This window comes from Peromyscus maniculatus, chromosome 1 (genome assembly GCF_049852395.1).
Source record: "Peromyscus maniculatus bairdii isolate BWxNUB_F1_BW_parent chromosome 1, HU_Pman_BW_mat_3.1, whole genome shotgun sequence".
NCBI classification, from domain to species: domain Eukaryota; kingdom Metazoa; phylum Chordata; class Mammalia; order Rodentia; family Cricetidae; genus Peromyscus; species Peromyscus maniculatus.
Genome location: NC_134852.1, coordinates 206742234 through 206968387, shown reverse-complemented (window position 1 = coordinate 206968387; position 226154 = coordinate 206742234). Strand labels below are relative to the sequence as shown.

The window sequence follows — 226154 nt, the reverse complement described above, 5'->3', positions numbered from 1 at the left end:
ATAGATAGATGATAGATAGATAGATGATAGATAGATAGACAGACACACAGACAGATAGATAGATAGACAGACACACAGACAGATAGATAGATGATAGATAGATAGATAGACAGATAGATAGACAGATAAAGGTCATAGAAGTAAAATGTGAAAGAAAGTTGTAGTTGCCAAGTAGTAAGAACAGAGCCCAGGAAAACCATTGGCAAAATCAAACAGCTGAGAAGGGGCTTGTTTGGAGACAGTGAAATATGATCACAACTGAACTACATATTGGGGGTGGCAGGAAGTGGGGATGCGTGGGGGTAAATATGAAACAGAGCTAAGTAGAGTGGGGTGAGTGTCAGGCTAAGGCATATGAGGAACACACAAACCCAGGACCTGGGCCCCGAAGACAGCTGCCCTGAGAGGCCCTTGCACGCTGCTGAGAGCTGAGCCCTCACTGCACTGGGAAGATGAGGACAGATGGTGACCTTCTCTGCCCTGTGGCTCAGAGTACGAGGGTTATGACACAGTCGAGGAAGGAAGCAGCCACTACATCCTACTGAGACCGGCTGTCTCAGTTCTACTCCAGTACCTAAGGAAAGGCACATGGGGAGATGGAGGTGACACTGGGTGACATTTTCCCGCCTCACGACAGATTTGTTCTCAAGGGTCCTGACCCCTAGGGAATTGTGCCCATCCAGGAAGCCACCCTCCTGGGCTTGGAGGCAAACCAAAGGAGTCCCGATACTACTCTCTGCAGGCCACGCCTTTTCAGACAGACAGGGCCTTACCTCACCTCGGGGACTCCTTACTGCTCAGTAGGCAGTGCCATCCCTTCCCCAGAGCCCCAGTGAGTGACTGACTGCTGGAGAAATGTTCTCCCAGAATTCAGATAGGCAGGTTCCTCACACAGGCTCTCTGCTGTCTGCCATGGCCAGACACGACAACCATGTGAAGGAATGATGGCAGCCTCCTCCACATCTGATGGACATTGGTCCCAGAGTCCAGTGGACATTGGTTCTACACGTTCAACTAATCAATGGGAGACATTTCAGGAAGAATATGAGACTAGAACAGAAAAGCTCTGCAGACTCTAGGCAAAGTGCTGATTCTCTAGGCTGGGGAGTGGGAGTTTTGGGTCACTGGGACATTAACCTTGACAATAAGGCTTCCTAGCCCAGAGGAAAGGATGCCCTAATGACCTCTCCAGGGGGGCTTCCATTGTCTTCTGTTCCAACAGTGGGCTGTCAGTGCCTCTCTTCTCCAACACCACAGCATAAAGTCCTTCTAGAAAATGCTCAGAGGGATCTACAGAGACTCTAACAAGGGGGTTACTAGACCACACTTCCCCTTTCTGCTCCAGTCACATGTCATTCCACTACATAGTCACCTCTACAGATCACATCCTTGTTGTCGCTGAGCTTCTTCAGTTATCATGTTAAAATCTCTCTTGGCTAAGTCTGCTCACTCCTGGGCTTTTGGCGCATCCTCTCAGTTGGAAAGGGTGGCAGGTAAACAAAGGGTTTCACTAAAAAAAAGGTAAACACTTTAAAGAACTGGCTGGCGCTCTGGGGCCAAGGGAAACAAGCTTTGGGTCTGAAGTCCCCAGAGCTCCGAGAAAGAAGAGCTGGGCTTTCCTCCCCTAACCTGCCTGAAGCAGGAGGAAGCCGCACAGCCCCAGGCACTTCTTTCATCCAGTCCCTTCTGTTCCCACAAGACCCAGGTCCCCAGGCAAGATCTTCAGAGTAGGGAATAGGAAGAAAATGGTTTTTTTCCCCTCCCTCCTCCTTCCCTTCCTTCTTGTTTCAAGAAAGGTGGGGTCCTTTCTTGACCTTTCTAGGAAGGGGAGGCATGGTGCCATCACTTTCTAGAGTTTAGTAATGAAAGAACTTGCCGTGAGCAACCAGAAAAGAGCTAAGTGATCAGAGCACTCAGCACATTGGTGGTGCACCCAGAGCCACGGCCTTCGGGAACCAAAGCTCGGGCTTGAGATGGGCAGAGGAGACAGAGGCCAAGGTCATGGTTTGAAGCAGTGTGGTGATGCACACCTGTAATGCCAGCACTCAGGAGACTGAGGTAGGGGATCACCATAAGTTCAAACCCAGCCTGGAATGCAGAGTAAAAGCTTGTCTTGAAAGAAAAGGGAGGGAGGGAGGGAAGGTAGAGTAAAAACTTGTCTTGAAAGAAAAGAAAGGAACGGGGAAGGAAGGGGGAACGGATATGAAATAAATACATGCTTAGAGTTCAGCTCGCCTGCTCATAGCTTGTCTGGTCCTTTGCAGACCACTTTGTCTCTCAGAGCCTCATTTTCGCCTACTGGGGAAAACATCAGTATCTATGTTTCAGGACTGTGAAGGAGCCAAGGGACACTGTCCCTGCAGAGTGCACACAGGTGGCCTGCAGAGAGCCTCGAGAATGAGCAGGGCTGATGCTGGCTTTACTGCTTCATGCAGGAAAGAAAGGAACCCCAGGCTTCCTGATGACACTGACATGCCCTGGCGATGCTCAAACTCCCCTCGCTTCAGTCTCCCCAGAAGGAGCATTGCCAGAGGCTCTGCTAAAGAGTGGGCATTTGCAACCACTCACAGAAAGAGACCCCAAAGAAGAAAGGGTTCAGAGGGAATGGGAGGGGATAATGGGAGGGTAGATGTGGTTTGAAAGAAAATGGCCCCCAGAGGGAAGGGCACTGTTAGGAGGTGTGGCCTTGTTGGAGTAGGTGTGGTCTTGTTGGAGGAAGTGTGTCACTGTGGAGGCGGGCTTTGAAGTTTCATATATGCTCAAACCATGCCCAGTGAGACAGTCTACTTCCAGTTACCTGCATATCAACATGCAGCAGCTACCTCTCTAGCATCATGTCTGCCTGTATGCCATCATGTCCTGCCATGATGATAAATAATGGACTGAACCTCTGAACTGTAAGTGAGCCACCGCAATTAAATGTTTTCTTTGTAAGAGTTGCCGTGGTCATGGTGTCTCTTCACAGCAATAGAAACTCTAAGACAGTAGATATAATCAAAATACATAATATACATGTTTAAAATTTTAAGTTTGTATAAAGAAAGACTGTGTGTCTAAGCCCAGTACCTATGAATCCCACTAAACAAACCCTGCCTCACGCCCCACTCTCCTGACCTCATTGCAGCCCCCACCAGCTCCATGTGCCACAGCCATGCTCCCCTTCCTGTGTCTCACAGTCACGCTTTCTAGACCACAGTCCCCCACTCCCCTGAATGGTCTCCATTCATCTCTCCCCTGCATGTGTGCCTAGTAAAATAAATGCCCCTTCTATTCTAGGAACTGATGGGGAAGTCCCTAGTTGTCATAGAAGGCAGCTGACACCACCTGGACTGAATTCCCTACAGACTTGCTAAAATGCAAATGGCCAGGCTTGACGCTGATCAGACTCTCCACGAGAGGACTGAATCTGTCATTATGGCAAGCTGTCCAGGTGATTTAGATCAAGGATCTGCCTTCCATACCTTGTGGACTGACAGCATCCAGCAAGAGTCACCTGAAAAATTCCCTGCATAGTTTAGTAGCACTTTGTGTGGCCCAGCAGTACTGCCCAGACTGAAATCTAATAAGCCGAGTCGCTACAGGTCAGTCACTTCCCCTTTCTGCACCTACCCTGCTCTTTCTGTCTCTCTTGAAAAAATAAAGACCATACTGGGTACAGGAACATGTGGGTGGAGGAGACTGAAACAGGAATTCAAAGTCAGTCTGAACCCCTCTCAAAACATTACAAAAGCCAGTCAGTCAATAAATAAACTAAGAAGGAAGGAAGACGTTGAGGGTCTGTGGGGCCATCCTACTCTTAAATGCTTGGGGTTCTACCTAAGACCATCATGGTGGAAAAAGAGAATGAGAGCTCTCAGGGATGAAACTAGATATCACACCACCACCTATGGAGAGAGCAGCACTTGCTGCTGATGCTCAAAGGGCACAGAGACCTTAGGCCAGGCAGAGGCCAACATCAGCATCTAGGAGTGACTAATGCACTGTGAGGAGCAACTCCAGCCTTCACATCACAAAAGTCAGTCAGGGCAGGTGTGGGCACAAGGTGGGATCTGAATGTAAGGGGACTGGCCCAGAGCCAAGCTATGGGGACACCAGAGAGCAGGTGAGCAGGACACCCAGGCTTGGGGAAGCAGCTGCGGCACAGGGAGGTCTCACCCGACATGGGCGACCCCGGAAGAGAGTGTAAATGGACTGTACTCTCCAGAGCTGTGCACATCCAGCAACAAGCTGGGACTGGACACCTGGGACTGGCACCCCAGGCATCCTGGGCCTGACTGAAAGCAGGAGTAAGAAGAACAAGTTCTGGCCCATTCCTGCCTTTGATCAATGAGGGCACAGACAGCAGCTGCAAGGAAGAATGTTCTCCAGCCCTGCTGGGGACTAGAGGCCGGAGCTCAGCCCCAGGCTGGCCATCATGAGACTGAGGTGGGGGCGGGGCCACAACAGGCTCAACAGGAATTTTCCGTAGATCTGTAATCTGCTACAATAATTACAGGTGCCCTGCTCTGCCCTCTGGGTCCAGGCTGCCCATCCCATCCTCATTGACTCAAGAACACTGCTAACCAGGAAGTGGGGCACAGAAAAGGTTCTAGGCCATTGGAAGCTCTAGCCAAGCAGGCCCAGAAGATTGGTATAGCTTCACTTGAACCAACTGGTGAAAGTGGAAGGTTGTGGCACAGATTACATGTTGCAAAAACAAAGGAGATTTATTACCTTGAAGCATACCAGATGTTCTTCCCAGCAAACCTCCTTAACCCGGAAAGTGATTAATATCACCACTTCCTTTTATGCCCATGGAAAGAGACCCAAGGAGCACACAGAGCTAACTACACAAAGATAGACCTCTGCTTGGGACAGTGTCCATGACAGCACTGATCACCAGATCTTTGTTGTCTACCATCAAGATGGCCTGACCCTGGTTCAAGACAGATGGGTTCAGCCACTAAAGGTTGGGGAGCACTGGTTGGCAATGTTACAGGTTCATGAGAAGCCTCTTGACTCCAGAAGGGTCATCAGAGACCCCCTATACCACTGAAAACCTCCTCCTCTCTGGTTTTCTAACCAGAGCCCAAAGTAGGAGCTGTTTTGTAGTCTTTGCTCAAACCTTTATAATATTTGAGAGCTTTGGAAATAAAGTTGGTAATAAAGTGTCTACAACCTGTTGTGAGATATGTGATTGCACTGTGTAAAGATATGTCACTATGATTGGTTTAATAAAAAGCTAAATGGTCAAAACTAGAAAGGAGGTATAGGCAGGACTTCTGGACAGAGAGAACCCAGAGAAGAAAAAAGGGGGAGTCACCAACCGGAAGCAGAGGAAACAGGACATACAGAAGGAGAGGTAAATAAGGTGGAGAGAGGTCAAGAAAGATGCCTAACATCAACCCGTGTCCTCCACATGTACTTGCATAGATGTGCACCACACTCACAGGTACACACACACACACACACACACACACACACACACACACACACACTTGAAAGTCAAAAGGAGACCAAATGCTAGCATAGAGTGCTATGAGCCCCTGACCAGATATTGAAGGACCGCTGCATAACAGAGCCACTCAGAAGCTTTCAAATTTTCTTTATTAAAAACCATTTTTTCCTTTTGTAAAAACAAACACTTTGGGTCAATTACATAGATCAGAAAAAAAAAATGAGTTCAAACTTAAAGTAACTAGCAGTCCTGTTTCTCTCAAAAGTTCACAAAACAATCTCTGGTCCAGTTCAAGTATACTCTTAACAGATCACTGCCTCGGACTGTCCAAGAATGGGAAACCTGAGCACTGATGGCTCCTATTCATATCAACAAGTTCACCCAAGCCCCTGCGAATGCAACCTGGATACCTCCAGGTGCTCACAGTGAGCATACGAGAACACAGGCTTTCCATACATTCACTCAGGGTGCAAATGAATCTTTTGTGCAAGGTAGCAACTGTTCATGAGCAACCTTGGGGAGAGACATTTTGAAATGATTGGTGAAACACTGAATAGAAGTTTTAAAAAAGAAATCAATATCTTCCTGGTTGTTTTTACTACTGCATTGCGTGTAACACACATAGGAACAAAAAGTGCAAGGACCATGCCAATAGAATTATATAAAAATAAATATATATGCATATATACACACAAGTATAGAATCATCCATGACTTTAAACTGAAGGTTGTGACTAAAAGTAGAGACTACCTTTTCTTTTTCCCTTTGGAGGGCCTTTTCCAGAGTGCTCATCAGGTCAGTTTACCATCAAGGGGGCCCTCTCTCTGCTTGAGAACTGGGACATGGATTTCCACAGAAATGCCACTAACACAGGAGCCAGCGGTGTTGGTGAGGTCTGCCTCACTCTGCTAAAAGACAAAGGGTCCAGCCTCTGCTAATGTGCAGGTCTCGTCTCGGATGGAGCTGCTAATGGGTTTAGGGGTGTGGCCAACAGCTGTTCCCAGAAGTCAAAGTTTTTCTGAGAAATGGGAGAGACTTTGCTGATGACCACAGTGTCATGACCACAATGCTGGGTTATCATCTGGGGAGTCCACCAGGGGAATGGTGGGGACTGAGACACACTATTTAATCTTTACACTGTGGATACCACCTTCCTGAAGCTTCAACTTCCCATCACCCCTTTCCAGACTGGCCTGTCTCCCTCCTCTCGTGGCCTTAACTCCTCTTTCATAGGTTCCAAAAGTTCTTTCCTGGCCAGGAACCACAGGCCTCAAGGTTTACACATGGTCATTTCTTTTCTGTGCCTCAGTTTCTTCACTGATAAAATGTTGGTGTTGAACAACATCATTTCTCCATTCTTCTTCCATGTGTACAGAGTACAGAATGGCAATGTAAGGGGGAAGAAAAGACATGACCCCTGTCCAGTCTACTTGCCTTTACCTGGAAACATAAACAGGCAACTTACACAGGTAAACCATCCACATGGAGAAAACCTTAAAGGAGGCATGTCCACTCATGGAGACAGTACCAGGCTCTCTCTGACCCTGGGTCCACTCAATGGCTCAAGTGGAGCTCATGTCCTCTAGCACTTGTCCAAGACCTTCCATTAAGACCCTTCAGCCCACATGGGATGGGGGTGCTGACCCCATTGGGAGTCAGGGATCCGTTTTTCCTAGCATTTTAACATCCAAATCGGCCTAAGTGGTCTGTCCATCCCCACTTAAAAGTCCCCAGAAAAACAAGTGTTTTAATTTCTCCTTCAATGGGGGATCATTTTCAAATCATTCTAATACAGAGTACCCAAGAGTAGAGGCACCAAGGGTGAATCAAGTTCAGATGCCAGTGCCTTGATCCTGACTTAGGCTGATTCACCAGGGTCGGCATGCACCCGGGGCCCACACCAATTTCCTCCTTTAACTATAGGAAGAAGCTGTGGCTGACCTCAAATTGAGGTAAACTGTAATCTACCCAACATCACCGTCTTGAATAGAATAATCCAGGCCCATCCTTAAATCAAGAAGAAGTTTGGATTTGATCTACCAGAGCTTCTACAATGTTGGGTTCTTCTTTGCTCCATAAAATTAATATGATTTTACTTTAAGGCTTTAGCCTGGTGATTTTCTAGAATAACTGAGGATGTATGACTTTCTGAAAATGGGGGTGTCAAGGCTGAGCACATAGCTCAGTTGGTAGAGTCTTTGCCTTTTTGCTGGATGCCCTGGGTTTGATTCCCAGTACCACAATGCCTATAGTCACAGCACTCAAGAGGTAGAGGCTAGAGGATCAGGAGTTCAAGGTAACCCTTCAAGGCAGTCCCTGGACCTCATGAGAATCAGCCGAAAAACAAAGACCCAGGGCTTCTGGGCTAGGCATACAGCTCAGTGGTAGAGCACCTGCTTAGAATGTGCAAGGTCCTGGGTTTAATTCCCAGCACTAGCCAAAAACTGAAAGAAAAAAGGAGCCTTTTCATAATGGTGGGGCCCAGCTGGAGGAAACCACATCTACCTCTGCCAACTGATTCATCCGTGATCCCTCTCAAGACTGAAGAACCTGGCTCAGCTCCCCTACTCTTGGGACACACAGAAGCCAGACTGCAGGACCACCTCAGGCTCACTGAAGGGACTCTAAATCCAGGGATTCTGTTAAGCTTTTTCCTTACATGACCCACCCTCACTTGACTGACCTACCATAACCAACCAAAAATATGAACACAGTGACAGTCCCTGAGAAGTTGGATTTTATGGAAAGGAAATGAACTTTGGCACAGAAGGGCTAGGTGAGAGGAAGAGAGAAAAACAGAAGAAACAGGAAGCTGGTCACCCTTGGAGGGCGGGACTTAGAAGGGTGAGTTTGCTCGTCTCTGGGAACAAGCCCAAGCACCGTGTCCTGCCGGGCTATCCTTCTTCTCTGCTCTCAGTTCTGTCCCCGAGGCCAGACTGGCCCTAGTTCAGCAGGCTTCCTATCCAGCTTCCAGAGACAGTGGCCATGGCAGCAGCCGTATCAAAGCCTTTTCCTCTCGAAGTGTGGCACAATCCCGCTGTCCTCGGGGCTTGGACTGCCTGCCCCTTCCGTCTCCTTCAGGCCTTCCTCTGCCAGCTGGGACAAGTACTTCTGTGGAGGAGAGAGAGACAATACAGGCAGAGAGATGTCAGTGGTGGCATTGTGTGTGTGTGTGTGTGTGTGTGTGTGTGTATGTGTGTGTGTGTGTGTGACACTACTTTTCTAACACTGTGGCAAATGGAGGCCACGCCTCCCATCTCCAGTGTATCTTAGGGCAATAGGACCCCATTATATTTACAAACAATGTAAGTAGCTTGTGAGAAAGGCAGAAAGGACAGATACTAACCATGGCAACCACTCCTCCTTGTTGCCAAGCACTCGCTAACCGCCTGGCTTACACTAACTCAACCCTGGTGAAAATGCTACCTGTTTTCCAGAGAGAGTGGCAGAAGGAGAGATTGCGGAGGGTGGCAGAAGTCCAGGACTGGCCCGCGGTGGCATCAGAGATTCTCAGCAGTCCTGAGGGACAGGCTGTGGGAGAGGGCCTCGGGCCCTCTCAGTAGACTGAAAATAGCATGTCCTCTCTCCAGTGAGTGCTTGCCTCCACAAAGCTAGAAGCACTCAGAGCTGTGACTGGCCATGGCCACTAAGCCAGCTGGGGCTGGTCTGTGTTCCGGATATCTGGGCTCAGCTCTGTAAGGGCAGATGAGGGAAGGCCTGACTGCCTCAGAGCAGCAAGAACAGTGTAGATGGCACTTGGCTGGTAATTACAAAGGTCAGGTCCAGTTCAGTGGTCGAGTGTGCAGTCTCAGCTAATAGATGTCCTGGGTTCAAATCCACACTCTCTGCAGGCAAGCGACTGAATGTCCCTAACATCTGTGAAGTGAGGGTAACCATGGCAACCTGGAGAGCAGTCAGGGAGTGGGGCAGTGTTTGCTATAAGTGGAAAACCGACAAATGCCTCACAAAGCACTCAGCATAATGCCTGGCACATGGTAAATACTCAAGAATGTCAGACTTTCTCATGAGCCGAACCTTCTGTAGACTGGGCGAGTCCCTAATCTTCCCCCACCCCCGCAGACAACTCATCTGTTAAGTGAGAGCAATGGCATCTCCCTCACCCTCCACCTGCTGTGGAGCTCCAGCTTTTGGAGGTGGGCGCAGTCTGACTTGGAGCCAGACCCCTAGCAGATGCCTGTGGGCGAGGCTGCTGCTGGAGAGCCCCATCTTTTCCTCTGCCAGATTCAAGAATACTGAGTGGATGTGTACCCTGCGTATGTGTGTGTTCTTTGCGGCTTGCAACCACTTTCCTGCCCAGTAAGGCCTATGCTGGCTGTGCCAGATCACTCTCCGGGGGTTCACATAGAGCCCTGACCAGCAATGGCATAGCAGAATTTCTGGAAGCTGTACTGAGGCACCTTCCACCTGCTCCTGCCTCCCCGGGCATCCCTGAGCCTCCACTCAAGGCATCCTGATGAGTTGCCTGACTCGAGTCAGCCAGCACCTGCTATGTGGGTCGCAAGTCTTCGCTTTTCACAAACATGCAGTTTGGGATGAAGTGGGAGAGGAACAGAGACAGAGACGTTCTGCCAAGGCCCTGACAGAAGTCCCACCTGAGATGGCTGGGGCAGAGGCTCCTGGCTCCCTGGCAGGTACACCGGGGAATCTTGAACTCAGATTAGACAGTGTGAGGAGCTGAGGCCATGTCTACACCTAGTGTATCCAGGGACCACAGGGGTGGTGCTGGCCTGCTGTGGGAATGGGGGGCAGTCTGGAGTCTGGCCCTAGAGGCCCTGGAAACCATGCAGACCACTGCCCTGGAACAAAGGCAGCATCTGAATTCTTCTTAACTCTCTTGGGGAGACTGAGTTTGAACTTTGGGTCTCCTTGGGAGCTATAGAATTCCACCAAGAAAAGACCAAAGATTCTTACACTGAGGAATTCAACATTCACAGAAAGAAAGATTCTTGGCCTTGCTATGTGGCTCAGTGGTATTTGTCTAGTATGTTCGAAGCCTTAGGTTTGATCTTTAGCACCATAACATTTTAGAAAAGAAGATTCCTGAGTCCACACTAGAACGAACAGGAAAGCAGGGGGAGTGTAGGACTCAAAGATGATGCATTTTAAAAAGATGCCAGCTAACTCGATAGGAAATCAGCACCAGGTTACCCCAGGACCCTTCCAGCTTGCAAATGGTCTAAAGAGAAAGAGGGAGTCCATGGGTTGGGTGACTGTCCCTGAGTAGCTCTGCTGTGCTCAAGTCCCTGCTCTAGTCAAAGCAGGCCACCACCCCCTGTCCTCCCCAGGAGGGACAGGACACATGTCTGCAGTGCTCAGAACAGCTGCTCCCTAGAGGGAAATCAAGAGGCTTAAATGACCTGTTTGGGCCCAGCCAGAGACCGTCTCTTACATGTGGGAAGCCAGGTCGGGACGTCACAGGCGTGTTTTGAAGATTAACTTAGTGGACTAAAAAGAAAGGAGTGACAGAGAATCAAGTGACCCGGGTCAGCGCCAGGAGCCCCTCTCAGCACAGGCTGGAGCGAATCTTACAGCTTTCTCTCTGAATTTCAGGTTCCTCAGTGACAAGGCAAACCCAAGATTCCTAACTAGATGTTCACATTAATCACTTCAAAAAATTCTTAAATCACATGCTACTGCCGCCCCCCAGTACGTGACCTAGAGCACGTACTCCAAACCTTGGGCAATTCTAGTTCACATCCCTGCTTATGGACCGCCAGATCGGTCCAGCAAAATGTCTCAGTGGGAGAGGGTGAGTCCAGGCCCGTGGACCTGAGTTTGTTCCCGAACTCAAATGGCGGAAGGAGGGAATCAGTTCCTGCAAGTTGTCCTCTGACCTCCACATGTATGCTATGTATGGTATGTGTGTTCAGGACTAAATAAATAAATAAATAAATGTAAATGTAAAAATAACACACACTATTTAAAAAAAACCAAACCATCAGATCAGTCACTCTAAAAAATTACCTGTGAGAGGAACACCTGGCCTAAAACCAGGGCAACGACACCCCAGGCACATCTTAGGTTGAGCCATGTGGCTCAAACTCTGGTTATTCATCTTGTGTGTGGTGTTCATGTGTCTATACATTCGTGTGTGTGTGTATGTGTGTGCATATATAGTGTGTGTATATGTGTGTATTTATATATGTGTGAATATATGAATGTATATGTGTGCCTATATATGTGTGTATATATGTGAGTGTATGTATGTATATGTGTGCATGTGTATGTGTATATATATGTGTGTGAGTGTATTATGTGCATGTATGTATGTGTGTATATGTGTGTATGTGTGTACATGTGTGTGTAGGTATATATGTGTGTATAGGTATAGATGTGTGTGTGTGTGTGTGTGTGTGCGCGTGTGCGTGTGCGTGTGCGTGTGCGTGTGTGTACGGAAGCCAGATGTTGATATTAAGTCTCTTCCTCCATCACTCTCTACTGACCTGGAGCCCACCAGTCTGGCTGGACTACCTGGCCAGTGAGCTCCAGAGATCTTCCTGTCTCTGGTCCCCAGTGCTAGGATTATAGGCGTGCATCACCTTGCCCAGCTTCTATGTGAGCACCAAGGAGCCAAACGCAGGGACACGGCAAGCGTTTTACTGCCTGATCCTCTCCCTGCCTCTCAGCTTTGGTTCTGACAGTAAAACTGCAGCTGCCTTGAAGCGCTCAGCCCCTCAACCACACCCCTGCAAAGGAAATGCATGTAAAACCCAGCCTGTGCCAGGACTTCATCATGAAAGCTACATTCGTGTTAGGTGTAGACATGGCCTCAGCTCCTCACACAGTCCAACATCAGTTCAAGTTTCCCTGGTGTACCTGTCAGGGACCCAGGAGCCTCTGCCCCAGCCATCTTAGATGGGGGCTTCTGTTGGGGGCCTTGGCAGAACGCCAAATACTAGTGTGCTCATTGACTTTAATATGTTTTCGAAAACCCGTTAACATCTCTGAAATAAAATTGCGTCTTGCAATCAACAGTCTTTTGCTCCATTTACTACACTGCTTTTCCTAGTTGGTGCTAAACTGTCTATCAGGCTGAGGATGTGGCTCGGGCACAGAGTATGTGATAGTATATTTAAAGGCCCAATCCCCAAAGAATAAACATGAAAAAAATGGTATTTACTAATAAAGGCGTCTTAGATTGGATGAAATGTAGAGTTCAGGACATTTTTTGTTTGTTTGTTTTTGTTTTTCGAGACGGGGTTTCAGGACATTTTGTAAGCAACATTTTAACATAGTGCATTGCTTAGTTATTTCCCTTACCCCTGGTCTCCCACACTCAACTGGAACCTACAAGGGATTTGTCTGGATTTGTTGCTGTTGTATCCACAGTGCCTAGAACAGTTCTGCATGTATGCGCTGCAGCCTGTGACGATCCTTTGTTGTGCTATCTGAACATTTAAATGGGGCAAAACTGTGGTTTTCATTCCAGTAAAACAGGTTATGTGCACGGAGGAAGAGAAATGGAAATGCCCAGAGCTGAAGCACCCAGGCCTGGCTGAGAGAGCTAGCTGTGCCGTGTGTCAGGAGAGTACCAGCAGAGCTGGGTTCTCCATCGAGCTGGGGTGGCCAGTGTTTAAAAGGCCACTAGGGTGCTGTAAGTACTAAAGCAGAGTTGATGTTCTGAGCACCCTTAGGATGAAGCCAGTCTGTGGGACAGCCTGGTAGAGTCGGCTGTTCTCCACGTGGTGGGGGGAAGCATCAATTTACAGGAGCATGTCTAAAAGGTATGCTTGGGGATAGCAAGTCCCTGTGGCCTTGAAGATGAGAGTTCAAGTCGGAAGTAAGTGAGGCCCAAGACTTCTGGTGCTGGCTTGTGCGGGAGACGGAATTCTCACCAAGGTGTACAGCAGGGACGGACGGTTACCTGTAAGTTCCTGTAGTGGACAGGACTGCGACAGTGGCTGACTTTGGCCACCTCCTCGCTTGTGTAGAACAGACCACACAGCTTGCAGTAAAAGCCAGTCCTGGGAACCACGAACTCCACTCCTGGGGAAGGGTGGGGAATGGACAGGCAGCGTTAGGAATGTGGAGGGGGACGCCACGGCCCCGCCTCACTTGCTGTTGTCTTTGGCCATTACCAATCCTCCAAGCTTCTCCTCATTGTCCACATTTGCAACAGAGCCTCGGAGAGCAAGTGCCCACTCCATTCACAGGTGGCTGTGGACGTCGGGGCATGCTGCAAGCAGAGTACAGGGCACCCAGCAATGATTGCTCGGTGTCCTGCCTTTCCTGTCTGAGTCCATGAACCGGCCTCTGAGGAGAAGGAGGCCTCTCTACTTGTCTAAGGACTTCATGTCTCCTTGGTTCCCCTCTCTGTATTTGGGACCAAGAGTATAGGAAAATTCTCTGTATTTTGAGGTTTGTTTTAGGATCATTTTTATTAAAGAAAAATAAAACTAAATAGAAGAGGAAAATTTACCCACTCACTCTAATGCAAACATGTTTTTCCATGTGATTTGTCGTAGACCAGGCTGACCTCAAACTCACAGAGATGCACTTTCATTGGCCTCCTGAGCACTAGAACTAAGCCTGGGGTATTCAGGTCCTACATGCTGGAAGGAAGTCTTCCCTGTGTGAGCAGACACAGCAGCTGAGGGAGGGGGCTGCTCCCATTTCCTCTGCTGGGACAATCTGGGGAGCTGGGTTGAAAGGAAAAAAGCAATGTGGCAACTTCCATAGGGAGGGGGACGAGGCACCCATTCCTCAGCGCCCTGAACCTCCTAACCACAGCCCGCCTTCCTCTTCATCCACTTTGTGCTCAGTACACAGGAGATCCTGAACTTGTGAATAGAACTTTCTTTTACATCTCAATAACAACAACAACAACAACAACAACAACAACAACAATAAATGTATTAGTGGGAAGCAGTGGTCTGAGGGAGGACAGGAGAAGCGAGGAAGCCCAAGAGGACTGCTTGCAGCCTGCCAGCCCAGAGCTCCACACTGCAGCTTGGAACTGTCCCTCTGCTGTCCCTCTGCTGTCCCTCTGCTGTCCCTCTGCTGTGCCCCTGTCCACCTGCTGTCTGCAGAGCCCTCAGCATTCAGCCACAACCCCCAGAAGTGAGAGGGTGTCACTCAGCCTAGCTGTCCCAAGGGGCTGAATGTCCTTCTCCTTCACCCTCTACTCCTACCCTCTATGCAGAGGGTGGACACGTGGCCCCGCTAGGTGGGGGAGGGGGGCTGGGGGGTTAGGGGTTGGAGAGCAAGCTCAGGCTGCTGCTGCTGGCAAATGGGCATCAAGCAAGGCCCAGTTTCTTCTGTTGTCACAAAACAGTTACGTGCTGGCCGCTGCCGCTGCTCCCCAGGAGCACCAGAGACACATGACCCAAGAGAAAAGCTGCCGGGAAAGAACTTAAGTCAGAGTCGTGCCTTGCCTTCTGTCCTGTCCCACATCCTACGGGCAGCAGGGTGCAGCTGAGCTGTGTAAACCAGACCATGGACTCCTCATCCCTGTCCTGGGGACCCCACGAGAAGTAGAACCACCTCAGGTGAGTCCATGGAAACTGAGGCAGGAGCCAAATTGTGCAGCCATGGCTCCTTTCAACCAGAGGGTTACAACCAGCATCTGTGGGGTTATGTGTGAGATTTCCCTTGAGCAAAGTCTCCTGCCACACCACCAAAACCAAAACCAAACAGCTTGGAAGCAATAGCAACAGTGCAGGAAAACGGCGTTTAGGGTCAGACAGGCAAGCACTCTTATTTAAGCTGTGACCTCAGAGGCATTGCTGGACTTCCCTGAAATGAGCTGTCTGTGAACTAGGAAGAATGATGACACACACCTGTCACACCTGTCACTTTGTGTGGTGCTCAGGAAAACAGTAGTTTAGGAACACAGAAACCGAGCATCCGAGCACTGGGCTTCACCCACTCTCCAGCCTTTCCCAAGGCTGCCCGGAGAACCACTTCCAGGGCTTGGCTGTAACTTTCTTCCCAGGCCCTGCCCAGTGGGTTGGGTCAATTGCAGTAATCAAAAGACAGCATTAGGGAAGGGTGCGTGGAGGCAGAGGCTCCTCAAACGACAGTGCAACCCAGGAGCTGTGAGACCACCACAGTGTCTGCCACCACTACCTTAGGATGTCCAAATGTAGGGACCAGAGAACGGTGGTACCAAGCAACACTGCCATAGCCAGGGTGAGATCAGGAGCCACCGAGTGCTCCATTTCTGCAGGCTTTATTAAGTACTGTCATTAAAGCCGCATCTGCCTCCTAATAATAGCTCCTGGCACGGATAATTATGACTCTGTCATCCTAGTAAAGCCCGTGTTGGAAAGAGGGGACGCTCACCTTTGCCAGCGGTGCTATTTGGTTATAGTAAGAGCAGGCCTTGGCAGGCTCACACTGCCTGGAGTCACAAAGTGCTGGCCTGAATCACAAGTGCCCTTCTCTAGCCATGAACACCCCTAGTCCCTGACAACAAGATTGACTTCGCCACTCTCCCAGTGGGGTGCCCCGTCCTTGCATCCTGTATTTCACCTCTGTGCTCTCCACAGGGACCGGAATGCTGTCTCTCATGTTTCTAGAAATCTCTCTGCAGTAGTGACCGATCCTGGGGTGTAAAGTGTTACAGCCCCATCGAAAAGTAATTCCAAACAATCCATCAGACCTTCCTAAATTCCTGTTACTGGAAGGCACTGCAGCTCTACATTCATTTCCTCCTCTAAATAAGTCTACACGGAGGCTTCTTTTACTAGGTTCATAGAGACAACGAGCTCAAAGCACAGAGGTTAAATAAGTTGCTATTTATCGCCCAGCCATCAAATAGCGGAGATGTAATTTGAACCCCGGAATAAGAGGCACAGAAATGGCCTTTCCTTCACTGTTCCTGAACGGAAGGAAGGGCAGCTGGCAGCATGGCTAGGGAACAGACATCCCGAGTTCCTGCACTGGATGTGTGATCTTGAGAAAGCTCTTTGATCTCTCCTCCTGTCAAACACAGAACACAGTAGCATCCCTTCCTGGAGGGCGTGGGAGTGTGGAGACCAATGAGCTACGGCTTTCTGGGCTAATGACGGTGATCTGTAATAGCTCAAGCTGGAAGCAACTTCAATGCCCATCACCAGGTAGACAGACAGAGTGTGGTATATCCAAATCCATAAAGCAGTACAGGTGCATATGTATGTGAAAACAGATAAACCACACTCTTTAAATATGTCTCCTTCATTGTATGCCAATTATACTCTAATATAGCCCTTTATAAAAACAAAATCAGATACCATTTTCCTCCTAACAGGTTGGCAGAGATTAAAACCTGAGGTAGGGAATGGGAATTCTCCCTGGAGGTGGCACTGAAGGCTGTTATCCTCTTTTGGGAGTGCAATTTAGTAGCAATTATTACATTTTCAATGCAAATCTACATGGCCCCACAACGCACCCAGGCTTGGCTAGCATCCCGTCCCACAGAAACGCTGGCATGTGCACAAAGGGAACCACACAGCACCTGTGGACAGCAGCAGAGGACAGAGGCCAAGGACACACTCCTAGAATCTGAATCCTAACATCAGCCCTTCCCATCCAGGAGCCCTGGGACTGCATCTTGGATTCCCTACCTGTGAAGCAGGGATTTCAACTGTCACCTGCTTCATCCATGTTTGGAGAGTGCTCAATAATGCATACAGAGCACTAACAAAACTGAGGGGTGACCAAGGACAGTCAATAAGGCTTAGCTGTTACCACATGTTCACCATGGAAAAACAAACAAGCAGGAAACTACTTAAGTGTTCACCTGTAAAGGATCGGCAACGAATGGTGCAGATTTCAGGATGGAGTGCTCTCTGTGTACTGACGTGAAGAGATCTCTAAGACCTGCTGCTACAGAGCATGGAGTGTATGGAAGAAAAATCATTGAGCATGACAGCAACCACCTCTGAGGCTGGGGAGGGACAGTGAAGACCAGTACTGACTTTATATGGTCTTCGCTTTTTTAATTTGTTATATCAAGCTTTCACCCTTTCTGTAGTGGAAAGCAATAATGAGAAGATGTGCAAGGAAGCACGAGTCACTCTTAATTTTTGCTGTCACTTGATTTCAAGTTCCTGCTTGAGATTTGCTCCTCTCTCAGTTCCCTCAGGATACAAGGCACAGCACCGCATGATCCAGCCAGGGTTTGCCGAATAGATGACTCCATGGACAGCCTCTGAAAGGCAGGTTCTGCAGCATCAGTGTCCGGAGTTACAGTGCCTGAGAGCATTGTGATTCATTCTAAGGACAGGGATCAGTGGTAAGAGTGCTTGCATGAGGACCTGAGTTCTAATCCCTGGCATTCATACAAAAATCCAAGCGTAGCTGCACCGTCTGGAAACCTCAGCTTTGGGGGACAGAGAGAGGCAGATCCCAGGCGTTGGCTCGCCAAGGCCCAGAGCAGTGAGGGGAACTCCTGTCTCAAGGGAATAAGGTGAGAAAAGCTAAAAGAGGGTCCATCTGATACCTCCCTCTGGACTCTATATCACCTGCATGGGTACACACGCGCACACACACGCATGCACACACACACACATGCATGCACACACACATGTACACACACACACACACACACGCATGCACACACACACGCATGCACACACACACACACACGCATGCACACGCACACACACATGCACACACACATGCACACACACGCATGCACACACACATGCACGCACACACACGCACACACATGCACACATGCACACACGCATGCACACACACACACGCGCGCACACACACGCACACACACGTACACACATGCACACACATGCACACACATGCACACATATACACACACATGCACACATACACACTATACATATGTAAGTTTTGTTTTGAGAGATACTATGCAGCAAGTTTTTTAAGAAGATTTGTCATTTTTCAAATCTAGTTCTATAAAAGTGACATATTACAGACATAGAAGAAAAATAACAGAAACATGGATGGAAAGGCCAAGCCTCCACACTGGTGTCTTCCCTGGGTCACTGCATGGCTGTCGGCTTCTAGCACGTCCTTATGACACCTTCCGAAGAGACACTTCCCCAAGCGTCCCTCTGAAAAGCTGCCCCTCCTTTATCCTTCAGACCTCCGTCCAGGAGATGCTCACCAGTGTACACCACTGCCCTACTCACCAGTGTACACCACCGCCCTACTCACCAGTGTACACCACCGCCCTACTCACCAGTGTACAACACTGCCCTACTCACCAGTGTACACCACCGCCCTACTCACCAGTGTATACCACTGCCCTACTCACCAGTGTACAGCACTGTCCTACTCACCAGTGTACACCACCGCTCTACTCACTAGTGTAATCACCACTCTACTCACTAGTGTAACCACCTCCATACTCACTAGTGTAACCACCACCCTACTCACTAGTGTAACCACCTCCATACTCACTAGTGTAACCACCACCCTACTCACTAGTGTAACCACCGCCCTACTCACCAGTGTACACCACTGCCCTACTTACTAGTGTAACCACCACCCTACTCACCAGTGTACACCACTGCCCTACTCACTAGTGTAACCACCACCCTACTCACTAGTGTAACCACCACCCTACTCACCAGTGTACACCACTGCTCTACTCACCAGTGTACACCACTGCCCTACTCACCAGTGTACACCACTGCCCTACTCACTAGTGTAACCACCACCCTACTCACTAGTGTAACCACCACCCTACTCACCAGTGTACACCACTGCTCTACTCACCAGTGTACACCACTGCCCTACTCACCAGTGTGCACCACCTCCATACTCACTAGTGTAACCACCTCCATACTCACCAGTGTACACCACCGCCCTACTCACTAGTGTGCGCCACCTCCACACCTAATTAAAAATCCACCCGCTGGTCCAACCCCTTCTATGGATGAGGAGACCAAGGCTCAGGAAGGCAAGACGTGCCTGAAGACACAAGAACATCCATGAACAGATGGACAAGGGCTCAGTGTCTGTTCCATGTACCCTGGACAACTTCAGTCCACTCCGTGGCCTCAGAGAAGCAGATCTTTCAAGGAGAAAAGTCAGGCAGCGCTGTTCTGGGACAGTACGGGACAGGGACACACGGGAAGATGGCAGCAGAGGGGTTTCCTTTTAGTTCACAATTGGGAGGCAGCTGGGCTTCTGTTTCCTGCCTGCACAAGGCTGGGGCTTCCCTGGTGGGAAACAGGCCTTTCTAGTCACAGTTCGGTCCTGTGGTGTTCGGTCTGCTCTGGGAGCCTGAAACTGTAAGAACTTTACCATCGTGCAGACCTGGGTTCTTGCATCATACCTTCAAACAGGATGACGACAGCCCTGGAGCTCCTCCGCCCCCTTAGACCTGCCATTTCCTGGAGCAGTTCAGGAAGGACGGTGCATTTCACCTACCTAGAGGAATGCTGAGCTCGCTGAACACGTCCTCCGGCTCCCAGGAAGGCAAGGAAAGCGGCTCCTTCAGCTCTGCCTCAGTGAAGTCTGGCGATCTCACATCCAGAGATTTCAGTTCCATGTACCTGGAGTTTTCTGCAAAACACGAGCCCGTGGGGTGGGGGACAGGGACAAACCACACACACACACACACACACACACACACACACACACACACACACACACACACGAAGAAGAAAAAGAAAAGAAAAAAATAATGAAACACACAGCAGGCCTCAAAGAGTTCCTGTAATTCTATCCCCTGCACTGTGTGACTGGGAATTGTCCCTTGGACTGCTTAATCACGAGAGGCTGGGGCTGCTAATTAGAACCAAAGTGCTATAATTAAGAGCATTTTCCACTGCCAAAAAAATGCCACACGCCATAAAACTTGGCACATCTTTGCACTTGGCACATGGGGATGGTTGGTAATACCTTCACTTGGATGATCCGCCCTTCGTTACCCCCAGTCAGTATCACCCCATCTCTACAGGCAGAAGAATCCTTAAAGGGCAGAGATTGGGCTGACATCCACCAAGCCTGAACAAAGAGGCAATGCTGCTCTCACCCCACGCTTGTGAAGCAGCCCTATTAAATATGAACTCCAAATACTGGGTAAGTTAATAGACCTCCAGACCGACACTTGTTGAGACCCGTACCACAGAACAAAAAGGGGCTCAATCAGACAGGGGTGAAAACGTCAGTTTCTTAGTTATGCTTGCTCTAGATGGGCCGGGCCTCTGTCTCTCTAGCAACAGCAGACTGATCAAGACAGTTTCCATGGAGACTCAGATCCCGGCAGGTGAAAAACTGCTCAGGTCAGCGTGACATGGAGGAAAGCCCAAGCCTCTGGGCCACCCACAAGCTTGAGCTACCCACAAGGCTCTGGGATGAGATGATTTTTTTTTTTCAGCCTGCCCCCTGTGTTTTCTGCTTCACGGGTTTTACTCCAGCCTTGGTCACGCTGTAAGTTCTCTATAAAATGAATCTCTAGTTATTTTCACTGTAAGAGTCTTAAGGACTACTCACCCTCCCTCCACCTACCCCCTTTCCCCAGCTCTGGATGGATCTGTTTCCATCTGGCAGAGAAGCCAGGGGCTTAGCCCATTTTAGACTCCTTAGTTCATGATGTCACAGCGCTGAGCATAGACACAACATCACCTCCGGTGGAGGTGGACTTGTTTCTAGAATAAGTCCTCTTTCACTATCTGACCCTGGGGAAAGACAGGTCTGAGGTAGTTAGAAGGGAAGCAAGCCAAGTGCTTTAGCACAGTCCCACTTCTCTGTGCGATTTTCTCTCACCTGCCCCCTTGTCAAAGAAATGATTACCAGGGGGTCTCCACTGTTTAGGAAAGGGCAGCAAGCCATCAAAAAGAATCCAAACTTTTTTTTCTTTCCAAATACCGAAAACTCAGCCTGATCTTAGTTGCCCGTGTCTATGTGGGACCCCATAATCTGAGAAATCGAGCCTATCTGAGGCTGCCTCTCAGAACTCAGGTGGCTCCTGTCGGATTTTTTCCCCCCAGTTTGCCTGAGAGTTCTAACAGTCTAGCCCTGCCTTCAGAGGCTTCCTTCTACACATGACTTTCTACCTCAGCTTTAAAGTGAGTTGAAAGTTCCCATATGTCTGTTCCAGTCTGCACATGCCCACATGTCCTGAGGGAAGCAGTGGTCCAGTCTGCCCAACCACCCGTGGAGGAAAGGAAGGTAGTTACCCTCGGTCAACGCGCCTTGGCAAGCCTGGCCTTGGAGGTCGCCTTCAGTAGTGGGGCTGGCTTTCTCTTCCAGGGGGCTGACTTCATGATCCCCACCTTCAGGGGACCCCTTGGCTTTGCAGTCATCGAGAAAAGGGCTGGACTGCCGGGCCCTCTCATCTGCTGGCTGGAGGGAAGACATTTGCTGGGCTGTGGGGGCCAGACGCACATCTGAGCCCTCTGCTCCTCTTGCCTCCTTCTCACAGCAATCTGAGACCTCCAGTGAGAGGCCTGTCGCGCATTCAGCTGGCTTCCGCTCAGCATCCAGATTTAGGCTAGGCATCTCCATGTCCGTGTCATTGGGACAGCTTGTGGAAGTAGACGGCAGTTGTCTGGGCAGCGTGAAGCTGATTTCTGTATCCCCATTCCCTATGGTTTCCCCCTGCTTGGTGAAATCTTTGGCCAAGTCCAAACCTAAGGTGGCTGTCACACAGGGATATATTTCAGGGAGGATTTTGTCTTTCTGGGCAATGGGCATAATTTCTTCCAGCTCTGGGATGTCTGGTTCCATAATGAAGTCTTCTTCCCCTACTTCATCCACTGTGACCAGCTCCTCCATGTTTGTGGGGTACCAGCTGTCCCCCTCGGCCTCACTTCCGCTCTCCCAATCTTGTTCCTGCATAAGGATGTAGAATGGGTAACAGATGGTGACTAGGAATACTCACCCAGAAGCTGTATACATTGGCTAAAGAAGCCCTTGCGCCAGAAAGACCATTCTTTCTTCTCCGTGGGAAGCATTTACTGGGTACTTAGGGGATAAGGCCCCTCAAGTCTCACTTTACTCCTTTACGGCATCCAAATTGGCACAGGCTTCAGAATAAGCCCTTGATGCCTGATCTGCTGTTTGAAATGACACAAAGGCTCCCTACCCATGCTATGTAATAGGTATTCATTCGGTAAATATTTTTGAATGTAGCCGGGCGGTGGTGGCGCACGCCTTTAATCCCAGCACTCGGGAGGCAGAGCCAGGCGGATCTCTGTGAGTTCGAGGCCAGCCTGGACTACCAAGTGAGTTCCAGGAAAGGCGCAAAGCTACACAGAGAAACCCTGTCTCGAAAAACCACGAAAAAAAAAAATTTTTGAATGAATAAACTATAAATGCAACATACTTATCAGAGCTGTTTCTGTGTATGTGTGGACATCACTAAGGTGACTGAAGAAAAACCACTCACAAATGTGCTCCAAACCCCCCTCTCTCAGCAAAGGTGCAACTTCCACACTCACACTCGCCCTCCTGTACTTTTCCCTTGGAGTTCCCAGCAGCCTACGGATTGGCACACAGATTCAGGAGGGTAGTTTCCCCTGACCGGAAAGGCATGAAACTGGCCATCATCCAAGGACATTTCTTTTGCCTGTGGAAGCCCAGCCCAGGAGGACGATAATTGGATTTTGATTTTTAACTAAGTAAAAATAGCCTTTAAAAATTAACAATATGTCTTGTTAATCTCAGGGTCTGTCTGGGCCTTCTGCACTAGGACTCCTGCTTGCGTACTTGTGTCCTGACCCACTAGGGACCTGCCTATTTTGGGAGCCTGGCTCTGAAGCCTAAGTCTTTTCTGGGCATGTTTTCTTTTAGCAGCACAGCCAAGCTGCTGGAGAGGGAGGCGGAGCCCAGACATGGGGCTGAAGATCTCCGCAGTGAAGACATCTAAAGCCCTCCACAGACCCATTCCTCCAGGAGCGCTGAGGCCGTCGGCGGCAGCACACGTGGAGACTTGCTCACATCCCACGCAGCCACTGACGGGCATAACCGACTCCGGTAACTGAGCCCCTGATGCTAATATATGGCACCACCCACAAGACGGGGACAAATTTACCTTCTTTGTCCTCGTGTTTTCTGGATCAGAGGACTCTGTCCCTTCCTGCTGTCCGCCCGCTGATGGGGGGCTTTCTTCCATGCCTTCCTGTTCCTCAATTCCAGCCTGGCAAGGGAAAAACAGAGCAAACACGACCACGAGTGAGCAGAGAGGCCGGAGAAAGAGGGAATACAGAAGGAGAGGCAGATCTACATGCTTCTCCCCTGATCCCTCACAGTGCTAGGGGAACTGAGGCTCAAATAGGAGCTGCTCACTCACACAGATAGACAGACAGAAAAACATTTTGAAGCTGGCCCGTTGGCTTTTGGGGGACAGAAATCCCTGGCGACCTGAGTGTTTGCAGTGAGAGTGACTATAAGGCCGGGCGGTGGTGGCGCACGCCTTTAATCCCAGCACTCGGGAGGCAGAGGCAGGCGGATCTCTGTGAGTTCGAGGCCAGCCTGGGCTACCAAGTGAGTTCCAGGAAAGGCGCAAAGCTACACAGAGAAACCCTGTCTCGAAAAAACCAAAAAAAAAAAAAAAAAAAAAAAAAAAAAGAGAGTGACTATAAGAAGCTAAAAGTGACCTAACTTGTGCAGGCAAGATGCTGGCCACTGTGGTGACATTTCCCTCCAATTTTACTCTCTCTCTCTCTCTCTCTCTCTCTCTCTCTCTCTCTCTCTCTCTCTCTCTCCACTTTATCTCCTTATGTGTAGGAAGGGAGCTGACACCCCACTGGTGCTGTGAACCCAGTCAGTCCCTTGCCCTCCTCTCCCTGCTAGTCCCTGCCCAGTTCAGGTCCTCAGGCTAGTGACCCACATCTAGGAAACAGAGCAACTGAAAACAGGTGTTTGGCTTGAGAATTAGCGTTGCTAGGCAGCAACCGGGGGCAGCAATCTGTAGTCCACACAGTACTTTTACAACTTTGAAGTTACATTTGTGTATGTTTGTATGTCTATGTATGTGCATGCACGTGTGCACATGCTCGTGTATGTACACTCATATGAGTACAGGTGACCATGGAGCAAAAGACATCAGATCTTATGGAGCTAGAGTTACAGACACTTGTGAGTTCCCCACTGTGTGTGCTGGGAACTAAACAAGTGTTCTCTGCAGGAGCGGTGTGCACTCTGACCCACTGATCCCTTCCACCAGCCCTGCAAAGTTACATTTTAAGTGATTATATAAGTAACCACATAAAAACCTCAACTTGGCCTCTTGGCCTTCTTAGACTAAAATATTATCAATCTGATCCTTTGTAGAAAAGGCTTCGGGTCTGGAGAGATGACTCTGCAGTTATGAGCACTGGCTGCTCTTCCAGAGGACCCAGGTTTAATTCCAACACCAGCTGTCTGTAACTCCAGTTCCTGGAGATGTGATGCCCTCCTCTGGCCTCCACAGACAGCAAGCATGCAAGGTATACAGATAAACGTTCAGGCAAAACACCCATGCATATGAAATAAATAAATATTTCTAAAAGAAAAGCCTTGCTAATTCTCACTTTAGAAGTTTCTAGAGTTTACTCTCCCATGACTTAACCCTTGGTCATCAAATCAAGGCTACTCCCTAGGCTTCTTTGGGATACGAGACATTGTATTTTATCAACATTCTTGGCTAAAGTTGGTTCAAAGTAAAGGTTCTAGTTTTAATTACTTACAACCAGACACACCCCCTTGAGCTGATAAGGAGCCAATTGGAGCAGGAACTGGGGGGTGACTGGTATAACTGGTTATTACTGGATAGGGACAGTTGATGCAGGGGAATTCACTCTGAGCTTTCCTCAAGTCTTCCATGGGCAGAGCAAAGCAGTTACAGCTGTCCTTGCAGCTATCAGAACCAGCGATGGCCATTTACATTGTTGTTGTTTTAATCTCCTTGAATAAATTATCCCTAGTCCTTCCTTATGAAAATAAACTCTATTTTTGAGTAGTTCCTGCAGACATAACTCCTGGTCAATACAGTGAAACATCCCGTCCAGTTCAAGCTTGGGGAGCAAAGGGTGGTAGCCTTAATGATGTAGCCGGAAGCCCCTCACCACAAAAACCTGTGTTTGTAGTGAGCAGGGGGAGGGATTTTCCAGGTTTCTCTTTGCCTCTAGACAGCTCTAGGTGAGAAGGGCACTTTCGGGGGAACAGACTAATGGAATCCATACCCAGCTCCCCCACCTCATAGACCAAGGCAGTAGATCTCAACTGTGGTAAGTGGGTGTTGCCAACACGGACCAGGAATCCCGCTCAGCTACAGTCTCTTCTATTTTCTACCAGGCAATCCAAAAGGATCCTCTGAAGATGGAAAAAGAGTCACATCCCCTGTGCACTTTCTTGTCAGATTTCCTTTATTTCCCCTTTCACTAGCGACTGAGAATCTTTAACCTGCACTCAAGGCCCCGCATGCTACGGCTCCTGTGGACAAATGCATCTCACCTCCCAATCCATTAACCACAAGGAGCCTTTGCACATGCTGCTCCCTCTGTTTGGTCTTCCTTTTCACTCCCAAAGTATGCAGTCTTCCTTCAAATCTCCACAGGGAAGCCTTGAACCCACTACAGCTACCGACAGCATCTTACAGCTCTCCTGCTTAGCACCACTCCTGTTTGTTCACTCGAAGAGTGGCATGGCCTTTCCACCGTGTCCCAGAATGCTGGAGTCTCTGAACCGAGCACGAGCGGTTTTTCTATTTCTCCTCCTCTTCCTCCTCCTTCTTCTTTGTTTTTCGAGACAGGGTTTCTCTGTGTAGCCTTGGCTGTCCTGGATCTTACCTTGTAGACCAGGCTGGCCTCGAACTCACAGACTCACAGAGATCCACCTGGCTCTGCTGGAGTGCTGGGATTAAAGGCGTGCAATACCACCACCTAGTGAAACCTTTGTTGTGCAAAGTTGCAAAGTCTCTCTCTCTCTCTCTCTCTCTCTCTCTCTCTCTCTCTCTCTCTCTCTCTCTCTCGTTTGTTTTTCAAGACAGGGTTTCTTTGTAGCTTTGAAGCCTGTCCTGGATCCAGCTCTGTAGACCAGACTGGCCTCGAACTCACAGAGATCTGCCTGGCTCTGCCTCTATTTCTTCTTCTAGAATGTTCCCCCCACCCTCCCATCGGGGTTTGTCTTCGGCAAGCCTCCAGCTGTGTGAGACTTAGAGATGTGGTTCAGACTACCCATTTTCTTGCGTGGTGTGTGTGTGGTGTGCGTGTGGTGTGCATGTGTGCATGCGTGCATGCATGCATGTGTGTGCATGTGTGAGTGTGCGTGTGCATGTGTGTGTGTGTGTGTGTTGCCCACATGCATATGTGTGTACATGTTTGTGTACAGGCACATATGTGCACAGCATGTATGTATGCATCAGAAGACAACTTGAGTATTGGTCCTCATCTTCCACCTCGTTTTAGACAAGGCATCTTTGTTGTTTGCCATGGTACCACACTAGGTGGCTCACAGGCTTCCAGAGATTTTCCTGTGTGTACCTCCCATTTCATCATAGGATCACTGTGATTATAGACATGTGCTACTACATCCAGCTTTACCTGAGTCTGGAGACATGCTTGCAATGAAAAAATGTACCCACCCTGGACTTTCTAAAGCATGAGAGACTTCATGCAAATCTGTAGAGCTGGGTCTTGCTCTAAGAGGAGGGAGATCTTGTGGCAGGGGCATGCGCTCCGCATGGTAGCTACCATCTGGAGCTGAGCTGTCACCAACCCTTGCTTGGCCTCACTCATTCTACCACCTCTCTGGCTTGGCTTGCCTGGACACATCGTGGTCCTTGACTCCTCCCTTCTAGAAGGATGGGCTGTGGCTTCTTTCCCTCACCCTCTCTCAGTGACTTGATTTCTTTCCTTCTTTCTGGGGTTCTAAGGTCAGGTCTGGATTTGGCCACCTGTTACCACTGAGAAATTTGGCCACCTGTTCTCCACCTGTCGAGATTTCAGAGCATCTGTCAGGAGCATAAGCACACTAAACACTACTGTGGCCTAATAATCACCCCTACTTAGCAAACACTAGAGCGTGGCCTGGCTCTCAGGAGTCAGACCTTTGCCTCCTCCACAGACACTTGTTCAACACCCACGCTGTGACAAGCTCTACTCCAAGGACAGGGACAAGGCTGTGACAAGGCTGTGAACACAAAAGATTATTGCGTCGTAGAGATGGCGTCTGGGGGTTGTGGGGTGAGAGCAGACACTATGTTACGTAATGCTACTAAGCGGTGTGTACACAGACCACCCTGAGCACAGAAGGCAGGAGGAGACAGAAGTGGGGCGGGATGTGGAGATGCTACACAGCAGCCATGAGTGACGACAAAGATGCTAAGAACAAGCCAAGTGGAGAAGGGAAGGAAGACTCCATGCCAAGGGGACCCTGTGCAGAGGCCTGCCAACTCACCCTGCTGGCCTTTCCTTGAGGCGCTGAGACACCCCCAACTTCTTACCACTTCTGAGCAAATACAGCTGTCCCGTGGTGTCTGCGGGGTGTGTGTGTGTGTGTGTGTGTGTGTGTGTGTGTGTGTGTCCCAGATTCCTCTCACACGCCAGGGTCTGCAGGTGCCTAAAGCCGGTATATAAAATGCCTCCTGTTTGCCTATAACCCACACATACCCTCTCATAAACTTTAAATCACCTCTGGATTACTTTCTATTCCTGGTGCTATGCAAACACTATATGAACAGTTATTTTACTGTCTTCTTTAGACATAACATTTTTTTTAAGGTTTGTAGATGTTCATTCAAGACAAAACTTACTCACAAAATATTTTCAATTTGTGGTGGGTTGAATCCACAAACATGGAAACCAGGGATACAGTTTTAAAAAGTATATCCTCTTAAAATTATCAGCTGGCTTGCCAGGTTCTCAGAACCCAGTATAAGTCTTTAACAGGGCACAGTAAGTCTGTCCCACCCACTTCTCTGACATCACCTCCTGTGCAGTTCCTGGTTTGCCAGTTGAGAAAACATGGCAAACTTTGAAATGGACAACAAAACTTACTGGTAGGACCCCCTGTCCTTCCTTCCTTCCTTCCTTCCTTCCTTCCTTCCTTCCTTCCTTCCTTCCTTCCTTCCTTCCTTCATTTATTTACTTGATGAATTACTTATTAACTTAACTGGGGTTTGAATCCAGGGCCTCTTATAACTAGGCAATGCTCCACCACCGAGTTTCATCCTAACCATTCACATTTTTATTTTGAGTCAGGGTCTCACTAAACCACCCAGGCTGGCCTTGAACTTGAGATCCTTCTGCTTCTGTCTACTTCTCTGGATTACAGGTCCGTGCCATTAGGCCCAGGCCTGGTATCCTTTTCATAGAATGCTAGGCATTTGTCTACCAGATCCTTCTAAGGTATCTGATTCTTTGGTGGTCAGTAATTTTACATCTGTGTTGAAAACTGATCATTGGTCCTGATGCAGACGCTTCTTACTCATCAAGATGCAAATGGGTTTTATCCAGTGAAGACTCAGCCAATTTCGTTTCCTGCGGAAGACACCAGTGAGTGACACCTCACTAGCAAATCTCTGTGTCGATTGCTTATGTAAGTTGCCTGTTCATTAGCCTCTCTTTTGAGCTGACTTTATATCATATGCTGTTAAGATGAAATGTTAATAAAAATCTTTGGTGGGTGTTCACTGTGTGTTTCTCGCAGGATCATGATTTATACTTAAAAAACAGAGTCTTTAAACATGTCCCGCAAATGTAGCCATGTTGAGTATCTGCAGGTTCTTGAAAACAATCATTTGCTCTCATTTCTGCTTGCTGCAGCTTATACCATGAATACCAAACTGGTTTTTGTCCATTTCCAATACCCAGCTCAATACCCTCCACGTGTAGCTTTTACTCTGTAATGTCAATTGCCTACAGAGATGCTGATCCTCCTGTAAACTTGGGTTCTATTATATGCAGTTATTTTATGTTCCTTAGACCTGGGCCTCTATCATTTATGGGCTATGTCCTATTCACTGTGGTTTGCTTGTGTCTAGACCACCACCTGGCACCCCTCTCGAGCATGGAGGAATGAAGGCTGGAATAATAGTCCAAAGTGATTCTTCAGTGTTCATGGAATTAAGAATTGAACTCCTTATTTGGACTGTCACCAACTCCTTCATCAGAGTGACTAGAAGATATGCACAGAGGATTTTAAGGATTAAGTTTCTTATGAAAACCCCTAAAACTCTGCTACCTCATCTCTATTTAATAGGAGGCCTTGGCTAAAAGGAAACACAAATCAAGTTAGAATCCCGACATTGCAACCAGCTGTCACCTAGATCCAAGTGTCTGCTCCACTGCTATCCTCTAAAGTGCCAGCTGGTTGCAATGTGCCTTTATTAAAATGAAATGAAAGTCTTATCTGGAGAAGCTCACCATGCTTGAGCTCGCAGTATAACTTTAAGGGTGGTGGCCATTTCTCCTTTCCTGTCCTTGGAGCCCCAGGGCCAGTGATACTATTGGCAGGTGCATAAAATGGAGCAAGATCTAATCTCCCTTGAGTAACCGTGGGTGCCAACACCCAGGAACACTCCACCCTGGGCACACAGAACTACAAAGGGCCTTTCCATCAAGTCTCTCCTTAACTTCTAGGGAAGGCAGCAAGGTCCCTGGGCCTTGGAGCTGGATCACTCACTACAACTCTGGCCGTCCTGTTTCCCAGCCCGGTCTCCGATCGAATAGCATCATGCTTTGTTTTCCCCTCTGGAGTAACAGCGATCCTGACTTTCTGGGGTTGCTATGAGGATTAAGTGATAGTTGACAGAGTGTACTTTGTGCAGTACCCTGCACATGGCAGCAGTCAGAAACATTCATTCCCTCTGCACACGCTCATCATCAATAGCCGAGGCTTGTGACTTCCCTCCAGGCCAGCCTCGCCTTCCCTAGGGTTACATCTGCACCATTACCTCATTCTCTGCCGTTCTGCTTTCTTTTTTATCATCAGCGCCTCCTTGGTCTCTGTCAGGTCTCTTGGCTTTACTTTTCTCACTCTGCTTGGACTTGGCACCCTCCGGAGCCCTAGTGATCTTGAGTTCCAGTTCATCCTCCTTGCCTGAGTCCTCTGGGGGAGGGTGTCGAGTTTCCCGAGGTCTGGCCTCGTCTTTCCTCCTGGACCTTCCTGGTATTTCCTGCTGCTGCTTGGGGTGTTTGTCCAACTTGGCTTTGGGCTCCTTTCGATAGTAGCCATCTTCTCGGCCTTTGTAGCTGGACAAAGAATGGAGTGGGCTGGGGGACCCTGACCTCGGGTACTTTTCCCGGTGGCCCCTTCCTCCTTCAAGTCGCTCATCCAACTCAGCTTTGTCCAGTTGCCTGGGGTAGTGTTTCCGGTCGTGTGCCCAAACATCTGTCCTGTCCCTCTTGTCCTCCCCGTTCTCCCTCCAGGGGACCGGCTCTCGGTCATCTTCTCTCCTTGCATAGGGAGAGTGCTCCCAGGAGTCCCGGCCATTGCCCCAGTCGGCCCGAGAAGGGCCTGGTGGACTGTGGGAAGAGCTGCAGGAAGTAAAACTTGGAGTGTGGGATCTCGGGGAAAGCGATCGGCTCACTGGGCTTCGAGAACGGGGCCGCTCTGCACCGTATCTGGGAGGGAGGAAAAAACAGCGTTTAGAAGCTGCAGAGCCCGTACCCCACACCACCCAGATGTAAACGCACATAGTTCCTCTCAGAGATGTCCTTGGAACACCTACCCACCTGGACATTTGTCAGTCACAAGCCAGCCCGACACAGGGTGGCCAGGAGCATGCCTGTCCTCCCTCTTGAATTACAGGCATGGATTTCCACCTAAGACGCTCTGCCCCCTCCCCTACAGTCTGCTCCTCAGAGCTTGGAAAGAGATAATATTGGTTTGGCCTAGTCCTACCTTACTTCCTCTTGGAAGCTCTGTTCAGGGTACGGACCCCAGGAGAGTCTTTTCCTGGGGATGTACAGGGTGAGGACTCCGAGGAAAGGGCTAAGTGGTGCGCTTGCCATGTCTGTCCTTGGAGACACTGACTACCCAGATCCAATGTTGCTTGCTTATAAGACTTGAAGCCACCCTCCCCTGGGACCCCATCAGATTATAGGTGACTTATCTTCCTTTTTCCCTCTCACTTAGACCTCATTACAAGCAGTTAGGATTCTGGGAATGGAAGGGGGCTGCTTATAGTCGGGGAGTGGCAGGAATGAGGAGGCAGGCTCAGCAATCCACAAAACAAAGAATTAGGAAGACATCTAAGGGTTGGCAAAGGACTCAGAACTCAGACCTGTTCAAATTTGAGAGGAAGACAGGAAACCCTCAGGAAGTGGCTCTGCCTAAGGTTCGGAGCCAAACTTCAAAGTCTTCCCACTCTAGTTGCCACGTAACCACAGGTGCCACATCTGTCCTTATACACACCAAGTAACCACCATTTTAAATGAAAAAAATCAGACAAATAAAAATCCCAATCCTGAGCACTCACATGCTCTCTGAAGGCTATTGAGAGGATCACCTGAATCCCACACCTGACACCCTAAAAGGATGGGACATTTTCATTTCGTTCTCAAATGTAGAACAACAATGTACCCCTCACTGCCAGGACTCAGAGCTGCACCTCTTCTGGGACTAGGTGAGTCTCTTAGGCTGGACACTTGTCCTCCACAGTTAGGTTAGAGCACCCCCTGTGGCCACTCTGGAGACTGCAGACCTGGTTATGTTTTCCCATCTTAAGGGTCATAAACGTCAGTTAAAAGAACTTAGTTGGAGCCAAACAACCGTCTTCCGTGTCCAGAGGGCCTAGTCCAGTCCCATGGGGGCTCCACAGCCACCAGTCCACAGTTCATGGGCTTCCACTAGTGTGGTCCGTCATCTCTGCACATCCTCCCATCATGATCTCGACGTCCCTCGCCTGCAGTATCTCTCCTCTCTCATCTATTGGATTCCCGGAACTCAGCCTGGTGCCTGGCCATGGATCTCTGTATCTGCCTCCATCTGTCACTGGACAAAGGGTCTATGATGACAGCTAGGTTATTTGCTAGTCTGGTCACCAGAATAGACCGGTCCAGGCACCCTCTGGACCAATGTAGGGGGATCAGGATCTGTCCCTGGTGCATGGGCAGGCTTCTGGGAATCCGGTGCCTGTGGTGTGACACCTTGCATAGCCTTGGTGCAGTGGGAGGGGCTTGGACCTGCCTAGGCTCAGTGAGCTGGGCTCTGATGACTTCCCATGGGAGACCTCAATTTGGGGGATGTGGGGATGCGGGGTGGCTTGGGAAAGAGGGCTGGGGGTGGGAGGAGGGAGGAGGGAGTTCTGTGGATAGCATGAGGAGTGAGCAGAAAATTTCTTAATAAAGAAAAATAAAATAAAATAAAAAAAGAACTTAGTTGGGAAATTATGGCATTCAGCATCCGACGAACTGATGTTCAAGGAATCAGGTAGGTTTTTCCCATCTACGTCCTTACTTCTACATCTACATTCAGCTCGTGAAAAATCAGTAACTGGCTACCTCTAAACAGAACCTCTGACACCACTGTGTCCACCCAGGATGTGTCAGCACAGTGCCAGCTTGCCCCTCAGAGCCAGACATCAACTCTCAGTTGCTGTATTCCTTTCCAGCACAGGAGGAACCGCTAGAGAAGCCCAGCATCCCCCATCTAACCTGAGCACACTTCTGGTCTATGGTGGCACCTTTCATGTGAACAGGGAAGAGTAGAGGCTAGAAGGACAGACAGATGATCAGAGCCAAGGGTAGGCCAAGTTACAACTCAAATCCCCAGTGCTGGCTAATTTTATGTCAACTTGACACAGGCTAGAGTCATCTGAGAGGAGGCAATCCTAACTGAAAAATGCCTCCATAAGATCAAGCTGTAGGCAAGCCAGGAAAGCATTTTCTTAATTTTTGATTGATAAGGAAGAGCCCAGCCTTGTGGGTAGGGTCACCTCTGGGCTGGTGATCCTGGGTGCTATAAGAAACCAGGCTGAGCAAGCCATGAGGAACAAAGCAATAAGCATCCTCCTCTATGACCTCTGCATCAGCTCCTGCCTTCAGGCTCCTGCCTTGCTTGAGTTCCTGTTGTGGAATAATCTTTTTTCACACTGTGAAGATGTGTCACTTGGATTGGCTTAATTAAAAAAAACAAAAAACTGAATGGTCAATAGCTAGACAGGATTTGGGAGGGGAAGCAGAGAGGACGCTGGGAAGTCGGAGTCACTAGTCAGACACAGAGGAAGTCAGACATGAAGGAGGAGAGGTAAAAGCCATGAGCCACATGGCCACACGTAGATTAATAGAAATGGGTTAATTTAAGTTGTAAGAGCTAGTTAGAAACAAGCCTAAGCTATCAGCTGAGCTTTCATAATTAATAGTAAGTCTCCATTTAGTGATTTGGGAGCTGGTTGGTGGGACAGAGAAAGTCTCACTACATATGGCAGGAAAAAATAGTTTAAAAATAATAATAAAAGTCTTTAAAGAAAGAAGTAAAATAAAAAAATTTTTAAAAAAAGAATAAGTCAGAGAAAGACTTGCTGCAAATGGTATCCAATGTAGGGGTATGTATTTCCACGTAAGACCTGAGAAAGCTTTAAAAAAGGTTCCAAACACACAAAATGTAGTCAAATGTGGCTTCCTAGTCCTCAGTCTCTCATGCAGGCCAGCGTACAGTAATTCCTCTCCTGACCATTGCCTGTGGGCTTGAGACACCAGTGGGCCATGAGCTAAGCTGTACAGGAGCTTAGGTTTTGCTCATGCAACAAAAAAGATTACAGATACACAGTAAAGCAGATTCAGATGGAAAAACCCCTAAACAGGTTACAGTGTGTTTAACAATGTGCATAGGCTTAAGAAAAAAAGAAAAAGAATATAGACAGCCATAAAAATGTTTAAAAATAATAAAGTCTTTAAATAGAGAAATAAAGTAATAAAAATATAGTCACAAAAAGATGGAAAATACACAGAGAATCTGGATTCTGTATGGTGTCTTGTTGAGATTAAATTTTTTTATTATTGATGAGCAGCAAACAATAGTGCTAAGAAACACTGGATTATGGAAACTGCCAAATTAAAGCAACCTATATATTTTTTAAATTTCTTAATTTCAAAATGGAAGTCAAAAAATATGTTGCATTGGAGAAAAAGTTATGCTTTTGTTTCCACAGAAAATAAAAGGCTGTGAATTTGCTCAAGGTTAAAGAGGATCAGGTTTGATGGGGGATTCCAGCACCCACAGACAACAGGAAGTAGTCTGGAGAACCCAACATCCACATTCCCAAGAGGTGGGATGGATTGGTCATTCAGTGGGCTATGGATGTTTGTCATTGTTTAGGGGGGTTGATTACAAATTGTTATTGGTCATGGTCAGAAAAAAAACTTAGCAAAGGAGATTAGATTCAGGGATCTCTTTCTGAAGAGAAAAAGGAGATATAGTATAAAATTGTTGAGATAAAAGTGTGGTTTTAAACAACCACTAGTCTCAAATATTTTACATTGGTATGGATTTTTGTATGTTGATACAAATTTAAGATTATGTTTGTTAGAACATACTATACATCTATTTCTACTCTTGTTTAAGGTATTGTACCTATGTAGTTAATTTAACAATGTAATGTAATTTTTTAGTACTTGAAAGTTATTATTACAAACTATTTAGGCTAATAAAGAAATATAGGCTAATAGTTAGTCACCAATAACCATCAAACTTGTAATCATGTTAGGTATGTTTTCAAGGTCAAATAGAGATATATTTTAGATTAAATGGTCTTCAAACACTTCAAAGACCTACAGAGCATTGCATTTAAAATGTTTTGTAACATAGGGCTTTTCATGAACATGGGACACATCTGTTCCTGGAGTACCAATTTACTTCAGAGAAGATGATGGGCATCAAAGAAACTCCATATAGAGTTTGCTTTCAATATGGTAATACTAACCATTTGAGCAAGAAACTGCTCTTGTCTTGACTGTTGACAATATGCTGTATAAACTGGACAAGCAGGACACAAAGGAAAAAGACTACTGAAATTTGCCAAGATAAGTCAGGGCAGTCCTTCAAAATTCCTGTTTCAGAGAAAAGTCTGCCAGACATTCTGCAGGACACACAGGAAAGTGACTGCTGAACTTTACCAAAACAAGGGAGGGGGATAGTCCTTCAAAATTCCCGTTTCACAGAAAAGTATGTCAGTAATTATTCTAGGCCTGCAGGTCGAAGATAGATGCTCCAGTGTTACAAAGGAACCTTGGGTCACTGCCCAGGCTATCAGATGTCTCTGCCATTTCTTAGTTTTGGAAGTTGCTTTCTATGCACTTCCTGTTTACTCAAGTAATATTTTATCATTCTTAGCTCTCTGATGGACATTGAAGAGTAGATAGTTATAGTTTTACAGTTTTCCTTGTTACCAAATTCAGAAAAGAAACTTACTTAAGAGATGTAAAGTTTATAAGGTTAAAAACATAAAAGCTTAAGTTGTTTCTCTAAAAGGATGTTTTCAGGTCTAAAAAGATATTTTTAGAATGATAATACAAGTTATAATAAAAATGGTTTAGGTATGAAACTTTGGACTTACCAAGAGAGAATAGATAATGAAATATTTATCCCAAATATACCAAATGAAGATAGACTAGACATTGTGAGTGAGATTCTTTTTTTGGGTTATTTTTTTTTCTGGATCTGAGGACCAAACTCAGGGCCTTGTGCTTGCTAGGCAAGTGCTCTACCACTGAGCTAAATCCCCAACCCCTGTGAGTGAGATTCTTGCTTGATGATTGTTCTTTTTGTTTGTTTGTTTGTTTTTGTTTTTTGAGACAGGGTTTCTCTGCATAGCTTTGCGCCTTTCCTGGAGCTTACTTGGTAGCCCAGGCTGGCCTCGAACTCACAGAGATCCGCCTGCCTCTGCCTCCCGAGTGCTGGGATTAAAGGCGTGCACCACCACCGCCCGGCTTGATGATTGTTCTTATTGCATATAGTTTCTTATTGCATTTGTTAGAGTTGATACCTTTCCTTCTTATTCAGACAGCATCTGATAATTGTTCTTATTGTACATAATTTTACTATGTTAGAGTTAAAGCCTTTTCTTTTTACTTAGACAAAAAGGGGGCAATGTGGAATAATCTTTTTGTACACTGTGAAGATGTATCACTTGGATTGGTTTAATAAAAAAGCTGAATGGCCAATAGCCATTCAGGATTTTCAGAGCAGAGAGAATTCTGGGAAGAAGAAGGCAGAGTTGCCAGCCAGACACAGAGGAAACTAGACATGCAGGAGGAGAGGTTAAAGCCATGAGCCACATGGCCACACATAAATTAATAGAAATGGATTAATTTAAGTTATAAGAGCTAGTTAGAAACAAGCCTACGCTACCAGCTGAGCTTTCATAATTAAGAAGCCTTCATGTTGTGATTTGGGAGCTGGCTGGTGGGACAGAGAAAGACTTGCTGCAAGTTCCTGCCCTAATCACTTTGGCTAATGAACTGTGTGAGTGAAATAAACCCTTTCCTCCCCAAGTGGCTTTTGGTGATGGTGTTTCATTGCAGCAGTATTAACCCTAAGACATCCCCTAAGAACAAGAAGCTAGAAGATATTTTAACCTCTAGGTCTCTGCCCTAAAACCCAGAGCCTCACCTGTCAGCTTCTCGGAACATGTCCCTCTCCCTCTGGGAATGGATGTCCTGGATGATAGCAGCCACATTTTTCCCAGGTTTCTAGGCAAAGTCAGAGAGACCATTAGAGAACACTTCAAGTGTTGGGGGGATCAGCTATGACCTGCCTTGCTCACTGCCCAGCCTACCACAGGGGAAACGACATCTTTCGCAGGAATGATAAAGGGGTTGATGCAAAAGATGAGGAGTGTGAGCATGAGGAGGACCAGAGTAGGACGCAGGGTCCGTCCAGAGAGCAAGGCATGGGAGCTATAGCTTAATAAAGCAGATATTTAAAAAAAATAGAACTAAAAACTCTCAATCACAACTGGGCAGGGAGGTGCACACCTTTAATCCCAGCACTCATGAGGAAGAGGCAGGCAAATCTCTGAGTTCAGGACCAGCCTGGTCTACAGAGCAAGTTCTGGGACAGCCAGGGCTACACAGAGAAACCCTACCTCAAACAAAACAAAAAACCTTCTCCATTAACCATGTCAAGTGTTGACAAAGACTTCTATTAAGAAGGCTAATCAATTGCTCTTTTCTTCTGTACCTTTTCCTATGTGACTTACAAAGACTTCCAGAGCCAGACACTAGTGAACATCATGTATCTCCTTCTGGGAAACCTAGGTCTAGTGGACAGAGACTGGAATTCTGCATTCTCAGCAAGGCATGGCTGCTGATCTGCTATCGCTACAGTCAAGGGTAGGTCTGGGAGAAGCACCAAGTAAAGGTGATAACGGAGGAGGGCCTGTCTGTGGTTTCAGAGTCTAGGGACTCGGGGGAAAGATGTAAAATGTTCAAGCCGGGGAGAGACCACCTGTCAGATGTAGACGCAAAGGAAAGAAGGACAAAGAGAAGATTCTGATCCTAGGACATGGAAAAGCAAGGACACAGACCCAGGGAGTCAGCACTAGTTGGGACAGCTAGCCCCAAGAGTACCTCACACCTCAGGCAAATGGTACTTGTATTCAACAGAAAGTATAAACCTTGACACTTTAGAAGCATATGCAATGCTACATGCAAGTACCAGGTTTCCCAGAACACACACTGTCAACTATCTCCATATCTGCTTGAATGGCACCAAAACCTTGCAGAGCCCAAGGCTGTTGGGAAGAGGCCAAGGCTGGGCCAGGGGCTGGGAAGAAAGCTCCTGCCCAGAATGTTTCCTTCCACCCATACTCATCCCAGACAGAGATGTCTGGACTTCTTTGAGCTAGTCTTTCTGCCTTCCCTTAGACGTTGGCCACTGCTTTCATGCAGCCAACACATGACAAACAATGGAGCTTGGGAACACTAATGGGAGCCACCAGGATCAATCACGTCTATGTGACAAGCTATGCGACACCGAGGAGGCCAATTCCAGGTCTCCAGTCTGTGGCTTGTGCTGGAACAATTGAAGAAGGCAGCAGCTGGAGAGTATGTCCCCAAACCAGGCAACTTCTCAGAACACAGTAAAATCCCCGGAGTGGTTTGGACAGGGGCTTCTTTTCGTAAAAAGTTTTAGAGGTCAATGTTTTCTACTCTTGTGGAATTTAGTGCCTTCCTGGTTGTTCCTTTCAGACCCAGGAAAGCAGGGATAAGAAGAGGAGTGTAGCCTTGTAGGGAGCAGATAGAGGAGATAGGTTTTACAGAACTCCCACCGCAGGGCAGCCAGTGTGGTCAAGAAGTACTCAGGCTCCTCTCCTTTCAGGTGCAAGTGCCACAATGCTGTCACCATCTCAGAGAAGTGGAAGTGGAAGAGAATAAAGTCAGTCTATGATGCCATTTGGGATACCTTGTTATTATAGGACAATACACAAGAATGTAGAATGAATGTATACCGAATCCTGTCTAATCTTGTGAGATCTGTATTCTGACCTTCTTTTCCCACCCTTGAAATTCTTTTGAAGCAAATCTCAGATGTCACATCTCTTCCTCTGTTCTATGGTGACATTGATGCATATCAATACCCACATAGGAGGCCAGCACAGTTCTCACTATCCATACATCTTGCTGCTTCTAATACAGGACAAGAGTCTAAGTCCATGGCGATCCCAGGAAAGTGCTTGCTACTGACAGAGAGGGACCAGAAGTTGGAATCTTAACCCTGTGAAAGCTGGTTCTGTCCTCCAACTGGCAGAGTCTGGGGTCACGGCTTATTGAATGTGGGAGACTCACCTTCTACGTCTAGAAAGGCAGAATAACCAGACCTGTTTGGCATTAGTCACCAAAAGCCTCAGGGCATGACCTACAGCACCCTTTGAAAGCTGCTGGGATGGGGGTGGAGTGTAGGTCCTCTGACAGCTCTGCAGAGCTTGGTCTGACCTCCAAAGCCTAGGGAAGATGCTGAAATCTTCTCTATGAGCCTGAAATTCATCAGACCCAGGCTCTACCAGCACAGCCCCAGGTGTTTCTGACATGGTTGGACTTCCCAGCCTGTAGGCCTCCTTTCATTCAGCTTCTGCCTGGAAACTCCCATCTCTGTACAGCTAATTCTCCTACCCTACATGGCCTTGCCAATCAAAGCACAGCCTTCCCCTGGCCACAGAGACTGGTTCGGGGATGGGCACATGTGGTAAATCAGTCCAATCAGAATGACTGTCAGAGGTTTTGTGGGAGTCAGCCTGGTTCTCTCTTACTGAAGGAGACAGGGCGGAACACCTGAAGCTAGAGCTGCAGAGGGTTACCACGCCATCTAGAGGAGAGAGCCTGGGGCTGCTGGGGGCCATCCTATGAAGCACTCAGAAAACAAAGCCATGACAGTAGAAAGCAGAACAGAGAACAACAACATCTTGATCTCATTGGGTGCAAAATCCAGCTGTACCTGCAGTCAGCTACTCCTGCACTTTCATTCAAATGAGCCAAGAAATTCTTTCCCCTACATCAATAGGCTTACTTGCCACAAGTTTCTGTTACATGGAGAGAGAGAGAGAGAGAGAGAGAGAGAGAGAGAGAGAGAGAGAGAGAGAGAGAATGTGTGTGTGAGAGCTGATTCATGTCAATTTAGAGGCCATAAAGTCTATTACACACAGTTGGAATATGCTGAAGGTCACAATGACCCAGAGGGACATATGACAACATGAGGAGTTGAAAACCCATAGCAAAGGTCAGAAAACAATATGTTCTAGGCCTTTGCCACTTCAAGTGCACTCTTAGGACCAGGAGGGACACACCTCCTGGGGGCTTGATAGAAATGCAGTGACAGCCTTGTCTCAGACCTGCAGAATCTGAACAATTCTGGCAAGAGGCCTGGTGACGTCATGCATCCTGGATTTGGGAAGCTCTGTCAGAATACTGTCTCTCCACTGCACTGCCTGGGGGACTGTGAGCACAAAACTACTGAGTTCCTGCTTTTTGGTTTTGTGTTTTCATGTGGATGGTGGAAAACCTAATAGTGAGATATAAAAAAATACCATATCTGTTGCAAACCCAAAGTAGTCTCAGGGTTTTTTGATTGTTTTGTTTTGTTGGTTGGTTCATTGGTTTTATTTATTTTGTTGTGTTATTGAGACAGGGTCTAGGTCCTAGGGTAGCCCTGGCTGACTTGGAACTCACAAGACAAGGTCAGCTTGGTCTTGAATTTACAGTTCTACCTGCCGTTGCCTCCCCAGTGCTGGGGTTAAAGGCAAACACCGTCACACCCAGCCAACAGTCTCACGTTTTCAACATGGATCGTTCAGTAACTATGATCTTGGGCAAGCTGTGGAACTTCTATTAGGCTCAATATCTTCATCTGTAAAAGCGAGATTATAATACCTGTCTGGCAGGACTGACGTCAAGATTAAAACAGATAATGCATGGAAGGTGCTTAATGTATTACTTGCCCCAGAGGAGCAGGACTCAATTAAAGGTGTACATTATGGTGTACTTTTATAATTACTGTGATTATCCGCCCTGCACACCTCACAGGATAGTGATTGTGAGACTGAAAAGAAAATTGCCTAAAATCAAAGAACTCAAGCACAGTCCTGAGCTGATCTGAGTACTGAGGTTCACAGAGGTTAACAAGTTGGCTCAATGCAGAATGGGGCAGAGCCAGGGCGGTGTCATCCTTTCCCGGTCTGGCATAGGTCACATCTTTGTTGGTTCTTTGTTTCCATGTCTCTCCTCCCATCAGACTAAGTTCCTCACACACTTACTCCCTCCATGCCTGTGGCACCAGCTCGGTTGCCACCCATAGTGGGCACTCGGGAAAACGCTTGCTGAATGCAAGACTCAGACCACAAGACGTCTTGAACAGTAACTCCACACCACCCCAGACTGTCTCCCTCAGTAGAGTGTTACTATGCCTCGGAACTACAAGAAACTACTGTTGTTCGCCCTAATTCAAATCTTATGACATTTCACTTGGAGGCCCAAGCTCCATTGGGAACTCAGTAGAAATTCAATTCCATCCCGCAGGGGGAAACAGGAGCTGGCTAGGTACAGAACAGGGTGGGCTTTTCACCTGTCTCATGCTTTTATTACAGAGAAAGAATCTAGGTTGGGCCTAAAGTGGAACTGTTGGTAAGGAACTCCAGAGGCAGTAATGTAGGCAGAGCAGAGAGGGACCTAGGGCGACTGGCTAACAGGTTACCCTCGCCTGTATGTGCTGACTTGCTGGAATGCTTGTCCTCCACAGCAGATTAAGAGCTGTGAGTTGTGAACAAATTGAACCCCAAGTAAAGATGGAAATGAACTACAAATAAAAATCTTATTAGGTGGAACAGTAGAAAGCCTAAAATAAGAGGGTAGTTTTAAACACCAATACGGCAATAATCAACCCAAACAGACCAAGTACTCCAGTTAAGAGAACAGCAAATCAACCAGAAGACACAATATAAAAGAAAATCACAGGCAGATAACTTGGAAATAAACTTCCCACAAAGAAAATCAGAGCCAGTAAACATGGAAAAAAGTACTCAACCTTATAAGTACTTCATCAGGAAAATACAAAATAAAACTGTGATAAACCAGAATACTGCACCCACCCCCAAACCCAAATTTAAAAGTCAGACAAGTTAAGGTTAGCAAGAATGTGGAACACTACAAAGCCTCATATTCTACGAGGAGAATGTTAGACTGTGACAAAAAACACTTTGGAAAGAGCTCAGTCACCTAGCAGAGCTGAGGCGAGCCTGCCTGGTCATCTAGCAATTCCAACCCTAGTGATCCCTGTACCACCTAGTTAGATGCCCCTGTGCATTTGTACCATGATAACATGCTTGACAAGTAGATTAACACTTACGTTAATATCCACCAACTGGGAACAACCTAAAGTCCATGAGCCATGAGATAGATACACAAATGGCAGAGCCACGAAACACCATTTTATAGAACAATGAAAATCGACATGGAAGATAAAATGTTGAACAGAAAAAGCAAGACAACGTGATTCCCTTCATATCATGTTTAAGAATGGGCAAAGCTAAACATGGCTTAGGCGGCATGAACAGGGGCTAGAGCTAAAGCAACCGCACAGGAATGATTATCCTTGGAGCCAGGAGAGTGGAGAAAGAAGAGCCGAACAGAAGGAGGGCCCCACGGACTTCTGGGTATTGGCCATATTTTATTTCTTACCTGTTGTGGTCCTTTTATGAGATGTATGAGATCTACTCAAGATTAGTATTAAATTGCAACTAATTAATTCTATACAGATTATACTACTCAAGAAAAAAAAGGAAACGAAAAGAAGAATGCAGAACAAGCTAAAACGAAACCAAAGTTCGCTTTGAGACTGACTGAATACATCTGAGTTCTGAGAGTGGACCAGCCAAGTGTTTCTTAGAAGGACTTATTCGAGCTTCAGACACCTAAAATATGGAGAATGGAAAAGAGACCAAGAGACCAAGGGGGATGCTGGAAGAAGAAAATGTATTTAGAGCTCTGAATGCACCAAGAAGTTGTATTTAAAGGTGGAATTATCCTCATCAGAACACAGCCAGCCTTCTTCCTCCTTCAAGACTTCTGTCTTGGTCTTTCCCTAGCTCCCAACTAGTCTAAAGCACTTCTTTCCTCTTGTACTCACTTCAGTGCTCAGTGAAGAGTTTTCTTTTTTATATATTTTTATTTATTGATTGAGATTTCACACATGTATTTTTGTTATAGTCTTTGCCTCCCCTCCCCCACCTCTTCCCAGACCCCCCTCCCCCACCTCTTCCCAGATCTCCCCTCCCCCACCTCTTCCCAGACCCCCCTCCCCCACCTCTTCCCAGATCCTCCCTCTCCCCCCTCTTCCCAGATCCTCCCTCTCCCCACCTCTTCCCAGATCTCCCCTCCCCCACCTCTTCCCAGATCCTCCCTCTCCCCCCTCTTCCCAGATCCTCCCTCTCCCCCACCTCTTCCCAGATCCTCCCTCTCCCCACCTCTTCCCAGATCTCCCCTCCCCCACCTCTTCCCAGATCCTCCCTCTCCCCCCTCTTCCTAGATCCTCCCCCTCTCCCCCCTCTTCCCAGATCCTTCCCCTCTCCCCCCTCTTCCCAGACCCCCCTCCCCCACCTCTTCCCAGATCCTCCCCCTCCCCCACCTCTTCCCAGATCCTCCCTCTCCCTTCACTGAGCAATTTTCTTGTCGTGTTGTAATTTCCGTCTAAATGACAGCCTCAAGATCAGTGACGAATCTTTCCGTTGTTTCCTGAGCTCTCCTTCCCAACAGTACTTAGACACCTGGTAAGCAAGAGGGCTCAGCTGACGCTTGCCGAGTGACCGACTGAATGAAAGATGGCTGTACCTTCAGCTGCAATTCCTTGTATCGCTTGGACATCCGAATGAGTAACTTCTCACCATTGATCACAGCAGACTTTTCTTGGTAGTACTGGACCATAGCCTGGGCAGCTTCAGTGTAAGCCATCTCTAAAAACGCCTAGGGCGGATAGTAAGACAGACAGTGGGCTTGACTTTAATGACCTCAAACACCAGTCAGTACCAGGTGGGAGTCCATGTTGAGGAAGCTTAAGAGCAGGTGGTATAATCAATGGACACAAGCTGGAGTTGCAGGTCCTTCTAGAGCGGCTGGGAGCCGACGGGAAAACCTCATCTTCTGGAAATGCCCTTTATCTTGGACCAGCTGCTAATTACATGGGTTACATATGTAAAAAAATTAATGGAGCTATACAATGAAGACAAGTATACATTATGCTCTTGGGAGTATCTGCTTTATAGCTCAATAAAAGGAAAAAATCAGCACAAGAAAGAATTCTCTTTGATTCCATGTGTTCAAAGAGAACTTTGTATTAACTTCACCAAAAGAGCTCATTACAGGATGGCTCCCATCCTAGTTTCCATGGTTACCAAACACTATTCTTAATTATGTATGTGCATCCTGAGTTACATCATCCTATGGAAGGCCTTCTGGGATGGAGGGCCTATTAACTCACAGTTCCCATGTGGGCTCTTGTGCACGTGGCCTTGGGCTGCCATTTGGTGATGGTAACATCAGGAGACTAAAGCAGAAGCCCAGGGGACTACTTGAGCTCCCATTTGTCTCATTAAAAAGAAATTTATTTGAAAACTCAGAGGCTTATAAGCCCCTAGGTTCAAAGGATGGCCAGGCCGTGGTGGCTTGGAGAGAAGAAGCCCCAGACCACACTGACATGGCATCTCCCCTCTCTGTCTCACTGTTCTGATCAACACAGAGAAATGGGCTTTTCTGTCACTCCGTGTCTGAAGTTTCTAATAAACTGTGTTAATGGACTTGTCTGTTTACCCAGCAGCTGTTGGTACAAATCAGTGGCTGTTAGAGTTTTATATTTGGTTTATGGTGGTATGGACTGATGCTGGTCCCTCTATGTTGAGCTTTATAAAAGAGCAAAAACACTCTAATCCATCAGTTTATATTTAGGGGACAATAGCTTTCCTCTGTCAGTGAGCAACTCATACCAAAGTGACCTTCTTCATTTACAGAGGCCTACTTTGCCGGTGACTAAGGAGCTCTTGTTAGGAGCCCCTAGTCCGCCCCCTTCCCCTCCCCCTTTCCATCGCCTCCCCCTCCTCTTTCTCTACTAGTTAATTTCAGCTGTTTCTTTTTAAACCACGGTACTGCGAAGCATGTGTGACAAAGAGGGCTGAATCCCTTAGGGTTTTATTTCGAATGCTGCCACCCACTTTTCTAAGGTCTCTCGCTTGACCCAAACACTAAGCACGTCTAGCTGTCAGTTCTCAAATGGGGCAAATACTAATTAATCTAGGAAGCCTTGGTGCCTTAATGTTAAATTTACCCAACTCTGTACATTTACCCAACATAGAACTCCTGAGATGAACACACAACGAAACCCTCTCTCCAGGCTGAGCAATGGAGACCGCTGCCTCTCTGCGGTGGCTTTAAGTCCTAGAGCGACACCTACACTGTACCTATTCTTTAGTCCTAGAGCTCACACCTACACTGTACCTATTCTTTAGCTCTGCAAAGCAAAAACAGCGACCGAAGTAAAAGCCAAGGGGCTGGGGAGGGGCTCAGTGAGGAAGGTGCTTGCTGCAGAAGCATCAGGACTTGTTTGGACCCCAGCACCCGTGTGGATGGGCAGAGACCAAGAGGATTGCGGGAGCTCACTGGCTGCTTCCCTAACTCCAGGTGCAGTGAGGGAACCTGTTTTAAAAATATATATATGGCTGAGAGTCATAGGCCGGACACTCAACATCTTCTCCTGGTGTTCTGATAGAGGCCTCCTGAGTTCAGTTCCCCTGTGCTTTCTATCAGTTCCTCTCTGCTCTCCTGCTAGGTGACCTCACATATGGACACCAAGAACAATTTAAAATGTCTCTTGCCTGGCAGTTCTTGTCTGGGTCCACACCCAGGCAATCAGAAGTGATCATTTTAGAAACTGGGGCTGTAGTCTTAGCTCAGGAGATCCACAACACAGCGAAGATAGACGATCAGTAGTCTGTCAGCTCCTATTTGAAGGCCAATTGGCTTTTCCATGTAAAGGAGGCCCCATACTAAAGTGGCACCTTCCCTTCTAGGCAATCCAGCACAAGCAGGCATTGAGAACCAGAGGAGGCAAAAGGAGAGCCCAGCAAAAACCTCTGTGCCCCGTCGGAGCGGCCAACTGTGCTTCACCTCTTTACATTAAAAATGTCTACAGTCTCCTTTGGCCACCCTGTGGCTCATCATATATCCCCCAGAGTGAACGTATGGAGGCCTACCTGGTTAGTTGACTTCATGAGGATGTAATTAGTGACCTTGCCAAAGGGCAGCCCCAGGTTAATGACGTCATTCTCAGTGCAGCTGCCCTCCGGGAGATTGCAGATGTGCACCACTCGCCCGGCACCGTTCCTCTGTGCAAACTGCTGGCGACAAGAGCAGGGCTGAGTCTTCAAAAAACATCTCTCTCTACCCCTGTCCAGACATCCCAAATGGCCATCTTCCCCTAGAGAATGCCATTTATAAAGACCAGTGCAGGAAAGAAACACACTCACAGATACACACAAATGCCAACTTTATGCCTTCTAGCTACAAAAGGGATTCAATTTCCAATGAATAGTAATATAAAAGACTGAAGAATATCTAAAGAAATGTCCATATACTGTTATACTGTTAGTGGGATTGTATGTTGACACCTTTGAAGATATGTTTTCTCAATATTAAATTATATATATAATTTAATATTATATATATAAAATTATATATATAAAAGAGCCCACTTTTGGAAGAGTGCCTGATCTAAAATTAATTAAATTAATTAAAAGGCACATGTGTACAAGACATTTACTGAATACTTTGTGGGGTAGCAAAATGTTTTGGGAACAGCCTGCTTATCCAACAGTTGGGGAACGCCTAGGCAAATGACAGTTGAAGTGTATAATGGAAAACTCCATAGGCATTAAAAGGAAGCCAATGTGCTAATATGGAATTTTTTCAGGCAAATTGTCAGGTGAAAAACAGGTTGCAAATCAGCATGCATACTATAATGCTTTTGAAAGGCAAAATTATATGGAAATGGGAGAAAACAAGTACTACAAAATTCTTGATAATTCTTGGAGGTGAGTGACAGGAACCTAAGAGTTAATTATCCTCACTTCTACAATTTTGAATGTTTGAATTTTGTGGTTTGTTTGCAGTGAAATTTTGAAAAGGTTATCAGCAAACACAGAGAAAGGCGTGGAGCGAGTATCAACCTGTCAAGGCCGGCTACCCTCAGAGAAGCAGGGCAGGACAGGGAGCCAGGACGGACACGTTTAACCTGTTTGAGATAGTCCTTATATTGTTCAACTTATAATTTTAAAAAATTCCATTACATGAAAAAGTTGACAGGAAGGTTTTTGGAAACCGAATATGGGTACACAGATATTCACAGCACCAATGTGTGGTTTATGGCAATGGTTTTTCCAAACAGTTTTCAGCCTTGGGGATCCTTTCTTCAAACAAAAACCTGCTCAGCAGCCAGGTACTCTCAGCAAATGAAAAAGGAGCTGTTCTGGTCAGACTTCGAGGTTCTAAACCTGCCTCCATCCCCACTAGGTAGATCCGAGCCAGATCTAAGGGACACAGTTGTCAAGCAGGACCTGTGTCTATTTCCGGCTCCTGGAGGACATATATGGATTCACTTTGGTCAACGTTCAATCAGTCCTAACTTCCAGGAGCTCAGGAATCAGGAAGCAGATACCAACCCAGTGTGGGAGGGAAGGGCGTAGTCTTCAAAGCCCAGAAGACTTTCTAGTGCCACGACGTACATGAGCCATCATCACTTCCCCCGTAGGGTGAATGTCAGGGTCTAATTATGGTCTGACTCTGCTGAGGTAACAGAAAGGGAGGATCTCAGGCCTCATCCCTAACAAGGGCTGGTACTTAGGGAAACACTACCATGAAAAGCCCTCATTTGTCTCACCTGGGCTGAGGACAATTAGACTCAATTATCATTTCCTTTTACAGTTCCACCTTGAATTAGAGAAGCTTCAGGTGCTCTTCTATACTCCACCCTCCACTGGTGTCCAGATGCCAAGCACTTTCCCAAAGGGGAACACTGATTCAGCATGTGGCTCAGAGGAGCCCCTACTTCCCCTCAGGAGGACACCCCCCTCCCCCGCCCAGAGTCTGAGCCTGGGTAGCAAGGACTGAGCCCCTCTGTAATGAGGACAAATGGAGAGCTATCATGGCCAGGGCTGGGACCTCCCACTGGAGTGATCTGGGGTAGATCCAGCAGAACTCCCAAGCAGAGCAAAGCCTCTAGTTCTCTGACTTTACACCAGGAATGTTAAGTCTGGGCACTCTGGTGGGCTCTTAGCAACGCAGTTTCCACCCCTATGCGTGTGACCTTGCTGCAGCCAGCCAGAGTGACGTGTGCTTGGACAACACAGCAGCCAGACATGCAGGGTGATTCTGGGCAATCGCTCTCCCAGCCTGTCCAGGTGCCTAGTGACCAGGCCCAGGAACCAGCATCCCCGAATTGTGTACTCACTCCGGCCTGAAAGGACAATTTAAGAGGCCTTTATCTGGGCCCAGCAGAATACACAGGCCACTCATCCCAGAGAACAACCTCCCAAACTGCCATTCACCGAAGACCTATTCATGCTACAGAGTTCCACATCAAAGGCACTGAGATAAATTCATCTCACACTTCTCACTCACATTTTGAAGATTCGATCCTTGACTCTCCCCACACTCTAGTCAGAGATAGAAGCGGACTTTCCCTGATTCTATAGATGCTATTAGTATTCTAGTTAATCATCTCAAGTTGGAGCTTCCCGGCCAGTGAACTACACACAGGTTTTAGATGTACTGAGATACTGATTTTCTCAACTTGGGGGCTATAGACCTCCAATGGCAAATCCCTCACTTAATCATTTTCTAAGTGAGCCATGAAAGGAAAATCTTGAGAAGTGCCATATTCATGGTTTGTTCTGGCTTGTCTGGTTTCAGGTGTGATAAACCCTATACTATTAGAAAGATAAATTGTTTATATGAATGAAATTATTTTGCTGATATTTAGAAAACTTCAGCCTACATTCTTTACTATCTCTTCTGTAGATATGAAATGCAATTTAGACTCAAGCCATGCTTGATTCATAAAAAAGTGAAGTTATAGGTATTATTGCTCTATTCTTGAAACAACTTATATACACGTGTCTATGATTTGTCCTATTCCCTATGAAAGATCCTAATGAGAAGAGAGAGGGAGGGCCAGAGAGAGGGAGGAGGGAGACAGAGGGAAGTCCCTGGGTGGTACATCCAGAACGAAGTTTCATCCCTGAGGACTCTGACAACTCCAAGAGCTGTTGATCAAGCAGCGAAGGCTATGTGGTAATCCCAGCTTGGGTCTGCTAATTAGCCCTAAATGGTCTTTAGGGTTAATGATACAATAGCCTTTCCCTTACCTGTAGGGAATACCTTCCAAGACACTGAGTGAATTTCCAAAGGACAAAAGTACCAAATCCTGTATATACTAGTTTTTCCTACACCTACATACTATGATCAGGTACAGTTTATAAACTGGGCATAATAAAAGATTAATAACATCTACTTATAAACCAGAACAATTATGACAATATATCATAATAAAACTTACTTAAGACTTACAAATAAACTTATGAATTGTTTCTGGAATCTTCCATTTAATATTCTCAGACTTCAGTTGACCTTGGGTGGCAGAAACTGCACAAAGTTAAACCAAGGATTGGGAGGACTACTGAATTATGGTGATGGGTGCTAAACAATGCCTTTGACATTCCAACAGCTGAGGTGATATCATGCTCCACTCTACGGATAGGGTGTCAGACTAGATACGGCTTAAGAATGCCTCCATACTTCAAGCTCTTGGACAACACTGCAATCTAACTCAGCAGGTAACATAACTGAACACCTAACTTAGGAGCCAACTGCTGGGTCTCATCCAGTCATAGGCAACTAACTCATCAGCCGACGTTCAAATATGGCACACAGCAGCGCCCTGTGCAATTGCCTTTGTCTCCCTTCCTTCCCTGTCCTGCTTGCTAGGCTGTGGGGTGCCGCTCTCCACAGGTACTAGGGGATGGTACTAGGGGATGCATGGATCATTCTTTGGTCAGTTGAGCCCTGTGAGACTTAACTCATCCAAGCTTTTCTTTTAATATTACGCAGAATCGTCAGAAAGTCTGACTGACATTTCTGTGTCTTTGAGTAGCAAAAAGGGATAACTAGGTAACTCATTAACTTTGACGGATAAAAATATTTCCAAACACGGAACGCACGTCGGTACTTGAGGTAGAAGTAAGCGGGTGGGTAATGGCTTAGAGGTTAAAATCTGGAGGCGTCCTGACGATTGAGAACCTGAGTGTAAGAGACAGAGGACCTGGGTTCAAGTCTCAACCCAGCTACTGATTAGGAGTGTAACCCATTTCTTTTTATAGTCATTAGTTTCCCAATACCTGGAACAAGGGAGGTGGCTATATGTCTAAAGTCCTTTCCAAATGTAAAATTACTCTGCCTTCTATCTCCAAGCTTGAAAGCTCTAGTCCTCCTGAAGACTTTGCCAAGCCCTAAAGTGCAGGACGTCCCATGACAGCACAAACAGGAAACCCGGCTCCTCCCACCCCAGCATGGCCAGTGTACCAGTGAATGTACCATTGTGCCCCCTCCTCGTGACCAGCTGCTCAGCTACTCGTGTCCACGAGCCTGATCACCTTCCGGGATGGTGCTGGTGATTTTAGCCGTATGGTATTGCAGACACGCTCCTGGGGCCAGCACCCTGTTTATCAGCTGCCCTGCTCTAGAAGTGATCACATCCACGGCGCCAGATACGCTGAGATGCACTGAAGACACACGGATCTGGGCTCTCTCTAGGGGACATTCCTATGTCTAGTGCATGCTTTACTGACTCCGGGAAGCAGGGGCAGGCTAGAGGGAGGGGGGCTGACTGTTAACTGCATCCCTGTATTTACTGTGAGCCAGTTACCGGATTTTTCTAGCCCCAGGTTTGCATGTCCATAAATCCAGGAGAATAAAATCGATTCCACAGGCTGATTGAGAAGATGAAATGCCATAAGTCAGGTGCTTCCGTATAATGTCTGACCTCCAGCAGGCTCCTAAATAAACATCTGTCCCCTTGCTTCCCTCTGCTATGGAAGGGGATGCTATGATGATCTTGGATTGGGGAAGAATATTGCTGGAATGATGTGAGGGAATATCCATATTCTTAGGAAATCAAAATGAACAGTGTTTTCAAGCTATTCTTAAATAGGGATTCAGGGAGGAAAATGCCTAGCTGACTAACAGACAGACAGACAGAAAAGGATGAAGTAAACGACAGGAGAGAAAGGAACAGTGAATCCTGGCAAGAGTCACACTGGAGTCCCTCATGTCTTTTTTTTTTTTTTCCAGTTTGAAATATATTAAAAAGTATCATTTTTTTTTTCAAGAGGCACTCTGGGGCAGAAGCAGATGGATTTTAAGGAAATGTTTGGCTCTCATCGGCCTGCATTTTGGCTGTGAGGTGCTGATGGGTTCAGTTCACACCCACCACCCGCTCTGCTGCTGTCTGCTGCTGAGCTCCCAGGAGACACACATGTGACAGGTGCACTTGAGACTTTCCAGCCCAAGGTCAGATCTCTAAAAGAGCTAAGGTGTCAGGGCTGTAACCAAAGCCCTAATTACCAAGCTGAAAGGACAACCATCCTTTGCCAGCTATGGGAGGCACTGACCTCAGATGGCCCGTGCGGGTCAGTGGCTCGGGCTGTGTCTTCTAACGTGCTGGGGCTACTCTTCTGCCTGACGCTGCTTCTAATGGTTCTAAGGCTGGATCCCAGACTTCTCAGCTTACTCACAAATCTTTTATAGCTGGATGGAAATGTGAAGAGAGCAAACAGAATTGTGGCTGAAGGTTCTGAGACCTTTCAATGCCCTTTGGTGCAGGCAGAAACAGGCTCTGTGCATGAGTTCAAAGAGATTATGTTCAGATACCTCAGAATTATAATGAGGGCATGGCTCAGGGCAGCAGGCCTGTGGGTGAGAGAAGTTTCTAGAAGCGTTTCCTGCAGTTACAGATTGTAGATTCTACCTTCAGAAAACGATTTCTGGGCTCCAATGGGATGTGTTTGGGTGATCTCATACGGCAATCTTTGGGCCTCTGCTGGTTGTATGCTAAATGCTCATAACGAGAGGCGCCATGGTGCTTCTGAACAGAACATGCAGATAGAGATGGGTACGGATTCCATAGCTGCGTATCTTGAATTAACTTGGAGTAGCCACAGATGCTGATCTCACTGATGCTCTCAGGTAGGTTATCAAGCATACTAGGTTTGACTTAGAGTAAATCACTTTTATTGGCGTCAGGATTTGTCTGCGGCTCTTAGGTTGTTCCCATTCTGAACAACTTTATTCCCATAAACTTTAGAATCATAGAATGTTAACAATGAGGCCTAGTGAGGCATGATGGCACACACCTTTAGTCCCAGCACTCAAGGGGCAGAGGCAGGCGGATCTCCGTGAGTTCAAGGCCAGCCTGGGCTACAGAGCGAGTTCCAGGACAGCCAGGGCTACACAGTGAGACCTTGTCTCAAAAAGAAAATAAGAGAAGGCTGGAGAGATGGTTCAGTGGTTAGAGCACTGGCCACTCTTGTAGAGAATTTGGTTCAGTTCCCAGCATCCGCATGGCAGCTCACAACTCTCTGCTGCTCCAGTTCCAGGGGATCTGACACCCTCTCCTGGCTTTGTGGGCACCAGGCATGCATGCGGTACACAGTCACACATGCAAGCAAAACACCCATACACATAAAAAATTAAAATAAATTAAATTTAGTTTTATTAAATGAAAAAAAGATGGGAAAATAAACTGTGTCCTATGATCTGATTTCTATGCACCTTTTTTATTAAACTACCTACACACAAAAGTTGTGGCAAATGTAGCTTGCCTCCTATTTTCTCTGCAAAGTAGGATTTTATATATATATATAATATATATATATATATATACATTATATATGTGTTAGTGTTAGACTTTTTTCTATATCATGGTGTATCACTTTTGTAACAAGAGGAAAAACAATAAAGATTTATTAAAAGAAAATTAAGAAGCCCAGGAAATAAAACCCACCCATGTCCTGTCTCCTTTGTATTGGTCTTTGGTGGTTTGGGCTAAAGGGACAGAAGGAATGACCGAGCCAGGACAGAACCAGGAAGAGCACAGTTAGTGGAGGCCACACCAAGCCTCATGCACAAAGACAGTGAGAGCCACGCTCTGAGCCGTGGATTCAGAAGGCCTGGCAGGACAGATAAATGTCCTAGACATGGCTAGCAATCTGAGGGCCAGCATGTGCCTTAAGCCTTCGGCCTTCTGCAAACATTCTGGTTTCCTTGCCTCGGTTTCCTTATTTATGAGTGCCTGGAATACAGGCTATTGGTGAGAAGGCAAAATTAAAATGATGTGCACCATCCTAGGCCCAAGAGGGCCATCTGTGGCACTGTCACTAAAGAAACGTGAAGGTGACTATGAATACCGCAAATGGTTTCCGGCCACACTCAGACAAAATATGTCTTTAGCGGGTGCAAGAAACCTATTTACAGCCCGAGGAGTCTGGACGGCCCTTCTAGAAACCTGATTACTCTGTTTATGACAACTCAGACAGCCAGGGAGAAGCCACGGCTCTGTCAAACAGATCAGCCTACGTGAAAGGCAATACCTATGTCGGGGGACCCTGAATAGTGGGAGAGGGGCTAGGGACACACACAAATCACAGGCCACTAAAAGCAGGCCACTGTCACTCCAATGTCCCGTCTCCATCAAAATAAACAGGGAGAAGAAAGATTCTGACGGGAGCAGAGACAAGGCAAGTTTAGATCCAGCCCAGCTGCGGCCAGACGGTTTGCAGCAGCAGCTGGTTCCTGTGGGAGTTTGAGATTTTTGTGGCAGATTGGGTGTGTTTTGCACTCCCAGTCCTCCAGTCCCAGTGTCACTTTGTTCTCCTGCTTAGGAACAGGGAGCTTTCAAAGGAGCCCCAGGTTTTTGTTGTCACACAAACAATAGCGGTCCCACTGCGACAGAGTCTTGGTTACGTCTGGTTTTGTTCAACAGAATATGTTCCTGGAAAGACGTACGTAAATGGACTCAGAAAGAAAATGCCCCAGTATAAGTGTAAGACGTGATTGCAGAGACAAATGCATCATAGCCCCATGGGATCTCTGAGGTGGGCTGTGAGTTTGGATTTTCTCAATAAGCATGTAGTTTGGAAAGAGAAAAAAAATGCGTACCATACAAAAGAAGCTCCCAGGCACTCGCTGGAGCCTGGCAGAGTCTCCTTTGGTGAGAGTAGCCACCCTCAGAGGAGTTTCATTGTCTTTGGGGGTATCTGTAAGCAGGGGGCAGACGCTGACGGTGGTTCTGAAGGGCTGTCCTGGGCCTGCACAGAGCCTGTGAAGCGGTTTCCAGAAGTTGACGGTGGTTCTGAAGGGCGGCCCTGGGCCTGCACAGAGCCTGTGAAGCAGTTTCCAGCGGAGCTCCACTCCTCATCCTGTCTCGCTCATCCACACTTTTGCATCTCACGGTTCCCAAAAGTGAGACAGGCCCTCCTTTGAGTCTACTTGGCAGAATGAGCTAACCGGTCACCAGCATTTGCCAGAAGAACTCCAGTGAATGGTGGGGTACTGGTAATGTAGGAACTGGAGGGAGTCCTTGATCCCCCAGATAGCCTTGGGGAGGTTCATGCAACCAGCCAAACATCATAAAACTTACAATGAAAAAGCCAGCCAAGTGATGCTCCTCCTCTCCTGCTGGGGTCTACAGGAAGCACTCCTGAAGCCCGTGCTCACCTTGGGGAGGCTGCAGCAGTACAGAAGAACCTGCCTGCCCATCACTGGAATCTTTATGGTGTTCTAGGGCTGCCCGAGGCTGGGTAAGTCCCTGCACCCTAAGGTTGCCTCAGCTATTCCTCCTTCTGAGGAGTCTGTGGGGTGAGGTGTAGGGAGAAGGAAGAGAAATTTTCTAAGGAAAAGAATCACTGCAAGGAGGCAGCCCCTCCCTGAAAGCCTGGAAGCAGGGCTGTGTGGCTCAGTGGTGAGTATGTCTCCCAGATCCTTGAGCTTTACACCACCTCCATTTTCCAGCACTGTAACCTCAGGAAAGGTACCAAGTCTCTCTCGGCCCCAGTTCCCCAACTGTACAATAAGGCACTCACAGTACCCACCTCTGGGGCTATCTGGGGGACTAAATGAACTAATATGATGCAGAAAGGTTAGGAACACATGAAGCACAATAAAAATGTTAGCTGGAGTTTATGGCATCTGGGGTCTCCATCTCCTGCTGGCTACCTGTGCAGAAAGTATAATGTCTTATAAACTTCTCACCTCTAGCCATTTAGGGGAAGTAGCACTCAAGAGGTTTTTTTTTTTGATTTAACGCAGAAGGTCAGAACCATCATCAATACACGTCATCACACGGCTTATGTTTACCTGGTGTGAACATAATTTAAAGTGCTTCACAGGCACCTCAAATCATGTAAAGAGAAGCAGATAGGACAACCCAGCAGACTAGCCAAGGAGAACACTGGCACAGAAATGGGCAGAGTCACAGCAACACAAAGTGGTTTTCAAGCCATTCTAGGTACCTAAAGTGGGAAGAACTCATCGCCCAGGAACAACCATTGTTAGCTCTGTACAGGACTGTGTGCAAAGCTTTGCCACATACGCCGTCCATGTATGTGATGGACACTCTGTGGTCCATCCCAAGCCTCATTCTCAGCCTTGGGCACTGGGCTAGAAGATCATGTGTTGATATGCCAAGATGTAAGGCATAATACAAATACGTTACAAGCCATGTGAAAACTCAGTAATTATTCCTACCTCTCAAAGTCATCATTTGGAGAGTTACCGACCCCATTTAAGGAATGGAACTGTAGAGAAGGAAAATGGCCTGCCCGTGGCTCCAGAGCTGTCAGCTCCAGACCTAAGACTTGAATTTAGGTCTCTTGACTCCAAGGCCAGAGGCTCAGTGGTCAGCACCGGAGAGCAGGAACGATACCTGGGACAAACTCAGAACTGTGCTGCCCACGCCTCTCACAGCCTCTTCTAATTTCCTCCGTAAGGGGCTCAAATGATGCCAGTTCTTTACCTTGTACCCAAACCTCAAGGTAGACTCAGTGTGCAAGCTCTGACTCCAGTTTATCTGTCACCCAGTCCGGCCTCCCCCCAGCTTAGCCACAGTCTCCTCCTTTTCAGTGCCTGGGGTGGGGGCCCCAGCACATGACACAAAGGTACCTCGATGGCCCATGCTGCCTGGGAACAGTGAGGAGCAAGGATCAGAGTGCCAGATCATATACCCAGTGACTTGACTTTAAAGGCAGAGGGCAGACCTAACTGAAACCATGTATTGCTCTCCTGGGACTTGTCCAAGGCTGCCTTGATCCAGGCGTAGCTCTGAGAGGTGAAACTGCATGACAGAAACCACAGAATTCATCTTGACTAAAACATGAACTTGCAGACAAGAGTTCTTTCCTAAGGACTTCTGCTCAACAGCGTGGGGAAATAGCAGTCTGGGCCAGGTGGGCCTCATGTTTGGCCATGACTGTCCCTCACCGCCGACCCTAGAAGCTGCCCCACACAGCTCGCCTTTCTGATGTTCTGTGCAGATGCACCAACACGTGCAGGGGCAGCACATGGAGCCTGTGAGAACAGAAAGAGGTCACAGCCGCTCTCAGCACAGACTGCACAGCGGAGGGACAGCTCCCACACTCACCAGACTCCCTCTGGCAGAGCTGGGCCACGTGCATCTGTTTATCAGCCGGCTTTGTTAGCACACAGAAGGGCGATAGCAGAAAACATTAGACGCCAAAGAGAAAGACGGTGCCACAACTACAGAAAAAGGAACCCAAAAAAAACCCAAGCCCTTGGGTTTGCAGTCCTAAAGGGCGTGTTACACAGAATGCAGCAAAACACAAAGGCCAGTGCCGAGTCTGGGGACACGCACCAGCTAGAAAATGCTGTGGTGACAACCCGAGTTCGGGCCTTGGAAGCCAGGTCAAAAGCTAGATGTGGCAGGCTGCATCTGCATCCCCGAACTCCGCAATCAAGAAGGGAAGCGGAGACAGAGCGGGCTCTGGAGCTCACAGGCCAGCTGCTACCTTGGAGTGCATGGCAGCAGAAACAAGAGAGACCCTGCTTCAACAGGGAGAAGGTGAGCACTGACTCCTGAAAACTGCCCTCTGGCCACACACACACACACACACACACACACACACACACACACTCACATGCACACTCACAACACACTCACACACACCACACACTCCACACATACCCACACACCACGCACACACATGCACACAACCCTCACACACACCACACACACACTTATACACACCACACACTTACACATACACACACACACACACACACACATACACACACACACCACACACTCATACACACACACTTAAACCAGCAAAAGAGAGCACTAAAGCAGTTCCCTTGGGAGTCAGGAACCTGGTGGAACTTGTCACCTCCTCTCTCTGGCTCAAGGGAATCTGCAGCAATGACACTCTCAGCCAAAGGGATCCACAGCGATAAACTATTAAAAATTATTTTAAGGCTAGAGAGATGGCTCAGAGTTTAAGAGCACTTCATGTTCTTCCAGAGAACCTAAGTTTGATTCCCAGCACTGGCCAGGCGGCTCACAACTGCCTGTCACTTCAGGCCTAGATCCGATGCCTTCTTCTGACCTCTGTGGGCATTCACACACACACATGCCGTGCACAGACACACACACACACACATTAATACTCTGGGGGCTTGCTACGACAGGGTTTCACTATGCAGCCTTGGCTGGCTTAGAGCTCATTATGTAGATCAGGCTGGCCTCAAATTCATAGGGATAGGCCCTTCAGGCTCCAAATGCTAGGACTAAAGGTGTGCACCACCACACCCAGCAATAAATTTTTTAATTGAGAATTTTTAAAACATAAAAGCATGTGGCTTCCCCCCTTAAAAATTGTGAAATGCTAGTTGGTAAGTATCTCTGATTTTTGGAACATATGGCAGAAAGCTGGACACTGTGGCTCATGGCTGTAATTTCAGCATTTGGGATGCTCAGGCAGGAGTACCATGAGCCTGAAGCCAGCTTGGATTACACGGTGAATACCAGGCCAGGCAGGGCCACACAGTGAAACCTGTCTCAACAAACAAGCAACTGGAAAAGAGCACAGGGCATGATTTTCTGTGTTTCAACACTAGTGCGGTAGATGAAGCCCCTTCTGGTCTCTGTCTAGGGATACTTTTTGAATGACACAAAGACCCAGGTTCACCCCAACCTGCATCTCTTGGGCTAGACATGGCAGATGATGTGAACACTTTGGGGATGGTGAGGAAAACGGAGAAAAAGCTTTGTACTCACATTCGCCCCCGAGGAAGCTGAAGGAAACGTGGGGTTTGATTGAGCAAAGGCCCTTGGAATGGCTGCATACGGTGTCCCAAGATTTGAGGCATAATCTGAATGATAAATGACAGCAGGTTTAAAAAAAAGTCACAAACTTAACCTTCAGAATTCATAACTGGGGAGATGGCTTGATTGGTTGATGACCGCCCTGCAGGGCTGTGAATCTGAGTTAAATCCCTGGACCTCACATACAATAGCAGGTGTGGTACTTGCCTGTAATTTCAGTGTCGGGGAGGCAGGCAGAGACAAGAGTGTCTCTGAGGCTCCCTGGTTGAGCTAGAGACCAGTGAGAGGCCCTGCCTCAAAACTCTCTCTCTCTCTCTCTCTCTCTCTCTCTCTCTCTCTCTCTCTCTCTCTCTCTCTCTCTCTCTCTCTCTCTCTCATGATTCCGACACAAAAGGAAAGAGAAAACTGTAAATTTTCTCTTGCTATACTTATTAGTGTTTGGCATGATTACACTTCTAGGTTTGCCGTAACTGGCACAGTGGAGGGTCTGAAATATCCCAGAAAATATTGTCAATGCTTGGGATCTGTCTGTGCACATACAGGAAGTTCATATATGGAAATTCTGTCTGTGCATGCACAGGAAGCTCATATCCAGAAGTCCTGGATCTCAACGGTGGAATATAAACCTGAAGACTGTTGATTCTGCTGGAAGCTGCTGTCTGAGGGTCCCTTCCACTTACCCTCATTTCCAGTGGGGTTATAAACAGCTGTGCTGTTTGGGGAGGCACACAGCGTCCCTTCTGCTGAAGCAAGTATACACCTGAGGCCAGCACTAGAGGAGAATCAGAGAATCAGTTTCTTCAAGAAGTTAAACAAAAAATTACTATATGACCCCAAATTCTGCTCTGATGTATAAAATATCCCCAAAATTGAAAAACATATACAATAAATACTCATGTGTAAATAAGATAAACATATGAAATAAATAAAAACTCATGTGTGGCTGCTCACAGCAGCCTTCATCATCATGAGTAGAAATGACTGTGTGCCCATCAAAAGATGAGTAGATTCACTGCCTGAGTTTTAGGTATATAAGAAAGTGGATATTGTTTCTGCACTATGATGTAGGTGAACCTCCTAGATATGGTAAGTTTAAAAAGCCAGGCGAGAAAGGCCGTATACTATAGGAGTGCATTTACATGAAGTGTCCATGACAAGCATACCCATAAGCCGAGCAGATCGGTCCCCAGGGGCTAGGGTAGGGAGGGGTGGGTGAATGTTAGTGAAGCTGGTACACCTGTGAGTGTACTAACTGCTGCTTAATTGTAAGCTTTAAGATGGTAATGAGCACACCGGGTAGTGGTGGCACATGCCTTTAATCCCAGCACTCGGGAGGCAGAGCCAGGCGGATCTCTGTGAGTTCGAGGCCAGCCTGGGCTACCAAGTGAGTTCCAGGAAAAGGCGCAAAGCTACACAGGGAAACCCTGTCTCGAAAAACCAAAAAAGAAAAAAAAAAAAAAAGATAGTAATGAGCTTTATCACAATAAAGAACAGGAGGCCTTTGTAACAGTTCTTTTAATTGTGGTAAGATACTGTGACATGAAATGTACTGCTTTATCCATGGCACAGTTCTGTGGCACTAACTACAGTTGTGCTGCTGTACAGCCACCCCCATCCAGCCACCCCCTAGCCACCCCCTAACCAGCCCCCCATCCAGCCACCCCCATCCAGCCCCCCATCCAGCCACCCCCATCCAGCCACAGAACCCTTCACCGTATAAAACTGAAACTGTGCCCGTGAAATACCGACTCTCCATTCCCACCAACCCCAGCCTGTTTAGCTTCCAAAATACCTCATGGGAGTGGAATTTTACAGCTCAAAATTACATGTGTCAGAATTTCCTTCCTTTTTAAGACTAAGGAACATTGCATTGTGTAGCCAGTCCACGTTTTGTTGATGGTTCCTTGCTCATGGGCCTCCCCATTGCTTTCACTTTCTAGCTGTTGTGAACAACGGGAGCCTTGTAGTTGTCTATTCTACATCCTTGGGCCAGACGGCTTCTTCCCCATGGATCTCTAAGATATGCCTTTACCCCAGGATCTGTTCTCAGCATGGCAACCAACATCTTGTTCTCCCCATCAAGCCTCCACCAGCTCTAATAACGTTCGCAGAAAAACAAAGTCTTTACCAGGGATCAAGACCTGGGGCTGGCCCTTCCCTCCCCTCTCTCTTGTCTTCTTTCTGTGCTGGTTAGACTTGATGTTCCCCAGGTCCACAACAGCCGCAGAGCCTTCAAACCTCCAGATCCTGATCTGTCTGGTGGGAATGAGCTTCCCTCACGGAGCCACCACTCTGGAGGCATCCTCGGTGAGGTCTCTCCTATCAAACCTCCAGATCCTGTTCTGTCTGGTGGGAAAGATCTTCCCTCACAGAGCCACCACTCCGGAGGCATCCTCGGTGAGGTCTCTCCTATCAAACCCCCAGATCCTGATCTGTCTGATGGGAATGAGCTTCCCTCACGGAGCCGCCACTCCGGAGGCATCCTCGGTGAGGTCTCTCCTAGCTGCTCCATTTGCAGTACAGTCTGCCCAAGAGCCACGTACACACGCACACTCCTCCCGACCCTCCAGCATTGCCTTCTGCTCAGCATTTACACCAGGGTAGGAGCTCATGTGCTTGCAGTAAGGGGCGCTTCTGGAGGGCAGGGGCTTCTTCCCCTGTTTGGTTCTCCGCAGCTTCCCTGTGCCCAGCCCAGCACAGAATCCCCAGCAGTGGTCAGTGAACACTGCCTTGCCGAGCACATAGCCGGAACCGTCTGGACAGCACTTACCTTTCAGAGAAGAGCAGGCACTTCTGGGCATGCAGCTTCCCTTTCACATGTAGCTCCCAGTCCTGGATGAGAAGACCAGAGAATGGGGAGGCAGAGGATAAGGGTTGTTACTACCAGCCGGGCAGGGAGCTCCGAGCACCCAGAGGCTGGGCCGATAGGACACCTCGGTCTCCATTTCTCCCCTTCCCCTCCCCATCCTAGGTGCTGTTGTACAACTGCCCGTCCGTCTCTCTTGTTGACCCCTTACTTGCATACCCTGTATCCATCCTGGATGGCTACCCAGACTTGAAGTGGACTCCTGACCCATCTCTGACCTCATACCCTTCCTCTCCACAGAGAAACGCCATCCACTTCTCTCTGGTCTAGGTACAGTGAGTCCTAAAGCCTCAGGAAGGGTCATGTGAGACAAAGACCCCAGCACCCGCTGGCATCCCTGCTACCACTGAGTACACAGCAGAGACGGGAAGGTGTGGGTGTCTCCCTCAAGTCACACAGACACATCTGGGTGACGTGACCTGAGCAGCAGTGAAGGACACCCTGTGCTGTGACTCCCATTAAGGAGGAACTGTATTATGTTCTGGGACAGGATGGCAGAGGGCTGGTGTGACAGCAGGCTCAGGGAGATGACACCCATAATGGAATCTCTGCTCTGTCATTCTCTAGCTAGGTGGTCGGGGCTAAATTTTCTCATCTCTGAAAAGAAGGCAATGACAGTATCCACCTTATTGGGGCCTGGAGGCCCGTGCCTACAATCCCAGCATTCAGGAAGGCAAGGGCTAGCCTTGGCTATGTAATGGGTCCAAGATCAGGCAGAGCTGAATGAGACCCAGTCTCAAAACACAGTAAGGCAACAACAAAAACCAGACCCCAGTGTCTACCTCACGCAGTTACGATCAGCACATGAAAAGAGTTTAATGTGTGTTAACTGTTACATACATTTTATTGTTTTGAAATACTTCATTGCATTATCAGAACACCTTGGAGTAAACATCCTGCTGTGTGGGTTCTTGTTCACAGTAGTGCAAAGCACTTTACCACAGGGGTGGGGCAGGGAAGGCTCGGGAATCTCTCCTTCCACACGATATATTTGGGAGTCTTCTTTAATGATCCATCTAGTTCCAGCCTGAGAAATGATCTTTTGTCCTTGACCCAGAATTCTACTTTTCCCTCTTTCAAACTCAGTACAACATATATACTGAAGGAACTATAGCTTCTAGAATACACAAAGAAGAAAAGCCTTCAAAGGGAAGCAGGAGACCTCTGCTTCTTCATCTAGATAAGAAAGAAATCTCCTACCTGACTCAAAGCAGGGAAAGAACCCTGATTTAATTCTGAAATTCCTTTGGAGTCTACAACCTATGACTTTAATAAAGGGCACTGATGGCAAAGTCAGGTGCCCCGGAGTCAAACCTTGGGGCCCAGCCTTCCGTGGGTAACTCACCTTTAGGTCAAACACCTTCTTGTCACAGATGCTGCAGATGTGGGGCAGGTGGAGCGGAGCCACACCATGGAAGTCATTCAGCTCGTGAGCCTGCAGAGGCCTCACGGACAGCATCGCCGGCTCCTCCTTCGCCCTCCGCCGGGAGCAGCTGAAGCCCTGTTTGCTGTTGTTAAGCCGAACTCCAAAGGCAGGAGGGGTCCTGTCTGAGGTAGGCTCCTCGGGATCATATAGCTCATAGGGCTGGCTGGCAGGTGGCGGCCACAAGCTGGGCCCTGCTGCAATATCAGGCTTGTTTGGGCCAGAGAATCCAGGGGGGCTCTCCCACTGACTGTTCGTACCTTGCAACAGCCCACCAGCCTCCCCTTTTAGGTCCCCAGCCTGTTCAGCTGGAAATCCACCTGCTACATGTGACCCTTGGGCATTGGGTCCATAGAAGTCTTTAGAAAAGGCAGCTTGGCCATCCTGCCCTGTGTGGCTGTAGTGCCCTTCATAGGCCACACTACCTGATGCTGTGGCCGAGGCCGAGGCTGGCAAGAAGCCAGGCTGGCCCTCTGTTTCAGAACCATAGGCCTGGCTAGGGTTGGTTTTGCCATACTCATAGAAGCCTGCGGTAACTGGTGTAGGTCCAGCCTTCCCAATGCCTAGGATGACTGCTGGGTGGGCAGTGGTCTGAGGCATCACCCCACTGAAGGGATGTACCACCACAGCATTGGGGGGCTGACTGGGGAGGCTCACAGAAGGTCCTGGGCCTCGTGCCTGGCTGGGCGATGAAAAGGCAATTGTATTGGAAGGAAATCGGGTACTGGGTATGGTGGCAGCATGCTGGGAAACCCCAGTAGAGCCATGTGGGGTGCCCAGTACAGATGGATGCCTCAGCTGGTTGAAGAGAGGCTGAGACATGGCCACTTTGGAGAGAACTTGATTCAAGACCGTGGCGGCTGCAGTGTTGCTGGTGACGGCCGTCTGTGCCAGCTTCAGCCGATGGAGGGTGAGCTGGGCCTGGAGCTGGGCCAGCTGGAGGCTGGCCGGCGAAGGGAGCAGGGGGTTCTGGTTACTGACTGAGAAGGGGCTCTTGTCCAGGAGCTTGGCGGCACTGCAGGGAGACAAGAGGTCCACATGCATTGCAGGTTCCAGTGAGTGACCCCTTTCCCCGCGTGAATAAGACCCCGTTTCATAGCTCACACACACGGAAATGCCCAAAACTCCAACAGGAAAGGCTATATGGCAGAACGTTCAGTCTCTCTGGTAATTGGAAACAACCATTACAAACAAATACTCGTCTAGCAAGACCTCCAAAACTAAAAACACAGATCCCACAATGGAGAGATAAGGCAGAAAGAAACATAATGCCAGCCAGGTGAGTTGGCTCAGAGCTGTAGGATAGCAGGGCTTAGCACGCCTCAAATTTGAGGCTAGCCTGATCTACACTGCAAGCTTTAGGCCAGTTGGGGCTACATAGTGAGATCCTGTCTCAAAAGAACAAAACACAGACAAAGACGTAATGTATCACATCTCTGGTAAAGGTGGTTTGTAATACACGGTCACTACTGTCATAGTCTTTGACTCAACAATTCAATTGTGAAAATAGATCCTAAGGCAAAACTTGAAAATTGAAAATGTTCCTATGACATTATTTAATGGTTGAAAATTATAAACATCCGGTAATAGGGGGACAGAGTTTGAGCTGAATAAATTATGATATATCTATATGTCATAAATACGATATATCTATATATAGAACATAAGTAACCACTTTCAATTACTTTTTAGATGTATAAATTATTATTGAAACATTGAAGACATTCAGAAAGTTGTGCCCAGGGCCGGAGAGGTGGTTCAGTGAGTAAAGGCATCTGCCACCATACCTGACCACCTGACTTTGATCCCCAGGTCCCACATGGTAGAGGGAGGACCTGATTCTCACAAGTTGTCCTCTGAGTTCCACGTGTACATCGTGACTTGCATATGCCTGATCCCATAATAATAATAATAAATAAATTTGCAGAGATTGTGCTCTGTTCCACATATAAAATAAAAACCACCCCATCATGCTAACTCCCGACTTGGTCCTGCTCTCTACTCCCATGATGAGTTCACCATTGCCACTGACAAGCGTCGTCTTGAATTTGGCAAAGGCGCCGGTTCCAAAAAAAAATCATCACTTACATTACATGAGAAAATCCATATGTTCCTTGGCTTGAAAACTATGCACAGAATGAACTGTGTATATATTTATGACACACATTTTCATCCTAGTCCTCATTTCAGATCCAAAAATAATAAGACAGCTTTTACACATAAGTAGTATATGCAACAACCAAAAAACTTAAAAATGAAAAAAACATCTAACTTTGAAGTAGTAAGTACTGGTCAGTTTTCACAGAATCTTAGTCGAGATGGGAGGAGTTTGCCCTGCCACAGGTCCTTCTTGTGGCCCGTGCCAGTGGGCCATTGTGTTTCTGGGCAAACCCAGAATGGATTTCTCTATAAATGGGGCAGACTTTCCCAGAGAATCCGGTGCATATGGTTTCCACAGTCGAGGCTTTTGGGTAAACCATATTTTCTGGGTCTTAAGTTACCCTGGTGGGAAGTGAGTGTAACCAGGAAATGTGTTCTAGCTCTGGTGAAATGGAATTCTGAGGCATCTGAATGTGGCTGTGAAATCTGAAGTCCGGCCTGGTGGACCTGCCAGGCTGCACAATCAATCTGTATAAAGGTGAAGCTGGGAGGGAATGCACAGCTGGAACTCTTCAGTCGCCACTGTCAGGAGCAGCTCATGCGCAGTTAGAGCTCATGATAATGAAGCAGGGCAGAGAGAGGCAGGGAGAGGGTGGCAGAGAGGCTGGGGTGGGGGGGGTGAGGAGAAAAAGGAAGACAAACAAGGATGTGGCACACCACCCCTGTGCTCCTCTGAGGGATCTCGGGTTCCTCTGGAGGAGGTGAGCGCGGGCAGGAAGGAGGGAGGAGAGACTGCTCCTGTGATCCCTGTGAGCTTGTTGCATCCTCAAGGGTCACACAGGGTGGTTTTTATTTCAATTTCATAATGCAAGAAGCTAGAGCTCTGAACACACACTGTCACTGAGGAAAGCCTGGGAGACCCCAACCCTGCAATCAAAGTGGGACCCTCTTTGCGTACATCTTCCTGGGCTGCTGGCTTTATTGTTTGAAGTGATCCCAGAACATGAGGCACACCCACACTTAAGTACAAGAACAAAACACACTGTTGAGCCAGATAAAAATGACTTTGCTCTTCTTTCTCTTTTGTGTGAGGAATCAAAAACTTTTTTCAAGTTCTTCAAGAGACCCCCAGTTAGCAGCCATGCTGGGCTCTGATCTGGGGAAAGAGGAGGGATGATGCCAATCCACTGTGGACCTTTTCCCTCTGGGGAGTTGTGCTGGTTGTGTCCAAGCTTTGTGGGCCCTTGTGTGGCACACTAATCACAGCAGTAACAGAGTGGGAGGGACTAACAGCTGTTCAGCCGTCAAGAATAACTGGAAGGTGGGAGGGGCCAGTCTGATGAATGATTGACTTGTGTACTATTGAGTCGCTGAGTGTTAGTAAGTTGATTCAGCTTCCCCAAAACCTGCCAACCCCGGGGGAGGGGGGGCTCTTCTCCCAGACAGGTCCACCGTGCAGAGCAGACTGTCCTTACAAACAAGGCACTAATGAGGTGCCAATGTGGTTTCCATGACCTGAGGAGCACAAAGTTGGCTTTGTTTTCCCCAGAGAAGTCAGCTGTGTTTTTCAAACTTGAATTCTGGGCTGGAGCAAGTTCTTGCTAGAAGTTTTCTTCTTGGGTGTTGAAAGGCTATGTGAGGAAGAACCATCTCCCAACAAGGAAAGTCATCCACGCAGCACACCTGTAAGTCAAATATGGGTATGGCTACAGAACCTCACCGTTCAGATCAGGCACACAACCAGACCAGAACCTACCTCACCATTCAGATCAGGCACACAACCAGACCAGATCCTCACCGTTCAGATCAGGCACACAACCAAACCAAGAATCAGATCTCTTCCCGGCTTCTGCTTTTGCAGTTCACACCTGTAAGCCCAGCACTTGAAAGGGAGAGAGAGGAGGGTCAGGTGAGTCAAGGCTAGTATTGAGTACTTAGGTTTGAGGATAGACTGGGTATGTGAGTCTTCTGTCTCAAAAGAAATAGGAAGAGGGGAGGAAGGAGGAAGGGAAGGAAGGGGGAGGGTAGACGACATTTAGACGCATACAGTGTTCTTGGAGCGTCCATTTCAAGGTTTTACTGCTCTGTTTGAAGAGAGTCCCCAGAACATGAGGCACACCCACACTTAAGTCCAAATACAAACACATTTCAGAGCCAGATGAAGATGTTTCTCTTTCTCATTTGTGTAAAGAATCAAGCTCTGAAAAAGAAAGGAGTGAGTCTTGGAGATTCTTGCATTTTCCCAGAAGACCTTGTCACACTTGGGTGGCCAGAAGACCTTGTCACACTTGGGTGGCCAGAAGACCTTGTCACACTTGGGTGGCTGTGGTAACTGCCAGGAACAAAATAAGGAAGAAGATAATGGCTGTGGCTTATCAGAACCTGGCAATTGGGAGATGTGAGAATACACTTTATGTGGATAAAGCGCCTTGAACAATTCAAAATAAACGCAACTACTAAATGGGATTTGCTGTTGAACAGCTGGGTAAGGTCACTCACCAACCCACCACAGCATAGGAGTTTCGGCACACTTCTCTCTGAGTCTAGATTTTGAATTGAATGGATGGAGGATGGAGGACAGTTCAGCAGTTGAGAGCACTGACTGCTCTCACAGAGGACTGAGGTTCAATTCCCAGAAGCCACAAGGCAGCTCACAACTATCAGTGACTCCAGTTCCAGGAGGTTCAAAACCTGCCTCTGGCCTCCATGGGCACTGCACACACATGCACAGACATACAAGCATGCAAAACACCCATACACATGAAGATAAAAAAAAGATTTACTTATTTTTAAGAGAAATTGGATAATTGAATCACGGTTCTGCAAAGAATTCACGTTCTAATCTGCGGGGACCATGTGTGTCACCTTCCATGGTAAAGAGTGTGGGCGCCATGGGCCCTGGCCCCCGACTGGGAGTGGCTGCGGCCTTGCTTGCTTGACCTTGATCAGAATTCCTCCCTATTCGGATTCCCTGCCGGTATCCACCCTTCTGAATGCTTGAGGGAAGTTCCTTGTTGTGTATCCTGCATTTTGGGCATTAACTAACATTGAGTCTGGAATGTAGACCATTGACAGCGAACTTCTGCCCTCCGGGGGTTCCTCCATTTGTGCTGTAAGCCTGTACGTATTTAAGGTTTCTCCCCTCTTTCAATAAACGGCATTCGACATCCAAACGTACGAATGACTCGCTGTCTCTTGTCTCTATTTTTTAATCCGCAGCCCTTCGCTCAGACATGGTGAACGGTTATTGGTAACGCGGGCGTTACCGCTACAAATGGAGGTCCCACCGAGATCTGAGAAAGAAAGGACCAGCTGACGGACACTCTTGGAAGGCCGGCCGGCATTTTAAAGGTAAGAGTGGATTGAAATGTTGAAATGGGTGCAGGTAGCTCACAGTCAGTTAATTGGACTGTTGAAGCAGGAAGGCACCAAAGTTAAGAAAGGGCAAGACAGCTTAAGATTTTAAATGAAAAAGGAAATCTTCCCCATAGAGAAGAGGGAAGGAAAGGAAATTTCCCGTTAAAAATGGGGGAAAAATTTTAATCAAGAAAAAACAATTTTCCCGGTAAAAAGGGGAAAAATTTTTGAAACTAGGCCTAAAGATTGGGGCCCTGTAGAGGAAGGATGAAGGAAAGAGAGAAGCCTCTTCCCAGTGGTAATGGAGGATGTAAAGACTTTTTCCAGTTGTAGAGTTTTCAGGATAGCTGAAACTCTGAGCTCTTTCTTCCCGCCAGTGCAGAGCGGCAGCATCTGAATTACAAAGAATCGACAGGTAGGCCTCATTGTTGCTGGCTGAACAGCAAGCGAGCCCAGAGCTTAAAGTTTTGCTGTCTGTTTGCTTAATTTCGGTTCAAATGTTTTTTATTTTTCCCTCAGAATGGGAATAATTCAATATTTAGGATCCCTTCGTGGGAAATGTTTTTCTGTTTTCCCTTATGGTGGGAATAACTCATTGTTAGGTAGTCCCTTCATGGGAGTAGAAAATTTAAACGTGAGTTTATGTGTGCGGGGCACGCCCAGCGGCTGTGGCGGACAAAGGCGTGCACGAGATAGCCCAAAGCAGCGGGCGGACAGGTACACGCCAAGGGGAGGCAGAGCCATGATGGAGTGCGGCCCAGGCAGGTGCTGGCAATAGAGCCCGAGCAGTGGGCAGAACAAAGCTAAGCTGCAGCCTCAGCTCTTGCCAAGCAAGCAGAGGCCAGAAAGGGACTAACACTAAAAGTTTAAACTGGCCTAACTTCTGGTGAAAAATGGTTTCGGTCAGGACATTAAATGCTAAGTCAATGCTGTGTGAATAAAGGATGTTCTGTTCTTTTGATTGTCTTAATAAATGTTTGGATGAATGTTTGATCCTCATGGTTGAAAAACTAAAGAAACAGGATTCATAATTTTGAACTATATTTGGTGTGCTCTTGTCTGTTGATCATTACTGAAAATTTGGCTCTGCAATTTAAGTTGCTTTCTAGAAATTCTTGGTTTAATTCTATAAAAATTAAATGGAATGGATTGGGTTGTTAGCTTATTAAATAATGTTGCTAAGATAAACCCATAAATGATAATCTCTTCCTGATAAAGAGGTTACAAAATTATTTTTCCAGTAAATAAAATACAGGTATATTGTTTGGTCCACATTGTTAATAATTGGCTATTTGTGCTAATGTGTTATTTGGGATCTATAAAAAGGAATCCTCTTTTTAAGATTTTATAAAAATACTCAAGAGTATTACCTAAAAGTTACCTCTTCAAATCCTATAGAGATTGTATTTAATGCTTTTATAATTGGCATATGTAAAAAGGACCATGGAAACAAAAGCTGGTGATAGAATTGCTCAATTATTATTGCTTTCATATTTTAAATTCAAAATGGTGCCGATATATAGAACTGGAGGCTTTGGAAGTACAGGAAAAAAGGTGTTTAACAAACAGTTATCAATGATAAACAGCCTAAATTAAAAATAAAATTATATGGGATTGAGATTGGAAGATTATTGGATTCTGGTACTGGATATATCTATAATTTCACAAGAATTCTGAGATCCCAATTGGCCCCTTAAAAATTCCACCTCTAACCTACAAGGTATCGGCACAGCTCAAATGCCATTACAGAGCAGGCTACTTTTAAATTGAAAGGATGAGGAAGCTCATGTAGGAACTTTTCAACCCTTTGTGCTACCTGACATTCCAGTGAACTTGTGGGGACGGGATGTGTTAAATGGTATAAGAACAGTGCTTACTACACAGCCTGTACAACAGATGCTGAAGAGTCAGGGCTACTGCCCGGACAAAGGCTTAGGGAAAATGTTACAAGGAGACCCGCTCCCTGTGGCAGACAAAAACTGTGTCACTAGGGGTCCTGGCGATACTAGAGGATTAGGGTCTTTTCCATAGGGCACTGCACAGCAGCCTTCAATAATACAACCGATAAAAATCACTTGAAAAAGTGATGACCCTGCATGGGTGAAACAATGGCCCCTTGCTAAGGAAAAATTGGAGGCTGCGTATGCATTGGTTAAGGAGCAGTTAGATGCTGGACATATCATTCCTTCCACTTCACCTTGGAACTCACCTATATTTGTTATTAAAAAGAAATCAGGAAAATGGAGGCTGTTACAGGATCTTAGAGCTGTAAATAAAACCATGCTTCTCATGGGAGCAACACAGCCTGGCCTGCCTGCCCCTGTGGCAATTCCTAAGCATTGGCACTTAATTGTGGTTGACTTGAGGGATTGTTTCTTCACCATTCCTTTGCATCCCGAGGACAGTCCTCGCTTTGCTTTCAGTGTTCCTTCAGAAAATCTTAAGGAACCTTATCAGAGATATCAGTGGGTGGTATTGCCTCAAGGAATGGCCAATAGCCCTACTATATGTCAAATTTATGTGTCTTTGGCCCTAGCTCCAGTTCAAAAAGCTTTTCCAGGTGTTTATATAATTCACTATATGGATGATATATTAATGGCTGCTAAAGATAAAAAACTTGTTTTTGATGCCTTTTCTTATTTACAAGAGGTTCTTAGCTTGGCTAATTTACAGATAGCCCCAGAAAAGGTACAGGTATCTTTTCCCTATCATTATTTAGGTCATGAATTGTTACGCACGGGCATACGCCCACAAAAGATTACTCTGCGTATGGATCAGCTACGCACACTTAATGATTTCCAAACCTTTCTGGGAGATATTCAATGGCTTCGGCCCACTTTAAAAATTCCAACAGGTCAGCTTCGCCCCTTGTATGATGTCTTAAAGGGCGACCCTGACCCTTCATCTCCCCGTAAATTAACAGCTGAAGGACGTGTAGCCCTACAACGTGTGCAAGAGGCCCTGGAACAGGCTCACGTACAGTATATAGATCTTAATTCTCCCTTATTGTATTTGTGTAAAGAATCATTGTCTTAATGCTTTTGCTTACATGGGAGTGCCAAAATGCATAAAAACTGATAATGGTCCCGCCTACAGTAGTACGGGATTTTCAAAATTCTGCCAAGATTTTTCTATTGTTAATAAGACTGGTATTCCTTATAATCCTCAAGGGCAGGCTATAGTAGAACGCTGCCATCGTACCTTAAAAACTTATATTGCTAAAGTAAAAAAGGGGGAGTTAGGGGCTCATCTTTCCTCTCCACATTCTATTCTTTCCCTTGTTTTATATATTTTAAATTTTTTATCGGTGGATTCTGCTGGAGTATCTGCTGCAGATAAGCACTGGAGGGCTCCTGTTGCAAATCATCCTCTGGTGAAATGGAAAGATCTTTCTACTGGCACTTGGAGGGGACCTGATCCGGTGTTGGTGTGGGCCCGGGGATCTGTTTGTGTCTTTCCACAGGACAATGAAATTCCTCTGTGGGTTCCTGAACGCTGTGTGCGCCCTGTGGCTGCTGCTGAATCCCAACATGGCAGAGACCTATTGGGCCTTCGTAAAAAACTCTCCCCTTCTGATGCCAATGGGGATTGAGAGCCCAATACGGCCAGCCTTGACAAACATTATTCTAAGCCTAGGAACTGTAGCCATGTGGTTGGATTCCTCAGAAGGTAATGTATGGTAACTTTTTTCAAAAAACATTGAGAATGTACCACACCTTGGAGATTAAGGATAACTCTGAAGGTCAATGAACTTCAGTTGTAAACAGTAGCATACCAGCTAAGCCTTTTTCGCATTTTGCAACCCCCCTCAAGCTGGTGTAGTACCTACTTTTCAGGAATGGCTCTGTGCAACATTTATTTGCCTCCTGAAATTCATCTAGCCTTTTTTGAAGATACCTCAAAATTTGTGAGCCTGAATGTGGCCATTATTGAGGCCATTAGTTCTACTCCTTGTTTGCTGTTTTTGTTTTCTGTTTTCTTTATGTTTCTCAGTTGTTCTCTTGCAGACCTGCCAGCCTAAGTAGTGCTGGGATCAAGAGAAATGGGCCTTGGTGGTTCGTGTTCCTGGAGCCGTGTCCATGCCAGTGGACCGTGGCAGCTAGACACAGATGATGCTCACACGCTCCAGAAGAGACTCTGACATCCCTGTTGCTGTTGTTGCTGTTTTAGCAGTGGTGGTCGTTGCTGCTATTGTTTCTGGGATTGCTATTTCATAATTGGTTACTACAGCTAGCACAATGGAGACCCTGGCAGCAAAAGTAGCTACCACAGTTAGTTAATCTTTCTTCTTATTGGACATGATAAATTTAATTCCACTTTTATACATTATAATTGGCTTTGTAAGTTGTAAAAAAAAATTATTAAAACTCAAAGTTCCATTTGCTTATGGGATACCACCTTACAAGGACTCCTATTTACAGCAAGGCTCGTTTTAGAAGGGAGTGGTTCAATTGCCTTTAGCCTCCTGGCTATGGGTGGGTTCGGACTTCTGTTGGTCTTTTCTGTGTCGCACAGATTGCAAGCCCAGTGCCACTTTGAGATCTTTGGCAGCAGTCACTCTACAGCTCACATGGTTGAGTCTGTATGATAATGAGTATTCAGAGACGGGTAATGCTTGGGCGGCTGCCACCAACCTAAGACAGAGCATTTGTGGGCCTGGGCAAGTGTCTCTATGACGGGTAAGGTGGTCTGCTGGTCCCACGCAACCTAAGTCAGAAGCTCATTTAATAAAAAGGGGGGAACTGTGGGCGCCATGGGCCCTGGCCCCCGACTGGGAGTGGCTGCGGCCTTGCTTGCTTGACCTTGATCAGAATTCCTCCCTATTCGGATTCCCTGCCGGTATCCACCCTTCTGAATGCTTGAGGGAAGTTCCTTGTTGTGTATCCTGCATTTTGGGCATTAACTAACATTGAGTCTGGAATGTAGACCATTGACAGCGAACTTCTGCCCTCCGGGGGTTCCTCCATTTGTGCTGTAAGCCTGTACGTATTTAAGGTTTCTCCCCTCTTTCAATAAACGGCATTCGACATCCAAACGTACGAATGACTCGCTGTCTCTTGTCTCTATTTTTTAATCCGCAGCCCTTCGCTCAGACATGGTGAACGGTTATTGGTAACGCGGGCGTTACCGCTACAAAAGAGGACTTTACAGTTATTAAATTAAGGACCCTGAGCTGAGAGAGGATCACCTGGACAAGGTGTGCTCCATGTAACCACAGAGTGATGAGGGCAGGAGTCAGAGAGAGAAGACGGAGACAGGTGCCCCAGAAAGAGAAGACGGTACCCGGTGACTGGAAGTGAAGGAGGGGACTGCAAGCCACGCCAGTGCAGGCAGCCTCTAGAAATCCAAAAACCAAAAGGAAAGGATGTTCCTGAAGAGCCCGGCCGACACTCTGACTTTAGACCTACTGAGGCTGATCTTAGAATCTGATTTCTGGAAATGTAATAAATCCTAATTGCCAGACACTATTAAATTTTGGTACTTTGTTGCAGTAGCAACAGGAAACGAATACAGTTTCCCAAGACACCCAGACACTAAGCCGAGGTGGGGCGGGGACTGCCTGGACGTTGTGGGCATGAACAGATCCTGCTAGGGGCCTGGGTAGTACAGATGACATGAGGGGACAACCCAAGAGCCTGGGAAGTTAAGGCTACAAACCGACTCCCCCAGAGGTGCTGTAGGAATTTAGCAGAGTCACTGTATTGGGGTGGGAGTGGGGGGGGGGGTAGATATTAGAATGAACAGCTGTTTTTCAGAAGTACTTTGACCTTGAAGAATCTTGGTGGAAAACAGTGATTGTTTCCCATGATCAGGCACACCCAAGGCTCTTGTCTTACTGTGTATTGCAAACATACATAACAAAGGACTGAAGTCATGGGGGCATGTGGTGCTCTCCTATAGTAAGACAAGTAAATTAGATTAAGGACCGTGGTGGGAGGAAATCCTTTGTGTAACAATCAATAAATACACCTTTGTATGGCTGTTTGGGGGTTCAGTCCATCAGAGAGGCTAGATTTTCCTGCTGCCACATAGGCCTTAAAGTTTCATCTTGGAGTGCCTTCTTTCTCTAGCTGACCTGTGCTACACAGTGCCCCCCAACACAAAGTACCTTTTAAAGCCAGCTCAGAATTGCAGGATTCCAGGACTCAGCATGTGCAATGCCTTATCACCACACAGAAAAGTTAACTTGTCCCATGCCACATAGGTGGCTGCTGGTAAAACCTCAATGAAAACCAAGGTCATCCAACTCAGCTTCCAGTACCTGAGAGAATTACCTTAGCATTGAAAAGCCGCCTAAGCCCCAGGACCTCACCCTTGAATGATTATGTTTACCCATACTGGTTTACGATTCACCCCTTCACTCAGAGGGGCACGGTGTACTTTCCACATGCAGTGCATGCAAGGCACCTACTAGGAACTGGGAAAATACAAGGATGCTGGTACTTCCTTTCTTCTTTTCTTTCTTTGAGACAGGATCTCTACATAGGGCAGGCAGTGCCGGAGCTCACGATATAGACCAGACTAGACTTGAACTCACAGAGATCCTCCTGCCTCTGCCCACCCCCACCCCCCAATGCTGGGATTAAAGGCATGTGCCACCACACCTAGCTAGCTGATCTTCTCCCGCCCCTATTCCCCGGAAGCAATGGCCAAAGGACACTCCTGTCTGAAGAGTGGGCGGCACAGGATTTGATGCCTACACACGTGCGGCTGTGCAGTTTGCAGCCATCTTAGCGGAAGTGGGATCTGGACAGCACAGAGAACAGCACAGTGGTTCACATGCAACTCACCCAGTGACAATGCCCACTAGATTCCCTCCCTGAGTCTGGTCCCCTCTCACGGAAGCAGCAGCTAACTGTACAGGCTCTGATTTACCAAGAGGCTTGGGAGGGCTCCACAGCCCGCAGCCTAAGGTTTTATCTCCGAGCCACTAATTGTTGCGAAGAATTTACAGCATATAATTAGATTTAAAACTCTAGCAGTCTGTTTAGAAAAAAAATTAATTAAAGCAGTGTTTCCCTAAAGAGTTTCCAAACTAAAATATTACATAAAGGCAAACTAGCTAACTTCATACTGATGAAAGGTTAAGGGATGTGGAAGAAAACCTGCCTGGAGAGGTTTAATTCTACCGTGAGGAGAGGATGGACAATCTCTTGTTCCCACCAGGAGAGTATGACTGTTGTCCAGCTAATCGTCCAAGTAAGATGCAGTGACACCTCACCCTTTGGCCAGGAGAAAGGCGTTGCATGTAGGTGTGGTGGCACATGTCCATAATCCTAGCACTGGGAAGGCAAAGGCAGGAGATCATTGTGAAGTTTGAGGCCAGCTTGATCTCTATGGCTTCTCTGGGTTAACCAGGGCTACAACCAGAGACCCTGTTTCAAAACACAAATATAATATATATGAGAGTGGGGGAGGGGGATGGATTGGAGTGCTGGAAATCTCCATCCCGCTCCAGAAGGAGAATGTCGATGACACACAGGACCCGATGTGCCCACGAAACTTGGTTCCTTCAGCCCATGCGGATCAGGTGAGCTATGCAAAGCTTGCAGGTGAGGAGAAATAAAAGTGGAGAAAGACAAGACCTGAGATGGCAGTCAAGGGCGTGATGCGCTCTGACCGAGGAAGCTCAGGGCAGGATAGGTTCACACTGCACGTTCAAGAAATTTAACCAGTGAAAGAAAAGACCCACCAAAGGGCTTTCCCCTCGAGTCTGCACGAAGACTTACAAGCTGGGTTTGTTCACCCAGTGACAGGTGTGGAGTCATATCAGCAGTGTGTGACAGGTGGGGGAGGCTCAGCTGTGGTCAGGGACCCGGGTTCCATCTGCCTGTGAATGGATGTGAGGTGAGGGGAGTGTTGTAACAGAAGCCGCAGTGTCCAGCCAACGTGTCTCAGGCTGGGGTGATCACAGTGTCACATTGCCCTGGTACCACAGCTGCAAGGACACTCACTGATAGTTTGTTAATGAGGTCAGGACGGAGAGTCATGGTCATGCCCAGTTGCTAAGCTAGCTGTTAAGCCATCACTTAAGGAAAGGCCGGTTGAGAGCAAAGCCAGCCCGGAGGGCAGCGACATTGAAATGGGGTGAAAGCAGCAGCCGAAGATTCCGGGAAGACCCTGAGCCCACTGTGCCCGGCTCTGCTCTGGACTCCCCCCCCCCCCCCCCCCAGTGCGGTGCCTTAGCTTGTTTAACAGAAAAAACAGCGTTGTGTCTGGAGAGATGGCTCAGCAGCTAAGTGTTTGCCGCTTTTACAAAGGACTGCCATTCAGCTCTCAGCACCTGAGTCAGGCAGTTCAAAACTACCTGTAACTAACACCTGGGGATTCCACACTCTCTTCTGGTACACACACACACACACACACACACACACACACACACACACACACCATGCGCATAAAAATAAAACCAAAATCCATTCACGTTACAAACTGAATGTGGTGGCATGCCCCTGTAATCCCAGAACTTGGATGACTAAAGCAAGCGAATCCTAGGAATTCAGAACCAGCCTTGGGCTGCACAGCAAGGCCCTACCCCAGCAACAACAATGCTTAAAGGCCCCCTGCTGAAATGATCCGCATTTAACTGGCTTCGCTCTTCTCCAAGGCCCACCCTGACTCAGGGCTCTCCGGCTCCCACCAGTGTCTTCTGTGGAAGGGACTGAATACAAGGGCTGTTGGTCAGAACTAGCATATCACTTCAGGGAAACCTGGATAATTACTTTGCTATGAGTACCTGCCAAGCAGAGGTCGCTTCTGGAGGGTTCTGAAAACAGAATGCTCCTCCACTCACAGCACAGTCACAGTCCCACCCACTGAAAATGGGGTTTGGGAGAAGATGCCCTCACAAGGTGGAGTGTGGTCTGGGGTACTCCTTTACAGGGTTGGGGATCCAGCTCTGGCCATGAGCAGCAAAAACACTTCTGTGGTTATCAACTATGACACCTTCGACACATGACATATCATTTTTGCAGCACTGTGAACTGGCTTTGTGTGAAACATTTGTATGGTGGTATTGTGTTCCCCAAAATATTGTGCACCCTAATAAACTTATCTGGGGTCAGAGAACAGAACAGCCACTAGATACAGAGGCCAGAAAATGATGGCACACATGCCTTTAATCCTAACATTCCAGAGGCAGAGATCCATCTGGATCTCTGTGAGTTCAAGGCCACACTGGAAACAGCCAGGCATGGTTACTCACGCCTTTAATCTCAGGAAGTGAGGGCAGAAAGCAGAAAGGTATATAAGGTGTGAAAACCAGGAACTAGGCTGGTTAAGCTTTTAGGCTTTTGAGCAGCAGTTCAGCTGAGATCCATTTGGATGAGAACTCAGAGTCTTCCCATCTGAGGAAATAGGATCAGCTGAGGAATTGGCGAGGTGAGGTGGCTGTAGCTTGTTTTGCTTCTCTGATCTTCCAGCATTCACCCCAATAACTGGCATCAGGTCTGATTTTATTAATAAGACCTGTTAAGATTCATGCTACACATCTGTGATGGCCTAATACGGTTTAGATGAGTTCCCCTAGGGGACTCAAGCAGTCCCTGCTGGTGGCACTGTTGGGGGGGCGATTGGATTATGAGGGTGCTAACCTCCTCAACTGATCAGTCAATGGATCCACTGACTCAGCTCACAGCTAAGAGTTGTTAGAAGGTGGGGTCTGGCTGCAGAAAGGGGTCACTGGGAGCATGTCTTTAAAGGGTGTATTCTGTCCTCCTCCATGCTAACCTGACTCTGGTTCCAGCCACCGTGAAGGAACAGCTCTGTTCCAGCACGCTCTCACTGCCATCATGCTTTGCCTCACCACAGGCCAGGAAACAAGTGTGAGCCAGCACAGCCCGAGGCTGCTAAAGCTGGAATGGACCTCTTCTCCCTTCAATTGTTTTCCCAAGAGATAACAGCAACAGTGGTCCGGTGAACCGAGCCAGGCAACGTTAGATTGGCAGGGCTGTTGGTTAACAAGGACTCAGCTGAAGGTCCATGCTGTGACCATGTACAGCTCAGCCACAGGCTCTTCCCTGGTGATGTCCAGCTACCCAGCAGCAGAAGTCAAAAGTAGGTTGGTACCCAACCAACAAAACCAATTTCGTTCACAATAAGCGTGATGGCTTCCCGGAGAACACTTCAGGATTTCAACCCTCTGAGTTCAACCCAGTTCCCTTTGTGGACTCTGTAATGAGTACGCCCTTCCTTTTTCTGCACTAAGATATGAATTATGATCCAGGTGAGAAGAGCAGTGACCGAGCAGGAGGACACTGTCCACATACGGACGCTCCTTAGAGAGGAGCCAGATCCAACTATCTGCAATGAAGGGCTCAGGCCTCTGCTGTCTCCTGGAAACTAAATACCTCCCAGATCTTCATTTTTTTCAGTTCCATAGTTCCATTTGACCACATATCCAAAATTTTGATGGGTACAGAAAAGCTCAACAATGCCCTCCAGGTATAAATTGCCATAAAAATTCATGAAACATCCCCTATTTTTCTATAATGCTGCAATTCACAACTTACCAATTCTATATTTTAAGAAGAGCCCAAGGGTTCCAAATATAAAGAAATGCTAAGGGAGATGGAAAAGCTAAGTGCACCCAACTGGGTCAGTACTCACTGTCTGCTTTGACTGAAATACTGTATGCAAGCTGCCGTAACAAATGAAATAACTGCATGTTAATAATAAAGGGGAGGGGGGGACTTAGCTACTGCAATGCTCTCAGAAACTGGATCATACTAGGCAGCACACAGGGAGGTCCCTAAATGCCAGGTTACAAAGATGCCAGTAATGACAATCCTGGTCCTGTCCAGGCTGCAAGTTCAAAGTTCTAGCTAAATGCCATAGATTTGAAAAGCAAGGAGGAGCCTTGGAGACCATTTCCTGGTCACAACCCACTCGGTCAACAGCAGGCAGAAAGCAACGCCAGCGATACCCTGGCAGGGAGGGCCACGGCTGGAACCCCAGGGCTGACGTGACGAGCGGTGAGCGTGGGACACAGCCCCACCAGCACTCAGAGCGGGAGTCTTCTCCTTCTTGGGGACACGGCTGCTGCACATTCTCCTCACAAACGATGGTGTTGCTGGGTCATCATTGGCTAGGCCCCTGTGACTAATTTCAAGATTACCGGGTCAATGCTGCTAACCCACGTTTGAGCCTTTGCCACAACATTACCATAGGATGATTCATATCACTGTGACAGCTCTCGAGATGATTCATAGCCTTGATCATAATCCTGCCTTCTCTTTTGTTCTGTGCTTTTCACTTGGTAGGTTGATAAGAGACACCACACACACACACACACACACACACACACACACACACACACACACACACTCTAGTGGTCCAACCTCCAGAACCATATGAGTAGTCAAGTCCATTAATATGACCATTTCCTGTTTACATTAAGAAGACTACAGGTCAGGCATGGTAGTAAGCACTTGTCATCCCAGCTCCCAGGAGACTGAGGCAGGAGGATTGAGACTTTGAGCATAGTTAGGGCTATATAGTGAGACTTTGTCTCAAAAACAAAAACAAAACAAACAACAACAACAACAAAAAAAAAAAGAACAAGACCAGGAAAAACATGGTGAGCCGCCTGAGGTTATCCACAGAATAATGGACTTAACTAAAAGTCTTTTAACTATAGGACTAATGTTTTCTCTGTCTACATAGCCACTAAAGGGAGCTCCTAAAGCTGTATTTTCGGTCCTACTTCCCTCCATGACTTTGATGCTCAGTCTCCAGCCTTTTGGGCCCCGGAGCTCTGTACCACTCATATCAGACAGCGTGCCAGTCTCACAAAAGGGACCTGGTGGTTTTTGTAACTGACAAGGGCGGGGACTGCCTTTCCCGCTGGAGCAATCAGGACTCAGCATGGACACCAGAGAAATGATAACGCCACGCGCACAGAGAAAATAGCATACTCTCCCAGTGCCACTCAAGACAGACTTCCAGGGGTGTCCAGTCTCTTGGCACAGTGACATGATAGACTTGACACTGTTATCTGCACGTGCGCTGGGTTCCTTCCATAGCCATCTTGGGGTTGCATGTGGTCTGCAAGGGCTGGGTTGGACACGCCTGGAAGTGAGTGAGAATTTAGGCCAACATCACCACTGAGAAGATTATACTAGTCTTTTTCTTTCTTCCACACTCTATCATTTTCTTTCTTTCTTTTTTTTGGGGGGGAGAGAGGAGGGGTTTGAGACAGGGTTTCTCTGTGTAGTTTTGGTGCCTGTCCTGGATCTCACTCTGTAGACCAGGCTGGCCTTGAACTCAACAGAGATCCACCTGCCTCCCGAGTGCTGGGACTAAAGGCGTGCGCCACCACTGCCCAGCTCATTTTATTTTTTAAGATTCTGTTTTGCAGTTTTGTGGACATGGGTGAGATGTGTGTACCACTGAGCTGCTCCCCCAGCTAATCATTTTTCTTTCTTTTAAAATATATTTTATAAAGTTATGAACCAGGAGTGGTGGCACACTCCTTTAATCCTAGCACTCAGGAGGCAAAGGCAGGAGAGTCTGTGAGTCTGAATCCAGCCTTGTCTATATAGTCAATTCCAGGCCAGCAAGGGCTACATAGTGAGACCCTATCTTTAAAAAAATCAATAAATAAAGAATTTTATTATTATTATTATTATTATTATATTACTATTATTATTTTGGTTTTTTGAAATAAGGTCTCCCAATGTAGTCTTGGCTGTCCTAGAACCATCATGCCTGGCTTATAACTTAAAATTATTAAAGAGAGGGATTTATTTAATATTCACGTGAATTTTAGAAATAGAAAAGTAGCAGGAACCTAACAAATTCATTGTCCACTCTCCATGAACAATGACGCTATTATGTCATTTTTACTCAGGTAAATTTTTTAATAAAAGAACCATAAGTAAACACAGGCAAGCTAGGCAGCACATTCCTGCCATCTCAGCACATCAGAGGCTGAGGCTGGAAGACGGATAGTTTGGGGCCAGCCTGGGCTACATATTGAGACCTTGTCTAATTCCATAATATATGTTGACAACCCCTTCAAGATGCTACCCAGTCCAGTCCAGTCCTCCAGTCCAGAGACAATTATGGGTGGTTTGTATGTCTACCAGTTTATGCTTGAATCTGTCTACATATAAAAGTATAAACATGTATGTGTTCATAAAACAGCATGTAGGACTAGTCTCAACAAAATTTCTCCAGAAAACACACACATTCTAAGTTTCTTTCAGGATTGAGCACAGCCATAATGGAGTAAAAAATTAGTAAGAAACATCAGACAGCCCAGACCTGGTCCTAAGGCCAAGATTTATTCCCTGTGGTCTGTGGGTCAGTCTACTTCCCTGAGTCTCAGGGTTTAGGGGTTTTTGTTTGGTTTGGTTTTTTATGAGAAAGCTGGATAAAAGGAAAGGGCCTCTGAGGTCCCTTTGAAACCCGATGACTGTGAGACTTGATCTCCTCATCTGTCACCCGACAATACTGCTCGCCACTGCACAGACTGCGGAGATCAAAGTGGTGTGCAGGTGCTCTGCAGAGTATGCTGATCATCAAAACTACGACTACCATCATTCTCACAAACTAGCTGTTGCTGAGATCCTGGGGAGACCTTTAAAGAAACCATTGTACCATCTGCACAAGGCTTGGCTTGGATGACTGTGTTGCAGGCAGGCTGTATGACATTATTTAGTTTTCTTTCTTTTTTTTTTTTTTGGTTTTTTTTTCGAAACAGGGTTTCTCTGTGTAGCTTTGCGCCTTTCCTGGAACTCACTTGGTAGCCCAGGCTGGCCTCGAACTCACAGAGATCCGCCTGGCTCTGCCTCCCGAGTGCTGGGATTAAAGGCGTGCGCCACCACCGCCCGGCTATTTAGTTTTCTTTACCCTTCTTATCTGGGACAGGCAGTCTAGCACAGCAGTTCCCTTAACTCCATCAGAAGCTTAGTGAGCGAAATGCCCAGTGTCTCCTTATATAATCCCCTCTGTGAAGGTCTGTCCAGCCGGCTCTGGGCTTTCAGAGGGAAATGCGCTCAGACCCCTCAGGGCTGGAACTGGTTTGTCTGAGATGCAGTTTTTCAGGCAGAATTTCATTTGTCTTAGGAAGATTAAAATCTAAGAAACTGGTTTAACCTCCAGGACTAGGGGACATTTATTCCATTTTTCTCAGAGACATAAGATAGAGTGATCTCTCGGCTGAGACACTTTTCTGGAGGGCATCTGAGACACCCTGAGAGGAGAAACAAGCTTCTTGATTCTATAGTGTAAAACTCAAAGCCAAATTGTTCACGTTCAGACATAAACGTGAGTGAAATGTCAGGGTTTCTAGGCAATGCTGCTCTGGTAGAATCCAATGTGCACAAAGTTGTCCATGTTGCTGTGTACGTGAATGCATCTCCTCATCCCCCTGGAGAAGCGCTCTTCTTCCAAATGAAGCCTACCTCGTCCAGGTGGTCCTCTCTCACTTCCTACACTGTGTGCCCAGAAGGCCCACCGGTCCCCATTCCTTCGCCATCCTCTCACATACTGAACACTAAATCAGTTGCCTGGCTCCCCCATTACCCCATGATCATTGAAAGCAGATATTTCATGACCCATTCCATGACGTAGCACCTGGCAACAGGTAGAAACGTAGACCCAATCACCCTTTCTTTCCCACAGACATACTGTTCCGTGTGTATATACGCAGACAACAGTGGTGAATCACATTCTTAATTCATTTTTCTAGCTAAATAGCTCATGTGTGTATGTTGGTAGAAAGCTTTGAAAGATGAGTCTCTGAAGAGAATTTGGATTAGATTCCGTCTTTGAACACTGTCAAAACTATGTTAATACTACCAACCACATCAAGGATAAAATTCTAAAATATTCAACTAACAAATTGTTGTCCCATTTTTCCTTTTAACTAAATCTGAAGAAAATGCCACTTCAGCATATGATTCAAGAAGATGTGTGTAATCTGCATGACTCGGAGATGAACTTGTGCCTAGGAGGGGTCCCCATGTTCTCAGAGCTCCCTTTTCAGTAGTGGACACTGCTGGAACTCTCTGTGTGAATGTGCAAGACAGTCATGAAGTTCAAACCCATTTTTTTTTTTTGTTTTTGTTTTTGTTTTTCGAGACAAGGTTTCTCCGTGTAGTTTTGGTGCCTGTCCTGGATCTCGCTCTGTAGACCAGGCTGGCCTCAAACTCACAGAGATCCACCTGCCTCTGCCTCCTGAGTGCTGGGATTAAAGGCATGCACCACTGCCACCCGGGTCAAGCCCATTTTAAACTAAAACAAAATTTTAGATTAATTTGAAAATTCTCAAACTAGCTGATTTTGTACCTCTTATTGGGGTCATTCTCAATGGAGATCTTGATCATCTCCTTTGTAAAATGAGAGTCAGATGAGACATTTGGCATTTCTTTGTGCCTTCTGGTTTTAGGATGCGATCTCTTAAAGTAGTCATTTATGCCACACGGAAATGTTAGCATGACCATGGTGCACGGAATGATGTAAGAACAGGGATCTCAGGTTCTGGTGCCTACTGGTCCATTAGCTCTGGGTAGCATCTGGAAAAAGCATTTAATCTCCCTGTAACTGTGTGACTGTAGACGGACAAGGGTACATGAGAGCAGTGATTCTCAAATTCTGCCAAGCACCAGGAGAACTCAGAATGCGGGTACTGGGTGCTACGTGCCCAGCTTCTGACTCAGGAGGCCTTCGGTAGGCCTGGAAATCAGCATCCTTAACAAGTCCAGGTGATACTGATGCTGTGCCTTGAGAACACTGAGCTGGAATAGCTTAAGAAGTACTTTTCTATGCTAAGAATATGGTGAGGGACGGGGAATTCGGTCACACCACTGTCTTTAATGAGCCGCTTCCACCTTCTAAACACCCAGCACACCTAGAAAGGGGTTTTCTTTCTACACATTCCAGGCCCTGCAAAAGTAATCTCCAGGGATGCATGCGGTTAATCTCCTGAAGACCTCCTTTGTGAGGCTCAGTGGACACTGTCAACCTCTGGCTTTCAGAATAAAAACACCCACGGAGGAGTGAACCTAAGGTGACTTCACTGAGCTGACGGGCATGGATCTGCATGGTCAGCCTCGCTGCACTGAGAACACTAGAGAGCAGAGAGGCCAGCCTCCTCCGCCGAATACCATAAGTACTATGCATATACCTCAAAATCTGGTTTCATATGCATCCTAGAGGGCCTAGTCTAAAAAACTAAGCATACAAATCAGGCATGATGGCAAAAGCCTGTGATTCCAGCCCTCAGGAGGCTGAAGTAGAAGGACCATGAATTTGGAGCCAGCCTGGGCTAGATTCAGAATTCTAGGCTTAGCCTGAGCTATAAAGCGAGGCTTTGCCTCAAAAAAACAAAACAAAAAAAAAGGGGGGGGTCCTAAAGTTGTTATGTCTCAAGATTTCAAACTCGGGGCTGGAGAGATGGCTCAGAGGTTAAGAACACTGGCTGTTCTTCCAGAGGTCCTGAGTTCAATTCCCAGCACCCACATGGTGGCTGAAAACCATCTGTAATGAGATCTGGCTCCCTCTTCTGGCCTGCAGGGATACATACAAACAGAACACTGTATACATAATAAATAAATAAATCTTAAAAAAAAAAAAAGATTTCAAACTCAGTGGCACTTTTAGAATCAGGGACTCTTGGAAATACTGACTCTTGGGTCTCACCTCAAAGATTTTTATCATCCTGAGACCCAGCACTGTGTGTTAGTTGTCCAGGGCACTACCATGAAGCAGAGGCTGAATTAGAAGACATCCTCCATAGTCTAAAGTCTTTCAGACTTCCCGCTGCCCACACGGCAGGCACAGTGCAGATTAGAAACAACTGACGAGACGATCTGGCTCTCTCTAAAGACGGAGATGCAGATCTCAGCACAACCGGCTGTTGGTGGCGAAGTGTCGGGTAAGTGTCAGGAATACATATGTGGCTTAATTCCTTTAAATTCTTCAGACTCGATGAGAATGTAAGGCCATAACCTGAATAATAAACTCTGTAACTGTTTATTGAGAAAGTATATGGCTTCCAAAGTGAATAAGAGTTTGTGCAGCTTAAAGCATATACCTTTCTGACTCTCACCCACAAAACTCAGGTCCCTTCCACGGCTTGGAATATTAGGTTACCTCTAGTGTCAGCCTCTATCTTATTAGACAGAGCTGTGGCCTTATGAGAGTTACCACAGAGAGCAGATAAAAGGCGAAGTACCAACGGTTAGAGAGGCATGCCCATCTCTGTTACATTTACACATGCTATTCACCGTATTTTCTCAGAACACCTCAAACCTAAACCTGTATGTTAAGATCCAAGCAGATTGAAAACTGCTTTGCCTGAGCCCTAAGAGGATAAAACTTGAAGACTGATTTTTTTTTTAACTTGAAACTGCCTCCAGCTCCCTGCCCTCCACCCCATGCATTGCTAATTAGGAGCAGCCCACGCCTGACATGTACACAGCCATCTATGGTGAAATTGATTATTATATTACTATGGAAAGTAAGGAAGTCATTTCGTTCAAAATATCAGATTCCACAAAATCATACGACAGCTGTTGGTACGTGCATGTGGGGGGAGGGGCAAGTGTGTGAAAAATATCAGCTCTCCCTCTTGACTTTCTGATATCTTTACAAAAAAATGGGGTTGGAGTAAAGAGGGAGGAGGGGAAAAAAAACAAGATTGTAATGCATTTAAAGCAGAAACCAATAGCAAAGCTAAGTAATGGTTTATTTGGTTTCGTTAAGGTTCAAAAAAATCCCATGGTCCAAGATAGTTACTCACGCCGTTTTATGAGTGTAGACCTGCTGTCACACAGTTTCAAGCAGAAAGTCAGTATTTCTCTATCGGGGCGCTGAAGCTACTTTTAATTGCATCAGTTAAAAAAATAAGGTGAGTCATGGTTGGTCGTGCTGGGGCCTAAGAGATCATTACACCCATGTCCAAATATGTCTTGGAACCTCACGGCCGAAGTTTAAGCTCTCACTTGTTTATTTGGAGACTTTTAATATCGTTTTGCTTAATTTTTTTTTAACTTTCCTTGAGGGTCGCTAAAATTCCTCTTGGGGCCGACTTCAGGGGTGCTTAAAACACCCGTAAGAAGTTCCTGTCTGGTAGCGAAGATCCCCAGCTTCTAAACTGTTACCATGGCACTCCCTCCCGGGTAGGAATGGGTCTGAGTCCGAACTCAACCTATGCCAAACACTTCAAACACCTTCATGTTCATATTCCATTGCTGGAAAACCCCATCCATAAGCCCCAGGCGCCTCAATCTGAGGGGCTCCCCAGCGCTCCTAAGGTTTCGGGGTTCTGAACGCATCCGCTTTCAGTCTTTCAGATCTGATGAGAACGCAATCCGATTCCGGGAGCTGCATCTAGACTTACTGACATGGGGATTGCTGATTTCACTGGGGTCATGAGGTGCTGTTTTAGGTCACATGTTAAACTGCCCTTGGGAATAATTTATTAAAATTCTTTTAAACAAGAGGGGGTGGAGATACCAACAAATCGCATACTCATGCACAAACGCTTTGCGCCAAGAACATGGTCCGAAGCGCCGCCTGGACCAGAAGATAAAACAAAGCCCCTTGACGGTCCCCCCCTGGGGCTGGGGAAAGGTAAAGTGATGTCATGCGTCCTTACCTTTCAGAAACAGACCAGGGCACCTGGCATGAAGGGCTGACCTGTGGCCACCGAAGCTGGGAGTCATTTTGGGTGTCGCACATGTACCTCCCTAGAAAATTCCAACAACATTCTACCAGCTTTCTGCATGCCAATCATGACAAGCCTCCATCCACTTAAACTCTCAGGAGTCTGGGAAAGGGCAGAGGAGGGGGGGCAGGTGGGATATGAGCAAGCGAACCAGCGAAAGAGAAAGAACGTCCCAGGCACTGCCTACCGTCTGCAAGGAGTCACATGCCGGAGAGAGCCAATTCCTACTGCATTACACACGCTGAGTGAAATGGCAAACAATATCAGTCTACGTTTATGCCACATGTTCTCAGCCTCTTCGCATATCAACACCCAGGCCAGCTCTATGCAGAGGTCTCCTGAGACGGCCTTAAGGAGGCAATCTTAGGCTAATCCTGCCCTGCATTTTTAAGAAAATTCCAAAGCCTCCTGGCCTGGTTCACCTCTCTATTTTTCTGCTGGTGATTAGTTTTGTTCTCTTTGTCTACTTTTTTAAATTTTAGGTCCACAGATGACAATTTGGTCCTAAGGATACTCACAAAGACCAGCACACTGACTCAGCCAGCAAACCCAAACTCTGCCATGTTTTGTCTAACTGGGTAGGATGAGAAGACCTGCTGCATCCTGTGCACATAGCAACTCAATGCCCTGCAACAAGGCTGGAGGTGACCATGATGTCCCCTTCCACAGAGACTGCAGATACATTTTGTCAGAACGGGGAGCAGAAGTGGTAAGAGGTGGCATCCACTAGGGACATGCAAAATATCAACAGTGCTGGTGGTGAGGAGACTGCTCTCAGGCTAAGGTCTTTGAACCCACCTTGCAGAAGACACAACCTACCTCCTAAAACCCCCCATTTCCCTCCCTGGAAAGACAGTCCTGAGACCCCACAGTCAGAGGATTGTTTGGTGCTCCCTATGGTTCAATTACTTATAAAACTGCTATTCTTTCCAGGAACCACTTTCTCTTGCCAATTTTAATTTTTCTTTCAAAAATCTCACATTTAAACCATCAAATCAAATTACACCACAGTAGTGGTATTTGCTCTGTCCATGACCTTGGGCTATACAGCCCAAAGGAGGAGGTACTTCCTGCCATTGTCTGTGATCTCTCATAACGAGTTGGAAAAGGGTCACATGCCCCTTCTCCCTGCTCCTGCCTGCAAGGTGGATTCGCTCTCGGTCAGATCAGAGGACGACTTCAGCTGTCTACTCCATTCTGTAATCGTGAGTGTATTTCCTCAATTTATATCTTAATAAATTCTGCTGCCCATTTTTAAAGAGAGAGAGAGAGAGAGAGAGAGAGAGAGAGAGAGAGAGAGAGAGAGAGAGAGAGAGAGAAAGAAAGGTGGCTTAGCAGTTAAGAGCACTGACTGTTGTTCCAGAGGGACCGGATTCAATTCCCAGGCGTCCAGAGTCTGATCATGCCAGGACATAGGCCAAAGCAGCTTATTTATTTATTTATTTGTTTGTTTGTTTGTTTGCTTGCTTGCTTTTTCAGGATAGGGTTTCTCTGTGTAGTTTTGGTGCCTATCCTGGAGCTCGCTCTGTAGACCAGGCTGGCCTCGAACTCACAGAGATCTGCCTGTCTGTGCCTCCTGAGTGCTGGGATTAAAGGCGTGCACCACAATAAATGCAAGCAGCTTATTTATTAACCAATGGAAACAACATATATTCACAGACTGCAGAAAGACATCCCCTGGCACACTGTCATGTGATTTGTGGAATTAAAACCTGCTAGTGCACTGCCAGGTAAGATAAGGTCATCATCTCTGTTGGTCTGATGTTCAGCCATGGGATCCAGCATTCATTATAATCCCCTCCCAAAGCAAACAGCAAGATCTGCTTCTTTAGATGAAAATCTCTCAAAGAGCTTACAGCATGGTGTTTACTGAGCTCTCTTCATTTTCTTAGACCCTTGGGGGATGATGAAGATCAGTTCCTGTCTTTGCCAGCCATGGGGGGGTGAACAACAAGGGCTTACCCTGCTGCCAGGAGTGGATTGAACCCACCAGACGATGCTTCTAAGGCCCAGGAAATGAGCAAAAGCTGGCCATATGCATCTGAACAGCTTATATCCAGCTGTGCACCAGACACCACGCCACCCCACACCACCCCACCACCCCGCTGAGCTCCCAGGGAGCCTGGAAGCACCTTTTCCTAATTTAGTCACAGCTCACAGGCTGCTCCAGGCTTGCTTGGCTCTCAGATGCTAACTCAGCCCCAGATACCTAAGGACATCAGTCCTCCAGATCATGACCTATGAGAACTGGCCACATCTCTGCCCAGGCCTCAGGTCCCTCACTGACTTAGGTTTTCCAAAGCACTGGTGACCTCACATCGCACCCTTCCCAACTTCCTTGGGATAAGGTTGCCACTGAAAAGCACTTCACACAGTTCATCTCCCCAAGCAGGAAACAACAGCTCTGTCCCCATCTGTCCTTAAGGGGACTTTTCAGGGAAAAGTCAGTGGAGCAGGCTAACCCCAGGAGAGGGGAACAAGGACCCACCCCACCTCCAGGATCATGGTAGAAGTCATCCTATGACATCCTGTGTCATCATCCTGTGACAGCGCTGTGGGTGTCTGCTACAGTGAGGGTCACATCGTGATACACTGAATGTAACTCCACTACCACAGGGTGTCCTGATCTATGTCCTGGAGTGTGAGTCCTAACAGAAGGAAACTCCAGGCTTTGAATGAGACTTTCTAATTATATGGTCCTATCTCGTACCCCGAGGCCAAGACACCACATGCAGCATCACACATTGAAATTCAGTTTAATAAAATATTGAGTAACAGCACTGTACCATGCAAAGCGAGAGGAGAGAACAATGAGGAATGGGGAATGTGGATGTGCATGACGTCATGCTACCTGTTTCCCACATTCCCTTCATTTTCACGTCTTAAAACTATGAACACTCTTTGTACTAGGCAAGTGCTTTACACTGAGCTACATCCCTGGCCAATTGGCCCAAATAAATACTGCTATTCACTGTGGTGTTATGGGTCTCTCTAGCTGCCCTGATGGAAGCCCTGGGGACATGTTCTGCAATGGGTGCTATAGTGATCCTCAGCGAAAGTCGGAGAGAACTGGTAACAGAGCCTGTGGTGGAGGAGGTTGAGGACCAGTGACTCTAATGGTGTAAGTCACCTTGGTGATGAAAGAAATGGGCTAGGTCCGGTTTTATCACCCACTCACTGTGAGACCTCCAGCAAATTACCAAGATCCTTGTTCAAAACACCCAAGTGTCGAGTCCACAGGAACTTAAGGATACCATGTAGACATTTAAATGTGTGGAAATTATTCTCATCTTACTATTTTTCCACATAAAAAAGCCACCATACAAAATATAAAAATATATGTTAGATTCAATAACTCACACACACTTACATAATTCATTTAGTTTGGATCACTTTTAGAGAATTTATCAAATAGTAAAGATTAAATGGTGGATTTTTGGGTGATTCCTCTCTCCTTTCTCCAATGAAAAAACTTCTAGATTTTCCTTGACAAATATTTTTTTTTCAATTAAAAATATTTTTACAACACAAATGGTCTAGTTAGGCTAATACTGCTCCATCCCATCTGGCTACCAGAGCCTCCAAATGAATCCCTGGAGGAAGGTGTCTGACTTGGTTCCTTTCTCACAACAGGCACTCCTTAAGAACTACATGCTAAAAATTAAGGACAAGGCATGTGTAGAAGTGAGTGTCCAAGGGAGACACTGGGATGCTGGTCTCCACAAGAAGATCATTCTCTGCACACGATTCAGATGGTTCTCACACTAATGACCCAGGGAGGCTCCCTGCAAAAGGAGGCAGAAGATATCGGCATAACGTTACAACCTCAGACTCCTCTACCTGAGGGGTCAAGGGCATCAGCTTCCTGGTGCCCACTAAGCTTGCTACCTGCAGCCTCTTCACTCTCCCCTCGTGTTCCCTCACCTCACAGGACCAATGTCACCATTGGCCTGGGTTCTTTTTGACAGTCACCTAGGACTAAGGGCGGAAGTCAGGGCAACACTCAACCACGGTGGCGGCGGCAGACGTGGCTATGTCTCCAGTTGAACATTTTCATCCCGTTTGCTCAGTTAAAGATAACTGTCAGGGTGGTACTGGGTAAATGTTTTTCTTCTGATTATGCAAGTACAAGGAGAATAGTAACCAAAGACGAAAGCAGGCCAGCCCGGGATTAGAGGCTCTGTAGCGGGGCCCCTCTAATCCTCAGCACAGCCAGCCAGGATTGGCTCCCTTGTCTCTGTTTTCTCTTGGGAGGCTTGCAGAAGTGGAATCCCTTTCTGTCTGCTTGGTGCTTGGTGAACAGAGCTGGAGCTGCCGCTGCCCCCTTTTCCCGCAGGCACGCGTGCCCGGGAGAGTGGGGAGGGGGAGGAGGGGGGGCGTGCGGGAGGGACAGGGGAGCAGGAGCAGAGCTGAAGTGTGTGTGATCCTCTCCACTGCCCCGCATCTCTGCCTGGGAGAAGCCAGGAGCACCTAGAATAGCCCAGTTGTTGTAAGAAATACAGCAGCTCCTCCTCTTCTCTTCCTCTCTCCAGTCTCCCCTCTCCTCTGTCCTCTCTTTCCTTTTTCTTACTTAACCCTTTCAACACAAAGTAGTAATTAAGTTAAAGCATCTTTAAACACCCACCCCTCTTTAAAAACCAGAGTTGGCCGTGCCATCTTTATAAATGGGAAAGAGAGCCACTCCAGAAAAGAAAAGGAAAAAAAAAAATGAAGTTTCAGGCCTATGGGGTGGATGGAAAGACACAAATGGAATACAGCATGACCTCGAGAGAGCAGAGGTGGAGATCAGGTACAAGAACCAGGGAGCAAGTAAAAACAAACTCAGGATTTGTTCCCAGAATGCACAGCTCGGCCTCCAGAAAGGCTGTGTCTGGACAAGGGCCGGCCACAGCCCACTAGTGGAGGAAACCAACGTGGTGAATTAGACAACATGGGCATGAGCCTAGCCTAGGAAAGGAAACTGGTTCTTTGCTGCATGGGACTTTCAATTCCCATCTAGCTAAGTCTTTTTCCTCTGTAGGCCCTGGGTACCCACAGAACAGGGGCAGGAGGATCATTACGTTTTGTAGGTTTGCTGTTGGAAGGAGGAACGTGACATGCAGGCGTAAGTCTCACCTTGGCGGTGCAGACCAACCAGACACACAGAACTCTCGCACAAGCTACTCCTGCTACTGGAGCTTCACCGTCCAGCACAAAATCTACAAGCCACACAGGTACGTTTCTGATGATGTCGTTGATATTAAATAAAACTTTAATATCAAGGGCTGGGGAGATTCACAGTGGGCAAGGTTCTGGCGATGTTAGCATGGGATCCTGAGTTCAGATCCCCAGCATCTAGATAAAAATCTAGGTGTGGCAGTGCATACCTGTGACCCCAGATACTGAGACAGGGCACAGGGTTTACTGGCCAGCCAGTCTATCCTATCAGTGAGCTCCAGGTTCAATGAAAGACACCGACTCAAAAAATAAGGTGGAGAGGAATGAATGAAGACGTCCTCCACTGACCTCCAGCCTCCACACATGCACACACAGTCACATGTGGGACACACACACACACACACACACACACACACACACACACACACACACACTTTTCAACTCTGTTTCTCTGTGGCACTAGCCACATTTGAGCACTCACCAACTATGTGTGGTGATAATGGACACAGTGGGGTGGAACATTTCCAGCTCTCAGAGAACTGTATTAGACAGACGGCCTTCAGACTGTCATGTGACTGACTCTACACACCTCAGGCCTCTGTGCTTCTGCCACCTCCTCAGAGAAGCAAACCAACCCTTCAGAATATAAGAGAGGATGTATGGCTGCTCTCTGCCCCCTTTCCTTAGGATACTTTTATCAAAAAGAAATTATCCTTTTTTTTCTTATTTTATCTTGTGCTTGATAACCACTGGAATACAGGAACCACAAGAGCAGGCTTCTTGCCTGTCTTTTTGACTGATCCGGGTCAAGTACCTACCCCAGCACCTGCACATATACATTCTTATAGATGCATGTATAAGAATCAGTAACAACAGGCTGGGCAGCGGGCTCAGCAGGCAAAGGCACTTGTTGCCAATCCTGATGACCTAAGTTCAAATCCTGGAATATACAATGTGGAAGGAGAGACTCGATTCCTGAAGATCACCCTCTGACTTCTACACATGTGCCATGACACACACACATGTGTGCACACACAAAGAAGTGAATCAAATGTTGAAAGAAAATAAGAATAAATAAGAGGGGCTGAGATGGAGCTCAGTTAGTAGAGCACTTGGCTAGCACGTCCAAAGCCCTGGATTCGATCCACAACACACATAAATTGGGTGTGATTATACACACCTCTAATCCTAGGGTTTGTGAAATGGAGGCAGGAAGACCAGGAGTTCAAGCTCCTCCTAAAACGCATAATAAGTTCAAGGCCAGCTACACCGACCCCTGTCTCAAACAACAACAAAAAGAAATGACAGGAAGAGACTTCAATTTTGTTGAATAAGACACAGTGGGATCTATCCATCACTCTGAGATTAACATCAGCCATTCCAGCCAGCTGCAGCCTACCTTCCCATGGACCAAGAAACATCTCATCATAGACCCTTAGAGGCATATGATGCTACCAAGCGTGAGAGTGGCTGAAACTGACTCCTGTGGGACCCAAGTGGCCTTCCATTCCTCTCTCACTCGGTCAAAGCCCGGCAGGTAACACTCTCTCCTTTCCCTTCTTCTGCAAAGACCAACATACTCTCTCACAGAGCAGCAGACACTCTGCAGCTTGGTCTCCATTTTCCTCTGTGTGCACACAAACACACAACTAGATGGGGGTGGGGGGCCCTAAGTGTAAGGCTGACACCGCCTCCTGTGTGGGACTTTCTGATGGGCTCCGAGGAGCCACCCTGCCGCCAGCTTACTTTAGTACTAACTTCAGTGAAGATCTGAATGGCTGGGGTATGACATTTAGCAGACACAACCCTCACAGCTAGATACTACAGCACAAGAGTGTGAAAGCTGTAACGTGCACCCTGTGTCATAGGGCACTGAGCTTGCATAACTGGTTAAGTATAAAAGTCACCTTTAATTGGGATCAAAATACCCAGCCACATTGTCAGAGAACCATGGGAGGAGAAAAAAACAGCAAATAAAAAGCCCAACCAAAGCAGATGGGACCCATGCTATGGACCACACTAGCGAGGCACCCTCACAGCCAAGGAAGTTAGGAGGCTAGATGCCAAACTGCCCCATATCTTGCCAAGAAAAGGGGGACAAGTTGGAGCTTTGTCAGTGTGCCCTTTACTCTGTGTTGTGGAAAGAAAACTAATACTAAGCTGTTTTCCCCTTAGAGAGCCTCAGCCACTGTTCCCTGAAGTTTTAGCTGATCCTCTCCAGCATTATTTACTAAGCACGTGAACCCTGTTCATGTAGGAGCTCTGCAGGGCAGTGAGCCTCGAGAGAATTGGCAAGGAGATATGTCTTAGCCTCCAAAGTTTTATTAACTTGAATTCCAACAGCCATTTGAACACAATTTCCAGGAAACTGGGTCAGCTCTGATGCTTGCCTTATGAATTAATCACAGAAATTGCACAAACTCTGGTCAGAAGCCACAGAAACAAAGGTGAGAACATCAGGCTTTTCCCACTTTGATCTTAAACACAGAGGCCCAGCTGCCTCCATTCTGACCAGAGTATAGTCTTCTCTGTCTGGGAGAAGCCCAGATGTGCGGGATACACACTGAGGTGTGAGAAGGCAAGGGATGCCAACACCACAGCCAAGTCCCTTTCCCAACCATCCTCAGGGCCCCCTCAGAGCCTGTGTCTCTGCTAGGTAACCATCACTGTGCTCCTTATGGAAGTGTAGACTGTAACACTCAGAGGGCTCTCTAGCACCCGGCCCAGAGTTTTCCAGAAAGAATCTACTGGAATGTTTCCAGAATGAACAAATGACTTACAGGCTTTTCCTCATGTCCATGGCAGTGTCTGAGGCTTCCATCTAAATGTGGAATCCAAAGGACAATCAGTCACAAATTCATGGTTGACATTTGGAATTCATATGTGCATGTATGTATCAGTGTGTTCATGTGTGTGAGCATCTGCATGGAGGACCAAGGAATCAACTCAGCTGCCATTCCTCAGACACCATCCACCCTGGGTTTCATCATCACTGTTTTTGGAGACAGGGTCTAGGCTAGACAACCAAAAAGGTCCATGGATCTATCTATCGCTGCCTCCCCAGAATGTCGAGCCCATGCGCCATGCCCGACTTTTTTATTTGAGTTCTTGGGATCAACTCAGGTCCTCATGCTTGTAAGACAAGTGCTTTACTGCCTGTCTTATCTCCCCAGCCCTGACATTTGGAGTTTAAAGTTTGAAAATCCAACACCAACTGGTCAAAGCGTGACATTATGGAAAGGCCAAAGTCTAGACTCACAAACCAGGAGTGGCCCAAACTTATTCGCTGATGTACACTAAGCCGTGACCAGAGGCAGGAATCCATCTTCATAGTCACAGACACACGTTGGAGTGTTAAGGATCAGGGCAAGAGAGAAGACTCCACTGACTAATGTGGCCTCTCCAGCCTGAACCAGCCTGAGCCAGCTGCCTTTACAGCCACTCTTGAAGAGGCTGGACCTCAGCCACAGGGCAGTTGAGAGCCAGGCTGGGTGGCTGGAAAGCCAGCTAAGTAGTTTTCCTTTGGTGTCTCTTTTTTCAAGACCAAGTTGAAATTGACTGGCCAAGACATTAGTTAGCCCTGTACAAACAAACAGCGCCAGGCAGAATGGGCTCTTTAATTCCATAGTGCTGATGAGTCGTCCGGGAAGGCCTATCAAACATGGCCAACCTGGAGGCCAAGGGCCCTGTGCCAGTCAAGACACCTATGAGTTCAACCCAACACATTTGGAGGTGACAATATCATATCACAATGTCAAAAAGCTGGACACCCCTGAAAGTCTACACCAGCTGAGTTCCCCTACTAACCTCTTAGGACTAATACAAATCTGTGGCCCTGCGTTCCCTTGATCATTCTGCCTCTAAAGTTTCTGACTCTCCTGGGAACTAATACAATTGTCAAACACATATGCACAATCACACACAATAAAAATGGAGTATCCTTTTCCCAGGAGGGCAGGTGTGATGGGTTGGATTCTTTGGTCCACACCTCTAGCTGAAAACAACTCCTGAAAAGTCATCTCAAACAGTAAAAAGGAATAAAGGTGGCACAACCCTGCCAATTTGGGGGTGGTGTGGACTGTGAGCCCAAGGAAACTAGAGTAGCATTGTGATGATTTGGATGAGAATGGCCTCATAGGCTCATGTTTGAGTGCCTGGTCCCCAGCTGACACAACTATTTGGGAAGGATTAGGAAGCATGGCCTTGTTGGAGGAAGTGTGTCACTGGGGGTGTGCGTTGAGGTTTTTAAATACCTGTGCCGCCACTGCCAGTGTGCTTTTAGTTATAAATAAAAATTTTTTAATGTATTTTATTTTTACGTGTTTTTTTCTCTCTCTCTGTGTGTGTGTGTGTGTGTGTGTGTGTGTGTGTGTGTGTGTGTCTGTGTTTTCACATGTGTGAGTGAGTATGGAGGTGCCTAGAAGGTGTTGGATCCCCTGGAGCTGGAGTTACAAGCAGTTGTTAGCCACCCTACATGGATGCTCAGAACTAAGAGCAACATATGTTCTTAACCACTTAGGCATCTCTCCAGCCCTATAAATAAAAATCTTCAATGAAGAGTTTGGCAAACACTAGCCTAAGGTTGGATTACCAAAATTATCCAGAATACAAAAGAATAATATGGAAAACACAGATGGGCAGACTTAGAAAAGTTCACAGAATACTGTGAGAAGGTCCCAGGAGAGAGCAAGAGGGATTGGCTAAGATAACACCTAGGAATTTTCCAGAGCCGTAGAACACACTATGAAGTCAGAAGTCCAGGGAACTCAAGCCGAATAAACACAAGTACAAAGGAGACACCTTGGGACATCGTTGTCTCCAGTGAGCCTGGCAACCAGAACCAAGAGAGAAGCTGGAAGGAAAACACACTCAGGAGAGTGAAAAAGGAGATTTCGACATCAAAAACGGATGGCAAGGACAGCTGAGTATATTCATTACACCAAAGGGAAAGACGGGCCGAGCGAAGTGCTAGAGATGCAGCTCAGTTAGTAAAGCTTTCGCCAGGTAGGTACAAAGTCCTGGTTCCGTCCCCAGCACCACATAGAATGGGTTTGACGGTACACACCTGTGGTTGGGTAAATGGCTGGAACTACAAAGGATTGTACTGAACGAGGTAACCCAGACTCAGAATGTCACGCATTACTTGTCTCTTCTGTGGCTCCTAGCTCCAAATCTCCAGATGTGAGTCGTGGTGGTTTGAATGGGAATGCCCGCCCCCCAGGTTCACACTTAGGGAGTGGCACTGCTTGCTGGGGTAGGCATGACCTTGATGGAGGCAGTGTGTCACTGGGGTCGGCTTGGGGCCTTCAGAAGCCCAGGCCAGGCCCTGTGTCTCTCTCACTGCTGCCTGTGGATCTGGATGCAGAAGTCTTAACTTCTCCAGCACCATGATGTCCGCCTGCATGCTGCCATACCCCCTATGGACTAAATGGACAATGGGCTAAACTTCTGAGACTGTAAGCAGCTCCAATCAAAAGCTTTCCTTTATAAGAGTTGCCATGGCCATGGCGTCTCTTCCCAGCAACTGAACACTGACTAAGACATGAGCATACAACCTGTAGTAACTACAGAAACCAGGACAGCAAATGAGACCAGGGGGAGGGCACTAGAAAGGAATAGCAGGGTACATGTGATTTAAAGATGGAAAAGGGGAAAATAACAGTAGAGGATATCTGGGAAAAAATCCATAAGGAATCATATTATTTATTTACCAAAATTACATATAATACATGTGTGTCTATGTGTATACATACACATATAAAGTTTAGATGAAATTTACCCACCTGGGCTGACAATGCTCACCCTAAGAGTCATAGATTACATAACAAAACCCCCAACACCAAGCATGAAAATCTCCCTTTCAAGATTTGGTCAGGGGAGTCCAAGAGACTCCCAAGAACATGATAGGCTATTGCTGTAGCCTTTGGTTGCCTCCCAAGTACTGAAGGTAAGTCCATATTGATGGAGACACCAAGTACTTCAGACACAAGACCCTGAGGAGCTGACCTAAAAGCCTCCTTTGAGGACTAGCTTTCATGGCACCAGAAGATTCCATGCAAGATTCCAAAGGAGGGAAGCAACCCTACCCAGCAATGATGCCCATGAGCTACAACAACAACCAACCCGTACAATAACCCTAAGGGTAGAATAGTGGCACTCACACATTGGTGACCCACTCAACAGAAGGAAAATCATGCCTGGTACTGAAGACCTAGCCAACAACTAGGGGTTAGAGAGGTCGTGAGTCTTGGAGGAGACTCTCTGCCTTAGTTAGGGTTTGTATTGCTATGAAGAGACACCATGACCATAGCAACTCTTATAAAAGAAAACATTTAAGCTGGGCGGTGGTGGCTCATGCCTTTAATCCCAGCACTCAGGAGGCAGAGCCAGGAGGATTTCTGTGAGTTTGAGGCCAGCCTGGTCTACAGAATGAGAACCAGAACAGGCACCAAAACTACATGGAGAAACCCTGTCTTGAAAACCAACCAACCAACCAAACAAACAAACAAAAAAAATGATTTAATTGGGGTGGCTTGTTTACAGTTCAGAGGTTCAGTCATTATCGTCATGTTGGAACACGGCAATGTGCATGCAGACATGGCACTGGAGAGATAGCTGAGAGTTCTAAATCTTGCACAGGCAACAGGAAGTGGTCTGAACGAGGCATGGCTTGAGCGGATATAAGAACTCAAACCTACCTCTACAGTGACACACTTCCTCCAACACAGCCACACCTATTCAAACAAGGCCTTATTTCCTAATAGTGCCACTCTCTTTGGGGGCCATTTTCTTTCAAACCATCACATTCTACTCTGTTGATGTATTTATTGCTTGCATATATTGTACATAATTATTGTACTTATTGTATATAGTTTTTCTTACAACTTTAAAAAAATTTATATTAGACAAAAAAAAGGGGAAATGTGGTGATATATTGTATCCTCAATATATTGTGCACCCTAATAAAGTTTATCTGAGGATCAGAGGACAGAGCCAGCCACTATAGTAAGCATAGAGGTCAGGCAATGGTACACACCTTTAATCCTATCACTTGGAAGGCAGAGAGCCATCTGGATCTCTGTGAGTTCAAGGCCACACTGGGAACAGAGCCAGGCATGGTGGTACATACCTTTAATCTCAGCACTAACCATAAAGGTCTGGAGGTCTGTACAGACAGACAGGAAGTGACAGAGCTGGGCAGGAAGAAGAAGTGATGTAGCTGGGCAGAGAGGAAATGAGATGCAGAACAGAAAGGCATATAGGCGTGGGTACACAGGAAGTAGGTCTCCAAATGGTGAGAACGTGGCTAGCTTCCTTTTGTTTTTCTGATCTCTTGGTTTTAACCCCAATATCTGGCTCTGGGTTTTTTATTAATAAGGCCATTTAGCAATTCGTCTATACCACTCCCTGGCCCCCAAAGACTTGTAGTCATATCATAATGCAAAAATTCATTCAGTCTAACTTCAAAAGTCCTCATCATCTGTAACAGTCTCAAACTTATTTAAAAGTCTAAAATTCAAAGTCTCTTTTGAAGATTCATGCAATCTCTTAACTATAATCCCCTATAAAATCAAAGTTAAAAAGCAGATCACATACTTCTAACATATAATGGCACAGGATATATATAACCATCCCAAAATATAGAGAAGGAGCATAGTGAGGAAATACTGGACCAAAGCAAGACCAAACCCACATAGGCAAACTCCAAACTCTACATCTCGATGTCTAATGTCAAAAACGCTCTCCAGAGCTCCAACTCCTTTCAGCTTTGTTGACTGCAACACACTTCTTTCTCTGGGGCTGGTTCCACACCCTGTTAGCAGCTTTCCTTGGCAGGTATCCCTCGGCTCTGTCTTCTCCAACATCTTAGGGTCTCCAAGGCAATCCAGGCTTCAACTTCACACCTTCACACAATGGCCTCTCTGGGCCTCCATTCAGGGACATCCCTGACACATGACTGGCCTCAGCAGCTTTCCTTAGTCACAGAGACAAATTCCATAACCTGTTTCTTGTATCCTTGACTCTAAAGCCTCAGCCACAGGCCGAAGGTGTCAAGTTCTGCTGTTGCTGCTGCTGCTGCTGCTGCTGCTGCTGCTGCTGCTGCTGGGGCTGGAACAGGCCCCTCATTCAATTACATTTGTACCAACTTTCTGGTTTCGGTTGATACCTTTACTGCCTAAGCTTGGCTGTCCTGAAACTGGATCTGTAGACCAGGCTGGCCTTGAACTCAGAGATCTTTCAATTACATCTTCACCAGCTTTCTGTTTTTGATAGTTACCTTCCCTGCCTAAGCTTGGCTGTTCTTGAACTTGCTCTGTAGACCAGGCTGGCCTCAAACTCAGAGATCAGCCAGTCTCTGTCTTCCAGTGCTGGGATTAAAGGTATGCACCACCATACCTGGTTCTAAGTTTGTCTCTAATTCCTTTTCATGAGTTGGAAACTTCTCTGGGTGGGATCTTACCCTGAGTTCACCACTTCCTTTATTCCATTTCTTAATCTGTCTATCTCCTTGAACACAGAATTCAGTTCTATTCCACTTCCTGGTGCTCCTTTTCTCCTCAAATTTTACATTTTTCTTGCTCCTTTTCATTATAAATCTTTATAAGAATGAGCACTAGTAACTATATGACAGAGTCTACACTAGGCTGTTTTGAGATTTCCTCTGCCAATAGAATTAATCCAAAACTATTCACTTTAGTTACAGACAAACTCTCCAGACAAGAACAAAAAGCAGCCACATTCACCAAAATATCACAAGAATGACCTCTAGGCAACATACCAAAATTCTTCCCCTCTGAAACCTCTTGAGCCAGCCCCCACAGTTCAAATCATGTTCAGCACCACTGTCTTCCATGCTCCTACTAGTTTAGTCCAATAAGCAGCACTTAAAGCATCCCACTGCTTTCCTAACTCAAACTCCTAAAGCTCAAATTCCTCCAAACAAAAACATAGTCTATGTAGGAATCTGCAGAAGATAGGAAATGGCATTGGATCCTCTGGAATTGGAATTACAGGCCATTATGAACTACCATGTGGATTCCAAGAAACAAACTCAGGTCCTCTGCAAGAGTGCACTCTTAACCTCTAAGGTATCTCTCTCCAGTCTCTCAAATTTGATGTTTATTCCCTTCACACATATACTCATATGCCACAAACATTGAGAGATTGCTCAATACTGATTGTACTGAGATAACCCCAGAACTGAGTCTGCCTCCTCTTGCTGCTAAGAATCCTACATATTTAAAAAAATCATCAGTGACCACAAATGCATAAGTGTATAATTACTAGTGCTTCTGCAAGACTTTCCCTGAGATTTATGCAGTCATGCAACACAAATGCCTCAGCAATGGGCATTCATATTTACAAGACATATTCAGGCCTGGACTTGAATTTGTCTTTCCAACAAGATGCCTTCCACAAGTAATGCTGTTAATGGGGGTCGGGGAGATGCACCCCGTCACAGGGAACAGCCTGACCAGGGAATGGGGTCTGGGAGGGAGGAGGCACCCTGTGGTACCTGGGAAAGGAGGAGAGGGTGCACAAATAGTAGCACTGGCTTAAGAACTAAATCTGTAGACTTTTTAAGACACCAATTTTATCTTAATAGGAATGGATTTCAAGAGCAAAGTCCCTTGTTGCCAATTTTCTGTATAATTTCCCAACAATTTTCTTAAGTCATAAGATTTCAACATGGGTCACTGAAAACGGGAAGCACACACTGGCTTCTGGCAAATCTCTGCTTTTCCCAAGTCCCTTTTTTCATTCTTGATTTTGCATTCTCAGCTGAGGCCATTCTCTTCACACATGTCGCCCATCTAGTGGCGGAGGTAAAGAGTTACAAAGTCAAATCATAGCTCGGCCTTGGGAACCACGGTTTTTAAAACATTGCCATTTTCCTGCTTTTTAGAAGACAGTATTGCTATGTAGCCTAGGCTGGCCTTAACCCTGATCCTCTTGCTTAGCCCACTGAGTGCTGAGATCTCAGGTGTACACCACCATACTTGGCATATAGTCCATGTCCCAGATAGCTGCAATGGATGAATCCTACAAAATGATGTTGTGACAACAGCAGGGGCTCCCCAAAGACTGGCAAAAACATCTAGCCTCCTTGGATACCTACACACACACACACACACATACACACACACACACACACACACACACACACACACACACACACACTTACAAGAGGGGCCATTGGAAAATGATCTGCCTTCCATTTGATTTTTCCTGCCATCCAGCATGCAGACCAGTTTTGCAGGAACATCCCAAACAATTCAAAGAGTCTGTCCACATACGCACATACACACCAATTATTCAAGATAACCAACACTTTGGCTCTGTTCTCTGCAGGAACTGATAGCAGTGATAAGTATAATTATACACACTCATGCCTTCCTTTTCTTCATCTTCAAAACCCTTTCTCTGTGGGCAAGAGAGACATGGAATGCTACATCACACATGAGAAAACTCAAGCAGGGCTTTAGGTGAGAAAAATCCCAAGAGCCCCATCTTCAAATTACCAGGTCCCAGAGAATCACCTTGATTGAAACACTGGTGCCTCTGTAGACAGGCAGCCACCACAGCCTTCCTCCTCACATGTCATACCTGGGTATATTTCTTGGCTCTCTGCCAGGTCTTATGAGTCTACAGTAATGGAGTCCAATTATGCAGGTCACTGTCAGCAGAGGCAGACCCAGCTAATCAAGAAGCTATGTTTGGTTGTGAGCACCCTTATCTCTGCAAACTGTGCAGATCCACCTGTCAAGTCTGGGGCATGAGCAAAGCCAGGCAGAGCCTGTGAAGAGACTAAGGAAGACGGTGATGCCAGAATCACCTGCCCTGTGCTCAAGACTCTGCTGGTAAACGACGCCTCCTGCTGCGTTCCTTGCTACCCCTCCAACAGTTTCAACTCTCCCGTGGAGAGGAAGGGATTGAAGCTGGAAAGGAGAGGAGCTGGAAAGGAGAGGAGCATCAGTTCAGCTTAGAATTCCACGGCAAGAAGCCCCACGGACACAGCTTGTGCATGGCCATGCCGAGATCAGACTCTGTCCTTGGGCCTGACCATTTCCCCTTACATATCAGCTTTCACGCTGCAGGAGGCTAGTGCTTGCTTTCTGTTTCCTTGGAAAATGTTTTAAATACAAAGATCTTTAGTGCTGGGGATGTAGCTCAGTTGTAGATGCTCGCCTAGTTCATCGCAAAGTTCTTAGTTGAATCCCCAGTGCCGAATAAATACTAAATATGAATAAAATAAAAGCCTTTAATTATCCTTCTGTTCTCATCATCCAGATTAAGCAACTGTAAATTGTGTCATTTCAATGTGGTGGGTAAAGTTTGATGTCCCTGCCCTGTCCTTCCCTTCCCTCACATCCAGAGGCAACATCAAAGTGTATATTCCTAGGCCATAATCTTATATTGTGACCCATAAATAGTCACATTTCAGCCCAGTCAGACTTGTCAACCTTTCCTCTTCTGAGCAGAGTTTTTAAAGCTTTTTTATTTATTGAAATCAGCTTGTAAACATACACATCCCTGGGGTACAGTGTGGACAATGATCAAACCAGAAAATGTTTCATGTCAATGTGGCCAAGCTGTCATTATATTTTTTGTGTGCACTGGAAACATTCAAAACCCTCTTTACTGGCTATTTTGCAATACACTATAAGTTATTGTTAATTGATCACCCTAGCGTGTGATGGAAGACTTCTCAGAACTTGGGCTTTCGGTCCCTGTGTCCCTGTAACATCAGTCGGTGTTCATCATCACTTTCTCCTCCTCTGCACGCCAGCCTCCGGGAGGCACCGCCACTCACCACCATCATTCCATTTCAACTTCTTCTTTGTGTTGTTTTCAGTCCCAGGGATCGAACCCAGAACCTTGCACATGTCAGGTAAACACCCTGTCACTGGGCCACCCCAACCCCACTAGTCCCAGTTTCTACAAGGTCAACCTTTTCAGCATTCACAAATGAAGGAGAACATGTAATATCCATCATTCTGTGTCTGGATTATTTCATCCAGTGCACTGTCCTCCAGATTCATTTATGTGGCTATAAATGACAATGCTTTATTCTTTTATGGTTAAATAATATTCTCGTGTGTGTATGTGTGTGTGAGAGAGAGAGAGATACAGAGACAGAGTCAGAGACAGATTTTCTTTATCTATTCATAAGAAATTCTTTTTAATCCCTGAAATCATAAAAACTTTCTGCTGTGATTATAGTCTAACGAGGTTAAAGTTTTGATGTACACATTTTTACTTAGCTGGGCTATATATCTTTGTACGTGTTGTGAGGTAAAGATCTAATACTTTTTCCATAGGGACTCGGTTATAAGCCATGTACGGTGGTGCACACTTGTAATTCCTGTACTTGGGAGGCTAAGGCAAGAAGTCCACAAGTTCAAGGCCAGGTTCAGCTATACCCGGAGAAATGACCTCAAATGGCCAGAAACAAACAAAAAGAAAAACAGAAAAAGAAATTACTGAAGGGCACAGACTCATCCACTGATTTAAAGTCACAGCTAGGGCCAGTGAGCTGGCTGGGTGGGTAAGGGCACCTACCACCAAGCTGGACAGCCTGAGTTCAGTCCCTGAACCCACGTGGTAGAAGGAGAGAACTGACTCCTGCAAGCTGTCCTCTGACCTCTACCTGTGAGACACGTGCGTGCACACAAAATAAACAATGCATAAGTTAGGAGTTTTGAACACATAGCTATCCTGTGCCGAACTTACAACAATGTCTACGTTTGTTTCCGGCTCTCTGGTGTCTTGCTCTTGCTGTTCTTCCTCTAGAAGATTCAGACCTGCCAGTATGTCTTAATCTCAAATGGGCTTTAGAGTTGGTTTATATATTTCTTTTTTTTTTTTTTTTTTGGTTTTTCGAGACAGGGTTTCTCTATGTAGCTTTGCGCCTTTCCTGGAACTCACTTGGTAGACCAGGCTGGCCTCGAACTCACAGAGATCCGCCTGCCTCTGCCTCCCGAGTGCTGGGATTAAAGGCGTGCACCACCACTGCCCGGAGGTTTATATACTTCTAAGACAAAGTAGAGAATTTATTGAAATTGTCTAAAGTGTGATGCCTATTTGTCAGGGGTCAGCCATCTACAGACAAGTCATTCTCCATGAATTCAGCGGTCAGCCATCTATGGACACATCATTCTCCATGAATTCTATACTTAATAGAGCTTTATGAGTTTTTCCACTCAGATCTCTACATGCATTATTTTACTCACTTCTAGGTACCCCACAGTTTGGTTGACATTATGAACAGTATATTTCTATGACATCACCCATGGGTTGCTGCATATCCTGAAACTGTGCCTGCCTTTTATTCCATGCAATGCCTTTGAAGTTCCAGGATCTCAAAATACATGAGCAGGTCATCTTTTCGAAACAAGCATGTTGTCTTCTGTGTCCCATCACTTTGCTTCATTTATATCTCTTGTCTTGATCCTTGGTGAGCTCTGCTGGCATGACGTTGGAGGCAGCAGTGGGAAGTATCCTCATCTCATTTCTGACTCTAGTCGGCAATTCTGAGGCTTTCCTTACAGACAGCACAGTGCTGGGATAGGGCCCTTATGTTTTCCGATTATAACTTCTCAACTAATACACTTGCCTGAAGCAAAGCCTAAACCTCATGTATCTTTCCATACCACAGCAAAAATTCATCTCAGGTTAGGTGAATACATTAAATGTTTGCTAATGTACTTCTAAATGCTATGACTGTAGCAGTGTTGGTTTATTATTAATGCTCTGTAGTCTGCTCTTGTTTTTGTTTCTGTTTTTGTTTTTATTTTTCCTTGAGACAGGGTTTCTCTGTGTAGCTATGGAGCCTGGCCTGGATCTCGCTATGTAGCCCAGGCTGGCCTTGAACTCACAGAGTTCTACCTGGCTCTGCTTTCCAAGTGCTAGGATTAAAGGTGTGTGACACCACCACCCAGCTGCCCTGTGTTTTTCTGACCCCAGAAAATATTATTGAGACCAGGGAAGCATTTGGGGAGATGACTGTAAAATGAATGTTCTTTAAGGCTGTGTGTGTGTGTGTGTGTGTGTGTGTGTGTACACCTATACACACACCTGACTATGGCAACAGTAGCTTGTTTAGCCAGGCTCTGGGGTTTTGCGGGGTTGGGGGCAGAAGGATTTCAGTTTTTAGAAAGCAAATTATTTCAGGGACTTGGGATTTGACTGCTTTGGAAACTGTTGTCGTCCGGCGCCCTCTTGTTTATCTTGTATGAACAAGAACTGACTGAGGGATTAGATGGCCCTTCACCTGGGTCACTGGCTTCTCAACAAGAAGCTGCTCCTTGGTACAGATCAGCGACTTCAGATAAAGGAGGCAGCTGCTCCCAGGGCTCATCTGGAATAATGCCACACAGCTCTGGCTTCTCAGAGAGAACGCACTTCTGGGAATGTAGCCAGTGCAATCCCCCTGAGGCTGTGCACACAAACCATCAGGAACTCCATTCAGTCCCGAGAAGGAGAGGGAGCAAAGCCCAGCGCTGGCTTCCTGCTTGGACTCAAGGCCTCCTCCCTCGCACAGCTGCTGCTCCCTGCTGCATAGTCCCCACACTGGCTGGGGTGGAAAGGGAAACCGGCTAACTCTTAGTTAACACAGCAGGGAAGATGACTGGGGGCCACATCTCAAAGACACAGACACCACCTGAAGCTCTCCTCAGCTGTCTGAGCAAACAGCAGGGAATACTGCACCCCTGTGGTAAAGTCAGAGCCTGCGGAGGCAGTCCCGATTCCCGATCCTCAGCAACCCGTATGCAAAGGTGAGTGGGGAGCGGGAATGCCTGGCCCAGAGGAGCAGAAATCAGAGGACCTCAGCTCAAAGCTTAGCCCGCCCACTCACTCTGTCTTCATGGGCAACCCTTCAACCGCTAAGTACCTCATCTGCAAAGACAGCTTCTGTAGTCCTGAGTGCTGTCCCCGCATGGGCCGAGGGGGCGGGCACAGGTTAATTCCCGGAACATCTCAAGGTCACTGGAGGAATTAAGCATCAAGACTAAGATCTCAAAAATCCCCGAGTGGTTATTTGTTTACGTGTGTATATGTGATGTGTAAGTGGGGGAGGAGGGGTGCAGGTGCACGCACGCACGCACGCACGCACGCACGTATGCACGCACGCCACAGTGCATCTGTAGAAGGCAGAGGACAACCTTTAGGGGTCAGTCCTTGACTTTCCACCTTTTTGAGACATCCCATCACCCCAGAGGTGCATGCTGTGAATACAGACATTTGCACGACTGAGTCTGGCATTTAACAAGAGTTATGGGGATCTGAACTCATGTCGTCAGGCTTGGGCAGCAAGCACTATTACCCATCTCTACAGACTGAACCATCAGTTGTCAGAACGGGGTAAGTGAGAAAATGGGATACATCATCAGCTGGGCTCTTCTGAGAAGACAACGTATGTGTCCTGAAGTGCATTCCTTTGTCACACTATTAAACTTCCTTTTATCACTTGCAATCTGCTTCAGGACACACGGGATGAGGCAGTACTCCCACTGCAGACACCTGTGCTATGCAGCACGCCCTTCCAAGCGTCTCTTAATGTTCACCCACTGACCCAGACTCAAAGCTCCAGGAAGCCACCAGAGTGCCACCCAAAGGCTGTACTGGTGCACATCACTGCCCCCACTCGACTTCAGTGACCCCTCCCTGCCAAGCCCAGGTCTCTTAGAATATATTCAGTTTACTGGCATCCATCTTCCCCTCCTCTCCCTGCAAGCCTTCCGGGTCAGTCACTCCGGCCACCCACACGTACTCAGACATACTACGTACCTTCCTGGCCCTGAACTGTATCACATGCCACTGGCTAATACCAGAATTAGTGGGATGCATGCCTCTCTTCTCAAGTGCTGTAAAGTCCATGAGCCTTGTCCTCATCCTGTCCAGCCCCATGATGCCTTTCATGTAATCACGTTCCAAGAATATGAAACAGAGACTGAGCGACATGGCTCAGGTTTGAAACCTCTGTGCATGGTGGAAGAAGCCACCCACAAGACACCATCTACTGGGTGACTCCATTCATATGAACTATCCAGAGGCCAGATCCATGGAGACGGACAGAAAGCAGATCAGTGGTTCCCACGGGCTGGGGAAGAGGAAGCAGTTGTTTAATGAGTACAGGGTCTCCTTAGAGAGAGATGAAAAGAAGGTTCCGGAACCACACAGTGGCTGGACTTACAGCATGTAATACACTAAATGCTGCAAAATTATTTAAAAATGGTCTATTTTACATTACAGGTGTTTTACCACAAAAAGTCAAAGTGCCAAAACGCAAGCAGAGAAGAGATAAATAAGTAACCAGTCCAGGTGTTCAGAACCTGTGGATGTAATTACAAAAGCTCAGCTCTTCAGTGAAACTTTAGGGGTCCACACAGAGCTCTCCTCCAGCTCTACATCCAGCCCAAGTCTAGTATGTTCTTCCCGATGCCTCCTGGGAGCCGTCCAGGCCTAGGCAGCCCTCCTTCTAGAAACACTCATGGCATGAACCCTGCCACCAAAGTATGGCTGTCCGTGGTCATTCCCTGGCTGCTCGGTGCCTGATGCTGTTTAAACACCACAGCTGGCTAGGGCACCAGAGCCTTCCCCGTGAGGATACTGACCTGCCTGGCACATGGAACCTGAAAAGCGTGTTAAAAGCTGTTTACATTTCCCAGTTTTTCCTTGCATTGTTGCTGAGACATTCTCACATTTCTTTTGGTCTTGGTTGGCAAAACATAGCAGAGTCCCCCGTGAGTCAGTCTCAGGAAATGCCTCTGAACCACAGAGCACCCAACCCCGCCGCCGCTGCCCATTGTGTGCTCTTCCATGGAAAGCAAAGTTAACAGCACTTTCTCCAAACGCTCACAAGGGAAATTTCTCTTCTCTGCTTCAGACGCTGCACGCCATCAGAAAGTGTTAGAAGCGGTGTTTCAAAGATCGGATCAGAAAAACACGGGCATGTGAAATTATAACTTAAAGAGCTTGAGTATGTAAAGTTCAAATGAGTGTTACTTCACGTGGAAAAGTTGCTTTTCTTGGGATATTTAAGAACCAACAAGAGAAATGTAGATTAAAGATGAATTCTGTATTTAGACGAAGGAGGAGACTAACCGTGGGAGTTAGGGGTGGGGGAGGTAAATAGAGTCAAAGTACATTGTACGAATGTATGAAAGTATAATGAAACATATTATTCATAACAATTAATATACACTAGTAAGGTTTGGTTAAGGGAGAAAGCCACATCCTTCGACCCATCACTTCGTTGAGGCCTCAGACAAGCCCAGCCCCTGGCCCCAGGACTGAGGTTTCCTGTCTCTAGATAGGAATAAAAACACTTTCCCAGGATGTAGGTGCTCCCTCAAGGGCAGAGGCCTGAATGTGGGAACAGAAAGAGCCCTGTGTCCAGGGGGAAAAGGAGTGTCCCCCCCACACCTGCTCCCCCAGAGCTCTCGTCTCTGCGCCGTGGCAGCCCAGGGGTCCAGCAGGTGTTCTGGGATCTGAAGTAGTCTGAGAAGCCAGGGCCACCGGCAGACCAGATACAGGGGGAAAAGGGTGTTTCGTGTGTTTCTTTTCAACCGATACTCAACTCTCTTCTCTCAAAAATGACAGTGAAATGTGGGTGACACACAGCCAATCAGAGGCCATTCGCAAGAAGTCCCATTCCTTCATTCTGTCTTTCTCCAAAATAAGCATGGATGCTCAAGAACTTTGCAGCCTAGTACCAAGAGGCCTTGTCCGGGACATCCAACTTCCCCAGTGATTCTTATGCACAGTCCTCTCTGCCTTCCACAACTCTCTGTGGCTTTAGCTACCTGTGACCAGCTCTTGTGTTAGTCTTTGTTCTGAAGTGATAATATACCCTGACAAAGTTTACTTCTCTCACAGTCCGCAAGACAGCCCCAGAGGAGAACCCAAGGATGGCGCTTGAAGCAGCTGGTCACATCACATCCACAGAGATGAGTGCATGGTGGTGCTCAGCTTACTCTCTTGTCTCCTGCAGAGACTGGCTCCACCCACAATGAGGGTGGTTCCCCACAGGCACGTCCAAGAGGTAATTCTGGATTCTGCTAAGACAGTGTGTGCTAACCCTCACAACTCAGGGCTAAAAGCATCAAATGGAGAATTCCAGGAGTAAACGACTTATAAGCATTGAATTGTGTGACTCTGAGGGGTATGATGAAATCCCCGGCTATCCCCAAAACACAAGGATAATGAGGCTGGCAATTTCAGGAGTTTATTTTATAATTATTCCATTTTATTTCTACTTATTTTTGATATTTTGTGTTTTAAGTTAAATTTTATCATAGGTATGTACACATGTATGTATGTACGTATGTATGTGTGTGTATGTATGTATGTATGTATGTATGTATGTGTGTATAGAAAAACATACAGATGAGAGCTCAGAATTACCCATGGTTCCAGGCATCCAGGGGGCGTAGAATGAAAACTCTACAGGTAAGAGGGAATTTCCATCGTCAATTAGTAAAACCAGGAAGTTTTCGTTGGTGTAACACATGGGCTAAACTCCAGACCTTAATCAGGTATCATTACTTTGCACACACGCTGTTGTTTCTAAGACACAAGTCATAAGGAAAGCATAGTGTAGAGTTATTAATTCCACTATAATGAAATCAATAGCTATAATTTCAATGTGTGGATCATGAGTAAGCCAATACTGCTTGCTTTATGACAATGGATCTTTGTTTCCATGGGGGAGAGAGAGAGAGATAACAATCCCACCTTTAATTTTTTCCTTACTCTTATTTTATGTGTATGGGCCTGCATGTGTGTCTGTTGCCCTCAGAGTCCAGAAAAGGGCATCACACCCCCTGGACCTGGAGTTATGGATGTGGGTGCTGCAAGTCATCATGTGGGTGCTGGGAACTTTGGGAATATGAGTCTTCTGCAAGGGTAGCAAGTATTCTTAACCACAGAGCTATCTCTCTAACCCCCCCTTTTCTGTTTTACTTTGCTGTTTGTTTGTTTTAAGGAACAACATTTATTCCTTTTCCAAATGCTATAGTAAATATAGGTGGGAAAGAATGGTTTTAACAGAAAAAAAAAGTAAAAATCTGGGGATTGGCCATTAAAGGTTATTTATAACAATGAGAGGGGGCGAAAGTAGTTGTTTCACATCACAAACATCCCTTCTACCCCTAGGCCTAAAACTTGTTTACCAAGTCGAAAAATAGACACATTTGATTCCCAGCCTGGAGGTTTGAGCTCCAGTATGACATTCATAAGAACAGGGCAACGTCCCCTGTAGCCCAGGGCACACGAGGCTTTGGGAGAGGGGAGCTGGACACTCAGGGTTTGGGAACACAAACTCCCCATACTTCTGGCTCAGGGTTTAGGGTGCAAGATAAACAAACTCAACTCAAACCCCAGCAAGTGCTGTGAGCAGGTTGGAAGGAGCTGGGCACCAGCACTGCGCATCAGTGACCTCGGGAGGCCAGAAGCACCGTCTTCAGCTGCCTTTAAGAAGACCATATGGCTAATGGGAGAATCCCAGAAGGGAGGGGAGAGGCAGTGTGACTGGGAGAGGCAATGACACTCTTCCTTTCTGGATACAAGGCCGCAGCCAGGGCATGGGATCCGAGCAGTGACTTAGGGCTTCCACGGTTTCCAGGGCACTTTAGGGTGGAAGTTGATGCTGTGCTTGAACTCCAGGTAGACTGAACAATACCACCATCTGGTGGTCAAACCAAAAATTGAATAAAGCAGAGCCCACTCTCTGTCACCTCTTAAACCTATGCCGGTACTGAATGCTGCACGAGAGAATGTTTGTAATGAGAATAATGGCTGCCTGGTGGACCAAATGTAAATTCATTAAAGCTCTTCCCATAAAGAGAGGACTCTACATCCCCCAGCTTTGATCTGGACCTGCATCACCTCTCCTGCTTCAGACACCACTGCTGCCTTGGGAACAAGCCCAGGCTAGCCTCTGAGAATAAGGGGTGAGAGAGAGAGTGGCCCCTTCTATCTCAGCTGCTTCTGGGATGCAGACATGTGATGACGTCAGCAGCCCCTGGCTGCCTGCTCCCCACATGGCAGTAATGAGCCTCTGCAAGACTGTCTGAAACCTACCCACAGGATCATGGGAAATAATAAATTGTCTTAAAGCATCGAGTTGTGGGATAACTCACAATGCGGCAGCTAGGAGATGAGAAGTCTGCATGCTGGGTTACAAGCTCAGGATTTATTACCACTATTTCATACCGGGGTGTGAGGTGAAACATAATCAGATTTGCCCCCTGTGACTCTTGGCTATTTCGCAAACGTTGAAAGGTACAAGCTCTGACTTTCCTCTGCTGCTCAGCCGAGTCACGCTGTCACTCACTCATCCATAAACACTGAGCATGTTGCAAGTGGACACTGAAGACTTGACATTGACTTAGATGCTGATGACCTTTGAGAAGGTCCTGGCTGTTTGGAGACACCAGAGGTGCATATATATCCTAACAACAACGTGGGTAAAAGTGAGAATACAGAATACCTCTTGGGGAGATGGTGGTTAGGGGCTGTATTAGTCAGGACCCAATGAAGAAAGAGAAGGCACTCCAGATTCTCTTAGTACAGGAGAAGTTTAATCAGGGAGCCTGTTCCATGGTGAGGGAGCAGACAGCGGAGCAGAGGCCCACATAGGGCTTCGTCATTCCAGAGATGCCACCACGGGGAAGGGGAGGCATTCCCCTGCCCCATCCCAGTCTCTTCCTAGGGTCTAGCTCCAGCCAAACCCAGCAACAGCCTTGGAAATTCACCCTCTAGGGACAGACTCCACGAGAGAGGCAATGGGTGGGTGGAGCTTGGTGGTTGGGTAGACGACTGTATGCCGTCCAAGTACATTCTGTTTCAGTTTCCCCGTCCTCATCCCCACTCCCAGCACAGAACAATCCTCCATCCTGGAGCAATTCCAGCTCTCCATGAATATCAAGGATTATCACAGCATAGAAGACAAGATTCCTGTGTCCCTCCCAAGGGGGGCATCTCAACATAGAGAAACATGAGCTACTTGCGGGCAAAGAACAGAGCATCTGGCTGTGGAAGCCAAGATCTCGTGCAGAGGTGACACCACAGAGGACTCTGTCCTCCTTCTGTGTTATTGAAGGTGCTGGGCTAAGGTTGGCCCCGCAACGTGTGACAAGCTGGTAACGAAGGTTCATGAGCACCTCACTCATCCTGAGACCCGGCAACTCTGCAGGATGATTGACAGGACTCACTGAAGCTTCAGCTTCGGCTTTGCTTCTCGCTACCCACGACCGCAGCAAGCAAGTTGCTCTTGTCGGTGCCCTTTGTTTCCCCATATGTAAAATGGGGTGATGACTTCTCATTTGCAAGACCTGTTGTGAGGATGAGGTGGCATCATTGCTTGAGCTCCTGCTGGGCATAGGGCAGTGGCTGCCGACCTGTGGCTTCTGGGCTAGCAGCATTCATACCACCTGGGACTGGTTAAAGCTGGAACCTTTGGGCTCCACTCCAAAGTTATCAAGTCAGGGACTCCCGCTGAGACCAGTACCTTGCTTTGAACAGCTCTCTAGGGCTTCTGATGCCAGCTGAGCTGAAGCTGAGAACCAATGATCCAGATAGACGTAAATAGTTTCCGCTATCACTGTTTTCACAGAATCAAGGAATAGTGCTGGAAAGGGAAATGTTCCTCATATCACCAATGACTAAAGCCACTGGAGATGAGCCGCAATCTGGGGACTCCCAAAGCTTTATATTTTAGCGCCAATGGTAAGTGGTTCCAGATATTCTTCTCCCTGCCATAGATGGCTGAGACTGGCCCCACTGCCAAGCTAACATCATGCTACTCAGACCCCAGCTGATCTAGACCTGCTTGGGACTGCCAGTAATCCTACATGTTCAAGACAAGGTGCCCCCACCCAAGAAATATGGGACTAGCTCAACGGGGTGAGGAGAAAAGAGAAAGTTGTTTCCTAGAAAGGAGGAAAAACAGTACAAAATAAAGAAACGAACATTCAGACCTGATCAGGTGAAAGGGAACGTCTGAGTGGAAAAACTGTCTACTGGGGAATTTTTGAGAGAACAAAGTTGAGAGAAGAGGAAACAAGAGCTAAGACCTGGCCTAAAAGACTCAAAGTGCTCTAAGAAAGCAACGGTGATGTCACAGCTTCCCAGAAGTGACAGAAGCAGGAGGCAGGGAGGTGAGTCCATCGGCAGGGTGAGGGTCTACAGGAGTCAGGGAGGTGAGTCCGTCTGCAGGGTGAGGGTCTGCAGGAGGCAGGGAGGTGAGTCCGTCTGCAGGGTGAGGGTCTGCAGGAGGCAGGGAAGTGAGTCTGTACTGCAGGGTGGGGGTCTTCAGGAGGCAGGGAGGTGAGTCCGTCTGCAGGGTGAGGGTCTTCAGGAGGCAGGGAGGTGAGTCTGTCTGCAGGGTGAGGGTCTTCAGGAGGCAGGGAGGTGAGTCCATACTGGAGGGTGAGAGTCTGCAGGAGGCAGGGAGGTGAGTCTGTACTGCAGGGTGAGGGTCTGCAGGAGGCAGGGAGGTGAGTCCATCTGCAGGGTGAGGGTCTGCAGGAGGCAGACTGCAGGAGTGTTAGTCTGCCCTTTCCTGATGATGGTGAGGTAGGGTGTCACCTCCCCTGATGACATCCTGATGCTGGTCCCCAGTCCATCAGGGGCTGACTGTACAAGCTAAAAGAAGCTAGGGTCACACATGCTCCAACGGCTTGGTTGCCACTAGATGGGGGTATTTTGCTAAATTGGGTGGGAGGCACTTTGTCGTTTGTCCTGGAGACAGGACCCAGAAAGCAAAGGTTTCCTGTCCCAGCAACCGCTGGCATCACTGGAGTGAATAAGAAGACCAAGAGTGGAGTGTGCAAGGGGGATGTGGCCATTAGCAGCGAGGAAAGGCTGGAGCTTCTGGGGACCAGGAAACCTTCCTGCCCTTTGGCTTCTTCATCCCCAGTGGGAAGACTGAAGTTGAGGCCATGTCCCTTCATTGGCTTCTCTAGTCCTCACATGGCCACTTGGTTTCATCACAAGACAAATTACCAGCATGGACTCGTTGCCCTCTCTGGAATAGAACTGAATCTCCGTATCAGCAGACCTTCTTCCTTCTTTCTGGCCCAAGCACACGTATCTTGCAGGCTCATCCTCAGTAGCTATGTGTATATCTCAACATGTTTGAAATGAAATTAATCTTTTTTTTCATTCTAAGACACAGCCCACAAACCTCATCAGAATCACCTTAGGGGTTGTGCAGATGCATTATTGCCAGTGTCTGCTCAGCTGGCCTGGAGGACTGTCTGAGGAGATTTTGAGAACAAGTGTCATAAAGCATAACTTCCTTTTGCTCCCGGTACCAAATCACTGTTACAGTCTCATCCCAGCCACCACGGTGCCTTCCCCTGGAGATTCTGAGGGTTTGCAATGCCATCCTCAAGACCCCTAGGAGAGGAATGTCATACCCACAGGCCACACTGGCTCTCTGTAAGCCTACTGTGTGCCAGGCACTGTGCTTGGCAATGACTGGCAGACACTGCTTGTTTTTGTCCTCCTTATAATTTCACTTGCATTACTCTACATGGAGACATTTAGGGTGGGAGGGTGGGAGGGTGAAGTGATCCCCAATGTTATCCCAAAAGCAGGTGAAAAAACCACTGTTGAACTCAGGGAATTCAATTCTGCCTGGGCTCTGTGTGCTCAGTTACTCTGCTCTGCCTCCTCTTAATGAAAAGGGGCCTGGACCACCACCCATCACACACACACACACACACACACACACACACACACACACACACACACACACAACAGGGATCACCAATGAATCTCTCAAGCAAAAAGAGGCTCATATATTCCTACAAGGACACCTAACAAAATTCAAATAAAAAAAAAACAATAAGAACACTGAGTGAAAACTCCAGGACAGAAGGAATGTGAGGAGAGGAGCAAGTTTTGGCATAAAGCTGACCAGAGGGTAAAACTAGGTAAATTCCAATAGTGTCCCTCTGTATCCACTCGAAAGACATTCAACTTCCCTGTTCCTTGGTTTCATGACCTACAAAATAAAGATTTGTTCATTCCAATGGAAGTCAAGAACATTGGGTGAGATAAAGCATGGGAAACTTTTATAGAACTCCCAGAATTCTTTGGATTTTTTTTTCCATTTTTTAGAAGTATATATGCCGGGTGGTGGTGGTGGTGGTGGCGGCGGCGGCGGCGGCGGCGGCGGTGGCGGCGGCGGCGCACGCCTTTAATCCCAGCACTTGGGAGGCAGAGGCAGGTGGATCTCTGTGAATTCGAGGCCAGCTTGGTCTACAGAGCTAGTCCAGGACAGGCTCCAAAGCTACAGAGAAACCCTGTCTCGAAAAACCAAAAAAAAAAAAAAAAAGTGTGTATGTGTGTGTGTATATGTGTGTGTGTGTGTGTGTGTGTGTGTATGATATATATATATATATATATATATATATATATATATATATATATATATATAACATAAACTGACCATTTATCACAAGCTCTTAAAATTACTTTGAAAATACACTTTATCCTAGCTCTCCGAGCAGAGTTGTGACTAAACCACAAGGTCCTAAGACCAGTGATGGCTGGAGATGGCTGGAAATGCAAGGACAACTGGAGAAGTGTTGACAGGTGCTGAGGGGAACTCAGTCTAACAGAGATGCTGGCTATCATCCTGAATGGACAGAGGGACACAGAATGCCCCAGAACCAACAAGAAAAGTCAGCTGCAGACACTAAGGTGGTAAGGGAGCTGGGTCTTTGGTGACAGCAGTTACCCCCAAAGAGAAGCACCCAGCAGTGGGGAGCTCTGATGGCGTTTCTTCCAAGAGGTTATCTTGATGGCCACTTCTGAGCAAGGCGATCAGTGAGGTAAGGAAGAACTAAGACGCCTGGCCCAGGAGAGAGTCCTTTGTCCATCCCCACTAAAAGCCAAGGAGGCTATAAACTTGCTGATCCCGCAAGCCAAGGCCTGACGGCGGATGGAGAGTGAGGAGACATGAACGAGGCTCGGTTCTCTGGCAGATCTATAACTCAGCTCCACCAGAAGGCAGTTCCCCACCTCAGGCTCTCACAAGCTCCCCAGTTACTTCTCAGCTGAATCTTGACCATGCTTATCTTCCCAAACCTTAGTTTACTCATGAGACCCTCAGACTAACCCAGAGACTAACGTGAAAATACCCACCTCAGGAAAAGACAACTTGAGTTTTCTCATTACCACACAGTCTCAGAACTATACTCCAGAAAGCATCCTAAACATCCACGGTCAGCACAACTCCACCTGAGTCACAGCCAAGGACACCAAACATGCACCCAAACAACAAATCTCTTACAACCCAAACAGTCCTCTTTCTAGAACTCTGGAGTGAGCCAAAACTAGACTTCTTTCCTCAGCCCTGGCCTTGCCCATGAACCTATCTCAGCTCAGCAGTTGGCCTGGAATTCCAAGCTACCTCAATGTCCAAAGACAGTGAGGCTGGCTACTCCCAGCAAGGAAGGAGACCCAGGCTGGCAGGATCGCTGGGTACAGTTTTCTCACTATTTGCGGGACATACCAAACACGCCAGGACACGTGGGAGCCTCAAACATGGCAGCTGTAGTGGCTAGCCAATGCCCAGGCAGGGTCTGAGCTACTTGATTTTAGTACATGCTCACCATTCAATCCTGCAGGTGGGATTATAAAGCCCCATTTCCAAATCAAAGTTGCTCAAAGTCCCAACACCAGGAAGTCATTACTGGGAAGCTGGGACAAGGTATTCAAACAAATGCTGATGCTCCAACCTCTTTCCCCACCAACTCAGTCTCCAAGCTGAGCTCTATCTAGAAGGTGCTGGAAAACTGGCTCCCAGCCTCCAAAGCCTAAACTTTCCCTCTTCTGCCAACAGGGAAGCATTTTTCTGTAATGTGAACATCCCTAAGGGGTCAAACGATCCAGAGCTCAACAAAAGAACCCTGTCTTGAGAGACAGTCTCAGGTGTGTGTAAGCATCCCGAGGGTACAGAATGTCTGTCTTGTTCACTGCTCAGCCCCCTGTGTCTAGGACAGGGACAAACACAGCTGACACACAGTGGGTGCTCAATAAATGTGAACTGACAGCCTCTCAGCCTGTAGATTATAAAATCCTCAGGGTTTCTTGCTCAAACCTGTCCCTAAAAACAAGGCGAGACCCGAGTGCTCTTAGTGACCGAAGCAGTGGCACACACAGCCTAACTTGAGCGTGTGTCCTCGGGGCAGCAGGCTCTCCAGCAGTCAGCAGGACACCTTCATCTCCCAGGAGAAGGCAAACACCTTCCTTCCTCAAGTAGGAGTAGGAGGGAAGTTTTGGACTGGATTCATGCTTTAATTCATTCATTCATTCATTTTTGCTTATAGCATAAAAAGAGTTCACTCACTCACAAGATTTTCAAAAGTGGGCTACAACATGAAAGTCAGCCTGATGCAAATCTGGTTTTAATGAGTGGGAGGAGATCCCTGAGCAGAGGGAGTCACTTCAAAGGACGCTCATAGTTCAAAGAGCACTCAAACCACTTGTGTAAGCAAAAGACTTGAAAATTACAAATGAGCCTGGGTTTCTGGAACAATCCTCCACTTGCTCTTGGATGTGGGTGCCCTTTGGGACTCATTGTCCTTACCCAGAGCCTTCTTCACCCTTTCCTCTAAAAAATTATTACATTTGTTTATTTTGTGCACGCGTGTGTGCATGTTGGGCATGCACACCCCACTGTGCATGTGCGAAGGTCAGAGAACAACTTTCACAAGTTGATTCTTTCCTAACACGTGGGTTCCAGGGATCAAATTAGGTCATTTAGGCTTGGCAATAAATGCCTTCACTCACCGAGCCGTCTTGCCTGCCCTTTACTACTATTTCTTTCCTACAGTCTCATCATCCTTTTCTTCCTTCCTTCTTCTTTTTTTTTTTTTTTTTTTTCAGTTTTTCAAGACAGGGTTTCTCTGTATAGCTTTGGTGACTGTCCCGGATCTCGCCCTGTAGCCCAGGCTGGCTTTGAACTCAAAGAGATCCGCCTGGCTCTGCCTCCCCAGTGCTGGGATCAAAGGCGTGCGCCACCACTGCCCGGCACTCATCCTTTTTATAAGGTAAGATTGTCATCCTAGGAAACACAAACCAGCTTTTACAAGGGCACAAATGAGACCCTTTTATCATAAACTGCTCTACAATAAAATTCAAATCAATCAGGAAGACACACCAAATCAGCATGTTTCTGTTGTGCTGGAAAAAAAAAAGAAGAAGAAGATCAAAACAGAGTATCACCCATAAGAATATCATCTCCTCATCCAAAAGGAAAAGGAGATGCTTTCTGTTTCCACAAGAAAAAGTACAGGAAGAGAGAGACGCATCTGATGAATGTGGTTTAACAACTATCCCGAGCAGGTGCTGTGTAAGAAATCATCCTTTAGGAGTAAGTGTGATGCCCATACACTCCAGGGAGCTCTAGTCACGTGTCTTATTCTGCTGCTCACTGCCTTTGGTGGCGATCTCTAAAGTGGGAGCGAAAGCGGCTGGGTGAGCAGTTCCCAGGCGTTCCACAAAGTCATCGCAAGATGTCAAAGGCAGTGAAAAGTGTGGAGTCGCTGAAGTGGGAAAAATGAAAAAGAGCAAAGTCTGTGTTTCTGAAGCTGAACAAAAATTGCAGACAATCCCCAGAGGTCCTGATGGGAGGGTGGGCAACACCCCGATTTGCCATGACCTTAAACAAGATGCAGAACACCAAAAGGCCACCCCTACACGGACAGTTTCATTCATAGCAACCACAAATCACTGTGCTGGCCTCCTCTGTGCGGCCAGAGATGATTTATTCCAAGGCAGTGTCCTCCAGAAAATGCCTGCCAGGTTAGGGTCGGAGTGCCGTAGAAACGATCCTGCCAGCCGTCCAGTGGCTGTGCCCTGAGCTCCTTCTCATAGTCTTCTTCAACCTACACACTGGGCAAGCAGTGAGTAGGAGGAGGGCCACTTATTCTTAGAGCAATGCCAGATGCAGGAACAGGGATGGACAACATTGAGATGCCACGGACCAGCTCCCGTCCGGTCGTATGGAAGAGGAGGCAAGAAGAGCTTCATGTAAGACCCATTTTCTGAAAGTGTGATTGCTGTCTACAGCTACAGACAGGCGTCACTTCTGCGCCTGTAGGCCCCACTCTGGCGTACTTATAAGGGAGTGATGGTGTTAAGAAACACACAAGAAAGGAAAGGAGCAAGGAGTCTCGACAACTAGACTTCCCAAAAGGAATCTGCCCTGCAAGAATTGATTTCAGCAGTGCCTGGTCACACACCTTTAACCCCATCAGGTGGGTCTGTGTGAGTTTGAAGTTAGTCTACACAGCGAGTTTCAGGCTAAGAGGGCTGCACAGTGAGTGAGGCCCTGTCTCAAAAAGAGAAAAGAATTGATTTTATAAAGAAAACACCAGCAAGAATAAAGGGAGACTTCTCTGTGCATGCTCCTGATAATCGTCGTAACTGAGGCATCCCATAATGGAGTTCAGGCCCTGTCCTGCTGTCTGGGAATGTTCTGAGTTCCCTGGGCTCAGCTATGGGAAATCAGTCTTGGTGCTGGGGGTTCTGAAGGTCATCACAGGCAATGCTTTGCAGTGAGGTCCTTTGACTTCTAAACTCCAAAGAAAGACTTCTCATCTTAGACTGGCTTAGTCTTCTCAGGTCAAGAGTCTACTTCCCTTCAGAATGCTGCCCCTCAAGTGACCTGCAAGGACAGACTTCACGTGGCAGTACCTCCATGCAACCTAGAAGGCTTTTGTTGTGGTCTGAATGTGAAGCGTCTCCCACAGGCTCACACGTATGGCTATCTGCTGGTGCTGGTCTAGAAGACTGTGGAGCCTTTAGGAGATAGAACCTTGCCGGTCGGGGTGAATCACTAGGGACAGTCTTGAGCTTTGCTGGCCGGACCCCACTTCCCATCTGCACTCTACTTCTAACTATTGCCAGTGTCACCAGCTGTCACCAGCTCCTGCTGCCACCCCTGACCCACCATGTTGGACTGAATACCCTGTGTGAAGTTGATTTGTTTTGTGTCGCAGTGATGAGAAAGGTAACTAATGCAAACTCTGGGTTTCAAATCAGGAGTTGAGGAAGAAAAGGAACCTAGGGGAGGATTTCAGAACCTCCCAGAAAACGATACCTGATTGCCTGGTTCAGAACAGTGAGCTGAATATGGCCTAGAAAACCTAGTTTTGACTCTGCAGAGTGAGGATTAATGGACAAGTGAATTCCCTGATATCTGGTGGAGAAATGAAACATGTCCCCTAATTCTTAACAGAAATTTGTAAGAATAGGCTAGGGGAAAGGAAGCCTGTTTTTACAAGACTCAATTCTCACTGGACAAAGGACAGAGGAATGTGAGGCGAGCTATCAGTGGTGGTGAGTCAACAAGGAGAAGCAAGAGAAAAAACAGACCCAACAACCAAAACTATACAAAGAGATATTGAAGGCTGGGACTGGAAAGATGGCTCAGCAGTTAACAGCACCTGCTGCTCTTGTGGAGGACCCAGGTTGGGGTGCCAGCACCTCCAACCATCTGTAACACCGATCTCAGAGGATCTAATGCCCTCTTCTGGCCTACACATGCATATACATGTAATATACAAAAATGAGAGATAACATTAAACAATCTTTTAATCTATTACAAAAGCACCCAGAACACAACTCAAAGAGATCCACCTCTCAAGACAGCCCCAGAACACAACTCAAAGAGATCCACCTCTCAAGACAGCCCCAGAACACAACTCAAAGAGATCCACCTCTCAAGACAGCCCCAGAACACAACTCAAAGAGATCCACCTCTCAAGACAGCCCCAGAACACAACTCAAAGAGATCCACCTCTCAAGACAGCCCCAGAACACAACTCAAAGAGATCCACCTCTCAAGACAGCCCCAGAACACAACTCAAAGAGATCCACCTCTCAAGACAGCCCCAGAACACAACTCAAAGAGATCCACCTCTCAAGATAGCCCCAGAACACAACTCAAAGAGATCCACCTCTCAAGACAGCCCCAGAACACAACTCAAAGAGATCCACCTCTCAAGACAGCCCCAGAACACAACTCAAAGAGATCCACCTCTCAAGACAGCCCGTAGGTGTTGTCTCACTTCCCCAGCCTTCCTCGTGGTGCTGTTTAGCTGGAAAGAGGTGTAGGAGAACCCTGTTATTAAGGTTGCAGTCTACCATGTCTGGACAGCTCTCTGAGCTCAGCACAAGATGGAGGCCTCCCTTTCTCAGTGGGGCTTCCTCTTATCCACCAACCTTATTTGGAGAGTGTCTCTAAGCTCAGATGCCTGACCTTATTTGGAGGATGACCCTGCACAGAGCTCTCTGCAAACACTGTATGGCTCAGCACCTAAGTCCTGCTCTTTCCTCCCATCCATATGATAATTAATTAGGTGCTGTGTTATGACCAATCAGCCCTTCCCACCATAACCCTAGGAACCCTTATATACCTTACCCCTGGAGCAATAAAATGAGCAGTCTCTCTGAAAGTCCGGGTTTTCTTTCCATCATGTTCACTGCCGTCTGAACCCGCTGGCTGCTTCGGCTCCTCTTGCTCTCATGGCTGGTGGCCAACAGCCCCCGAGGAGGAGACCCACAAGAGGGGAGAAGAAAGGCAAGAGAGGCAGGACTCGGGCTCAGAACCCTTTGTCTTTACTCAAGAATTCGAGGGGCTGCACTCCATCCCACGGTGATGAGCATTGAGAAGGAAGATATAACCACCACGATATGAGGGACAGGCACCCCATCCATCTTTCAAACCAGGCTTTGAACAGCTTACAACTTGTTCAAGGTCACAGAGGTCAACAGCCAGGCTGAATCCAAAAGCAGCACCAGGCTTTCTACCAGACCGCAGAAGATGTACCCATAGCTGGAGGAGCTGTGGATGGTTCTAGACTTCAACGGCCACAGAAGGGCAAAGAGGGCTCTTGGCCAGATTGAAGAGGCTGAAACTGGTGGCCTATGCTTCCACACTGTTAACTCTTCATCACAGAAGTCTCACCTTGGTGCTACTATGCCAATGCACAACCTGCCCGGGGAAACCCAGCACCCATACAGTAGCTCACGACCGTCTGTAACTCTTGTCCTGGGGGATCCAATGCCATCTTCTGGCCTCCCCAGGCACCAGACATGTGGTACATAACATGAAGATAAAAATATACACCCAAACGCATAAAATAGCTATATAAATTGGAATTTTAAAAAGGGGGAAGTCTCTGGAGAGATGGCTCTGTGGTTAAGAGCAATTGCTGCTCTTACAGAGGACCCAGGTTTGGTTCTCAGCACCCACATCGGGTGACTCACAACCACTTGTGACTCCAGTTCCAAAGGAGCACTGTCTTCTGGCCTCTGTGGGCACTAAACACACGGCATACATACAGAGCAGGGACACCAACACACCCAAGAATATTTTTCACAGGACAGGACAGCATTTGTGTTACCCCCAAAGAAAGGAGGCAGAAGAGCATCTCTCAGTACCCCAACATCCTATTAGAGCACAGATGAACAGTCTCTTGGTCCTGTCCACACTGTAATCCAGGACACAAGGGTGGTGATTCTAAAGCAACTGAAGATGTCTGGGGATCGACAGCCAGTGCCTCTATTCCGAGAGATTCCCACCCAGCTTTTCCGATTGCATTGAATATATCAACAACTGACGAGCTGGACCTGAGAATGGTAACCTCAGTGTCCACTGTCACAGGGATCACGGCCTCGGGGAAATGTCAGGCGTTAGCCAGACTGTCAGGTAAAGGTGAAGCAGTATGCCAATAAATGCAGAGAGGTGACGGGTATGAACATCAGTGGGAGTGAGACACCGTCAGGATTTGATGGGTGTGCAGGAGTTTACTGGGAGCACAGGAGAGACAGGAATAGGAAAAAAGAAAAAAAAAAGATCCCAAAGCGAGGAACTGAAGTTAGAGAGCCCCTTGCAGGAAGGATCTTGGAGAGTAAACAGGATAGCTTTGTAAATCATGTACATAATTAATTAGTTGGCAGTTACTTTAAAAGTTTTTGTGATAATATCACAATTAATTTCTCCACATTCAAGAGAACCTCCATTTCTGGTGTTCCTAAAATCATAACAAAAAGCTTGGAGAGGTGGGTTATTGGGGGCTAGCTGTAGCAGAATCACCATGGTGCACAGTATCGTTATCGATAGGGTAAGTCATATGCTTTACCTTGGGTGGTTCTGGTAAGTGTCTGACTGGACAGGTGAATGGAGAAAAAAAATCTGCCCCAAGTCACAGAGCCTGGATGCAGTGGGAAACCAGATCTGACCAGGGACCATGCCCAGCTTGCTCAAAACTGGCCACGCCAATAGAGTGACACTCAGGTCTGCAGGGAGTGGAGGACACCCAGTGACACACTTTATGCCTACAGTCAGACCTGAGACTTGGTGACTCAGAAAGTGTCCTCCAGTGTCACCTGTCTCACCTATAAGCTGGGAAGGTACAGCTGTCTGCCCTCTTCATGGTTCACAAGCACATGTGGCCCTGTCAGGATTAGAACAGCGCACAACTGAACAAATAGAAACAATATTATTAATTGACCAAAGCACACCCTGATATCAGCTTCGTATAGGCAAGAGACTGACCCCCTCCTGAGACCACAGACACAATTTAAAGAAGAAAAAAGAAAGAATATTCACCGTGACCCTGGGGTATAGCAGTAAGCATGCTCAGAAATTCCCTGAAGTCTACCACATACCAGGCCTAGTTTGAGACACCCTCCCTACCAAGGAAAGAATGTCACCCACAGGCAGCCCTGGCCTTTGCCCTCTTTAGCTCTGGTAGGTGATCTTTAAGTTCTTGGGTTGTCTGACCTCGGGACACAGCAGGTATTCTGCTGTGGTTTATGGGAAGGTCCTGAGCCATGCAGTTCCAGCTTGAACCTAGGAGAGGCTGGACAGGAAGGTCAACCTCAAGGACACCTGTAGCCGGAAGTTTTCCTGTGTCCCGCCTGGTCCCACAGCCACTTGGACACAAGCAAACACACACAGGTTTGTATTACTTACAAACTGTATGGCCTAATGGCTCAGGCTTCTCCCTAGCTAGCTCTTACAACTTAACTCAGCCCATTTCTATAATCTGTGCATTGCCACGTGGCTTTGTGGCTTACTGGTACTTTCACATCTTGCTTCTCCTGGCAGCAGCTCACAGCTTCTCCCCACTCTCCTCTCTTCTCCTCTCTCTCGAGTTCAAATGTACCGCCTAGCCTTATTCTGCCTCACCATTGGCCAAACAGCTTCATTTATCAACCAATCAGAACAACACATATTCACAGCATACAGAAAGACATCCCACAGCAGACACCAACATGTGAGCTAGTCCCAGGAAAAACTCCCCAAGGCTGAATGAAGTGAGCTTGCTTCCTTCACCCTATATATGTGGTAACACCCTATAGATGCAGTCACACATTGGAACCAGACACTCACACTTGACATGAATCCACAGAAAAAGGCCAACTGGAAACTTTGCTGAGAACTCATCTGGTCTCCTGTCCCTTGCCTCATCTATTCCCTTCCACGGTAACGGATTATAACTTTGAAGATAACAGCTTCCCACAAGGTCTGTAAGTCTTCCTAATGAACTACACACATGAGTGTGGTCTTGTGAACCCTCAATTCTCAGTTTGTGCTGGAGGATGATCTTGGGACCCCTAACTTCATAGTCCCTCCTCAATATCATTTGATCCTCATGTAAACCCAAGGGAGCAGGTGTTCTTCCCAGCTCACAGACGAGGACAGTGAGTGGCTGAGAGAGGCCAACACTTGGCCACGATTCATATCCAGTAGGTAGACTAAAGGGACATCAGCTAACACCATCAGCTAACACTCACCTGGGTACTCAGTGGCCCTGCCTCCATCTGCCTGGCCCATCTTAGTCTTCCCCTGGAGAAGCAGAGAGTGAGTGAAGGACCTTGTTCCATGCTGACCAAGTTAGTGCTTTAACTGGGAGAGCATGCAATGGTGCTAGGTGACATCTCCAGCTCTGAGACAGGGCCACATGAGACAGACGACAGATTCCCCACAGCAGTCCTGAAACCCAAACCTCAGGCCTTTCTTGGTCAGAGCAAGAGCAGCCACCAAGAGCATCAGGCCCGAGAGCAGTGATGCAATGTCTCCCGGGACAGGACATTCCACCAAGAGGCCGCGGGAGGGGTGCGTCAAGGGAGCAGGGGGAGGAGAGCCCAGAGAGGGAGCAGATAGGGCAGCCAACACACATCTGTCCTAAGACAGGGAGGCTGTCTGTCTGCTGTGCAGCACCGCCTGCCAGGATGGGGGGAGGGGGGCAGGAAGGAGGCTGCACACGCAGCAGATTCCACCCCAGCACAGGGACCAAGCTGTGGCTGTCAATCCTGCCTCCTGTCTCCGGAAATCTGGCATGGCCAGTGCCCTCCGCCTCCTACACACACGCCACCCCAGCACTGTGCCATCAAATTAGATTTACAAGAGTAGAGGATTTAACACTGTCCCCTCTCCTCCACTCAGCTCTGTGGACCCTGAACCCCCTCAACAAAGCCAAGCAATATAGCATGCTTAAAATGCAAGATTGTCTGCCTTGCTTTATAGTAAAAATAAAAAAAATAAGTCTTAGGCAACTGTATTTTTATTGTCTCAGTGTGTGCAAGAGTGGAAGAAAAATGTGGTCAACAGGGTGACTCTCTGTTGTCATTCTGTCCTTAGAGTCCCTGGGTCTAATAATGTGTGACTACAATGGGCACTTAGTAAATGACTTTAGATTTAAATTGGTATGGAATGGTTAAATACACACTATAGTGTGATATTTCTGTGTGTGTATACACTGTGTAACAATTTAAGTCTGAGTAGTATTTCTATCACTTCAAATATTATCTTTTTGTGTTTAGAAAAATCAAACTCCTGTGGTTATGTTGAAATAGTAAATTCTAGTTCAAATGTAATCACTACTACAACTTACCTCCAATCTGGCTGGATTTGAGAAGCCTGCTATCTGTCCCCCTATCTCTTTCCTCCCGACTCTAGCCTCTAGTGGCCATAATTCTGCTCTCATTTTCCATGAGATCAGCTTTCCATCTCCCTGCATTGAGTGAGCTCGTGCACAATTTGTCTTGCTGGGCCTGGCTTGTTTCAGTTAACATGATGTCCTCCAAGCTCACCTGTGCTCTCACAAATGACAGAACTTTATTCTTCTGTATGGCTGGATCAATACCATGCCACAGTGCTTTATTAATCAACATGTGGACACCTTGAAGGAATGATATTTTTAAAGAAGAGTTCTTAATATAGAAATAACTGAGAAGCATAGCTTTTTTTTTTTCTTATGATTGGGGGTATTTTGCCTATGTCTGTACACCATGCGCATGCAGTGCCTGAGGAAACTAGAAGAGGGTGTCAGATCCCCTAGAGCTTGAGTTACAGACAGTTGTTAGCTCTCATGTGGGTGCTGTGAATCAAACTTGAGTCTTCTGAAAGAGCAATAAGTGCTTTTAACTGTTGAGCCATCTATTCGGTCCTGAGAAAACATAATATTTCTAGTGAGTTCATCTGGGGCTTTTAAAACAATACCACGACTACACCCATAGTTCAGTGCATCTCTCAACCCTCACCAGAGAAGCTTCTTCTTCCAGTAGATGGTGACTAACAAAACCCAGAACTGGTCAACGAAGAGAAAGAGAACATGGGGTGCTCAGGTCTATATCACATCAGCCACCCTATCACCCACTCTAAGGCTCAGCAACCTTCAAGGAAGAGGGGAAGGAAGGAGCCCAAGGGCCAGAGATGGCGATGCTTGCTGGACAGACAGGGCAGTTGCACATAGGAACAGCGACTGCGGCACCATGGACAAAACGGGGCGTGAAGGCAGGGATGAAGCCCCACCTCAGGCTGAGAAGCTGTCGGCACTGATGCCTGCTGGGAGAGGAGAGTCAGTTCTCTTTAAGGGTGTGGCCTTTGGTGGTCGACCAAAGAGAAAGGGAGAGAGAACAAGTTTTGTGGGTTTGAAGAGGGGGTGGATCTGGGAGGAGTTTCAGGGTGGTGACTATTATCAAAATATTATCAAAATATATTGAAATTCTCAAAGAATTGATAAAAATGTTTTAAACCCTGCAGGATATAAGCTCTGAAAACAGTATTATGAATCCACAGCCCCCTGCAAGGTTGGTTTTCAGCATGTTCATACAAACCAAGGAATTGAAATTGTGAGACTGCACAGGCGTACATTCCAAAGAAATTCTGAGGTAGACAGAAATCCAAAACTTTCATCAGCTTCCAAAAGGGATCTCTGACCCAAACATGTTAGGGCCCCTAGCCTGTTTAGATATGGCAAATCTGTGGTGGTGTTGACTCGGAAGGCATCTGTGAATTGCAGAGGGCCAGCATGGTTATCCCGCTGAGCTGGGATAATGGCTGTCTGAGTTCACGGATGGGGTTTGCCACTTTATTAACAGCTCAGTGGCAGGATTTATCACAGTCTACCCTGCTCGGTGGTCCACATGTGTTGTTCTACTCACAAAATTAAAACTTCTTGAGGGCAGACTGGCCCTCATGCTGGAACCACACACCCATGTTAGGCACACCATCGGGGTCTGAGGGGTCAAGTTCCGAGGAAGGGTGCAGCCAAACCCAGCCAAGGCTGACGGGCGCTACCTCGGGGAACCTGGTGCACTTAGGTAGGTGCTTGACAAATGCTTCTCGGTGATAATGATGATCCGGCCTTCTTTGCCTGCTATTCTCACTCCTCAGATGATTCACACGCAGCAAAAATATCTGCTTTGGCTACAAAGAAAGAATGTACCCTCTATGAGTCTGGAAGTGCTAGGCTGCTGGCAGGACAACAATGTGACCCGGCACACCCAGGGCTGCAGGGACACCACGGGGCAGTTTCTGGTGGCTGCTCTGGAGAAGCCAACACTTCCATAGGGACACTCAGCAGCAATCCCACTCTCCATCCCTTTCTCTCCACTCACCACTCCACAGGGATTCAGTGCATTAGCATTCCTCTTCTCTCTCCAGAAACACAACAGACCCACGTGACAGCACACTCTAGACCAGCAGGCAATAATGGTGAGGCCTCTGCAAGCATTTACATCTCCCCACTTCAACCAGGAAGAAGCAATTTCTCCACGAGGCCTTTTCACTTCCTCAGTTTCCAGTCCCTGCAGCTTCAGCCTGAGCAACCTGCAGCCTGTTGGAGCAGGTCTCTCCACAGGCGGCTGCACAGCAGCTTGTGAAACATCACATCACTAACCTGAAGCCTTGGCCTCAGCTTTTGACCACCAACCCAGAGAGAAGTGTACTCTTCACAGACCTCAGCTATTGGAATTCGTTGGTCTGTTTGTCTCGTGTTGGTGATAAAGAAAGCCAGCAGATCTGTCTGCATCTCGCACTGTGCAACTTTGGTCTAGAAATGGAAACTTGAATCTCTTTCTGCAGCTGTTTTGTTTATGTCTTTCTCTCTGTTTTTTTTTTCTTCCATTGACAATTTCATATATGTATGCTGTGGGATGGTCTGTATGTCAAATGCTCTGATTGGTCAATAAATAAAATACTGATTGGCCAGTGGCCAGGCAGGAAGTATAGGCGGGACTAACAGAGAGAAAAAAAGAAAGAACAGGAAGGCGGAAGGAGTCACTGCCAGCCGCTGCCATGAAAAGCAGCATGTGAAGATGCCAGTAAGCCACAAGTCACGTGGCAAGGTATAGATTTATGGAAATGGATTAATTTAAGCTATAAGAACAGTTAGCAAGAAGCCTGCCATGGCCATACAGTTTGTAAGCAATATAAGTCTCTGTGTTTACTTGGTTGGGTCTGAGCGGCTATGGGAATGGCGGGTGACAAAGATTTGTCCTGACTGTGGGCAAGGCAGGAAAACTCTAGTTACATATGTATGTGATGAATTTTGGCTATTGGTCATTTTTAACCTCCCCCAGCCCATTAACCTTGTCTCATCATTCCCTATCCCCCTCTTTCTTCTTCTTCTTCTTCTTCTTCTTCTTCTTCTTCTTCTTCTTCTTCTTCTTCTTCTTCTTCTTCTTCTTCTTCTTCTCCTTCTCCTTCTTCTCCTTCTTCTCCTTCTTCTCCTTCTTCTCCTTCTTCTCCTTCTTCTCCTTCTTCTCCTTCTTCTCCTTCTTCTCCTTCTTCTTCTCCTTCTTCTTCTCCTTCTTCTTCTCCTTCTTCTTTTTGTTCTTCTCCTCTCCTTCTCCTTCTCCTTCTTCTTCTTCTTTCTAGCAAGTCCCCTCTCCTCCTTTCATGGTGCATGTGTATGCATGCATGTGTGTATGTACATGCACGAGTATGCACATGCTCACATGTGTGTACCTGCATGTGTGTGTGTGAGTGTGGGCTTGTGAGTCCCACTCAGTTTAATGAGGGTTGCTGCCTGCATGAGCATGGGTAGAGGATGACTTACTAAGCATGAGTGGCCTATCAGTGGCTACCACTAAAGGAAATGAACACCCCTTCCAGTAACCATTAGCTGCCATCAGACCCTTGAGAGAGGCGGGGCTCTTGAGCTCCTCCCCCACACATGACAAAATGTTGACAGGCTGCATAGTTATTTTAGTACAATAGAGGCTACTCAGTATCTGGCACATACATACTGGGTACAAATGAATGGAACTTGTGTTGTTTAGAGCTGGGAAAGCAGAGGAGCCCGCGGTGAAAGCAGAACTGCCAGGGCTGAGCCAGAAGAAGAACCGAGAAGCATGCTGTTCTGTCTGCCACCTCCAGAAAGGGAAACAACCTCAGTAAGAAGACAAACAGCCCAACTGAAACAAAGGCAGAGGATTTAATGGACACATCTCCAAAGAAAATATGCAAACGACCAGAAGGCACAAGAAAAGATGCTCAGCGTCATCAGTCATTAAGAAAACTCACGTGAAAACAGTGTCCTTCGGAGCCACTCAGATGGCTAAAATAGAAAGGTCAAGCAACAGTGTGGCAGAAAGAGGGGGCAGCTGAATCCTTGTTCATTGCCAATGGAACTGTGAGACAGTTCATCCATTCTGGTGATTCCTCAAAACATTGAATGGAGACTTACCAAATGACCCAGGACTCTACATGTTGGCAAATATCCAAGAGAACCAGAGACATGTCCACACAAAAACTTACACATGAATGCTCATAGCAGCATACCTCATAAGAGTCTCAAAGTGAAAGCAACCCAGGCATCCATCCACTGTAACCTGATAAGCACAATGTAGTCTGCCTACATGGTGGAATATTACCCAATATAAAGAAAAATACTATATAGACACACTGCTACATGAACGAAGACTAAAGCCATAATGCTAAACCCACAGACGGCCACATATTACATATTGCATTGATATGAAATATCCAGATGAGGAAAATCCACAGAGACAGAAAATAAGTTATAATTGCCAGGGAATGGTGGAGAAGGGAATGGGAGAGTGACTGCTAATCAGTATAAAGTTTCCTTTAGTGTATGAAAATATTCTAAACTGACTTACTGATGGTGTATGTGCAATGCTGTGAGTATATGAAAACTGGCTCATAGAGTGTGTGTGTGTGTGTGTGTGTGTGTGTATGTGTGTGTGTGTGTGCGTGTGTGTGTGTGTGTGTGTGTGTGTGTGTGTGTGTATTGCATGCAAGTGAGTACGCAGGTGCATGCACCTGTGGCATGCATGTGGAGGCCAGAGGAATATATTGGATATCCTCCTCCACCACTTTCCACCTTACTGCCTTGAGATGGTCCCTCACTGACCTGGAAGCTTGCTGGTTTGGCTAGCCTGGCTGGTCAGCACATAGTCAGGATCTGCCTGTCTCTGCCACCCAATGCCAGGGTTACAGGCATGCACAGCCATGCCCTGCTTTTTATGTCAGGCTTGGATCTGAACTCAAGTCCTCCCGTTTGCACAACAAGAGCTATTGCCCACTAAGCTTCTCAGCAGCCCGTTTGTGTAATTTTAAAGGCTGAAGTGTTTCCCCCTGTTTAGTGGGCCTTAAGTCCAATCACAGAACCATTGGTCACCATCGAAGTATGGGTGCTTAGCTGCATCCTTAGGTTTGTCGTTCCGTGTTGGTTGTTATTGTGGTTCACAGGCATCATAGCTGTATAGAGCTGTTGGTTGCTCCCCTCTTTTGGAAGCTTGCATGGTGCCTTCTGGTACCATGAAAACTAGTCCTCAGGGGGAAGCTTTTAGGTCAGATCCAGCTCAGGTCCTCTGGACACTGTGTCCAAAGTGCATGGTGTCTACGGCAATAGGAACTTACTTTCCACCTCTAGAGGGCAACCAAGGGCAATGTTGATAACTTAGAATAGTTCAGGAGTCTCTTGGACAACCCTGATCAACAACTCAAGTACAGCTTCCCATGCCTTCTGTTGGGATGCTTTGTTAGATGGTCTGTTGCTCTTGGAGGGAGCATTGTCATCCAGGATGGAGAAATTTCATTTAAACTATGTATGTAAGCCAGGCAGTAGTGGTACACACCTTTAATCCCAGCACCTGAGAGGCAGAGGCAAGGTGGATCTCTGAGTTCAAGGCCAGCCTGGTCTACAGAGTGTATTCCAGGACAGCCAGGGTTGTACAGAGAAACCCTGTCTCAAAAACCCAAGAAAATGAAAATAAAAAAAAAAAGAAAAATTACCTATGTATATTTATACACTGACTTACCTTTCTGTCTTAGGGCTCCTGCTGCCGTGGTTAAACACCGTGGCCGAAAGCAACTTGGGGAAGAAAGGGTTTACTTGGATTTTATCAGTGTTCATCATTGAAGAACTCAAACAGGAACCTGGGGGAAGGAGCTGATGCAGAAGCCATGGAGGAACACTGTTGATTGCCCTGCTCCTTATGGTTTGCTCAGCCTGCTTTCCTATAGCACCCAGGGCCACCCACTATTGGCATCACACACAAAGAGCAGGGCCCTCCCACATCAATCATCAGCCAAGAACACACCCCACAGGCCAGTCTGGTGGGGGTGTATTCTCAATGGGGTTCCCAGTGACTCTATTTTGTATCAAGTTAACAGAAAACTAGCCAGCACAATGTGTTATGGGCATTTTTAGATGGGTAAGTAATACTATGATTCCTTATGACTTTTTCAGACATCCTTATTGTTATTTACCCTCCTTCTTCACTTATCTCCTTCCCCCTCCCTAACTAGAGCTCACTCAACAGGATGGAAATCATGTCTGGTACCAACTACCCAGGGTTAATGACATCACGGATCTGGAGAGGAACCTCAACCACAGATTTACTAAGCCAGCATAACTCCTAACTGCATTCTCAATATTCACTTTTATACCACAGAGAAGTGTAGTTCCCACCCTCATCAAGGGACGTCTCCTTGCAACAGATGGAGATCATTGTGGGAAACCAGAACTGATCAAAATGCATTTATAGAGCCCAATCCCAGCTGACATGTCTGCTACACCATCCCTGCACCTAAGGCTTGGAGGTCATTGCAGAAGATGGGGCAGGAAGATGGCAAGAGGCGCAGATACAGAAGTGTGATGTGAGATTCTGTCTCCTAGAAATGTCAGAGAAACTACACTCATGAAGTCTTGCCAACACGGCTTCCTGAACTTGACCTGACACCAATAGACACGCTGGCACCGGAAGAGTGAAAACTCACGAGGCTCGGCTCTAAACAAAGAACCACAGGCAGCTAAGGAACGCTAAGAGTGGGAAAAGAGTCCCCCAGGGAAGAGTCCCAGCTGTTCTCCCGAACCAGATGAAATCATATACATACAAGCAGCCTCGCAGGGCCTGGGCAGGTTGTGGGTGTATTATTAGGAACATATAAAATATAAAAATTAAAGAAAGAGAAGCCATGGGGGTACACGGGAGAGTTTGGAGGGAGGAAAGAGAAAAGAGGAATGACATATTATAACCTTTAAAAGATGTTTTAGAAGGTTAAAGGCGCATGACTAGTACTTCAGGGGAGCTGATTGTAATGCAACAGTAAGTTGGTGGGGTATCTGTGAGCTGAGGAAGCACAGCCCCACATCCACCTGCCCCTAGAGCTCTTTTGTCGACAGCATTAGAGCCGTCTTTACTGCACTGGGCTCCAGGTTACCTGGGCTGCAAATGAAAGCACACAAACAAGTTATTAATGAATTACGTCTGGGGCCAGCCCCAAGACTGGAGGCGGTAGAGGAAGCCGACTTTAGCTTTATATGCAATGTTAAAACATATTAAAGAAAGCATAATCACATATGCCTTGTCTCAATAAAATTTAATTCCCCAGGGCTGGAGCGATAGCTTAGTGGTTAAGAGCGCTGTCTGCTCTTCCAGGACCCATTTTGATTCCCTGCATCCACAATGCTCACTCTAGCCCAGAAGGATCTAATGCCCTCTTCTGGTCTCCATGGCCACTGCATGAATGTAGTACACAAACATACATGCAGACAGAACACTCATACACACAACAATAAATAAATTTTAAAAAATCAATTTCACCTTAGAACACTGACATTCCCTGCATGATGCTATAATGGTAGATATTCATCTGTCAAACTCACAGAGTGTACACCACCAGGAAAGAACGTGGATGCAAGCTGTGATACTAGTGATAAACGTGTGTGGCTGTAGAGTCATCAACTGTGGGAATTAAGCATTCCAGCGGGGGAGGCGGTTAGTGGAAAGAATGTGCATATGGTGGGATATATGAAAAATCTGCATCCCTCCAGCTCGATTTTGCTATGAACCTAAAACTGTTCTAAGCAATAAAGCCTATTAGTACTAATTTATTAAATGACTGCCTTACAACTGAGATACATCTTTATATTAATCAGGTCACAGCATCTCACCTGACAGAAGAAATCTCCACTCTAGTGTTGCTGTGTTTGAAAAAAAGTTATTTCTTATCTTACACAATCAACTTAATTGTTCTAAATTACACCCCTCACACATGAAAAAAAAAAAAAAAAAACCCTTGTGCAAAATCAGGGAAAAGGCCATGGTCAGAGGTGGGGGAGGGGGGGAGGGCAGATGCCCAAGTAGTAAGTACCTCCAAGTAGAGGAAAAGATAATGCTCCATGCACATCCCAATCCACCTCATTCCAGCACGATTGAGGGGTTCACCTCCTCAATGAATGCTCTGTGCGCTGGGCTGTAGAAGTGAGGAGGGAGCTCCGTAATATATTGCCTTCATCTGCCATCCTGCCTATTTTTAGGGCTCCATTTTACAGCGTGGTGAAGTGAGCCTGTGTGGAGGTCAACGTGCCAGGCGTCATTAAGACGTTTCTTGAGAAGCAGGGAGACACTGTCACAGCAAAACTGGAGCCGCAAGCCACAGGTTGTTTTCGAAGATGACACCCATTAGGGAAGCCACTGAAGAGCTCGCTGATGTGCCCTTTGGTCATGTGAGAAGGCACAGGCTGAGCTGTGCTGATTTACAGCTGGCATGAGGATGCCTGGGCGGACTATACTGGGCCCCCAGGAAGCAGCAGTACGCAAAATAGATACTCAAATTGCCCACTCTTTGGAGGACCCACAAAAAGGTCACAGAGGCTCCCATGGCAAGCTGGGTCCATACCAAAATAAACCCAGGGTTGACACTTCCATATTCATTTAACAAATGGGTGAGGGGCTTCTATATGTTGGAAATTGCTGTACATGCTGGAGATTCATCATCAGGGATCAAAGCAATTACTTTTCTCATGGAAAATACATCTCAGCTCAGGAAGGAAAAAAAAGAGAGAGACAGGTAAATGAATGATGTACCAGAAAAAACCTGAAAGAGGACCAAGAGCAGTGGAGGCTAGGACCACTGCTTGACGCAGGACCAGGGAAGGCCTCCGGAGAAGGGGCAAATGAGAGGTGCTACATTGAAGTTCCTGGGAGGAGAGGTGCTCCAGACAGCAGCAGCAAGTACCCAATGGGAAGAGAACTGAGAGAGGACAGTGAAGGAAGTGAGAAGACCTGGGGGAGAGGGCCATGGAGGACCGTGCAGGCTCTGGCAGCGCCTCTGGTTCTAGAGCATTCTGAGCAGAGGACTTGAATTTAAAAGGGCACTCAGGCACTCCGGCTGCTCTGGGAGAGAACAGAGGCAGGATGGGATGGGTAGAGAAACTACTGAAAAGTGGTCAGGTTCTTTTGTAAAAACTGAATTTATTTGTATGTGTATGGGTGTTTTGCCTGCACGCATGTATGGGCATCACATGCATGCCTGTTGCCTGAGGAGGCTGGAAGAGAGCATCAGATCCCTTGAGACAGCTGTGAGCTGTCATGTTGGTTCTGGGTATCAAACCTGAGTTAGAGCAGCCAGTGCTCTAACCACTGAGCCATCTCTCCAGTCCCATGGCCAAATTATTACTGTATGTTTAGGAAGAGCTGAGAGATTCTCCTGAGGGATTAGATGGGGACAGTGAAAAATGAGGATCCAGGTGACTCCGAGGTCCTTGGCCTAAGATTAAGTTTGAATTCCATATTTGAGGACCAGCTGTGGACAGGAGAAAAAGGTAATGTTCCTAGGCCAGCAGAGGTTGTGTGTGGCTCTGAGCACTTCCAGGAAATAGCTAGTAACCGGATCACAGCAGAATGGACACAGGACCCCCAAGCACTGTGCCCGAACTCCTCAGCGTCAAAGAAAGACTCGTGTGTCTCCACCATGAAGGAAGCAAGCCTGTTTATGCGGCGGTGGGAGAGCTGGGGGGCTGTGATGGTGGATATATTCACCCTGAGTGAATTCATTCACCCATTCATCCAAAAGTCACGTTGAAGCTTAATCCCAACTGGAGGGTATTAGGAGGTGGGACAAGGTGATTGGATCCGGAGAGAGGGCAGAGCCAGAGGTGCCTGTGTGGACCAGGAAGTGAGTTCTCACTGAGGGAGGCAGGCACAGGAATGGCTGGGCCACCGTAAGCCACCTCACGCTCCTTGCTAACAACGGAGCAGCCTCCGGCCTCTACTCCTATCCAGCTTCAGCTTCACACACACTCGACTCCAGACAGTGGGATGTCACTTCGTTCGCCCTTGCAGGTACTCAGTAACGCCTCTTTTGTGGTTAGTTTCCATTCAGACATGTCTTTGAACATGTGGGGGTGGGGGAGACCAAAAGCTGAGGGCAGATGCAGCCTGAACTCACGTGGTGGTTTCAGGAAAAATGTCTCCCATAATCTCATGTATCTGAATACTTGGTCTCCAGTTGGTGGTGCTCTGTGGGGAGGTTTAGGAGGTGTGGCCTTGTTGGCAGAAGTATGTCACTGGAAGAGGACTCTGACAATTTAAGGATTTGTACCATTTCCAGCTGCTCTCTCTCTCTCTCTCTCTCTCTCTCTCTCTCTCTCTCTCTCTCTCTCTCTCTCTCTCTCTCTCTCTCTGCTTTGTGCCTGCAGTAAAGGATGTGAGCTCTCAGCTTGCAGCTACAAACCACGATGCCAGCCACCTCCTGCCACGCTGCCCCACCACCATGGACTCTAACCCTCTGGAACCTTAAGCCCAAGGGAACTCTTTCTTCTCTAAGTTACCTGAGTCATTTACAAGAGAAAACTAACTAATATGACTAGTTGGGGCAAATTGTGTCCTCTGAATGAACTTCTAGAGGGAAAACATAGTAAACATATTATATCTATGCATAATTAGACATGCATATGATTAAAATCAAATGGGAATCATGGGAAAGGCCGTGCACAGTAAATAAAGACTTACATAATCCAAGCCTCTCAATTGAAGTGAAGAACCACTGTCTTAGGGTTTCTATTGCTGTGAAGAGACACCATGACCACAGCAACTCTTATAAAGGAAAAACAATTAATTAGGGTGGCTTACATTTTCAGAGGTTTAGTCCATTATCATTATGGTGGGACATGGTGACATGCACGCAGACATGTTGCTGTAGGAGCTGAGAGTCCTGCATCTTGATCTGAAGGCAACAGGAAGTGAACTGACACTGGGCATGGCTTGAGCAAAGGAGACCTCAAGCTGACCCCCACAGTGACAAACTTCCTCCAACAAAGTCACAGCTACTCAATAAAACCACGACTCCTAATAGTGCCACTCCCTATGAGCTGATGGGGGCCAATTACATTCAAGCTACCACATTCCACTCCCTGGCCCCCATAAGCTTGTAACCATATCGTAATGCAAAATGCATTTAGTACAACTTCAAAAGTCCACATAGTCTGTCACAGTCTCAGCAGTGTGTAAAAGTCCAAAGTTCATGCCAGGTGGTTGTGGTGCACGCTTTTAATCCCAGCACTTGAGAGGCAGAGCCAGGTGGATCTCTTGTGGGTTCAAAGCCAGCCTGGTCTGCAGAGTGAGATCCAGGACAGGCACCAAAACTACACAGAGAAACCCTATCTCGGAGGGAGGGGGGTCCAAAGTTCAAAGTCTCTTCTGAGATTCATGCAATCTCTTAACTGTAACCCCCTATAAAATTAAAATAAAAAAGCAGATCACATACTTCCAACATATAATGGCACAGGATATACAAAACTGTTCCAAAATGTAGGGAAGAGAGCATAGTGAGGAAATACTGGACCACAGCAAAACCAAAACCAGATGGGCAAACTCTAAATTCAGCATCTCCATGTCTGATGTCAAAATGCTCTCCAGATCTCCAACTCCTTTCAGCTTTGTTGACTGCAACATATTTCTTTCTCTTGGGCTGGTTCCACTCCCTGTTAGCAGCTTTCCTTGGCAGGAATGCCATGACTCTGGCACCTTCAACATCTTGGGGTCTACAAGGCAATCCAGGCTTCAACTTCACAGCTTCACACAATGGCCTCTCTGGGCCTCCATTCAGGGATATCCCAGACACATGCCTGGCCTCAGCAGCTTTCCTTAGTTGTGGAGGAAGGTTTCATAAGCCCTTTCTTCTATCCTTGATTCTAAAGCCAGAACCACATAGCCAAAACTGCCAAATTCTGCTGCTTGCTGGGGCTGGAACATGACCCCCTCATTCAATTGCATCTTCACCAGCTTTCTGTTTTTGGTGATTTTCTTCACCGCCTAAGCTTGGCTGTTCTTGAACTTCCTCTGTAGACTGACCAGACTGGCCTCAAACTCAGAGATGCACCAGACTCTGCCTTCCAGTGCTGGGATTAAAGGTGTGCCCCACCACAATCAGCTCTAAGCTTTTCTCTAATTTTTTTTTCACAAAGTAGAAACTTATCTGGGTGGGATCTTGTCCTAAGGGAACCACTCCCTTTTTTCCATTTCTTAATCTGTTTATCTCCTTGAACATAAGACTTAGATCCATTCCACTTCTTGGTACTCTTTTTCTCCTCAAATTGTACATTTTGTATTTTTCTTTGCTCAGCTTTCTCTTTTCATTATAAATCTTTGAAGCATGAACACTAGTAACCATATGACAGAGTCTATACTAGGCTATTTTGAGATTTCCTCTGCCAGTGGAATTAATTCAAATCTCTTCACTTTAGTCTCAGGCAGACTCTTCAGACAAGGGCAAAAGGCAGCCACTTTCTTCATCAAAATATCACAAGAATGACCTCTAGGCAACATACTAAAATTCTTCTCCTCTGAAACCTCTTGAGCCAGCCCCCCACAGTTCAAATCACTCTTAGCACCACTGTCTTCCATGCTCCTACTAGTATAGTCCATTAAGCAGCACTTAAAGCAACCCACTGCTTTCCTAACCCAAACTCCTAAAGCTCAAATTCCTCCAAATAAAAACATAGTCAGGCCTATCACAGCAATACCCCAGTCCCTGGTACCAACTTCTGTCTTAGTTAGGATTTTTATTGCTCAAGCAGCCCACCACCCTCTTGCAGCCTTTGCAGTATCTTTTTAAATCAAACCTCTTGCTACCTTCCTGTTTATGTGTACCTTCCTACTTACGTGTTCTTCTCAGTTCTTTAAGACTAAAAGCCTAGAAACACCTAGTCCAAACTGTGGCACTGGCAATGTCACCAGATTTCAAATCTTCCAGTCTTTAGAACTGGAGTATGAAACGTTTGTTTTCAAAGCTCCTCAGGCTATGGTGACTTGTCTAGCAGCACAGACTACATCAGAGAGGGAAGGCAGAGGCAGGACCCTTCACACCTGCCTTCCATCAAATCCTCTAGCAGTGTCTACACAGTTCTTACTTGTAGATGAAGACAGGAAAAGAAAGATGGCAGCCTTGAATACAACAAACACCTAACAAAGTACACAGAAGAGAAACTAATCCAGGTTAGAAATATCCTTCTCTCTCAAGACAACAAACTCAGACACCATGAAGAATAGACTAACAAATCAGAATTCATAAAAGTTATAAAAGTGTACCTGATCAAAGAAAAATGGGCATCAAGCCTAAAGCCACACACATGCACGTACACACACACACACACACACACACACACACACACACACACACACATGCTGCACAGCAGACAAGTAAAACAAAAGAAGAACCATGCACATCAAAACCAAGGAGCTGGCGTGCTGGCCTGATGGTTAGAGTACTTGTTGCTCTTGCAGAGGACCCGGGTTTGGCTCCCGGCACCCACACAGTGACTCACAACCACCCACTGCTCCAGTTTCAGTGGGTCCCACACCATCTTTTGACAGCTGCAAGCACTGCACATATATGATGCACATACATAGACACAAAATACAATTAATTAATTTTTAAAAAATACCCCAAAAAACTAAAAGCAGCATCTATGAGAAAATATTTACAACAATATCACATCATTGAGATCCATAATATACAAAGAATTTATTCAGATCAATGAGAAAACACAACCCACACTTTTTATTAAAGAGTTGTGGTGATATTTTATTTGTGCTAAAATGTGGTGATATTTTATTTGTGCTTTAATAAATAACGCTTGCCTGGAGATCGGAGGAAACAGCAAGCCATCTTAAGTAAACAAAGAAGTCGGGCAATGGTAGCACACACCCTTAATCGTATCACTTGGCCAGCAGGATCTCTGTGAGTTCAAGACCACACTCAAAACAGAGCCAAGTGTGGTAGTACATACCTTAAATTCCAAAACTAGTTAACCATGGACAGGAAGCGACAGAGCTGGGTAGGAAGAGGAAGTGATGTAGCTGAACAGAGAGAGCAAATCAGAGGGCAGAACAGCAAGGCATATAGGCAAGGGTAGATAGGAAATCACGGCATTTGGAAGCTGCAGAGTTGGTGAGGTAAGGTTGGCTGGTGGCCTTCCCTATTTCCCTGATTCCTCTAAGGCTTTCACCCCTATATTTGGGTCCATGTTTTTTATTTAATAAGACCATTTAGAAATTCATCTACAAAGAGTAGAAACTATGAGTATTAATTAACGGAACAGGAAACACAAGAGACACTGTCCAGTGTAAATATGAAGTATCCCATAAAGGTTCAGGAGTTTGCGCACATGGTTCCCACCGGGTAGTGCTGCTTTGGAAGGGTGTGGAGCTCAGACTGTGGCTTCCCTGGCTGTGAGTCTCAATAACGAGACCTGCCTCTGGTTCCACGGAAGCCTCTTTGCTTCCTGTCTGACCCTGCAGTGGGGCCAGCTGCCACAAGTCAAGGTCTAACCTGCTCTACTCTGTTGCCAAGCCTTCACCGTGATGGAGCAGGGCCTCAGATCTGTGAGCCAAACCAAGCCTTGAGCCGCTTACGCTGGGTCTTCTGTTACAGTGGGAAGGAGAGTGGCTATGAGAAACGTGCGCTCTCCGGTGTTGAGAACACACAACTTCATGCTGTCCACGTGGGGGCGGGGTGGAGAATTAAAGTGGGCTTCCCCTCAGTGAGAATGTGGAGAGCAAACATTCTTCTATCCTGTGGATGGGAATACAACTCATGCTAGCTCTTTGAAATACCATCTGGCAGAATCTAACTGCAAGGCTCGGTCATTCTATTAGAAGTCGACCTGTGAGATGTCTCCATATGTGTGCAAGAAAACATATGAATTTACTTAGTGTTGTAATGGGGGGCGGGGGAGGGGGGTCCAATAACAACTAACTGTCCATCAACGGGATATTTCAGTGAAGTATTTGTGTCATCTAATCCCTGAAGTACTTGATAAGATTGAAGTAGAATTTTATGTACTAACATCAAAGAACGTGAAAAAAGGAAATGATTTACGTAACAATGAATGAGAAACACAACTCTAAATGTTAAAAAGTAAAGCAAAGTATACATGTACATTTACATGTGGATACATGTGGATACATGTGGATACATGTGAATACATGTGGATGTGCATACAGAGAAAGGGGGCTGGGAGTAAGGGAGACTGCCACTTCTGATCAAGACTTCTAAGGAAAAACAAGGGTGTTTCCATCTTTATAGTTATGAACTCACCTATTGCTTACAAAATGTGAACACTGCAAAATATGGAGGCTGAAAATGCTGCGTATGAGCTCTTCTAACTGGACCTGGCTGAAGTCTTCTTTCTCCAAAGTCACTGAGACAAAACAAGGAAACTGGCTCCAGACTCCGGAAGCCAGAGGTGTCCTGAGGCAATGCAGCTAAGCCCTTGGCCCTGCCTGCCTCTCCTTCTGCTTGCCCTGTTCTTCATTCTCCAAGAAAACCGTCACATGACAAACAAAAGCTGCTGGACTGCCCAGACTTCTGTCTCTCTGCAAAGCAGCCTTAATTCAAAAGTAACAGTTTCTCTCTGCCTGGTTCTGGAGAAGTGCTGTCTGGGGATGCCGCTGAATGACATGCCTCCCACAGGCAGTCAGGAGGACCAGTCCAGGCACCCTCCCTGAGTGAGGAAGACCACATGACTAACAGCTACAGTAGGACCATGTAGGACAAGTGAGGCATTCCCCCAAGAGAACCCGAACCAAAAGAAGGAGGCACAGTGTGGGAGGCAGACTAGGCAATAGGACAAAGGACAAGGTCAGAAATCATCACCCCAGGCTGTACACCCACCCCGCATGACGGAAATGGGGTTCAAGGCAGCTGTGAGAGACCTCAAAGTCTGGCTTGATGTCACTCCAGGCTGCCAGGGGACAAGGGTGTCATTTTGACAGTTTTGACAGTAAGCCCTGCATGTGTGAAGGGGCTACGTGGGTCTGTCATCCATGAACTGAAATAAACCTGTTACATTCTTTAGCTTCCCTGCAGATCACCCTCTTTTATTACAGTTATTTATTTATGTGTGCCAGGGGCATGTATGTGGAGGTCAGAGGGCAACTTGTGGGAGTTGGTTCCTTCCTCCCAGTACGTGGTCCTGGGGATTGAATGAGGACAGAGGGCAAGTGCCTTTACCTGCCAAGCCATCTTCCCTCCCTAGATGATTACTCTTAAAACAAAATGAAATGCATGCAGATGGAATTGTATTAGAGCGAGTGAGCGAGGGAGGGAGGCAGAGGAGAGAAGATGGCAGTAGAGTATTTATGAGACACAAAGGGAAAAATGAAGTGGGGCCCAAGAGTATTTTTAAATAAACATTGATGATGATGATGATGATGATGATGATGATAATGATTTCTATTCCTTTTACATACTAACCACAGATTCCTCTCACCTCCCTCCTCCTGCCCCCCAGCCTTTCCCCCCAACCCCACCCATTCCCACCTCCTCCAAGGCAAGGTCTCCCATGGGGAGTCAGCAGAGCCTGGCACACTCAGCTGAGGCAGGTCCAAGCCACTCTGCCCTGTACCAAGGCTGCGCAAAGTGTCACACCATTGGCACTAGGCTCCAAAAAGCTGGCTTATGCACCAGGGACCCGAGCCCCCAGCTCCAGGAGTCCAATCAATGAGAGAGAGGAGGGATTCTATGAGCAAGGGACATGGAGCTCATGATGGGAAAACATACAGAGACACCCCAGAGTACTTCTAAGAGAGTAGGAAAGCATGAGGCTGCGGTGGCTTCCATACAGTCTTCCTGTAGACTACCTTCACCAGCTCAGTCATTGTGGGAGGTGTGTAAAGAGAACCATACAATCCTCGGAAACCTGCATCTGAAAGATGGGTACAAGTGTCCAAAGTAAGCACAGACAAGACAACCCTGTCATGAACACAGCCAGCCAACGTTTCTTCATCCTGAACCCAAACAATGAAAACACCCCACTCACTGGTACTTTAAAAATGCAAGTAGAAGGAAGGTAGCAGAAACAATCAATGAGAAGTTTCCATATTTGTAACCGTAAAGTTCATCTCATAGCCCAGCTAACTGCTCAGTATTCACGTACTCCTGCCTTCTGAATTCTGATCATGTTTTCCTGTTTTGTTATTTCAATTTGGGGCACAATCTACACCTTGAACCACTGAGCTGACCCCAATCTCAAAGCACATTCTTTCACTGATGGCTGAACCGATGCAAGTTGACAATTATAAAATTGTCTTGGCTACAGCCTGTCCAAGGCTGTCTTCCTCGGTCCATGGGGAAGGAGAAGACAGGGTATCTGGCACTCTCAGGTGAGACTGGGTGACGGTCACGTGGTCCATGGCAGATAACGAAGCTGAATTTTACTCAGTTTGGAGACCCCTGGGGCCTGCTCACAGCTGCTTCTGCCCCAACTACTCACCTGCCACCCCACCCCCGTTACTAGCAAAGGAGTAAGGCAGACCTTCCCCGGAAGGATGCCTAAACCAGTGACTTCCAGTCTTTACCATACTGGGCAGCACGCACGCACGTGCGTATGCGCACACATGCGCGCACACACACAGCTCTCTTCATCTTCCCTATTAGCTGAGCCCCTGTGTGAACCACTCACAGTCCATGGCTTTAACGGGGAAACCCCCAAAGTTCAGGGGACTGAGGCAGTAAGCAGAACAAATGAAATATTACAAGAGGTCTCCGGGGAACTCAGGCACCAAGGGAAAGGAAACTTAATTCCTAACATGTACACCAAAGAGGGTAAGATGAGACGATGGACAACCATTTTTAGAAACGCTCACAGATGCACTGGAGACTCACAGACAAAACAAGATTCCTGATAGAATGATATAGTCATGTCTGTCCGTATGTCTGTATGTCATATATATATATATATGAAAAAAAGAACAGTAATTACTGGAGTCTCTAGAATAATTTTTACTAGTCTCAATCAACACGGACTGATATGTCTGAGGAGAGTCTCCTCATGTCACCTTTAGACCATTATAGGGGGTACTAAGTTGTACTGGCCTGTAGTTTAAACTCTGTTCGACATATTACAATAATTATTGTCAACACACATGTGCATGTGCGCATGCATGCACACACACACACAAATACACACACACACACAAACACACACACACACACACACACAATCTTCAGAATGAAAGAAGTGAGGGGCAGAGCTGTGTGTTGCCCCAAACCCACACAGTTAACCAGCAGGAATCTAACTGGAACAGGGCACCTTGTTTAGTTCATGACTGACCTCCTGCTGTAAGAATGACACAAAATACTACAAAACGTGGCTTCATGACAACCCTCAGACACGAAGACAGAAAGTGTGGTTTATTGGATCCTGTAACCTCGTCTGAGGTTGCTAGTGCCAGTGCTGAGATGATTCTTCTGTCTAAAACAATGCCAACCTTCCTGGAAGGTGGGAGGGGAAAGTCCTATTGAGGACCGTCAACACACCGGTTTACAACAGCGGATGAGGAACCACAAAAGAAAAGGTGCAGACAGACAGGATCCCGGAGGTGGAGACTCGGGTAAGATCACTGGCTGATCTTCCAGGGGACCCAGGTTGGGTTCCTAGCACCCACAGGACAGATTCAACTATCTGTAACAGTTCCAGGGGAGCAGACACCCTCTATGGGCCTCCATGATAAAGCATGCAGGTGGTGCAGACATATGTCCAGGGAAAGCACCCATACACGTAAAAGAGAAACAAACAAAACTATATGTACATGATATATAAATTGTGTGTGCGTGCGTGCGTGCGTGCGTGTGTGTGTGTGTGTGTGTGTGTGATATATGATCCCTAGCTAGAAATTCAGCATCCCCAAGAGTAAGGGAAAGAGCACAGTTGGAGAATTCGGGTGGCTGATGCCCAGTGTAGATGAGGTGACTCTTACTAACTCCTGTAAGACGAGTAAGTCACTTAGTGGATGATTCTCCTGGACCAGACAGAGAAAGCAAGGTAACGGGAGAACCTCAATTCTTTATGCGTACACATGGAATGCTTTCAGCTTTCCAGAACTGCCCCTCTGGGCAGTATAAATTTCTCTCCCCAGCCCATTGATGAACCTTTCCTAAAGCCAGCTTAACCGAAATCTTTCTCTCAGCTACTTCCAGTTGTCCAATCTCGCTTAGATTTCTGAGACTCAACACGGTCCGTTTCAAAGCTTAAATCTCACCACGGCCACCGCAAAGCTCTCTTGCTCCCCTCCTCCCAAATCAGGCAGAGTTGCGGCTGTGGTGACGGCTTCAGGTAAAGAAGTGACATTGATCTGTCCTTCCCACAGCTCCCTACTCCAGACCCCTCCTCGTCTCCCAGGAGAAGGGTGGCTGACGGGAGAGTCTGAGGTCACCTCGAGTCTCACAGAATCAGACTCCCATCCTGAGACCTCCTCCATGGCCTCTGCCTCCCAAGCCACCTCTCTCGAGAGCCTTGGAAACTCTGCATGCCTCCTCCCCCACCCCCACCCCCACCCCACCCCACCCCCGGGTAACACTGAGAGACTATTTTCCCATGAAGAGTCTGCACCTCCCCGTCCCGCGCCTTCCTCCACAGTCCCAGCACCTGTGACTCTGCCGTATGCATGCCCAGTGCCTGTGAAGGCCAGAAGAGGGCGTTGGTTCCCTGGACCTGGAGTTACAGATGGTTGTGAGCTGTTATGTGGATTCTGGGGACCAAACTCGAGTCCTCTGGAAGAGCAGCCAGTGCTCTAACCACTGGACTTTCTCTCCAGCCCCCCCAAATAAGTGTTTTTTGTTTTGTTTTTGTTTAATCACACCTTTACTCAAAGCGTTTCTGCCCACAGACACATAGTGAAACAAACAACGAACTATCCGCCCCGAGTCCTCTGCTATCCATCCCGCGTCCTTTGCTATCCGCCCCACGTCCTCTGCTATCCGCCCCGCGTCCTCTGCTATCCGCCCCGCGTCCTCTGCTATCCATCCCGCGTCCTTTGCTATCCGCCCCGTGTCCTCTGCTACCCGCCCCGCGTCCTCTGCTATCCGCCCCGCGTCCTCTGCTATCCGCCCCTCGGCCTCTGCTATCCGCCCCGCGTCCTCTGCTATCCGCCCCGCGTCCTTTGCTATCCGCCCCGTGTCCTTTGCTATCCGCCCCGTGTCCTTTGCTACCCGCCCCGCGTCCTCTGCCATCCGCCCCGCGTCCTCTGCTACCCGCCCCGTGTCCTTTGCTATCCGCCCCGCGTCCTTTGCTATCCGCCCCGCGTCCTCTGCTATCCGCCCCGTGTGTGTCCTTTGCTACCCGCCCCGCGTCCTTTGCTACCCGCCCCGCGCCCTTTGCTAGGCTTTGCACAGATGAGCTGTGCTCACTCTGTGTGCTGAGCCTGCTGCGGAACTGCCCTCCCCAAGGCAGGAATGCAGCATCTAAATTCCAGGGTCATCCTCTGGCTCTTTGACTCCAGATCCCAGCATTTAAACCCTGGCCATCTCACTAGCAGCAGGAGGGCATTAGCAATGCCACATTGTCCGGTGTGGATGACATGTCAACACGGGCTTAGGATCGCAAGCTGTTTATCTCACATTGAACCTGACCCTGCTTCAGAAGGATGGCCCTGACCTGGTTCAAAGGCAAGCTGAGGTGTGGGCCAGCAGCAGCCCATTTCTGACCCGAGATTAAGGCATGAGGAAGACATGCTTGAAAAATGTTTTAAAAAAAAAGGGAAAGAGCTATTGATAGCCCGGGACTTAAAATGAAATAAAATTCCATCTATGTCTGATATAAAACTGGTTCTCGGGCCCACATCATCCTCCCTAAATTTATGAACACCCACTGAATGTTTCTGTAATAGTCCGAGCCACCCTCAAACACCTGCCTCTTGGTTCCAAAGCATATCCTGAACTTCACTTACCTTCCTGTGGTTACCTTCAGGGACAGGAGCTCTGGATCCTCAATTCCTCAAGACTGCTATCTAGAATCTAAATCAAAATGTAAAGTCCTTATTGTTTCTCCCTCTGTTACAAAAATAATTCTTGCTGTTGTAAGAATTCAAGGGACAAGTTGGCAGGATGGCAGTAAAGCCCAGCCAAAGCACCTTGAAAGAGTATTTATAGCTTAGCCTTGATTAAGTTATACGTCTATTAATGTTTTTTCCAGTTGAAATGAATTGGCCATGCAGCTAATACTATAGAATATTTACAGTACATTCTGAATATCAGGTTAGCAGAAGAAAATGCTTAAGCTCCATTTTATGTCTAATGATCTACATCTGAGATTATTTACACCAGAAATAACCTTTGTAAACTTGATTTGTACTGTGCTTCTAATTTTTTAAATTAAAAAGCACTTGCCCCTCACGACTCCCAATAAGTCATACTAAATAGACTCCTCTTTAAAAGGGAAAAAAAAAACCTTAATCAATTGGCAAGATTAAATTGCATAAAATTAAGAGTGTTCTTTGGCCCCTTCAAGTGTAACTGGTTCGTCTTACAATATAAAATAGCCCAAGTATCGCAGCCATACAGAGTCTCCGGGGCATTAAGCTTATTTCCCATTCAGCTTGAGCTGTGTCATGTATAATCTTTTAAACATGATGAGAATACCAAGAATTCCTTCCTAACTGCTGTAAAAGGCTCTCAAAGGCCACTGAAAGGCCTGGACCACATTCTTTAGCAATTATGAGGGGCAGGAGGAGGAGGCAGGGGCAGGCCAGAGGAAGAGAAAAGTGGTCTATAACGGGCCTGCACCAAGCCAAGCCTCCTCTATTCTAAGCAACAGCTGCAGAACCCTGGCACCCCTGGCCCAGGAGAACCACTCATATTACTGGGGTTTGCCCTTCTGATAGCTCCACACTCTGGCTTGCAACCTCCTTCCCAGTTCAGGATGGACCAGAACAGCTCTTCACACTCAGGCTAGATTCTGGTGAACACATCTCACAATGCTGGTGTCTGTGTGGCTTTCCTTGGGGTTCAGTGATTGTCTAACAGAGCTGTTGTGTTACCTAGGGCAAGTCAAAGAAAGGACTAAAGGAGATACAGCTCAGTGACTTGATATCCGAGGTCTGAGGCTAGCCCAGAGATTCGTGGGTACCATCTCTGGCAGGTGAAGCAGAGACAGTATTTCTTAAGAACTTTCCACCTGCCAGAGCCTACTCCGGGTACTGTGTGTGGATCCTATCATCAAGCCACATCAAGCGTTACCATTGTGCAAATAAAGAAACAGAATCCAACTATCAAGACAAGACAGATCAAAGTCAACACAGCTACAGATGGGCAGCTGTGAGACTCAATAGCAGTCCACAAATTCCCAAACCTCCTGACCTTTACTCATTACTGGAACATAAATGAAAGCAATCAGCAAAAATGCTATCTCCAGGGGTTCGTGTCTCTGTGTTGCTTTTTATGGGGGGGTCTCACCAAGTTTCCCCTGGCTGGCCTGGAACTCTCTAGGTAGACCCGACTGACCTCAACCCCATGGAGATCTGCCTGCCTCTGCCTCCAGGTACTGGGATCAACAAGCATGTACCACCACACCCTGCTCTGTGCAAAATTTTTAAATAGTAGCAAAACAGAAGTTTCTAAGACACCACACATCAACAATCCTAATGAAATGTTTTGTTGGTTTGTTTTTCTAAACCATACAGCTCTTGCTCAGCTTGAATAGCAAACATATAATCTTTATAACTCCCCTCTAGAGGCACAGCTTTGAGGTTGAGGGGTAACTCTGTGGTACAGCATTCAAGAAGCCCCATGTTAGGGTCCCAGAACTGGAGGAAATAGGGCATTTCATATCAAAGCTAGTGAAAGAACTCCCAGCCTCAACGTTCATATGTAAATTCAAACCAAGCTACACACAGTGATTCAAAAATAGAATCATAATAGTTCAGAGTCTTTAATTCTATGGCAGATACTCTGCAATGCTATAGAACCCTGGGTTTAAACCAATTTAAAAAAATTAGTGATAACAACGATTGTGAAAGAAAAGAAAGCTAGCTCCTTGACCTTTTATTTGTGTCTTAAAACTCAATACAATAAAGCATCAGAATATAAAATGTAGCAATTTTGTTCATTAAGCATGTTTTAATTTGGGCATGAAATATTTTACTAAATTTGCATGGCATATTTAAAGCTTATGTGCACTGTCCCTCAATCATTCTTTTTTTTTTTTTTCAAACTAAAGAAAGATCGGGAAAATAAAGACGAGTTCACATGATTTTCATTGAAATCAATTTTGTCAGATAGAGAATGGAAGTTATGTGGTTCAGGTACCAGTGAGTTTTGCCTGTGCTCCATGAAGTGGATGGACTCTCCAGGAAGAAGCAGTGTCATCCCATGAGAGTCCAGGGAAAGCAGGTACCACCTGGCTACTTCCCAGCAGTGCCCGCCTCACTTAGATCTCCCCACAGCCCAGGCACAGAGGTGAACCCAGGGCCTCACCATGCTGGGCAGGCGGTCTATCACCGAGTTACCTACGGCAAAGAACCCAGCTGCATTATGCCCACATCTGCAGAACTTAAGTGAGGCTAAATGGTTCATTTGTCTGGTGGAGGAAATTTCATGTGGGAATAAACAAAATGTACACAGAATGAGTAAGAGTGAGTTTGGGGGGATTTAGGTGGGATGGGTAGACTGTGGCCTTGCTACCATCTGCTTGCTGTATTTTACTGGGTTTTGCAGTTGGGGGGCTGTATAAGTGAGACATATACACTGTTAATCTTGACTGTCAACTTGGCAGGGTTTAGGAGATGAACCAGGTATTTCTACAAAGGTTCACATGAGATGAGAAGCCTCATGCTGAATATGGGCACTGTTCCAAGGGTGGGGTCTCAGACCAAAGGAAAAGGAGAAAGCTAGCGAAGTGTTGGCTTTCGTCTCTCTGCATCCTGACTGGTGCCGCGACGTGTCCATCTGCCTCACACTGTCGCCGCCATGCATTCCTGCAAAGACAGACTGAACCTTTAAACCCTGAGCCAAAATAAACCAGTTCTTAAGTCGATTTTGTCAAATATGTTGTCATAGGAAGGCAAAAAGTACATATTTAAATGAATAAGTATTATTTTATACCTATTTAAATAGTAAATTTAAGTGTACAATTGTCATGGGAACCAAGATATTCATTCTAGGCATTTGTTCCAGAGAAATGAAATGTATGTTCTTGCAAAAACCTGCATGTAAGCATCCATAGCATTGTTATTCATTTTAGCCCCAAACTAGAGAGTCCAGATATCTTTCACTAGGCAAACACGTAAACAAACTGGATTGTATATACTCTATGAAAAAACCACCAGCCAAATTGGTAAACAAACTGGAATGTATATATTCTATGAAAAAAAAAACATCAACAAGTAAAAAAGAATGAACTGTGAGAGACGCACCCAACAGCGTGGGTGAGTGAATCTTCAGGAACCTGGGCCGAATAAAGAAGTTAACCCCATGGGCTGGGAAGATGGCTCAGTCAGTAAAGCGTTTGCCACCCATGCATGAGGACCTGAGTTCAATCCCCAGGTCCCACATAAAGAAACTAGGCATAGTGGCATGAGTTTGTAAATCCCAGTGCTGAGGAGGCAGAGTCAGGTGGATACCTGGGTCTCACTGGCCGTCCAGCCTAGGCTAACTGGGTGGTGATGCTGCTTCAAACAAGGCAGACAGACCTGAGAAAGGACACCCAAGGTTGACCTCTGGCCTCCACATGTACACACATGCATATACATACACCTGGACACATCAAATATGCACATAAACATACACAAATGTCAATCCAAAAGCTTACATACTATATTACTCCACTTACATAAACATTTTAAAATTCAAAAAATTTAAGACTAATCGTTGTCAGGGGCTTGGCTGGGGCATGGAGGGAGGTGGGCATGGTTACAGAAGGAGATATGAGGAGCCTAGTGAGGTAGAACTGGGCAGCATCTTGACTGGAGAGGGAAAACGTAAGATAATACAAGACTAAATACAAATGCACGTAGGTCCTGGGGAGACTGGATTTGGGGGGGGGATTGTATCCATGCTAACATTATGATACTTACTACAGTTTTGCAAAATGTCATCATGGGGAGGGTATATATAAATGTATAATATATATATATATATATATATATACAGCAGAACCTATATTATTTTATACAACTGAATCCCAATATGCAACTATTCCAACAAAAAAAATCCTATTAGAACTTAAGAACTAAGCCAAAAACAACAACAAAAATTTCCAATTCTTAAGATTATTTTTTTTAAAGATTTATTTATTATGTATATGGTGTTCTACATGTACACAGGCAGAACACTAGAAGAGGGTGACAGATCTCATGACAGATGGTTGTGAGCCACCATGTGGTTGCTGGGAATTGAACTCAGGACCTCTGGAAGAGCAGCCAGTGCTCTTAACCTCTGAGCCATCTTGCCAGCCCTCTTAAGATTATTTTTGAGACAGGGTCTCATGTAGTCCAGGCTAGCCTCCAACTTGTTTTGAGACTTTGAATGACCTTGACCTTTTGATCTTCTTGCTTCCATCTCCCCAGGGCAGGGATTACAGGCATGTGCAGTTAATGCACAGCTGAGGATTGAACCCAGGGCTTTATGAATGTTAGGCAAATATTCTGATAACTGGGCTACATCCCTGGCCCAAGGTTTATTTAATAAACAACACTTCTGTGATGCTTACTAATTGCCAGGTACCGTTTTAAGTTCTTAAACACTGACTTATTAACTACTAACACCATCGGGGTGTGTACTGTTATAGACAAAGAAAGTGGGGTGCAGAGAGGTTAAACAGCCCGTCCCAAGTGTTGACAGTGAATGTTGGTGGAATCTGATCCCATTGCAGGGGACTGGGTTCTAGAACACTCCCTTCTGTGACGTCTGCATCTCACCTCGAAGACAGACAGGTGGATGGAACTCTAATCCTCACAGCAGATCCTCCAGAGCTGCAAAGCCCTGGAGAACACAGGACAAACCCTTCCCATGGCAAAGCCAGCTGAAAACTCTCCGAGGGATGGAGGGGGTTTGTGAATGGGGGGGGGGGGTGAATCCTTTGGCCACCTTACCATTGGAGATTGGAGAACAGAGATAAGAGCTGAACCCCTTTAGGGGTGCATTTCAGAGGGAAGGGCTGAGGAGCCACAAAAAGTGAATGTATCTGGGGATGGATAAAAGGGAAGGCCGGGGTTGGCTGAAACAAAACCATGCAATCGCATCATGCTTGATGATGTGACCCCAGCCCTGCAGTCCTATGGCCCAGGATTGTTTCGTTCCTGCCACTCATGCCCTCAGAACACACCCCCTCAGTCCTCCACCTTATCAGCCTCAAGTCTACATACTGGCTCTTGCAAATGCCTTGCTTTCGTGGTCTCTGGGGACTGAACTTGGAGCTGATGTGGCATTCCAAGGTAGGTCTGTGGTTAGGCGGCCTGGCTCACAAGATTTTCAGATTGTCAAGTGGGAAGTCAGGAATGTCATGGCCTATGTACATGGACCTGGGAACATTCATCAAAAAGACAGCTGCCATGAAATCACTGTCTCCCTTTCCCACTGAAATGGGGTGGCACTATGTGTAGGCCTGGATGTGGACATGCACACGCAAACCCAAATTAACATGGCAGTGAAATCATTTCCCAGGGCAGGACAAGGAGGGCTAGAACCAAACATTCTAGACAGACTCCCAAACAGAAGGCACCGTACCTTAGTGCTAACACTGAGAGTTCTGGCTCACACGGTCCCCCTGGGTAACTGATGAGACCCACACACCATGCAAGGAACCAGCTGGAGGCATGTTTGGAGAGTCTGGCTTTATGGTTTTTAAGGAAAGAACTTGTCAGGAGTCTCAGTGGAATCCTGGCTGGGCAGTTGGGAAAATTAAGCCCACCTGGGAACTCTGCTGGAGAAAGCTCACAAGAAATACAATTCCCCAGACTGTGGCTGTGAGAAAAGAACATTTGGGGTGCAGTCTCATCTCACCAGGTCACAGCCCAAAAGGACTCAAGTCTCTGGTTGGATTTTATCTAGAGAGGGCATTTTCTGGGCTAGTGAGATGGCACTTGCCACCAAACCTGATAACCTGAGTTCAATCCCTGGAACCCTCAAGGTAGAATGAGAAAATCAACTCCTGAAAGCTACCCTCTAACCTCCACACACATGCTGTATACATGCATACATACATACAAACATACATTCATATATACATGCATTCATTCATATATACATTCACACATACATACGTTCATATATACGTATGTTCATACATACATACATACATTCACACATACATACATTCATATATACATAGCAGAGTCTCTGCAACAGGTCTGGAAATATTCCCGAGAAGGTAGAGTTTGTGCTGCCCACTCCCAGGAGCTCCCACCTCCTATCTCTTGTGCCCTTGGCTCCCAGGTCTTGGTGCCCTTGGCTCCCAGGTCTTGGTGCCCTTGGCCCCTGTGTCACCATCTGCGAAGAGGAGGCTCCAGCATGAAAACCAAGGGTAGCAAGTCTCTGAGTCCCTATGGACCTTGTTGAGTCTACAAACCAAGCCTGGGGCTTCTGCCTCCAGCCATCCACTGAGTAAATGTCAAATGTCCCTCTAATCCACAGACTGCTGAGTTCTCTGTTGGCAGCTAAACACGTCTTAATCTTAATCCATACAGCTTCCCTGTAGTGAACTGCCCAACAATCATATTATAGTTGTTAATATCACTCCCCCTAACTTGTCCAAGGCTGAAATTTGCATGAGGCCATCCACTTTCCTTATCCTGGTCTCTACAGGGGAGACTGGAGGAAGAAAGTGTAGATCCTGTAAACTGAGACAAGCTTGTCACCTGGAAGTCTGCTGTTGCTGACCAAGGCGCAGGAGATAACCCCAAACACACAGCAGCGGGTGTGGGAGACAGGAAGAAGGAACAAAAGGGGTGGGTGGGGTCAGAAGGGGAAGAGGGACAGGAAGCAAGTGTTTCAAAAAGTGCCTTTTGTAAAGAGAAACCCTCCTGCTTTCCAAAACCCCACATTGTGCATGAGAAGCCGCTGTGTGCTAGATCTCCATCATCACCAGCCTATCCATGGAGCCCCGCAGCCACATGGTACATGGTGAATGACCGATGGCTTCTATCAGTGCCTGTGCATGACTTGGCTGGGCAAAACATATTTAACATTAGCTTAGGTCCTGACATTCTATCATGTTCCCTGTCAAGAAGCCAAGTCATTCTTGGAACCCTGCACACCAAGTGACATATAACAGAGCCCCGGCAGATGAGGTGGCTCTTTCTTTGGTGCCCCTCCTGCAGGGCAGTGGTCTGGCTGGCTGCTTTGAGAACAGAGGTCTGCTAAGAAAAGGTCACCAGCCTTGGCCAGCGTCTACAGCACTTTTGGAAGAGGCTGTGTTACGAAGCATGGTGGTGTTATTTGCAACTGAGTTGCTTTTAGCAATCAGTATCACTGCGTCAGAAGCTAAAAGTGGGACAGGGCGAGGTGTCCAAGGCTCTCAAGGAGCGTGGCAGCAGGCTGAGGGGATGGTCATCAAAATGACACCTCCCTTTCCCAGCTCCAAGCTGCCTTCAGTGAACCTTCCCCTGCCACCCCAAAGGATGCTCCGTCAGGCTGAAAGGGGAGAATGCCAGCGACACCTTGCACGACACTGTCTGGGATGCCTGTGGCCAGACAGGCGGGTGTTGGTGCCTTCCTCACAGGGTATCAACTCTCCGGTAGGGATACTGGGTCCTCAGGGGACATGCAGGCTTCCCATCAGGCTCCCTGTGGAGGGGACCTACTAGGAAGAGGCTGGGAGTCCTCCTAATTACTCTCCGCTGGCCTCCCTTGCAACCTCTTCTGGAGCTCGCTTCATTCCTGGCCCATTGCCTGCAGTTAACTGGGACCTGCTACATGCTCAGGGCTGTGTGACCATCAAGGAATGCATTCAAGAAATACGAAGCTAGAACCGCCCAGAGGCCATGCGATCTCTAGCTTTAAAAAAAAAAAAAATAGGTGTTTGGGGCTGGAGAAAGGGCTCAGTGGTCAGGAGTACTGCTACTCTTTCAGAGAACTTTCAGGTTTGATTCCCAGCTCCCTTCTCAACAGCCTGTAGCTCTAGTTCCAGGGGATCTGAAGTCCTCTTCTGGCCTCAGTGGACACCAGGCACAGACATACATTCAAAAACATCCTATGCACATTTTTTAAAACACAAAAATTAAAATTAAAAACTGAATTTTTCTTCTTCCATGTAAGTGAATGCATGAGTTGGGATGGGCTGGTGGTGTGGGCGTGTTAATAAGGGGTCAGAGGTGACCCAGAGGAAGCCAGAGAGGAAGGGGTGGGGAAGCGTCACAGGAGAGGTGGGATACGAGCCGAGACTTGAGCGAAGGATCTGTGGGAGTTGTAGGAACCCAGGTGGGGTCGGCGCCCAGGCCACAGGCAGCATGGTGGCTCTCAGGGGTCATAAGGAGTGACTCACGGAGTGGGACTGTACCACACTCTGGTTACTCTCATGGCAGCTCACAGACAAGACACCAGCTCTCCTGTATGTGAACACCTTCACAGGCCTGTACTGTAGTTAGCACTCAATGGATGATGATGAATGAATGAAGAAAAATCACCCAATATCTTCATGCTGGGAACCCCAAATCAATAATAGAAAACGTTTTCAAACATGGGGATTGCCAGGTGGCAGAGGTATATCTGGCTGCAAGTAAGCCATGGCAAATAGGGGGAAGAGACCAATAAAAGGGGCACCTACCTTTAAGGGGCAGCCTTGTCTGGCTAAGCCCAGCGCTACTGCCAAGGGGTATTTGCCTAGTACCATCAAGTGGGTTTATCGGAGGGGAGGAGGTGTCTCATGTGACCCAGGCTGGCATCAAACTCAATATGTAGTCAAAGGTGGCCTTGAACTCCTGACCCTCCTGCCTTTACCTCCCAAAGGCTGTGATTACAGATGTCCACAACCACACATGGCTTCTGCAGTGCTGGGATCAAACCTATGGTCGAGTACACGCTAGGCATACATTCTATCAGCCCCACCCCATGCCAGACAATTTAAGTGCTTTGTGAAATCCCCCCATTCTTAAATGTTGGCAATATGCTTTTTAAAAAATATACTGTGCAGATCAAGGAAACCACATAATCTAATGCTATAGTCAACCTACCTGGCAAGCTTTGGCTCTAAGGATATAATTTGGGTTCAAAAAGTTTACAGCCTGAAAAGACCCCAACCAGATTAATTTATGGTTATGGAGGTGAGTGGGGCCAGGTGACTGTGGACTTGGCAGAGCCTTCCCAGGGCCACGAAAGTCTTGAGTTTGAGCTGCAGGGGCTGTAGGGGTGAAGACAAGTCCAAGCATTCTTCATGATGCAAGCCTAAGGGTTGAGCACTTGGCAGCATGTAGTCATGACTCAGTGTAAAAGTAAGCAAGAGGAGGCTGGAGAGGGCTCAGTGGTTAGGAGCCCTGCTCTTCCATTCACAATACCCACAGGGCAGCTCACAGTCATCTCTTCTTACTCCATTTCCAGGGTACCCATGCTCTCTTCTGACCTCCCTGGACACTAAGCATGCATGTGATGCACAGACATACATGTGATTGGTTCTCCTGCAACCTGCAGGACTTCCCACTGATAATGAGCAGTAGGTATATGTGTGTGTGCATGCATGATTCCTAAGTTACTTTTCTGGACAAAAATACTCCAGACCAATGATGCCCAAACTTCAGCAGGTGTCAGAGTCACCCAAAGACTTGTTAAGACATGCCTGGGCCCACCTTAGAGACTGGGTGATTAGGTCTGGGAGCAAGGCCTTAGAGTCTGCTTTCCAACTATTTACCACATGCTACATTTGCTGCTGTTCAAGGACCTTCAGTCAGTGGCACTGGACAGATGTAAGCGTGCTTTGGAAGTATGGAGCATCATGGTGCGCTGGCCTTCTTCCATTGGCTCACTTAACAAACTCATTAGATCATGCCCTGTGCAAAACCCATGAATGATGCAGACAGACTTACAGCCAACAGTTGTGGTCTCACCTTTGGTTACCAGAAAATGAACTGCCCTTGAGAGGATGTGCTGTTAAAGCAGAAAATGAGACCTACTTTTAGCCACTCACTCACATGGTCTCAGGTTCAAACACATGACTCTGAGAATAAAGATTTTGAAATCCATGCCCATCAGTGACTTGTCCACTTCTCCATGTCTCTGGTTAAATGAGCCATTTGCTAGGTTCTGCCTTCAACGGAATATCCCTTCATTCAATCACGAGAGCTCTCCATTATAGGTGCTGTCCTCTGGACTGGGTAGGGGGCCAATGAACCTTCTCAGAGACCTAGCCAAAGGGTCTCTAGCAGTGCCAGAGGGTGGAGGCAGCCCTCCAGCAGACAAGCTCACGCTGCTCTGAAATAACAGCCTTTGCTGTCCCTGGCAGGAGGCACATTCTGACGTATTCAGTTACGAGTGAATGCCTGGGCATTAAATCTAAATGGCCCATGATATGGAATGCCCGGGCAGTGTGCACTTGGATTATTTATGCCCTCTGCACCTGTGGAAGTCAAGATTTTATTATTTATTTCATGTTAGGTTTCCAACCTTGGGCTTCCAGTCTGCAAAGCAATAAAGCCCTTAAGTTAAACTGCAGGAGACTGTGGTCGCCACTCAGCAGGGGTCAGAACACTTAAGAACTTTGACACCCAGTATGTCATCTTTCTTGCTAAGGATATCCTAATGAAATTCAATCATGTGTGAATAAGTTTTAAAACCTTTGAAATAATAACACCTGAAAAAAAATCATCTGTGGCCTCTCCATAAGAATGTGACACAGGGGCTTGAGGTCCAAGGCCTGGATCACAGATGCAGTCCTCTGCTGACCTTCCTTGACACACATCTGACTCACTGTAGGAGGTCAGTGGCTCAATATGGTCCTATTTCTTTCCAATATGGGTAAAAATGTGCTTCAAAAGGATTATAATTCTCAAGTTAAACCCCCTCAGCTCCTCGTGTGATGTAACAGTAAGGCATGTTTTCCCATGGATGTCAACAAGCCTGTGGTTTGCAAATGACTGTTTTAACCCCACTTCTCACCAGCTGATCACTGCATTAGAGCTACTGAGGACTCAAACCTCTTAACTCACCTCCTTCCCTGAGTTTCCTGAAGTCCAGCTTCCCACGGTGGTGAAATAGATGGATTCCCACTTTGTCTCATATTCTTCTCTAGAGGCAGTGGTCAGTTTTCACATAGAATTCTAGAAAGTTACCAAGACCCAGGCACAAATGGACCTACTGCTCCACCACAGCCTCCTACCCCATAGAGAGGGCTCCTTCAGCTCCCAACGCAAGGGCCATCCTGCTGGATGATGACCACTTCATCAATGAGAACAGGATGAACATGTTCTAACCTCACAATGTGATAACAGATTCACGTTCTTTAGAGGATTAAGGTTCCTGCTGAGGTTGCCTACTTTGTGTGAGTCTATTCTAGATGGAGAGGATCCTGATTACTGAAGAGCTTGGCACATGGCAGGGATACTCCATAAATACTGGTTGGATGGATGGATGACTCTACCATCAAACGCCTGCCTTGAGTTGAGGACCAACATGGGAGGAAGGCACAAAACTCCCCTCCCACATAGGTGCCTCTGCCTCTCCAAACTCTCTGACCCAGTTACTGAAAAGAAACTTGAGAAATGTAAACCTGAGCCAAATATATCACTGGTTCATTCTGTTTCACAGATTTAAGTAGGCTAAAGACCACATGAAAACCAAGCCAGTCTACCAAAAGTGAGGCTAGCTTTCAATCAATAATGATAGTTTACCAACAACTTCACAGAGATCCTACAGTATAAACTACACCATTGGCATGTTAAAATAGTTCATATATAATTTAATACAATTATATGTACTCTCCCATTTTAATGGGCAAAACACATTATTAACTATATGGCAAAACCAGAATATGTATTAATGATAATCTATATAAGCAAAATCTTAATATTCCTTGATAATTCACTTTAAAAGAAATAATATGCCAATTAAAATGAGAATATTCTTAGACAAGAATAGTAATTCAGTAAAACAAAGGATAGTAATTAATCTACCAATTGTGCAGTTTTAAAATGGTCGTGTTTGGGGCTAAGAATATAGCTCGTGGAGAACACTTGCCAAGCATGTTCAAGACCTTAAATGCCATCACCAGCACGCAACAAATAAACAATAGCAATGGTCACATTCATGTTCATGCTTGAAATAAGCAAAATGCCTGGAAATATATGATCTACTGAACCCGACTCATGAAGAAGAATGAACTAGAAAAAGACCTATGACAAATAAAGCAATTGAATCAGTAATCAAATTCCTTCCAGTAAAAGGAATCATTTAGCCGGCTGGCTCTGATGATGAATTCGACCAAGCATTTACAGAACATGAAGCCTTCTTGAGGTCTTCTACAAACAAGGAAAGGAGGAAAAAAGCCCTTCTTGTTCTTTGAGGACAGCAATCCTAATATTAAGGTCAGAACAGACAGCAGGAGGAAAGAAAACTCTATAGCAAACGTTCTTTGTGAGTACGATGCAAAAATCAATAAAATGCTGTAGACAGAATTTGACAACGTATTCAAAAGTATACACTATGACTGATGTGATTTATACTGATTGTCAGCTTGGCAGGACCTGTACATGTCTGTGGAGTGCTTTCCAGATTAGAATAATTGAGGTTGGAAGACCCTGAATATGGGCAGCACCAGGCTTCCAGACTATGGATAGGCTGTGACCAGATGACCTCTGGCTTCTGTCCCCATGTCCTCCTCACTGTGATGGACTGCATCCCTTCAACTACATCACAATAGACTCTCCCACTCTGATGGACTGCATCCCTTCAACTACATCACAATAGACCCTCCAACTGTGATGGACTGCATCCCTTCAACTGTGTCACAATAGACCCTCCTCCCTTCAGTGGTTCATGTCAGGTACATTGTCACATCAATGAGAAAACAGTAATGTGACCATGTGAGGTTTATTCCCAGAATGCAAGGATGGTTCAACATTTTTTTAAAAACTCAGTAAATATAACCACACCAAGTTAACAAAATAAAAAGGAGAGAAGCCATTTGCTTGAAGCATAAGAAGTATGTGACAACAATCCAACCCATGTTCATGATAAAAATTAAAACTCAATAGAAGGAAACCTCAGTATAATAAAAGTCTTACATGGAAACCCAAGGCTTACATTATACCTAATGTTAAGACTGAAAGATTTAGCCGGGCGGTGGTGGCGCACGCCTTTAATCCCAGCACTCGGGAGGCAGAGCCAGGCGGATCTCTGTGAGTTCGAGGCCAGCCTGGGCTACCAAGTGAGTTCCAGGAAAGGCGCAAAGCTACACAGAGAAACCCTGTCTCGAAAAACCAAAAAAAAAAAAAAAAAAAAAGACTGAAAGATTTAAAATAATAAAGATTAAAAGATTTCCACCTAATATCAGGAACAAGACAAGGATGCCATCTATTCAGCATGTTGCTAGAGATTCTAACCAAAGTAATGAGGCAAAGAAAACATTCAAATTAGAAAGGAAGAAGTAGAAAGTGTTTGTTCACAGATGACGCACTGTTACATGTAAGAAGACTTAAATACATTCCTTTCTCTCTCTCTCTCTCTCTCTCTCTCTCTCTCTCTCTCTCTCTCTCTCTCTCTCTCTCCACTCCTTCTCTTCCTCCCTCTCTAAATTTTATAGCCAATAAGCAAATAGCCAAGTTATAAGATAAAAATCATAAAATCAGATGCAATTGTATTCTCTAGTGATGAATAATCCATGGAGAATATTAAATAAGTAATTCCATTTGTGGTAGTAGAAAAAGAACAAAAATACACAGAAATAAACAACCAAGTAGTTGAAACACTTATACACTGAAAACTACAAACTGCTGAAAGAAATAAAAGATTAAGTGAAAAGACGCCCCCACTCATGAATCAGAAGACTTACTACTGTTAAATAATTTGCAGAGTCAATGTAATCTTATCAAAATGGAATTGTTTCAAAAATAAAAAAAATTCCAAAATTCACATAGACTCTCAAAAGATAAGTATAAAAAATAATGTCCAAAAATAAAGACAAGGTTGGAAGACCCATAGTGCCTGATTTCAAAGAGAGCCATAACACTGTAGTAATGAGAGGTGTTACATTGGCACAAAGATAGACATAAAGACTAAGAGAACAGGACATCCCAGAAAAGGAAATGCATGCACACAGGGTTAACTAATTTTCAACAAGCATACCAACACCATTCAGTGGGAAGAGGAGAGTCTTGTCAGTGAATAATATTGGAAATTTTATAGGGCTGGAGAGATGGCTCAGCAGCTAAGAATACTGGCTGTTCTTCCAGAAGGACCCAGGTTCCATTCCCAGCACCCAGTTTCAGGGGATCCAATAGCCCTGGCCTTCACTGACACCAGGCACACACATGGTATGTTTATATATTTGTCAGCAAAACACTCAAACACAAAACAAAGAAAAATCTAGATACCCATATGCAAATCAATGATTTTGAACTGTTACTTTATACAACATACAAAACAAAAGCAACATACATAAAATGTGCCTGGAGAGCACTCTCTGCTCTTCCAAAGACCCTGAGTTCAGTTCTCAGTACCCACATCTGGCAGCTTATAACTGCCTGTAACTACAGTTCCAGAGCATCCCACACCCTCTTCTGCCATCCTGGGTACCCACACACACACGTGGCATTTGCCCACACAGACACATAAACATAAATAAGAATACATATCAGAGGCCTGTAAACCTGTGAACCTTTGAGAAGGAACACGGGAAACTGATCCTCACATATGGTGCCAATACAAGCAGCAAAAGTATGGGTAAACAGAACGCCATCAAAATAAAAACTTGGCTGCAGGGAAGAACCTGGTCACGGGGGTGAAAAGACAGTCCACGCCTGGGAGAAAATATATACAATAGCATATATCGCATAATCGGTTAATGTCTGGAGTAGACAAATAGATCCTACAACTCGGTAGTCTTAAAAAAGTCAAATTCAAAGACAATCCTCGCCTGGGAGAAAATATACACAATCCCATGTATTGCATAATGGATTAATATCTGGAGTAGACAAAGAAATCCTACAACTCGGCAATCTAAAAAAGTCAAATTCAAAGGTAGGCAAAGGTCATGATAGATGTCTCTCCAAAGCTATACAAGAGGCAATTAGACACATTAAAAGACGCTCACTGTCGTAAGCTGTAAGAGAAATGCAAACCAAAGCTACCGCGTCATCCTTCCACACCCACCCACGATGATGGCCGCTGCTTTTCTTACAGTCACTTTCCTAGCTGCTGTGACGGAACTCCTGACAAGCAGCTTCCGAGAGGAAGAGCTTACGTGGACTCGTGGTTTAAAGGGACACAGTCCATCGTGGTCAGGAAGGCATGTGGCTAGCAGGCTCTTTGGCCACAGAGGATGCAGCTGGGACTCCTTACATCTCAGTAGAATAGGAAGCACAGACTAAGCAGGAAGTGGTAGGGATCCTGGCTAAAACCTCAGGCTTGCCCTTCAGCAGTCCAGTTCTGGTTGGGCCCCACCTCCCAAAGATTCCATAACTTCCCAAAAATAGCATCAGTAGATGAGAACCAAATTGTCGAATGTGAGCCTGTGGGGGATGTTTCATATTTAAACCATAACAGCCATAATAAAGGCAAACAATGTAAGCACTTCCAGGGTAATTCAAGCATTCAGGAGGGTGAAGGTCATCACTAGCCCAAGCTAGCTTGGAGACCCTGTCTGAAAAAAAAATTTTTTTAAGAAGTATTTTTTAAGAATATGAAAATTGGGAGGCAGAGGCAGGCAGATCTCTGAGTTTGAGGCCAGCCTAGTCTACATAGCAAGTTCCAAGACAGCCAGAGCTACATAAAGAGACCCTTTCTCAAAAAGCAACAAAACAAAACAAAAACAAGAATGTGGAAAAAATAGAATTGCTAATACAACTGCAAAAATTATACAAAAAAAATGCAAAAATAGTACAGCCACTGAGGAAAGTTTGAGATTTTCTTTAAAAGCCAAACATAAAATTATCATATTTTCACCTGGCGGTGGTGGCGCACGCCTTTAATCCCAGCACTCGGGAGACAGAGCCAGGTGGATCTCTGTGAGTTCGAGGCCAGCCTGGGCTACCAAGTGAGTTCCAGGAAAGGCGCAAAGCTACACAGAGAAACCCTGTCTCGAAAAACCAAAAAAAAAAAAAAAAAAAAAAAAAATTATCATATTTTCTTAATCAGTTTGGTTAGCTATAACAAATTACCATCAATTCTGTCACACACACACACACACACACACACACACACGCACACACGCACGCACGCACGCGCACACACACGCACACACACGCACACGAAATTCTTATACATGCTACGATACAAATGAATCTTAAAAACATATATTCAGTTATACAAACCACATAAATAAAAGGATAAATATTACACAATTTTTACTTAAATGAGATATCTAAAATTCATAGAGACCGTAGAATAGAGACTAGCAGGGGGGTGGGGAGGAGAAGGGTAGAGAGCCACCATCAGGGGATGGAGTTTCCGTTGGGTGACCGTGAGAACAGAACACAGGACACCCAGTATCCCTGAATTAGGCACAGTTGTGTGGATTCTATCCTAATAAAAGTGGCCACATGCATACAAGCAACACTAAACGGACTCAGCAGGCCATATTTATATATTTGTGCTTATAAATGCAACAATAATAATAAAAGGAAAAGAGCCCATCCTCAAAATATATCATAGTTAGAACACTAGGTATACAGAACAAAGAAAGTGTACAAAAGTCACAAGAGGAAAAAACCACAAGGCATATAGAGGAAAACCCACCAGAAGTACAGCTGACTTCTCAATGGAAATTTTGAAAGCCAGAAGCTTCTTATTTCAAAATACAAACACAGCCCCAGGCAGTCCAGGGCAGCAGCAATGTAACCATTTCTTCAGGAAATTTGTGAAAAATCAACCCCATGGGGCCAGTCCGCAAACAACCTCTTCTTTCAACTCAATTTTATTGCCAAATTATCCCCCTCAAAAAGGAACGTAAAGATTCCCCACACTCAGTGCGCTCTGGATTTGAATATTGCAGATAAGGGAGATTGTAGCCTGGATTAAAACAATCCCAAATTAAAGAGACTTCTGATTTTCAATCTGTTAAATGTCCAAAAATTATCACCTCAAAAAATTTCTCTTCTCTCACAGCATTTAAGTCTAGTGCTCAAAACACAGAGGGAACACAAGGGGACTTCTGGGAAGTTAATGTTTTTTTTCTCTTTTTGAAATTTTTAATTGACATATCATCCATTTGTGCTTAATTATGGGTATAGAGGAGTCACAGTTTAATCCATATATATGACAATGCAATAATCAAACCAGGGTCGTTCATATCTTAATCCCTCAAACACTATTGGTTCTAGGTAACGGAACTCTGATTACTCTGGTGTACACTAATCTACCCCAGACTGAAGCCCTCAACCAAGCTGCAGAACCAGTCCCCCACCGAGCTGCGTTTTGGTTCTAATTTCCCAGACTCCTGTGTTTCTCTTCTCCCAACCCCCATCCCACCCTCCAGTGACCTCTATCCCACTCTCCACTTCGAAGATATCAAGTCTTTTGTTGTTGTTTTTTGCATGTATAAGAATATGAAAGATTTGTATTCTGTGAGTTGTGCTGTTGTTTTTAACCCAAGGGCTGGTCAGAGGAGTGAGTGTCGTTTCTGCACCTTCTCTGAGTGTGCTAAATGTGGATTCCACATCTTTACAGCAGCAATCCTATCACTAAAGGCACACATGTTGACAGGGACGGCGTCTCTCCTGTAAAGTACACCATAAGGTCCCTTGCATTTCACAGTGCCCAGTGATGGGATGACCTGTCCAAGGTTACGGTGCAACACTGGAGAAGAATGGCAACTCCAGCTCAGCCTCGGGTCTGTCACTCAAAAACACGAAATTTCTGTTCAAACACTTATCCACAGTGTGTTCCTAGTCACCGGCAAATCTTGTACAACGTGTTTCCAGTCACTGGCAAACCCTGTAATACCATCACACTAGCGCTAATACAAAACATTTTTTGCCCATTTAGACTTATTTTTCCCATGAAATTACTGACCTGATGTCTGGATCAGATATCACCATTTAATTTGGTGTAACTCTGCTTCTCTCTAATATTGTGTAAAACCATCATTGACCATAAATATGATTACAGTGTTCTGCCACAGGGCCCGACTTAATCAATCTGCTATAAATACCTCACGGATGATTGGAGGCACATCGAATGGGCTCATTGCTTTAAAAAGAAAATAAAATCACCCCTCTAGGGAACACTGATATTTTCAATATGGAAAGGGAGACAAGGTTTGGGCTCCCTTGATTTGCACATTTTTAACATCTATTGCCTTCTCAGTTGGTACCAACTTTTTCTTTTGCTTTAGATAACTTGATACTAGAAATACGTGTGCTTATTTTTATTAATGAACATAATTTGATTTTAAGAATAAATGATCAAGAAAGATCAAACAACAGTTTGATAGTAACAGTTCAGATGTGAGGATGCACAGTCTGGGTGTGAGGAAGTACTCAGTCTGGGTGTGAGGAAGTACTCAGTCTGAGTGTGAGGAAGTCCTCAGTCTGGGTGTGAGGAAGTACTCAGTCTGGGTGTGAGGAAGTACTCAGTCTGGGTGTGAGGAAGTACTCAGTCTGAGTGTGAGGAAGGAGTACTCAGTCTGGGTGTGAGGAAGGAGTACTCAGTCTGGGTGTGAGGAAGTACTCAGTCTGGGTGTGAGGAAGTACTCAGTCTAGGTGTGAGGAAGTACTCAGTCTGGGTGAGAGGAAGTACTCAGTCTGGGTGTGAGGAAGTACTCAGTCTGGGTGTGAGGAAGTACTCAGTCTGGGTGTGAGGAAGTACTCAGTCTGAGTGTGAGGAAGTACTCAGTCTGGGTGAGAGGAAGTATACTGTGGTGATATTTTATTTGTGCATCCCAATAAAGCTTACCTGAGGATCAGAGGACAAAGCCAACCACTGTATTAAACATAGAGTTCAGGCAGTGGTAGCACACACCTTTAATCCTAGCATTCAGGAGGCAGAGATCCACCTAGATCTCTGTGAGTTCAAGGCCACACTGGGAACAGAGCCAGTCATTGTGGCACATGTCTTTAATCCCAGCACTAGTTAGCCATAGAGGTCTGGAGGTCTGTACAGACAGACAGGAAGTGATAGCTGAGCTGTGTGGAGAGAGGAAGTAAGATGGCAGGGCACAGAAGGGTTTATAGGCATGAGTATACAGGAAGTAGCTCTCTCTTAGGCTGAGGATCCCCTAGTGATAAAAACTTGTGGCTTGGCTTGTTCTATTCCTCTGATCTCTCACTTTTCACCCTAATATATGGCTCTGGATTTTTTATTAATAAGGCCATTTAGCAATCATGTTACAGTATACAGTCAAGTTGTCAGGAAGATGGGGACAAGCAGGAAATTCCAAGGGCAAAAACCTAATTCTATCAGATAAGGTTGTAATTTCCATAAACAAAAGTGTAGAAATGAAAGGGTCCCAGGAAAGCGTTATGTCTAGTGAAATAAACCAGACTCAGAAAAGCAGACCTGTGAGAAGAGACAGAGGTCTTAAAGGAAGAGGAAACAGGAAAGGGTGAGGGATATATGAGACATGAAAAGGGGGTGATTTGGTGGTGGAAGGAGCCATCAGGAGTGGGAAGGGGGTACAGAGGAGGGCAAATAATAATGATAACAATAACGAACTGTAATGATTCACATGTGCTGGGATAATCTTTTGTACACTGTGTGAAGATGTGTCTCTGTCCTTCCTCACCTGCCTAAGGCACCTTCTGATTGGTCTAATAAAGAGCTGAATGGCCAATCGCTAGGCAGGAGAGGGATAGGAAGGTGTGGCAGGGAGAGAGAATGGGGGGGGGAGAACAAGAGGAAGAAGAGAGGAAAGAAGAGGGGGACACTCAGGGCCAGAAGCCAGGCAGCTGACAGACAGACAGACACAGAGGCAGCAGGAAAGTAAGATCTACAGAAAGGAAAAGTAAAAAGCCCTGAGGCAAAACACAGACAAAGAGAAACAAGTTTATTCAAGTTAAAAGAACTAGCCAAAAATGAGCTTAAGCTAGACCGAGCATTCAAAACTAAGAATAAGTCTCTGGGTCATGATCTGGGAGCTGATTGGTGGCCCCAAAGAAAAAGCCTGGTACACTAATTTTCATCACAGATTTTACAAAACACATTGTACAGTGGGCCTTCCTAACAGGCCTGTGAGGCAGGAAATAAACCTGCTCCATTCTGCAGACGAGGAAAGAATGCTCGTGACATCCAAGCACTAGTTAAAACCCCACAGCTAAACAGGGAAGCAAGGGGCTGGGGTCGAAGCTCAGTGCTAGTGCGCCTAACTTAGAAAGGCTCTGGTTCAGTTCCCAGCAGTGCAGCCAATCAGTCAATCGATCAATAAGCTGGGCAAAAAGTATAGCATGCCTAACATGAGCAAGTAAAAATTCAATCCCAGTACAGCAATTTACCAGTCAATCAATCAATCAATCAATCAATCAGGGTAACTCAGTGCTGAGTACCCACCTATCATGCACAAGGCCCTGGGTTCGGTCCTCAGCACAGCAGACAAACAAATCATTTGGGCTGAGGACATCATGGAGGCAAGGCACTGGACCTGCATGCGGCATAGATCTGTGTGACGTTTGAATAGGTGCCGGTGGGGATCTCAATGGTCTCTCAGAAGTCTTACACACCACTGAAACCTGTGTTTTTAAAACACTCTATATGTAAAGCATTATGGAAATGCCATGATTAAAGGATGAGGTTTAATTTATGTTTTATACAGCATGCAAAAAAAAATTGCCCTTGACCCTAAGCTGATCATGTTAGCTCTATTCCACCTCCTATAACCCAAGGCTGCCTCAAATTCACCTTTTAGCCCCCATTTTCCTTTGCAAGCATTAAAGCCCTCAAGAGTCCTTCCCTCACAGCTTTCCAAGTCTGAAGCGGGTCATCTTGATCCTCTCAGAGGTTTCTTCTAGCTTCTTCCCCTCTTGTTAGGGATTACTAGGGACTTACTAACCAAAATAGCCAGAAAAAAAATGCATTCCATTGTGCCCTTCCTATCTAGGTGTTTAAATGCCAGCGCTATCTTCTACCCACCCCATGATCACTCCCAACAGTACAGCTGTCAGCAGAAGGACAGACAACCTAGGGACTTGACTTGACAGAGCACAGATTTGTCACCAGTCAAAAATAGATCACCCACCACTCAGAAGGGCACAGGACACCTTTTAGCCCTATCTTGGTGGCCTCCAGACTTCAGGGAAACACACCAAGCACTTGACAGAGTGAACACACAACCAGAGAGCCTTTCAAAATAGCTTCATCTCAACGTGCTCACCAAGGACGAGATGACAATGAGCCTGTAAGGTCACATATGGACAAGCTACATGTCCACAGTGATCAAAACCATCAGACAGGACAACAAAGGCCCGAAGGACAAAACCAACAGCCGATCCTGCTGTCTTATTTCAGAAATGAGCAATGCCACTCCGTTCACCAATGAGTCAACTCCGCGCCTTTTCTGGTGGGCTGCCTGCCCTGACAGAAGGCTGTTGGGAACACAGTCACTTCTCAGGAGACCAAGATCCTGGGCATTTAGCTCAGTGGAAAAATGTCTGCCTGGTATGCAGAGACCCTGGGTGTGATTCCCATCACAACCCCGACTCCAGAAAAATGACTGAAAAAAAGATAAGAAAGAAAATGTAAAGATCCACTATAACCATTCAAGGTTTTTGTTTTTGTTTGGTGTTTGTACTTGTGGTTGTTGCTGATGTTGTTGTGAGACACAGTCTCCTGTATCCCAGGCTGGTCCCAAACTCACTATGGCCCACAGATGACCATAAACTTCTCAGCCTCTGTCTGGACCTCCCAAGCACTGGAACTATATCCGCATATCCCCGTGCTCAGTTTAGATTGTGCCTGAACCCAGAACTTAGTGCGTCTAACCAAGCTCCAGCCCTGACCCCCTTTCACATATTACACCAATGACCCTATTTGTCTCATTCACACTTTGGAGGGTAGGGGATTGTTTTCAGGGGCCCAAGCCACAAGAGATCTACATCTGATGCAAGCACATGACTTGGTTATGCCGCTAACACATAGTAAAACAAGATCCTGACAACAGACCTGATTTTCTGTTAGAACTTTTAAAGAATTAATCAGCCTTTTCATTCAACTCTACAAATCAACAAGATGTATTAGTTCTATAGAAAGGCCCTTTTTAAAAAAAATGAAAATGGTGTCTTTTTTTAAGATTCATTTATTATATATACAGTGTTCTGTCTGCATGCATGTCTGCATGCCAGAAGAAGGCACCAGATCTCATTATGGATGGCTGTGAGCCACCATGTAGTTACTGGGAATTGAACTCAGGACCTCTGGAAGAGCTGTCAGTTCTTAACCTCTGAGCCATCTCTCCAGCCCTAGAAAGGACTTTTATGTATCCAAATGTGGGTTCTCATTCCTAGTGAGAACCTGCCCGAGTATGCACAATGTTCCAGAGCACACATATTTAGAGACTGAAGAGGGTACACATTAAAAGCAGCCTTTCACAAGAGTCTAAATCTTGTGTGAGAGCAAGTCAAGTTCTCCAAGTTCTTTTTATTTGTTGCGCTATATTTGGGGTTTGCTGTCTCTTACAATGTGTGTGATAAATAACAATCCTTGTCTATCTTCTCATTAAATGACATTGCAGGAACACTATTTCCATGGACCTCTCTAAAAGACAAATGAACTTACTCACATGCTCGTCAAAAGATAATTAGTCCAAATCTTTCAAAATGAAGACTATAACCCTGTCATCTGATACAGAATGTGCCTTAAGTTTTCTTGCTTCCTTGATCAGAAACTTGTTGTTTTATAATTTTTTGTTTTGTTTTGCTTTGTTTTTTGAGATAGGTTTCTCTGTGAAGCCCTGGCTGACCTGGATCTCATTTTGTAAACCAGGCTGGCCTCTAACTCAGAGATCCAACTGCTTCTGCTTCCCAAGTGCTGGGATTAAGGTCCTGCGCCACCACACCTGGCTTGCTTGACTTAAGTAAAAACATTTTCAGAAATTACATAAAAATCCAGCAAAACAGATGATCTGTGCTCTCTGGCTATTCACTGAATTGCTCTTGCAGTCAATATAGTAGACTTTTTATTTGTTTGTTTGTTTATTATTTTGAGATAGAGTGTCTCTACATAGTCCTGTCCTGGAGCTTGCTAAGTAGACCAGGCTGGCCTTGAACTCACAGAGATCCGACTACCTTTGCCTCCCAAGTGCTGGGATCAAAGGCGTGCGCCACCACGCCTGACTCACTATAGTAACCATTTTAATTTTTTGGAGAATTTGGAGTTTCTCCTCTTTTAGAAAACTAACTTGACATAGTTTGTTTTCTAAAACAAGTCAGTGTGCTTCAGAAATATGAATTGGGAGCCTTAACTGATTTTCTGACTGAGACAAATCATTTAAACTGGCAATGAGAGACTGCATTGAAAGAAGAGTCTCCTTGAGTAAACGGAATGACGGAACATTCCCAAAGAGCAGTAAGACAACTGACTTGCCATCTGAAAGACACAACTCAAATCGGACAGAATTTACAGACACCCTCTCAAACTCTCTGTGACAGATTAGTGAAACCCAAGGCCCCTCCACCCGTCCGACACTGACGAACACCTCACTGTATGTGATACAATAGCAGGTGCAGATCACACATCCATCCAGGGCCTTGAGGTGAAAAACACTGCCTTTGCCATTAATGACTATCTGTTTTCTGTGCTGGCGGTGAAATCCAGCACCTCGCATCTGCTGAGCATTCCGTTACAAACCCAGTCCTTGTCATTAATGATCTGAATTAATGAAATGCAGACTTATTAGGTCTGCGGCACCAAATGCCCACAAAGCTGAAACTAGATAATGCCAAATGTGAAATCTAGAAGGTGGTTAAGAATTAGATGAGATGCCAGGTACGGTGACACATGTCTTTAATCCCAGCACTCCAGAGGCGGTCTGGTCTACAGAGAGTTTCAGGCCAGCCAGGCCGTTATAGTAAGACCATCTCTCAAACCAAAAATTAGATGAGACTAAAACTTCCAACTTTGTGATCATCACAACCCAAAATACAAAGGCGATGCCTAAACCACACGGATATGACATAGACAGACGAGACAGGGAGATGGCTCTTTCTTAGCAGAAAATCCCAATCAGCAAATGTAGAAGGAATGAGTGTCCCAGCGATCCATTACAGCAGCCATGGTAACTGACTCGGCCCCACTAACGGATGCTAAAATTATCAAGTGGGGAAAACAAAAGCAAACAGTACATTTGCACAGTGCTATATGTCCCCTGGAAATACTCTCAGTTATAAAGGAAAACCGGCAACTCCTTGATCGAATACTGATGCCTGGGAAGGACGCCTTTCTCACCAGCAAACTCATGCCAGAAACTCAAACCAGGGAAACTTCCAACAGAAGCTGGAAAGCCACAGCCCCCCTGAGCCTCCGCCCCATTTCCTAAACGATGTCACACTGGGACACGGCCCTGTTATTCAGCCGCATCTTATCTAAGTCTGCTTCTCTGCTACAGCAGTGAAGGTGAGGGGCTGCAGAGGCCACATGGCCTGCACAGCCCAGGACACTTATCTGACCCTTGATAGAAAGGTGAGCTGATCCCTCGGCTGTGAAATAACAAGTTAATCTCTTGAAAAGTGTCACGGGCGGTGGTGGCGCACGCCTTTAATCCCAGCACTCGGAAGGCAGAGGCAGGTGGATCTCTGTGAGTTTAAGACCAGCCTGGACTACAGAGTGAGTTCCAGGAAAGGCATAAAACTACACAGAGAAACCCTGTCTCGAAAAAGCAAAAAATAAAAATAAAAATAAAAAAAATAAAAGTGTCACGGTCACGAAGGGAAGAAAGGGAAAGGATCGAGGGTTTTCACACCGTGGAGATGTAGTAACATGACAATCAATAGCAGATGGGACCCTGAATTACATTCTGAAGTAAAAGAAAGACTGGGCTGGTGGGACGGCTCAGTGGATCAGGCACAGGCCATCACGCCCGATGACCTGAGTTCAATCCCCAGACTCCACGTGGCTGAAGGACAGAACTGAACTTTGCAAACTGTCTTCTAACCTCTGCATGTGCTCTAGCACCCATGATCACTCACGCTCTCTCCTTTCTCCCTCTCCCTCTCCCTCTCTCTCTCTCTCTCTCTCTCTCTCTCTCACACACACACACACACACACACACACACACACACACACACCACAAATTAAATGTAGAAAAGTTGTTTTTGTTTTTGTTTTAAATGAAAACAAAGGCTGAAATGTTTTTGGTGTGATTTTATTACTTGGAGTGTATCAATATTCCACTCTTGGTTTTCATAACTATATCACAGTTATGGAAAATTGAGACCCTGAGGTGAAAGTATACGGGAACTTTATGGAGCGCTTGTTTTTTTAAAGTCTTCTGGGATCTAAAGTTATTTCAAAGTAAAAAGTTAGAAAATAGCTGTGGTGGCCTGTCAGCCTGTTCTGAGCCCGGCAGCTGCAGCTGTTGTCTCCCGGCCACCAACCTTCCAAGATTCGTGTTCATGGGGCTTAAAAGCAACTGTAAAAATAATTCCAAAGTCAGCAACACTTAGGCCAGTGCCCGAAGGCAGGCAGGAGTGACAGAGAACATCCTTGGTTCAGCCGCCACTGCCTTTGAAACACATCGCTGCTGGGGAAGTGTGTCTCTCCCATGCTACTCTCGAGGGCTGAAGACAGGTGGCATGTGAGGATGTTCATGGAGTCTCCGAAGGGGACATCAGGGCAGACCCATGGCAGAGGAGATCACATCTGACAGCAGAGAGAGACAGCTTGTCTTAGGGACTCAGGGCCAGGTCTGTCATCTCTTTCTCAAGCAGTCCTGACAAGGGACTGAAACATCTTCAGAAAATGTGGTCATTTCATTGCTCAAAGGCTGTCACTGCGTGGTCAGTGGTGCATTAGGAGAATAAGCAGGTACCCGTAGGGCAGAAGCATGCCACACCAACTCAATAGTTTTTCATATAAACAGATGGAAAGAATCACTGACTGCTGGGGTAGCACTCCGATGGTCAACTGCTACTTGCCTAGCAAGCAGGAAGCTCTGGGTCCAATCTCTGGCACCACAAAATTGGGCATGGTGGCACATATCTGTAACCCCAGCACTCAGGAGGGGGAGTAGGAGGATCAGGAGTTCAAGGTCATCCTCAACTATCGGGCTATAGTTTGAAGTCAGCCTGGGCTACATGAGACCCTATCTCAAAGGAGGGAGGGAGTGGATTGCAGAGCTTGAATGAAGAGTGAGAAGAAGAGATTTGATTTGCAGCCCTTGGAGGCATCAGCTGAGCAAGCCCCTCTCCAGAACCACCCACTTCCTTTGCCTAAAAGTCGCAGAGCCGGGGTCAAGGGGAAGGTCCAGCCACACTGAGCCATGAAAGGTGGCTGGGAGCCTCGCCCTGCTCCCTAGCATCTATCCCTTCATCCCCAGGTGACGGATGCCATGGGCAGGGCACAGGAGCCTGGGCTGGTTAGCTGCATGTGTCACCCCCAGAGCTGGCCAGCCCTTGGCAGGTCCTGACTCACAGCTGAACACGCGACTCTGAGAGGCCCAGGCTATCCATCATGCAGAGACACGGAGCCGCAGAACAGATGAGGCTCCTGGCCCCTTTGCATGGCCTGAGCTCCTCCTCCCGATTTAAAAGCCACAACCCCAGAGATGAGGAAGAACCTTCCAAGTAGCCGGTGCCCTCTGGAGACAGAAGAGAGAGTTCATGAGTGAGCCATTTGGACCGGAAATCACCCAACGGGGGCTTCCCGGGTGGAGCCATCCCTCCCTACTCTGAAAATTCCTTCACCACTTCTGCTGGGAAGGAGGCGACACATCCTAGAGGCAAACCCACCGCCCACTCCCTGGCTTCTGTCCCACCAGGACATTTCAGCATTGTGCTAAGCAAAGTAATCCTAATTGCTTTCCTCCAGAGCAGCCTGTGTGACAGCAGGTGCCAGCTGACAGGCCATGACTCCGCGTTTGTGGGGTTCATTGTTTTTAAATTAGCTTAAGTAATTGTTTTCGAGTCATTTTACCCTTCCTAGGAAGCTCAGATGAGGAGGTAAGAGGAGGCAACGCTAATCTAGAATCTCTGCCACCTGTGGCGCCAGAGGACTGAGCTGTGAGTGACAATGGCCAGATGACCCACTCTGGGGCCATCTGCACCAGCCTGGTCTGCCTGAATGGGAAACTGGTGGGAGTAAACCTCAGTCTGCCGGGGCTTCTGGAAGGCGGTCCAGCCACACACTAGCCATGCACTAGCCTTGGACTAGCCACGCCTCTCTGCCAACATATAGATAGACCTCCAGTCTTCAGCTGCCCATTTGACCATTTGGCCTTCAGAGAGGACCCAATGGTTCACAGGGACTTTAATATCCATGCTGTGGGCAAACACCACAGATAAGAAGCCAAGGGGTTAGGGGACATACCTTGCTAAAGTAACGAAGACTATTGGGGTCCAGCCCCTCTATAGTATTTTCCCAGAGTTCCAGAAGAGATGCTACCAGTGGTGAATTAACTAATCTGAGGGATTCTCTAATGAATCTACATACACAAAACTCTTTAGTCCATTCACTTTATTCTTCTGAGTCAGTTCTCTCTCTACACAGCTTCTATTCTGCTCTCATACTTAGCTGCTTTCTTGACTGATATTTCTATCTTAATTTCCCTTCTTAGTTCTGCCCCACCCTAGTTCTTTCTCATCTAGTTCTTCCTAACTTAATTCTTCCCCATCTAATTCTCCCTCCTAACTCCCCAATCTAGTTCCCTTTCAAATCTCTGAGGTTTACAATTATATCCTCTCACCAAAGCAAGATCACATGGCTTGAATTCTTCCAGAGTCAAAAGGAGGGGTGATAAAATCCATACAGAGCAGTAACTGTCAGCTCTCGTTAGCAACCAAAAGGGACGTGACTAATGGGGAATGAATCAACTAAGGGCTGAATTCGGTTAAGAGATCAGAAACAGGGGATGTATGTGCTCAAACTATCTTCTTAGAAGTGGTTAGGTAAAATGTTAGGAGTCTATAAGTCACTGAGTGAAAATAAAACTGCCTTTGTTTCCTCTAGTGCCAAAATCCATCTCTGCTGTGCCACTTTCTGACAGGGTAGGGGAAGTGCACTCGGTAGCTAGGCAGCCTGTGTCACAGCTTGATGTACCTGATAAGTAAAAGTCCTTTAGTTCTGAGTTAATTGTTAAAGAGAGATCTAGAACTAGAGATAGCACTTCTAAGAAGGAGGGTTAAGCTTAATTAGCACATCCACTAAGCCTTCTCTAAAGATAACCTGGATGCTTATCTATCTACAGTCTGTCTTAGAAAGTCTGGGCAGTATCTCAGATAAGATACTTTCATCCAGAGATGGTCCTGACCAGATGTTGCTAATGACAATAATTACAGAAAAGCCTGAAATTAGGGGTCTTGACTGTGACTGTGTTAGCACAGTTGGATGAATTCAAATATTCCAATTGTATAGGGGAATTTGTGCCCAATGAATGATTCAACCACATTGTTAGAAGTTCTTGGGAGGGAGAAGAATCAAATAGGAAAGCTGCACAAGAAATTCACTGTAGGACACAGCTAATATATTCAAAAGCCAATATCACCAAGACTCCTTGAGGCTTGCCTTCAGTCAGCTGAATTCCTACTTCACATTTCTTTTTTTCTAAAGATTTATTTATTTATCATGTATACAATGTTCTGTCTCTGCATATATGCCTACAGTCCAGAAGAGGGCACCAGATCTCATTGTAGATGGTTGTGAGCAACCATGTGGTTGCTGGGAATTGAACTCAGAACCTTTGGAAGAGCAGCCAGTGCTCTTAACCTCTGAGCCATCTCTCCAGCGCCCCCTACTTCACATTTCTGGTGCTCACAGCACTAAAGAACAACACTAACAGAAGTCAGGACGGTTATTAGAAGGAAAAGGCAGCCAGCAAATACCTTTTGGGTATATCCTATGCAGTAGGCACTGTGCCAGTCACAGTAATATGTTTGCATCCTTGTCCTGGCCCTGAGAAGAAGACAGGAGCATTTGCCAAGAGAAATTAAGTTCCTTATTTCCCTTTCTTTCCTATTTATTCACTTGTTTGCTTGTTTGTTGTGGTCCTGCAGATGTTGTACAAATATTCTTCCACTGAACTACACTCCCAACATGGAGGCTCATTTTATAGACTAGAAAATTGAGGCTCAAGAAAGCCAGGATTTCTGCCCAAGTCCACTGGGCTACTTATCAGAGAATGCTGGCTCATTGGATCACCAAGTCAGACTCTGGTGGTAGCCATACTTTGCTCTGTTGTGGGCTCGCTACCTGGGGTAAGTAGATGTATGTGTTGTATGTCCCCAGGAAAAGTTCTGTAACAAGACACTAACACACTGTCTTGGTGTTGAATGAATCAGGAATTTGGTGTTGAATGAATCAAGAATAAAGTGCCTTCTGGCTTAGATGGGAAGCACCAAGCCCTAGAGAGCAGGTAGATCCTTTGTTTCAAGTGAATTGGAAAGCTATTATTTTACCAGCCAGCTTGATAGCAATATTCTTGGACAAATGCATATTGCATAAAGATGCACATGAAAGACAAGCCCATTGAAACCATGTTTTAAGATACTATGTGTGGGGAAAAAAAATTCCCTAGGGAGACATAATACACACATCTATTCCCCCAGATAGGGAGCCTACACAGTCCTAACTATGGATACCAAAAAAGTCCAATTTGGTAAATCAGTGAGCTTTACTGAGGTTATAGGATATGGGTGAAGGGTTACTTGCAGGAGCAGAAATGACTCAAAGACAGCTGTATCACCAAAGCCCACCCTTCCGTTGGTGACAGCACACAGAACTGGGAACCTGGAGTACACTGCACAGCCTGCAGGCATCTCAACAGGTTGGAGAGCATCCTTTCTAGGCACCTCGGTTGGTCTAAACCTCTTCCAGGCAGCTGGGCTGATTTCTGCTTCTTCCAGGCAGCTGGTCTGATTTCAGAGTCTTTTTCTGCATTTCAATTTGTCTGAGATGGACTCTCAGCTTCTATTGTTTGCTCCATCAGGGAGGGGCCTAGTGAAGCTGGTCAGTTTCAGGGACTTCCTGAAGCTATCCTGAGGTGTTCACTTGCCCACCACTGTGTGGGTAAAGTGGCTGGCTCAGCGGATGAAGGCACTTGCCACCAAGTCCAATAACCTAAATTAATCCCCTGGACCCACATGATAGAGGAAGACAATAGACCCCAATAAGCTGTTCTCCGAGCTTCACATGTGCACTGTGACACAAATGCACACATGCATAGATATGCCCACTCACAAAATAAATAAATAAATGTAAAAATTAAATAAATAAAATGCACTCATTAAAAAATATGATTAGATCACCTGGAACTAGAGGTCCAGATGGTTGTGAGCAATTGTGTGGGAGCTGGGAAGCAAAGGCTGGTCCTCTAGAAGAATAGACAGTGCTCTACACCACTGAGCTATCTCTCCAAACCCCATTTAAAAAAAAAAACTCTTAAATACATAAATAATGAAAAATAATGGATAGCATTCCAGTTTTCCCAAAATTACAAGCAGCCCAAATATGTCTCCAACTAGCACCAACTTGACCCTTGACCTCATTTTAAAAGTGAAAAATTTTAGAGAGTTGAATTTTAATAAAAATTCTACATTTTCAAACAAATTACATTGCAATATTTTAACTTTTATTTCTGTTTGTGCCTCTTGCATCCCCCAAAATTTGAAACCAAATTGAGTGAGAGGAAGAAAAAAATTAGTGTTTGGCTATGTTAGGAGCACTGGCCACTCTTGCAGAGGACCTGCATTTGGTTCCTAGCACCCACAGTATGGCTCACAACTATCTGTAACACCAGTGCCAGGGGGTCTGACACCTTCTTCTGATCCCCGTGGACATCAGGCATGCATGTGTTACACATACATACACAGAGGCAAATGCTGTGCATGTAAAATAATAAATAAAACTTTAAGGAAAAAAAGAATAAATAAACTTGGCACAACCAAGGACAAGAACTTTTTCTTCTCTATAGACCAGTGGTTCTCAGCCTGTGGATTGTGACCCCTTGGGGGAGCAAACAACCTTTTCATAGGAGTTGCCTAAGACCATCAGAAACCATGGATATTTACACTATGAGCCATAACAGTAGCAAAATTACAATTATGAAGTAGCGAAGGTAACTTTATGGTTGGAGTCACCACAATATGAGAAACTGTGCTAAGGGCTGCAGCGTTAGGACGCTTGAGAACCAATGCTAAACAGACCCTTTGTGGCTTTGGAAATTCTTAGATAAAGCACTGTAAAGGGAAAATAATCTATAACTATAGAATGCTACCCAGAAGAAAAGCACCATGTGGACAGGTCTGCAATACAAGAGACTTCAGTGTGAGAAGTGCCTAGCAGCGTTAGTCATTGCTACTGACACAAGAATTTCTAGCTGCCATTTCCTCCTGGGAGCATTTGTAAATGCTACTTTTTTCTGTTATGCTTGTTTAAACATCTTGTTACAATCATTCCCTGCATTGTTGAACTACAGACTATTGAGAACACCGCTTTCAATCTCTCCTGAGAGATACAGGGCACTCATCTAGGGTCAGCACCCACAGGAAGCTGGCACTGGCAGCCAGAGGACACTGATAATTTCAGCAGATCCCCATTTCAGCCCCTGGAATGCACACCCGGTGCCAGAGCCTGTGCCAAATCTCAGCACAATAGCAACGTCCTGGTTTTACCCTTCAGCTTTTGAAAGACAGAGAGAAATGGATTCAGTTCTTAGAGTGATGCAAAAAGACACACAGAAGGCACAGCCCAGTCCTTGGAGGCCCTGGATGGAGTCCAACACCTAAAATCTGCATTAACTAATTGCTATTGCAGGCAGTTGCCAAACAAATCCTACCTGAAGCAAGCCTCACCCTCATCCCTTCTAGTCCTCATAGACTCCTACGTATATCTGAGGAAGGCAAGAGCACACCAATGATCGTTTCCTCCCAAAGATGCGTATATCTCTCTTTGATATATGAGGAGATACAAGCTCGGAGATCTTGGAAGACAGGACACAGCAGGCAGGTGACATTACCAAAAATGAACTCAGGTCTGTGTGACAAAGTGCCTGACCCGTCCATCTGAACCCCATCGCTGCCACGTACCAGCTAAAAGTTACTTCTTTGAATTCCAGATCCTCTGCTATAAAGTAGACGTAGGAACTACCTATTTCAGAAGGTTGTTTGAGGACCCAATAAAGTACCATTTATTTTAGAACTACATTTTGTGAGCCCATAATACCCGTTAGTTGTGAGCCCATAATACCAATAATAATGGTGGTGGTGGTGTTAGTAGTGGTGGTAGTGGTAGAAGTAGTGGTGTTGGTGTTAGTGATGGTGGTGGTGGTGGTGGTGGTGGTGGTGGTGGTGGTGGTGGTGGTGGTGATGGTGGTGATGGTGGTGGTAATGGTGGTGGTGGTGAGGGTAGTGATGATGGTGATGATGATGGTGATGGTGGTGGTAATGATGGTGGTGGTAATGATGGTGCTGGTGGTGGTGGTGGTGGTGGTGGTGGTGGTGGTGGTGATGGTGGTGATGGTGGTGGTAATGGTGGTGGTGATGGTGGTGGTGGTGGTGGTGATAGTGATGGTGGTGGTGATGGTGGTGATGGTGGTGGTAATGGTGGTGGTGATGGTGGTGGTGGTGGTGATAGTGATGGTGATGGTGGTGGTGGTGGTGGTGGTGATAGTGATGGTGATGGTGATGGTGATGGTGGTGATGGTAGCAATCGCACGTGCAACTGTGGTGGTTTCACAGAAAAGTCTCTGTTTTTGACTTGGAAGTCTCTGCTCAAACCTAAGCCATCATCCTATTTAATTTTTTCCCATCGCAATTATATAATAAACCCTAATCACCAAAGGAGGCTTTTTTTGTCTGTCTTCTTCTTACCACATTTTCCCATGGAGATGTGGTGGTTTGAATGAGAATGGCCCCATAGACTCGTAAGTTTGAATGCTTGGTCCCCGGTTAGTGGAAGTATTTGGGGAAGAATTATGAGGTGTGGTCTTGTTGGAGGCATGGCCCTTTTTGAGGAAGTGTGTCACTAGGGGTTTTGAAACTTTGAGGTTTCAAAAACTCATACCAGGTCCAATCTCAGTCTCTCTCTCTGTCTCTGTGTCTCTCTGTCTCTCTGTCTCTGTGTCTCTCTGTCTCTCTGTCTCTGTGTCTCTCTGTCTCCCTCTCTTCCTCTCTCCCTCCCTCCAATCTGTGGATCAGGAAGTAAACTCTCAGCTACTGTTCCAGCACCATGCCTGCCTGCCTGCTTCCATGCTCCCCTCCATGAATATCATGAACTAACCTTCTGAGACTATAAGCAAGCCCCCAATTAAATGTGTCCTTTTATAAGTTGCCTTAGTCATGGTGTCTCTTCCCAACAAATAGCACAATAAGACAGAAGGCAACTTCACTACTTCCACCTGTCCATAACCTTCTCCCTGCTCCATGGCTCCTTCAATCCTACCACTTCCATCAAGCTTTCCCTGTTTTCCCCAATGCTGAACCTCAGTGTTCCTCTCCTGCCACAGAATTTTCATTCCATGATTCTGGCAGTTGGGAACATTGTTAGCAAGCAGCCATGCCCTGTGAACAGAGAGCTCTATTCTTTACGAAAGTCTCTGAACATGTCAGAGCTTTGTTTGCCTGGCCCCTGAGGCTTAGCCACAAGCTCCTCAAGGATCATAGGAGACATTGCCACACCCTCTCCAATGAATGACACAAAACTAGTGTGTACATATGGACAGGCATACACCCATATAAAACAGACACGTCTTCTCGTGGGAGAATCCTAGGGTTATTGGCTTAAATGATTTCAAATTCCAAGAGGGCAGATGAAATGAAGAAAGGACCCTGAAAATACACTGATGGTGTCAAAGAAACCAGACTCTGTACATGAATGCCAAGACTTAGGCAGTGATCGTCTTAATGCTTGCAATATTACCAGTTTGTGAAGATGCAGCCCTCTAATGCACTTCGAATTATTTGGATTAAGCAGACTCAACATCAATCCAATGGGCTTCCAAATCATCCACAGAAACTTGGGACACACAACTGAGCTCTGTGACCATGACAGGAAGGTCTATCTCCAGATTCCATAACCAAAGTCTGATCACCATCTGAAAACAGGCCATGGGCGGAGGTTGATTGGAACTTGTTTAAACTATAGGTTACTTGGTTCCTCAGACCCGAGAGCAGTAGAGGGAACGTCAGAGTTCCCGAGAGTTTACCGTTGTCAGCAATGCTTGTGAATGGGAGAGCCAGAGAACACGTGAACTGGAAAACAGGGCTCTCGTGAGTGTTCCAGGCCTTGACCATGTCAACTCCCAGAGGAACGCCACATGACACAATTCCTTGTTAGTGAAGCCCAGCTAGGCACCTGAAGAGAGGCCCTCTCCCCCTGGACAAGACTCCAACATGCAAAGGCAATATATAAGTGCCACATGTAACACACTTTTGGGGGTTTGCAGGCTGGCCCTTGGCTTTAAAAAAAATTATCTATCTATATCTAGTTAGATAGATAGATATCAATATCAGAACAGCCTTGGGAAAGCAGGTTCCCACACTGGGAAAGTCTCCCCATGGATTTTCCCTCACTATGTTTAGGAAGACACTTTTTTTTTTTTTTCCGAGACAGGGTTTCTCTGTGTAGCTTTGTGCCTTTCCTGGATCTCGCTCTGTAGACCAGGCTGGCCTCGAACTTACAAAGATCCGCCTCTGCCTCCCAAGTGCTGGGATAAAAGGCGTGCGCCGCCACCACCGCCCAGCCAGAAAGACACTTCTGAGGGCTGGGAAAACTGCTCAGTCTGTAGTGTTTGTCCCAGAGCCTTACAACCTAGGTTCAATCCCCACACCCACATGGTCAGAGGAGAGAATTGAGTCCTGCAAGTTGTCCCGACTTCCACAAGTGCACAGTGGAATGTTCATGCCCACACATGCAGTTGATTTTCTCCAGGACTGAGGTGATTCTAGAGGTTGTGTGGTGTGGGTGTACTTGAAGAAAACTGTTGACAAATGGTATAACTTGAACCTGGAGTTTGAGTCACAATAAGACAAAAGTGTCATTTTCCACATGTGACACTTTTGGGGGTTTGCTTTCTAGTCTTGTCTTTTCTTTAAAAAAAATTATTACATTTATTCCGTGTGTGTGTGTGTGTGTGTGTGTGTGTGTGTGTGTGTGTGTGTGTGTAGATAAGAGGGTATGGGATTCTCCTAGAGATGGAGTTATAGGCAGGTGTGAGATACCCAACACGGGTGCTGGGAGCCAAACACCAGTCCTCTGGAAGAGCAGCAAGCACTCCTAACCGCTGAGCCATCTCTTCAGCCCCTAACAATTTTAAAGGAAAAAAACTAAAACTAAAATCCAACTGTGGAATACCTCTCTATTTGACAGAATACTATACAGCAGCGTGGACCTCTGTAGAACAAGGTTAAGGCGGAAAGCAAAATTCAAAACCCAGCTGATATTATAGAACAATTGGAACCCTGCGGCTGGAGAGAAGACTCCGCCGGTAAAGCGCTGCCGCCGCCGCCACCACCGCGAGCATGAGTGCGTGTGCACGCATGCACGCACACAGAGAATGTAATGCGCCTGAGCTTCAGCGATGGCAAGATGGGGGCGGGGCGGGGCGGGGAACAGGAGGATCCCTGCAAGCTCCTGGAAACTACGAAAAGTGTCAGGCCAATGAGAGATCCTGTCTCAAAAGGTGGAGGGCTCCTGTGGACCGACCCCTCCTCTCAGGTTGCCATCTAACCCCCACGCATTCTGCATACTCACACTTGCATCTTCACACCTGTGTTTGGAGGGTGGGCGTGAAGACACACAACAAAAACTTGGGAAGAGGGAGGAAAGAGACCAACTCATACACCAAAACCCGGCGGGGTGGGGGTGGGGCGGGCAAAAGTGCTTTGCCAAACGGCGTCTGACTTTGAAGAGTGGAGCCTGCTTCCCCGATGCTGCATAATAAGAGTTTAGCTTTATTTGGGAGAAAAAAAAAATTGGCAAAGTGCAAACCACAGTGTAGCCTGGCATGGCGGGGGCTTTGAGCCCTTGTCAACTTGAAGCCTGCATCTTGGAAAGGGACCACGGGAGCGGGGGGTGGCCAGCGACACCCCAGACCCCAGTCGTAGGTAGGAGCAGGGCGGATTACCCACTCCGGACTCCCCTGCCGCGAGCATTGGCAGAGCGCCCTGGAGCGTTGGGACAGCAGCGCGGCCCACCCCTTCTACCCCGGAGGCTTCTCGGGCTTCCAGGTTTTAAGCACCTATCAAGGTTAAAATGCTAGATCGACTGAGCAGAAAGTTCTGGAATTTCAAGGAGGAGGGCCGGAGCCGACCCAGGCAGGGGCCCCTGCCTCTCCCTCCACGCGCCCAGGCAACGGGGTCTCCACACCGCACTCATCCTGGCGCCGCCTCGCCTCTAGGCGGCGACAAGCTGCCCAGTGGTGCTCGCAGAACCCAAAGGCGCCCGCCCAGGTGGAAGCAATCTTAGCAAGCCTTAGTCCTCTGAGAACAGTCCATCAACGAGAGGAAGGAGGCCTCTATACATGCCACGCACACGCAAATGCACACACACACGTACACGTATAAATTGAATTCTTCACCAAAATACAAGTCCTAGGAGAGATGGCTTAGCATTAGCAGCACCAGCTGCTCTTCCATAAGATCCAGGTTCGGTTCCTATCCCCTACAGAGTGACTCACAATGTCTGTAACTCCAGTTCCAGGGGAACCGAGGCCCTCTTCTGCCCCCACCACTAGTCACACATGTGGTGCACGGATATACACGCAGGTTTGTATATATTATGGACACCCCTATACACAATGAACGGAAAGGAAAATCCCTGCTGACCCTAGCACACAAGATCCTGTTCAAAAGCATAAGGAAGCTGCACCAGAGGCACAGGTCAGCAATTCACAACTTCAGTTCTGGTGCCTAGTGCCTCCCTTCCGGCACCCAGGCATGCACATGATATACATGAATGTTAAACACTCATGCACACAAAAACAAATGAATTTTTTTTATGCCTCAAGAATTCCTAAGGTGGGGATGGAGAGATGGCTCAGAGGTTAAGAGCACTGGCTGCTCTTCCAGAGGTCCTGAGTTCAATTCCCAGCACCCACATGGTGGCTCACAACCATCTGTAATGAGATCTGGTGCCCTCTTCTGTGTACATAATAAATAAATAAATCTTTTTTAAAAATTTCTAAGGGATATGAACACATATCTCTATAAATTAACACTTAAACTTTTTATCTTTTCCAGAAAAAGGACCTTCAGGAAGCCAGGGGTGGTGGTTCACACATGTAATCCCAGCACTCGGGCTGCAGAAGCCTGAGGAAAAAGGGGTGGAGACGAGGTAGATTCTTACAGGAGTTTCTGGAAAATAATATTAATAAAAATGTAATACTATTTTAAATACTATGCTAATTCTATTAGTTTTTGTTATCCTGATCTACAGCAATGCATTTAATTAACAAGTACGATACTAGGGCAAGCAATGTTCTCAGTAGTAACCATGCTTACTTCTTCCTGTTATTAACTTTAAAAAGGTAGGCACTACAGTTAGCCCTGTTGCAGAGGGGTTTCTGTAGCTATAACAAAGTACTTAACACGTTACACAGAAGAGGTTTATGGAGCTCACAGTTTTGGAGGCTCAAAGTAAGGGTTAGATGGTTCTGTGGATAGGCCTCTGTTAAAGGCCTTGGCCACATCACCACACAGACATGAGGGAGAGAATGATCAGACGCTGAGACAGAAAACCAAAGGAATTCAGGAACCCCACTGCTCTCTGTGGGAACTAATTGGGGTCCCATGAGAGCTTCACTGACCCTTCCCAAGGCAGTGCCTCCAGAAACTAACCACCACCTTCCCAGAGTTCCCCCTTTTCCAGGTTCTCTCAACACCACCACGGTGCAGACCGAGCTTCCGGCATTCTGCTTTGGGAAGCACACTCAAGCTACATCCAGAGCATAGTATACCCACTTTACAGAGGCAGTAACTGAGGCATAACGAGGTGAAATAACAGCTGGGGGATGGGAGGGCAAGTGGCAAACTAGGATTCAAACGCAAGCAGAAAGGTCCCAGTTATGGTGAAATTAAAACCCTCTGAGATCACTGTTGATGTCTTAAACTGGTATGACTTTATTGTAAAGCAATATGGAAAATAGATCAAGACCAATTTAAAAATATGCGTACCCTTTAACATAGTAATCCCGCTCCTGGGAAATACTGGGAAACTATATGTATGAGGACACCTGTTACAATTTTGTTTTTAGACAATGTCTCGCTACTGGCTAACCTGGAACTCACAATGTAGACCAGGCTGGTCTAGAACTCACAGAGATCTGCCCACTTCTGCCACGTAAATGCTGGCATTAAGGTCATATACTACCAAGACCAGTCCCTTGTGATATAACTGTCTATCAGTAAGTGAGTAATGCCATGATTTCAGTAGAACAGCTCAGTGGAATGTCAGCAGATCCAGTAACCAAGAACCTGAGACTGGATAGACCAGGGACCTAGTGTAAAGCTAAATACTACTGTGCTGCTAAAGGAACAGAGCAACAAAATGACTTCTAGTGACATTCTGCTGTGCTCATAGGTCAGTGTCCTGCTCAGCCATCATCAGAGATGCTCCCTCCTGCATCCGATGGGAACAAATACAAAGAGCGTAGCTGGATAATGTGTAATGTGCAGAGAGAGAGAAACCTTGAAACACAGTACTAAGTTTTAAAAAGATTGTAGGAAAATACATTAAAATAAAATAATAACTGCCACTTGACTTGCTGGCTTGAGTTTCATTTTTGAAGTTAACTGAATTTTGGTTTAGGATTAGAACAAAATTCCCAACAGTTTCTGAAATAGTTCTGAATATGTCTACTGTTGTGTAATTAGCATTTAAGAGAAGCATCATTCTCAATGTTGGCAATTATAACATCAAAATACTGGTCATCTCTGAAAACCTTGGAAGATGGTCTACAATCTTGAATATTTAGCCAGGATTTAATTTTTTTATGTAAAAATAAATAAGCATGTCCATCTCATTAGTTTGCATACTTGCTTTCGGCCTTAATAAGTGGTAAAATTATATGTATACAAAGAGACTGTTTTAAATTCTGACTTACTACCACATTTGGTTTATATACCTGTTTTACATACTGACTTACTCCAGTCATGTAAGGAATTCTTGGTGAAAAGGGTGGTGGGTGGAAAAGCTTGAGAGACCGCTCTAAAGGACCCAAAGGAACTTAAGCATGTGCCACACTCTTCACCTCCTTCTCCATCTCTCTGTGCTAATCCTAGAGAGACCAGAGGAGCTGAGGCCACTGTTTGGGTCCAGGCTAAAACTCCTAGATGTAAAACCCTCAGATTCTCTGAGAGGGCAAGATGAAACAAGGAAAGAATCAAACAGAAATATTACTCCCCTCACAGGAACAGTCAACAGATAGGAAGCTAAAGGCTTTCCAAGAAATGAGATCTGCAGTGGGATATCTTTCTGTACGCTGTGAATATGTGTTGCTCCGATTGGTTGATAAATGAAGCTGCATTGGCCTATGGCAGGGCAGGATGGAGCCAGGTGGGAAATCCAAGGGAGACAGTGAGAGGAGAAAGGACAGTGGGAGGAGATGCCAGCCCACCGTCCAGGGAGCAGCATGGAATGGCACACAGGTAAAGCCATGGAACGTGTGGCAAAACATAGGTTAATAGAAATGGGTTAATTTAAGATACAAGAGCTAGCTAGCAAGAAGCTTGAGCCATGGGCCATGGCCTTACAGTTCATAATTAATATAAGCCTCTGTATGTTTATTTGGGTCTGAGCGGCTGCAGGACCGGGCAGGGCACAGAAAAACTTCCAGCTACAGAGATCTTCAGAGTCATGAGGTGAAGTTGAGTCACAAGGAAAAAATAAAAAATACCAGCAACAGCACAGTGGCATGAAACAGAATGGGTTTAAAGGGATGACATATTTCAGCAACTCTAACCAGGAGTTTGTCCATTTACCACCAAGCTCCAAGTTTCACCCTGAAGCCAACAGAGCATCTACCAATCACTGTGCACTTAAGGGCTGTGGCACTCATACCTTCTCCACCCCCACCGCTCCCTCTGACCAACTGGCAGACCCCAAAACACCAGTCTAGCTGGGAAAGCTACACTTAAAATTTACTGCGATGACCGATTGAAGGTGTGAGCTTTGCAGATCTGGAATCAGTCTGCTGAGCGACGTGATGTAATTTTACCCAAAGACCCTTTTTTTTTTTTTTTTTTTTTTTTAAAGAAACATTAAGGCATGTAAGTAACTGGCTTGTTGAAAGACAGGCAAAAGCCTCTGAGATATTTTTCAGACAGATGGTAGTGGCCTTTAAACACATCATACTTCATCATGAGTACTTTTAACAGAAAATGTGGATAACACATAGAAGGAGCTTATTGCTTCAATACCGTTGCTCTGCCCCGAAGTCAAACAAGCATGTGAGCACACATTCCACCCCATGCTCCCTTCTCTGCAAACGTTTTCGTAGTTCTCCAGCTGTGGGCACCAGCCGCAGGATAGCAAAGTAAGCAACACTCACTAGTTCATTTATTTATGTGTTATTGATTTGTTCGTTTATTTATTTATTATGGTGCTGGGAATTGAACCAAGGCATTGGGCTAGGAAAACTGTTCTTCCACTGAGCTGCATCCCTAACCGTCTGTTTGTTTGCTTGCTTATGTTTTGAGTCCAAACCTTTGACCTTGAACTCCTGCTCCTCTAGGAAGCATCCTGAGTAGCTGGGATTACATGCATGCACCTCCACTCCCAACTTTTAAATTTAATTTCATTTTATTTTGAGACAGAATTTCACTCTGTAGCCCAGGCTAGCCTAGAATTCACCATGTAGCCCAGGCTGGTCTTATACTTTCTGCAGTCTTCCCTGCCTTGGACTTTGAAATGGGATTATAGGGGTGACCCACCACACAGGGCTAACCATTTTAAATTAACCTATGAATTAGCCTGTTTATCCTCCATGCTACTCTGAGGAAAACTGAAGGAAGTTTTTGTCTGTAGTTAAAAATAACATCTTTAAAAAAATTTTTTTGAGATAATCTTACTATGTAGCCCAGGCTAGCCTTGACCCCTAAGCCTCCTGCTTCAGTCTTCCCAGTCCTGGGATTATAGGTATATTCCTCCACGTCCATCTTAAATCACGCCATCTTAAGAGGTTCAGGACTACATGAACTGGAGATGTATTCAGGTAAGCAAGCAAGGAGAAGGACATACCCTGAGTTAACTGATGCTTTTCTAAATAAGCCGTTGTGATCAGATTGCTTTTCAAAATAAGAAACAATCACAAGCAAGGGCTGGGATTTATAACAATCAATAAGATTTTCAAATGCTTTACCAACTCTCCAGTGGAAACTGCCCTAAGAAGTTCACAGCAGACCCTTGTCCAGACTGAGCCTCGGATTGCACCCTGCCACCTTCCTCTGTCTTTATGGTCCCCAAAGGGCTTCCAATGGGGCACTGCAGAGGCTTTCCAGAGCTTTCCCCGGCCTCTCATCACTCCTCGGAACTCTCTGGGCAGGAACGACCCTTGCTAGGCTTAGTTTTCCTTGCTTTCCCTTCCTTCCCACCTGTCACCCAGTCCCCCTTGGTACACCAGCCAGGACCGTGGGCACTCTCAGCTTGAATGACCCAGTCTCGCCCGCAGCCCAGTGCCTCTCCTTCAACTCAAGGGACTACTGACAAGTTGAGGTCTCCCAGAAAAAGTAGCCCCAACTCCACACTCACGCATCAAGCAGCACAGACATAGGATGTTTTCCCCTTGATTTAATTATTTCAGTATAATGGCTGAATACACCTTAACCTTCAAAACAAATGATAGTGCCAGTGGAGGGCACACAAAGCACCCAGAGCAAGGGGAGCAGCTAATGGTCTCTACCCTCCCGGGGGAAGGTGGGTGTGTATTCAGGGGCAGGGGGCCTCAGGACTCCAGGTCCACCCGGCCACTGCTCAGAAATTCCAGGCAGAGATGCTTGGCATAAGTAAGTAATTGAGTTAAGAAAGATCTAAAGAAAGACTTCACATTCACATTCATATGCTAAACTGAGTTAAAAATAGGCTCAAGAAGGGCCTGACTTCACTTTTAATTTTAGCCTGGTGATCAGCATGCCCTAAAGACAGACAGTAACCAGGCATTTTCCTGAGTGCAATGATCTTCATATTTTTATAAAAAGGAAATGCAGCATGTTCTATTAATAAAAGTGCTGTGGCCTCAGTTAAATCTGGACAGTTCATAAATCAGGGTTCCCTCTGGCCTCACCTCCCTGGGCCTACAGCTCACTCACACCCAAGCCCCCCACAACTGGGCAGGTCACATGTATTGGGAGAAAGTAGCTCAAGGTCTCATGTGACTGGGTCTGTCTGTGATCAGTGACAGGACAGGATTCCTGGGCACTTCCCAGGTGACCCATGCCTGTGCCAGTACCTCTTAAAGGGCACATGCAAAACAAAGGTGACCAGGTGGGAAAATTGTCTCCCTCAGAGTGCTAAGCCTCTGTGCCTAGGCCAACCCATGATTCCACACTCAGGCAAGACAACCCCAAAGCCCCAAGTAAGGCTGTGGCTGAGTATGTCCAAGTCACAAGCCACTTCCCAACACACAGTTCCCCAGCCCAGCTTTGGGATTCTTCAGGTCCTTGTGAGCTACATTTCTATATTTAAAATATATATATTGTTTATTCGTTTCGGGGGGGTGGGTACATACAAGCCACAACTGGCCACAGGACAATGTGTGGGCTCAAATCTTCCCACCCACCGTGGGTTCAGACTTGGGCGGTCAGGCTCAGTGGCAAATGACCTTACCCACTGAGCCATCTCACCAGGCCCCACCTGCTCTCTTTTATATGTGAAGAATTCAGCCTTAACCCTTGCCAGGCACCACATTAAACATATATGGATCATTTCGTGAGGTCCTTCAAACAACTGAATGAGTTTGACTGAAGAAACTGAGATGTGGAACACTGGCCCCATAAACCCTCGATTTAAACAATCTGGCAAAAATCTAGGCCCAAGAAAAATATAAGTTCTACAGAATTAGAGAGAAATACCCTAAACTTTGGAGTCTGGGAGATGGGAGTCAGAACGTGTGACAGTCCTCGTCCTCAACTTGATGGACTCTGGACTCACCTGGGCGAGGCACCTCTGGGCTGCCTGTTGTAGGGGTTATCTTGATTGTGTTAATTGGTGTGGAAAGATCCACCCTAGCTGGGACGAGGTCATTTCTCAACTGGGACCCTAGACTATGTGAATGGAGAAAGGGAGCTGAGCACTAACAAGATTCATCATGCTTCCCTTTCTGATTGTGAATGCACTGTGACCGGCCATGATGGAATGTATCCTCCAACTGTGAGGATACATTCCAGAATAAACACTTTGTCTCTTAAATTGTTTTGGTCAGAGTGTTTTATCACAGCAACAGGAAATGACAAGGACAGGATCCCAGCCTTCCTGCTGGCTGGTCAGACAACTCCACAAGGGAGTGTCCATAGTCATCACTGCACTCAGGGACACCTGAAAACCAGCTGCAAGCTCAGCTGGAGTCTTGTTCTAACTTTTTAATCATGGACCTTCTCAAACCACAAAAAATTGGGGAAAATATAATGAATTCCCATGCACTTAAAACCAGCTTCAAAAAACATCAACCTGAGGCCAATTCTGTTGACTTCTACATCCAAAATACTCCACTCCACCCCGTTACTTTGAAGAGAATCTTAAATATATCATTTCCTCTATTCACTACTGTATAACTCCAGAGCACAGCAGTCTTTAACATAACCACACAGCATTACAGCTACAAACAAGCAACTAAAAGCCAGGCGTGGGGACACGCTCTTGTCGATCCATTGTTGTCCTACCGCTCAGATTGTAGCCCCTTAGAGTTAGCCCCTGGGTCCTTTTGACAAGACACAGTGATATTTGACAGTTTCTTTGTGTTCTGGTAAAGATAAGACATTGTTTTCTGTCCCAGACCTGAAATCAGCCCTCAGTGGGAAATTGATTTGGACATCACAGTCTGGATGTTATAGGTGTTCCCTCTCCAGATTGGCCATCATGTCTATGCTATCCAGGGGACAGAGCTAGAAAATATTTGTTCAAAAGAAAATCCAAAAGAGGTATATATAAATATTTCCAATTCAAATTTTACATTAGGGGATTGTTCACTTTGTGTCTTTGATTCTAAAACCGGTTTCTCTTTTTTGCAAATTCCAAATTGGAATGTTTGGCTTCTAATGATGCAGATACAATTGTTTATCTTGTATGTATACATATGTATCTGTAGGGTATAATCGCTAATACATACACATATATACATATATATCAGTGTTAGTGTGGTAATAGCAGTATTATTATTAACAATATTACTGAAAACAGCTCCAGATTTACCCCTCATTTTTACCTTGACACACATTCCATGGCTAAGGAGACAGCTCCGGGAGTGAAATGCTTGCTGTGTAAACATGAGGATCTGAATCAGATGCCTAGCAGTCACACAACAGCTAGGGGTGGCAGCATACTCCTGTACCCCGGTGCTGAGAGACCATAGTAAGCAGATCCTAAGGACTCAGCGGCCAGCCAGTCTAGTCAAAACAGTGAACTCTAGGTTCAGGGAGAGACCCTGTCTCAAAAAATAAGTAGAGAGTGATAAAGGTAGAAACTCAATGAGCACCTCTGGTCTCCACATGTGTACATATGGACACACACAAATACACTCACACAAAATATATACTCCACTGTGCTTATATAATCAACTTAAAGCAATTTAAATTTATCTGAAATAATACTCCATCTACTTGATCCCCAAGTTTTGCTTAATTTTGTTTTTTATTTTGTGAGATTACCTTCTCCCCTTTGTAGTTAATTTTGTTTATAATTTTTAAAAAAATCTGCAGGATTCTAGAGTCAAATCTATAAAATAAAATAAATTTAGAGAAGTTTAGCTTCTTTCCCATCCACCCATTTTCTCCTCCCTTATATAGGTGACCCTTTTGAGTGGTTTATTCTGATTATTTTTCTTAAATGTTAACAAGCAGATATGTGTGGTGGTTTGAAAGAAAGTGGTCCCCAAAGGGAGTGGCACTATTAGGAGGTGTGGCCTTGTTGGGGTAGGTGTGCCCTTGTTAGAGGAAGTGTGTCACTGTGGACGCGGACGCAGGCTTTGAGGTCTCATACATGCTCGAGCTGTGCCCAGCGAGACAGTTCACTTCCTGTTGCCTTTGGATCAAGATGTAAGGATTCTCACCTCCAGTACCATGTCTGCCTGCATGCTGCCTTGCTTCCCACCATGACAGTTATGGACTGAACCTCAGAACTGTAAGTGAGCCACCCCAATTAAATGTTTCCCTTTATAAGAGTTGCTGTGGTCATGGTATGGTGTCTCTCCACAGCAAAAGAAACCCTAATACAGCATCTGTTTCTTAAATAAAAGCATGCTATCTTTCTGAGTCCTTGTTTACATTTCACAGAATACCCTGGAGATCATCCCACAGCAGTGGGTTAGATGGCTCCCCACTCCTTCGTGTACCATCAGAACACGGTGCTGATGTCTCCTTCTCCACTCACCCCACCTGTGGGGTCTGAACGAGAAATGTCCCCCACAGGCCCACGTGTGTGAGCACTTAGCCCCTGTGGGTGGTGCTGTTGGGAAAGGTGATGGATGCTTTCGGAGGTAGAGTATGCTGGAGGAAGTCCGTCACTGGAAGAAGGCTTTGGGAGTTTGTAGCTTTGCTTAACTCGCTGCTCATGCTCGTTCTGTCTCTGTCTCTCTATCTCTCTGTATATGTGTGTCTGTCTGCCTGTCTGTCTGTCTGTCTCTGTATCTCTCTGAGTATGTGTGTCTGTGTGTCTATGTGTCTCTCTCTGTATGTGTGTCTGTCCTTCTCTTTCTCTCTGTCTCTCTCTCTATCTCTCTCTCCCTCTCCCTCTCTATCTCTCTGTATATGTGTGTTTGTCTGCCTGTCTGCCTGTCTGTCTCTGTATCTCTCTGTGCATGTGTGTCTGTGTGTCTGTGTGTGTGTCTCTCTCTGTATGTGTGTCTGTCTGTCCTTCTCTGTCTTTCTCTCTATCTCTCTCTTCCTCTCCCTCTCTCTCTGTCTCTCTGTCTCTGTCTGTCTCTCTGTCTCTCTGTCTCTCTCTGTCTCTCTGTCTCCCTCTGTCTCTCTCTGTCTCTCTCTGTCTCTCTCCCTGTCCTGCACGAGGATAACAGTGTATTCAGCCAGCTTCCCACTCTCACAGCCACACTTTCCCTACCAAGATGGAGTCTTATCCCTCAGGAACCATAAGCCAAGATAAATTCTTTTCTCCTCTAAGTCGACTTTGGTTACAGTATTCTATCACAGCAACAGGAGAGTGGTGAAAACACTCACTGGTGGGCGTTTTGAGTCGTTTTCCATGTTTTAAAAAATTCTTTCACAACTTCACACACTTGTATATATGCATATTGCTTTGATCCTATTTGTCCATTTCTCTCTGTTAGCCCCCTTCCCCCACACAGCAAACCTCTTCCTTTTCACAACAGTGGTGTGGAGAGCCTTGTGCACAACTATTGTCTTATTTTTGCCCGTGTGTCCTGGGGTAGTGCTTCTAAGTAGGCTCAATTGTGCGAAAGGAACACATGTGATGTTGCCAATGTAGAGGGCGGATCATTTCACATTCCCATCATGAAGGTGTTTCACATGTTGACTTCATTTTTTAATTTTTTATTAGATTTATCTAAAATTTTATTTTGTGGATGTGTATGCACATGCATCCACTTTCATATCATGGCACGTGTGTGGAGACCTGAGGACAATTTGTGGAAACTGGACCTCTCCTACCATGTGGGTCCCAGGAATTGAAACACAGTCATCAAGCTTGGTGGCAAATGTCTTTACCCACTGTGCATCTCACCAGCTTCTTCTTTAGATTTACTTTTATAAAACCATAGAAGATTAACTGAAAGTCACTGAAAGAGATATTGATTAAAGCTATCTGATTCGGGTCTCATCATCGGGGATTTTCTTTTGAGAAAAGGCCAGGCTTAGGCCTCAGGATTCACCTCCCTGCCCTGCCTGCCCAGGCCAGCACTTAGTGAAATATGAAATATTCAGACACTTGGCCCGAATTGGAACCTGGAAGGTCACTGGTCTGGGAGGGGCTCCGGCTGCCTTCCCCTTCCCTAATCCTCTTACATCCTTTCTAACAAAACACAGATTTGATCTGGAATGTAATGGCACCACAGCCAAGTGCTGGCTCCTCTCCACACCACACCACTGAAGATGATCCCCTCAGCTTCCCTCTCAACGCCAGCTCCTCCTCACGTCTGCTGAGGCAGCACACAGACTTTGACCATCTCCTCAAAGCTGCTGCTCCGGCAGCAGAAGCAATTATGAACATACATTCATCTTCCCCTCCTCACTTTCTCATACCAACGATCTATACTTTCAATACAACCTCTTTCCCCCTTAATGTATTGAAATTTCTCCATATCCACACTCAAAGATGGCTGGCAGAATATTGGGAGAAAATGGCTGAATTAATTTATTAGTCCCCTGGTCATGCAATTGTTCTAATCATTTTTTGGCCTCCAGTTCGAGAAACTGAGCCCAGGCCTGCTGAACTCCATCTCACAAAAAACACAGCTCTGTAGCTGAAGTTTTCTCCAGTCCTGTCCAGCCCCACAGACCCCACAACTGCTTATAAAATAATCACTCAGAAGATTATATTAATTAAACTGCTCAGCCATTAGCTCAGGCCTACCACTGACTAGCTGTTACACTTAAACTCAACCCATTTCTTTTCTTTTTTTGGTTTTTCAAGACAGGGTTTCTCTGTGTAGCTTTGCACCTTTCCTGGATCTCACTCTGTAGACCAGGCTGGCCTTGAACTCACAAAGATCTGCCTGCCTCTGCCTCCCAAATGCTGGGATTAAAGGTGTGTGCCACCACCACCTGGCTAACAACCCATTTCTATTAATCTATATGTCGCCATGTGTTCCGTGGCTTTACCTGCTGTCTTTACATGCTGCTCCCTGGGCGGCAGCTTCTCTTCCAGCTTCCACCTCCCAGCCTCTCCTCTCTGTTTGTCCCGCCTATCCTATACTTCCTGCCTGGCTACTGGCCAATCAGTGTTTTATTTATCAATCAATCATAGCAACATACATTCACTACATACAGAACATCCCACATCACAGCTCAGATCTCAACCGATAGAGTCCAGATAGAATGGCAACCATAGAGTCAGAACAGGGTCAGCGTGTCCTGGCCGGCTCTGTCTCCAAGAACCACCCAGGAGCAAAGGCTATATGTCTCTTATATTGTACATGTTCAGTTTCCTGAACCATAAAACACAGACCCTAGAACATATGGGCTCTATCTGGGGGGGGGGGGGACGGGACTCACAGGACATATAATAAGTAATCACTGGAGTTGGTGTTTTTATTATAGTTCACTTATTCAATCAAGATTCAGTGAGAACCTTCTAGGAACAGGAATTGTTGTTTTCTCTGTTACTTCCTCTGTGTGTGTGTGTGTATGTGCGCCTATGTGTGCTCATGTGTGTATGCATGTGTGTAAGTGTTACTATGTTCGTATGGAGGACAACATGATGGACTTAGCTCTCTCTTTCCACCATGAGACCCAAGGATCTGATTCCGGTCCTAGGCTTGGTTTCAGGCTCTTCAGCCCCCTGAACCACCTCGCTGACCAAGAAACTATTCTTGAGTACTGGGGTAGAGGTAGGAGGTAAACCCCTCAATAAAACTCCCAACACTGTAGAATTTATATGGAGAAAACCAAAGGCGATATAATACAAGCAAAATAAATAACTAAATTTTTTTAAGGTGGGAATTTTGTTTGTTTGTTCGTTTGTTTTTGAAACAGGATCTCACTATGTAGCCTTGTTAGTCTAGAACTTGCTCTGTAGACCAAGGAACCAGGCTGGCCTCGAACTCCCAGAAATCCTCCTGCCTCTGCCTCCTGAGTGCTGGGACTAAGGTGCCCCCTGCCCTGTGATACAACTTAAACAGGGTGGTTGTCTGGGTGGGTCTCGCTGAGAAATCATAAGCAATGACGTATTTTTCAGGCTCAGCTGCCACAGATCAGCTGTCACTATGCTGGAGTGACCCGAGGCAGGGCAAGGCCACGCGGGGACTGGCACCGTGTGGCAGCTGAGTGACAGTGTTTGAGAATGCCCTGAGAGAGGCACTGCGCTGGCTTAGGCTCAAACAACTGTTTTTTGTCAACCAGACTCCTTGCCCTTGAAGCTCTGATGCCTCAGGGTTTAAGGAGTTCCTGGTGGTGCTAACCATACCTGTCCTCTATGGACTGAGTCTTCCATAACTGTAGCCCGGAAATGCCTCCCTATGACCAGGGCCCTGGCTGGGCAGGACGCAGTGAAGCAAAAGTTAGGTCTGCTTCCCGCTTCGTCTCCAGTCACAGTTTCCATCCTAGATGTTAGCGCCTGCTTCTTAGCTGCCGTTAAACAGGATCTACTCCGTCAGGAGTCTTGTCGGGTTCAGATGAAATCCCATTTCACCCTCACTACACAATCGGGGAGTCTTTTATGTCTTCTCTTCACACTTCTATTTCCACCTCCTCAGTGTGACTTTCTCTGGACCTTTTAGGACACTCACTAGTCAACGACCCAAATTCTCTCAAGCTGGAGTGAGACCTCCTGTTCAGTTACACCCCTGCTAACAAGCTCCAGCCACTGCATTTTCCACCCACAGCAGCCATTACACCCACACTGACTGAAACACTGAAGAACACCGCTCTGGCCAATAAGCCAACACTTACGCTGACTCCCAGCAGCTAAACATCTTCACACTCACAGAGCAGAAAACGGTAGAACAGCCTTTGTTACTACTAAACAAGGGTGACCCACCGTACGATTCCCTGCTGTTCACCAGTCAGTATCATTTACAACTTACTGAGAATGAATTCCTGGAATTAAAAGTGCCTTGAGGATTCTCCTAGTTTGCTTTCTGGTGTGATAAAACACTGACCAAAAGCAACTTGGAGGAAGAGAGGGTTTATCTGGCTTATACTTCCACATCACTGTGGTGGTATTCTAATTGTACTGAAATGTGATTTTGATTGTATGTTAATAAATAAAGTTGCCCGGGGGTCAGAGCTATTAGAGCCATAGACAGAGTGTGGCGGTGGTGGCACACGCCTTTAATCCCATAGATCTCTGTGTGTTCAAGGATACAGCCAGCATTGGAGACATATGCCTTTAAGACCTAGGGGGCTGTGCATTCAGACAGTGACGAGGCAGTCATGTGTTTGGGTTTACAACCAATGAGAAGGCAGAACAGTAATACTATAAAAGAGACGTACAGACAGGATATAGCTCTCTTTCGGGAAGCTGGGACACCACAGCAGGAAGGGTGAGATTTTAGCTCTGAGCTCTGACCTCTCGGCTTTCTCTTTTATATTGTTTCTGTGTTTCTTATTTAATAAGACTGTTGGATACAACTACACATCACAGTTCATCACTGGGGAAAGTCAGAGCAGGGCTCTGGAACCTGGAACTCAAGCAGGAACCTGGAAGCAGGAACTGAAGCAGAAGCCATGGAGGGGTGCTGCTTACTGGCTTGCTCCTCGTGGCTTGCTCAGCCTGCTTTCCTATAGCACCCAGGACCACCTGTCCAGGGATGGCACCACCCACAATGGACTGGCCCCTCCCACATCAGTAATTAACCAAGCAAGTGCACCACAGACTTGCCTACAGGCCAAGCCGATGGAGGCGCAATCTCAGCTGAGGTTCCTTCTTCCCATACGGTTCTCGCTTGGATCAAGTTGACATGAAGCTATCAGCACACATGCATGGAATGACTGTGGTCTTACAGTTCAGAGTTTTATTCCTAGCAGTGCACACTCATGTGCTACCTCACTGAGTGGTGGGGTAAGCCCTATACCCATAGTGAGCCCAACACACTCAAGGCCTCCTTTAACCATATGGAACCTCAGAAGCTAAGCATCTGCCACTGGCTCATAGATGCCTGTAGACAGAACCCAGACTGGAGCTCATGTTCCTGGCCTTCAGAGTCTGTGTGGTATGCAGCCTCTCCAAACATAAACGCCTGTCTAGTCTGTCAGTCCTTCAGCCCCGTCACCCAAATGAAGCACATACTGGGAAAGGCACGCTTCCATGTCAGCTCTCACTAATGATGCTGTCTGAGCAACCAGCCTCACCCCCAAGACTGATAAATCAAAATTCAGGTTGCATTCCATTTCCTCATTCAACAGAGATCTTCCCCGGGACCCCAGGCAGTCCTGAGGACACTAAGATGGCTCACAGGGTCTGGCCTGCAACAACTGTGCAGAGAGACTCTTTGGGAGACCTACAAGAGATAAACATGGAGTAAATGTCACAATGGGTGTCACAAGTTGTCCCCAAAGAGGGCTCTTGTCTCAGTTGCCTTTCTACTGCTGTGGTGAGACACCAACACCATGACCAAGGCAATTCATAGAAGAGTTTATTGGGGTTTACAGTTTCAGAGTGAGTCCACGACCATCATGGCAGGAAGGCTTGGTGCTAGAGTAGTAGCTGAGAGCCCTCATCTTGAACCACAGCAAGAGGCAGAGAAAGCATGCTGGGAATGACATGGGTATTTTGAAACCTCAAAGTCCACCCCAGTGGTACCCCTCCTCCAACAAGGCCACACCTCCTAATCCTTCCCAAACAGTTCCACCAACCAAGGACCAAACACTTCAATATATGCGCCCATGGGAACCATTCTCATTCAAACCCCCACAGCTGCCTACTCTGTTACTGTTTGGTGAGGTGTAAGCAGGGCCCTCAAGAATTAACTAAAATATTCTAGTTGAGAAGTGGAAAAACGGTATAGGTAGGCAGAGGGAAACACGAGGATGACTTAAACGGGATTATAGGCCCAGGGCTGGTGAACCAAGTAAGAGCTGGCCAGGGGAGGCCTGCTAAGCAACCAGAATCTTGACCTACAGGCCATCACAAGCCACCAGAAGCCACAGCAGTGATTGAAGCAAGAAAGTGACAAGATGAGGGCTACTCCAGTGTGTGCATGTGTGTGCGTGTGCGTGTGCTTGTGCGTGTGCGTGTGTGTGCGCACGCTTGCCCGGACCTGACCAATGAAAGGAGCTTGGAAGTCTGAAATGAAGGGGTGGCGGGGGGCATAGGAAGAGCAGTGGGGTTCAACAGAAAGGGAGGGGACGCACACTCAAGCAGGAACAGTCTGGAGGCCCGGCTCTGAGCCTGGACATTCCAGTCACTGCAGAGCACCCCACGCTGCTACTCCTTTCCTAATCCCTGCCTACTTCACAGGGCTGTGTGAAGACTAAGAGGGAGAACCTAGGGAGAACCAAAGCTCCCTGCAAATGCCGCAGCACGACAAGGGCACAGTGCTGGCACTGCCCCCCAGAGCCCACAGGGCTGGGGGCTTCAGATTATCCGCACAGGCCTTGTCCCCGCTCCCTGTAAGGTCTTTAGGGACCGACAGCTTCTGGACAATCCAGCCTCCTTTCACAGACCTTTTCTTTAAATTTTTTCATTGAGTGAGTGTGTGTGTGTGTGTGTGTGTGTGTGTGTGTGTGTGTGTGTGTGTGGTGTCCATGTATGGGTATGTGCAAAGAAGTGTGGTTCCCGCAGAAGCCAGCAGAGGGAGTCGTATCCCTTGCAGCTGGAGTCACAGGCAGTTACAGGCCACCTGACATGGATCCTGACAACAAAGCTGTGGCCTCTGGAGAACCACTGTGCTCTTAACCACTGAGCCACCTCTCCAACCCAAAGGCCCAAATTGTTGATACTGGCCACACAGTTGAACTTCAAAATCATTACCAGAAAAGAAAATGCAAAGTATATGGAGAAAATACTTATAAAATTGTGTATTTGAGGAGTGTGGTATCCAGAATTTGTAAAGTACACCTACAACTCTATAGCAAAAATATATACGATTCTACTTAAACATGGATGAGAGACTTGAATAGAAACTTCCTTAAAGAAAATATAAGAATGGCCCATGACCACATGACAAGAAGCTCAACAGCATTAGTCATCAGTGAAAATACACATCAAAACTGCAAAGAAATAGCACTCCATGCACACTGGAACAGCCATAAAAAATAATAATAAGGAAAAATAATGCCTGTGAGCATTGATGGAAGGGGTGTAAAATGGTACCGCATTTTAGAAAGCAATTGGGAGGTTCCTCAACAAATTAAACAGAATTACCATGTATACATCTCATTGATTCCACTCCATGATGCATACTCAGAAGAAAGGATGCTCAACTGGAAAGCTGTACACCAGGTGCTGGGAAAACAGCTTGGTTTGTAAAGTGCTTACTGTGTGTCTTAGTCAGTGTTCTATTGCTGTGAAGAGACACTATGACCAAGGCAACTCTTACAAAAGAAAGCATTTAACTAGGGCCTTGTTTACAGTTTTAGAGGGGTAGTCCATGATCATTATGGTGGGAAGCAGACAGGCATGGTTGTAGTTGGAAGTTTGTGTCCCTCCTGGCACCCAAAGTCCCATTGGCCTGCTTATAAAATAATCACACAGAGGCTTAATATTAATTATAACTGCTCGGCCATTAGCTCAGGCTTATTACTGACTAGCTCTTACACTTAAACTCAGCCCATTTCTGTTAATCTATATGTTACCACATTTTTCGTGGCTTTCTCTGTGTGCCATTACATGCTGCTCCCTGGACAGCGGGCTGGCATCTCCTGACTCAGCCTTCCTCTTCCCAGAATATGTCCATCGAAAGATGAGCGTACAAACATCCACCTACACAGTGGACGACTTGTACTAGATGCATAAAGTGTCAATACATACCACAGTACAGACAAATCTTGAGATCATTGTGCGATGCAGGAAACCAGACAAAGATGACTCATTTACATTAAACATGCAGAATAGACAAATTCACAGAAGTAGAAAGTAGTATAGAGATTTTTAGGTACTAGGATCAGTGGATGAGAAATAACTGCTTGACTTAGATGTGCTCAAGCTTCTGACCCTGTGACAAAGTGGCATTTGTCACCTACAAAGTTAATACTCTTAACTATGTAATCAAGTTACCAAAAATAATCTAAAAATTATAAATATTTTAAGTTAGTTTACTGTTTCGTGTTGGGCCACATCTATAGCTGTTCTTGGCCCGGGGCGGGGGGGGGGGGGGGGGGCTTCAGGCTGTGCATTGGGTGTGCCCGGGCTCTAATGGATGCCAAGTGTCCCTTAGAACTGATAGAAATGTTCTGGAACAGGGTAGTGGTGACAGTTGTGCAATACGATGAATGTTCTTGATGTCACTTTAAAATAGCTAAAGGGTAAATGCTATTGCTGTGGTTTGGGTGTGGTTTGCCCTTCAGGGCTTCATGTGTTGGTCATTAAAGATGTGTGGCAGTTTGTGGGGAAGTCCTTAAAGGCGGAGCTTAGTGGAAGGTATTCAGGTCATTGGGGGACTTCCACCAATGGGGTTAATTTAGCTCTCCTGGGACCCCAGTCAGTTCCCTCTTGAACATGTTATAAACTGAGGCCACTCCCTACATCTGCCATCTTCTGGCTGCTGCTCTTTTCCTTCTCATTTCTCTTCCACATAGCAATGCAGCTCAGGAGGCCCTCACCTGAAGCCAAACTCACATGGTCTCCTAATCATGGACCTCCAGCCTCTAGACCTATAAAACTCTTTTTTCTTCATAAAGCATGTGTCTTCAATTGTTTTGTGATGGAAACAGAAGGAAATAGTTCTGGTAAGTAAAAGAGGATGCCCCATCAAAGTATATATATATACTCTTATTCTACATACATAAAATTCTAGGAAAATACAAACTAATCTGCAATAGAAACTGTATTAGTAGTTTCAGGAGTTAGGGGATCAAAGGAAAAGGGAAGGATAAACTACAAAAAATCAGGAAGAAATTTCCAGGGAAAGTAAGTGGTGGTTTATTCTGGTCTCAGCCATTTGATATTGACAGCTGCAGATGTATGCTTTACGTATGGTTTGACATATTTCAATCATACCCCCCTAGAACTGAGGGATAATGTTTAGAGCTTTACAAATTGTCTTTATACCTCCAAATCATGGCATTTTTAAAAGTGCTGCTTGAAGTGGTTGCTTCTGTGGCCTTTCCTTAAGCCTTCTTGCAAGTCAAAGCCAGCAATCCCTTTCCGCCTTACAGGTTCTACTCTGGTCTGTCTTCACTTCCTGTGGTCTCTTAGGGCAGGAGGACACCTGCAATAGTGTCTGCAGAGACTGTCAAGAAGTTCATCTGGCAGAGGCGCCTGGTGCCCTGCGCCAGGTTCCAAGTCAGGAATTCCTTTTGCTATTAATAGGAGCCCGAGACACTTTGATCATTGCTGAATCCTGGTTTTCTGAATTGGTTCAAAACTGGTCTGGTAGAACTTGGCATATGCTCACTTTGCAAATCAAACTATCCTATCTGTTGTTATCTTAGCTCATGCTGGGAGGATTATGAGTGTTTACATACTCTCTGCAGACATCAAATCCAGGTCTTGCCCGACATGCACTACAAGAATAAGACAGTGAATCAGAGGCCAGCCTTGGGTTTGCTCGTGGCGTTCACACTCAGATGTAGATTTCACTTTAAACCGAAAGGTACACTTAAAGCTACAAAAAGAAAAAAGAAATGGGGGAAAAAAGCAAACTTTAATGTGAATTACTCAGTTTGTCTTGGATTAAATTTGACCTACTTGCAAATTTATTTCAGCCGTATTTTTCCAATGATATTTTTCATAAGCAATAGCTTTTCTATAAATTATTTTGGAGATATATTTTTTTCTAGAGATACAGGGTCACTTGACGTTCCGTAAGATTTTCCATGCTAAGTCACACTCCACCAGGTATTGCCTGAATACTACTTTCTTAGCTTCCTCTGAGTATTCCTTTAGAAAGCTGTGACTCAGTTTCCTTATCTGTACAATGGAGTGAATAACAGCATTTATTTCCCAGCCTTATTGTTGGACTTCAAATACATCCAGTACTCAGAGAAGAAGTTGGCCTGCAGGAAGTGCCCTGTGAGGGTTTTTCTGTTTACATTATTGCTGCTGTTCCCTTTCACAGAGGGGAACACTGAGGTTTGGGGTCAGTGGTGACAACCCTCGCTGAACACAGAACACACAGAACAGGTCCACCACCCATTCTTTTCATTACTCCCTACCACATCCCCTCCTATCTGTGTTTTGAGTATGAAAATAAGCATTCCAAACCAGAACAGGCAAAAATAGACTGTAACTTAAATCTGAAAAGCATGAACAGAGTGTGAGCACAGCCAGCCCCTGACTCGGCCAGGGACAGGCCAGTCATCAGCCATTTTTAAAGTCATCTTTATATAGTTATTTACAGAAAAGAGGTAAGAGTGAGGCAGGAAGAGTACATGGGCCTGGGCGGCAACGTGAGACGCACGTTCAAAAGAGAAGAGAGAAAAGAAGGAAAGGAAAAGGGAAAGAGAAAGAAATAAGGTTTCCACACAGAGCCAAGACCTCCAAGAAGATACCCAAACACGTATTTCGTGACCTAATGAACATTACATTAGCCGCTCCCATTGGCACCAAATGGGATTTGTGATCACCTGGGATGGCGATGGCAAAGCTGCCCTGGCTGGCTAATGAGGCAGCTAAGCAGGCAAAGGCCCCCGTCACCAGGCCTGGCAACCCAAGTTTCATCCTCAGAACCCACGGTGGAAAAGAGAATCAGCTCCTGCAAGTTTGGCCCTGACCTCCACTTGCACATAGACACACATATACAGGCACAAAATCAATCAATCAATTAAAAAAAAAAACTTCCTTGTGAGAAGTCCTAAGCCTGAAATCATATCTCCCAAGCTATCTGATTTAGATGGGGTCCAAGCTCACCTACTCTAAAAGGAATACTATTTCTCTTTCTAATTCTACATATTTCACAGACAAAATTTCCTTAAAATTTGGTCAAATTAGAAGGTAAAACCAGGGTCTGGAGCGATAGCTCAAAAGTTACGAGCACATACTGCTCTCACAGAGGACCCAAGTTCTGTTCCCAGCACACCTGCCAGGCTGCTCACAACCACCCACAACTCCAGCAACAGGGCATCCAACGCCCTCTTCTGGACTCCAAAGGAACCTGCACACTCAGATACACATATACACACAAATAAATAAATAGTATAAGAAACCTTTTTTAAAACTAATAAAACCACTAAAACATGTTGGAAAAGAGGACGTTGGCAGGGGCTCACAGCATCGTCTCTCAGGTACTTGTCTATCAAAGAGGTAAAGTCCCTAGTGGTCACCAAGATAGCCATGGCATCAAATTTGGCTGAGCACAAATTACTTGTAGTGCATCTTTGCCAAAAGGTCTACCTTGACCCTAGACGTGAAGCCAGAATGATATCCAGGTTATGGTCCATTCCAGAACAGGAAGAAATGGGTAGACTTGGTAGACTTGGCAGACAGTGTAAGAAAATGCATTTGTGAACCCAATTGGGGGAGGCAGAGTGGTCCAGACCAGCTGTAAGAGACATTTTCTGAAACTGGAGATGTAGCTCAGTAGCAGAGCATCTGCCTAGCATGAACTAGGGCCTGGATTCAATCTCCAGCACACACACTCACATTCACACACTCACATTCACACACTCATACTCACACAGACACACAATGTAGTAATTTTTAGAAAGAATATGTTTATGAGACTAATTTCCTTAGATATCCTAATATGATTATGCAAGCACTTTCAATAGTTTGGGGATGAAAGAGATCAGAGAGAGAAACATGAGAGCAAGCAAGAATACAAACATCTTTCCCTCCAAAAGCAAAGTACACTGTAACACACTCAAACTCGTGTCTTTGTTAAAATGAATTTGCAGCAGAGGGAGAGATTGGGGGAGGGGGTGGAAATGATAACAGACATTCTTCCCGTCCCCAGGGAAGGCAGAAGTGAAATGTGCATTGCTCACTTTAAATGTAGATATTCACTATGATTCGACACATTAAAGAGTCCATCTTTACAGGCTAGCCTGAAGGGCATTCCTGGGTCTGAAAGGTGCCCAGGAATTTAGGTTTCTCGGTTAAGAACCTGAAATAAAGAAACCTCCAGGCAAGTGGGGAGGACATGAAGGTGTGGCTTCTGCTTGGTGGGAAGGCAAACATGAGATGCCCTGGAGAGACCCCATCTCTCGCGGCCGTACACGGAAAATCTAGGCACAGTGAGGAGGGAACACACCAAGAGAGCTCTGCTCTTCTCGGTCATGTGGGAAGAGCTGAGAGTCACCAAACACAGATTAAATCACAAATGGGGTTCACTTCTCTTTCCATTTCCATGCTAACAAAAAGATGTCCTAGCAGAGAACAGAATAAGTGAAGAGTTAGGGTGTGACCACTGCCTCACTGTGTGGCCTTCTGTGATTCAGTCAGCTTTCCTGGTGTCTTTTAAAGGGCATTATTACAGTGCATCTCCTAACTACGATAGAACACACTCGCTTCGGGGAATGAAATGGGAAAAGGGAAAAGACAAACGGCAATTGCCTTGAGAGCCAGAGCTGCTGGGGCCATCTTCCTGTATTCTCTTTAGATTTTTCCTCAGGCTAGTCAGCACTGACATGCATAACCCACACACGTGTTTGCTTGTTTGTTTTTGAGATAGGGTCTCATCATGTAGCCTTGGCTGTTCTGGAACTTGCTATGTGAACCAGGCTGGCCTCAAACTCACAGATCCTCCTGCCTCTGCCTCCTGCGTGCTGGGATTAAAGGTGCATACCACCATGCTCCCCTAATTGATAATATATGGAACTCACTTTATAGTAATAGATGTAAGATAATACATCATTCTTCTGTCATATATACATATATATGTTTACAAATGAGACTTATACAAAAGACATGGTTTATATTCCCAAATGAGAAATATTTGGGCAGTTTTCCATTTTTTTTCTCTTCTCAGCAATACTGCAAAAATAGTTTTGTTCATCCCATGCATGCACATAACTTAAACTATATATACCAAGTTTTTTGTTTGGCTGGTTTTTTCAAGACAGGGTCTCACTATATAGATCTGGTTGTACTGGAACTCACTCTGTAGACCACGCTGGCCTTGAACTCACAGAGATCCACCAGCCTCTGCCTCCCAAGTGCTAGGACTAAAGGCATGAACTACCACGCTCAGCTATTTCAACACCCTTTTCAAGGAAGGCTGAAGTGTGTCTTCTCAGACTGGGAAGATGGCTTCGATGCTTGCTGCTAAAGCTTGAGGGCCTGAGTCCGGATTGCCAGTTCCTGTCGATAACAGCAGCAGAGGCACACATCTGTAACCACAGCACTTGGAGAGAGCGGAGACAGGAGGATCGCAGGGTTCAGAGAACTAGACTAGTTGATTGTGTCTCAAAAAATAAGGAAGAGAGAGACTGAAGAAAAACCTGACATTAACCTCAGGCCTACACATGTGTGGGCTCCCAAACATGCGCGCGCACATACACACACACACCTTTTCAAACCTCAAAGTTTCTACACAGCTCTGTCCTCTGCTCGCTGGTGGGAGACACAGCTGTGGCTGAGGCACCCATGTCCTTTCTGAGGCTCTGGGAACATTTCTCTGGTCTGTGTACTAGTGAGGTCACATGAAAATCTGGTGATAATCACAATCTCTATAAGATGGACAATAGCTTTTAGCAGGGCGAGCACTGCCTGGATCCCCACTGAGTGTTAGGGCTTAGCCATCTCCTCTGCTCTTCCTACATTTGTGCCAGTGAAGCCAATGCCATTGCCAAACATATTCCCACCTGCCTGTGTAAAAGACCTCCAGGTCAGACAAAGGGAGGACCCCTGGACCAGGTTCTTAAATTGAGAATGGGATCCCACTGTCCCCCAAACTCAAAGATTCACTTGAAGGCTCTTAAATCATTAACAATCTAAAATAATATATTTGTAACGTGCATTTCAAAGATGAAGGAAAATAGCTTTAAACTTCCTTCTCTCCACTAACATTGGCATTCTTCTGACTTTAAATTATATCACTGATGCAAACATTTCTGCAAATGCCAAGGAGAGTATCTCTTTCCATGGCTGTTGGTCTCACAGATATGCACCTATGCTCACAGCTAAAGTTTAACCGAAGTGGGAGGACATGCTCCCTGTCAGCTTCTGGGCTGGGAGGGGAGGGAGGGAGTGCATTAATGAGCACTCAGCAATATTTCCCACTGAATCTGGTTCTCATCAGAGCTGTCCTTCATTTCTGATCCCTAGAGAGGCTGGATTAGGAAGGTTAATTGGCTTGTCCAGGTCACCTACTCCTGGGTCAGGGGTTTTTTCCTCTCTGACCTCTTTTGACAGAAACCCAATAGTTAATTGAGCAAAGATGCTCCTTTTATATTCAATGGTGTCAAGTTGGTCCTAAGTCGATCTGCTTAGTGGTAAACTAAAAATAAATAACCCCTCCTAGAGAGAGAGAGAGAGAGAGAGAGAGAGAGAGAGAGAGAGAGAGAGAGAGAGAGAGAGAGTTAAAGAAAAAATACACTAACACATACACACTCATTTTCTATTCCAAATACTGGAGGTCAGGTTTAAAGGTGGGTCTCATGACTGGGATACAGTGATACATGCTTAGAATCTCTGCACTCAGGAGGGTCAGGAGTCCAAGGCCAGCCTTGGCTATAGAGTGAGTTTGGGGGTAGCCTAAGCAGCATAATACCTTATTTGTTTGTTTAAAAAGGCTAAGCTAATGAAATTCAGAAACATATTTAGGGAAGATTCTGCAGAGAAGTTACAAAGCTGAAAAGCATTTGAGCTGTCTAGGTACCTTGAGTAGACTCTGCTCAGTCTGGGTCAAAGCAGATGGTGGCGACTGAGAGCTGATGGGTTAACTGTGATCAAGAGAAAACAGGTGCAAAAAAAAAAAAAAAGACAGAAGCAAACGGTCCTGGTACATCCTTAAAGCAAACACCCACATTAAAGGAGGGGAAAGTGGCGTGAAAACGGCCTTGATGGAGTAATCACACCCCCAGACACATGCACGACCCCCAGCTCTGGTTTCTGAACACATGGAAAGATTTATTCTGCAAACTGAGCTGCAAGTTATTAACACATCCTCATGCAAGCAGCTCTGCTGCTCCCTTCTTACCCATAAAGCACACACAGCATCAGTACGCGCCACCACCCTGCAGGTCTGCTGTCAGCAGGATGGAAACATGGCCTTGTAAACCATCAGGGGACCTCTTTTGTAAAATCCAGCAGTAGCTGCACCAGTTAAGGAAGGCTTTGTGTATTAGGTATTTGTAACATACCTGGAACACAGGAAGAAAACATATGTGGGGGTGGGGGAGGGCTTCTCTTCAACCACCTCCTCAAATGGCAGGAGGTGATGGCAGCCCCCAAACTAGCCATGTCAAAGATGGAAACTTCCCTAGCTCCCCAGTTAGGTGAAATGTCAACAATGACCACCCACAGAGCCAGTTAGCCTCAGCCCACCAGTAGGCTGGAAACTGAGCAACATTGCAGATTCAAAAGCGTGCCTCTTAATGCAAGTCAGGAAGTCCCTGCCAGTGACAGGTGGGAACAGGCCACATGAAGCATGGTAGCATATATAGTACCAAGATCACCCCTGTTCATTTACCAGGGAAGGAAGTACCTCATGCTGTTTCCAGCTGACTGCTAATTATCATCTTTGCTCTAATCCTGAATATAGATCATTTTACTTTCGGCCAGACTTCCCATCACTCTGAATTTTCCAGCAGTCCCTTACACCCGAAATGGCTCCATAGAAACTTTCTGTTAAAATATACAAAATAACATCAATGAGGCCATCCCAAACTAGATCTCCACAGGATAGGAAACAAAACTCCAATTCTATAGTACCACTTGCCTGGGGTCTAGCTTGGGAATTTTTTTCTCTTTGGGGTTTCCACACCACTGGCTCAGGCTCCTCCTAGCTTTAGCTTCCATGTTTAGTGTAGCCCATTTTAATTTCTGTCTCTTGGTGACATCCACTGGGTCCCCAGCAATTTTGTGTATTTGTGTTATCAAAGCTATAAATTTCAATTACTTTGGTTTATTTGCTTGAGGATTGGCCATGTGGCCAGAGAAGAAAAAATTTATTTAAACTGCCATCAAGAACCTTGCAGCCACAAGAAAAATAAATCAAGAGAGAGAGAGAAAATGGATAAAGGAGGATCATTTGCCATGTTGGTTGAGAACCCCAACCCTAGACAATTAGAGCAGGCAAAGAGATTTTAACCAGCCAGAGTTCACTTCCGATAGACAGAAGCCCCTGTTAAATTGTTTTATAAACTTCTAAGGTGATAGCAAATGAAGAAGTGGATGAAGGAGTAAAAGGCGAAAATCAAACTTTTCTCCTTTCCCCCATAGCACAGGCATGTGAGCAGTCAGTGTGTGCCATATGCACAGTCATTTACTGTGACTAAAGGGAGTAATGTTCCACGTTTCATAATACTGATCTCTTAGGCAATTTGAGAAAAACTGAGAACTAGACAGCTATCCATGTTATCTAGAAACACTTCAGGGGGAGGGAAGCTCTCCAGTAAAATTTCGTTTAAAAACAATACCTTGAGGAGGCTTTCTGGGGGAGTGGAGGGAGGCTTCAGGGTGCACACACAGAGCCTTTTCTCTCTTTTCCTGCTTGGGCAGACTTAATCCTCGCAGATGTTTTTCCTGCCAAATACTTGTCTTACATGTAGTCTAAGACCGTGTTTAAAATTTTCAAAATTCCTTCTACAAGTGTATTCCTGTTTCCCCTGGAACATGGGCTCCAAACGATGTTAAAAAAGTGACCCAGGTGTCAGAAAGGCCATCCTCTTCCAGAAAAGGATCCAATATATCTGAAGTAATGTCCCTTTTTAATAAATTCTTAATTTTTCCCCCTAACTGTAGGCAGAATTATCAACATGCCCACCAAAGTGGATGGCTACCACATAAGATTAGAATTTGCCTGCATATCATGTATCCTTAACTGTTACATGGAGATCCCTTGGAATGGAGGCTGTCTGTTAAGTTATCTGCTATTGGAGAGGCCACTTGTAAGATTTTCTGTTCCGAGGACTTAGCCTCGGAACACAGAGAACGGCAGACTAGTGCTAAGCAAACACTAAAGTGTAATTCAAGGCTGGACCCTGTCTTCATCAAGCAACGCTCCCTCCCATGCTGGCTATCAAATACTACACCAATTGTTTGGGGTTTTATTTTATTTTTTTTATTTACTTGTGAAAGTGATCTGGAAAGGAGAAAGCAGTTCATCCATACTCATTAATAAGAAAATCTTGCATCAAGTAAATAATTTAGGAAAATCGTCTTTGTGATTTACTACATAAAGGTATGTGTTTGGTATGTTTCCTCACACTCAGGTATCCCTTGTAATCCCATCTGTCCAATGACATTCACACGTTATACAATTGTAACTCTATCCTTACTCTGATAGAAGTTTAGAAACTTATCATCTAAAATTTAAATGCCCATTGCCCATCAATGTTTATGTCTTATAAATCAAAGATTATAGTCAATTTTAAAGCATCAAAATAATTAAAATAATTAAAACAATTAAAAATAAAGTAATTTTGGAAGTAAGATGGCATCAAGCACCGTTTTCTTCCGCTGACATGAAAAACAAATCCATGCCTTTTTTTTAATCTTCAAATTATTTTGATTTCCTAAACCCATCCCAAATCTTTTCTTAAGGTATTTTTATATTTCTTGTTTTCCGAAGGGTTTAGATAGTACCTTCTGTAATACAGCGACAGCTCCACATTGGCCAACTTGCAGACTTAAAACCAAAACGTCCCCAGATCCGAGTTATACGATTGTACCTGCCTGATGAGCTTGTAAGGCTTCTCATGTCAGGGCAGACAGGATCAGCAGCGGTATGGTTGCTGCTCAACTAAAGAACACAACAATAAGAGAACCAAGTACACCTAGTTGGAACAGAAGGCCTCCACGGATGCGCTGCGACCCGCAACCTTCCCAAGCCGCGAGCCGGACTCCAGAAAAACAAACAACCGACCGAGCCCCGTTATTTATCATCGCATCTCAAGTGTTTCATTAGTTAAGTGCAGCTCTAAGACCCAATGTAAACCATGAGAACAAAACCTGTTTTCATCTTCTCCGTGGTTTTACCAAAGTCGTTGACCTTTTCCAAAATGAAAACCATTGCTAATCAGGCAACGCAGACCTTAAAAGGTGAAAGAACCCTGTAATCCTTAAAAGCTAAGCCACCTTAAGATTGATGTCTCTCTTATTCTGAAAAAGAGTGAAACTTAGGGAAGACTTAATGACCTCACTGAACTAACTACAAAAACTAAAAGAGTCACTCAGAATATTTAATATGGGCTTCAATTTAAAAAAAAAGAAAATTGTATCCGCAGCTTTAGTTCACAAATGCCTCCAAGTCTGGGGGCAGACAACTAATTTTCATCCAAAGGCAAGCAACCCGCTACCTCTTCTCAAAGATGGTTGATCCAAACTGCACCTCACCACAACATAAAAATGGTTGCTCAGATTAAATTATGCAAACGTAGTTTCAAAATAGCCCGCTCAGGTTTCAGCGCATTACAGAGGGGCCTGCAAAGCGCTTGCCGTGTTCCGCTGGGTTCCAGCGGAATTTCTGTGGGCACGGAGGGAGATGCAAACCCCAAATCACCCTTATAAAGAAAAGCTCTGAAATATTAGAGCACGAACATCAAATCCCACGGGCACATCCACCGCCTTGGACCTTGTCCCTGAACACGGATGGGTCACCAGTCCATGGGCCCTGCTGCAGGGCTCCATCCTGGCCTGTAGGAGAAGGGGCCATCTTTGAAAGGCTCCCTCTTGTCTTTCAAAAATAGCATATTCCGGAGATGGAATTTTCCAAATGGGGGATAAATGTATAATTTACATTATTAATTACATGAAGAAACTAAAGTATATCTTAAATTATCCATTTCTATAAGTGGGCTTTTTTTCCCTACCTGGCAATACTTCAAACAGTTTTTTTTTTCTGGGAATAAAAAGTTCTGAGTTTTTAATCTAATTAAAAGTGGGGGGAAACACAGGCTGATTACTAAAAACAAAGTGGTTTTGATAAATTTAACATGCAGGATGATTTCAGTACACAAGTCACTGGTTCACAGAGAAAGTTAGTTGTTTCAAATTCATAATGGATCAACTTGGAGGTTTTAGTAAGTAAACTTTAGATTTAAGCAGTTTTTATCTACTGATTTATATTTATGTCGAAACTTCAATTAAGTTAGAGAAACTGTCAATCCTCGTTAGGATTTGCTGAAATGCTTTGCAAAACAAGGGGAAAGAAGATTAGGAAATATTTTCACTTTTAAAAAGTTGCAAATCGCAAGGAGCTGAAAGTTATGCAAACTATCAAAGTTGAAGGCCCAAAGCTTTACAAGTAGAACAGGACTTTATGATTTGACCAGCCAACAGATAGGGAACCATTTTGTCCTGAAATGTGACTCCGCCGTTATTGATGGCAAACTCGAATTTTCACTCTTTCTATTACATAACTCGGTTTTTTAAACCATTCGTATTTGACTATTCGTTTCCGTTTACATTTCCACTTATTTTTCTTAGTGCATTCCAATGAATTCCCAACATCAGCACAACCGACCTAAAAAACTTCAGCTCCCCATGTAGGTTTTCCTGAATTTACACGCATTTAGTGCTGGTTGGTTTTGTGGAAGCACTCATTGCCCGAGCGTTTTTCAGGACTTGGTCACAGGCTAAACAAACCTGAAAAGAGCCTCCAAATAATCCAACATTCTAGGCCTCAAACTGACAAGCCTTGTAAGGAATGGGGGAAACAAAGGGCCAGCAGACAGGCTAACGGACTTTCCGGGACGCCCTCACCACCCCAGCCTATGGATAGACGATGAAAATTCTCAACCTGAACGGCAAGGCAAGGTTCACCCGTAACTAGTGGGAATCTTATTCTGCGGCTGAGAACTCTTCGCAAGGGCCATGTTGTAAACTGTTTGCAGTTAGGTAAAGCCAAGCGCGTTGTTTACAGGCCTCATCTCCCTTTGCCCCAAAGTCTCTAGTTGACTCCACTAAAGGTGCTTTCGTCCTCAGTGGCGATATCTCACACACTCTCACTAGGAGCGCGAGCACGCGCTTGACTTGCCATACATTCCAGTGGTCGCTAAGGACCAGAAGGATGAAAAATAGTCTCTGGGTCATTTCACCCAACTTTGAGCTTATTTAGTTAAAAAGTAACATCCCAGAAGAGAACAGAGAGCATACGGAAAAACAGAAATTATTTCCTCCCGAATAACTTAACTGTCCTTCTACCCAATCTCACCAACAAGCCAGAATGACACCGACCCTGCCCAGAGGGCCAACAACACTTCAAACACCGAGGGGCCGACGAAGTTTAGCAGGGTATGAAAAGGAAGCCACAAAAGGGGGCCCCTGGGGTGTGTTCCAGGCGTACCCCAGGCCCCGCTCCCTTCTCCCTCTTACTTTTGGATGATCTGGGGCAGGCTGGCTTGAGGCTGCGGCGGTGGCAGTGGCGGCAGAGGCTGCATCCCTCGCTGGCCCTGGGGCGCGGGGGCCCCCTGAACGCCAGGCACGACGCAGGCATCTCTGTCGGGTTGCTCCGGACCGCTGGGATCCGCGTCCTGGCTCATGGCTGCTGCCAGAACCATGCGCCGCTACACCGGCCCGGGCTCGCAGCGAAAGAGCGCGCGGGAGGGGCGGTCCCGGAACACAGGCGCTCACTGGCCGGGGTCCTTGTGCCCAGTCCCCTTGTCCTTCTCGGTGGCGCGGGGAGGAGACGCGAGGGACGGGGAGGAGACAGTCCCCGCGGCGCCGCCTCCTCCTCCTCCCGCCGCTCCCGCTGGTGCGGCTACCGAGGGGGGCGGAGGACAGGGACAGGGACAGGGGGCGACTCCCGGGCCCACGGGAGCCGAGGGGAGCCCAGGAGCTGCTGCGCGCAGGGTGATCGGGACAGCTGCGCCTGCCCACCCGAGGCGCAGTGAGCTGGGACGCAGAGCAGCGGGCGCCGCCAGCCACCGCGAGCCCTTCGGGGTGGCCAGCCAGGCGCTCCGCAGCGCGACACCCGCGTGAGAGGGCGACACACACGCCCGCCAGCTACCCTCCGCCGCCCTGTCACTTCTTCTGGAGCGCACAGCCTGACCGGCCCCAGCGGAGCCCCGCGGACATCGCCAGCGCGAAGCGCGCCCCAAGCTTGGCATCCTCCTGCGGCTGGAGCAAGGCCAGAGCCACTGGGGGGACCCGACCCCGTCACATCTTTCCCTGAGTAGGTGGGTGGGACAGCATCTCGGGGCTCAGATTATCAGGCCCAGAAGCTCACCACACTGGCAGTTCCAGCTGTCGCTTCGGGGGTCCCAGAGGCAGCCGGTGGGGTCGCCGTGGGTTCATTTTTCTTTTCACCTACCGAGACCCCATGAGAGCAAAAACCAAAACCAGGCAGACGTTCGGTTCGTATTTATTGGCACATCTCCGTCGGAATTTAAAGGATGAGGACAGAGTTCACCGACTCTGCTAACTGCCCTGAGCCCGCCTGCGCCGGGCACCTGTGTGCACCAGGGTCACAGCTGTGCACACCCGCAGCGCGAGGCTTTGACGACAGAGCAGGCGCGGGTGCAGATTAACGTGCGTGGAGGAAACACCTGCTCCAGCAGACCGGCTAGTACCTGAGCAAAGGCCCGGGCCGGGGATGCCCCCAGCTCCCTCTGGGCTGTGCGATTCACCCGTGTTCCAGACCTGGACGCCCGCCCATAACCAAGCTCCTCTGCCCTGCTTTGCAAGTCAGAGTGCAGCCAGCTGCCCCCACGCCTTAAGTCCTGCCTACCTACTGCACACACCGGAAAATTGTAAAGACGGCTTCTCGCAAACCTGGCAATTACTTGAATTCTCTGAAAGATGATTTTTTTCTCCCTCTTGATTCTTCGTCAATTTCCCTACCTACCCCAGGAAACTGCCTACTTCTGCCACACTACCTAGGAGGGATCTCTCTCTCTCTCTCTCTCTCTCTCTCTCTCTCTCTCTCTCTCTCTCTCTCTCTCTCTCTCTCTCTCTCTCTCTCATATAAACTTGTGTTCTCAATTACAATTACTATTTGTATTCATAAACATCACATCATTCACAGTTCACACAACTAAGTCTGAAAAACAAACAAACAAACCCCTCTGAAGTAAACGTGGCTTGCTTTTGCTGGCCCCTCTGACAAGGCGGGAGCACATTGTCTGAAGAAGACATGGAGACATGAGGCCAGGAAGTCTTGTCCAGTTTTCTGTGGTTGGTTTCTGTCGCTGAATCCTTGACTGTGGTTTCCAAACACTTCATCTTAACCTCACCCCCCCACCCCCCACCAACCCCCCCCCACACACACATTCCCTTGACCCTGGAGGGAAATTACCGAAAACTAACATTGTAACTCTCCCAGAAATGAAAATGAAGTCTCCCCGAATGTTTTCACTGAAATGTCTGCTCTCTCAAACCTCTGGAAAGGGCTTTGTAGTCCCAGAGGCAGATCTGTTTCTGAGTACTCTCTGAGGGTTAGTTAGCAAACCCTAAGTAAATTAGGAGTGACGAAGCCCTGGTTCCAAGGTAGGGTGGGAGGTCTGGTGTTCAGGAGGTGTTCAGAGTCACTGTTTTTTTTTTTTTTTTTTTTTTTTTTTGGTTTTTCGAGACAGGGTTTCTCTGTGTAGCTTTGCGCCTTTCCTGGAACTCGCTTTGGAGACCAGGCTGGCCTCGAACTCACAGAGATCCACCTGCCTCTGCCTCCCGAGTGCTGGGATTAAAGGCGTGCGCCACCACCGCCCGGCCCAAGAGTCACTGTTTTTTACAGGTGTGAGTCTACAGTCTGATCTTAGCCAGCTTGAACAAGGTATTTTTAACCCCCCCCCCCAGGAAACTGAGTGAGTGGAAGCCACTCCAGTGTTATTATTAAAGACTTAATAACGTGGAACTCTGTGGACTCCTCCCTAGGGGAATGAGTGGAGAGAGATGGGGGCAGGGTTGACTTCGTGCAAACCTGGACAGCAGAGCAAAGGAACATTGAACACTCACTGGGCTTTTCTTGCTTCTTTTCTGTGAGTTTGGAAAAAAAAAAAAAAAAAAAAAAAAGCATGATCCACAGGCATTTCCCCCCAGAAATCCTATTTCCATGATTATAGCTGAATATTTGCCATTTGTGATGCAGACCTGAAGCCAGAGGACAGCCCTGAGGAAGGAACCTTAAACTAATTGAGGCAGGTCCCTGGGAATGCTGCCTGGGGTGATAGAGAACATTAGTTTCTATTTTCCAATCAAACATTGAACACTCAAACAACTGGAGGGTAAGTTTACTTTTCCTCACTTTTTGTCCAGGAGTGGAAAAAAAACCCTAAAGATATTATCTAGGATCCTAATGGACACCCCCACACACACACCACCCCCTAAGAGTGCACGTCACATGAGTAAATGAGAAAGGCTGAGTCATCCACCTCCCCTCACAGTGGGGAGCATGATGCGTCGGAGGGCTGACGCAGCTCTTTGCTCCTCTGCACAGAGCATCCCGTGCCTCCTTGACCCACGGGAGTCCGCAGTGAATCGTGCACTCTCGTTACCTTCAGACAGTAACCCCGTGAGCTAACTGGCATTACCTGTGCTTGACAACCAAGGAAACTGAGCCTCTCAGACAGCTATGAGAACTTTGCTCAAGGTCACCCAGCTTCTCAGGGGCAGAAGCAAGACTACTGATAGGCCGGTCCAGTTTCCAGTCTCATCCCCGGCCCCTCCCAGCACTGCCTGGACGGTGGCGGTGGAGCTGAGAGCTCAGTGTCCCATGCTGCTGCATCCTCCATTGAATATGAAGCTCAACCTGCCGCACAGATCTGTAAATTAGTAGGCGGTGTCTAAATTGTATTGGGAGCATTTGTGGCAATGAAGCACCCGTGGGGAGGTGGTAGAAAGGAAGGGGAAATGCAGTTAGGTCTGTTATTCCAGGGTCAGCCATTCTCAAGCTTGATGTGACATTGGCACCCTGCCGTGTCTTGTGACCTGAATAATTAATATTACTGGATTTCAGGCGCTGTTTTCTCATGCCTGGTCACTGAATGCCACCTCTTTGCAGACAGAGAAGCTTGAAGAACATGCCCAAGGTCTCTGGGACGCTGAGCAGCAGAGCTGAGGCTCGTGCTTATTCTGCCTCCCAGTGACACCCTGTCCTCTCCCCAAGGGAAGTCACCTACCTTTCCGGCTGACGTAAGCAGTCCTCTGCAGAAGGGGCCACTTCAGAGGTGCTGCCCCTCCGAGTTGTACACCAGTAGATAGAGGGTGAAGTTTTGTGCTCCCAGCCAGCGAGGCTGGGCGACACAGACCTCCTCATTCTCTGCCGCAAGGAGAAGTGCAAAGGGCTGCAGTCCCTTGCATGTGAGCTGGGATTGTCTGGTAACATTGCAACAAGGTCAGAGGAGGAATAGACAGGAGGAGGCGCAGGGAAGGACAGGGAGGAAGGAATACGGGCCAGGTGCAGATAGACAGCTATGAAAACGCCATCCTGAAGCCCAATGTTTTGTATGCTAACTAAAAACACTTAGTTTTACATTTCAACACGGGAAACTGGTTCTCTTAGCATTCACGTAACCACCATCAAAGCTGTATGTACTTTTAAGGGCACTGACTGGTATTGTTCATAGTAGCAAAAGCTAGAAGCAACCAAATGAGCAGTGGGGGATGGTTGGTGTGCATAAAGAAGGTCCCTACTCCCAGCTGAGGAACTCTCCACAGGGAGACATCTGCCTGGCTCAGGAGAGGCTTCTTGAGAGAAAATGCTAGTCTCTCAAGAGCACTGTATCAAGACTAAATACTCTAAATAGAACATCTCTGGAAAACTATACAGGTAAGTAATTATCAATAGTGAGTACCTCTAGAAATCGGGATGTGGCAAGAGCCTTTTCCTTCTGTGGCCTTTTATATTATTTAAACATTTGGAATAAAATTTATTGAAATACATACAACTTGAATTTTCAGTTTGAACATTGCTTTTTATAGCAGCGAAACTTAATGATTCATTGTTGAATTATCACCCATTAACAACATGAAATAATTAATAAGATGTTTATTTTTTACTTATATTTTAATTGCATTTGTATTTGTTGGTGGGGTGGTGAATGCCACAGTGAATGTGTCGAGGCCAGAGGCCAACTTGCAGGAACCAGTTTTTCCTTTCACCATGTGCATCCTGGGTGACCTGAGCTCAGCAGTTGTGACTACAAATGCCTCAATCTACCAATCTCTACCGATCCAGCCTGCCAACCCCAGATTGTTAAAAAAAAAAAAAAAAAAAAAAAAAAAAAAGCAAAAATTCATCAGAAGAAACTAAGGAAAAACACTGGACAGTGTATTATGCAGACTTCAGGCCTGCTTTTTTGATGTACAAGCCACCCCATTAGAGACAGTTACATAAGGAAAGCCACAGTTACCAGCAGTCACGTTTGTACAAGCAGAACCTAGCAGTAAGTCAGAAGACATTTGACGCATCTAGACCCGAATGTATTAATTCATCAGCAACTGTTGCGTTTCTTGGATGTTTACCCTCCTTTCATTTTTACAATCACCTTACTAGATAGTAGCTGATGTTATTGTTGCTGTTTTGAACCCAGATAAGCAAGCATTCTACCAAATGAGCTACATCAAGTCATTTCTGCGCCCATTTTGCAGATTTAAAAAATAACAACCATCTCTAACACAAGTCATTTTTGTGCCCATTTTGCAGATTTAAAAATTAAAAAAACAAAAACCAACAACTTAAGTCTTGATAAAGTCCAGCTACGTAGCCAACCGGGAAGCCCCGTCCTTGGTCTTCTCAGAGGTGAGCTTTTAACTACTCTGTGTAGTGTGTCTTGGTAAAATGGGAGCCCAGGACTCAGCTTGCCTCTCTCTGCCCTCAGGTCCTGACCCTGCCTGCTGTCTGTGCCACCGTGTCGAGGCCCCCTGAGGCGGCATTAGTTGGCCAGTCTCTCCTTGGTGCCATCCCTGCAGATGGATGTAAGCAACCTCTCGCGGCATCCCGGCTTCACACAGAATCATCTCTCTGAAACAACAACAACAACAAACAGGAGAGACCGGCCGAAAGATGCCGTTTAAAAATAATGCGGTTACTCATGGAACTGGATGCGCTTTTGACTGTGAAGGAGACGGGCAGGGAACTTTAGCTGAGGACCGGTGAGGACATGACCCACGTTAGGCTCTTTTCTGCCTAACGACTCAGAGGACGTCTCTCATTGGCTGCAGGAGAGAGCTTCTCTCCATCTCATTGGCTGGGACTTTGCCAGCCGGGCCCTTTGTCCTCTGCTAAGCCCGTGGCAGGTATTCCATTGTGGTCAAAGTGGCTGCAGCTTGGGAGTCCAGAAATCCAGGTTCTAGAGCTACCCCGTGTCCCCGACAGAAAAGCAGTTATCCCACACCAGTGACACCAGCATCTTTGCCTCCTTCGAGAGCGCCATTGTCTCAAGCCGCAGTGGTACAGCGCTTTCTTCTGCTACTTGTTCAGGACCTGGTACCAAACCCAAGGGCAGGCTGAGTCCAGAATCCAGGGGCTCAGAACAGCAGAGTGCAGGCTTGCCTGGACCCGGCTTCCTGGAAAAACAGGGTTCTGAGGGAGGCCTGGAGGAGCCAAAAAAGATCTCTCGTTTGCAATTAGAAGACAATTAAGACAGGATTCAGAACAGCTTCGTGTTAAAAGCCAGTCACTGCTGAATTCCTCATGGGTAGGAGGAGGATGGGAAGTGAGGAGGCATGGCATGCATGTGGGAGAAATCTTAGCTGGTGGCTAATTGCATGATTTAAGTTCCATAGGGCTCTGCACCCCCTGGGGAGACCCGGCTTCCACACTACATGCTTAATCCCTGGAGAATGTCCCTGTCACTCAGGGGCCTCAGCCAGGCAATCGGTGCCTCTGGGAGAGAGGGGATTCCTTCATCCCAGCCCTCCCCCAGCACCCTCCTCTGTCTCCTCTTATCACCTGCCTGCCTGTCTGTCTGTCAGGCCAGTTGGTCGTCAGAGCATAAACATTTCAGGCTATGTGCCCACCAGCTCCGGGATCAGGTGACCTGATTATGGAAGGCTACACCGGAGGCCTCTGCATGCCAGCGTGTCGCCAGGAACAGTGAGAGCCTGTGATGTGCTGACCTCACAGAGTGGGCACCCGTGCAGCTGGCCTGGGTGAGTGCCCCTCCCTGGTATGGCTTCTTTGATCACCCTAGGCCACCCTGCAGGCATGGGAAGCCCTGCTGGTTCCCCCTCTGGACAGATGGTAGGTCTACAAGCTGTCAGTGCAGTCCCTTTGCCTCTTGGAACCTCTGTGTCACTTTCTGAAAGTCAGAAGCAGAGCCAGGTGTGGTGGCACATGCATGTTTCTTGATCAGGAGGCGGAGGCAGGAGAATTGGGGTTTTCAAAGTCATTTTTGGCTAGGAGTTTGAGGCAAGCCTGGATCACATGAGACCCTGACTCAGAAAAACAAAAAGAAAACAATGGGGTTACTGTGAGGGGGAAATGAAAAAACAGCCCAATGTCATCTGGTTCTGATGGGACTCAGTAAGCCAGTGTGGGCTGTTTTTATCGTGGTTTGTGGACTTGCTCTGAGAGGAGGCTGGTAATCCTCATACAGTCCCTCTCTGGGTGCCAGCACCCTCTGCATGCACAAGCCCTGGGTGAAAAGATACCATCCCAGAAACAGGCAAAAGAGGAGCAGGGGCATTGTCAGAGGAACCCGAGATGACTGAAGAACTCACAGACCTGGATCTGAGTCCTGGCTCTGCCCATTGTCACCAAGCTCCTGAGACTGTGTTACCTCACTTCTCAGTGCTTCCTGACTTCCCTCATCCAGAAGATGGGCATGGCAGATCTTTCCTCCACTGTTGTCAGGCTCAAGTGTGGCTCGGGGTCATTATGATTCATTACAGCAGCAAAATTACAGTTATGAAGTAGCAACAAAAATAATTAGGAAGGCTGAGAACCACTGTTCTAAAGTTTGATGCCCTACAGAAGTGACAAAATGGCCTTCAGCTTCTCCATGTCTACATCCTCCCAGGGTGAAGTCTAAGAGAAAAGCATGCTCCTCCCACAGTGATCCTAACAACATCCTTGTTGCCTGCTCTGGTTGTGATGAAAAGATAGCCTCAAACCCATCTATAACTAGAAAATGTGGCACTTCCTCTGCTGATCTGGTGTCACGTCCACTCTTGGTGATGTCAACTCTACCTGAGTGCCAAACTGAAACCTGGGAGTTTATGGCTCCCAAACTGGGAAGTCACAGGGTGCCAGGGCGAGCGGTTTCTGGGCCTAACTACACTGTTCTTTTACTTGGAAAAAAAAAAATGTCTACCATGTCCCCAGGGTTTGTCTTATCAGGTATGTCTGAGCTCGAAGGACACAGAGCAACAGGCATTTCAGAACACTTGGCACACAGTAAAGATATTTGAAAAATGTTCACAAAACAAAGATGAAATAAATATGTATACAGAAAAAGAAAAAAAAAAGCATGCACAGGATGGTCCTCAGATCAAGCCCACACTTAGTTCTGTAGAGGCTCTGGGCTCTGGAATGTTCTGCCCCTTCAACTGGGTGGTAGTTCTGTGGACACATTTACTTTGGGGAAATCAATCAGGCTGTGCATATACAGAGAGGTCCTTGTCTGCATGCATTTTTACATTTCAGTGAACATTTCCTTAAAAATTAGAGAAAGAAAAGATACACTAAACCTCACATGGTCTAGCTAAGCAAGGCACAAGGAGAGCCACATTCCTTCCCCTGTGGAATCTTTTCTCGCCGTCTGTAGTCTCAGACACATTACAGTCTTCCAACTGCTGGGGTGTTTATTGCCCACAGAACCATTTTGAGAAGGTTGGTTTTCATAATAAGTCAACATCTCTACAACTCCCCCAACACCAACAAGTTAAGATGCTGGGTTTTTTGTTGTTGCTGTTATTGTTGTTGGTGGTGGTTTTTTGAGACAGGGTTTCTCTGTGTAGCCCAGCCTGTCCTGGATCTCGCTCTGTAGACCAGGCTGACCTCAGACTCACAGAGATCCTCCTGCCTCTGCCTCTGGAGTGCTAGGATTAAAGGTGTGATCCAGCACCTGCTGGCTCAAGACTGAAGTTTTTAAGCTTGAGTTGTGACGATCATTATTAAAGCAAGAATGTTTTGTATCCTAAATACTCTGATAACTTTTTGAGACAAGGTCTCACAAAGCCCAGGCTTCGCAGAGCTTGCTACATAGTTGAAGATAGTCTTGAACTTCTCATCATCCTGATCCTCCTACCTCTACCTCTCAGGCATTGGAATTATAAGCCTGGGCCACCGTGTCTGATTTATGTGGTGCTGGAAATCGAACCCAGGACTCTGTGCATGCTAGGCAAGGAAAGTGTATTTCCACTCCCCTATACTTTTTTTTTTTCTGCACTACTGGAAAGAAAGTTGTAGACACCATGACTGTTCTTCCATGAAAAACAAAGATTCCCAAAGAACCACCCTCCCCATGATGACATCAAGACTCCCCAGACTGGACTGGAGATTTGTTCAGTGGTTAAGAGCATGGATTGCTCTTGACAAGACTTCAGTTCATTTCTAGCACCTATGATGGATAGCTCACAATTTACTGCAACTCCAGCAGGAGATGGGTTCCAGGCTGCCTTCTGCCTGAACACACAGAGATGCATGTACTCTCACACAGACACACACACACACAGGAATTAAAATAAAAATAAGCTCTTGCACAGAGGAAAATCATGTAGGAGATGTGTGTTTCCTACTGTTTGCTCCAGCTAGCGCTGTTGACTCACCATTAAAATGGGCCTCATCTTTTCCCTTGTCATTGGAATCACTTCTGCTGGGTTTTTGTTTTGTTTTTGTTTTTGTGTTTTTGGTCAGTGTTAGGGATTGAACCCAGGGCCTTGTGTGTGTTGGTAAGCAAACATTCTACCATGATCTAAGTCACCAACACTTTTTAATTTTGAGACAACGTTTCACTTAAGTGGCCCAGACTGGCCTTAAACTCCTGCCTCAAACTCCCAAATAGTATATTTAAAATTTGGGACCATTTAAGTAGGATATCCACCAATAATCACTTTAATATTCATTAATGATCATTGTTATTCATTACAAAGGTTTTTCTAATTATATCAATCTAAATTTATTGGTTGATTTCTTTTTGTAAAGACAGAGCTTGCATGCTAAGATCAATGGTACATAACTGTAATCCTGGCACTCAGGAGACTGGGGCAAGAAAATCACAAATCCCAAGTCACGCCAGCCCATGAGACCCAGTCTAAAATGTAGAAAGCCTAACCCACCCCATCCCTTTCTCTCACTCTCTCCAATCATCTCTCTTTTCACAAAAAGGTTTAAAAGCACCGTGGACCTTTTTGTCAGAAAACTCTTTTTTTGCATCTTTTATACTTTTAAAGCTGTTTTATTACCCCCCCCCCCCATTTTTAAGAGTTCCTTATATATCAGGGAGAGCAGAATTTATACACGACACTGTCTTCATTTGCTTTCGACTTTGCTGGGTTTTTTTCCACACCCATTTTAGTTTATTTTTATGTAGTACAATTTATTGGATTTTCACTGCTGTTGAATTTGGACCTTGAGTCAGAGTTAGAGAAGTTCCCCACATTAAAACTTTTTTTTTTTTTAATTCTCACCTCTCCTTTGAGTGTCTATGTGATTTATTTTCACACTAAGATGCCTGTCTGTTTGGAGTTATTCTGGTGTACAGTGTGAGGCGTGTATCCAGTTTTAACCTGCTCCAAATGGCCGCCCAGTTGTCCCCACAGCACTTATTAAAGGACCGGTTTTTCTTTCAGTATTTCAGATGCCCTGTTTATCCAATGGTGAATGTCCATGTGGACTGAAGTCTAATTCTGGACTTTCCACTTTATTCTAATAGTCTCTTTGCTTACCAGTTTTAGTTATAGACTTTTTATAACATGATTTATTGTTTGCCAACCCTCTCCTCCCAGCTCTTCCTCCTGAAGGTCCCATTAAATGAGGGGGGGGGGAGCGATGTACACTTTCAATCAAAGCACTTGAGAGGCAGAGGCAGGCAGATCTATGAGTTCAAGGCCAGCCTAGTCTACAAAGAGAGATCAGAGATCCAGGACAGCCAGAGCTACACAGAGAAACCCTGTCTAGAAAAAAAAAATCCCATTAAGTGAAACACAAAATAAATCAAATATCATCTTAGGGGAAATTAAACTTTTACGGTGCTGAGTTGTCCCATCAGAAAGCAGAGGTGTTGCTTGCCCTGTCCAGGTTCCTTTACGACTTGGAGAACGTTTGAAAGTTTTCCTCAGAAACATTTTCATGACTTCAGAGGTGGCAAATGAAACAGTTGACATTCCAGCAGATCAAAGCACAAGTTTTATTACAGAAAGAAATGATACTAGGAGGGAGGGCAGGGCCAAGCAAATCACCATGCTGCCACCAGCTGCCACACTCAGTCCAGAGGGACAAGAGACCCGCAGCTGGGCAGACAACCTGCCAGGGCAGAAAGCAGCACCACCCCGGGAGCAGACCCTGCCCTACAGCTCTGGGATGCTGGGACCTAGAGATTCCAGCGGCGCCCACTTGTAACACCAGACTTGCCTGTTACACACCAGCTTTATCTTCTTTGTGTGTCTGCATGCACGTGTGCCTGTGTGTGTGTGTGTGTGTGTGTGTGTGTGTGTGTGTGTGTGTGTGTGTGTGTATAGAGGCCTGAAATTGACATCAGGCATCTTTCTGACGAAGAAGGCATTGGATAGAAACAGTAGGCATCTCCAAATCCTAGTGGTCCTGGGCATCTCAAGGTCCATCTCAGGGTCTTCGGTGGCCACTCTCACGCTGCTTCCTGGCCATGATTCGGTGAGCAGCCTTGTGTTCCTCATCACCATGTTCTGCCTCACTACACTTCAGAACCCCGGAGCCCAGTGACCATGAGAAGGAATCTGTGAAGCCAAGAGCCCAAGCCAGTCCTTTGGAGCTGGGCTTCAGCTCATGGGCAGAGCACTGGCTTAGCATGCCTGAAGCCGTGTGTTTGACTCCCAGCACCATATAAGGATCAGACAGTCAGGTCACCCTTGACACACAGAGAGTTTGTCATCAGCCTGGGCCAGGTGAAGGTGTCTTAACAACACAAGAACAAAGCAAAGACTAGCAAACCAACTCTGGTTAAAAGCATTTGTTGCTCTTGCGGAGGCCTGGGTCCAAACCCCAGCATCAATGTGGTGGCTCACGACTCTCTGTAATTCTAGTTTCAGACAGAGGGCATTGGATCCACCACAGGCATTCCTGGTGCATAATACAAATAAAATAAAAATTTAAAAATTAAAAACAAA

General features: G+C 46.4%; 1 protein-coding gene and 2 long non-coding RNA genes across 7 annotated transcripts; 1 reads left to right on the top strand and 2 right to left on the bottom strand.

The window, feature by feature from the left end:
* Window positions 1–5567: 5567 nt before the first annotated feature.
* On the bottom strand, window positions 5568–218247 carry Rbm20 (RNA binding motif protein 20). 5 transcript variants are annotated; one of them, XM_076563290.1, is made up of 14 exons: window positions 218027–218247; window positions 62434–63526; window positions 60993–61054; window positions 58903–58994; window positions 58175–58269; window positions 46029–46169; window positions 43618–43749; window positions 36911–36990; window positions 30252–30921; window positions 23409–23513; window positions 21553–22207; window positions 19799–19933; window positions 13323–13444; window positions 5568–8548 (listed from the first exon to the last, which is right to left on the bottom strand). In XM_076563290.1, the coding sequence occupies exons 1-14, from the start codon at window positions 218230–218232 to the stop codon at window positions 8438–8440; spliced, it is 3699 nt and encodes a 1232-aa protein (XP_076419405.1). In that variant the 5' UTR covers window positions 218233–218247; the 3' UTR covers window positions 5568–8437. The 5 variants fall into 5 exon arrangements, with proteins under 5 accessions (XP_076419405.1, XP_006995193.1, XP_076419407.1 ...); XM_006995131.4 differs by lacking the exon at window positions 218027–218247 and adding an exon at window positions 214290–214585; XM_076563292.1 differs by lacking the exon at window positions 218027–218247 and adding an exon at window positions 163042–163787.
* On the bottom strand, window positions 118998–129937 carry LOC143271179 (uncharacterized). The gene is made up of 2 exons (XR_013048393.1): window positions 121869–129937; window positions 118998–121468 (listed from the first exon to the last, which is right to left on the bottom strand). It is a non-coding gene; the product is annotated as an uncharacterized LOC143271179 (long non-coding RNA).
* Window positions 216922–224331, top strand: LOC121824474 (uncharacterized). Its single transcript, XR_006066375.2, has 3 exons — window positions 216922–218676; window positions 219553–219648; window positions 219728–224331. It is a non-coding gene; the product is annotated as an uncharacterized LOC121824474 (long non-coding RNA).
* The last annotated feature ends 1823 nt before the right edge of the window (window positions 224332–226154 follow it).

Excerpts from the sequence above, each read along its gene's own strand:
- Rbm20 (XM_076563290.1), bottom strand. The coding sequence starts at position 218,232 with ATGTTACCAGACAATCCCAGCTCACATGCAAGGGACTGCAGCCCTTTG. Across the intron at positions 58,270-58,902 it reads TAACCCCACTGGAAATGAGG|ATTATGCCTCAAATCTTGGG; the intron begins GTAAGTGGAAGG and ends TTTATCATTCAG. Across the intron at positions 19,934-21,552 it reads CCAAGGCGCGTTGACCGAGG|AAAACTCCAGGTACATGGAA; the intron begins GTAACTACCTTC and ends CGTGTTTTGCAG.